At 41.7% G+C, this 243,793-nt stretch overlaps 6 protein-coding genes and 1 long non-coding RNA gene across 20 annotated transcripts; 3 read left to right on the forward strand and 4 right to left on the reverse strand.

Moving 5' to 3' along the window:
- Positions 1-25,358: 25,358 nt before the first annotated feature.
- On the forward strand, positions 25,359-27,334 carry her9 (hairy-related 9). Of its 2 annotated transcripts, none has more exons than XM_067591972.1 (4): positions 25,359-25,713; positions 25,886-25,981; positions 26,086-26,173; positions 26,304-27,334. In XM_067591972.1, exons 1-4 carry the CDS (start codon positions 25,606-25,608, stop codon positions 26,882-26,884), a joined length of 873 nt encoding a protein of 290 aa, XP_067448073.1. In that variant the 5' UTR covers positions 25,359-25,605; the 3' UTR covers positions 26,885-27,334. The 2 variants fall into 2 exon arrangements, with proteins under 2 accessions (XP_067448073.1, XP_067448072.1); XM_067591971.1 differs by having other exon boundaries at positions 25,361-25,713; positions 26,301-27,334.
- Positions 27,335-77,220: 49,886 nt separating this feature from the next.
- On the forward strand, positions 77,221-92,842 carry perm1a (PPARGC1 and ESRR induced regulator, muscle 1a). 2 transcript variants are annotated; one of them, XM_067591974.1, is made up of 6 exons: positions 77,221-77,327; positions 78,001-78,216; positions 83,772-84,434; positions 84,888-88,813; positions 90,571-90,687; positions 91,027-92,842. In XM_067591974.1, the coding sequence occupies exons 4-6, from the start codon at positions 84,913-84,915 to the stop codon at positions 91,140-91,142; spliced, it is 4,134 nt and encodes a 1,377-aa protein (XP_067448075.1). In that variant the 5' UTR covers positions 77,221-77,327; positions 78,001-78,216; positions 83,772-84,434; positions 84,888-84,912; the 3' UTR covers positions 91,143-92,842. The 2 variants fall into 2 exon arrangements, with proteins under 2 accessions (XP_067448075.1, XP_067448076.1); XM_067591975.1 differs by lacking the exons at positions 90,571-90,687; positions 91,027-92,842 and having other exon boundaries at positions 84,888-88,476; positions 88,592-88,777.
- LOC137184367 (uncharacterized) lies at positions 88,769-90,564 on the reverse strand. The gene is made up of 2 exons (XR_010928657.1): positions 90,156-90,564; positions 88,769-90,109 (listed from the first exon to the last, which is right to left on the reverse strand). It is a non-coding gene; the product is annotated as an uncharacterized lncRNA (long non-coding RNA).
- Positions 92,843-93,539: 697 nt separating the features above from the next.
- Positions 93,540-107,947, reverse strand: plekhn1 (pleckstrin homology domain containing, family N member 1). The gene is made up of 16 exons (XM_067591976.1): positions 107,348-107,947; positions 105,522-105,612; positions 105,154-105,315; positions 103,918-103,998; positions 103,272-103,362; positions 101,285-101,418; positions 100,569-100,718; positions 99,315-99,395; positions 99,111-99,186; positions 98,693-98,838; positions 98,201-98,353; positions 97,231-97,467; positions 96,552-96,707; positions 95,750-95,995; positions 95,467-95,527; positions 93,540-94,413 (listed from the first exon to the last, which is right to left on the reverse strand). Exons 1-16 carry the CDS (start codon positions 107,419-107,421, stop codon positions 94,229-94,231), a joined length of 2,124 nt encoding a protein of 707 aa, XP_067448077.1. The 5' UTR covers positions 107,422-107,947; the 3' UTR covers positions 93,540-94,228.
- An 8,716-nt stretch (positions 107,948-116,663) lies between these two features.
- On the reverse strand, positions 116,664-131,572 carry klhl17 (kelch-like family member 17). Of its 7 annotated transcripts, XM_067591987.1 has the most exons (13): positions 130,492-131,256; positions 130,278-130,345; positions 128,554-128,818; positions 127,689-127,810; positions 127,365-127,586; positions 124,032-124,148; positions 123,635-123,866; positions 122,827-122,971; positions 122,298-122,465; positions 122,014-122,102; positions 121,778-121,851; positions 121,459-121,640; positions 116,664-119,203 (listed from the first exon to the last, which is right to left on the reverse strand). In XM_067591987.1, exons 2-13 carry the CDS (start codon positions 130,320-130,322, stop codon positions 118,975-118,977), a joined length of 1,890 nt encoding a protein of 629 aa, XP_067448088.1. In that variant the 5' UTR covers positions 130,323-130,345; positions 130,492-131,256; the 3' UTR covers positions 116,664-118,974. The 7 variants fall into 7 exon arrangements, with proteins under 7 accessions (XP_067448088.1, XP_067448090.1, XP_067448092.1 ...); XM_067591989.1 differs by lacking the exons at positions 130,278-130,345; positions 130,492-131,256 and adding an exon at positions 131,264-131,572; XM_067591991.1 differs by lacking the exons at positions 130,278-130,345; positions 130,492-131,256 and adding an exon at positions 131,264-131,428 and having other exon boundaries at positions 123,653-123,866.
- A 92-nt stretch (positions 131,573-131,664) lies between these two features.
- noc2l (NOC2-like nucleolar associated transcriptional repressor) lies at positions 131,665-152,441 on the forward strand. Its single transcript, XM_067591984.1, has 18 exons — positions 131,665-131,781; positions 132,676-132,822; positions 132,941-133,124; positions 133,214-133,457; positions 137,492-137,582; positions 137,666-137,744; positions 137,979-138,089; positions 138,202-138,315; positions 138,561-138,749; positions 139,223-139,362; positions 140,621-140,732; positions 142,969-143,082; positions 144,179-144,280; positions 145,443-145,586; positions 148,654-148,767; positions 149,014-149,149; positions 151,039-151,122; positions 152,097-152,441. The coding sequence occupies exons 1-18, from the start codon at positions 131,762-131,764 to the stop codon at positions 152,234-152,236; spliced, it is 2,265 nt and encodes a 754-aa protein (XP_067448085.1). The 5' UTR covers positions 131,665-131,761; the 3' UTR covers positions 152,237-152,441.
- A 1,039-nt stretch (positions 152,442-153,480) lies between these two features.
- samd11 (sterile alpha motif domain containing 11) lies at positions 153,481-240,736 on the reverse strand. 6 transcript variants are annotated; one of them, XM_067591979.1, is made up of 14 exons: positions 240,622-240,736; positions 234,529-234,639; positions 203,142-203,233; positions 191,060-191,235; positions 181,941-182,050; positions 174,728-174,820; positions 171,234-171,398; positions 165,374-165,527; positions 159,484-159,599; positions 159,222-159,300; positions 158,276-159,066; positions 157,199-157,332; positions 155,547-155,657; positions 153,481-155,291 (listed from the first exon to the last, which is right to left on the reverse strand). In XM_067591979.1, exons 3-14 carry the CDS (start codon positions 203,211-203,213, stop codon positions 155,007-155,009), a joined length of 2,286 nt encoding a protein of 761 aa, XP_067448080.1. In that variant the 5' UTR covers positions 203,214-203,233; positions 234,529-234,639; positions 240,622-240,736; the 3' UTR covers positions 153,481-155,006. The 6 variants fall into 6 exon arrangements, with proteins under 6 accessions (XP_067448080.1, XP_067448084.1, XP_067448078.1 ...); XM_067591983.1 differs by lacking the exon at positions 203,142-203,233; XM_067591977.1 differs by lacking the exons at positions 234,529-234,639; positions 240,622-240,736 and adding an exon at positions 204,400-205,597.
- Positions 240,737-243,793: the final 3,057 nt, after the last annotated feature.

The raw sequence follows: 243,793 nt of genomic DNA on the forward strand, positions 1-243,793 counted from the left end.
GAAAAACATGAATAAATGAGAGGAGATACATGTTAATGTAGGTGCTTCCATTTGGGACATAAAGAGTCACTGGTGTCTAGATTTCAACAGACTGAGAATATATACCAATGAGCTTTGATGCTGTTTTGGTGGTTTGTGCTAGTTAGGTAACTTACTAAAACACTTTATGTTGTTTTTCCCCCTTTTATTTGTTACCAGTCTTAATATACACAAAAAATAGTAGCATTAGGAGATAGGAGTTCTGGGTCCTGTTTGTTCCTGAGTGCAGTACTTGATCACAATTCTACATCTTCTGTCCTGCAATCATTTCTTTTGGCTCTGGCCTCTGTGAATGTGGTATTTGACATATGGTTAGGATTCTTGTGGAAGAACAGGAATTCTCTCCTCATCCACAGGATGCTGGTTTTACAGTATATTAAAACTTCATTCAAAATTTAGTTGATGGTTCAGAAGACATCCAACAAGTTGCAGTCTACGTTGCTGAAAAACAACACACAAGTCAAGTCAATTTATTTGTATAGCACCAAATCACAACAAAAGTTATCTCAGGGCACTTTTCACATAGAGCAGTCTAGACTGTACTGTTTAATTTACAGAGACCCAACATTCCCCCATGAGCAGCACTTGGCCACAGGAGCAAGGAAAAACTCCCCTTTAACGGGAACAAACCTCAAGCAGAACCGGGCTCTAGGTAGGCGGCCATCTGCCTTGACCGGTTGGGTTGAGAGAGGAAGAAGGAGGGGGAGAGGAGAGAGAGACACAGAGAAGAAGAAGAGGAACAATAACAACTATAACAACAACAATAATAATAGAAATATGACTAATAATAATAATGTCAAGCAGGACCAAGGCAGCAGGCAGTCCGCAACCACAATCCATAGAAACCTGCACAAAAGCACAAAAACTCCGGGGAACAAACAAAGTTAATGACATGCATTAATTGTACATGAATGCATACAGATGGAGAGGAGGAGGAGGAGAGAGGAGCTCAGTGCATCATGGGAAGTCCCTCAGCAGTCTAGGCCTATAGCAGCATAACTAGGGGCTGGTCCAAGGCGAGCCTGGTCGGCCCTAACTATAAGCTTTATCAAAAAGGAAAGTTTTAAGTGTACTCTTAAACTTAGAGAGGGTGTTTGCCTCCTGGACTGAACCTAGAAGATGGTTCCACAGGAGAGGAGCCTGATAGCTGAAGAGACTCTAGGAACCATTAGTAAGCCTGTATACTGGGAGCACAGTGTTCTAGTGGGGTGATAGGGTCTATGAGCTCTTTAAGGTACACACTGTGGAAGACTGTTAAGTACTTATTGTATTACTAACTTACTATTAGTAAGTGCTGTCCCTCATTCAAAATATTGCTTTTGATTTTGCAGCATTGCATCGCTGTCAACTTTTCCTTTTGTCAGCAGAAATGCATGAAGAGAATTACATCAACATGATGTTTGGCAGGTTTGTCATTACAGGAGAAGATACAAATGTTTTGTCTTTCAATAAATACAAGTTTACAGAAGTCCAGAGTCTGCTGTTAACGTCACACAAAGTTTCCTGGAAGTGAAAATACTTTGTGGATACAGTGATGGGATTATGGGTACTTATGGTTGCTCCATTAGAGCAGGAAGATTTGGAAGTGATTGCTAAAATGTGCTTTGATAATAGTCTTTATAAGTTGGGGAAGTGTTAAAGCCACTTTCTAAAGCTGGGTTATTCTGACAGATACAGAACTGCCAACCTTTAGATCTGTACACTTCTTCAACCTTCCCAACTCTCCTTGGGACGTCCTACTATGACTGCAAAGCCACATGTGACTAATCCCCCAATAATGCATCCATCAGCAGTTGCAGTTTGTCAAAATGTTTGTGAATCTGTACCTGCTCCCCCCTGAAAGGTTCTCAAGGTTAAATCATCAGTCAATAAAAACATGGCCATTCTTTCCTGTTGTTCTGTTTATTTTTTAATGATCACTACATAGACAAGTCTACAGTGATTACAGAAGTTGTGAAACAGCATCGTAAAATATGCAGGTAGTGAATTTCTTTGTGTGTTATGGGAGTTTAATTCACCATATGCAGAATTAAAGAAAAATACAATGCAGTGTAACAGAAATCTAAGGTACACGTTCTACAGGAAAAGAAATACAATTTATTGTCGAAGCAAATTAGGCTTTTCAAACATCAATCAATCAATCAATCAATCAATCAAGTTTATTTGTCACATGTAATCATGTAAGGTAAAATCACAGTGAAATGTAATCCTGTCAGTTGCTTCAATTTGTTCATTAAAAAGAGTTTAAATAGAATAGAAATAAATAATAGTAATAAATATATGTGTATGATTGGAGTGAAAACAACAAAAACAAGACTCTTCTTCTTCAAGCCATCTTCTCACTAGCATGTTACCAGCACATGGCCCACAAGAGGACAGTCTTTACCACTGCCTCATTCAGCTTCCTAGAGGAGACATTGGTGATGGGCCCATCTAAAGTTTTCATCTTCGTCTTGACCTTGACCGGGCGAACAACACCGTTCTTGTCTGGGACTGCATGAACAACCTTCCCCAATGACTCAGGGATCCTTAACGGTTCTCCTAGCCTTATTCTTGCAGCGCCTGGTGTGAATATTCTTTAGGCAGGGTAGAGCACCACCTATGTTCAGCCAAACAAACCACTCTTTGCAGGACCTTGTGGTCCTATTTGGTGCTGTTTCCGTATCAGACAATGATGTTCCCCGTCAGGATGCTCTTGATGGTGTAGGAGTACAAATTCCTCAGGATTCGACAGAATTTCCTCAGGCGTCTGAGGTGAAACAGACTCTGCCTTGCCTTTCTCACCACCGAGTCAGTATACAGCACCCAGGTCAGGCCCTTGGTGATATGGATACCAAGGTACTTGAAGCTGTGCACCCTCTCCACCAAGGACACATTGATAATAAGGGGGGTGTAGTTCCTTTCCTGCTTCTTCCTAAAATCCACTATCAGCTCCTTAGCCTTGCTGATGTTCAGGAGTAGGTTGTTGTCCTGACACCAGTGGGTCAGCTCCTCAACTTCCTTCAGGTAGGACTTTTCATTGTTATCTGTGATCAGGCCCACCACAATTGTGTTGTCAGCAAACTGATCAGGATGAGGGTAGCAGAGGTGTGCCTGCCTACCCTCACCACCTGGGGTCTGACTGTCAGAAAGTCAAGGATCCACAGTGAGGTGTTTAATTCCAGGTCCTTGAGATTTGTGATGAGCCTGTAGGGAATTATGGTGTTAAACGCTGAACTGTAGTCAATGAACAAACCTCACATAGCTCCCTTTCTTGTCCAGGTGGGATAGGATGATGTGGAGGATGCATACTATGGCGTCCTCCATTGATTGGTCAGTATATGTCTCTGTAGTTGCACCTGCACTTGCATTTCCTCAGCCACAGTAGCAGCAGTAGCAGCCACCTCTCTCAAAGCAAATGAACATATCTACACTTTATTTGGTAAGACATAATCCCAACATAACAGCTGTTCTTCTTTCTTCAGCTGTTTGTCACACCAAGATCTAATCATAGAAAAAGTCTCTCAAATTTAAGAACTTGTGGTGTCCGATAATTTGAATACCCAATTTTTCACATCCCAGCTAGTGGTTAATGATCTGCCTGTGAGGGCTCGCTGTGTGACAGCAGTGCAGAGCACTGTGGTGCTAATGAGAGAAGAGGACGGCCAGGCCTCCCCTCCCACACATACAGCCCTTTGTCTCTCTCTCTGCCCCCCATCATTAGCTTAATGTGGCCCTCTCCCTCAACTAAAAAGGCCACTGCCAGTTTGGCAATGGGTTCACAGATGCAAATCCCTGCCCAGTGCTAATGGAGGTAAATGAAAATTAATTGATTCTCATTCAAAGGCCTTTTCAGTTAACTGTTCTCACTCCGTGTTTTCTTAATATGCAGACCTTGCCTCCTTAACAATACAAGCTCGCCCCTGCACCTTGACAATTCAAACATATTGCAATGTTCTTGCCATTGCTATGCAGAGTGGGCGACACAAAAGCGAGCAAGGGAGCACAACGACCTGACACCCAGATATGTATGAGATGTGTACTTTTGCTCCCTTACCCTCACCATAGCTCGGGGGTGTGGCCTGCTTGTTAAACAGTTAAATGCAACCATTACTCGTCGTTCATTGTACCTGGGACCAGAATTTAAACTTACTTTTTCATTTACCTGCTAAGGGGTGGTGGTTTTACCAATTTCAGAGCAATTTCATCACATAAGCACTGTACTGTGTGTTGATTTCATAATAGCTTATTCACACATTCACATGGACAAGTTTGTAATAGATAATCTATCTCAAAATGAAGCAGGGTTTGATTAAGCCAAGGCTTTGAAACGTAATTTTCTCAGCAAGTTACCAGTGAACGTGGCAAGTGGCTGTTAACTGATTTATCCACCAAAGACAACTTATAATGGGATTTCTGACACTTTCATCATGCTGTATCTGCAGGACCAATGACTGACTTGTTGCTTCAGAGTTAAGCAGCAAAGGCAGATTAAATTCTCAGAATCTTGAACAGGCTGAACAGAGCTTCACATCTGAGCCTGTCACAGGCTTAACGAGAAGACATGAAACATCTGCTATCATGTAACCAAGATGTAAAAATAACTTGCAGGGTCCTTGGGAAAGACAATTAGATCATCTTCTGAGCTGTGTCTGGCTGCCCCTGTGGTTTGATGAGGCAAATAAATGCACCAGAGTCTGATTATGAATGCTCTAAATCTGCAAAAACACATGCAAACAAAAGCAACACAGAGAACATCCTTTATGTCTACTGATAACATTCATTCTGCACTCCACGGGCTAAACATTTGAACTCCTTACTAAATTACATCTTGAGATTATTAGGTAATCTGTCAGATCAACATGTTTTGCTGCAGCTCTGATAATGAGGTATGATGGATGGAGATGTCACATGTGGAAGATAAGGAGGCTTGGTTCCCTTCTGGTCTGCCACTGGCTGCCCAGCCTGTTTGTTTACCGATCAATCGATCACTCCCCGTTTTCCTTTTGTGATTAACCAAGCCTCCTCTGCTCCTTGTCCTACTCCCCCTCTCTTGCAGACCAAGAAGCAAAAAATAGAGGACTGGTGAAACATTAACCAGACGGAGGTGAAGTGACAGTGATGAAATGAGCCTGGAGGGATGATGCCGTTGTTATCTGCCAATAGGATGATTGTTCCTGAGCCTGTAAACTGTTACCCGGGGTCAGCTGAGGGGTCATGGTGGCCTGTCAACCAGGCTTTATCTTTTGGATGAGACAGAGGCTCATTATGCTGATATACGGGACCATACTAGACAAATATACGACTTTAGAACTAAAAAGACAAAACTACATCCTTGGGATTTTATGCCTTTTCTGAACAAACAGGATGCTAGTTGCAGCAGTGACCCCAGAAGTCTTAAGGAGCATCTGTGTTATCTGTTTTAACTGTGTGAAAGTCTCGTTGCTGTGTATCTGGCTGAAATTTATAGAAAGCTGTGAAAATTGCACACATGGTGTTTATCTCACGCAGTGAAAAACATCACGACCTCCCAGGAAGTGCTATTCATATAAAAGTGAATCACATTCACTGGCTTTAGCCAATGACAGATAGCTTTACATCAGTCCACACACCATACCGTGAGACCACAGCACCCATCAATTTAACAAGCAAAAATGTACAAAAATACTGCCCCCCCCCCTCCAAACACCACCACCACCACACACACACACACACACACACACACACACCCTCCCCCGCCCTACTCCAAAGTTCACACGTACAAAATCACACAAAAACCAACACGTTTCAGAATCTCAAACCAATCAAACCCAATAAAACTAACAAAGCTGGGCAAGTTTTTTGAGTAGGGTATGAAAGAAAACGAGAGATGGCCCTACAATGAAAGCCAGTGAAAGGAGGGCCATTTGCTAAGCTATCATTCATGAGGTATGGGTCCCATGCCTGTACAAGCTTGCTCCCAGCTCTACACACTTGTTGCCATTGTGACACACTGGCAGAGTGAAGCCTCTGTAGTCCCGGGGATCAATTCAAACCCTGACAACACCACACTAAACCAGGGTGCCATTTGTTCAGAGGAACCCCCCGAAACCCCTCTCCCCATCTGTCAGGGGGCCTCCGAGGCACTTTGTGTCTGTGTGTATGTGTGAATGTGAGTGGGTGGGAAAGGGGGAGTGAGAGAGGAGGTTAATCAAGATTTGGATGCGGACGAGAGTGGGAGGAGGGCCTGCATGGAGAAGGAGTGTGTATGTGTGCGTGAGAGAGTGAATGTGTGGTAGGGGAGCACGGTCATTATGCTGATTTCCCTTTTTCTTTCAAGATGTTAGAAGAATACTTTCTTTTACGTTCCTTTTTCCTCAGCCAGGCACTCCTTTGCCATCTATGCTGCCCACTTTTATGCTACGGCAAGGGTGGTCAGAGGGACAGAAATCTGGGAATCAGGTCAATTATGGATGGTGCCTTGCTGATAACAGAGAAAGAGAGCGAGCAGGAGAAAGAAGGAGTAACAGGGAGAGGTAGTGAGACTGCTGTTTTTTTTTATCATTTCGTTGAATACCACTGGGTGGCTGCAGCAGGCCTGGTCTGACCTGACCGCCTGTTTTTTCAGATCTGTTGTGACGCTCCTAACTAGATCTGTTCTCACACAGACCTCCCCCTTGAGTGCCACATAAACTTGAATTTTTTTTTTCATTTTTTTGCATGGTGGTACTCCCCTCTAGTTGCTTCACACGCATCCATGCACACCTGCAAATTCTGAAACCACAGCTTTGTTTTCTATTTGTGTCTGTGCCATTGACGATGCAGAAAAGACGCGACAAAGCAGGACAACTATTTGTTCTTTACTTAATTAAGAAACCTGAGGAGTCCCTTTCAAACGCTTCCGTGCGGCAAGTCGGCTCAAAGCACTGCTCCTGTTAAGTTCACACATCCGTGGCCCTAAAAACCAACTGGGCACTGTTTCCCACTGACCGCAGTGTTAGATTGGGGTTCATGTTGGTTCTAGCTCACAATGGGACAAGTGCTGACCTCTGGCCTTGGCACTGACCCTCTCTCTTCCAGGGGTTAGGTGCTGAGACAGATGTGGGTAAACTTCCCCAGTGAACAAGAGAATGGGGCCCACTTGTTAAAGAACTCTGTTTTCTCCTTCATCTTGGAGTAAGTAAACCTCAAAGTGGAAGGTGGGTCTAATTGGGAAAGGTCTGGATATGGGGTCCAAATAGCAGTGGACCAGTTGTAAAGTACAATGGATATCAGTGAGGAAATGGGAAACTCATGAAAAGGATTTTGGTACGTTGATGCTCCTAATTGGCAGTATGAATGTGTAATGAATCAAAAAAGGGTTTTTACTAATTGGTGCAACTAATCACACACTTTTCTATTGAGCAGAAAAGGAGCAAACTGAAATTTCCATCTGGAAAATAACTTTTGCAAATAGTATTTTCAATTAACATTGAAAAGAAATTTATATTATAGAGAATTTCACAGAAGCCAAAAGTATAAATAAATCCAAATGAAACCTAGAATCTTACATCTGATAGCCTTAAATTATTTCAAAGTGTGCTTCTGTTGGCTGACCCTGAAACTCAATGTTTCCTGCTTTTCTGGTGTGACACCAGTAGGTGGCACTCTAAGCCTGAAGGCTACAAGATGACATGATCATGTTTGCCTCGTCTCAGAGCTGCAGGTTGAAAATGAGCCCATCCAAATGATCACGGAGATCAAATAATGAGACTAACATATACAAATGATAGACTATAGAAATTATGTTTGAAGTTGTCTCCAGTTTGTAAAGCACCAAATTATAACACGGCCCATTAACTGCCCCCATGTCCCATGTGTTCTTGATGTCAAGTCAGTCAGTCTGTTGCATACTTGATGCATGAATTTCAGTTCATTTAACATATTATCACAATGATTTGTATTTAACTGTAGATTAAAGTAAATTGAACGTATAACCTACAACACGTTGCTGAGGGGAAAAAAAGAAAACATGTCAGGGCTTAAAGATACAGTTAAGCCCCAGTGAGCTTTTGTAAGCGGGCCAAAATCTTTAGTAGCGTCCCTGTTTCTATTTTATTTTTAAAATCTATATTTTTCGCTATTTAATTTATATGAACAAGATAAGTTTCAGAAGCATAATGTGTTACAAGTTAGTTACTGAACATACATATGACTACATACAGTAGACTAAGAGCAAACATTGACCAACCTTCACTACATCTAACCTTTTATTTTTGATATACACTTTAATACTGATACAAATTCAATACTTTAAAAAAGCAGTAGTTTTAACGATGTACTCTTTTTTGGTCATGTAATTTTAGTTCCTTTACTACTGTTGTTCATCTCTTAATACCCTGCGAATTTTCCACCTACTGAATAATGTAAACAACATTCCTGGAAATACAACATGTTTCATATTTGTGTGGTCACTTCTTGGTTGTTGTCTTATTTCTTCACATTATACATTGATGTGCTCTTCTACTACATCTTTCCTCTCCACTCACTAGATATTGGTGCAATGTTATTATTATTTTATCATGATTGCTGTTGATCTTGTTCATCATGGGAGCCCAAAAACAAAGGAGCAGTAGTTTATACACAGAACATGTATAAATTTGACTTACTGAAAGTAAATCTGAATTTCTCATTTTGGTTGCCTGGGTTATCACCAGTAATTTTTACATGCCAGTGAAATACCATGCCAGAATTCTGCTGGCTCCTGTCTAATGAGTGCCAGTGAAACTAATAACTAAAAGCATCATAAGACTGGGATACCAGTAGAGAGACAATGGCTGAGAGAGGTAATAACAGGCCATTTAAATCACCCAAATGGGACAGCCTGGTTGGATTCAGGGGGAGACCTTTTCTTCAGCCTTCAGACACAGCCCAAATATGTGAAGGGTGTCAGCCCAGAGCAGCATCTCTCCCAGTGTGTCAGTGGGAGTACGAGAGCCGTGAGTGTCCTGAGTGTGAACCTCTCATTTTTTCTGTGGCCAAAGAGTCATAAATGTCTTGTTCCTATTGTGTGGGAACTCATCTTGGACATTGTCCCCGTGGCTCTGCCCACCAGTAGCCAATAAGTGGAACATGGTCTCCTATCGAGCAGCAGTCTAGCATTCCTGGCATTTCCAGTCGGCTGTCTGGCATAAGGTCGGAAGAGACACCGTCAAGCAGAGAAACCTTGTTTTGGTCCCTTTTCCTGGTGAGGAGGCTTTGGTTGTCTCCAGACTGGAATGCCATTGTTTTCAGTGCAGGACCAAAACAGATGTTTTGATCTGATGCAGAGACTGAACCAATGACAGAACCACCATCTGAAACACATAACACTAGTCTGTGATGACCACAGAGACTAGTCTGACATAACATCTTGTTTACATTTGTGACCTTTTTTAATGTCATGATGCATTGTAATCTGTCATTTTTAACATCGTCGAAGGGAATTATTTTTAAACATTATAATCATGAATGGAGAACAATGTTCTCAGAAGACATCTTGTGAATACAGTGTTAAGAGCTGGAGATCACAAGCAGAACTACTCACTAAACTGCCCATAAAACATCATATGTTATATACATCTTATAACAGTTCTATTTTCAGGGTGGATTTCCCATTCAAGACCGCTCCTCACAGTCTAATATCTTCCATCGCTGGGGTTCCTTCCGGCCTCTGCTGCTTCAGTTCAAATTAAATGAGTGGATGCAGCAGCCCTGGCTGTGCTGGGTTCGGCGATGAATTACAGTGGATGAATGAACTGAGTCCCTGGAGGGCAGGAGACGGGCCTGACGCTCGGTCCTGTAGCTCAGTGAAGGCATCTGCCTAATCAACACTCCAGTGGGAGTCCTTGCTTCATTATGAACTCAACAGTAATTCCCGAGAAAGGTAACCAGGGGCTTTCTTATCTTTACTTGAGTATGAGTTGCCAACTTTCACAATGGTGCCATTTTGCCTAACCCTTTTTAATGAAAAGAATCATCAAAGACAAGATGTTTCCGTTTCTTTTGTCCTTTGCAGCACTGTTTTTCACCAAATAATCAAGGCTGTTTTTTCACAAAGGGCTTAAGTATGTTTTGTGCTATATTGTTTATGCTCTACTTTCTATTGCAATCATATTGAGTATAGTGACAAATGCTTGCAAACAACATGCAAACAGTTCAATCAAAATAACTTGCATTTGGGGAACCTCAAAACTGATGTGAAATATACTCTAGCTTGCCTCATAAACATTTGATTTGATTTATTGAACAGGACAGTGTGCAGTATTAAGCATAAATGATGCACTGCAACGGAGTTAGCTTGAAGCTTATTTGCATCCATAGTCCATTATAATGAAAACATGCAACAGCACAACAACAAACAGTACAAAGCAAAAAAAAAAAAAAACTCTATACAAAATACAAAGCTACACACAACAGCACATCGCATACACCCACAATGTCAATTAAAAATTAGTAATGTAAACTAGGCTCAGTGGTCACACAGCTGATTCATCTTTAGTTGATTTTTTAATTTGGCCTTGAATGCATCAGGTAGGGCATCCCACTGAGTTGTGGCTTTCACACAGAAAGCTGACTGCCCAAAATGCATTGCAAAGACACTTTTCAAAGGTTTTTACTGTTTTTAAAGTGACCACTTTGCTGGATTATTTGAAAAAAACCTTATAATTCTGGTTTATTAGAATTCTACAGCCATGCTAGCTGCTCTGTGAGGCTATACTTTGGCACAGTGGTGCTTTGAGTTAATGCTAACGCCAGGATGCTAACATGTTCACAATGCTAACATGCTAATATTAGGAAGTATAATGTTTACCAGGTTTATCGACTTAGTTTAGCATGGTAACATGCTAATATTTGGTAATTACCACTAAACAGAAAGTAGGCCTATGGCTGAGGTAGTGGGAATGACATTCATTTTGCAGGTATTTGGTCATAAACCAAAGTGTCGGACAAATTAAAAGTTCGACCTGCTGATGCCACAAAATGAAAAGTTATGGGATCACCAAAATTATAACAACATCCTTTGGAGACTGTTAATATCTGTAGGCTACCACATTTCATGGCAATCCAACAGTTGTCAAAATATTTCACTCAAAACCAAACCGGTTAACCTCAAGGTAGCGCTAAAGGAAAAGTCAGGGGTTCACCAAAGTCACCATAGATACATCCTCTAGAGACCATGAATGCGTGTACAAAATGGCAATTCATCTAATAGTGAGATATTTCAGTCTGGACCAAAGTGATTGACAGGCTGACGGACATTGCCACTAGCTGCTGGCATGGCTAATAACATACAGAAACATACAGGTTTTAAACAAACCTCCAGGTTAGCCAAACTTGAAGGTGAACAGTCAAATTATTGACCAAACTGTATGTTTTAAACATCCATCAGAGTTTGCAGACCGATTTGGTGGTTAAACATTGACTCAGACCACTTGCTGTAATTGCACATGCACGCAGTTTTCCTGTGAAATGAGGAATTATCACTGACATCTTACATGAGTTCACTTTCGGTTTTACCTCCCAAATGAAGTGGTTTAGATAATCTGCCTAAATTGTTGGCTGTTTACAGCTTGTTCTTGTCTCACTTTGTTGTAGCGATGTTCTCACATCGCAGCAATTACTTTGGTGAGTACAAACCTATTATTACCATTAGAAATGATGGCCAGTACAGGAAATTTATTTAAGCTCACATATATCATTATTCTGTCATCACTGGTTTGGTTTTCTAACACCAACATTTACCTCTGAACTTTTTTGGGATGCTCGACACATTCTAGTCACAATCTATCTCCAGCAAAATTTCATTAATGAATCTTTGTCAATGAATTTTTCTCTTTGCTCATAGATGAGGAGAAAGTTGATGAGGAACATTAACTCTTACTTGCCGTCATAAAATAAAGTGTTAAAAGGATAACGGCATGCACTGTGTCTAAGTGAACCCCGGGGCCTAGTGTTTTACTGCTCTGGATTTAAAGTCTCGTTACTGGGAGCTTATTAGACTTAATCTAGTAAAGAGGAGCGTGAAGTTCCGATCACCCTGAAGGCTTCTGAGAGCTTTCTGAAACAGTAGGGGAATTCATCCGAGGCGGCCATATGCTGCCTCCCTCATGTGCCCTTTCTGAGGGGGGAGAGGTGTGGCTAATTCTGAAGTGAAGCCCATTCAAACATCACCTGAGGCACTTAGCTGGCAGGTAGCGCCTAGACTAGAAGAGCAGTTACATGTGTTGTGAATGGGCTGGGATGCTGTTGATGGAGCATCAGGTCACCCGCGGTGTGGAGGAGGGTGAGCTTTGCCTCAGGGCAGGTGGTGGCTGGATACCAGTGGAGCAGTGAGGTGCAGAGTGTGATCATCATGGGAGCCCTTTGAACTGCAGGCTGCAGGTGGAATGTGCTTAGTCAGCAGGTCACTTTTTTCATCCCGCTTAAAGGGTGAGCCTGGAGAGTCAAGCTAATGCTAATTGTCCTTGATGTGGTGGTCCGTGACTGAGATTTACCAGTCATCATGACCAATCCATTGTCCATATTCACCACTAGTGACCCGGACTCTTCCTCTTTGATCTGATAAACCCAATGTTCACTTTGTCTCATGACTACTTTTAGTAGTCATAAGTTTTGCAGTTATAAGAAAATTGTTTGCAGAGAAGGACATGCTTTAATATGGACAAAGGTCCAAAACCAGATTCAAACTCTGCAACCAGGTTGACCTGACTTTGCATCTATCTGCTGTAGTATTGAATTGAATGTGTAGGTCCCAGTGATTAGCCTCTGGGGCGTCTTTCACCTCACAGAGGATCTTAAGGAGGAGAAGGCCTGAGGGCCACAGCTGCTGTTTTTACTACCTGAATAAAACCATGATGTCCTCCCTACTGCTTCATTCAACACAAATTTCAGGGCAAGTGATCATCAATGGAAACAAATTTTGCAAAGCAGATGAATGATAAGTGAGAGGACAAAACAACCATGCTATATGCTGGGGCATATATACCACGCAGAACCCCATATTACACAGTATAAAGAGAAATAAGACAAAGGTTCTTGCCCCTGGCAATTTAGGCAGATACAGTCTAAAGGTATTCTTAGAAAACAGTATTGGTGTGTTTTCTGTGATCTTGTTGAGGACAAACAGGTTTCATTGTCCCATGAAAACATGCAATTAAAGAATCCATGTTTGTTTTGGGTGGTCCAAAAGAAATATGTTGGTAGTGACTTTAAAGTTGCAAATCTTTAAGTTGTAATCCTTAAGATTTCAGTCCTGATTGATTTGGTGACACTCCTGGTTAGCATGGTAACAGCAAGTGTGGTTTAATACTACAGCAAACACTCTTTGAGCTCTTTGAGCAGCTATTTTGTCAGAAGAGCAACCAGGGAAAATCTCATGGGTTATAACTCTAATGAGAGGATTTTTGATTTGACAAAAATTATAGATACTATCCCAGTATTTCTGATTATATGGCATTTATGTTGTAAACGTAAACTGGATCTTTTGAACTGTACGTCACTATTATTTTTATCATCTTGGTAGTTGTTATTGTCTTGTAAGCCCATGTGAGCTGGATATCATGTGTTGCAGGACACTTTCACATACCTTCACAGTGGTCCTCACTCTGAAGGGGTTTTGTGCTGGACCAGGTACAGTGTGGCTATTTCAGGAAAGACTGAAGATTATTTCTTAAGGATATCTTGTAAATATCATTAAAGATCCCCTCCAGACATGTTTTAATAAAATACTCTGCTTTGAATAAAAAATAGTGTCTGTTGTGTTTTTTCCATAAAAAAGTTCAGTTACCTGGTTTGAAATTCTTACTGTAAATTGACATCTACTCCTTTGCCCTCATTAAAAGTCCAGAACCTAAAAATATGCAAATGTTTTTCCTTTCAAAAGTTTGATTGCTGGATACAAGATGTCTCCTACTTTATAGAAAAGTCCATTCTCAGTATATGTGCACTGGAGCTTTAAAGTTTCACACATCATCACATCATACTTGTATAAGTCGCGTCAGAAATCATGCTCATAGGTTCACATCTTAAACTCACATTTTCAATGAGCACAGAGAAACATTTCCCACTTTCAGTAGCTGAATGTGAAAACAGCCATCTAGTGTCAAACTTACATACATCATCCTGCACAGTGAAACTAAAAAATTCAAGTGAAGGAACAAGAAGAAAAACACATTTTTGACTGCAGGGGGGCTTAAAAAATATGATTTAAAAACCATGTTTTTGTTTGGTGGATTTTAGAGGTTACTTCTTACATTTTTTCAGTTAATTGATACTGAATTACATTTTTAAAAACAAGCAGGTGTATACAGTAAAACAGGTTAAGCTATACTCAGCAGGACAGCAGAATGTATTATTTCAGCGGCACAGCACATGACACGTGCACATAAGTCCAAAGGCTGTTGTTCAGATACTGTGATGTCAAATAGCGATGTGAGTCCTTGGATGCAGACTGCACGACTGGAGCCACATGACTCAGGAGACTTGCCTTCCCTTCAGTGGAATCCCTTTGTGTCCCCCCAGACCCAGGGCATCTGACCACAGGGGCTCCAGACCATCAGAGTATTACACACAGACACACCGGCATACCTCAGCATCACCCCCGTACCAACAACTGACAAAATAAACACTGACTCACAGCTAACAACTCCCCCGCAGACAAGAGTGAAATTTGTTAGTCAAAATGAAGAGGGAGAAGCAGCACTCAGTGGCAGACGAGATATTGAATTTGCATAAGGCAGCTAGACTTCAAAGAAAACGTACACAAAAGGTTCTCGTTTCCATCATTGTTTTACAGACCGTTTCTACTGCTGTGATACCATCAACACAAACAGTTATAAACTTTCCGTCTGACTTTTATGAGAGGGAATTGGTGAAAGGGGGCCCCCGGTGGGATAACAGAGAGAGGTGTGCCTCTGCTAAGGGAACAATTAAACAGATTAAGCTTGATCAACTCAGGGCTGTTGGAGCATAGACTGTATCTGATGGTGCTATGCGCTGTATATTATGCCGAGATGTAGCCACAGCCGGTCCTGTCCCCACTGTGTGTCACTCTGCTGCTCACAACCAACAGATCAAGGCCTTGGCCCCAGTGGTCCCCTGTTAGCCCCCAGCCTGCCTCCAGGTGGGCGCTGCTAATGAGCCCCGGTCGTAGCTCCGGCGTGGGCCTCTTCTTCCCAGGGTTGGAGGGGGCCACAGAGGGGGTGTAGGGGGTCTGCTGGCTGGGTCAGCACCAGGCAGGGGGCTGGGGATGGGACAAGGAAGAGAAACACAAGAAGGGCAGCTGAAAATCACACTTTTCAGACCTTATTAATGGTGAGTTTGTATATGAGTGTGGGAAGATCGACTGTGAGGGCCGCGTAATGAAAAAGGTTGTGCCACATGGCGTATTATGAAACAGAAGTCCATTTTGTGTTCTTTGATCTGTCTTTATTGTAATTGACTACACAGTACTCCACTTGTTTCCTTGCTTGCTGAATGGACCAGGCGGTAGGTTCTCTTTGCCTTTACAGTGTGAGATATTCCAGAGTAAACAGCCCCTCCTTCAGCGGCGATGTGATACACGTGAAAGAAAATGCAGTGACTAATGGCAGTGTTTGTCTGATGCTGCCAGCCTCCGCTTTTGTTTCCTGGGCTTTTGATGTGATTGATACACGGTGTTTTCACAGACACAAATCGTCTCCTCCGCAATGTTTGGCCCAAAATAAAACTTAAAGGGAGGGTACGCGCTGTGAAGTATGTGAATCTCCACATCAGAGGGAAAAGGAAGGGCGGCAGTGTTTGGGGCTTAGAGGAGACTTTGATGATGGGATGATGTTGGAGGTGACCACAAACATGGAAACGCTGTAAGCCCTTGGCTCTTGGTTCAACCATTGTGTATGCTGTTCATTGCTACAATCAGATGGTTTTAGCATTGACCAACATACACAATTGCAGTCTGGACATAAAAGAATCCCCACAACTTGTCCTGCTAGTCTGTGTCCTTTGTTTTACCTCTGGCCTTGTGCAGGAATGTGCTGAGCTCAGCCTCAGCAAGAAAACTGTGACAAGGATCGAACCAACGATCTGTATTCCACCAGCATCTTGCAGAGTCAGCATCTTTTGCTCGCAAAGTGGTGGGAAGGGGTTTATGTTGGGCCTTTTCATGGCAAAATCTCAAGAAAATAGTCTGTAATAGTGGGTTTTAGGACAAGATTTAAATCACCCTGATGCTCAGTGGAAGGCTGTTGAAGAGTCAATAGATCCAGTACTGCAAAAAACCTCCTAAAGCTTCCTAAAGATAAGACTGAGATCCTCCTAGTTGGCCCAAGAAATAAGAGGGAACCTGTTCTTGTTAAACTGGGACATCTGGCATCGCAGACACGACCACACAGTACACTGGCTCCTTGTATCTTTGAGAAATGATTTTAAAGTCTTTCTATTAGTTTTTAAGGCACTAAATGGCTTTGCTCCCTTTTATATCACAGACTCTCTATCATTTTATGATCCTCCACGTCCCCTAAGATCTTCCACAGCTGCTCTTTTAATTGTTCCAAAGGTCACCACTAAAACCTTTGGGGATGCTGCTTTTAGCCACAACACCTCAAAAATATGGAACATTCTGTCGTAAAATATTAAATTTGCTGAGTCAGTGGACAGTTTTAACCACTCAAAACATATGTTTTTAATGTAGCCTATAACTAGCAACTGTCTGTTTTAATCTTTTATGATTTTCTCTCATTTCTATTTAATGAATGTGTCACTGTGTAAATACTAGTTTATAAATAGTAACACATTTTCTCTTTGTGTATAGTTTTAAACTTGTGTTTTTGGTGTTTTGTTTCTGCTGCTGAATTGTAAAGAACTTTGAGCTGCATCCTGTGCATGAAAGGTGCTATATAATTAAAGTTCATTCATTCATTCATTCATCCAAACTGGCAGACCTTAGAGGCCTCTGAGGATAAAGGGGTTAGAACTCTGGTGCCCGATCAAACAAGACCATATATGCGACTAATAATGTTTTAAAATGAAGGGAGACGGACCAATGATGCCAAGATTGGCTTGATGCAGGATAAAACACTTTGGCTGCTTAATCCTGCACAACTTGAAGCTGTGCAACGTCTCACCTGTTACTCCAACTGAAATAATCTAGGCACAAGGACATAAAAGCATGTACAATTCTCTCCATGTTACTGAATTAAATAATTATGAGGTGATTAAAAAAAAATCTTATCTGTCATTGTCACTGACAGTATGCTTTACTGTCTGCCACACAGCCTTCACCCAGTCTTTTCCCTGAGAATGTGCACCCAAGAATGGGCAAAGATTATGGCTTTTTCTTTTGGTCCTCTAACCTCTTTTTTGGGAGTAAAAGGAGTTGGTTTTACTGGGGCACCATTTTTGCACGTGTTGGATCTCCTGCGGTGCTGGTCAGTCAGAGTGGAATAGCCCTGCTTCATGGGTTCACGCCAACGCCATAAAGGACTCTTTGTCACCCATGAGCGGGGTCATCTCTCTCATCCACTGGCCAATAAACGTCCACATTCTCTACCTTTCTTATGATTTTGTTTAGCTCACGGGCCCCAAACAAAAGTGCAAAGACTTGAATTATTCACAGGGAAATGAATAAAGGATTAATTTGCATTGATTTCGCTCCTCCACAAAAGGAGTCATTTTTTTGTCCAGAAAAACCAGAGAGCAAAGCATTTCTTCAGCACACAAAATTGAACAAAAAGATCAATGGCACCTTTTAATATGGCTATCAAGGAGGGAAATCTCAAAATTGGCGCTTTTGTGTAATATTGGTTTGAGGGATTTTCCACTTGGTCTGGAGGCGTAGATTGAGTGGGACTTTTGTGTGAAATTTACGCTTTTTGGTCACAAATTGAGAAAACATCAGTCTAAATTTGAATAATTTGTGCCTGTGAATATTTGGAGAGGTTCTCCATAAATCAAAACCAACTGAGGATTGAGTACGTTAATGCAGCGACAAATGTGCCTTTTTCGGCTCTGTGTTCGTCTGTTTGACTTATTCAGCAGCATTCACCACAGCCTGTGAAAAGTCCTGTTCCCTTTTAACACGTGTTTGGTTTGGCTGGAATGGATTAGACACAAGCTCAATTTAAACCAAAAGAGGGATAAAGCTGATTTTCTGCTCGATTTTTCTGTGTGTATATTGGTTATTTGCAACCATACTGACATTTGGTATGAAGGAAAAGAGATTTTACCTGCAGTTTTACAACAACAATATTTCAGCAAGATAAAAACCAAATGCAAAACCAGAGTTAAATAATCAAAGAACTGTTTTTTGTACCATGCATGTTAGTTAGCATTTATCATTATTTAGACAATCTTTTACAAAATGTTAACATGTTCACCTCACATTATACACTTTAAAATCTGTTGTGTATTTGTATGTAAAGCAAGCCAGTAAGAAAAATTAACAGGATGATTTCAGGATAACAAGCAAATGGACGCATACGTTGTACTCCAACAACATTTCTTTGACACTAAGTCGATTTTTAGATTTTCTTTGCTCTCCATGTTTGATCCTTTGTCTTTCCAGTGCCCACCCTCTGTTTTAAATCCAGGAACTTGTATGCAGAGGGAAGAGGGGGTTGCCAGTCCCATGGAGTGCAACCTCGTTCAAGAGTGCCCAAGAGGGCCATATCTGTCATAGCACATTCCACTGTGGAGCTATGATATGAATGAATCGAGGTGGTGTGCCCAAGCTGCAAGTGTGGAGCTCAAAGGGCTGCTGAAATGCTGTAATGTAATTATGTGGACAGTCTCTCAGATCCATTAACTTGAAATGGTTCTGCAGCCCCCATTCAGTCAGTGGGGCTGCCATGTCTTTTCTCACAGGGGGCTCTGAAGTCATCTGAAAAGACCTCCTCTGTACTCATTGTGTTCATTGTCTTTGTAAGCCTGTTATTAGTGGGGGAATCAAGTTACGGCACACCACTGATGAGAACTTCAGAGATTTTACAGTTACAGGTGGGGGGTATATTCTTAACAGGGCATCTGTGCGTATTAATCAAATCAAATTTGAAGAGAAAGAATTAATTTTACTGAAGGACTGAGGAACGCTCCAAACTCCCTCCAATTAGTAAACTTTAAACATGAATTATTTGGATGTGTGTTATCAAGAAATACTGTACACCATATTAATTAATTGTATAATAATCACTACTATTGTATCACTACTATTACCACATTGTCTTTATTAATCTAAATTATACTCCTGCCTATATGACTACTTTTATTGTGTAGGAGTAGTAGAGTCATGTCAAAACAAGAAAATAAACTCTAAGAAAAAACATAAATCTTCAGGTAATAAAAACACTTTTATGTATATATTTAATGCCACAACTTTAGGATATTCTTAATAAAACATACTGTAGTTTGTGAGAGTGGAAAATATTCATATAGCACTGAATCATTTCATTTGACAGTAATAATACTAATAATGATTTTTAGGATTTTTTTCAAGCGAAACAACTAAATGGTTATTATAATTTAACTAGTTTGTGTCCACATGTTTGAATTCACATCTAAACAATAATTAAAAACTACTTAACAAGTTGGCCATGAAAACACTACTCCAAGCCAAGAGTCTAGATAAAAGTGAAGATTGCATTAGCCTTGTAGTTTACAAAACATCCCTCAAACATTTAATTTTACGAATCAAATTAAAGGTTAAAGCAATTTCCAAAATTTGATTTAGCGCTTTGTGTTTACCTAATCTCTGGCATTCACACAGACACCAGTGGAAATGTCCAAATGCGTCACTGCACAACTTTAAAGGCCTTTCCCATGTATTGCGGTCTAGTGACCCATTCTAAATAACCTATATCATTGGGGAACTGCGGTGTATAAAGGAGTCCATTGGGACCTCTGCTGAAAGGGTTTTTTTGGGTGGAAGCCTGGATGAAAAGTGCAAAGAGGAGGATAAAGAAAAAGTATAGGAGATGTCAGGACGCCTTTGGAAGGAAAACAAACTGCAGAGACCAATGTGAGTTGACTTAATCTGATTAGACTAACCTCATCAACAGCCCACTTAAAAGGGAGAAGAAAGCCCTGAATTGGGGCGAGAAGCAAGAGAAAAGGGACTCTCTCTGTTCAGAAAGCCAAAGAGGCTCCGTGAATGCACCACATTGTACTGGACATGCTGGTCTGCAGATGGCAAAATGACAACAAGCTGCTTGAAAAGTGAGGCAAATATAATTGATCTCAGGGTTTTTTTTTGTTTTGTTTTTTTTTGTTTTTTGCAGGTATGAAAACAGCCAAGAGAGTAATGAGATTAAGGAAGAATAAAGTGAAAGACCATGGAAAATACCACTTTCCCTCACATTTGTGGTGCAAACATTAAGCTTTGAAGCCTAATGCACCCATCCCTGTAATGCCATGAGAAATATTTCCAAATTCATATTAATATATTCAAATTCCGACCTCTTATAAAGCACCCTGCAGTCCTGGTAATACATCAAACACAAAACAGTTGAACAGGAAAATAGCTGTTTTAATACCAGCACAATTGATGGGTGTAAAAAAAATTTTAAAAAAAAGTTTAATACATCTGGCCATTCCCAAATTTAAGAAATCCCTAGCAACAATACACATGAAATATCTCATCTTAGCAGGACAAAATCCCCTCAGATCTTTTGCCAACGTCTTTAAGGAAAAGAGCACATATTTTTACACAAATATTTGTTGACCCTAATTCTTCAATATTTAGTTTAATTAGATTTATCGACCCTGTGTTTTTCGGTATTCTGCAAATCCTTAAAGTGGGAGGTGAAAGCAGCAGCCACAGGTGTCCTTTCACTCAGAAGCTTAGATCTGCTGGTGTTGGGATTTCTGGCTTTACTTGTTTCAGAAACTTCACAGCACAGACTAGTATGAACAAGACCTTTGAAGTCCTGACGTCATTTATGATTTGGAAACAGATCATTAAATGAAAGTGTCCTGATTGTCACCGTGTATCTAGATTCACTCTGTGTCACTGAAAAACAAGATCAGATTGTAAATTTGTTGGATGTCTTGCAGCTTTTTAATGACATTTACACATTAAAGTGACATTTCCACATGTTTAGTAGCATGTTGCATTGCCTCTGTAAAATAGCCACAGTATTTGAAACAAGGCAAAGGCCACCCAAACAAGCGTTGTGTGTGTTGCGTTGGGGATTCATCGTGGTAAACATCTACCAGCACTTGATTGGGGAGTGTGTATAAAGGGATTGCCCAGCCGACACCAGCTAATACAGATATAATTGACTCTCCTTCTGCATTCTGCACATGGATTTCGAGAAGTGCACGGGCTCATTGTACAACTACAAATTAAGCAGGCGGTGGTCAAAAGGAGCCGCTGAGCATTCACCGGATCTGGACAACAGACTACTGAACTCTGCTAAATCTGCAAACACGGCTTCTCCCTTCTTTTGGTGCCTTTTCATCTCCCCCCGACACCCATCTCCTCCGGCAGACCTCCACCTCATAAAGCTAAGTCAAAAAGCAAGTACTTTTGGCTCTTGTGTCTGGTGAATGTTGATCGTCATTTACAACAGCAGCGATTTCTGTTCTCTACATTCCTCAGGCCAGTGATGTCGGCATCAGCTTTAATGATGCTCTAATGACGGAGTCACTCAAAAAGTTTCTTTCTGTTGAAGGGGAATTCCTGTTCTCTTTGTTGTCTGGGCCCAGATCTTTGAAATGCAGGAATGAAGAGGGGGGAATTATTGACGGATAGGGTTCGAAATACCAGGAGTTGTCAGACTTGTTCTGACTTCAGATCAGGCTCAACAGGTGCTACTTCACCTATACAGATTATTAAACCAAAATCCCATTACGTCTGTTGCTGCGGGGTGCAATTGTGTAATGTGTGTGTAGCTCTGTAGAATTAGATCTGCGTCATTTGGGCCGATCCGAAAGCAAATAAATGTGAGCCCGAGCACACACACAGCTGGCCCTTGAGACTCAGGATCCTGGGTAAACAAGTGTCCAGCATGCCTCAGCACAGCTCACCCACGAGGGGGGACACATGAGCCACTGAACAATGACTGATACTCCACTAGAGACTGGACTGAAGCAGGGCTTAGCAAAATTTTATTACATTTGGCCCGTTCCAATAGACTGCTGGCCAAAGGAGGATCACAGACTTTGTCATCAGTTTTAAGATTACTTTGACATCTACGCCTCCTTAGACTCTGTAATGCTCCTATTGTTGCAGTACACCCACTGATTTAACATGGAAATCTGCTGTTCACTCACATAAAGTATTAATGTGTGACACAGTTGCAGATGTATGAAGGGTGACCAGCAAGTAAATGTCACTTTTTATGTCAAAGTTAAGATGTAGTGGGTTTGCATGTTGACAACATAGCAAATAAACTTTTCGTCACCATTTTTCAGTGGTACTTTGTATTTTAAAGTGTTTTTTCTGCTTTACAGGAAGCATTTGGTTTTCATTAGTTTCATTACTTTATGAAAGTTAACTTGCAGAGGCTTGAAACTGGCTTGAGTCACAGTGATATTATTATAAATATTAGACATTATATAAAATTACATGCTACATTGCATACTTTGCATGTTTGTAAGATACTTTGCAATATAGTTTTATAAAGTACATGTATAGACAGTAATGTGTACATATGCAAATCCTGCTGTATATGTACAACAAGTATAGGTGTATGTATATGAATGCATGTTTGTACTCACATGTGATTAATGTATAATAAACATAAATAATACATGTAAATAGAAACATATGTTGTGTGCAAAGATTTGTCTTTCATCTTTTTGGGACATACAATACATATAAAACATCTACATATATAGTGATATGATATATTGTACATACAACTACTCCCTTTTGTGGTTTCTTTCTCAGTTTTCCTTTTTACCACTTTGTAAATTTGCACCAGTTCAGTTTCTTTTACATCTTATTTTCTTTTCTTTTCTTTTCTTTTCTTTTCTTTTCTTTTCTTTTCTTTTCTTTTCTTTTCTTATGTAATATTTTTTATTACATATGATATATTTTTCTTTGGTAGAAACATTCACAAGTCCATGTGGGTTTTTGATCTCACCAGCACAATCCCAGTCAATCATGTATTCAATATCTTGGTGTTCTCTGCCTAAGCAAATGAGTAAACTGAACTAAACTAAACTAAACTAAACTAAAGTTAAGTATTAACTTCAACTTTAGGAGTAATATAAGAAATGTGACAGATCTTGGATTTGTGTCTGACTTATTAATCATTAGTCAAATATAATTTAAAACATAAGTTCACCAGACAACAATAAAATCCTCATGAGGTGCAATATAACAAAAAAAAGCGTTTGCATTTCGCTTTATTTTGTTGTATTTATTAATTTATTACTAGTTTTCTCCATTAATTTGGACACAAATGTGCCACCTTGTGGCCATCCTAATAGAACAAGCATAAGAGCAGCTACATGTGGTTCCTCCTATGACTTGTTTATATGTCACCACAGTAAAAATGAAAGTCACAGGAAGTGCTTGTGAATTCTTAATAATTTTAAAGAAATAATGACAGTAATTGCAAAGCACAAATAATTAAAAGAAAATCATTATATCTCATGTAAAACATCCATAGATTAAATATAATTATATTACAGCTGATGCTTACATGTCATTAAGCATATAAGGTAAATTTAAATTACTTTATAAAACCGCATCTGTTGTGCACATGTCTGCATGTATCGATTTATATGGTTACGTGACCTGAGTTTTCTCATGTTAGATTGGTTAACTTTTAGCTACAAATGAGTCGCTAGATGGAGCTCTTCTCCTTTAAACAAAACACAACATCTAATGGAAGATATACGTCGACTGTAATACGTGAGGATGAATATTTGTGTGTTTTGATGGACACACACGCATAAAAATAAACGTTCTTATCTTAGAAAAAACATCCTTTGAGACACGCTGACACAAAAGCCTTATCAATGTGTGGTATTCAATATTGACATTGTTGCCATCGCATTATTCTTTCACTTTCAATGACTTTGCAATGATTTTCCGGATTATCATTTTTTGTTTAGTTTTTGTTGTTGTTGTTGTTGGTGGTGGTGGTGGTGGTGGTGGTGGTGTTGTTGTTGTTGTTGTTTGTAACAATATTTTTTGATGTAATTAGTCTGTCGGGCGTATGGACTTTACTGTTGCCTCTTCTTCATGGGAAAATGAGACAGAATGACATCTAACATTTAGTATTTATCGATTTTCATGTGCCATACTATTATATGCTATTCTATTCTACTCTCGTTAAATATAATGTTTCCAGATTCCCAGGCTTTACGATTATACACTCTTTGGTCTCCAGGCTGTAATCTGCAAGTTTTGGCACGTGCTCCGGGTAGACCGGAGGAGACTGTGCGCGAATGGCACGCGGACAGATGTGCCCCCCTCCTCCTCTTGCACCACCACCACACCACCACCACCTCCTCCCCCTCCCCTTCCTCCTCCCTCTCCTTCTCCTCTTTGAGCAGCTCCCGCGCCGGGATGATTGACACAGGGCTGTTCACATAGCCAATCACAGTGCGCCGTGCCTCATTTGCATAAAGTGGCCGCATGCCATTGGCTTGGTGCGTGCTGCTGCAAACCGCCTCGCGTGCCATTACAGATGTCTTCTCCTCAGAGGCACAAATGGAGTCTTAAAAATAGATAAAATGTTATTTGTTTTATGTAAATGTCTGTGCTAGAAATAAACAAACCTCATTGTTATCATTTACAGCAGGCATTTCTATGTTTGAGGAGTGGACATACAACCTTAGCAGGAAAAGATATTATTTTATTTTATGGATTTATTCTCTCGGCACATTAACTTACACAGTTCCCACCAAAATATCCTCCATTGTTAGAATCATGAATCCTTTCGGGGCCACAATGTAATCATTCATTTCAAAACATTTCACGGATATTTCTGTTTTTGCAATAGTTCTTTAAATAAACAACACACACTGTCGCAGATAGTGGCTGCACTATAAAAAGACTCTGTCAATACAGACTCGACATTCTTCCCGTACACTCACACCAAGCACTATAACATTTTTGACGAGCACGGAGCAAAGTTGGAAGCAAACATCCAGCGCATTCCCCCCTCCTCCCCTCCTCCCCTTATCACTCCAGCGCCCGGCCCGGCCGCTGCTGCTGCTCGCTCCTGCTTTGTTGTTTGTCCCTGCAGGGCTGATTGAGCAGCGCGTGACTGACGGCCCGCGGGGGTGTTGTCCAATCAGCGGTCTGCCCCGCGCCCAATGGGTGAGTCCTCTCTGCTATTGGCTGAGGCGAGTGTGGGAAAGAATGCAGAGAGGGTTTCACACGAACTGGGAGCACGCGAGCCGTCTATAAGTACCGCAGCGGCGTGTGTCGGCGGCAGAAGCGGAGATACGTCCTGCACGACGCAACGCACGCTCCCGTACTCAGATGACAGCGCAGTGATAACAAGCGATATAACGCAGACTGATCGGTGGACCCGACTGTCGCGCATCTCTTATATGTTCTGCAGCGACACATAAAGAATTTTTTTTTCTTCTTTCCTGGCGCTTCCAAAGAGGATTTACTTCTTTTACGCATTTTCCCTGCTTTGATCAATAATGCCAGCTGACACTATGGAAAAGCAGACGGCATCTCCTATTGCCGGTGCCCCTGCAAACGGATCACACACACCGGACAAACCGAAAAATGCCAGCGAGCATAGAAAAGTAAGTATTTTTGATTGTTTTCACATGCAAAGATATTATGTGTGTATTAAGTGGGAACGTGTTTATAAAAAGTTGAGTTTGTCATTCAGTTGGGTGTAATACACGCAGTCTGCAAGTTGACATCTGCTCTGGTTGAACATGAAATTTATAGAGAATTGTTTATTCTTTGCAGTCATCCAAACCCATCATGGAAAAACGCCGCAGAGCAAGAATAAACGAAAGCCTTGGGCAGCTCAAGACACTCATCCTGGACGCACTTAAAAAAGACGTAAGTTGAATTTTGATGGCTTTAACAACTGTTTCTCCTTTGTTATTTATTATTTTTGAATGTGCCTTGGATACATACTCAACTTTTAATGTCATCTTCCACAGAGCTCCAGACACTCCAAGCTGGAGAAAGCAGACATCCTGGAAATGACAGTGAAGCACTTGAGGAACCTGCAACGCGTACAGATGAGTGGTAAGTTTATTTAATCATACAAGTGGGTCCAAAACAGTATGACGCCACTAGGAAGTCACTGGAAGAGTCACAAAACCACGAATGCGTCACTAATATCTGTCATCTCTCTCTCTCTTTCCTCCCCCAGCAGCACTCTCAGCAGATGCTACCGTCCTGAGCAAATACAGAGCAGGATTCAACGAGTGCATGAACGAGGTCACCCGCTTCCTGTCCACCTCAGAGGGGGTGAACACGGAGGTGAGGTCGAGGCTCCTCAACCACTTGTCCAGCTGCATGAGCCAGATGATGTCCATGAACTACCCGCAGCAGGCCCCGTCCCAGCAGGCGCACCTGGCACAGCCCCTCCATGTGCAGCTCCCATCCACTCTGCCCATCAGCGGCGCCGCCATGGGCTCCAAACTCAGTCCTGCAGAGGCCGTCTCCCCCAAGGTCTTTGGTGGGTTCCAGCTGGTGCCCGCAACCGACGGACAGTTCGCTTTTTTGATCCCTAACCCGGCCTTTGCCTCCGCCACAGCCCCTGTTATCCCTCTTTACGCAAACGCAGGAGTGCCTGTTGCAGTTAACGCCAGTCCGGTGCACGGCGGCTCGGCACCGACTGCAGCATCTCCAGTCCACGGCATGACGTCCTTCTCTGGGGGGTCCCAGGCGGTCAGCCCGGTTGGGGTCAGCACCGGCTCAGAGAGCAACGAGCCTGTGTGGAGGCCTTGGTAGCGTAAAGGCTAAGAGACTCATGTGAAACCAGTTTGCATTACTTTTCCAGTTTAGACTTTTAACTGACTGCACACAAGGCTGTTGCGGGGGTTTGAACCTGTGACTTTTCCGCTACGGGACGGTAACTCTAACCACTTAATACCCACCCGTAGTTCTAATTGTTTCGTTTTATGGAACAGGGGCCTTAGATGGCACAACGTTTTTATCATTTATTGCCTGATTCCAAAATTTGGATGTTGGTGATAAATATGCTGTACACGCAGATGGAAGATTTATAGGATTTTTTGTTATGAAGTACTTTTTATGAAAAGGTTTAGTTTTGTACAGAGTTGTTATTGATTGTTATACCAAAGCTGTGTTTTATATTCCTTGTTGTTTTTGTGTTGAAAGGAAAAAAACTGAAGTTGGGTGATGGCCCATTGTTTTAATAAATGAGATTTCAGAAATTAATTTTCTTGTCTACAGCCTGTTTCTATTATTGTTTTGTCACACTTTGATTAAGGATGTAAAGAGTCTTTCTGTAGTCTTTTAGGCCGGTGCGTAAAACATTTGCGTAAAAGCTCAGAAAATGATAAATTAGAGAATATAACACACCCTCAGCGGTTTCAGCCAAAGCCAAAACGAAATACAAACTATTAATAATGTTCCCAATATCAACTCCTATAGCCTATCAATTAATCTACTAAGTTTTAACTGGCCATCTTGTCACCAGTTTGGCGGGAGCTCTTTACATCTGGCCCACTGGAGAATGGTCCAGGGGACAATGGGGGTGTATTTTTCTATTGCTATAAAGGTAATTAAAAGTTTGAAAAGGGTCTCATCCTGTATGCAGCGGGAGCTTTAAGAAGTCTTAAACCCTATTCATGAGCCTGGGAAATGCGCTCAGGGGTTAATGTCACTAACAGATTGCCTCAGTGAAAGGAGAATATGGAAGGATCTTCGCTTCCTTTTGTGTATCAATTGTTCAATCCCACTCCCAGTGGGCCTACACCTCAATAAAGGAGAAAACGAGGGAACTTGGATAGTTTTGGTGTGAGAGCGGGGAGGTCTGACTGAAGTCGGGGCAGATAAATCAACCTGTTGCAGCACATTTGTAAGATTAGAATTTACTCTCACTGTCTCTCTCTCTCACACACTCATGATCATTTAAATTGGCTTAAAGTTTGTGGCCATCTGTAGGTGCCTTTTCCTCACAGCTCTACACACTTTTCTGTGTATTAAAGGTCTCCATCTCTCTCTCTCTCTCTCTCTCTTCCCCGCGTCTCTGTTTATCCATGGGTGTAAACTTATCTTCCTCCAGTGAGTGGGCTCCGGAACTAGGAGACGTATTTCTGTGTCGGGCGGCGTGGCGCTAGCCGTGTGTCAGCCACTTGCAGTCGGCGGGCCCCTTTACTTGGGATTATGTTACAGCTTGGTGACCGCCGGTCAAAACCCCTCAACATTTAATACTCCACTGGCGCGCCGTGGGTGCGCATGGCTGGCACAGGCCAAAAGCAAGTGGGTTTTAAAGTGTTTCTTAGCCCTGACCACCAGCACATAAGATAAACATTCTCACTGCTTTCTTCAATCCAAAATATTTAGGTTGCAAACTTGAAGCTATCTCATGCACAAATGTAACCACATCCGTGTTCAGACGGCTCATATTCCTTCCAAAAAACAACCTTATCTCCTCGGAACAGTGAAAAAACACAATATTCGCTGTTTCTAATATTTCAAGTTTTGCGAGGCCTGTATGCCACTTTACAGGTGAGAAGTGATTACTGACATAAAGATTTGCCTATTAAATCAAGATATATATATATATATATTACAGTTTCTTTGCATTGTAAATAAATAAAAATATGTCACGGTATGTTCAACTCTGAAGAAAAATGAAAAGTAGCCTACGTTGTTGACAAAACAATCTAACAAAAGTAAGGTTGTCAACTTGGCGTACGTGACTTGTGATGGGTGTTTTTGAACTGATAACGCACAACTCCTGGTATTCATCTGCGTTTAACAGTTTGACTGTCTTGCTAATTCATGTAGTTGCGTTCTCGCTGTCACCCTTGAGTGCCAGTGCCCTGCAGATGACACCGTCGATAAATGGCATGTGAAAGCCCAGTGCCAATGATGTTTAAGAAGCTTCCTTTTGCAAGGAGGCATAGTGAAACACCAGTTGGCAGCGTGTGTGGGTTCTGCGGTTGTTCCTACTGCCTTCGTGTCTGAGTTAATAGTTCAGAGATGCCTTTGTGGAGCTGAGGTCGTGAGAACCGAGCGAACTAGTCTGCCTGCGGCCGGGCACAGTGCCAGTCAGTAAATCCCCGCTGGCAGGCTCAGGTCGTGCAGCCGCTCTGCAGAGGTGAGGAGGCGAACACACACACACACGCGTGGCCGCCAAGAAGCGAGCCTGGTCCGGTGTAAACATGAGGGATCTTGGATCCAACTGCATCCACTCCCAAGAGAAGTTGACTGAGTCCATCTATTTTTATATGGCAACATTTTGTAGGCTATTAGTCTTTCACTGCAGCAAGTCAGGTTAAAGCTGCTAGACGTCTGCTGCGGTCTTCAGAGTGTTAGGAAATATGCAGGAAGATAAAAAAAAAATACCGAGTAGGCCTACATACTGTTTGCATTGATGAAATCAAAGAGAAAAAGCATTATGTTAAATAGAAAGAGACCGTCAGATCAAGTTTGGAAAGTTTCATATACTTAGGCAAGAAGAAAGATAAAAACAACACACACTATTAGTGTGAACACATAATGGCACCGTATAGGCTAAAATAGCAAAATAGAAATGTAGGCTGAAATAGTCTATATGTGAATTTACAGATGTCTGTTGCTGAAAGTAATGTATATCCAGGTGGACTGTTTGAATCCTCATTCTTGATTTTCTGCCTTGCTCAACTCACTGAGCTGCAGTTAATTTGTTTTGTATTTAGTTAATTTGTTTTTATCAAATATAAATCGAAACAGGCGGGAATCCCTCTCTGGTGATGAAAGGGATTCCTATAGGGGGCTGAATCTCCCTCGGGGATGTGGCCATCACGTCCCTTGGGAGAAGTCGCTATTGAAGGGGGGTAGGGGTCGTCAGTGGAGCCACAAATTATCATTCTCATTAGCGACTGAATGGAGGAACGCGCGCGCAACGTTGCCGCCAAACTCTTCATCATTCAAAGATCACATCTCCCTCCAAATTTATAATTACTGTTGTTGCAGAAGGCCTCATTTAGCCTGCACGTAGTGCTTTTTGTAGGCCTGTGCAATTTCTGCAGTTGCACCTTTCATGCAAGTCTGCAACAGTCTACAGACATAAAGGGAGACTTTCTGTCTCTCTCCTCCTCGCTCATTTTAAGTATCAGTAAGTAAATCAACTAAGCTCCTAAAAGTAATCAATGTGAACATATTTTCATTTCCCCATACCAGACTTCTAGATTTTAATATAACTGAAATAAGGACATGCCAATTAAGAGTTAACTAAAAGTTTGGTCACTCTCAATTGTCTTGAGGTTAATATTTGATGCAACATATACACAGTGGAATTATTATTAACAGTGGAAAAACAACTGAACTCACTAGTGTCTCACTCATTTTACATTACATTGAAAACTGACAAAAAGTCATAGTTTCCAGTTTGACAATAGTGTGTTTTCCATAAACAACCCTGATGAGAGGGGTTTCCTCATCACGTACCTTGTTACGCTACATTAACTTTGAATGTCACATGAAGTGTCAAGAATGTGCAGGTTTTCATTCCAACCTGACGTTATCAGGTGATTTCCCTGGTTAGTTCTTACTCATTGGTTACAGGCTGAAAACCTCCACCTTTACCCCTTTTAAACATGACTTCTGTTCTGTTCTGGAGGTACACAGGCTATATTAATATTATTATTATATACTCAATATCACTCAAGCAGCAGATCACCTCAAGCACAAAGATGTTTTTGCTTGGAGCTCTGACAGTTGTTGCTCATTCTGAAAGTTGGTTGAGGAATATAGGCCACCCTGTTGCCTGTGGTAGTAAATTTCTTTTGAGAGCTCCACTGCTCTGACTTTCACATGGATGACAGGCTATATTTGCTCCTCAATTTGAAGACGCTGCAGCCACGAGAACATAAGGAAATGTTCTGCATGCTTTGGCCACAGGTCCTGGACTGGTGAGGAAAAGGCGGGGCTGGAGCAGGCATCGCAGATGAAGTGTGTACATATGTGTCTGTCTGTATGTGTACTGGACACTCCTCCTTGCACCTGTTTTCTTGAAAATAAGAGAGGGTGATAGGGAGAGGCAGATAAGTACGAGGAGATAGACAAACAGACCAAGAGGGGTGGGATAAGAAAAAAGAAAAAGAAGGCGTTGAAACAAAATGCTTCAGTTGAGCGTGTGATCCAAGTGACATGTCTGCAGGTGTTTATCATGAAGGACGTTAGGGAAAATGATGTAAGCAGCAACACTTGAGATTAAGCTGACGCAGATTATGAAGTTTTTTAGTGTCACCTCATATTTGACTCCTTGACACCTTATTAACAGGTGTTCACTTTTTATGTTTAAGCCATACTCGCCTTCCTCCTCCCAACGCCCTCTCTTTTTTTTGGCTCCCTCCAAGCTTCCATCCAGTCTCAGTATTTATAGCCAGGGACCACTTATCCCTGGGACTGGGTGTGAGGTGTTGGGTGTGTGCAGACGGAGGAGGTGAGGCAGGGTGGGCAGACGCAATGGGACGCGTCGAGCCTGATCAAATATCACAGGGCCTGTGTGCCGCGTGGGCTCCGTTGATCCTCACCGCTTGTCTACAGAACGTATTTCTGAGGCCAGGTTTGGCTTTTCAGCAGCTTCTCCCGTTTCACGGCATGAGGCCTGTGGCTTACAGCCTTTGCAACTGGTGCAGATTCCACAAGCGAAAGTAAATGGTCCTCTTGACAGGGCTAGAGGTCATCCTGCAGACTCCTAGGTGGCCTTGTAGGAGCCCTGCCCTTAAATTTGAGCGCATTTTATTTATGTGTCTATCTGAGGGGTCATCCTTGTCTTCCCCCAGCAGCGTTGGCAGCTGTTGTTCTATTTTAGCTCTGGTTCAGCAGCAAGTCTCAGAGGTAAATACTCAGCTAATGGTGCTCAAATGTTGGAGATAAGAAAATGAAACAGCTTAGAGATGTAATGATGTCATAACCCCTGAGTTAAGAGATGAGTAAAATGATTTTTTCCATGAACAACCAAGATAACGCGGTTCTTGAGCTGCAGCAAGTGGTAAGTATACCCTCTCGGGAAAATTTAGTGTGACTTGACGCATGATGATAAAGAATCGTTGAATATGATAAAGACTGAGTAAGCAGCATATAGAAAAGATAGATCATGGAGTATGTTGTTCACTGAATGCCAATTTACCATAAATTTTAAATTAATTAATGAAGATAACTCAATACCACCACTTCATGAATGCATTCAAGTGTGTTTTTGTTTGTGTGTGTGTGTGTGTGTGTGTGTGTGTGTGTGTGTGTGTGTGAATCAGCTTGTGTCTCACCACATGCCCAGACACGTCCCTAATTTGACACTTGAGAACAACTTGCGCAGTGATCTGACTCATATGTCAAAATGCCACTGTCTGTTGTTTGTGTGTGTGTTCACCCTCTTCCTCTCTTTCTGCATGTGTGCATGCGTGCACGTGTGTGTGTGTGTGTGTGTGTGTGCACGCGTAGGGGGAAGCAAAGTGTATTTGTGTATAGATTGCATTGTGTTGTTGGGTGACAGTGTGAGAAAAAACCTTTGACCTATTTCACTGACAAACCCTGCAAGATAAATACCATATAATATATCTGTTACTGTCACCATGTTGTTGGCCAAGTAGTCTCATGTAATCTCATGTAAGGTGAGAGATATATCGAGATGATAAATTTTCTAACCTCTATATACCTGTTTTGCATTTTGCATTTTGGCTTTTCATATCAGGCAAAACATTTCATGGTAGGTAAAACACAGGTGTAATTAATTGCATTATTTGATTTAAATCCCCCAGTAAGTCAGCATACACATTAGCAGGGCCTTGGAGCTGGTAAACCTCAATGATATGCAGCCATTATTAGTGAAATTAGTTGCACCTGTGTGTTTCCCAGTATGACCTGACAAAAGATTTGCTGTGAAAAAAGTCTATTAGCCTCTTAACTTACAAATGATTATACTTATATATATCGACCTCTGGTTATTTCTTTCACTGAACCAGTGAGAGTTAGCAGTATGCTACAGGTGTCTTGCCTTTTCTTTTTGGGGAAAATAAATGATGTGGGAATACAACGTGACACACCTCATAGATAATGTGATCATATCTCTGCCCTCTACTACAGAGGGATGGGAGGACCTGAAAAGGTGGGCTTGGATAACGTAGAGTAGCATATGTAGCTACTTCATTGATTTTGTTGCTACTGACAGTGAAGCGATGAGCAGAAAAGCTCTGAGGTTCATCAGTACTTCTGTGGTAATAAAGACGGGCTTGTTTTGTTAAAGGAAGTAAAACAGACAGAACCGTATCTATCTCAAAGCAGACAAAGAGCCAAGTCAGAGCATCACCTCATCACTTAGCCAATGCTAAGCTAACTTATTTTATTACTGCTATCTGAGGCTACTTCACGTCGCTACCCCATCTCTAAGTAAAGATGTCTATGCCATTCAGCCCTCCCTGTCTTGCTGTTGTAACAGCCATGAGTAAAATTTACCACCCCTATCTACAAGGTTTTGTGCCCATGTTGGATTTTTAGTAATTTGCACTACAAATGTCAAAATAATTTTGAGCTAAAGGACCGGTGTGTAGGATTTAGTCATTTAGATTGCAACCAACTGAATACCCCTCCCCTTCCAAGTGTGTGAGAGAACCTACAAAACTTGCAAAAAACGCAAAAGGTCCTCTCTAGAGCCAGTGTTTGGTTGGTCCATTCTGGACTACTGTAGAAACATGGTGGTGCAACATGGCAGGCTCCATGGAGGACAACCTGCTCCTTATGCAGATATAAAGGGCTCATTCTAAGGTAATTTTTATTTTTTATTTTCATGGGATAAGACACTAATAAAAAAAATTCTGCCAAGTCTGTTCTTCCACTAAATTCTACACACTACACCTTTAAGTTATCTTATTTCTGGAACAGGAGTAAGTCAGTCTCTGTCTCTTCACGTTACAAAAAATCCAAGTATCCCATGCAGTTTCCCATCACATTATTAGCAGAAGATCAAGGCGACTCTCAGTCTTACATTTAGCAAATGAAATACAAGCATATTTGACTGGGAGGTGTTGAAAAGCTTTCTTTCCTGACCAGCTATCCGCTGGTAAGGCCTGTGGTCCTCTCTGAAACCTGGCTAAGCTAGGCGATGACAGCTGCACTGTTGCAAGAGCATTATCACTGGCACTGTAGAGACGGGGGGCATTGTCCCCTAAGCAGGATGTCCTGGTGACCGGTCCCATCTCATATATGCTATCCTTTGTGTGTCTCTTTCTGTGGACATTGGGGCAAATCCTTATAACAGATGTGACCAGGATCACCTTTTTAAAATGTTGAGCTCTTCCTTCCCATGTCAGTAGATCAACTTGTTTTTTCCCTTTCTTTAGCGTGAAGTTTCCATATATATGGATTTTGATGGAAAATGCCAAGCAGAGACTGGAAATGCAGCGTAGCTGTGGGTGTGGGTGTATGTGTTTATGCACTGCGTGTGGTAGAGAGTTGGAGTTATGAGATGAGCCCTTGTCTTTTTTTTTCTCTCTTTTTCTTTCTTCTTCCCTCTCCTCCTCTTTTCATGCCCTGGGAAGGTAAACACTCATCCTCTTTGCTCTTGTTTTTCTTGTAGTAACTGTTGAACAGTGTGTGCTCCACTCATGGTTTTATTGCCTGGATTGTAATGCAAGAGGCAGGGGAGACAAGTGTCAATAAGTGGATGGGCTCTCTCCAAACAAATGCGCCCGGAGAATGGGCCAAGAGAGCCGAGAATGCAGCTGGGTACACACACACACACACACACACACACACACACACACACACGCACACACACACACACACACACACGCACACACACACACACACACACACACACACACACACACACACACACACACACAAATGGTTTTGTAATGCCCATCTCCCTGAAGACATTGGTCAAACGTCATTCAAACAAGATAAGGTAACTGCACAGCTCACGTAGCTATAATTTCCATTTTTTTAAATCCCTTTGGGACATAACGCTCTAGAACAGGGTCTACCTAGATCAAGCTTTCCACAAGTATAGGAGTCCCCCGTGAAAACTAACTGCACCATTACAGAGTCTATGTTTTGAAAGTAAAACAAGCTTAATCTGTTTAAGCTTCCAAGATGCCCCACAGCCTTTCTGTACATATCATAAACCAGATTTGCAAAGAAACAAAACATTAACCTGCAAAAAAAGCCTAAAATACAAACGTTACACATTTGTTTTAAACATTTTATTATTAAAGTCTGGGTGTAGTTTTAGTTATGGCTGGTGTGAGACGACTTTGGGTGTGTTTTGACCAACTTTATTGCAATTGTGTGTACATTTTTTTTGGCCTATTTTCGTTGGCCTGTCCACAATTTGATATTAGCAGTAGACTACTCTAGTTCAGCTGTTGTAGACTGTTTATAAATGTATGATGTCATTTCTGCACTATTATGTCCAAATCAAACAAAAATACTGTTGAGAAATCATGTGTTAGTTAAAAAATTACAACTGACATAACAAGAAAATTTAAAACACATAATCTATCAACACTTTCAAAGTTCCCTGCACACATCAGTCATCCCGCTGTCATACTCTTATCTCTGCCGATATAACAAACAGCTTTTTAGTGGTACTTAACAATGGTCTGACAGAAGGTAAACAGTGCCCCTGCAGCCGCCTTGTGGCTCTGCTTGTGTCTTTCTGTCCGCTCGTGATCCCTCCAGGATGGATCACCCGTCCAGCACGACCTCTCATCTCCAGCCATGCTCTGCTCTCGAGAGCTTAAGAGACTGGGCCTCATGATGAATACATGGACCCATGATAAGATTAGCACGGGGCAAACACACACATGGGGCACTGTCTAGCATGTTATTCTCAGTCTTAACCCATTCATAAAGGAATGACAGTCTTCTCTTCTCAGCTATGGGTTTATTTGCCCATGAAATTAAATTTTCTGCTTCACCCCAATACAGTGGAGGTGAATGAAACTTTGTTTTGTGCTCACAGGATTGAGAACATCCGCATAAAAAAATTAATTTAAAAAATTCAGCAACGAGTCTTTCCAGAGACAGTGTCCCTGTCACTCTTGATATTCAACAGAGAGGAGGAGAGATAAGCGTTTTCATAGAAACTACTTTCTTCTAAAATGTTGATTCTTGATTGAGTTGGTTCAGATTCTCTCTCATAATAAGTCTTCTTTTGAAAATCTAGCATCAGTAGGATAGATTTTTTTAAAAACAGATTCAATTCATCCTAGACACATAAATAGTCTTCTTGGTGCATGCAGTCTTTGCTTCTCTGCCACCACCTCCTTAGTTTTTACCATTAAAAACTGTCTTGTGTTTTAATTTGAATGTGATTAAGTAATAACTAGAGAACGGTAGTAAAAAGAAACTTTTACTGTTTGGCAAATAATTCGTCATCAGTGAAAATGTGTTCCTAAGGGGGCTATTAATGATGTATTCAAATCATAAACCAGTACGTTCAGTCAGTAAATTAGTCATTTTTAATAATAGAAAATCACTGGTATCGATATCAGTGATTTTGGTTCTGTTTTTAGTTGGCACCACATCTACCCATTGAGGAAATAGTCCCTGAAATCTGTTCAACAATAACAGAGAAACTGACTCTGGAAAGAAATGTTGTTGTTGAATTTAATTGTAAATTTAAATGGAATTTTTCAGATTTCCGCAGCACAAGCAAAACGTCTTTCACCTCCATTGAGGCAGATGTTTCAGAGACTGTCTGCATGGATCACGCTAGAACTGTTTTTGTCATTTTAGGTGAACTTGCCCTTTCAAGTCATGCTTGAAGTGACTGAGTCAACCACATAGTTGCCCAGAAGAAATGATTCATCGTTTTCTGTGTCATAAAAAGACACCTGTTGCAGCAACAGCCTGTTTCTAAGAACTCTCTAGTTAGACCACTCTATGGTCTGGAAACAGTCTGAGCCTGACGTGAGCATTGGAGTTACCGTCTGCGTGTTTGTGTGTCTGAGTGTGTGTATGCAGGATGCCTGGCCACCTCCTGCTGTGTTGCCCTGCGTTGACTGACAGCACCAGACCCGCTGTACAATAGCTGATCTTTGCTCTGTGTCTGACTGTATAAACACAGAGTGGGATGGCTCCCTCATGCAGAACTCCAGTATTGATCACTTCGGCGAAATCCCACAGCCGCACTCATTGTCCTCTGCCTCTTTCTCTCCTGCCAATCAATAGCTCTTTGTGTTGATTTTTACCCATTGACAAATCACTCTGCCCCATTGCCTTTGTTAAGCTGTCAATCAAGAGGATGGTATTGCCTTATTTGATCCTCATTCAGTCCTGAGTTTCACATTCCAAGCGGGAAGAGTACAATCAGTACTGAATAGCAGGAACTGTCTGATAGTGATGATTACAACAGAGGAAAGTTTATCTTGTGGCAAAAGAATCTGTATTATTACAGATTTAGCATTTTTGTTACAGCTTGCTTGAGTAACATTTTAGTTAATCAATCAGAATCAATACAAACTTACAGTATATATACACATGCACACACCACATGTTGTATATTTACCGTACATATGCCTGAAATTATATGAACTAGATGCTTTTTGCAAAGCTATTTAAAAAGTCTTTATCCTTCATGTACTGGCCCACAAGAACCAAAAATTACTCGACAAAGCTAACTGCAAATTAATAGCTTGTATTATTACGTTCATCCTTTGAGTCTGACAATGTTGGCGCCCATCAAGCTGTCAGCAAATAAAAGTCTTGCGAGTCATTAAACTCTCTTGTCTAAATGAGTGATCTGAGCTCTGTAGCGCCCACAGACTAATGATACTTCCACCCACTGACATTAGCATTAGTGAGTCAGTCTGAACCTGTTAATTGGACTTTATTATTTGTTCATTTATAGAGATGTATGATTTGCAAGGAAAAGTAAAAGTGTAAGAAGATTAAAGATTTATGTACCACATATGTGTCATAGGCGGTCAGGTGGATGGTTGGCGTACAAACTACAGGACATTGACTCCAGAGACTGGTTTGCATCCTGAGTCCTGAGTTAGATTTAGGGTTAGGGTTTAACAAAAGCTACAGTTAAGGTAACGGAAAGATTGTGGTTTCAGTTAAATGATGATTAAGTGAACTGTCTCATGCTTCAAGTCACTGTTGATTTCTTAAGTATTTCTCCAAGACCACAGACTTTCCCTAACCATGACCAAATGCTGTGATTGCCAAAACACAACCATTGAAAAGTTGTATAATTTTTTATTTGCTACCAAGCAGCAAAAATTTGTTGTCTGCCATGTGGGTGTTGACTAACAGTTTTTTTGCCTCACCATAGTTACACTAACAAGACCCTCACAGGATGCTGCCACGCAATATTTCAGTAAGTTTAATGTTACTTGATTATGATACCTGCTTAGCACAATTTAGCTTAAGTAGCTAACGTTAGCCCAAGTGTGCACCGGTGGCCATAAGCTGAACCTCTGGGCTTCAAACCGGCTCCAGTGCAAACCACACCTCGTTACATCCATCTTTCTATACAGTCCATCGTTGCCACAAGAGGATATTGTATTGCAAGAAAGGATATTGTTGGATAAACAAATGCAATATGTTGATGATAGTGTTGTGTTGTTCGCAAACAATTCGTTCAAAAGAACAAATCTTTTGGGTGGAAGAACTGAACTGAATCACTTCCTGAAATGATACATTAATTTCTCAGTTAGTTCAGTTGAGCTCTCAATCAGTTGCGAGCAAATGTGATTCATGGCTGAGACTGTCTCAGATCCTTTCACTGCGAGGGAACGGTGCATGTTCAGTGATTCATTCACCAAGCGTACGCAGTGAACGTGAGCCCTGAGTAATAGACAGTCGCTGAGGCGCTCAAACCCGCCCCTCTCCTTCTCCCTCCCTCTCATGTCTTGAAGTCTTGAAGTAGGAAGTTGGACCAAATGTTTAATTAACAATTTGGTGTCATGAAAATATATGTGTTGCACATAATAGAGTAGGACTTTGTTATAGCAGCTTTCAGTTTGCAAACTCTATCTTTATTATCTTTATTCAGTGAACGAATCTTTTGAACAAATCACTTTAATGAACTGATTCTAATGATTCAGTACACTGAAAAGAACTGCTTTGCCCATCACTAGGTGTTGATGAAGTTTAGTATCAACATTTTGTGACTTGGCAAATATATCAATTAACAACATTTCCTCATTATCTTTAAAAAAATAATTAAAAAAACATAATCTGCATTATGTGTTTTTCAACATATTCACTGTTGCAAATTAGTTGCATAAACATATTGTCTGGGAGACAGGGTTAGATGGATAAATTAGCTTCAATTAATCACAAAAACTCAACTAAGAGGACTAACTATCTTACTGTGATTGTTTAGTTCACTGGTCTGGTTACTACATATATTTGTTTTCATCAGTTGGATTGTTTGTCTCCTACAATTTCCTCTTCGGAAAACTCACACTGTGATTTGCAATGAGAAAAATCTTCTATGTGTGTCTAAAACATTCAGATTGACACATTAATGTTACAGCTTAGTGTTTACATGTTACTTTTGACGCCGGTCATTGTTTGATGCAACAATATAAACCTGGAAAAGCTGACTCACTGTGTTAACCACCTGCTGAATATCCCGACTTTCGCTGCCATGAGCTGGTTTCCGTTTATTAAACTGCAGCATGATAACAGGTGCGACCTTTTGACATTCAGTTGTGTAGCTACAAGTAACCTCTCACTGTTTCTGACTCTCTCATGCCTTTACTATCTTTCTGCCAATGTAAGCGATCAGCTTCTGTGCCATTGTGGATGCAGGATGGTTTCCCTGTATGTGTTTATCCCGTGGTGCGGCCCATTCTTTCACATATGGCCACTTGCCATGAGTCAGCGGCAGCGGTCAGAGGTTTCCACTCCTAGACACAACAGTCTATCCGGGAAAAACAACGCTCTGATGCCTCAGTCTTCCTATATTGTCTGGGATGATTCCGAGTTGGGAGAGGCTTATTGTTTGGATGTCTTTGTAGTGCAAGTCCATTGCTGCGGAATGTGGGGATTTCCTCCCTTGCGGGTATTTTTAGATCTCTGTGTGAATTCAAGGGAACTCTGCATAATGCTGTGCAGTGTGGGGTCCAAGGGTGGAGTCTGCACACCCGTTCACATGTGTGGGAAAGTGTGTGTCTGCTCATATGATCACAGAGAGGATGTGTGTCTGTGTATATGTGTGTATGTGTATGTGTGTTGAGAGCTGTGCGGCATATTTTGGTGCAGAGTCGTATCTATGTCATCCAAGATTAGGATAAGGATCATCAAGGAAATGCTTTGTTAAAACAGGGTCAGAGTAGCTCAAAGCCTGCTTGATTGAGACGGATGCTCAGCCTGTAATTTATTTGAAATTTCACGGTGTATTTACCCACTCTTTCCGGTTTGACAGCTCCAGATTGGGCTGCAGAGGGTCAGTTGAAAACAGGTCTAGTCTGGACACTGCTTGTTCGCTGAAGTGTTTCGAGGGGGCTTCACCGGGTCACCTGGGGGTCTCTGACCTCCCAGGGTAATGTTCTCCTCCAGGTCCCTCTCTTTGACAGTCGTCAATGGAGGCGTCCATGCAGGGGACAGCCAGGCGGATGGCTGGGGTGAAATCAGGGAATAGATAGGTCATATCCAGAAGGACCTGTCACCTCCAAATCAAACCAAGTGAGATCTCCTTCCGGGTCTCACTCACACCCCGTCACCTCAGCTGACATCGACTGACACTTTGGTTTGACCCGTCTTCTGCAGAGTACACATGTGGTTGTAGGAAGCATTGTATGTATGTATATGTGAGTGTGTGTGTGTGTGTGTGTGTGTGTGTGTGTGTGTGTGTTTGTGTATGTTTTGGTGTGTGTGGTTGTGTGTATGCAACCCTGTTTCCTAGAAATTATATTTATGTACTACTGTGTTTTCACAACTTCGTTGCAATAGCAAACATAATTGCTGCCTGGTTTATGTTAACAAGGAAAGTTTTTTTTTTCCGAATGAATATACGAATATTTTGGTGGAAAAATAAGAAATATGTTGTTACTGGATGTTTTACTCATACGTTCAGTGTCTGTATTTTCTGACTTGCTAGATATAATTAACATTTTCTCATCATGTCTACAGAAAATGTAATTTGGGCGACACTGTGTTTCCTTCAAAACTTATTCGCTGTTGCAATTTAGCAGAATATAAACCTGATTTCCAGGAGACAGGCTTCGTTTATGTCAGTAATTCATATACCTGGTGCTCTGAATCTGGGAGAAACTTCTAAAAGATGGATAGAAATAAACAGATTTCCTGCTGATAAGAGGATGAATTGAATTGAACTCCAGTATAAACATCAGAATGGACTGGCTTAAAAGTCACAGTGCTGTTTAGGACTGCAGCTAACAATCATTTCCATTATTTATATTATATATATTTTTTTTATATTTATATTTATATTTTTTTTTGTTGATAGTCAAACAAGTAATCAATTTATCATTTCAGCACTAGTACTATTCATAGTTGTTTTACTGTTATGTGTTTATAAAGTCAATATTTTAGCTAAATGTTACATACCTTTATAGATGTAAAATGCACTAACTTAAAGGACACGTTCACAATTTTTTCAAGTGTCTCAAACAACAGTGAGGTGTCCATATGAACAGTGAAAGAGGTTTTCCTCTCTGTAATCATTCCTCCTGTTCATACTGGCTATTAAAAGATCCCCTTCAAATGTGCTTTCAATGTAAGTGGTGGGGACAAAATCTACAGTGTGTCCACACAGTCATGTAGCGGAAAATGCATTTAAACGTTGATCTGAAGCTTATATGAGGCTTCAGCAGTCTGAGTTAGTCATATCAAGTTGATATCTGCCACATTCACAGTCTTTTTAGCATCAAATTCCCTCTTTGTGTTTTCTCCGAGTGTTTCCCTGTTGAGCTGCGGTGGACGTATTGTAACAAAAAGAGGGACTTTGGCACTAAAAAGACTGTAACGTTGAAAGATATCTACTTGATTTGACTGGCTGTTCATCTGAAGCTTCATATTAGCTTCAGATAAACTTTTAAACACATTTTTGCTTAGAAGGAGGACTGTGGATTTTGGCCCCCATCACTTACATTGCAAGTGCATTATGGAGGGATCTGCTAATGGTCAGTATGAACAGCAGGAATGATTATGACAAGAGAAACATATTTCAGTGTTCATTTGGGCTCCTGACTGTTGTTTTAAGACGGACTTGAAAAATTGTGAACCCGTCCTTAAATGCCTCAAATAAGAAGAATTGCGTCCATGTTTCTATAGTGCTGCTGTGTGTTAAAAGTGGAGCATCTGCACTCCCTGAAGTGAATGGTTGCCCCCATATGGTCCATAACAGCCCTCCCACCACACAAAGCCTGAAATGACATCATCACATATTTCAGTGGTGAGTAATGAAACAGGTCAACTCTTGAATGTCTTGTTCACACACTGCTTATCTTTCCTAATGGAATTAGACCTCCTACCCTAAATGCCTGCTTTAAGAGGGACTTCCCCAGTTGATAACATAGTGCTGATTATCTTATCTATCTTTTATCTTAGAACCACAAGGTCCTCATTAGATCATTATTAACATCTTGCTTTTTGTAAGAAAAACACACACCCAGGAAAACCATATAGAAAAACTTAAATCATCGAAATTTTAAGATCTGATGTAATATAATTTTATGAAAATGAAAATACAATGTCTGTGCATTTCTCACCTGATTATAGCCACGTCCATATGGTTGTTTTGAATAATGTATATATATGATTTGAATGACATGTGCATTATATCACTGGTACCCAAACTTTTTTTGTTTGATGTATCGCCACAATCCAATCAAATGAGCTTGAGTACCTCTTCATCAACACTATTGCTATGTGCTAAATGTTTGTTTGATTGGATTTCAAACTCAATGCTATTTAACAATATTAATTATATCAAAACAGATATTGTTCAGTAGTCATGTTTGCATTCGTACTCTGGGTACGACCTCTTGGAGTAGCAGAAAAAAAGTTTATTGATTATTGTAACAAGAAATATACTAAAGATCAGCATCACAACCTTTTGTAGTCCGTTTTGGCTGTTAACTTCCTAAACACAAATATGAGGATATATATATTGTTCAATCAAGTAATTTTTTCTAGTTTTTTTCATTTGGCTGAGCTACTCGTCAATCTTTTTAAGTACCCTCTGGCAACTGGCTCTGGGCTACAGGTACCCTTGTTTGGGAATGATTGTAATATATACTCAGAGCATGTAATTAACGTGTCTTAACCCTCCTATTAGAATTACATTTATATACTCATAATCTCCAACAGCAAATATATTTTGTAAGAAATGTAATGCTGCCTGGATTATGCTTTTTAAATCCAAATAATGAGGAAACGTAGTTAACAAACACATCTGCAGAGGCGAAAAATGTTGATATTAAATTCCTCTGCAGAACGTTCACTGACAATGCATTTCATTTGTTTTTCCTACAGTCTCCACTCTTGCAAAACAATATCCACCCCTTGCAACTAAAGCATTATAAAACTTTTAAACTGTGTGTTTGTTTAGGCACTCACAATGCTTGATAAGGGAAAGATGGAGGTCTTAATGAACATTTAACCGACACCACAGTCTCTGCCTAACCTCAACCAAATTGCTTTTGTGCCTGAACCTAACCGCAAAGGACTCTGGCTACATCCCGACCACCTCCCTACAATTTGCGCATGGTGCATAAATGTAGCACTTCCCACACAACAAAAAATGTTCCTTTGGAACATAATCCAAGCAGCAATTATGTTTCCTCAAAATGTTACAAAATGTAATTGTAAAAACAATGAACAACAAGGAAAAAATGCCTAAGTGACACAGTTGATAAAAAAGTGACCAATACAATCTAAGACAGAACACAGGCAAAGTGTGTGCATATGCAACGCATGTAAATTATAATATACAGATTTTGACCCACAAGAGTACGAGATTCAAATAAGTAATATTTACCTTCAAGGTGAGCAGTTAACCAACTTTTTAAATTTCTGGTAGAAGCAGAAATATGTTGAAAAAGTTTATAACTTATTCATAACTTAAAATATTTCAGTGTCTGTGTCTGAAAATATGAAAAACGTATTTCATGTATTAAACCTAAAAACATAGATATTAACACTTTTTATTCAATGGAAGTACATTAACTCATATCAGTAAATGCAGCAGTAACAGAAATAACATATGCTTCATTCTATTATGTCTTTAAGTTAATTCTTTTTGCCTCCATCTCTTCTCTTTCACCTTAAACAAAAAGAGAGGCCTTTAATGTCCGTATTAATGTAGAAGCAGGTGGTAAAGAAGCCTTTGTTAATCACTTAATGATGAATTCCCCCCACTTTACATGGTGGCTTTTTCACCAGCCGTTTACTCCTTGTGCATGGGCTGTGGAAACTTTATAAAAAGTTTATCTTACCATGAAATGAGTAGGCACAGATAAATGGCTAACGTGGGGTTTTGTCCATCAATGCAGTCGGCCTATTGGGGGTCCACCGACTGGGCAGGTTTGGACCATATGTCATCATTCCGACCCTTTGTGTGGGCGTGTCTCTGTGGCAACCGCATCAGCTGTGGCCATTGTGTGTCGGGATTCAATGGCCCATATATTCATTGCAGGGCTAGTGTGGGCCCCGCAACAGAAACAAATTGATACATACAAGCCCCAGCCCCATTTGGCTCGCATGACACATTTCAAATGGACAAAAAAAGGACATTTTAGTCTGTTGAAAATCTTGAGAAAAGCTTGGTCGCCATAGTGACCATGCAGTAAAAGCGGCCATGGACCATTAAACTCCAATCAGATGTAAATTTGGGCTGCCCCCAGGCCCACGGACGGAAAGCCCCCTTCACACAGCAGACACAAATTAAACAGTTTGTTTGCCAATTCACATGTCATCTTAATGGGTTTTTATTCGTTTGCCCTTTGTTTAAATGAAGAGAATTACAAACCGTCATTGATTTATAATATCGGACCACTTCAGCTGCCTGGTCTATTCATTACTCACTCCACCTCAGATGGTTAAAGAAGATAAAGGACACTTTAAAAATGAAACATTATTAAAGTAAAGACACATAAAATCTTAAAAAGGAGCCAGAGAGAAAATCATTGTAACTATGACGATTTTAGTCATTATATTTTACATAAATATTATAGGATATATAAAATGAAAACTGTTATACCCATTAAAGTAGAACTATTGTATATAACAGTGATATACAGCACAAGTACTTGTATTTCTGCTTTCTCCTTTCTATCTGTGCTACTTTCTAATTTAGCACTTTAGCGATCAATTCAATGTGCTAACAGTACGTTTATGACAGGCCAGGTGTATACTGTGTTTATCTGATAGTGGTGAACCAGCAGTAAATCCTGATCTCTTTTTGATCAGTATGTCTGTATGTGGGCCACAGATGACGTGTCAGGTGGTTAGAAAGCTGGTGCTCAAATTCCCAGAAATCAAATTTCCTGTTAAAGTTTCACGAATGTTCTCAGCTCTGTCTTGCTCAACACTGTTTTTTGGTTCGAATACTCTAAATGCAGCATGAGAGAGTGCTTCATGAGAGAATGTGTTTGTTTTGTTTTTGATTGTTTTTCGCTATAAAAATGCCCTATAACACAGGAAACAAGTTTTATGGAAAACAAGAAGCCATTGGGTGACACTGTCTCCAGGACAGGAAGCAATGTGCCCTTGTGACTGGGCAGAGAAAATATTTTGCTTGACTTGATGGCTGGAGATTTGTCCGAGCCTGTCATGCCATTTAGTTCGATTTGAGGTCATGTGCGGTGTGATGTTATTGTAATAATCAGGATTATTATGTTTCACAATGCCTGGCCTCTGTCAAGCACAGGCTAACAAAAGGGGAACGCGGCTGGATGGGATCTCTGGGATGAACGCTGACACTGATTACTGCACAGCTAATCAACGCACCTTCAGATAACATCACTTACTTGTAGCTATCATTATGAAGGGCAGATTCCTTCTGTATTCTGTAATTACTAATAAAAACATATAGCCGTAAGACATATTGCAAGACCAGAAAAAGCTTTCTAACAATAATTATGCGCAATAATGGGCCATTTTTTGCAATCAGTATTTTAGAAAAACAAGTTGAGTTGCGCTGTTGCAGAGAAACAAATGATGTAAGATTTCTTTGATATCAGACTACTGACCATTTTTAAAACACTCACACTATGTCTCTGTTTACTGGGATTAAGATGGATACAAGCAAGTAATCTTGAACAGATTGCATTTTGGAAGTGACTTTCCCATCCCTCTCACATTTACTGTAAGCTACACTGCTCCTCTTGTTGCTACTCCAAGTGGGTCCATGTCCGAACACGTGAAAGGGGAGAAAACCACGACTGCTGCTGGTGTTAATGAGAGACGAGTGTGTGGTCCTGTTGTTCAGTCTGTCTTCAGGAGGCTGCAGTTGGTCTTGTCTCTCCTATGGCCTCATACAGTAAAACTGCTCTGTTATGACAACACCGGACAGGCAGAGCGCAGCATGGGCTTCCACTGGCTCTGGACCAATCTGACCTGGGACCTGACATTACCAGTATAGCTGCAGCCTCCCCATTGCTAGCCCTTTGTTGCACAGTTCGGCTAACGATGCCCTGTCTATCTGCCGTGGTGTCTTCCATGCAGGGCAGGGGGAATGCTAATTTGACAGAGGGATGATTAACTACAGCAGCCACAGTAGCAAATAGCCTCATTTCATGTGTTATTGTTTCCAGTGTCTCACCTCCCAGAGAGATTTGACTGCTCTATTAACAAGTTATCTCTTGTCTCAAGGGGATATTTATAAAGCAGTAACTCAACATTTTATCTTCAAACGCCCTGTATGCCACCCAGAATGATTTTGTTTTTCCAAGTTTTCGTTGATTTTTTGCCTGAAATGTACTCCTTTGAAAATTAAAGTGAACAAGTAAAGGCATAATTACAGTCAAATCCCATGAAAATCAAATAAACTGCCAGTGAACTACATTAAATATTGTCTGTCTCTTAGACAGAATGAAAGAGGCCATTAGAGAGACCAAAAAAAAAAAAGGCTGAAAGGAGGCAGGATGGTGCACTGTCTGGCTGTCTGGTGTCCACACAGAGCTGCGTCTTGTCCACTGGTGGCTGTGGAGGATTCATTAAGCTCCACATTCACTCCCCCTGCACGTGAGTGACAGGTCCGTACAGCCAGTGTCATCCCTCTCTCTAAAGCACCGCAGATCATCCCACTCCTCTCTCGCCCATCTGGCTGCCTGAATCTAACAAGGGGTGTCCTCCAGTTATAAGAGGGTATAGAGAGAGGAGGAGGGAAAGAGAAAAAGTTAAAGACTGGAAGATCCCGTCAGATTCTCCGTGGTCTGTGGGCTCCAATTATTCAGAGCTTATCTTTTCAGCTTGGCTGATCTCCAAATGAATAAAGTGCGGGCCGTATTACTGCCGGCCGGGCGCACCTCTAAAGAGGCTGAAGGAGGATCAGGGCTGTGGGTTATGGTGTCAATCTGGCCCTGACCCCTGGGGTTAGGGAGGTGACGTTATGTAGTGACAGCGCCTAGGAATCCCCTTGTAGCACCTCCATTTAAACCCCGTATGGATAAATGGAAAAGGGCAATCACATTAGAAGAGGTTTCTTTCCATTTTAAAGCAAGAAAAAGAAAGAGTGAAAAAATCTCTAATCACAAAGTATCTGACTCTTGACTTTAAAGTTAGCTCCAAGACGATGGCTGGAAAAGGTAGAAGTCAGAGGGTTAAGCTGGCACAGTGAGTGCTGTCACATGTGTCAAGAGCTGCATCGAATGGCTTTTGAAGAAGCCCATGAGGACCATAACAGATGGTTGATACAGACCATTTCAACATAAGAATGCACTGCAAATACAATGTTTTACTGAACAATATTGGGAAAACATCCCTTGAACATTTCTGAAAAGCATGCATGCACAGTTTTTGCAAACATAAATATGGAGCCGAAATCAATGAAACCAACATAGTTTTGCATCTTCAGATCTCCTGAAGTGACTTAAGTGACTCTCGTTAATTTACACTCATTTGTGTTCATGGTTCAGACATTCATTTATGGGATATTTCTCAGTCTATTGGGTAACATTTACCCCTGATGTTTATCTTGACTCGACTGATCCCGGTTCATCTTTCTTACTTTAACAGAGAGAAAAGGTGAAACACAGAACCTATTGGAAGCCATATCTTAATATAAACCAAAATTCAGGATGACTATTCCCCTCATAACTATGTACTGACCAGTCCAGTGTCAAATACATTTTTGCATATATAAAATAATATCACACCGGTAACTTTTCCAGTGTCCCTTATCATGGATGAGCTTTATGTGGGTTTCAGAGTTTAGATGCAGGGATTGTGCCACATCTCTGGGTTAAGTGAAGTGACACCCCTGGACGAGTCCCACTCTGCACTTGGCACTGAGCCGGGGAACAATGGGAGACTGGTGGTCCTTCGTTTTCGCGGCGTCCCTTCCATCCCTGAGAATGTCCAACTCTCAGATCTTCCGACAAGTGTTGCCGATGCCTCTCTTTTCTTCTGCCTTCATGGAGATGGCTGGGAGATTCTCATGCCACTGCACAATGCCTAAACAAGCGGGTATGTCTAATTCAATTAAGTCCACAAGCCTGTGCCAAGTGGGCCCTGGTCCCGTGTGACAGGGATAATGAGTGGGCAGAGAGGAGGAGGAGGAGGAGGAGGAGGAGGAGGAGGAGGGTGAGTGGTGGGATGTAAGGGGTTGAAGAGGGAGGCTTGCACTCATTCAGATGTTCATACTTCATTCTTTTTATATTTTGTTCTGGGCTTTAATGTTTCCAGGATGACCAGGTTCATCTGGTGTCAAATACAATATTTTGCATTCCGACATTACTGTCCAAATGGGCTTGAGGGACGTTGAGAGATTGGGAATTATAAGTAGCGTGACCTCTGAATTCCTACAATTCATCGCTTAGAAATGTTTCCAAATCTGGATTCTTTCCCACTGCCTAGGGGACAATGTCTCACACAGAAGGTGTGTGAGAGACGGAAACTCTGATTCAACAAACCGTGTAGATACCTGGAAAGAGAAGCAGACTTTCTTTGTGGCCTCTAACGCCCTTTATTCTTTCAGTTCAGCTAACACTTTTATTTGTTTTGCCACATATTTGAGGGCATACAATGCCTAAACTTACTGTGTTTCTTAATATAATTAAGTGTTTTAAAATTAAGCACACATGAATTTTCAACTTCAGCTATGCAAGACTGCCCTTTAAAATGGAAGATCACCCTTCATTTCAACATTGATTTATTTTAACCATGACTGCAATTGTTCCCTCACCTTAACAAAGTGGTAATTTTAACCCAAACCATGATCTTTCCCTTACCCTGAACAAGTTGTTTTTGTGCCTTAACCTAATCAGACCGTAAGCATGGCATTGTAAGATCACATACAGTATACTGTACACCATATGTGTTCAGGGGGGCAATTACAAACAACATATATTGTCATTTAATTTGGAGGACTTGTTTGCTGCATCACTGGATCATTGGATCATTGGATCGTTGGATCATTGGATCGTAGTTCTGTGCAGCAGCAATATCTGTCACATGTTTTATGATTTGTTTTTACATAAAAATGATTTATAAAACGATCTGCTTATGACTATTTGTGCCAGGATAGGTTTGTATGGCTTAGTGACATCTACTTATCCTGTGTCAGAGAAGAAAGTTGCTAAATAGCACAACAGTCACGGCTGACAAGGAGTTAGACATTGTTTAAGAAAACCTGCTTTTCTGCATTTTCAACACTTTTGACTTCAGCTGTGAAGTATCTCAGACCTAAGAGGCCTTTAGTTTCACTGAAGTTTCCAAAGGACTCCTGCTGCTCCTCTGGGACCCTCGTCCCCGACCGGCACAAAAAAGCCCCTTAAACGTTTGACTTTCTCACAGAAACAGCTTGCTAAATGGTATTTCTGTAATGGACTCCTGCTAGGGTTCATATGTGTTGTATAGCCACGTTGCACAAAGTTGAGTCAACATGATTACCATGAGAATGCCCCCAAAGAAAGGCCCAAAAAGGGTTTTTTTGAATAAAAATCTGAAACTATAGAATTCTTTGTTTTCCCAGGGAAAAAAAGATGAAAATCAAAGGCATCGATGGTCATTTTTTTCTATCGGAAAAGTGCTACCGAATGAATGTCTTATTTACATGCCAAAGGGAAGGGCCATGGTTTTAAAAGGATGGGAAAGCAGGGGCCTCTATTATGGCGGTGCTGGTCGCAGAGGCCGTGGCTACTCTGGCAGCCTCCCTGCCAGGCAGCGGTTAACAAGGCCTTGGCTGAATTAAAGAATGGCAATGAGTTTTTAATTGGTGACACATTATATTTATCAAGCTGACAGCGGAGTGACTGCACTGCAGCCTTTCTTGTTTTGTCCTTGTGTGCGCATTACTTCCCCCTAGGTGCCCCTGCATGATACCCCCTGTCTGCCGGGGTCCCTCACGTGTGAAGAAAGAAGAAAAACATAATAATCGAGCATCAAGTTGAATGATAACACTGAATTATTCATTAGGGTCTCTTAAAGTGTTGGATAAATCAACCCCCCCTTCTCCTCTTTTTGTAACAAAAGCTTCTCTTTGTCATTCAGTCCAATCACGCCAGTTTAAAGCTTAGCATAAAGACAAATCCTTTTCAGCCCTTTTTATCCATCATGACAGAAGTTCTGCTGCAGGGCCGGAAAAGTTATTAACTAGTGTTTAATATTTGGATGGGAGTGTTTGGTCACCTCTTCTATACATGACGTTTATGTGTGGCCCTCCTATACACCGAGCAGCCTGTGACTTAACACTTAATAATGACACTCGATGTGGCTAATGTGACCATATGTCATGAATATATTTGAATTTCAATCAATATTCCATTATTCAACTTTTATTATGAGATTTAATGTACTCAAATACTCTCTAAAAATGTAAATACACTTTACTGGCAACTATGTACTGCTGAAGACAAATCTTTAGCGGCACATAGCAGCACTGATTTAACATTTCAACTGCTCCACTCAGTCACTCATTATTTTATTTTTGTATATGTTACCAGTTAGTAGTAAAGTCCACTTTTAATTACTAGTGTGTCAGACAAAACAGCATTTATAAGCAATAAGTCCATTGGACAAAATTACTCATCCATGGATGTAGGCTGTTATAAAATGTAATACAGGATAAAATATATGAGTTTAGTTCAATTTGAGAGAAGCACCAGAATAAGAAGATATAAATATACATTTTAAAAAAAACCTACCCAAGTTGCTAATTTCCAACTAAAAATTATATCTATTTCATCTCAAGAAGGCAGTAAGAAAACACTTTATCAGCTGATTCGTGAACTTCAAATTATTGCAAGAGCTATAACAAAGTGTGTGCATTTCTCTGTGTTTAACCTTAAACACTGCTTGTTTTTCAGTAACAGCAGGTTCCAAACAGTTTTGGAAGAAATCCTTTGTTGTTTAGGGCGTTCCTAAAGCGATGGGGGGTAAAGACTAGAGGTCCTGGCAATGCTCTTCAAAATGGTACTGAAAGAAAGGGAGCGGAGCGAAGGAGGCCTAATGAAATATTTAAGATTTAGGCTAAAAAGGAACTCTGAAAAAGTTTGCAACAAAGGGGTCTGCCGAGGGCCTCCATTGTCCCGGGACGTGGCGGAAGCAGGGGCCAAGCTGCTACAGATGTGAGGAGGGCCCATATTGAGCAGGGATGTGTAGGCTCTGCTCACAGCTGTGTTGCCGCACTCCCGCCCCAGCCACCAGCCCCCTGCCTTTGTGAGCCTTTGTGAGGGCCACAGAGCGGCGATTTTACACCGAGCTGATTGCACAGCAACGGCTTTGTGTCGCCAACAAGAAGGCCACGCCCATTCTTGACCATCAGCGCACACTCTCTTTGCATCACAGACACACATATACACAAACACACACATTCATCCCAATCCCCGTCAGCCTACACTGAAACTCTGTCTCATAGCTTTTTATTATTTAAGAATGACAAGGTGATGAATCCCCTTTCTGTGGGCTGATATGAGCTGCGGTGGTTGTTTGGGTGAGGGGGAGGATCTGTCGCCCTGGCTCCTCATCCAGGATCTGCCTATTTAGCGCCTAACTGCTTTTGATTAATGGAGGGCCCATTCTATGTAACATATGCCATTTTCAGGGCCCAATAAGGGGACCGCATTTGCTGATGTTTTTGAGTAATGATGTCACAAGGTCACAGCGAGCAGTTTAGACACAGAATGAGTGAAACGAGGGAAGAAATGGAGCCTTTCCATTTGTAAAAGAGCAGTCAATCCTACATCTGGTGGGGAGTAAATGTGTTTAAGTCATTGTTTATATGTGTTTAAGGTTAAGAGATGAGAGTGGGAAAGAGAAACATGTTCATGTTGAGTTAAGTTAGTTAATTTTATGAGCAAATATTCAATAATTTCTCTTCTTCTTAGTTTGATTTTACTCAGACCAGTTTTATGTTCAATAATTTGCAGAAACATAAACTAAATTATTGATATCTGCGCATGGTTTTTCATCTCCTTTGATCCTGTTATGCATCTGACTCTTGGTCTTATATTGTACTCATCTGCTAAATATATACACTTCGCCTCAGAGACGACTTGACCTTTAAATTGGAGTGAAACCTTCCTGAATGCTCTGCCGTTCCCTCTAAATCCCCCAGTGTCACTCAGAGCTGTGAGGCGAGTTCGGGCCTGAGCGCAACAAGGGCGCAGCAGCTTAACACCAACCTCAACACATGGTTCACTCCATCCAAGCTCCTAAAGTCTTCTTAATGTGGCTAATGTGATGGACAATATAGCCATGCCCCACAGAACGGCTGGGTCAGGGACTTGGAATAATACAACTCACTCTCAACAAATCAAGAAATATCTTTTGGTCTAAATCATAGCTTAGCAAAGGTCAGCAAAGGTGCAGAACATGCTCAAACACAGCATTCAGAACAGGATAAAACCTGGGCTTTTGACTTTCAGGGAAAATTTTTACATACATATATCTCGCGTTTCACTATGTTAATATAGACATTCAACTTTATAACAGTATATAACTGACAGGAAATCAAAATAAACATATGTTTGCATGGCTCGACACATGGAATGAGAAAATATGTTTTTTTTGGTTTGTAATTTGGGTGAACTGGTCCTTTAAATACACTGAATGAGACCACTGGAAAATTAAGTTGTTACTCAAGGTGTTTTCCACCAAATAAAATATGTTATACTGCCAACAAGGAGTGCAACAATGACATCACTGAAGTTGGAAAATCTTACCTCTAATGATCCTCCTATATATTGTGTCTGTTCAGATTGACCCTGCCTGAGTTATGGCTAACAGTATAGACTCACTCCACTGGGATGCTTAATGGTCCCTAATAGGTCTGAGGATGTTGGAGCGAGTCAGGCAGCACGGACTCTTTGAAACAAACCAGATGCAAGGCTAGCTAACCTGTTAGCCTCCCTTTTCTTAAACAGGGGTTTGCTAGCTGCACTTTCTTGGGAGTTTGTCTCTCTGTTCTTCACAAAGACCTGTCACGTTTAATGGCCTGTTGGCTGAGTGGGCTGCTGTAGCCCTCTCTAGAGGAAAGCCCCACGAAGAAAGGCTCATGGTCAGCTAATGCAGCTTAATATTCTTTAAAAAGGTTTGGAGGACAATTAAGAGAGTGTTTCCCATGGTTCTCCCCCCAGCGGTGTGCGGCTGCCTGTGCAGCAGCTTGTCTGTTTGATGGACTCTGAATGCATCTTATTGATGGGGGTCAGAGATTAGAAGCAGCCGTGCAAGGGGAAGAGAGTGAAAAGAGGGTCCCACACGGTGGCCTCAATGTGGCTCAGACACACACACACACACACACACACACACACACACACACACACACACACACACACACATATCCACTAACAGCTCTTCCACTTGTCTGTCTGTGAATTGAATTCATTAAAGCTGAATGAGTGATTGAGAGCTGCATGTCCTCTAATAGAGATTCACAGATAGAAGTATCACAAGACATTTTATTATTCTCATTTTCGTTGCTTCACTATTGTCCTTCATCTAGCTCCGCTATGAGAAAAGTTTCCAAAAGACGTCATGATGTATTTACTAATAGCTACCGGTCTCCCCTAGAAGACTCCATAAGTCTGCCATCTGATACATGTTTGTCATGCCGTCTCTTTACCTGTGTCTGTTTGCACATGTCGTATTAGTCGTCTTGCTGGCGGAGCACTGCTCTGGTATTCCACCGCCGTACAGATGCCACATGTGTGAATGTGCTGGGTCATGACCCCGCCAACAGACGCATGAAGCTGGAATAACACGTAACCATATTTTGCAGAAAAACCACATATTTTTAACTGCAAGAAACTAGAAGATAGATGAGGGCATGACATACTTTACTACACAAGGGAAGTGGTCAGAGGCAGAAAAACGAACCAACCACTTTCCTGTCATCTTGTACATCTAATGTTGTTGGCAGAGCTCACATTTTGTACGTGACACCTAAGTAGATCAAATATTTTAGCGAACGTAAGCATCAGGTCTGGATGTAAGCACATTCTTGAAGTATAGAAATAATTACATTCTTCATTCCCCCCCCCCGATATACCATTGCATGTATATCTTATAGTGCTGTCTGGAGCTTCCGGATGCTCTACTATAGGATAGTCCACCTACAGCTGTAGCTGACCATGCAGTGGCAATTAGAGAGTGTTTTGGGTCAAGGGGGGAGCAAGGGTTTTGTTTGCCTCCATCTCATGATTGAATGGCTATGTATAGGACCAAGAAAGAAAAGAAGCCAATTAAGTGCGGGGCGGTTTGATTTTTTTGTCCCGTGTTGTAATTAGGCCCAGGCTCAAAAAAACTTCCTCAAGTACCTTTTGGGTTGTTTTGTTGCCAGGCCATATCATTAGGGCCAAAATGATCCACCCAGGTGCTCACTGCCTGAATATGTTGAGAGATTATGTAAAGAAAAACTCCAAACCACAAGCTTTTGGGCCTTGTAACACACTCTCATACACAGCCGCATGAGTGGAGTCCTTAAATTGTGCCAATCAAGCAGTTTCAAACAATGGCGAGAATGTTTCACTATCGGGTGATCAGAGAAAATTAATGGACTTGTAACATCTGTGATGTACATTCACCAAAGACTTCATACTGAGAGTGTATTCTTAAAAAATGAGAGTAATTATTTTTGCTCCACGGACTTTTCAAAGGCACTTCAGAGTTTCCGTTACCTTTGATGGTGCAAAGCCAGGAAGTGAACCACATGCAATGGCGCCAAATGTCTAGTATCATTCACAACCACATCCAGTCAATCAAAGTTTTCATCCTCCACAACTAGTTTACATAGTTTCCTTCTGCCTCGTAAACAAAATCATTGTCTGAAATGTGCAGTCATTCATATATTATTTCTTATTTTGTATCTACTTTTTTCTTTATCTTTTATGAACTACATGTCTAAAAAACCACTCAGTTCACTGATTGATTGATTGATCTATTGATTGATTGATTGATTGACTGATTGATTGATTAATTGATTGATTGATTGACTGATTGACTGGCTATAGACAAACTGTGCCCCAGACTGCTGATCATGTTTCTGGCATTTTTGCTCAGACAGAAAGTCCCAGTGGTGTCAAGCGATTAGACAAATCGGCCTAAACCATGACAAAACAGGAACCGTTGGTATGCATATCTGACCAATTAATCAGATACCATGACCCCATAAACTCCCCACCCTGAGACACACATACACACACACCCACACACACATGTTGACACACTCCCTGACTCTGGGAAACCAAGAGTCCGACAGCTGCTGTCAGAGTGGGCTGTTATGGGAGGGGGAGCAGAGGGGCATGGGAAGGACTTGAGTGTGCCATGTTAATAACTCACAAGTGGCCCGGGCTAGTGGTCACTCTGTTATTAATGTGCCACCACACTCCTGGCATCTGACTCAAGAATACATTCCTGGTGTAATGGGCAGCAGCTGGACCGAGGTTTCCGGGAGGACAGCTGAGAACAAGCAGACAGGGGCGAGCGTGGGGAACACCCACCATTATCGCCCCCCCGAGACCCAAACCTGCCCCCTCCTTCCCTCCCCACTGGTCCCTCCCAACCAGGAAATCATTTCAAAATGTCTGTTTATAGAGGAAGACAAGACAGAAAATTGATTATTTGGAGTAACTCTGCTTACATCTGATGCTCAGTACAAGACGGCAGTGGGTATGCCTCTAGGAGAAACCTTAGCTTTGCCTTCCTGTAGTTGGATTTTATTGGTTCATTCAGTATTTGAAAAGCTAATTCCACCACATATCCAGTGTCTACAGACTGTTATCTGGGCCAAATATAGTTGGCTAATCACGGCCGAATCATTACACAATTAAGACAGAATTAGACATTGAAAATTCATGTTTAGTCCATCTCATTTAATCTAAAATTAGCCCAAGATGGACATCTTCTTTTTTTTTTTTTTTTTTACCACATTTGGCCCAGATACAGCCTTGATAAATAATTGCATGTAACAACATACAATTATGTTTTATATCTTGATGACAACTTGTTTGTTCACTTGGCTCAATCTACTATTTTTCTTATCATGTTCTGCAGGTTCAACTTGTTGTATATAAGGCAGCTTGCTGCCTTCTGTCAGTACAGTTCCTTTGTTTGTAAAGTTGAGTTTGTACAGTATCTCCCTTCTTAAATGTCATTAAACTGTTTGTTTAATGACACTTTGTAAGTAAAGAAGAGGGTAACAGAGCATTATAGAGTACAGTAAAATCTTTTAATATGCAATTGAAGGCAAACAAAGGTAAAGAACCATAGCAGGCCGCATACTTCAGTTTGTTATAAGCAAACAGAAGCTGAAATGTCTGCAATCTTCAAAAGCCAAAAAAATCACGTGAGGCACCTTCAAAGCACAAAAACAAGGAAGGCTTGTGCATGCACTGAACCACTTCAATATGCTGTAGTTCTGACACCCTTCCTCCCCTTGAAACCATTGAGCTACAGTTTGGAAAACTGACCCTGAGAAAAAAAAAGCCCACTGCGGTTAACTCGATTGCCAGGAATATATTTTTTCAAAAGCACCTTCTTTCAGTGTGCATGTGTACACAAGAAGTGGGGGCTGACACACAGACCTCAGTCTTGGCTGCCGACCAGCGGCCGGAGCAGCGTTGGCAGCAAGACCGTGAGAAACAGGGGGGCGACACCCAAATGTCATCACAGCTGCAAAACTGCTGAGCATAAAAGCCAAATTACAGAAATATGTACCCCGAGGCCTCCCGACAATGAAAACAGAGCCGCGTTTGAGTGGCTGCTGCTCGCGGAGTGCAGTGGAAGTTGTCCTGCATTATGTTTCGTGGGATTCACTATGAGCAAGGAACTTCAGATTCCACAGCTGCTGGCAGACATCAGGGTGCACGTGTGGGTGGTTGTGTGGGAATTCATACCGGGTCAGCCTCACGATTAACATGCCATGTTATTGCTCATCAAGCCTGATGCCCAATGAATGTGCTGTTCACATACTGTATGAGGGAGGGCCTGGCTAACAATCGGCTACAGTATACAGACATTTATCCTAATGACATGGATGTTTTCATTCACAGTAGCTTGGATGTCTTAATTGCCAACATATTTTATGAAGACTTTTGGGAGGGAGCAGCATTATTTTTTCATACCATCAACATGTATTTTCGTTTGATGATTAGTGGCTCATTAAACTGAGCTTGAGAACTCTCATCATGTTCACAAGCCCTCTCTGACAGGAAGTGTTTGTGTGGTTTGGAGGCCATGTAAACGCTATGTGTGTCTGTGGTGTGTCGGAGGCTGTTGAGGGTGGATGTTTATCAAAACATCAAAACAAGCATGTTGCACTTCAGTCTTTTCTCCTCTATCAGCAGAACAAAGTCTTGATAACATTCATTTCAGGACCAAACTTAACTAATATGAGAGTAGTAATTATATTTAACATTCATGGTTGCAGTAATTGAGTGTTATAGGCTTAAAAGTTGCAAAATTGTCATTAGGTATTACCATTAAAAGATTTTACAGAAATCCTCCTCTGTATCTTTATATCTGCTGATTGTTGTTCCTCACAGGGCTGGTCAGGACTGTGTTTGTGTCCTAGGCCAGATTTTAGATTGGAACCCCCAAAAAGTGCTACAATAGTACCTCCAGCTAACTTTAAAAATTAACTCACACTAAAATAAAGTGCAACAATGGTACCTCCAGCTCAGACAAAGTCCTGCCAGACCTTCAGACAAAAAGACAAGTGGGGGTCAGTGCTTGGTTGCATGGCCTGTTGGGCAAAAACTGACTGACCAGTGAGGCTTTGAAAACTAAACCAGATCAAAACCTGTGCAAGTTAATGGGGAAAAAAGAAAAGAGAGGAAAAACATTAAGAAGGGAGAACAAGCCCATATTCCCAAAAGCTTTATGTACAAGCACACATGTCAGTGAAAACACACAAACAAACAAGCAAACAAAAAAATCCAACTTATTTGGCACTCCCCCACCTCATGTGGCACCCCAGGTGACACAGGCCGCCTCTGGTTCCTCATAGGAATTAAAAGATTACAGAGGATATGATATTCTTTTAACATGCATCACTCAGTCAGAGGGGAATATGGAGATCATCCAGGTTTTGTAAAGTGAATTGAAGTTTCATGTGCACTCATGGGACACAAATGTAGAGCAGAACTACCTTTTGCAGTACGGAAGTTCATTGCTGGAGCAGCGCTGTATAGAAGTAGTACATTGTGGCACTTATTTTTATTCCCCTGCCGTTTATACACTCAAAAGTACAACGATGTTGTACCACACGTGACCACACTGTTTTGAAGTGGTTATTCCTCCTGCAGTAGTATTTGTTGCTGCTGCTAACTCATTACTGGCCTGGGCAGGGTCTAGACAGACCAAGAGTCAGTAATGCTGCAACAAAGACACAATCCTTCCAACCTCACTAGAACATCAATATTTGACAATTCTGCAAAACACTGGATTATGTTCAGTGATTTTATTTATTTATTTTTTTAAAGTCTTGGTTTCTACAATATCTGTGCATGGCAGCTGTAGTATGGTTAAGGTTAGGGAAAGATTGATGTTATGGCCAATAAATTACAGTTAAAGGATGGTTAGGGTTGGGCAACTAAAACACTTTGTTAAAGTCAAGAGAATATTGTGGTTGCAGTAAATAAAAAGACGAACACTGACGGACAAACTCAGGCTCTCTACAAGCACATCCACCACCCTGATTGCCACATCCTTACTTAACGGATGGGAGCCGTTTCCAGCCTGGAAACTGTGGTTGTGGGCAGGGACCAGTTTTTTCCCCGGCACCATCTGGGCACATTTACTGACTATAGCCACTGTACCTTTAGTTCAGGCCAACTTGGCCCTATATGCAGGATTTAATGATTCCTGGTAGTGGTATCTGGTAAGACACCAACTACAGATCTGACCCTGAGACACTGAGGTGAAAGTTCTGAAGGAAACTCACAAATTAAGCCAGTTATTGTCTAATTTTTCTACTTCACAATATACTATAATCACATACTAAACATAGGTGCTTTAAATCAGCAACTACTTTATATGTTTATGGTAGATTAAATGCATCTGGGGTCCATTGTGTGCCTTTTATGGGGTGTCAAAAAATATCCTTTTCAATACAAAAATGTACTCTTCCTATAGCTCTGTGATTGTATGTGTGAACATAATCCCGCAAAGTTAAAACAACTACAGCCCTGCCGTCACAAAATAATAGGCATGTGTGTATATTTACATATACACAGGTGTGTGTCTGCATGTTTGTGTATCCAAGCGTACAACAGTAACATAGTACAGGTTGGTGTTTATTTGTGCACGAGAGTGAAGCTGGGAAAGTTTGAGAGTGGCAGTAGCTGGGCGGGTGGCTGCAAGGGAGGTAGATTTGTGGTCTGGGTGGGTTGGGGGTGTTAGCAATGTGAGCTTAAGAAGGCAAATGAAGAGAAGGGGTGTGCAGAGAGGGAGAGAGGGCTTGTGCTTGTGCCTTTCAAGGTGTGTTATTTGTTCAAGGCTGTCCAAACATTTACAGAGCGCTGGCAGCCCTGGAATGCAGAGGCAGGGCCGAGGCTGAGAGCAGCAGCCGTGGGAAACCGCTGCTCTCCTCAACCTCTGCAGACTCGTTCCCCCTCGGGCAGAGTGTCAACACAGACAGTGCCAGAGATGTGTGGGCCTGATAGTGACAGGTCCCGTCAGCAGCCGCGCATGCACATGCACACACACACACACACACACATACACACATACACAAACACACACATACACACGTGTGGCTCCAGCAGGCACACAGCCGGGCTCATTGCCTCGCTTGCAGACTGACACACATTAACAGACAGAGGCAGAAGCCAGAAGCACCCGCCCTATACACACACACACACACACACACACACACACGCACACACACACACACACACACACACACACACACACGCACGCACACACGCACATTTAAAATTGTTCATTCACACACCCACACACATGCGCATACACTTAATTATTTTAGACTTATTAAAAATAAACTCTTGAACTCAATATTTCACAACTGTGTCGATAGCTTTTTAATATTATTGTTATTATAAAAATGATGTCCATACGGCCTTCTGTTTTCATGTCATGTTATAGGTGTGCTAAATAAACTAAATCGTGTAAACTCTACACCTCAATCCCTCTGACGGGTTTGCACTGATTCATACACTGAGTGTGAGGAAGCAACAGATACAGAAACACATTAACCTCACACTCACCAGACAACAGACTGTGTCTGTTCCACCCCTAAACAGATGATGGCTGTAACTAAAAAGGAGGACAAAGAAAAGATGTAGCTGTGAACATGATAGTATGTTACTTCTCAAATGTATTGTGAAACATAGGCTTCATATTGATGTCTGAGACAATAAAGATGTGTCAGTCATCACTTGCACAGCCAACCTCTTGACATCCATCGCCAACAAATGCCTATTAAGCCCTGCCAGACCATGATGAGCAGGGTGACAATGTTGGGCTGATGTTGCAAAGCTAAGTCAGGGATGATAGAAATTAGCTTTACCTCGTTATTCGTACCTTGTTGCCTCCTACTAAAAAATTTTCCAAGTAACCTACTTCATTTTTGACCACAGCCATTAAACTAAAAGAGGTTGAAAAAGAAGAAATTAACAGTTTCTGTTGTTGTTTCAGTGTAGACAGCAGACATGACTTGAGGGTAGTGACAAAGACTTTAATTTGCTGTTTATACGTGTGTGTACATACAGTAGCATGCTTGTGTGTGTCTGACTCAGCCTCCATGTGCATCAACAGGTCTGCATGTGTCTGCTTTGATGGGCAAGATTTAACAGTAATTCAGTGACAACAGACCTGTTCAGCAGTATCGTTGAATACTGCAAATCTGAGACAAGTGTCAGGCAGGGCCAAACACAAACAACATCAAAAAAATAAATTAAAATAAATTGAAAAAATAAATTAAGTTTGGATTCTCAAAAATTCCCATTGTAATGTAAAAAACACAGTTTCAACTGTTTTTGTCAAAAAGTCCTTTTATTTACCTTGATTGAGGGAAGCTGAGACAGTAAATGGTTAAACACTCACCTATTATTGCTCCTTGTCAGTCAGACTGAGGTGAAAGTAAACATGTCTCCAAGTTGGGACCTGCCTGTGCCTTTTCGAAACCCACACCAGGAAGTCAGCTGTCACTGCGCGCTGTTAAAGCGATATCCTGTGATAGGAGCTGACTTCAGGAAGCTACCCAGGAGTTCATGACGTTCCCAGGTGCAGAGTAAGTTCACTCATATCTTGGTATACCTGTTTTCCATTCAGAAATAAACACCAGCCTGAAATGAGATAGTGCACGACTGACTTGTTGAACCTCACACTTTGCACTGACCTCACACTGTTTTCTAAAGGGTAAAAAGAACAATATAACTTTGGTTTTAGTCACAGTCATGTTCCATTTAACACTGAAATACACAGAATGAAACGGTTCACCTGTATGAGTCAGACGCTTTAAACTATCCGGATCATGACTAGAACTGAAACCTTGATAAACTGCTGCACACTTTGCAATTTTGTTGAATTGGTGGATGAGATAAAAAAACAAAAATTTTCTACCACATTTTTAAATGTTTGATGTCTACATTAAGAATTCAAAAGATAAAGAGATACAGAAAAACATGGGAAAAGACATTTGTGAGCACTCTCCTTTCTGCAAGGCAGTTTTTAACTGTTCTCTGTTGTTTACAGAACAAATACAAAGTAATGAGGGGAAAGTCAAGATTCTTTAAAATGGATTTCGTGACAGTGAGCAGAGCTGTATAGACTTGAGACTCCTGACTTGGAATCAAGTCAGATTTAAGTCATGAATATTATATTTTTTCTGGTCGACCATGCCAGCGTAGCAACGATTGAAGGCCAAAATAAAGAAAAACAGACACAGCTCTTTCACAGCTCCCCTCTAAGAAACCAGTGATTGTGAAAAGTTGTGTGGGAACCACCAACATTTGATTAAAGAGGCTCATTTGCCTATGTATTGGCAAAATATCCAGTGTTTGTGTACACCTGTCTTCAGGTTGGTGGAGCAGCTGCTAAATACAAAGGCAAAGCTGACGTGAATGGTCACATACACACAAGGTGCTTGACGACATGCATGATACTTTGAGAGTCTGAAGGTATGACAAAGCTGAGTGAAACTTGCTCATCACCCTCCTCCTCCTCCTCCTCTTTGCACGTCTCTTTGTCCTCGAGTCTGACACACACACTTGTCAGCTCCTTCTGCGTTGCTGCCTCATACACCTGCCTGCGCTGCTGGAAGAGTGTCGTGTTTCAGCGATGAGGCAACGTCCGACCAATGAGCTGCGGTGAGAACGGTTAGGGAGCGTGGTGGGAACTCTCCTCCCCTCTCTCCTCTCTCTACCTGGGAACCAGCACTGCCTCAGGGAGGGGCCGCCCAGCCGCCCGCTGTCTGAATGAACACCAAACAAAAACTCTCACCAACAGGTGAGTTACACGAGTCAGTGTTGGTTTTTCTATAGTCTATTCTTTTTCCCTCCCCCATCATTTTTTTTTTTCATTCATGGCTGGCACACTGCTTTACATTTTGGCAGGATTGAGAAAAAAAAAGAAAGGACACAGAGAGAGAAACAAAACAGTCAAAGTGTGGGAACTTTTCCTTGTTCCTTTTTTCTTCTTCCAGGAGCTTTTATCAGTATTAGCTAACTGTGCTTACACAGGTATTTGTGCACCTGTGGCACTGGATTAGTGGATCAGCTTCTTCATTGTGTGCAAAAATAAGCACTGTGAGTTAGTTTTATACCAGGTTTCTGACTCAAAACACACTTAATCCTGTGCTGAATAGTTATAGAAGCTTGGCTTTTTTTTTTTTTTAAAGCTATCCTTAAACACTTTCAGTACATCAAGGTAGAAAACTGCAGATGTAAGTCACTATATTCACATTGTTTGATGAGTTTGACTGTCATGTTTTTATTTTTTAACAAAATGACCAGATGATATATGACAATATGTCTGCCAGCTTACTCCTGACAGCTGTTTGACGGCTCTTCGGAGATATTTCTCTCAGGATTGGATCTTCGGATCACTGTTTTAGAAATGCCTCTTGATGAGCCAACAAATCCAACACTGCCTCCCTCAGTACAGAAAAGAGTAATGCCTTAATGAAATAACATCCAGTCTTTACATGTTCTGTTTGTTTATAACCGAGTATGAAAAAGTTCAAACACTAAGAAGAACACAAGTTAGTACATGTGATTTATTTAGCATTAAACCCAACACATAACATAAATCCTGCACCTGAAGAGCTGAAGTCGTTGTTCGGCTGTCAAAGTTGACTCACTGACTGAAAATAATTGATCCTCTTGTAGGATTAAGTTTAGCAGTTAAACAGCAGGTACAGGCTAGTACAAGTCTTTCTCTGCATACACACACTAAACTGGGACACATAAAGGATTATCAGGCTGATCGTTGTCTTATTGATCAATCTGCTTGGTCATTATCATACCGGTTACACACACTATCTGTGCATATTACTGATTGAAATGGATCACATATTAAAGACCCTGAATGATATTTGTGATGCCTCAAGAGTCAGTGTGTTAGTTCTCCAGGTTTATTGAATTTACAGTGGAAATCCCTAAAATCCCTAAAAAAAATCTATGAAGCTGTTATATGTGTGATGCAATTAATGAATTCAAAATTGATTAGGATCTTAATGGGCTTGTAGTTTTTATCAATTCTTTATCCTTTTTGCAACAACTGTGAGTTTAACAGTAGAAATACTCTGTTACTGTTACAAAGCTACCAGGAATGTATGCTTGCACATATTTTATAGCCAGACGCAGCACCTTTCCACATGATGTTGCATTGCAGCCTGGAAAAAGTTGAGCAGGGTTCAAGTTCTTTGATGAAGCCCCATGCGCTGACACCTCCAAGTGGAAAAGTCAACCTTAGCTGTTCCAGAAAACTTTTTCAAACTCTCAGCATTCCTACTGAACGTATAACAATGATACAACCTTGTGTATGACTACTTACGTGTGTGTTTGTGTACAAGTGTGTGCATGGACCCTGTTACTGCCCCCGCTGGACACTTCCATCATTGTGACAGGGTCTGATAGCAGGATAGACACCTAAGTGTGAAAGAATCTTCCCTCCTCTTTAACCGCAGCCCCTACTGAGCTGCACCATCCACTTGACTGCCCAATAAAAACACATAAAAGGCTGACATTGCACTTCATTTAACACCGCATGCCCTTCACTCTGCCTCCTACTTAGGCCATTGTCATCCACGGGGACTTGGCTTTGTTGAGAGGTTCATGTTGTCCATAAACCAAAACTCCAGACAACAATAGATGGGCAGCTGTTTCCTGGGCACACTGTGTTTTGTTTCCTACAAGCAGGTGCTTTCTCATGATGTCATTTTGTTGGGTGAGACGTAGCTTGAGTTTCCAGGTGACTAATGTCATCCCGTCTTTTCTAAGTCCTTCACTTGGTTTCCTAGAATCAGCTCTGGCTATAGTTTCCCTTTTATTTTATGTTGTTGAAACTTTCCAGGTTGAATTTCATCAAAAAGCACAAGATGGGCACTAAACCTTTAGAAATACATAAGATCAACACATTAATATTCTATAATAATGAGGACCTTAATACATTTCCATACTCTAACTCTCTTGAGTCCTACTCAAGCCAAAATCCAGGTCTGACCTTTACTTACAACCCAAGAAAGACCTCACTTCACGGAAAAGCCTCCAGTTTCAAGGTATGAATCCAAATTTCATTCCCCTTGATGCTGAGTATCGCATATGAAGAGAGTGTCAATAAAATCCACCTTGAAACCTGAAATACAGTTTTTACATGGATAGCAAAACAAGACAAGACAAACCCATTCAATCATCTAAGAGTTGAGTGTGTAAATGGCTCAGTTGATTTAGCCTGGGTGAGGAGGATGTGCACTCTTTAGAGGATCATTCACAGTGAGGTGTCAGGTGTTGGAGTCAGGTTTTGTCCAACAAATCCCTTAGGCAATGCTCACAGTGGGCAACGACTTCATCCCACATGCTGGCTGGCTTTTGACTCCTTTGACTCTGTATAACTGAGGAGAGTCCACAGAGAGAAAACACAGGAAGCTGAGGAGCCGCAAACCCACAATGATCATTATTTGGACACAACTCAGTTATTCTTGCTCATAAAGAAAACCCTTTTATTGGCTTTTTTTTTTTGAAGGAGTTACTGTTTATACTTATTGGTGTTTGCGCAATTTTTGCAGTTTCCTTTCACCACACAGTTGTAAAGATTATATCACTGGTATCAGTAGCAGTAGAGACAAACATGGTCTGTTTATTCTCTCTGTTTCAACTCCGAAGCTTTCAAACTTCACCCTACTTTTCTTTATCTTCTGACTGCTCTTTTCACCTCCTTTTGTTCTGCATCTTTCAGTCTTTGGTTTACAGCAGGTCCAAAGGGGAGAAGGACTTGTTTGCTTACTCTCTCACTAGAAGGGGCTGGCAGAAAGTTGGCAATCACAATGAGCAAATATGTTCATGCAAAGTCAACGCTACTGAAGGGAATTGTGGGTTGTTTGTTGGCGTATGCAGGACTGGACGGGGATTTAGAGGCTGTGTCGTGACCACATGTGCCCCCTTTTTACAACTGTTATATTTCTTTCACGTGTGCATACTCACCGTGGTGACAGATGCCTTTCTCGCTACTTGTACTGTAGCTTTTTGTCCTCCTGAGTCAAACAGGCAATGCTCATACTTACCCACTGCATCTCTGCACAGTCCCTAGTAAAGGGCGAGAGTCTGTCCAGTGTCATGCAGAAAATGAGTCAGGCATCCTCCAAGGGTCACTGAGGTAGAAAAAGAAAATACTATTGTACTCTTACGTCTTCAGAAAAAGTAGGGCACTGTGTCGTGTCAAAGTTTTGGACTTTCCCGTTATTGCAAGACATCTTATTTTAGTCCATTACTAAAGTTACACTATGTGGTTGCAGTGTTTCAGTATATAATGTCCTGTTTTCATCACCATAAAGATGCAACACAAACAACACTCAGATGAGACATTTATGTTCAAACGATCTATAGGTCTTATTTTTCAGGGATCAGCTCTTGGAGACTGATATAATTTGATATATCTGAATGAAAGAATTAATCTCTAATTTAGGCAACATCTAAACTTTTCTGTGATTTGTTAGTTTGGACAGTTTTTAGCCATGCTAGCGGCATTGGTCTAGCATCAGCATTGTTCATGAACATGAGCACGATATCATGCCACCGAGCATTTAAATCAAAGCACTGCTGTGTCAAAGTGCAGTTTTAGGCCACTTTCAGACTGAAATTTGCCTGCCTGAAAAAACACAACTCTTTCATCTATTTGAATGGATTTGAATGCTCCAATTTGCACAAACCAGTACTCTGTTTTGGCCAACTGTTGCTCTTAACCTGCAACACTTAATAGCCTTAAACCGTAAAAAGCTGATCCAGTCATCTTGTGCTCGACAAGAAGGCCAGAGCTCTTATTTACCTGACCGTAACTGGAGTCAGCTGTATTATGCATGAATTCAAACACAGCTGGTTTGGACAGGGTCACTGACACAGACTGGACAGGAGAGTATGACTGGTTCTTTTGTCTGCTGCAGCTGCAGAGCAGGTCTGCTCCTGTCCAGTAGGTCGTCCAGGTCTCCATAGACTGAATGAACCTATTGACCTGGTTAGAACAAATGCTTACATACACACAACACACACACATACACTATGTATGCATGCCTTTAGCTCTATTCTCCCCTCAAAGACAAATCCTCAAAACCAGATTTCATTTTTATCTTTCTTTATTTGTGTTTGATCTCATCTGTGTTCTTGACCAGTGAATCCATTAACATAAAGTTACACCTATTCATGTCAACAAGCAATCAAAGTGTTATTTGTCTGAGAAGTGGGGGGGGCTAACTAAACTTGTTAGACTACTTGACGGCACAATTTAGTGTCAGTAAGTATGTAGATTAAACACTTTCACAAGCCTTGTTGGTGTCCAATGAGAGGTATGCTTCACCTTGCAGTAAGGTGTGATTTCACACACATGCATTGTTTCCAGTGTAACTACACACTAAGTAATCCATTAGCGGTGGTAAAACTAAAAACATAGGAGGTAGTAAGAGTGTTAGATCATTCTGGATTAATTTTGCAACACATGAGATAAAAGGGAGTAGATACACATTTCAGAAAAGATAAATCAATTCAGGCTGAGGCAGTCAAGCTTTTATGAAAAACTCAGTTTACAATTTTCAGTGAAAGACTCGACCCTTCAGGCCCTTTATTTGCCTTTTCCTCAGTATTTCCATGTTCCCTCCCTGTCTGCCCATGGAGGAAGTGACTTGTTGTAGCAGCACAAAAGCCTTCCACCTAATAAAGTTAGGGGGAAATAGGTAAAAGAAAGCAGGGAGGACCAGAGGAGAAAGCAGAGAGGATGAGGGTGTGAAAACACTCGAGGAGAACGGTTTTATAGCTTTGTGTTAATTGAAGTGATTTTAAAAAGAATCCCATATTCCTGGAGGGCTGAAAGAGATAGGAGAGAGTTAAGAGCCAAAGGAAGAGGGATGTACTGCTGTAAAACAGCTGCTCTTCACTGTTACTCAGTAGACCTCTGAACAAAGACACAGAGGTGAAATTTGCACGTGGAAAGGTCATTACTTTACATATTATACTTAAAAGCATATGACATCCTTACAAGACATAACAGGGAAAAACATTAATTACGTTTCCAAAGAGTCAATGTGATCATATTATGTCATGTTATGTGTTATATTTACTTTTTATTAAAGCAACTAAAGAATGTTGTAATCAACCTGAAGCACTCACTCATTTGTGCAGATTTTCCCAAATGCCAAAAAAGCACTTACTGCAATGATTCACAAAGATGGCTTCGACAGTGTCAGAGCGGAAAACAGTTTGTTTTCTGTATCTGTCTTTTTCATTATCAGCCATTTTTAGGGAGGACCAGACCCTCTATCTCTGGATTTTGTTCTATGAGCCTCCTGCTGGAAGCTGAGCCCTAAGACAAAGCCCTGTTTACACTAATGGCCCACTAGGCCTTTTGCCACAGAAACAAATAGCAGTGGGGGGAAGTCAATAGAATTTAACATTTTGACATTTTTCCTCAAGCTCTCAAAACCAATATTGACCCAGCTCCCCTGCATGGCTGTCTTTAGTCCAGGACCTTGGCATACAAATCAAGCCAATGCAACCAAAACCACAGGCAGCCAGTCGAGGGGTGAGGCCAACAATAGCCTGCTCAGGATGGGGCTCTCCCACTGGGCAGGCAGAGTGGCCACTGTCCCTGGTCTCAAGCTGGTCCACAGAGGCCTGATGTATGAAAGAGCCCATGCTATCCCGCCCGCTTTAATGATTCCATCTGAGAGGGCCAATTGTGTCTGTACTCCAGACCCTGCTGGTGAGTGAGGTGAACAAGTAGAAGGGACAGTGGGGGCGCTCACATGTGCAGAACAACCCCATAGCGGGGCAGTACTTATCAAAGGCCGGATTACAATCAATTAGAGCCTAATGAGCGGGAAGCTGGACTTGTAACCTGTTGCAGCAGGGTAGTTGTTTAGAAAGCTCCCAGTTGGCGAACACATCAATAACCTCTGAAATAGCTCTAGATTGAAAGCGAGACGCAGCAGGAAGCGTCTGAGTGCGTGGCCGTCTATATCTGAGTCTTGCTTCTGTACCTTTGCCCAAACACAACTGTGTTGTGTTGCAGCTGTGGGCAGGGAGAGAGGGAACAAGGACATATAGAAAAACATTTTACTGGAATACTTTGTGTTATGCTTTTTTTTTTTAACTTCTTCTATTTTGGTCATGGTAGTAAGACTTATGGTAGCAGTTGGGTCACTTAGAAGCTCATGCAGAGAGAGCAAACAAAAAACATTAGAAGCATTCATAAACATAGCAACTGACAGATTGTATTCTCCTTTCTAGCGGGTGTGTGTGAGCTTGCCTGCTTGTTTGCATATGTGCCTGTGACTGTAATAGAAACATGTTAGCTTCCCCCAGAGAAAGGGCAAAGTGAGTAAGCATGTGTCACAGCCCAGCAGGAGAGCTTGTCCTCAGGCCGCTCTTACCTGTGGAGCAAGTTCTTTACATGGCAGGTTGGCCCCCAGCAGGGAACCAGGGGATGGTCATATAAGAGAAGGTGAAACAGCAGGAGTAAAAGCGACAATCTAGCCTGAGGTGAAATCAGGAGGGAGGTGAGTGGTTCGGGCAAGTGAAAGCAGAGGCCTTCTAAACTGTTCTCCAACAGGCTTGAACCCACTCATCCCTGTTTTCAATAATAGATTTATGGAAAATTATCATGGCCACAATTATTTTATCCTCTGTCAGTAGATCACCCCTTTCAAGTTTCACTCCACAAGGAATGTGAACTTATTTTGCACATATTTGCTTTGCCAACTCTGCAGACAATCAATGAGCAGTATCTTACAGGATAGGCCCTGAAGATGCAACTCATGTTCTTCAAAGACTGTCCTCCCAAGAAAAAAGGCTGTATCAGTTGTTTAAGCAAATATCCAAAAAACAATGTAAGGTTACGTTCAAGTGACAAACACCTCTAGCAGCCGTAGTACTTATGATACCCAAGAATATACGTATATCTATCAGGAACAAAGGAGGAAATACTATGACATTGTTATAGAACCACAAAGTCCACAGAAGACATAGGTTGGGGTAGTTGGATGTGTCTACAAAACGTTAGAATTTGACATTGGAAAGAGCTGTTTGTTTCCCGTTTCTTACCAATAGTCATCACTACAATTATTTCCTAACCTTAACAAAATAGCTACTTTAATCCAAACCATAGTCTTTTCCTAACCCTAAACATGTCGTTTCCAAGTTGGTAGTTCCCGGTCTGAAAAGTGAAGCCAATGCTGAAGTTCTTTAAACCTGCATTCTTTCTAATGGCAATCAGGGGGCAACTCCACTGGTTGCAAAAAGAGGTCCAATTGTATAGAAGTCTATGAGAAAATGGCCCTAATTCTCACTTGATTTATTACCTCAGTAAACACTTTCCTAATGAGTTTATGATCTCAATCGCTAGTTTCTTCTTCAAGTCTTCTTCAATACAGCATGATGTTGATTTTTTAAATCATGGTACCATTTAAAGTAAAATATATGATAAAGCAGCATATGCTTTAGGGTGTGGCTACCTTGTGATTGACAAGTTGCTACCACGGTGACAACGTTGATTATGTAACATAACCATGGCATAGTGCCAGATTCACAGCGTAGTAGCGGCTATTTCACAGTGTGTTTTCAGTTCATGAAAGTTAATTGTAACATTTTGGTAGCCTATGAAAGTCTTGTTCAGTGGTTGTACTAAAAGACCCTCTAAGGAGTCGGCTGTAAATGCACCATGCTAACCAAGCTGGCCGCTGGTTATCATGGAGTCAACTCCACCCTCTCGTCAAAATATAGTCACTTCTGGCTCTAAAAATCAAACATGACAACAGTCAAATCCAAGATGGCGATGGTCAAATCACTAACCTCGATGCTTCAAAACTGCACTCCACAAACCAATGGGTGATGTCACTGTGACTACATCCTTTTTTTTTACAGTCTATAGCCATGTCTGTGCCTACACCTAACCAGATCAGAAAAAAACACTTTTTTTTTCAGTGCTGACTTATGATGGTTTTGGAAGACAGTGACAAATAATGTCGTCCTGCTGACAGCGGTGTCAGATCAGAAAACACTACAGATATACGCTATGTGTCATCCTGGAGGGCAATTATGTATATTGTTATTCACTTCGGCATACACTATAAAGTTCCCAACTTTAAATGTTCATTGTATCTGAGTGTGTTGGTATTAAAGTTTATTGAATGAGTTTATTTTTTCTGTTTGGTTCTATTCTATTCTATTCTATTCTATTCTATTCTATTCTATTCTATTCTATTCAATTCTATTCCATTCTATTCTATTCTATTCCATTCTATTCTATTCTATTCTATTCTATTCCATTCTATTCTATTCTATTCTATTCTATTCTATTCTATTCTATTCCATTCTATTCTATTCTATTCCATTCTATTCTAGTCTATCTGTTCTGTTCTGTTCAAGTTTGTATTTTTGTATACAAATTTGTAATCACTGTATTTATTATATTCTTGGACTCTTGGAAGTTCAAAAGTTTCTATTCTCTTCTGTTCTATTGTTTCTGTTTTGTATACTCTCTTTGATTATGTTCTATTCTGATCTATTCTATTCTAAAGTCTCAGTTTTTTAAGAAACCGTGCCATCAGACTTCCTTTCTCTCCTCAGCTAGTATCTCATTGGTTCACATTTTGAATGAAGTGATGATCCATGTCTTATGTCTCTGATTCAACAGGAATTACATCACATATCAACCTGAAAAACGATAAACTCCAGCAACATACTTCCTGGCCCCCATTGTATTCCTATCTCTGATTAGCAAGGAGACTACAACACATCCCCGCATCCTTCCAGGCGATGACTCAACTAAGCAAGTTCAGGGTGTAGTCTGGTAACTCTAAGACATGTACTGCAAATGTCTTAATGAACTATCACCTTAAACTGAGTATTTGTAGTAACAAAGCCTTGGGCTCATAAACCCACTGGAAGCTGACAGAGACTGACTCTTGACCTTTCAGTGGGACAATATTAAAAAAGACCTCACCACTTTAAATCTCCGTCTCCACATGCTCACCTTCTCATGTTCTGATTGTTGTGGGAACACTCACAAGCCCCAGCCAATCGTTGTAATATATGATGTTGTTAGTTTCCTCACGGCAAGCGGTTGGGTACCACCGGTCACCACTGTGCTGAAACACTTTTAATCAACCAGAACCTACTGTGAAAGCCTGAGCTCCACCCGGCTCCCCACCTGCCAAAACCGAGCAGTTCTCCTCAGCAACCTCAAAGCGACAGCTAGTATTTAGTAATATTATGTGGCAATGCCGCAGCTTCTACTATAATGTACCCACTGACAGCACTAACCTCTCACAGCCCTGGTACCCCCTTCTAAGGTTATATTACAACACAGTGGGAGCTCTGAGAGAGTAGAGGAGGGGAACGAGTGATTGTTTGGAAGTTCTCAAGACAAGCTGGCATTTTCCCAGGCTACAGTGGGGGTAGGCTTTCTCCCAGCATGCCATGCTCTGTGTAGTTTGATTAAAATTGTGAAGTACACAGAGTTGCTTAAGTATATGGTCTTTGTTGGCCCCTCTCTCCCCACTACCCATTACCCAAGCTTCTTGAGTCGCATTTTGACCCTTGAGACCTTTTATGGGTTTTCTCAGTATATTTTTTTCTAAAAACCATAGTGTAGGCAACTTTTTTAAAAAAAAAAACTGTGTTTGTGGTGAAACATAAGACCACATGGCAGAACTGAAAATATGTTAAGGTTATTTGTTCCATGATGAAATAACGCAGTGAAAATTTCCATGGTTTTGCAGCATAAAGCATCTTTATCATACATGTAAGATCAGAGATTTCTGAAAAACTGCAGATGTGAAAATTTTCCCTTGGTGCATAGGCGTCGACCAGTATTACAGCACTGTTACAGTCCACTGTGGTTTACCAATCACACAAGATTAGGTGAGAACTTGCAGTGAACCCTGGGAGTGTGATGATATCACCATCACCAGCGGCATAGCCTTACCGTCCAAACGCTGGCAGGTGTTTTCTTTCTCCTGGCTCTTCTTCGGCTTTAGAGGAAATCACTGTTGTCAGGCAAAGCCGTACGACTCCAATTTAGACTTTGTTTGTATGTTTTAACTTCAGTAAGGTAGTATGGAGGGTCAGTGATTGGCTTGGTTTCCTCAAAGAAAAAGGGTTCTGGGTTAAAATCAGGGTTCTGATCCATTCAGTAAGGAATTTGCGTATTCACCCCATCCACTGAAGAATGGAAATTGCTGGTATGTAACAATGTTGTGCAAAGTACTGTATGTTCAGTTTGTGTCTTATACATGTGTTTGATATAAAATGGTATAAAATGATGTAGTTTATGACAACTTATTATTAATGTCAGTGATGTCAAGCCATTTCAGACATGCATGATACACGTTGATTGATAACATGTTTCTCTAAACTCTCAGGTTTTAAAAACAAAGTTGATCAAAAAAGAGACATTTTAAAAAAGTACTTAATGTTTTTCTGCACTCCATCTTTTTAAAAAGAAAACGAAAAACCATAACTAAAGTAGGACCATACTTTTAAAAGGCAATCCTGCAATTCAGAATTGCACCAAAGTTGCACTAGACTTGAAAAAGACAGATTTAAAAAGAGGTCAAAATTGACGCAAAGGCAGAGTTATTCTGACTTTTAGTCTATTGTATGTCACAACCTCGAAAAAGGCTGCAACTTATACTGATAATAATGCAACTTGAAAGCATCAATAATAGATTTCTGGAAAATTATCATCTCTTTGATAGACCCTCCATGCCTGATAAACGACCCCATCTTTCCATCTCCAGACTCAACACAAGCTTTCCATTGAAGCCCAAGCTGGGATAACCTTGGTGACATCACAAGAGGTATTTTGTTTGTTTATTTCTAAAGCTCCTGCAAACTTTAGACAACTGTCTTACAGGCTGGTTAGTAGTCCTCATGATGACTAAACTCACCTTTATGTATGAAAACTTGGTGGACTTCCCCTTTAAATCCTCAAAGTTGAAAAGTAACTGAAAAAATCATGGCCCTGCCTCTCCAACATCCACTTGGTGCCCTCTTCTTCCAGCAGACAGATGTCTGCATGATGTCACAGAAAATATCATTATGAATAGATGTTTAATTTTTGACTAATTGCCAGCAGGTGGGAAAAAACACTCATATCAGCGTCTGAGTTGTACAGTAATTCCTATATCGGAGATATGACAGCTGTATCTCTCATTTAGTGAAAAGAATGTAAAAGAGTCAACTGGCAGCAGTTAACGTACCTGCAAAGCTGCCATTGCCAGCAATTACATTTAATTAAAATCAAATATTAACTCTAATTTGATTGAGCTAATTAAAAATTAGCTATAGCTAACACTGTATAGCTGTATTAGCTATACAGTGTTTTTCTGTATATGGTTTTACTGCTACAACTACATAACACAGCTGTAGTAACTAGTTTAGACTATTTGGTTTGACTACAAGGCTAGCAGTAGGGGTAACCCCCCATCTTGAAATAATGTGAACTCTCCTGAGTAGGAATAACTGGAGGTTTTCCTTTTCTTCTCATTTTGCCGACATTGTGTGAATGCAGCATGAGCCTGACTACACACATTCTGCCCATTCGAGCATGCAGTCCCGACAGTCAGCGTTGATTATTTTGCAGTGTGAAAGGGTTGTAGCTCTGAGAGGTTTTGGGAGCTGACGGCATTGGTAATGCCGACCTCTGACCGTTTGCTTTTGTTGTGCCTCATTAAGCAGAGGGAACACACCAGCCAATACTACTTATTACCCTTTCTGTTATGGCAACTACCAAGCAAATAAGCTTCAACTTGCCTCTTGTTACCTAAGCTCTCCATTTGGCCTCTGACATCATACAAGTGAAGAGTCTCTTTCCTTAGAGAGCTACACTCCCCGAGACCCAGACGAGCACTGGAGCACTTGTCAGGGACCCACCGTATTGTAGCGTGAATGGTGCGGCCTCAATGCAAATTCTTCCACACTCTCAGGCGGCAAAGGCCATCATTGACTGACTGGTTGTGTTAATTTAGCTGCCTTTCAGTCCTACTTGATCCACAGTCCTCTGGACCTCAATGGCAAAAGAGTTAAAAACATCTTAAGTGTCAGCGCAAGAATGTGCCATTCAGCCTCCGAGCGACGCATCATTAACAAATGTCGAGCCACAAACAACCAGCTGTGGTTAAACAAACCAGGGAGGTAGGCTCCACATTTTACCTCGCTGTCGAGGCTCAGTTGTCGGTCATTGATAACCTTGTGCATTGAGTGGTTTCAGGGGAGAGTCGTTTTAACACGGTGGGTGATCCACATTAACAGGAAGCAAACAAGCTGCAGGTCTGGAGAAGGAAATATGTGGCTGATAAACCACAGATACTGTAGGTCATGGAGTGGCTGTTTCTATGCTGTAGAGGGAGGGACTTGTGCCCTCTTTCAGTCATTAGTCAACGAAGCTGTGAGGAGGCTCAGACTGAGGTTACCAAGGGGACAGCCCGTGCCCTCAGCAGCACAACGCCCACTCTCACTAGCCCGTTGACTCAGATCCAGAGGGCAGCCAGGGCACAGCACAGGCAGACAGGCATTTGAGTCAGGTTTGCTGTGAGCAGACTCCAAGCCTGTGGGTGTGCACTGCAGGGCTGAGCACCCAAGCTGTGATTTACAGGCTGGTTTTGACAAGGTTGCAACCTGTGTAGTACGCCTTTTCCTTACTGGGAAGGAGACACCCTAAAAACTGACTTCATGATCATGTTACAGCCCAAATCTGGAGATAACACTTTTACAAGGGGCGAGGTGCCACTTATGAGTTACTTCAAGTCTACAGTATCCCTCTTGATGTTAAACTGGCCCCTGAAATGTGACAAAAAATCATCTAAAACCCAGACAATATAAATATAATCCGGAAGCTAATTTTCATGGCATAGCTATCATAATCTATCATTTTAGAATAAACATTATTCTGTAAATTATTATAAAGTCATCATAATGTGTAGATATTTGTCTATTTTGACAAGTATTGAAGGTTACCCAAGTTGGCTGCACAGTTTGGTATGTTTATGTTTTTGTATGGTCAGTTTATTGACTTCAGACAAATTTACAATAGGCTTTTTTCACATAAGCTATTTTGTCACGGTAGGAAAAGCACAGGTGTAAATAATAAAACGGTTTATGGCTGAATTCCATTTATCTGCTTCAGTTTCAGGACATTTGAATAGAGACGAGCCATTGTTAATGTTATTAGTAACAGCTGTGATTTTCCTACTATGACAAGTCAGAAAGTTTGCTGTGAAAAATGTCTATATGATATGCGTTTTCAATGCTAAATTTAAAAATATTGGGTCCAAGCATTACCCTATATACAGTGCAATTCTGTTAGCCAGCCGTGAAAGAAGTATTCAGGTCGTTTACTGAGGTAAAAGTAAGCAAATAAAAATGTCGAAATACATAAGTGTTATCAGCAAAATGTAGCCTACTTGAAGTATCACAAGTGAACCTGCTCATTATGCAGAAAAATAATGTGTCACTTTATTATATATTATTGGCCTCTATATTGCTCATTCAATATACAAGTAGCATTTTACTATTCTACTTTAGCTGTTTGAAGTGAAGCTCATTTTAACTATTTATATACTTGTGGGTTGTTTAATTTGTGACAATGCAGAATTTTTCTATAAGCTCCTCAGACGTTTTATTTATGGGTTTTTTTACATTCTACGATTTTAGGTCAATCTTAAACAGAAAAAATACAAATAACTATAATGTGGTATACTTATAGTATAAACACCTCAAATTTGTACTTCAGTGCAGTACTTCAGTAAATGTATTTATTTACTTTCCACTGTTGCTGTCAGCACGTAGGTAACTAGTGCAGATCTCCGCCAGGTGTGTACAGCCAAGATGGCGGCGAAGATAACACAAACAGGAATTTATTCATCTCGTAACGTGCTCAACTTTACAGGATCATAATATATCAGGTATGGAATTAATCAGCAGGTGCTCCAGTGTAAGATGAGACCAAACTTTTCTATGGATGTTAGTTTTTGAGCCACGACAAAGGCCAAAATGTGGCCTCGACTAGGCAAGCCTTGATTTTAGCCTAGCCGATTGCCGGAAATGTGTCGGAAAATGCCTTTTGCTACGTAATAACGCATATTGTAAAATGGAGAGGACTGCTGAAAAGACAAAAGTCTAAGCTAACCAAGAGAGATGCTTGGGTATACTGTCATAATTCTGTTAAAAAAATATTAGGCTGATGTCTGCAGCGAGATTAGCTGCAGACAGACAGACACACACACACACACATATGACCAAACGCATGATCCCCTCCAGGCTTACAGTAAGGACTGGTGTTCATAATTCAGACTATAAAACATGAAAAATGGTCTCTGTTCAGAGTCTACATGTCTAGAAGTCATAATTCTATAAATTAAAAAAAAAAAAAAAAAGGATCAGCTTACTTATCTTCCTTGTCATGGGGGTAAGTGTGCAGATTCTTTCTTTTTTATTGACACATTTTTTGTATCCAGCTCCCTTTTGACTTGTAGTAATGTACAGTAGCTCTGGAAATAGTTGGAAGTCATAATTCTGCCAGCAACAAGTGTGCTGTCACTTCCAGAAGTCTGTTAGTAATTTATGCATTCTGTACAGGTGCTCTGACGGGACAATGACACCAGGATTGTTGTCGGCCTCGGGCGGTGAGCACTGTTAATACATGAGAGGTCAAGGGGCTGCTTCATGCTGTGTGACACGCCGGTTAAAGTGGTGACAGCACAGGACTCTGTGTCTCACATGCGATGAGAGCGGTGGACGGATGGCTCTGTTTCCCAGCAGCACTCTGTAGAGCTGTGTGGAGGCATGCAGGAGGTGAGTGACAGTGCTGCGATTTGATTGGCCATACCACTTCCTATTGTTCGCCCTGTCACTGATAACCCCGGTGACCCAGGCCAAAGGAAGGAAGGCCATCGCTGGGTTTGTGGTGGTGGGATTGTCAGCTCTTTGTCCTCAGATAACTTATTAACCCACAGAGTCCAGCGAGTGAAGAATGATTTCTCACATGGCTTGCCATATGGTTAACCTAGAGTAAACAGTGGTCTGTCTGCAGAGAAGCAGAGGCAGAGACGAGGAAGGACATTCCCTAAGGAGCGTGACCATGCCAAAACTTTTCATTCAATTCAAGCATCACTGAAATAAACTGGAAATAAGCCCATTGTCATCCATTAACATAGTGATGAACCTGAAAGTTGGAGGCTTGAAGTTACCTTGAAACTTTTTTTAGATCGGATGACATTTTTAAAAGCCCTATTTTTAAAGATTATTATTTAGTCTCTCTTTGTTTGGCAGGATGATGATGCCCTGAGTGCAAATAGCCTTTTTGTTTCATATTGTATATCTGAGACCAAAAAAAAAAAAGTCAATCTCAAGTGTACGGTGCAGATTTCAGAGCTTTTGTAAAGTTTTAAACATAGTTTAGACTGATAAAATCTCTCATGAGCAATGCTTCATAATCATAGACAGATAAGGGTAAGAGAAGTTGAATTAATAGCAAATTAAAGCGTATTCATGTTGGATTCCGTTTCTTTAATTTATTATAAGAAGGTAAATTAAAATAACAGCAAATTAAATCTTATTCATGTTGGACTGAGCTTGTTTAAGTCATTGTATGAACACAGTCCAACAGATATTGGCAATATTTTTACTATGGCAGAAAAAAGCTGTTGTGCAAAGCAGATGAAGTGAACAGTGTCAGCTGTCTTTCACAAATTAACCCAGCTGATGAGGCCTGCAGGGCCGCATGCGGTCAGGACAGACAGAGACCAGAGACAGACCAGAGACAGAGCAGAGTCAGCCAGGGTCACCCCACACCTCGGGCACATAGCTGAAGTCACGCGTCTGCTGCCTTAATTGTGCACTGTTCAGCTTCGCTAATGTGTAGGTCTCACTCAGCTTGCTTTACAATCACTTCAGTTGTTTGGCTTCATGGGAAGAAGTGGTGAAAATGGGCTAAATTGTTTTATGTGCAAGGAGTCAGACCGCCTTAAGGCTGGAAACTGAAAGAAGAATCCGACCCGCTGTCTGAAGTTCTAAAAATACCTTGACACCAGCTAATGTGTAATGATGTGGTTGTATGCCTGATGGTGGAGAGGAAGGAGGCAATGGAGATGGAACCAATAGGCTTCAGCACTGGGTTTGTGAATGTAGCTAGAGATGACTCTGCACACCATGAAAGACTCTTTTGTGCAGCTTTAAGTTTAGTTATCCTTTATAGCTCTCAGTAAGTGTCTTATGTTTCCAGTTCAAAAACAATATGAAAAGTATACACAGCATGATGATCTTAGGGGAGTATAGCGATATTTCAGTTTTTAAATATGTCATTTAATGCACCGACATGCACGTAGATATGCAGTGTGTCATGCAGACATACAGGTTACTGTAACTGTGGTGAAAATGAGATGATGTCCTATCGCTCCATAAAGCCATACTTTAACTGGAGCAGACAAACGCTGTAAATGTTTCCTTGTTATTTACAGTCGTGGGAAAAGTAAGTAGTGTACTTAAGAGGTGCTGTATGAAGTCAAATCACACAAATCAGCGAACACACTTGTGTATTTACACCATCAGTGTGTACGGAGGGGCTAAGACTATAGCTATAGGCTCGTACAACAGTACATAGAGTAGCTAAAATTACCTCCACCATGACATATCAATGCACCAGTAATGATAATTCATAAATCTAATAATACTATAACACTAAGTCTGTCAGTGAGTCTAATTTTACTGGTGTGATACTTGCTGCTATATTTCTGTACATTTATTAACAAATGTCGGACTTTTCTTGCAATGGATTTTGTAATTGTGTCGTTACTTTTACTTCAGTAAAATAGGAATGCTTTCATTAAATTTCAAATATCCTTTAAGGATACGGCCAGTGGGGCCACATGCATGGGCTCAATGTTTTTTGTCTCATATGGTGGTTGTTAAGCGCCATCATGTGGTTGACTGGAAGTACTGGAGTCACTGACTGGAGAAGTCACTGAGTTCAACTATTACACTATTTTCAGGCAGAATGAGTTTTTGGAGGCTGTTCCTTGTCAAATATAATAGTTCGACAATGTCATGTGAGTCACTTCTTCGCAATCTTGCAACCAGTAAATAAGGAGGCCTGTGGGAATAATCAAGCAAAATTAACCATCCTGTGTTCTTTTCATTAAAACGCAGGTATGGTAGCCCGGAGGTAAAGTTTAAATCCTGCAGAGTCGAATTGGTGGATTTTGACATGATCCCCAAACATCTCAGTGCACTGATACTTCTGTGTTGTCGGTGACATTTGAGGTGAAGACAATAATGCTTTGTTAGTACGCCTGATCAAATCTCACCATTGTCAGGAGGATGCATAATCCTCCTGAGTGCCTGCAGGCGCTCTCTGCCTCACACTGAGGATAAACCAGTAGGCCACAGGTACAACCATTTTAAATGTCATGGTGGGACTAGACTAGAGTAGTTCCCAGTGTGTTGATTCAGTCACAATATCACTATTTGACGGCAGCTTTAACATACATTACCCCTGCAAAAGTAAAATTAAAGGAAGGATCTGACCTGTGGATGCAGATTCTTGGAAAAGAAGAAGTGGAAAAGTGGAATTAATTTTGTTGTTTAAACTGACTTATATATACAACATTTATCAATTGTCACATTAAACATACAGATCTGATCAACAAAGAGAAAACAAATCATCTTTATAGGCTACTGGAGTTGAAATCATACACCATATAATTTACAATAAACAGCAAATGGATACAATAAGAAATAACACTACAGCATGAGACCAGAAGTTTAGGACTTAAATCAGATCAGATTGATTGATAAAATAAAACAGATTTCATTGTAAGCAACAGGGAAACTTAGATCTAAACACTGATCTCATACATGCAGGTGTTGGAGATAGAGAAGCTAAATGTACAGTAAATACTGAAATAAAAAGAAACACTAAATCCATTTGTTTGGAATATATTTTCAACACTTTCTGTCCTCCATGTCACTTCCTTAAGCTCCTGTTAATGCAACACTGAAAAAGATAAAATCAATTAAAGAAGCTGAGTCACAAACAATGACTACATTTTAATTTAGCTATAGACTGATTCACATTCAGAAAACTACCAGGAAAAATAATGTTGTTAATTTAACTTGTTAAAACATATTTTTAAGCACCCTATGTTTTAATGATATCTTTATTGTTTTACACCTATGAGCAGTGTAATCGTTAGAGAACTGTCTGTCATGACCTCTTATTGTTTTTGACTCACTAACAGTTAAGCCGTCTTGTAAGAGTCTACATCAACCTGTGTGGCATTTTGTAAATTGCCAAACAGCCTGTATGCTTTCTAAACAGCCCTCAAAGATCCAAAATAGGAATCTTTGTCTACTTTTTTCTGTTTTTCTACCCTTTGCTTTACTATAATTAAGACTTTGCACCCCTGTTTGACACAAAAGATGCCACCAACCAAGGATGCTTGCTTGGTAACGGGACCATACACAAACTCCTCTCTGTTTAAACATCACGCTGAGCTGGTGCTGAATGTGTCTGTTTACTGGGCTTTGTTTAATTGACGCTGAATTGCCGGGGCTGACATGGTAAACAATTAGGGTAAAATTCTGTCGCATGAGCCGCTATGAAACAGCTCAAACAGATTCCAATCTTAAGTCCAAGAACTGACTCATAAGAGTTTAATCCTGTTGATGGAAACAGAATCCCACCCGTGTCAAAACGGCCCGCTGCCCCAGGTGCAGTAGCCACACAGGCCCTGGCTTGTCCCCCTTTATCACAGCTGATGAATTGAGAGGGCCCTCTTGGGCACACAGCCCAGGCTGTGGTTTGGCTAATTAGAGGGTCTGTTTTCTCATAAATATCTATAGTGATGAAAATTAGGCAAATAAAGGCTGTAGTTACAGCCTGTGACAGTGTTAGATGCAAATTCGGAATGCAAAGTGACACTGCGGAGAAAAATTTGACTAAAGCAAGAATTATCCAAATTTGATCTTTTAAGGTCTTGAATACCCGAAGCTTAGCATACTGCATACATATTGTGAAAATCTACCAAATTCACCACTTTTGATGTAATTACTTCACAAAATAGTGCTGCCAGAGAGCAGTAAAACATATCATGTGAGGGGTTTCCATACTAAATTATCATTGGGATGCCGTCATCGCTAATCAATACATTTTACTGCAATTAAGGCACATTAGGCATCTGTTAAGTACAGTTTAACAGTTGATAATGAGATCAGGACTGATAGGTTATCTTGGTATCTTTTTAGTGTCAGTGACATTTTGACAGCAAGGATGGCCCCGTAATCACATTGTCCTTAGTGATAGCTGTAAACAAAGGCTCAAGCCCTCCTCAGATAAGCCGTCCTCACTAATGGAAGATTTCACATTCAAGAACTAAATAAGCCCTGTTTCTAGCCTGACATCTGTGCCAGAGTTTTAAGCACCTGAGAGTATAATTGTCTCCCAGCAACTGCCAAAATGTTCATTTGCTGACTTAAAGATTAAACTGTAATAACATAGGAAGACTTAAGCGATCAAATGAAAAGAAGATGCAGCAGGAAAAGATCACAAGTAAAGCAAAACAAGCAGTCAACAGGAAGTCATAGTTTAAAATCATTAGATTTTGGGAATGGAAGTTCATTTTTGACCTTTGAGAACAGTTTTGTGTAACAAAATATAATAATGTATAATATATGAAGCTTTTAGCTTAAATTATTTTTTTACGCATTAGACTTTTGTTTACTGCTTTCTAATAAAGCATACTTTATAAAGGGTTTAGAAGTGCTACTAATATATTAGTAAATTATCTATTAGTGCTTTATAGATCAATAATAATGCATTAATAAGGAAATTATTTGGGTTGCTAGGTTGTGAAAAAGCCACTTGGCTGGTGTGTATTTCCTGGCACAGCTTGCTTTGTCTTTTTATTTACCTCTTTAATTCATCAGGAAGACCTTTCAAATGAACCATTCAACCACTTCTGGAAAAGAGCTGCAGGACATCCGGACCAAAATCTATTAATTAACAACTTCTAAACATTTACAATTGCAGATTTGGTGCCTAATTGTAGTAGAATGCCCCTTTATTGATGAGAGACATTTATAGTTGCAGATCTGTACTGTAAAGTGACAAATTCATGACTCTTAGAGAGCTCAAGTTTTACTGAAGGAGGACATATACAAGCTAAATGGATTTTTCAGTCTGGCAACCAAAAGCTGTTCTTATTGATCTATAAAGCCCTAATTAATTAATTATTAACCATTAATATATCCATTAGTTACAACTCATTATAAAAGTATGCCTCACTGAAGTTGGAGTTGAATCGATTTAGTTTTTTTCTCAAGTGATTTTTTTTGTCTGTAATTCTGTCCAGGTTCAGATGAGTCACGAGTCTCACATGATGCAGCTCCGGGCTCGTCTCGTCAGTTGTTCTGGTTCTCCAGCAGAGTCTGGCAACGTTGCACAGGAAAGATTCAGATCCACTGTCACTCCATGACATCACACCAATGAGGTATCAGCTGACTGACACACACCTCGCATGACACCCATATTTGCTGAGCGACTGGCTGTTGTTGGAATCAGCAGCAGCTGCCAGGGACGCCACTGTAGGTACCACATGGTTTTCAACACAGATTCACTTATCTTATTTAAGATTATGATGCGTACACAATAGAGTCAAAGTCACACAACAAACATTGATTTCACCCAGACAAATTTTTATTATAGATTTTTACATGTATGTATCAAATGAAACAATAGCGACATTACATATCCTGTATAACTAGTTCAGGCCTTTGCTAGAGTTTATTTAAAGTTCAGAAACATTATCCCTCTGTTGGAGATGGCTGCTGCAAGAACACAGCGTATATTACGTGACTAGAAGCACTGCTCTATATTTATCAAATCATGGGGCTCGTCGTTGTACGTGCTCATGCACGAGGATGCCTACCACAGGACATACAACATGGTGCTGCTCAGGCACCAGACCTCTAGATCTCACCTCCTGTGGACCAGGATCACAGCTGAAGCAGGACAGGTAGGAAACAAGAGTACATAAATGTACAAGTACATATGCAAACAGCTAGAAGTGCAGAGAAAAAAGCAATACTGACTGTTATCATACTTAGTTTAGTAATAGCTTAATTGCATTTATTTCTCAATAATTTTAGTTTACTGGCTCGTTCAAATTATATTACATTTCATTATTTTACATTACATCACATTATTATAAGTTGTTGCATTTGACTTAAGTTATTTACATGTTTAAAACCTTGCTGCAAAATTGTGTACAATTAAAATCTACATGCTTGTTTTTCATAATTGCATTAATTGCTTTATTAATCTGTCAATTTAGTTATCTTGTGGCAGTATAGTAAAGTATTCATGTTTATAATATGTTGTTTTGGCATTTTGTGTTAAAGACGTATAATTTTATGATGCTGCTAAAAGTGATTATGTTTGAATAATAGCACTTTGATTGGTTTTGCAGGTTGTGCTGAGCCCTCTATATCAAAATGGAAGACTTTGAATACAGTGTGGAGATCAGTGACCGTGACTGGGACTGCTTCTTTCAGGAGTGCGAGGAGTGCAGCATGCTTTCTCCAGCATTAGCAGGTCTGGATGACTCGGGCATGAGTGACATGGATGATACAGCGTCCATTCTTGCTAATAGGGTTAAGAGAGTCGACCTAACAGCGGGCCTTTCAGAGGCAGACCGCCCCGTCGACGGCCCCCCAGACTGTGAGGGCTCACCTGTGGAGCATTTCCTCAGCAAACACGGCGTTGGTGGAATGGAGAGCGTCCTCTCGGGCAGCGAGGAGGATATACACCTGCAGTCTGTCAATATATTCTTTGAAAGGCTGAAAAGTCTTACAGAGGCAGAGAAGCTTCCTGAGCCAAACCAAGTAAAAGCTGGAGAAAACAGAGAAGCAATACAGGAGGAGGAGCTGTGTAGTGATGGGAAACAAGCCAGCAGCAGTATTTCGCCAAAAAACATCCCCAAGTTAAACTCTCCGCCTGCCAGGGGTGAAACAGCAGGTGGCAAAGAGACCACGGAGCCTGTCGACGCCATGAGCAACATAAACACAATGAAGAAAGTCCAGCCTGGCTCCAAAATTTCACATGAACTTGCAGCCAGTAACTCAGTGCTCAAGACTAACATATCAGCTCCCCCTCAAATAGAGTTATTCATCCAAGAGGAAGACTGCACAGAAACCAGAGCAAACAAGGAAACACTGCAGAATCAGTCTCATGACTCACCAAACGGGATTGTCTGCTCAGAAACATCACCTCAAGCTGACAAAGTGGTAAAAGTGAAAACGTGCACACCTTTCAAGGATGTTAAGCAGAAAGATTTGTCATCAAGTCAGTGTAACACTGATTCACAGTGTAATCTAGAGATTGTGACAAATGTGAAACGGAAGGACGAACAAAACCCAAATTTTCTACATCCAGATGCGACATGCACAAACAAAGCCACGAGCCAAGAAACGTCTCCATCTGCCTCTATTAAAAGGAAGAGAAGAAAGAAGAGACGACTCAGCTCCGATCCAGCTGAGAATGGGAATGGACATGACAGACAGGTCTTAGTCAAGCAGAGTGACTCAGATGAGGAGCAGTATACATGGAGAGGAGGAAGGGCTCTGTGTTTATCTGATGATATTAATTTATTTAATTTAAATGAACCACAAAAAAATGCAACATCCACCTTAACTTCATATTCAGTCACAAACAATTTCCCTGTGATCGTATCTGGAGACGAGATAAAAGCAAGTCTTTCTCTCTCCGTTCCTCCATGTGAAAGTCAATACCAACATTTACCAGACAGCATAGTTCAACAAGGACAGTGTAAAGCACCAGGCTCAACTGAAAATAATGCAACTAACGAGAAGTCAGTAACTCCAAAGGATGACGGTGTGATTTCAGCACTAAACAACAGTGCTAACGTGGCAACAAACTCACAGCCATGCAGCAAATTACAGGTAGAAGAAATGACTGGCCTGAATATAAATTCTGGGAGGCCAGTTTCACTTTCTGAAGGTGTAACTGGTGAATCAGACCCGGCCGCAGAAACAGCAAACAGTGAAAACAAATATGTTCCTGCAGGAAGTCTCCAACAGTCTGATGAAAAGAGTCATAATTCTATCATGGGAAATGAACAAAATCAAAAATGTTGTTCAGCAGAGGTCAACTCAATAACTCCTAGTATTTTATCAACGGCAGACTCAAATCATCCTGCTGTGGAAGTCATCCAAAATGAGAAACTATCCACTGCTAAGTCAGTCCTGGCTGCAGAGGCTGGAAATTCTGGCAGAGACAACCACACACATAGTCTAAGTGAGGCTGAGCCCCAACAACAGCTGGAAATTAACCGTCACGATGCAGACCATTATAGCTCTACACTGGAAAACACTCACCTTCCTCTGTCTGCAACTGGTGGGATCAATTGTGATGTGCTGAAACTGCCTAATCACAACGAAAAATCCCAGATGGAGATTCCCACTCAAACGACCTGTGATAAAATTACATCAGATGGTATCAATTCATCGCCTAATAAAAGCTGTCGGTCTAAAAGTCCCTCCAGTATAGCTATGAATACTTCAGTAAAGGAAACAGAACATCCTCTGGAAACTTTATCCGAATTAGATGCTTTGCCAGAAAGAGCTAACTCAGCAGAAGTAATGGTTGTTCAAAATGGGAATTCTTTGTCATCTGGTGAAATTAATCTAACAGGCAACAGTAAGAGAGAAACCAATCCCAGGTTGTCCACATCTGAAGACTTACTAACAACTGCTTCAGATATTACATCTGTATCATCCTTCTGCACTCTGGACACAGAATCTGTCACGTCTCTCTCAAATGGAAATATCACAGACATGTCGGTAAGTTCTTTTTCATCTGTCAGTCCAAATGACTCTGAAGGTCAAGGAGAAAAAGCCTCACAAATCTTGGCAACAAACGAGGGAGGAGATGCCACTTCTGAACCTAAAGATCAGTCACATGACACAACTGAATCAAAATGCGATTTAGTCGTCAGAGCAGAAGATGCCGTCATAGCATCCAACGCTGAATGTGAGGCGAAAAATGCACCGGATTCAAAACATTCTGTGTTCGCCATGTCTTCTTTTTGGAATGAGATGGAGAAGCTGACAATAAATGACATCCTGGGTTTACGAATGATGAACAAAAATGCTCCAGCCAGCTCCCTCACACCCTTAGAGGAAAGTGAGGAGAATGACATGCTCACTATGACAGATTCAGGCTTTTTGACTGAACAGGAGAAGTCCAAGCCTGAGCAAACTGTTGACGACATGTTCAGCGATCCTAATTCTGCAGAATCAAATTCAGGTTCTGTTGCAGCACTTGATTCTACCTCTTCGAGGGGTATAATGTGGGAGAGTGCACCTGTCCCAGTGAGCCAAGGTGCTGATATTAACCCTGAGACAATGATGTTGACGTCTGTGAGTGATGTTTCTCAGCCGGTCCTCTCTGGAAGTGCTCAAAAGTACCTCAGAAAGATTTCTAAAAATATAAGTGTGCACAATCTGCCTGCCCTGGAATCTGAGTCTTTTCGCTCTGCATGGAAAGGTCAAACTTTACAAACCTTAGATGAAGGAGAATCAGCAAAAGCAGTAGAGTATTTCACTGATGGACATGTGTCTAAGGAAGACAAAGCCACGGACTGTTTACCTTCATCCTCAAAAGACAGCTACAGAACCTCTTTCACAGATATATTTCGGTACATTTTTGGTAACAAACAACCAATTCCAAGCCAATCAGATACAGATAACATAACTGCCCCCTATATTGATGGAAATTCTGTCCCTGAGATGTACGATCATTTCTTTTCAGAGTTTGACACAGAAAGCTTCTTCTCTCCTCTCATCACAGCAGAGGAAAAGGATGAGCTGGTTCCTATCTTTTCCTACTCTCGCTCAACAAATAAAAACTTGCAGTTCCCAGAGGCTTATGACTATTTCTTCACATCCTCCTCAACTGACGATTCTTCTTTGGAATCTGATGAAGAGGAGGATGAAAGTGGCAGCCCTGTAAAGGTGGTGACTAGATTCACCCGTAAGGCAAGCTCAAATCAGATATCTACAGATATATATGACAATTTCTTCACAGATAGTGACCTCAAGCAGAATTTCTTTTGGAAAACTACATTCTCCTTCAGGAATGTTAATTTCACAGGATCTACAGTCCAGAAGCAGACATCGAGCCCTTTGTCTCTTGTACCTGTGAGGCAAAGTGCCAAATCTCTTCGGGGGACAATTCGTCCCCTCAATGTTCTGGGACATCAAGACATGACATTTCCTGATCCTCTTCTCTACCACCTGGAGGACAGGATCTCCAGACAACTAGCGCAGCAGCCTTTCAGATATGAGGACCTACAGATAGCTGTTTCAAATCCAAGTGAGTCCAACTGCACACGATGAACACGATGATGAGAATTTGGTTTAAACATCTGCTGTTACAGCCATTGTAGATGATACACAGTGATGAAACAAGTACGCAAGCATTTTACTTGAATTAAAGTAGAGATGTCTTAATTTATTATGAATTATAATCATCTATTATTATCTATTTTGGTTCATTTGGTGATACTTAATTGAGATTTAAATTCAGAGAAAAAACTGTATTGCCCATCACAATAAGCAGAGATGTGAGTGTGTTTATACGATAGAAATTCCAGATTTCATTCAGAACAAAATAGACCAATTATGAGGCTCAGCAATCCAATTTGCTAATTTAAACCAAGATGTTGCTGGTAGGTACACATAGAAGAACAGAAATTCATCAGGGTTTTATTCTTTGAAAATTCATGGAATGAAGGTAAATGTCACTAAAAGGTAATTAAAGGAACAATCTGTGATCCAAAAGTCAACTACAATGTAGGACCGTTTGCAATTTTCAAAAGACATGATTTGGAGTCACTATCATGCCCAAATTTATTGAGGGTGTTTTTATAAGCAGCTGAGAAACACACAAACTGTTGGTTTTAAACTAATATACAGACACCCCCAGGTCTGATTTTACTGATCTTTTTAAAAATATTTTAAGCAGGATTAAATAGCCTTGCATCCTGGTTAAATTAAAAGATATAAGGATATTTTACCAGGAAAATACGGTTACAAGTGTAGCAACAGCAAATGTGTGTGATATGGATTGTTACCATGGAAACAGCTCTTATTCAGGGTTAGTTTTGGACTGTGTTGGCTAACACTTTAGTGTTGACATTAGTGAATTATTTTGTGCAAATCTAAGTTGAAGTGGATGATTATAAGAACAAAAATAAAACTAATTCTATGGATCAGTCTAACAGACAGTATCTTTGTGCCAGTATGTCCAAACCTGTACTTTTTCCACTTCTGGATTTAAAGACAATGCACTGTCAGTATTTGAACTCTTTAAGTTAAGCTTTTTTTGTTTTACTCACATGTGGACAGTTGTAGTGAAGGACATATCATCCACTCAGTCAGCTGTCACAGTCTTGACCGGGACAGATTCTCTTACCTTCAGCTGTCAGAGGACACTCGCTGCACCGCAGGCACATAGCAGTAAAAGCCAGGAGGAATGGTAGTACGTGATAACTTGACTTCACTCAATGAGTGTCCTCTCTAAGCTGCCAGTGGAGTGCTCTAATTTATGTTTAGCTGTGAAAGGAAATGAAAATACTTTGACTTAAGGATTCTCTCTCTCACTCTCTCTCTACATATATACACACACACACACACACACACACACACACACACACATATATATATATATATATATATATATATATATATATATATGTCATGTTAAATGTCCAGTTTTAATTAAGATAATAACTTATAACCTACTAATGTGGCATCTAATATCCAGCAGTTGCCATGAGGATTAACTTTAAGGCCACTAGAGTTATGATGTCTAATATCAGTAGCATCAAGCGGCCTTGGACGTTTGCAGAAGTGGAACCTGTGCAGGTGCTGCGGATTTGACTGGTCACAGTGTGTCCCTACATATTAATGGGGCCTTACGTATAACTCAGCTGTTGTTGTGTTAGTGGCGATTATAAAGCCCCTGACCTCACTGGACTCGGCTGCGGATGGCTGATGTCATATCTGCAATGCATTGTGCAATAAATGATTTAAGATGTTTCCTATAACACTCTGTCACTTTCTTTGAAGGGTTGGATGCCTCATTCCTGCCTCTCAGACAATCAGACATGTGTCTGGTTTGTATTGCATTTGCATCGTGGGTTCTGAAGACTGCAAACCCACAAGTTGGAGATGCCTGGAAAGCTGGTATGTATGTTAACATGTAGCATTCATGTACTAAAATTTCAGACATAACCTTTGTTTATAATTACAGTATTGTGAAAATCAACTGCTTATTTATCCACTAAGTTGGTCTACATTTATTATATTTTTTGTTGGTTAAATTGAGCTTTTGAAGGATTATAAGGCCTGTTGACTGGTACTAATATTCTGAGGCTTTGTCATACTATAATAATGACAAAGCATTGAAATAAAATCAACTTCCAGAGAAGTCTGAACATTATTTTAGGAGATAATTTCAATATTGTGATTGCAAAGTATCATGAGTCATGTTATGGCTCACTTTTCATTTGTATTATCACGCAGTGCTGCTGGCAAACGTAAGCGCTCTGTCAGCCATCCGATACCTGCGAAAGTACGTCAAGGTGGAGGCGGCAGCCAGTGAGAGGGAATTGCAAGAAACTGCCTCGTCTGATTCTTGATCCCTCCGCCTCTAAATACGTCACGATTTATTTTCCCATGAAAACGTGGATATGAGCCGCTGCAGGACCTGAGTCCCTTGAGGAATTAGTCACATGTTTGATGTGCTGTTACATGTTTGCAACAGGAATCTGCATCATAATTGCTTTATTAATCTTAGATTTGTCCATTGAATGTAAATGGAAACAGGTTTTATTTAATTGTAGTTGTTTTTTTCATTGTTTAAACAATTGACACTTTAAACATCTGAAAGTATTCATATATGATACTGTACATGAAACGACCAAAGGCAAAATGAGAAAGAAGGTTTTAGACAGGCTTTCACATATGTAAATAAGGATTCAGTATGTTCAGTATGTACAGAAGAAAGATTCAAGTTAGGTTTGAGCCATTAAATGGATGTGATAATGGATTTAGGCAATGTGAAGAAGTTGGGATGATTCTGTTTGTTTTCATTACATTACATTTATGTAGCAAAGGCTTTTATACAAAACAACTGTGTGAAATATTTCCAATTATTGTTACTGGAAATATTTTATACAGATTACACATATTTTAACATAACACCCTTTCAAATTAATAATTAATTTAAGGGACTTTTTCTGCGCCAGTTTTTTTTTTTAATCATATGAAGGGAATTTTATTTTCATGATAGATAATTTATAGTTGACTGTACAGTATTTGGTACTCTGTGAGCTGCCTTTCGGTTTAACTACAGTAAACAGAATCTCTGAGATGTGTGCTGTGTCTTTTGTTATCTTAAAAGGACTTGGACAGACTTGAAACTTTTCAAACATTAGAGGGCAACATAAGCTCATAAAACAACCTAAAACCAGATTGTCACTTTTCTGTATGTGGTTCAGTTTCCAAGTGATTTCATACATTTTTCAGAAATTTCACTATAGACCCAAACTACTAGATGAGAGTGTTCGTTGGAAAATGTGCTTTTTCAGCATTATTGGTAAGTAATGACAGGAGATTCTCTGTTCTTCAGGAATCATACATATATTTCTCCAGCAGATGGCAAAGTTGAGCTGTAAAATATACATCTTCCAGTTTAGCAGCAGCCCTTGAAGCTGTTGCAGTGTTATCACAACAACAAACACTAAACAGATCAGATTCTGATGAAATTTGGGGAAAAAATAGTGCCATCTGACAACTGTAACTCCATTTCAAAATTACACTGATTCACCCATGGGGGCACTACAGTAACAGGTTTGAGACTCACTGGTTTATAAGGCCCAGAAAGGGAGTGCATCATTAGTGAGGGACAACATGTTTACTGTTGTCCTCTTCATTGATTTTCACTTACTGCCCAGATAAAAGCTTCACAGTCATTTGATCTCACATATGTTTCGTAGCACTTTGCTTTGAAATACAAAAATACTTAAAGTCCCTGTCCACTCAAAAATATGTTTTTCTTCTTGTTCCTTCAGTTGGATGTTTGAGTTTCACTGTGCAGAATGATCTTTGTGCAGAGTTTGACACTTGAAAGTTGTTTTGATATTCATCTGCTGAAAGTGGAAAGTTTCTCTGTGCTCATCTGAGTTTATGGCGTGTTCCTATGAGCATGATTTTTGATATTTGTCACAACTAGTTTGGACGCTAATCATGGTCCAGTATGCAGCTTGCACAAATGTCATGTGGACATCTTGTATCAAGTAGATAAACTTTTGAAATAAATAAAATATTTGCATATTCATAGATTCTGGATGTTTTTTAATGAGTTAGATGGAGTACATGTGATTTTAAGCATTTTTAACTAGTTAATTGAACCTCTTGGTGAAAAAACCCATATTAGAAACAAATTATTATTGCAAGCAGAGTATTTTTATGTCATTTTTTAAAATAATTATCTTTATATGATTTCATGTTTTCCACCATGAGGTTTTGCTTACAATCTCTCACCAACAAATATATAATAATACCTTGATGTATAAGATAGTATATACAATCCAAAGATGGTGTCAGACTAACATGAAACATTAATACATTCACACACACAAGATATAAAGACATAAGACACATGTACATTCATATCACATTCATTCATCAACACATACACCTCTCATCCTGCCCCCCTTACCATCTGCAAACATAACTCTCATAACATAAAGTCCCCCGCCCCCTTTCCCAGCCATGCCACAAGTTCTTTGTTGAGTTTTATAGGGCCTCATAAATATTCTTTCATACCTCATTGAATTTCTTTGTTTTATTGTTCTCTTCAAACAATAACTTTTCTATGGTCAAATAATATCTCATCAATCAGCCTCATGCATATGTTATATCTGATAAATGTTCTTAGGGATACTAAATTGCATCTTGCATCCTTGCATCCTAATATTTTTATGTCTTAAAACATGTCTGGAATAAGATAAAACAGAGATACTGTAAACGTGTTGATTCACTTTTCCAGTTTTATTTCCAAATATAAATAAACACCTCAAACAAATATGAAAAAAGGAAGCCACACAGGTATCAGTATTCTGCAGTAATGATAGTAACATTAGCACCTTTAAGGCAGTCGGTTGAAGCCACATCTATTCGCCTTGACAATGTAGCATAATAAAATATTAAATGTACATACATTTACAAAAATATACATCCTTTACTATAACAAGCCCTGGTGGAATGCTTTTTTACAGCTTTAAGTAGAAACAAAGAAAAATAAAACAATAAAACAATAGATAAACTGGACAGCATGTTAGAAAATACTTTAAATATAAAAAACTACATATGCACTACATATGACATATTTGACCGTGCAATTACATAACACATTACAAAAATAACATTAAAACTACACAGTATGTACACTCCTATTTCGTGAATGCTACATATCAAACAGACAATTGAAGTCTGTGATCAGTTTCATAATGTTTTGTTTTCAGCCTGTTCCTCTTCATACCTGCGCTCAACATTCCTCTGCTCGACTGCCCAACATGTAACAACGCAGTTCATGGGATTTGTTTCTTCATACTGTACGCAGCAGGAGCAACACAGGCTGTGCTAGTTGGCTTTTATTATCCCTCTGATAGAGATCTGTTGTTTGCACACGTCCAGACGAGTGCCGGGCTATTGTTTTGTTTTATGACCATCTCTGCTGGGTTGCCATGGCACTAAGGCCTCTGGCCCCAAAGTCTAATCCTGTCCAGTGTGTCGAAATTCCAGACGTTGGCTGAATCATTCCAGTATCACAGTCGTACTCCCAAATGTTGTCATAGTCCATTTCCTGGTCATCTGGTTCTGTGGGTTCAAGATACGAGTGGTGATCTATAGGAGGGAGAGAAGATTCCCAGGCTTTTAGATTCAAACAATGAAAGACAAAACCTCGCCCTGACTGAATAAACTTAGACAGTCCCAACGTACTTATGGTATGATTGGCTCTGTCCCAATATTGCCCCGACAATTATCTTTCTGTAAAACCAGTATTGTAATCTGTCAATACATTTTCATTTGTCTCACTGTCTAATTGTTCAGAAACATGCAACCTGAAATCACTTGGTTGCAGCATGTGTTAGATTAAATCTGTAAATCTAAGATAAATGCAATTAGCAGGTACATGCTTCTCTTGTTTTCATCCAGGTGAGAACGCATCCGACATGGACAATCTCCTGCTGTGTGCTATATGTGTGAAAGGGCAACTCCGTAAAATGTCAGGACCTGATTCTCCGGATGTTGTCCGGGGTTCATATGTGAAAAGGCTTGTGATAAACGAGCCTGTAGATATGAGAGAGCGTAACCCTGCCCAGTTGTGTGCTGTCAATCACACTGTAGGAGTAAATCCTGTCTGTGGAACAGTGCTCTCTTACACTGGGTTTCCGCTACATGAGACATCTGCACAAATGGCATTTAGAGAGGCACTAAGTTTCACTTCACTAGCACATTTGCGCATTTCCTGCACTTTCATTTCTGCAGCCTTTAACCTTCTGTCTACCTACTGACAGATTGAAATGTTCAATCAATTCAAAGTGCATGCTGTGTTTAATTTAAGGTGTAATGGAGTGTGAGCAATGTTCTGTGTCCTTGGTGGTATTTGGGTAGGCGGCTGACAGTGTTGACTTTCATAACTCACACTTGTGAGGAAATATGATGCCACAGTGTTATAGCCATGATTTGAAAGAGCAACTATTGTTTCTCAATAGAAATATAAACCCTATTTAGCCATGAAAGATTGAAAATCTTGTCAAATAAAAAACATGCTGTCAGGACTGGGAGCACATAATCATTTACTATAAACTGCCGTACTTGAGTTCACACAGGGACACTGTAGATAAGATGAGGAATGTTTCATTAGCTTCATGATTGCATGCCTTCAGTTCTTACCTGGTGAGTAACCATAAGGCATTTGAGAGGTGTTCATCACAGAGCCCGATGGGAGGAGAATCTGTCAACAGATGTGAAAACAAAAGAAAGTTACTTCCCATGATCAACAATAACAAACATTCTCATGTTCGCTGAAATATCTTCATCTGCGGCACCTGTTCAAATATCACCTGCAGAACAAGTATATACACACGCTCTGCTACCATACAGCGCTCCATATTTTGCACCACAGCATTCCAGAAACCGGAGTGTCCTGGGAGACGAGTATCTCTGTGTTTCTCACCTGCTCTTGCACTTGGCCGGGCGCAGGCAGCAGCTTTAGCCTTGACACGGCCTCGGCTCTCTGCTCTGCTTGGCTTTGAGGAGCCTCCATCTCCAGGCCCAGAGCCTGTCCCTGGGAGTTGGTCAGGACCAGGCTTCTCCTGCAACGCTTGCCCAGGGGAGGTGTGCGTAGCTGGAAGGAGGAGGGTAGGAGCTGGGGGGTCTGCTGGTGGTGGTGTTGATGAATGGGTTCTTGCCAGCTCTGATGCTGAGGAACAGAGGGAGACATGTCAGGATGGGGCAGTTGTGAGCATGTGAATCAAGTGTTTAGATGATTAACAATAAGGATAATTTCACCTTGCTGTCAAATAGATCTTTGGTTAAATGAGGTAACACTGCAATGAGCAGATTTTGGTTAAAAAAAATCTTGTTTGTCTATAAAATCAAATGAAATTGAGCTGGTTCAAGGTGATTTAACCAAGAATTGTGAAACAAGTAATTTCTAAATTTAGATTTAGTTGTTAATAACTAAAAATAGTTCAATCTTGTCATTAGAAATGATTTAACATGCTCAAAAAATCCAGACTACCACCACGACCAAATAAAAAATAAGTGGAAATATGCAAAGGTGTAAACACGTTCAGCAATCAGCTTGATTACATAGACCTACTGATTCATGAGTTACTGGTTGTTGCCAAGTCTCTGACAACACCTGATCTTTCTTATTTTTCCACTGTGTGTATGTGTGTGTTTACTGCTTGATATCAGACAAGCTGTGCAGGTGTAAATTGAACCTATGGATCCAGTATCATTGACCCACTTACCACTGGCCTGGCCTCATCCAGAGAGTAGATTTCTGGGCTGCAGGGTTCATCGTACAGGGGCGACAAGGGCTGCCGGGGGGTGCACATGTCCGAGTGGCGCTGCGGGGCGTTCAGGGAGTAGTTCAGGGTTGTCTGAGGTGTGCTCCAGCTGTTTGACTGATCACAAAAGATCCAAACAGATCCAAGAGTTAATTTAAAACACCATGTGATGACTATCACCAAATTTCCCTCATCCTCTCTGTCTGTCATTTTCTCTCACGCTCTGAAGGTTCACATAAGGCAATCACATAAGCCACACTTAGTTTTGGGATTAAGGATCAAATTACCAATTAGATTTTGGACAACAGTCTGTTGTCTCAGAAAACTGCCGTCAGCTGTCAATATGTATAAAAACTGCACTCCTAACTGCCATATAAATGTGGGGATGTCCCCTGTGTATAGTAAATGTCTGATTGGTGGCTTAAGTTTTGTTTATGAACTATAATAGACATTTCATTCCTTGCACCATCAAGTAGATTTATCTTTCAACCTCAATTCTGCACAAATGCCACTATTACCCCCTCTCAGCCTGCTGCTTGGTGTGTCTATTTTTGTTACTGATCACATGACATGTAAAATAAGTCTACAGTCTCGAGGGGAATATTCAGTTATCAAGTTAGATGCCAAACTGACTTATTACCTTGACAAGCGGCGCTTTCTCCAGCTGCTGCGGGCTGGCACGGTGCAGGGCAGAGTAGGGCGTGCTGTAGATCTGAGACAGCACCGAGCTCTCTGCAGGCTGGAGGTAGGAGCTGCGCTGTGGGGAGGAGTAACGGAGTGACAAAGGTCGTAGGTCGGGCTTGGTGTGGGATGACACACTGTTGGTCCTGCTTCCCAGGCGGGCAGTTTCAGTCGAGGAGGGACGGCTGGAGCTATACTGTAGAGACAACAAACACACCCAGGGCAAAAGTCAGCCAAGAGTTGTGGACTTATACAACACGGGTGGCATCGGTGATTTCAACCACGGAGTGCTAATAAAGCAAACATCCTCCCCTCATCATTAGTTTTCTGCATCATCGTGTGTTTTTTAGTCACCGCTCTCGACTGAGTGTGTGAGAGGAAAAAGGTCATCACTCATCAGTTTAATTGGGAGAGTGGTGTTTGAGGTCAGAAGCTGAACAACAACATGTCTTCTGGGCACTGAGCCCTTTCCACTTAAAGCTAATTAGATGGGCAGTTGGCCTACATAGTCCGTCTCTCAGGAGAGTTTGGTCAAAAGTCCTGATAATGCAAAGAATCTGAAATTAACAAGCAAACTTTTCACTGCTGAATCAGCATGTAAGGGGCTCATGTAAGATGTTTCTGGGATAAATTTCTGACTTTGTTAGGTTGTTTTTTTTTTTCAAGGCCTGAGATTATCAGTTGTGCCTTTGTAGCTGCAACAGGAGCGGTTTAGTTGCTACACCTTGCTTAATAATTAACTATGTAAAAGTAAAGCCTTGCTGCTCTGCTCCACCAAGGCAAATAAGAAGGAGGGGTCTTTTTTATCGATGTAAAACTAACTCCTACCACATTTATATTTGTGCAAATATTGGAGTATTGGTGTGTGTGTGCTTCAGTTTATTAGTTCAAGAATACTTAACACGAAAACTAGCAAACAGCTGACTTACACAGAGGGGCTCACAGTATCCTGGGGAGAGAGGGTTGTCTTCATGAATGGGTAACTGAAGGTTGTGGGACCCACGTCCACTCTGTGACTGGCTGAACTTTAAGGATTCAGAGCGTCCTTGGCTGTTTCCACTCCACCTGTCAAACTGGGGCGCCTGTAGGTCACACAAGATGCAATAAATTAATAATATGACAGAGCAAAGAAGCAAAGCTAAACAGACTTTTTTGGATTTCTATTGGACTGTTGACTTAATAGTAGTAGTTGCAAGGTATTCATATGCTGAATGTTGATGAATGAATTCTGAATGTTAATTTACAAAAGAGGTGCAGCTGCATTGTCTGCTTCTATTCTCACTTATCCTCATACTTAAATTCACTCTGCACGCAGGTACACAAACCAGGTGGAGATAGCTCGCGTGATAGGTGTGGATCATCAGCAACAGTGAAGAATATAATTGTTTTTGGCCCATGAAATGAAGGAGGGCAGGGCTCACCTCTCTGTGCGTCGGGGTGTAGATGATGTCATACACAGGGGGCGGGGGACTGAGAACGGGCACGTCAGCAGCTTTGAAATGCTGGATCCACTCGCAGAACTCGGCCCTATCCAGACAGGACACCACTATGGGGTTGATCAGCTTTCCTGGGAAGAGAGGAGGGGGGGACAAAGCCTGTCATTCGGTCCAGTCGCTCACTGGAATGTGCTTCAGTCAGATTGCCATTCACTGAGGATAAAACCAGCTCATTCATGGAGGGTTACACTTTGTGACGCTAGCGGATTCATGGAAAAGGCCACTTAGCGTAAAACATGCATAAGAATGCACACTCACATTTAAATCCCTTTAACATGTCTATTTAAACAACAGTGTGCTGAAGAAACTGTGGCTGAGCAGCTCACTGATTCGGTGTATTTACCTTCAATCATAAAGGTGTTGGGTTTAACGTCTTGGCAGGGTGTGGTCACAGTAATCATGTTGAGTGGAAGTTTCCCCTGTAATCATAATGACTCTTAAACACAACTCTCTGATGCAAACATTGGAAAAAATTGGATGTACTGTATGCACACAACTCAGGATATGATTAAACTTAAGGAGAAAAGTTCAATGAGGTCAATGGTACCTTATAGAAGAGCCCATCGTTCTCCTCTGACAGGATGATCAGCGTTGATGGGTACATCACCAGTAGTCTGTCATTCTGCTCCTGTGGACACATGAGAACAGCAGCTGATGAGCTTAAGGTGTGTGTGTAGTGTTTTCATTTGATAAGGGGGGCCGTATTTAAATATCCTTATCCAGTACTAGAATACCAGCGTCATTTTAATGGCAGTTTACTACTTTGTGTGTCAATTTGCATTTCTCTTATATAATTTTTTTCATTGTTACACTTCTGAAAAGGAGCATTTTTAGTGCAACATAAGGGATTTGGCTCTTGTAGAGCCTTCCTTTTCTCCCTTTGAGTGCAGGGTATAAGGAAAATTCTCAATAAAGTAAAAAAGTAAGCAATAAAGTAAAAGAGACCTTGTACAAGAGAGAATGGCACAAATACTTGATACAGCCTGATAAAGCAATCCCTTCTAACTATGTGAAGAGAAGACCGAATAATGCAAAGTAAAGCACAGAGGCAGCCGTGAGACTTGGTACAAACATTAAAAAAAAACACCAGTTTTATCCTTTAATACTCTGTTGAGAGACACAGTTTAAATCCCAGGAGGATCTACAGTCAAACCAGTTAGTGGGGCATTTAAAGGTGCGGCAGACAGAGAGTTTATGTTTCCTCTCCCTGGCGGAGGGTGTGTCTGGAGAGACAGCTGACATTCCAGCTGTGAGGTGAGTCGAGTCACTGCGTGAGCTGGGAAAATGCCTCTCACACACCCAGATCCTAAATCTCACACACTTCAATAGTGCTACCGCTATTTCCCACAGTGAATTAATTACAGATACCCATGCAAGCTGTGTCATGAGTACTGTTTTTATTGGCTGCTATGTGAAGCTATACCAGCATTATTTATTCACGCTCATGTCTGATTTGGCTCATAGTCATTTTCTCAAGAGTCATCAGTTGGTTGCAGGTGTCTGACACCATGTTACACCTTGACAGGAAAATACATATGAATAGAGTTATGTAAAGATCGACTCCAACCTTTCCCCTCAATCCTTACATTGTGTTGAGGTAATGCGTATGTGTGTTGCGCAATTTAAAAGCTATTTGAGTCACCTGGATTTAGAGCTGATGTTATCTTGCATTTATTCATCATGTGAAAAATTCCCAGAGTTTGACAACATGTATGTATCATAACTTACAGTATACCACACTGCAGATTGTGTGTTTTACTTCTGTATGACTCAGATTTGATAAGCAGTAGTTGTGTCGTACCTGACAGGGCAGGTGCTGCAGTCGGACTTTAGTGACGTAGGTGATGGGACCCAGGCTATCTCGCTGAGAGCCCTCCCACTCGTAGATTGGCTCTCTGTTGATGGAGTTCCTCAGCTCCTCTCTGCCTTCAGGAGTCTCATGCTGATTTAGCTATGGAAGGTACACAAGGGATAACGGAAGTCAGACAGAATCATAAGCAAAGTAAATATGAACAGAGCTCTGCCCTTAAGCAAATTTAAACATGCTGATTTTTTCCCCCCAGAATATCACTCTTTGTTGTGTAGCCTCCTAAGCTAAGGCTTATAAAAGCATCATCAGTTCTGTTATTTTTCTTCTGTCATGACACATCTAAGGTTCATGTGTTTCATCAGCTATTTCCCCACCTGTGGGTGTGGAGTCAGCACTTTAACCCTGTGCAGATGTTGGGGTTAAGTTTGATGTAGGCTGTGATGCGGTCAAGGCCGCTCCCTAGTATCCAGCCCCGAGGCCCAGAGCTGGCAGTGACCTACTTGACTCACCGAATCTACACGCTCACACACATCCTGTATTATCAGAATGGGTTGAAAACAAAAGCATTTTCCTGGCTAGTTCACCAGATGGATTAGAAGATGACCACATTCATGTGGATCTTGTTGTGTTGCAGCACAAGAGCGGGTTTTTATGAGTCATTGGCTATTTGGGGAAAGGAGCCACCAAAAAAGTGTTGTTGAACTTACCCTCACTCTGGTGAAGTTCTCAGGTGCAATTGCAGTGCCTCCATTCGCCTCGATATTTTCTTTAAGTAGGCCAAACCATAGGTCCAATTCCTCTTGGTTGGCACAGTAGACGATGATGTGGTTAAGGCTGACACCTGCAGGGAAAGGCAAAGGTCACAAGGTCAAAAGGGAAAATGGCACCAACGGTTCTCGTTTTTTTTTTTTCTGAAAGCTTTCCGTTATGGTGATGAATCATTAATGGGGTTCACACTCTGTTTCCTTGGGGGTTTAGAGCCTGTTATGTAATACACATAATAAATGTTAACACATGTTCAAGACAGTAAACCACATGTAAGAGTTACTGTGGAAGATCAGTCCCTTGACCTGCCTCGTTTGGCATTTAAAAATTGTAGCAGACTCTCCCTCCCACAACCTGCTTACCCAGGAGGAGTGAACAAGACCTGGGATGAAAAGAGCTGGAATCTCCCTCTATCCGTCCCACACATACCAGAGATAAACAACAGAGATAGCCTTTTTCATTCCAGCCCCACAGCTTTGTACTGTAATTGTTGAGAACTATAGCCTTGTCTACTGACTGCTCCTTAATAAGCAGCCACTCTGGACTCATCTGTTGACTTTCTCTTCATTCCAGCTCTTAATTGTAGACCTTGACCATAGCACTCCCTTGAAAAGTGTCCACATTTGAAGCAAGAAAAGTGATGTGAAAATTCTGGGGACTGGAACATATAATGAGACTTTCGCTCATTCAAACTATTACTCAGTTTACAGAGGTCATTAACTGTTGTTAAAAGTAATTAACTGTCATTTTCTAACTTTCACAGCCGCACTAATTCAAACCATGTGAAGGCTTCTGGGAATATTCTCAGACTGTCTCATCACACTCTAACTCACCAGCACCACTTAATACTAAAGCTGATTCATATTTTCAGCCATGTGTGAGGAAGACGAAAGCCTCACAGAGGAAACATCTACATCGGATCTCTCACTTGACTCAGAATTTCGTCATGTTTCCTCAACATGTTCCTTGTCAGTGAGTCGTCCCGTAAGGTAAGTAAAGTTCTGTAGTGTGTAATGAAAACAACTGAAATACAATAACACAAAATAACAAGCTTGATCCGGGAAATTGAAGAGCCAAATATGAGAAAGCAACGTCAAACTGCGTCAATATTGTGACAGCAGAGATGTTTCAGATTTCACTTAGATAACGTTGAAGACATATAAACACAGAAACCTTACACTCTTCATAACTGACTGACCTTATACAAGTTAGATTTCCTTTTAACTTCATGGAGTTTATTGTTTCACCAGGCAAAGATCAAAGTTTAGTCCCTACAGCATCCTATTTCTACTTAATGAAAAGTTTCAGATTGTCCTTTCAGAGTTCAAAAGCTAAGTGGCATTACTACCAGACATTAACCTGAGCAGTTTTTGGAATGTGCCATAGATTATATGCAGTGACAAGGCTAAGAGCGGTAGCTGGGCTTTTCTGCACGACAGCTGGGCTGACTAAAGTGCACCTGTTGTCTAACAAGTGGGGCCTTTAAAGCCGGTTTGGCCCCCTGGCCAAGGGTGAAGGGGGCCCAACTCTAGTTAGTCTTGGGGTTGAGTGGAGGTGAAGAGGGTCGCGGCACCTTTGAATCACTGGAATGTGACAACATAGGAAATGCTGCAGCTTGAAAATAGCGTGTAGTTCCTTGCTGGTTTTTTAAGCGAGGAGAATTTTTACTTTGATCCATCAGTGATGAGAGGGACAAACATAGCAGACCACCAGCAGAGGTAAAAATAGTGACTTACTATGACCATTAAAAATGTAGTAAGAAGTAAGAAGTCAGCCACAGCTTATAAACATCCTTCTGGATTAGTCAGTTCCAGTCTGAGTGATTGATCAGCTAAATTCAACACAGCCAATAAAATCTCAAAACATTACAACATTCAAGGGCTTTGTGCCAACACCCACTTTTGTCTCTTCAGTACAAGTTGAACTTACCGTTTATTTGAAAGGCAAATTCTTGGGGTTGGCTGTGGTTGCAGTTCTGTTGCAGGTTGCAGATGGTGAGTTCTTTCAATGGAAGAGTCCCCTGCACACAAAACAACAAAAAGTTCAGTCATGCTTCTTTGGACAAAAAAACATTCTCTCATTTATACACTTCTAAGCATTCTCTGCTACATTTCCCTTGCTATTATGCTCTATTTGAGAGGGCTGTTCTGCTCTAAATTAACTAAAACACAGTTATAAAAGCTTATTCACCGTGACACTGAGGTCTTGTAAGCCAATGATGTAGTCATGTCTGCCTTCCATTTACCGTCATCTATATGCTGACTAACACTGTTTGCAGGTGCTTAGTTGTCTCTTTTCTGACATGACAAGTTTAGCCCTCAACAGACACAGAATCATGATGATTAATGACTGCTCACGCTTTATGAGACAGGTAAAGAGAAGTAATCATACTTTCTGTTTATCAACACACTGCTGGTTGAAAGGGTATGCATGTCAAAAGTTATGATGACATAAAACTCTGCCCCAAAGGAATATTTAAAACTATTAAAAAAAAATCAATCCTGAGATATTGAGGAACCCTGGATTCTAATGAAGGGATGCATTTTTTGATAATATTGCCTGAGTTAAAACTCACCTGGTATGTCAGTCCGCTTGTGTTGTTGGACACAAAATGAAGGTGTGTCTGGAAGAGATCCAAGTAGCAATCATGTACGTCCTGCAGAGACGATAAGAGAAGTTGCAGATATACTGTTGATAAAAAATAAGTCGGGTGGCCTCCAGATTTGTGCTATCAGAATTCATGCATGTGCAGGTTTTAATTCCAACCAAACATTACAGCAGCTAATTTCACAGATTTGCAAACTTTTAATTAGAAAACTATTTGGTGAAATCAGCTGGTTTAGTGTTTTGATTAAACGAAACCGTGCATGTGCAATGGTATCAGTGGGCGTTGTCTAGAGGCCTATGTTGTAATCTAATCTCTTTTCTAATGTTTTCTCTGATGAGGAAAATATTACAGTCATATATTATAGCCCAATAAGCCTCTAAGATTAATGATTCTTTAAATCCCTGCCAGGAGTTATGTCTAATTCTTTATTTCATATTGGAACATCTTGTTCTTGTATCATCAGCTGTTTTATGAATCATCTAAAGGAAGTGTTGTGATTGAGTAGGTTCTGGATGCTCAGAAATGTGAAAACTTCTTAAGTGACCACAAAATATGATTAATAGTCACTTCACTTCCCTTTCTTTAATGATAATTTTATGGCTTTCTTTGTCAATACTTGGGTAATACATGTTTCCTTCCTTTGTGGTTTTATTTTTCTGTTGTAATACAATGTGTTCATTTTCCATCATGAGCTCACTGAACACACCTTTCCTTCTATCAATCTTTTCTTTTTTCTCTACTTTTTGACAGCTCTTGTGACAAAGCTCTGACAAATTGCAGTTCCCACAGCAAGGAGCCGGCGTGTCCTCTATCAGTCCCTGGGATCAGAGTTACACTCTCTACCCTGAGGTTTTCTCTCTGAGATGTTTCACAAGAGCAGCAGAAAAGAGCATGTCCAAACACAGGCTGCGGTCCGCTTTGTGGAGAACTGATTGGATTATTCACAGCCAGCCACCACGTCAATGCCAGCAGCGAGTTTCAGTGTGTTTGGTGGCTGCAGAGCAACATCCTGTTACTCTCCACCTGTTTTTGTGGTTTTGGCACTCACAGGGCTCACATGGATGACTGGCATGATGTGTCATTGTAGGCTTGGTCATTGTTTAAGACTTCATTGACCACAATAAAGATTTTGCAGCGCTTGCTTTGTTGCTTTCCTGATATTTCAACATAGACTCATTAAAACGTTATTTTTAATCCACTCACCTGGCAGTGAACGAAACGGAAACGAACTTTGGAGCTGTGAATCATCCGGCCATAATTCTTCACATTGATACTGCTTTTCTTCCAGCCGCTTGCCGGGTCATAGGGGAATGGTGGATCCCATTTTATATTCTCTATCGTCTGCAGATCTTTGGAGGACATTTCCTGCAATCATAATCACGATGTCGGTGAAGTTTGAACATGACAATGATTAAACCAGTCAGACCAGCTGTTAAAGTCGGTCAGAGAGACAGCAATAAAAAATCAAATCGTGCACAGATTGACATTTGTAGGAGAGCAATTTTGTTTGGTATGCAGATGATAGGGTTTCATGTTAGTGCCGTTTCCTGCGAGCCGACGGAGGGTCTTACCTTCCTGGGGGTGACAGTGCACAGGATATTGATGATACTGTTGGACTTCTCCTGTCCCTCTTGGGGATTCTTCTTGCGAAACAGGCGACTGCTGCTCAAGAGAGAAGAAAACCACGTGTTAGCACTCACTTTCCAGTGTTTACCATCTAGTCCATGTTTGCCTTTCAGTTCAACTTCACGACTGCAGTGTCAACAAGGAATATTTCCTGTTCACAGTCATTTGTTACTGTTGTCAGATGGAGAGATGACCTAAAAAAACAGTCTTTGCTCTATTGTTTGAATTCATAAATTCAAGGTCAGTGACTTATTTTTCTGTTTTCCTCTTTTTTTTACATTATAATCAAATGACAGTGACTCTGGACCCACTGGCAGAGTCAATGAATCATGGTTTCTATCTCATGTCATATAAATTAACCAGAGCCGCTTCCTTTGTCCTCATTCCATCAATGCCAGCCATTTAAATGATAAGAACAATCAGGTCTTGTGTTTCTGATAGTTAGGATATGCATAGGCAAATCAGCGTTCAATGTCCCTCTTTGTTTTGCATGACCCTCATCTGTTACCATTAGTGTCACAGCTTTATGAGGAAGCTCCCCACGCTGCAATGATAAGGCTCAGGGACTGCTTTTACAATCTCGGTTTGTAGTTTATCTGCTTATCTGCACATATGTGTTTCAGTGTCCTTTGTACAACAACCCAGGGCTTTGTCTGCGCAGTGGGAATCAAGGCCTGTCTAATCAGGAAGTCCATGTCTGTGATGCTTTCCCACTACATCTCTTTTTTACAGCTCACTTGTGCACAGAGAAAAATGCGATAACCGTGTACACTGATGCAATCTGCAGTTGCAAAGTGAAAGAGGAATGTAGATAATAGACAGGTAGAGATTTGCACACCCAACATTCTCCAAGTCATTGCTGAGGCATTCAACAGCTACTCACTCCTCTTCTCTGTGGGGAATACCTGAGTCTGGCCTAATTCACTAACACAAAGAGTTAGTAGGGACCACGGCAAACAGGAACACTGAATGTATTGTTCACGCTCAACCATCGATCCAACTTGGAAAGCGTATCAGTGTTCAAGCTTGAGCCGTTAGGTTTTTGAAACCCAGTGGGGGGTTTTATTGGGTTTTTATTTGAAAACCAAGAGCTACATGGCATGTTTGACAAAACCAGACCCTGAATCATCACACTGGAGCAGAGGCTAATTAGAATCAGATGTGGTGGTCTAGCAGAGTGGGCTGTACCAAGTGTAACATGCCCAGGCATATAATAATCCCAGAGGATTAAAGAAAACCAGATAGAAATCCAAGTATAACCCGTTAATGTCAGTCAGATCCTACATTCATGTTCAAAGCCTTCAGGTCAGATCATTACAAGCTGTTAACTTGTACATCAGGAGTCATAAACCGGATATCATCAGTCAATAATTATAATTGCCCACATGTGATCATGATAATGAATGGGGTCAGGTCCTGATTTTGGAGGGAAACCAGATTCACTGACAGCTGCTGGCAGATCATCTTCACAGAGATGCAAAGAGGAGGCAAATGGTAACTGGATCATTGACACCGTTGGCCAGGCGGGCACCACTCAGGCACGACTCCGGGACTATCCCGTATTACCATATGATCCTGACCCTGGCCTCACAAAATTCACAACCTCTGTTTAACCCCACTGCTCAAACCCTGAGAAATACCAAGAATTCCTTCCAGCTGAAATGCAAAGTCTAAAATAACAGCAGTCAAGGGCATGACGTGTACTCCGTATAGAGCAAACACACTGACACAAGTACAGTAAGAACGCCTGGACAAGTTGGATTGTTCTTACCTGTTTCTGCGTATGAAACTCTTGCTGGAGAATCTGAAGTTATGCTGGGGGACACATGACATGCTGCTCCCCATGCTGCTGCGCTCTGTGGGGCTTTGCGCTGCTCTATAGACAAACTGTACTCCTTCTGTGATGGATGAGTGTAATCCAAGAGTGCAGTGTGCTCCCTGCTGAAGTCTGACTTATACTGAGTGAGCACTGGGCAGGGTGAGGGCTGTATAGTCAGACCTGTGAGAGTGACTGCGTAGGAGGGGTGGAGTCTGGGGCTGTGTCACAGGCTGTGTGTGTGTTTGTGTGTGTGTAGCGAATAACCAGTAGGACTCACACCTTCTGTGAGTTGCCTCTGTCTGTTAAATCAATCCCAACAACAAAGACAGGGGGGTTCAGGGAGAAGTGTGCCTTTTCACACCTTCCAGGAGCCAAATGGAGCTCATTGTGGGTTGCCACTGAAATGAGTGGTCACTAAACACACTGGATGGTGTGTGTCAATCAAAGGGGAAGATGGGAGCTTCCACTGGCATGCCCAGACATGAAAAAATGCCTGCAGCCTTAAGGAGTCTATTTATTATTGGCCCACATGCTTGAAACACATCAGTGTCATTTTGAAACTGAGGTATCCAGGAAGTATTATATTACTATGAACTTCCCTGTTTTGTGGTTTTACTAATTTAAAAAGAAAATACACTATAGATGTTAAAAATAAGCAAAACCTCACTATGATATTTAAACCAGGGGTACAAATGTTTTAGGTATCACATTGTTTTATGAGATGTGAATATCAGTCTTGTTCTGCCTTTGTTCTCTATGGGATATTTGTCTTTAGCCTTTCATCACTTCTAGGTCAGTCGTCTGTCAGTGTGTGAAGGGAAGGGAAGATAGTTTAAACAGGATGCTTGTGTATTCAAAGCCTCTCATTTTCATAAGGCAAGAAGTGTATGCAAACAGTGTCCTATTTGCATGTAAGGTGTTTGTTCCTAATTCATATATGAGATATCTACAAACTAAAAGGTGAAACCCTCCCTGACAAAATGATTGATGCACAAGCCTAAAATACACTTTAAGTAGGTAAATACAGCTTTTCTTCCTCAGTATTTAATTTTTTTTCTTAATGAATGTACAGTATAATGGAATAAGGTGTTTGAGTTGATAGTACAGTCAACATTAAGTAAAGTTAGTTGTAAGTAAGCCTTTAAAACGAAACAACTTAGGTTTTAGGTTGCAACACCCATGACTCACACTAGAAAACATTATCCTTAAATTTACAGTGACAAGTGGACTTATCAATCAGACGGAGGAGTCAAACACTCGTGATCATCCTGTGTTTACTCACTTATTAGGTCATTGCTATTAGCTCCTTTGGTCATAAAATGAAACAGGCACAGCTCCCTGTCAGGTAAAGTCAACCTGTTCAACCAGATTGTTAAAACGGATGCACCCGAGGCAGCAACAGTCATCTGTCTGTGAAAAACCAACTGCAGAGTCATTGTCACCTTCCAGCCTCTAAGACACTGTAGTATTGTTCTCTAAACCCTGTTTGATGGGCTCCAGAGCTCATGACAAGATCACGTAATTTAATCAGTGAAGAATACTGATTGAGCTGCATGTGATGTAACTGAATATAAAACATCTTGGTAAGTGACAGACAAGATGGAAAGCTGACCAAAGAAAATAACTTTTATCGCATCAGTAGATGAAGTGCAGACTGATAATATAGATTGCCAGCATCTTATCTTGCCTCCATTTCACCGACTTAATGTCTGCCTCTCACATGATTAGCACTGAGTGGGGTTTGTTCTTCTTTAGAAAGCAGAATTACAAGTAGAAAGAAACCGTGTGAAACACTTCAACCTCCAACAAGAAGGGACAGGACAGATCAGTGTCATGACCGCTAAAAACACGATGTGTCATATAAAATCGGCCCTAACTTATCACAACTTGTCATTTAGATACGTAGCTTGTTAGCCACAATGTTAGAAACTTGGTTAAAGAGCCACCTAATTAACAAGAATACCAACAACTTTTTAATTTTATTAATTAAAATAATTAAAGTTACAAAGGAAAAATATTTGCTGTATATTTTGGAGAAATAGATTCCCTCTGTATTTTATCTTCTACAGAAAATTCAGATAGTGAGGTGCAAATAACTGAAAACAGTGCCATTTTATTTACTGTCAATACATTTTATAAACACAGTTACCATCCTTTTATATATATAATAATAATATATACTATATATATTATTTCTGCTGTTTACTTTCAGCCTTTACTTGTTGCTGACCTCATAGCTGAATACTAAATCTTTATTTTTTATTTTTGTATCTGTGAGTCCTTAAAGGGACCCTCTGAGTCAGTGTAATCCTGGTAGCTGTTTGAGGTCCCTGTTTGTCTTTAGTTTCATTTAAATTCAAAGTAATCTGATCATTTTACTGAATAATCCATCTGATTACACATGCAGTGTAATTCAACCAATGATTTAATCATTTATATTCACGTGCAAGCATATTTCCTGTGTATTGTTGATCATCACGGAAAAGCATTAGGATGGACGAGATAGTACATGTAGCCCGTATGGTGACTCATACTTCTGTAAGTATCCCTAGAATATGAGGAAGGCAGCCAACTGAAAAAAACGAAACTAGGGAATTTCTGCTTTGAGGTCAATCCTGTTTCAGTCGGACGTTATAGGCAAGGTGCATCATCCAGTCTTCACAAAGGGTACAGATTAACCAACTCTTTCCCAAGAATTCCAACATTCAATCAGAAACTACATTACATCAGATAAAAAAAATGTAAGTGGGTGGACAAACCTGCCCCTAAAATACAGTAACAGTTTAGGCATAACCATAAACTTCATGACAAACATTTTTGTTCATCTATGCAAAGTCAGTTGGTCCAAAAAAGAAAAAGAGTGTCAGTTGGTCACAATGATTTTATCTGACATGAAACATCTCAACAAATATTGTATTTGTTGACATAAAATTTGACCCAGATATTCAAGGTCCTCAGAGGATTAGTCATTGCCAAAAATTTCCAAACAACAACTCTTGACTTCAGGATTATCTCTGAAACTAATGACTCAATCCCAGTCAGTCAATTAAGAGGTGTTTAAACTTGTGAGACGCTAACACGCAAAATGTTAGTATCTTCCACTAACATGCTGTTCATTAGCATATTACCATCTAACTATAGTTATGTGTATATGCTGAGATGCTGAAGGCAACTTTTGCATGTAAACATGCTGTTTGTTAATATGCTAGCAGTGCTGAAGTTGATGAGGTAATAGTAGGGTTGGGTTATGTTTGTCATGTTTACAAGTTTACATTAATGATTCATTGATGGTATTCATAACTTTGTAAGTGGAAATGTTTTTAAAATCTCTGAGATGACAAATTGCGGCATAAACAGAATTTTTTCTTTAAATATCAGAGCTTATGAAGTTACCTTTTAAACTTTATTTTGTCGTTTACTCTGTCTTTTCCAAAAGCGAAACTGAAAGACGATAAAAACAAACATTGAACCAGTTCCAAGTTCAATGTCCATTACTTGTGTCATAACTTGTAACATAAAGGTGACGTATGTGTTGTTTACGTGACCTGTTTAAAATACAACCTACAGATATCAGTTTGATGGCAGCATCAGATGTCTTTAAACAACCACTGAACAGAGGATAAACCCTTTCGATTTGAGTAACAACATTATTTTTACTCTGGCGACACTCTCAGACCAAACTGTACATTTTTTCCCTTCTAGTGGTGAAACAAGTTTGTTTCTCCATTTTACAAACATCGAAAAATTTTGGTTCTGATGTGTAACGAGTCTCATGGGGCCAGTATACACGTGGGATCATTGTCTGAAACCTCCAGAGCTGCGTCTGAAAGTTTTTGTAACATTTCAAAACCAACAATTCAACAAGCAACATATCGTACAAAGTGCTTATTTTCAAGCAGACCATGTCCTTCACATGGTGACTACAGACTTTTATAAATGTGCTTGTTGTTGTTATATAACTCACTTTGTGGGTAAGGTTAGGTTACCACAGTAGATTGCACGCCTACAGACGTGTGTCATATTGTTTGATGGGAAAGGGGAAATACCGGGTGCTTTGCCAAAAGCAACAGCATATCTAGAAAGACAAACAGCCCATTCATTTTTTCCTACCGTATTTCAGATGGTATATCCTGAATGAGCTGTTTCCTAACAATAGCCCACATAGTTTCCCATTAAAAATAATGACTTTTTATTATCTGGTATGTTTCAGTTTCTCAGTCTGTGCTCACCAAAATAATGTTAGATTGGACCCATCTCTGTACCAACGTAGAGGACAGTTTGGGTTTCTTTAAAGTTTAGTTTAGTCATTTTATTAGATGTTTCACATCTGCTCAAAACAAGAAGCCTAAATTGACAAAATATTCATAATGTCATTCCCTCCATGTGTGGTGGGGTTGAACTTTGGCTCTCCCTGAGAAGTCACTCGCTTGTGTTTATCCAGACTCAGCGGGTGAGAGCAGCGGTGCTAAAGTCACACCTCAGGCCACTAAAACAGAGTCTGGATATGAGGCCCCCAACATCAGGTGTCCAACAGAGAATCTGACGTGCCAAAGTTCTCACACAGGACGACCATAAAGGAATCTTAATTGGACCCCGGCCCTCCTTTGAAGGCAAGATCAGTCAAAGTCTGATTAACTATCTCAATTTCTAAATTCAGTAGATCCCAGTTTCTGTCACACTCCACCAGTTTATCTGATTATAGTAAACTAGAGAGAAGAGGACTGTTTTTATTTAGATGTAACAGATATGACAGACTTACAAACATAATCACACACTGTGAATGTCGGGGTTCTTACGTTGATATGATCTTTTTTCATCATCTATTTTTACTTCAACTTTATGGAAAAAAAACTAAACAAAGAAGTCAGCATTAAGACTACCTACAGGCTTGTGTTGTGGTGACATGTCAGACATGGTTTAGAATTTCCGAGGAACTCTGCTGACGTCTTAACTATTAAAATGAGAGATAGAAAAAAAAACTGTGTGAAACTGCTACAGTCTCACTGCTTAGATTAATACCAAATATCTACTGCAGATATTGTACTAACCTTTTAATATACTTTTAAGATTTTCTTAGTCTAATCTATCTGACTTAATATATACTGCGCATAATTAAAGGAATACATACATTGTAGGAATTTAAAGGGATACAGAACTTACACTGATAAAAGCAGCATAATTATATAATGGGGTCATGTTTGATGCTGTCAGAGGTGTTGATTCAACTAGTTTTTAATGTTGTCAAGCACATTTTTACAGTAACTTGTTAAGTGTGTTTTTTTAGTGTTCAGGATGTAATTGTGTGAGTACTGTTTGAGTCTAAAAACAGAGCAGCTTTAACATCACATCATTGAACAGTGTATACTCAGCATATAGTATATTATAGTTAAGGTTATATTCTGTTTATTTTTTATATATGAATTGGGTTGTTTAGTTACTGTATATAATTTATCCTTTAATCGCATTTGTTTCTTTTACTTCATTGTTTTTTTATTTTGATTCATGTCAAGTCGCTACTCTAAACCTTTAATTTCTATCTATCTATCTATCTATCTATCTATCTATCTATCTATCTATCTATCTATCTATCTATCTATCTATCTATCTATCTATCTATCTATCTTATTTAATTTATCTGTATTTGCAACTCATGCACCAAGAGGCTGCAACTTTCTGGTTTCTTTGTACTTCTGTAATTCGGCTCACATTGACTTGAAACCCCCCTTCTAAAAATTGTCATACCTCTGTTTAAGTTGACAGAACATAAATCTACTGTAGTTGCTTTTTGACTGCAGGGTTATTGTACTTTCACGTGTCTCTCTCTGTTATTTTGTTCACCCACTGTAGGTCTGCCATCAGGCACACATCTTGTTTTTGTGTTTTTGAGCATTAAAGCTTTCAGTTTTATTGTTACTGTGAAGAACATAAGGTAAATATGATCAGTACAGTCATAGTTTCAATGAGGTTGACAGATTTTCCATTGCAGGCCCGGTCTTATCTTAAGCAGCATGTCAGACGGTGTATGGGCTTCTTGCAGAAGGTGCAAAGGTCCAGTTGACACAAAAGTCCAGACAGGGTGACAGCATCTCCGTGACCTGATAAGGGTTGTACAGAGACTGACACCAGGAGGAAAGAGGAGAGGCTCCAGTAGCAGGAATGCTGAGAGGATGAAGAGAAGGAACTGACCGCTCCCCCCCCGGATCAGCTGCAGCAGCTCCTCCAGAGAGGGTGACAGCATCTCCACGACCTGATAAGGGCAGCAGCTCCTCCAGGGTGAGCACATTCATCTGGACAGGTTGTAAACTCATTAGCATCTTCATAGCAGCCGAAGTGACTCACAGCTACTGTAAGCAGAAACCAATACAAGCACATATTACATGTAGAGTAATAATCCAACCAAAATCTAACTTTCAGTTTCCTTCTCTTGAAAGTTGGGCGTAAAAAGTTGGCAGTTTTGTCTTTCATAGAGAAGGATGCTCGATGCTGGTCTCCTGGTTATTCCTTCAGTTAACAAAAAGTCAGCTGGCTTCAGAGTATTTGCCTACCGTGCCCCTTATCTCTAGAGTGGTCTTCTATTACATGTCAAGAAGTACGTTCTGTTGACATCTTTAAATCAAGACTGAAAACCTTCCTTTATTCACTTCATGACAGCCTCCCCTAAAACTTAGCCGGGCCCATCACCTTTTAACATCCATTTAACATTGATGTTTTTAATGTGGTTGTTTCACTTTTGATTTTATTATTGTAAATTGATGGCTGTATGTTTCATACTCTTTTTAACTGTAAAGTGTATTGGGACCATGCTGCATGGTGATTCTGCACTTTAAATAAAATTGATTGATTGATTGAGAAGAGTCAGTGGATTCAAACAGTAACAGGGACAGATAGTCAATAGAAACTCCTGCAGCATAATCCAGTTCTCTGCTGTCCTTCCTGCTTCTTATGGTCCAAAGAGTCTTATTGTTCTTTTATTAGTCTTTTTATTTTACTGTTAAATACACCACTTCTTCAAACCCTCTGGAAACTTCTAAGCTCTGCTGGAAACTTCCTGTTATTAGTCATATTTTACTGATATCATAAATGTTAATAACATACAGAGCATATAAATGGACAGCAGAGAAGTGGATCATGTCGCAGGAACGTTTTGAGATTTTTGTCACAATTAGAATTTGTCGTAACCAACGTGATTTGATGGTCTTTTTCGTGAAGATGGGAACAATATATATGTATATATATATATATTTTTTTAAAAGCCATCAATTGTGTTTGATTTGGGTGGAATATCATTTTAACAGCAATGTTGTGGAGCTTGCATTCAAATAGTACAGTTCCATGTTTTTTTAATTACATTTTTGCAGGTTTTTACATTACAAGTTATCAATTTTGTCACTTATTTCATTCATCCTGCCACATTTATACATTTATACAACTTTTGCTTTTGACATAACTAAGAAAATAAAGAAAAGGTTCTGCGGTACTCTTATTTTACTGTTCCACTCCATCTATTTCCATGACCCATTAACTCCAGTTTCTTTTTAATTCCTCCTCGCTGTTTTTCAACTTATAAGTGATTCTTTCCATTTCTTTGATCTCTTTGACTGTTAATTTCCAGGTGTTAATAGATGGTGGTTTAATGGCCAGCCAGTTCTGTGTGATTTGTTTTAATGCGGCTAAGCAAATTATTGAATACAGATATTTATCTCCTTCCCTCTCTATTTCTAGTGGGATGCTACCTGATATAATATTGGATGGTTTAACGGCCTCTTTAAATGGAAAATATTCGTGACCTTGTCCTGAACTGCCCCCCAAAACCCTTTCAGCATTCGGCGCCCTGTCTGATCGACTATATTTTGATATAATTTGGGTGTTAGGAGAAGCCTCATGTTAATTTTTTAAGCAAATTCTTTCCAATATTTTGATTGTGTTGTCTTAAAAACTCTTTTACATACTTCTTTCCAATCTTCTTCGGAAATTGTTGTTGCCAGTTTCGTTTCCCATTTCTCTTTGGTGTTGTCCACATTTACCTTTGTTTCCTGTAGGATTTTGTACAGTTTTGAGATTTTACTATTTTCACTTTTTCTATTTTTGTTAATGAATTCCAGTAACCCATGAATTCTCTGACTCTGTTCTTCTTTCTGCTGTTTCATGAGACAGCTCCTTATTTGTAAATATTTAAAGAAATGATTGTTACCTATATTAAATTTAGTTGCTATTGTTTCAAATGATATTATTTGTAATCATCTGTAAATACACTTACAATCCCTTTCCTGCCCATTCGTCTAGTAATTTATCCATTTTATTAGGCAAAAAATATTTGCTATCTCTCTCAAATATAAGCATTAAGCAAAAATGTACAGTTCCATGTTGTCTCATAAAATCTGCAATAAATAACATAATCCAGAGCAACTGAGAGAAAACTAAAAATGATAAAGTTTTGGAAATTTGCAAACTTATTTTCTCCTCTGACATCTGACATCATGTTAACTGTGACCTTAACATTTCACAGATATCTGCAACCAACATTGGTTTTTACAATATCCATTCTTTAGTATAGCAAAGCCTCACACTAACACACACACACACAGATGTATCTCCATGTGCTGCCCTCAGAATGTAGTATAAAACCAGCTGTATCTGCAGTCCTAGTCGTCAGTTATTTGTCCCATTCAAACCTGTGGGTATTTTGCATTGTGTGTATTTGGCCTGCGTTTGTGTTTTTGGGTGAGTGGGAGTTCGTAGGTTCAAGCGTGTGCAGAGGCAGCCACAGGTGTGAATGCCATGTGACTGAGGTCAAGAAGGGTAAAGTGAGAGTGTTCAGCTGTCTGCTTAGATCACAGTGAAAGAGGAGAATGTTGGGAAGGTACCAAGCAACAGTGTATAGTGAGCCTAGCAACACAACCTTTAGTGTGTGTGTGTGTTTGTGTGTGTTTTCATCGGGTATTTAGCTGCTTCTCCAATCCAGAATGACATGTGGTGGGTCCAGTGAGACACATACTGGAAATGCAGGGATAAAACCTGCTGTTTTAAGTTACAGGATGTGTTTAAGATTTTGTCCCACCTAGTGTGTGTTTGTGTGTGTGTGTGTGACAAAAACAAACTACTTTTGGTGACAAATTTCAGACTAAAGACCAGTCCCATTGGGGACAAAAGCTATGCCCCCAGTGGTCAGTGGTTAAGATTAGGTTAAGTCTCCAGAAAATGAATGCAAGTCTATGTAATGTCCCCAAAGGTGACCTAGGTCAATGTGTGTGTGTGTGCCTTTGAGACATTATCACATCTGAAAACATCTTTATTTAATTTTTTACAGTGTATTGCTCCATTTCGCAATAGTGCAAAATTCAATATTTTAAAGTTCCTCATAAATAACAAACATATCATAAATAAACAATTATCACCACGTTAAACACAAACTAAACAGAAGCTATAGTCACATTGAAATTGCACAAATGGATTCAAGATAACTTGAGCAATCTTTCTATTTACAGTCCCACAAAAGTCTCCATTAGACAATCACAGCTCCTATTCTACTGGGTCCGCTCGAACACATAATGGAAAGTATGATAGATTTACATAAACAGAACCGGATCAACAAAATCCTTCAAAAAAAGGAAAAAAAAAGGCAACTTCTCAGAAGTTTAAAATGGTATCACTGCACTACACATGAAATGATGGTTATTGACTCACAGTTGAGTCAAAAAGACAAAAGTGATCCATTTGTTTTAGACAATGCACGTTCAGTGGCGACATTATGAAATCGCCCACCGCAGGTTGTACAGTCAGTATATTTGTGGTTAATTATACAGTTGTCACATTTATGGTTCAATAAGAGTTGGATCCTGTTCAACAATGAGGAATCATATCAAGAAACCACAATTAACTGCTGTGAAAGGGAATACGACAGCACCAAGTATCAACAGCATCACTCATTCAGTGTTACTATACTGTAGGTAAATCAGTACTTGCGGCTCTTATGTCATTTTAAACTGTCATGGATCATATCCACCTTCATGTCCTTCAACAAATAACTGAGAAGTAGGATTAAAGACAATATTGTCTGTTGATTGACTGATCAACAGGTTTGAAAGAAACTAAAGCCTTTTTCACAAATGTAGCAGACATATAAGGTACAGTATCACGTGAGGTCATGCTTGTGGCAGTGAGGAAACATTACCAAACACAAATGAAATGCTGCATATCAAATGCAACAGTCAGTCCTCTTATCCAGGAGAAACTCACAAATGCGCACAAACCTTCCCTCTCACACGTAGACATTCTCTTAGTCATCTCCATTGATGATATGCACATCACACACCTAAATAAATATATTAAAACACTCTTAAATAGGCATAGGTCTCATCTGTTTCTTTCTCTAAGCATCTTTAAAATGAAATATATTAGAATTTATACATCTTTATAAATACATATAGTTCAACATAATTATTCTCTGTTTTTATAAAAAAGGTTTCAAACTCATTTACAGTTGTGAGGGCCTGGTTTCTCTATGTTGGTGTCCATGCTCTCCTGCAGCGTGGGAAGGATTTATAACATTACCTGTTACTACCACCTAGTGTGGTATAGCAGCACTACCACATTTTATCCTCCTGTTGGGAGTCAATGCCAATATGTAAACATGCATGGTACAACCAGTCAAAAGCTACATTCCAAAAGTAAAATCATTCATTTTCTCTTTTTTTTTTTTATACACATTATTGCAAAAAATCCTGACATCAAAAAGAAAAATCTTTCAGAGGACGACAACATCAAACCAAAAACATTTACATTACGCATGACAGAATTCAGTGTCCACCAAGTTTCACGTTTAGTGTGTCAAACACTGGAGTGGTGGGTGGGGGGGGAATGAGGCTCGGGGGGGAAATAATGGTCACACGTCTTGATCCAGGAATATCTGTACTCTGTAAAGAGAGGGAGCTGGTATCTGTCGGGTGGAGCTGTACAGCGGAGTTTCAGGCATCCAGGTTCGATACAGTCCAGTCCAGAATTAACCGCAAAACTTGGCAAAAAGCAGCCAGAGCAGAAATATAAAAAGTTTAAGGGGAAAAATAACAGAAGATAATTCTAAAAAAAGGATGGTTAGCAGAATTATTGCCTTTTTTTTTTGCATTTTTTGAAAAGCCAATAGAGTGAGTAAACTCATTTTGGTCTACTGTATATGTCACCTATCAACATTGGTGTATTTATGGTGCTATCTGGGCTTCAATTACACTGAATTTAAGAGCTCAATGGATTTTTCAGGAAGCATCTGATGTGTTAAAAAATGAAGAGTTACTTGTGGAACATTTCTTTTGAGATTTTTGTAGATTTTTAGATTTTTTTTTTTATTGCTGCGATAGGCCAAATCTTCACCAAGGGTGCCACTGATTCTGGAGGGTGCTGTATATTCACCAAGCCTAAATCACACCTTCCCTCTGTCTCCTCTCTCCCCTCCATTCATGTATCTTGTCCGTTCCCGTCTCTCTCTCTTCCTCCTCTCCCTCTCAAACAGAGCAATTGCGTCTCTTCCCAGAGCCAGTCTGGGATGTAGCAGCAGAGGCTGAGGTCAGCCAAGCAGTGACCCCGTGTCAAAGGCTGGTGGAAGAAACCGAGAGGGTGGGCGAGGAGGGCGGCGGGAAGTTCAGCAGCTCCAACACAGCCACGCCCACGCTGCTGCGCCGCGTGAACATGCAGGAGGCCGCGACCCATTTGTTGCTGCGCGGGTTGTACTTCTCGATGGAGTTGAGACTGGAGCTGCCATCGTTACCTCCCACTGCGTATAACCAGCCATCCATAGCCACCAGGTCATGGGTGCTCCTGGAGGGAGAAAGAAACCAGTTCAAAATACCTGGATTGTGAACTTCTAGTTTTAGTTTTTAATGACTATGATTTTAACACTAACTGACAATGAAGAGTGAGCCCCTCACGCCACACAGTTGTGGACTGGACACAGTTGTGGACTGGACACAGTGCCGTAAATACAAATTTAGCACAGCAGAAGGACCAGTGGGAAAAAAAGATAAATTTTTCCTCTATTAAGGCATGTAGATTTAAGTCTGAACTAGAAATACCCCTTTTAGGTTGTATGTCTCCGCCAACCAGTCAAGTTACAGTTTACGTCCATGTCCATCCAGACTCTTACAGAGGAGTACAGATGACTGACAGAGAGCTTCGTCACATGGTGCAACGATAATCACCTGAAGCTCAATATCAGCAAAACCAATGGGCTTGTGGTGGACTACCAGAGGAACAGGAGGCCCCCGTCCTAGCTTTCATCCAGTGAGAGGAAATGAAGAGGGTGAACTCATATAAGTACTTTGGGAAAGCAAAATGCAAAGAAGCTACAAATTCTAAAACGTAGATGCTTCACACACGCCTTCATCTTTTTAATCTGTACAATGTTTTATTCAGATTTAACGATTTAATAGTGTATGAAGATTTTCAATCAACATTTTTATATCATTGTCAAGTTACAGCAAGATAATTTGGGCCAAGATAACTGTAATTATTTCACACTGGCACGTGTCTGAAGTAGAGGAGCGATAGATTAGTAGTAAATACAGTGTGATGTTCTGGACTGTGTAAATGGAGCCTCTCAGCAACTGAACAAGAAAAGTGCTCAAAGTCACACAGCTGATAAAAATCCATGGTTTATTCATGAACTTGCACAGTCAACTGTCTTCAGGTTTCCCTGCTCCTACAGTATACTGACTCACACACAAGCAAGTGTGTGTCTGAGTGTGTGTGTTTGTCAAGGTCTGGGGAACAAGTAAATTTGCTGATGTTTCCACAAATTCAAAACTGCTACATCTCTAAATCTCACTACTTGATGCCGATCTTGTATCAATACAATACCGTGAGGGTGTGTGTGTGCGCACGACTGTTTGCACCCACAAAACAAGTATCATCTTCTAAGAAAAGACTAAGAAAGACTGTTGTGGAAAAGGGGTGGTTTGACATTTATGCAGTTAGGGAGAGATCAAAATGCCCCAAATCCCACAGTGGGAAGAGTGAAGATTTTCCACAGAGCAAAAATAATCACATGGCAACCCTTCTGACAAGACGGCACAACAGTTTTGTTTTTTAGCTTTTTTGAAAAGGAGATTTAATTTGAGGCTGATGCATTTTAGCATCACTCATCACTGAATTGGAATAGTACAACCAGGCCGTCCTGATGGCTCAGTTCTCTAAGGTCGGTCACTCATATGTCACCTCCTCTCCCATCTTTTCTCTATCAATATCAGTATCATATGAACAAATTAAAAATACTAGTTGGTGAAACTAGTCTAAAAGTTGTGTAAAAATGTGTTGCGTTTTATGCACATGTAATAGAAGTTGCGAGTCTTTCTTACTGATACAAATAAAGCACGGTCTTGTAATGAGTCATGTAACAGTGCCATAAAGTGTATTTTAACTTAGTAAATAGCGCTTCAGTCTTAGATGCTTCTTTACTCACTCTGGTGGTTCTCATTAGAAATTTTTGCTGATGCAAATCACGGTGTTCAATTTTGTTCAAAATTCATAGTCACTGGCTGTGTAGTTTGTTAACCCTTTTCCTGAGCTAAGTCGTCACATCACTGTTCAAATGCACTTCAGTATCTACGTCTGTAAGTGAACACATCACTGTTCATATGGTCCGATATGATTCTGATGATCTTCAATTCAGTTGTACGTTCAGCGCTGATTCTTGTTCAAACTGTTACATTCAGTTCAGCACAAAACTAGTCTATACAAGCACTGCACATGAGGTTAGTAGCTCAGCAGTCTATTATGTATGAAACAGTTATCAAATTAGGATTGTTTCTGTAGTTTTTGCTGTCTTTTAATAAGCCTCAACGAGGACAAAATGTATTGTGAATCAAATATTAGTCTGTACATGTACAACAAGGGGTCTTTCCGGTCAAATGGTTAAATCAAGTTCTGGCAGTTAGAAATTTTGTATTTGCCGCATTGTTCACAGTGGGTAGAGTTCATTTCACTTCTGTCCTTATTATACTATAACAGTTCTGAAGGACATACTTCTACTGCGTCTATTCTGTTTGTGCTACTGTGACTTCCGACTGCAGACTAACCTGCGTATGTTCATTGGGGCCACTCCCTCCCAGGTGTTGGTCTTGGGGCTGAACCGTTCCACAGAGTTCAGGCAGCTGGTGCCGTCATTTCCTCCTGCGACATACAGCATACCGTCCAGCACGGCCACCCCGGCGCTGCTGCGCCGACTCAGCATGTTGGCGATGGCTGTCCATGTGTTACTCTGTTCATCCAATCACAATGCAGAGCATGGGACACATTTAGATTCACCCATAATGTTTTTTTCTTCCACATTCATTTGATGTAAACCTGGCAACAGACAAGTTTCTTTGATGATAAATTTAACAGCATACACTTTACCTGGGGCTCATATTTCTCCACTGTTGCGAGATGTGAGGAGCTGTCGTAACCTCCCACTGCATACAAGCTGCCATCTGGAGGGGAAAAGGGAGTAAACGCTCACAATGTAAATATTAGCAGTCAGATACCAAGGTAGCAACTCCCTCTTGATTTCAGACATTAAAATGTAGACAGTGAAACATAAACACACAGTGGAACAGCATCTACTTAATAGTATGTTTGTTCCTAGTTCCTACCCAGAGTTGCTACTCGGACATATCTCCTTCGGGTGCTCATGGCAGCAATTGAGGTCCATGTACTGGTCAGAGGGTCATAACGCTCTGCACTGTAAGAGGAGAAAAAGACTTACTTATAGTGACACTCAAATATTGTCCTATTTAGATAAAATATCTTTGAGACCTGGCCTCGAAAATAGCATCAGAACACACAAAACTGCAAGAAGATACAACAACATACTAAATCTGACTGAAAACTATCAAGATGTTCGGCATTTATCACTAAAACATCGGTCTGTGTGTACCTGTTGAGGCAAGAAGCTCCATCATAACCTCCAGCAGCATACAGCAGGCCATGCAGGACCGCTACACCCAAACAGCTCCTCCGTGTTCCCATGGAAACCTCAGGTTGCCATGAGTTAGTGATGGGGTCATACGACTCCACAGTTGCAAGGTCTGACGTTCCATCATACCTGCGGAGATTTGGACAAATGAATCAGAAATGTCCTTTTAATGACTGGTGCTGAAGTGTCAGTATGTGTCAGCTTTGACTGATCTCTGAATAAAAATGCAATGAACAGCAACGGGGGGGAAAAGGCATTTTGCACAGAGGAAAGACCTGAAACTGATGAGACTGTTTGTTTTTGCATTGCATTTTACATGTAAATCATTTATATATTCCACCTGCCAAAGCTTCCTCCTTACAACAGTGAGGTTGTAATTTAAGTAAATAACTGAGTAATATGTGTATGAGTAAGAGATGACAGCTAAGGTTCCAGATAAGGTTAACTCGTTTTGAGGTCAAAGGTCAACATTGTGCTTCTCATCGCTCACCCTCCAACAGCATAGAGTCTGTTCCCAATGGCTGCCACGCCCACCCGCGCCCGCCGAGTGGACATGGATGCCACCATGTGCCAGCGGTCTGTCCTGGTGTCATATGCCTCGCAGTCTCCATGGATGGCAAACAGGCTGCCACCACCTGGGACACACACACACACACAACGAAATGCTTAAAACATGAAAATATACAGTGATGTTATGAGCATGCAGACATTTTTGGCCAATGTTGGCCATCATTTTAGAGAACTGTTTCCAAGTTGTAGGTTAATTCTGGCTTAAATCCAGGTTCACTCAGTGGTGGATCAAATTTCAGCCTCTACTGCAGTTAAGGAATGGCTTTTATTCTGATACTGATATCTGAATAAATGGTATATCTGTACTTGATATACTGTTTGAACAAGTGTGCTGTAATTGCAAATGCAGGTTTTTATGCAACATTCAACTTCAATTGTATTTACATGTCATTAAGTTGTGAGACAATTCTCGAACTATGAAACACTAAGTTAGATACAACAAGGAAAAAATCATTACTGATCTGGCTACGACAGAAAAGCAGTTGTTCATTGTTCATTTTGTTCAGCTTTAACAGTCAAAGAAGTTCAAACAAATGTTTTACTTAACTGCAAAGCATCCATTAAGACCTGGAATACATTTAAGCTATCAGACATTTCTAGAGAAACCCCAGACAATATCTAATCTCATGATATCAGTATTGTTATCTCATGACTGTAAAAATGCTTCGTGAGTGACATGAGAAGCTAAAGTTAATTCATGTGTAGCTAAAGTGTACCCTGATGGGTACCTTCAGGGACACACTGACCAACGGCGAAGAGCACAGGGCTGGCGCCCTCACAGCGTCGTGGGCGCGTTCTGCTGTTGCTGAGGACTCCCCTCTGCTCAGGCATCAGGTGGTACTTGAGGGCCTCGATCAGCAGGTCCTTGCATTCCGAGTGGTGACGCACCAGCAGCTCTGTATCCACGTTGCTCATCAGGAAGTCTCGCCTCAGCAGCGGCAGCCGCACACACTTCATCAACTAACAGGGGCAGAGGGAAGGTGGGTGGTGAATTGGGGCCAGAACGACATGTGATGGAAATGCAATAGAGACTATGTCAGAGGGATTTTGGGTAACCGTATGTTCAAGTTCGAAAAACAAATCAGTGCTAATAGATCATCTTGGGTGAGGTGAGATGAGTCTTACCCAAGGCACATGTTGCCTGCGTCCATCTATATCATGTTTCACCCAGCTCAACACGGCTCGGTACACTTCCTCTTCAGATGGCACATTGAGATTGTCACTGGAGATCAAGTCCAGGACCTGGATGGAGAGAAGAGAGCACACGGGCAGAGAGACATTTCATATAATAACTTACAAGAACGACTTAGAAGCATTTGCTTCTTCAAAAAATAATGAATACACATTGCCAATCTCTTCACTTAAATACTTTACATATACTCTGCGCATCTTGAGCTACACAGTTAGTCTTCATTTCATCCGACAGTGAAAGCCGCCTCATCAAACACATCAACACAGGAAGTAAAGCCACAGATAATATTAGTTCCTGCATGATGTCGTACCTGACTTTGTCTAGTGAACTGTCACCTCTCTTCCTTCCTCTCTTCTCCTCCCTGCCCTGATTTGTATCATGTTGACAACAACCCATACATTCTGTGCTGGTGAAGTCGAGCGCGGTGTATTTGATGTAGTTGGTAGTTCAGTGTGTCGTGATGCCAGAAAACTAAGTTTGAACACTTTCAAAATGTATTTGTGTAAAAATGATTTGGATGGGGAGGAGTAGTGGCATATTACGCAACTGAATGCTTCCACTCGCATGATGGGTATTGAAAGAAGTATCCTGTTGGTATCGGTATCACTTTAAGGGTACTGGTATTGGTATTGGTCTTGGTATCATAATTTTTTAAACGATACCCAGTCCTAGTCTTTGGCGTTTCAAAATGACACCTGTCGAATTGAATCAATCAGTGAAAAATAAAAGTGAAACAAAATTATTTGAGGTTCGATTTTAACTGAGTATTCACACATAATTCCCTGTGAGCTATATAAAGGTCTGTTTGGTGCGTAGTGGTGCCATGATATATTTAAGTTACCACGTATGTGTATGTGTGTGCGACTGTGGCACAACGAGTGCTGCAGTCTGAGTGGCTGGCTGGCACCGTTCCCAGATCCTCCTAAAGCTGGCAGGTCTGGGTGGGGCCAGAGCAGCCAGCTGCTGCCTTGCCCGACCTGATCAGGGCAACAGTTAGCAGCCTCCCAGGAACAGCCTCCACTAATCCACTGTCACACAGAGAAATACTGCTACTGCTGCTGCTGCCACTGCCCCACTCTGCAGTTTCCTTTACCTCTGCATGCACATACCGCATCACAGTAACTCAAACAAAGTGTGTGTGGGGATGTAAAGGAAAAGGGGCCGAGTTTACGAACTAACAGCCCTTGTAGTATGGCAGCAGAAATATGAATAAAAAGAGATTTCATCTGCGCGAAGACGCTTAAGATGTCTGTATACATTACACACATAGTAATTAGGATGCATTCATCCTGTCTTCTTTAATGATGTCATGCATGTGATGCTACATCCATGAAGCATCACCAAAGCCGGCTAGTCACAATCCTGCCATGCCCTGCCACTTCCTTCACAGCACATGGAAAGAAATATGGGGCATATTTCACAGCTCTGTGAGCTCAGCCAGTACATAAATCCAGATCTGGTGCAGATTTGTGACACACAGGCACAGAACAGCTGCTGACAGAACGGGGCGGTAAGCCAAAGGAAAGAGAGGGACAGAAGAAAAGAAATAAAGAAAAGAAAATTGTCTATTTTTAATTTCTGCCTTTATGCGGCTTAACTTTCAGTGTTTTAACGGACTCTGCCCACACACTCACATTGCAGATTCAGTCTCAGGGCTTTGAAGGCCACAGACAGAGACAGCAAAGCTTGGCGTTTTACTCTTACGGAGCACAATCTCTTTAGTGCTGTGGGGATTGATCCTCCGAGAGGTGAGAAGATAATGGGAAAGTGATGTTGGCAGCTGTTTGTTACTTCTCTCCGCTGCCACTTTGTGACCTGGCGAGGCTCAACAGACATTTGTTGGGAACAGACGCCATTTCACATAAGAGATGATCGTGTTCTCTCTTTTAATCACACATCAATGTGAATCCTCCAATACCTGACTGGAGGAACTTAGCACCTGCTGTGCCGATAGATGTCTGATATTGTTAAGCTCATTTAAAAAGGCAAAAACATAAGAATTAACACAGGACTGAAAATGAGAGAAGTTAAAACATTACAAAATCACAGGCCTGTTTAACAATCCTGTGTGTTGAATTTAGGTTGTGGGACCTCCCTGTTTAAATTTAGATCACAGACTGTGCCTACATTATTTCTTTAACCTTTATTTATCTAGGGGAACAATTGCTCTCTTTTTCAGGAACGCCCTGCTCAACACAAATTCCCACTAAAGGGCTGCCAGCATGACCACAGCCTGATCTGTTGGCCACTGGGCAGCTCTGTGGAGCAACTGGTAATCAAGGTAGAAACCTCCTGGCTCCTGCTGCCCCACTTCATAGTAAACACTGAATTAGCTAGCCTGAAAACATTGGATGACTATAGTGACAGTAAAATATTCAAACCAAAAAAAACAAACCCCTATTGATAGCTAAGAGAAGTAAGCAACACTGTTAGCTCTATAAACAATACAGCAACTGTGAAAATGTAACCAGCTTTGCATAATAACCACTTTCCAGGACAGGAACCATAGCGTTGCCACTGCTGAGCCCAGCTGATGAATAAGTGATAGTTTGAGGCTGAGGTGATGTGCCAGATAAAGTAGTCCATGGCGGCGCAGTGAAATGACAAAATCGCAAGAGACAGTGACTGACGCAGCTAGCCGAGGAAGAAGAGCGTTCTTTCTAATGAGTGTTATAAACACAATGGCATGCTCATGGCCACTTTCCTTTGGGAGTCTCCGTGGTGAAAAACATGTCTGGTGTGGAAACAGGCAGCTGTGCTCCTATTGGTGAGGACAAGGTGATGAAAAATATGCAGCAACAGATTTAAGAGCTTCATAGTACTGTGTTCATCTTTGTGTTTTCTTTAGCATATTTCTAACGACTGGGGGGATTGACAAAGTTGAGCAACCAAAGTGTAGTAAGCAGCAACTTGTCAAGCCAATAATTGTCATGAATTCATAATGAATTACATTTTTAAAGTAATGGCTCAACTGTTGTCACAGACACAGACAAGTAAACACAGACCAGGCCTGATCAGGAAATGTTTTTGTCTACTTGGCAGCGGCTTTTATATTGAATAAAAGTGTTCTACTTTTACACGCAAGTTCCCAGTAGTGACTGTGTACAAGAACACTGCCAGATCTCAAGGTGAGAAAATTACCAGCACTGAGGTAGCAATTACCAGTAGACAGATTTACCAACAATTGTTTATTTTCCACCATGAATATACCACCCATTAAAACTGCTTTAAAAGCCAGCAGGGGACAGGAAATAAATCAGTCCTACCTGTTTCAGTGGCAGCAGCATGAACTCCTCTGTCTTGGACACCTCCACGAAGTGCTGCAGGACATACTTGTGCGCTGACTTGAGCAGGTCGCTGCAGGAGTGCGTGTCAGCAAAGCCTCGGATGCCCAGGCAGTTGGAGGGGTCCAGCTGGCTGAGGAGGAACTTACAGCAGGCGTCCCGCACCCCGTTGAGCTGCAGCAGGCTCGCTGCTGGAAGCAACGTCTAGGAAGTGTGCAATTACAGGTCTGTTGTACTTTGTGTCTTTTTAAGATGAATAGGAATGAAATAAAAAAAGTCTAATTTGACCGTCTTGTCTGAAATTACCTGCACGTTGCCCTCTCCGACCACAATCTCTGCTGTGTAGGCATACTGGACCAGCTGCTCCAAAGCCTGGGGGTCGATGTCATGTAGGGTCACATGGGTCTGCCGACTCTCCGACATCTCATCTGCATGACCGCACAGGATGAGACCTGTTACTTTTTTCCTACAAGTTATAACTACTAAAACTCCAGCTGATCTAATTACCTCCTTCAATCATTCTGACACATGGCAGCTCCAAATGTATACAGTGCTGCTGCCAAATGTCAGCACAGCTCATTTGCTGCTGTCTGTTTAATCAGTTGTTTTAAATATTGAGGTTTTTGGAATTCCTGTTTTTAAAGTATAGAGTAAACTCTTGCCCAACGTGAGTACTCCTGCAGAGACTTGGTGTCAGGAAGTTCAACATCATCAGTCAAATGTTCCATCTCCTATCAGTTACAAGAAATCGTAAACACAACAACTGCAGAGGAGCTGTAATTTTGCTGTTTGTATGATCGTGAAAGATCAGCTGATTCAGCTAAAATGGGCTAATTAGGGACTGGGTCAGACGAGAGGAAGACTAGCAGACTGCCCGTAGACACAATGTAACCTCAGAAAGGTCTAGTGTCTGGAGGAAATCAGAGACACACACCTCATCTGACCACCTGTGCCCCAGACAGGAAGAGGGGGAAGGAAATGATGATGCTGAAAGGATGAGATGAGCTGTTGTGTCATCAAACTCTGAGCAAGACAGCAAAATGACGCACAGTTTGATGTTAAAAGTTTGAAATGTCTAAGGCTTCGCGGATTTCGGGTATGAAAGCACGAATCGAAGTGAAATGAGGCGCCGTGTTTAGGGATGAAGCTGGACAACGTGGACTGAACTTACTGGTAAACATAGCGTGGAAATAAGGGCTGCAAGATGCCAACACCACTTTGTGCGCCTTGATTTCTTTGTTGGAGACATGGAGCACGATGTCACACAGCAGGCCGCGCTGTCGCATCCTGTTCATGGACACGAAAGAGTCGTGGTAGTGGCGCTTTGAGTTGTGCGAGATGCTGTGGCCGTCACGGTTGAGCAGCTGCATGCCCCCCTCCATCATGGTGCCTGATGTGGCGGTCGCGGGCTCTTGCCTGTGCCGCGCTCTGGGCAACTGGAACATGGAGAAAATCATTTTCATGTCAGTTAATACCGATGTCATTAACCTATAAAAATATCTTTTGTCATCAGGAAAATCTTCCACCTGAGTGAGTTTACTTTATCTGCTGGCATGCAGGTGTTGGGGCAGGTGTCCTGAGTAATCATCGTACCTTTATTTATTGTTACAGTACTCATCCTGACGGCTATGACAGGAGGCCTACCAGCATGACGGAAAGCTCAGTACAACTATTATGTGTAGTAGGTTGACTGGCCTGATTATTTGACATTCACTGTCAACGCGGATTAAATCTCATTATGACAACAGGGAGAGTGTCAAAAGATGGACATTATTCCTTAAACTGGAGTCAAATCAATGCAGTCTCCGTCTCTTGGACTGTCCTTTCTAATTTAATTAGTAATTTCTCCTGTCTAGCAAGTGTAATTGCACCAGAATTAGCTGTGAAACCCCCCCCCCTTCACCTCACCCCGGCTGCAGCCTCGGGTAGGAAGGGTGGGAGGAGAGAAGGATGTAGTCTGAGTTGGCCTTTTCCTTTGTACTCTCATCCGCCCTCCTTTTGGATGGAGAACACACTTCACAGTGTTGCATAACCATCGTCACGCGGCATCTTAGAAGTTGTTTTCTGATGAATATTCAGAATGCACTTAAGCAAACTACTGTAGGAAGTAAATTAGAAAGGCCTTAAACAGACTACAGGGAGAAAATACTTTCACTCAAATACATAAGCATAGGAGCAGAAGCTGATTTGGAGAAGTGTCTTATAAAAAGGTACTCCAAACACCTGTCCTTCAGGGATGCTTTACTTTCATTTTTAAATTCATTTTTCATGCTTGTAAATTTTGAGGAAGTTTCTGTGACACGAACACAAGCTTACTCTAACAAATAGGCAGTCACCACAACCTCGTCAGGAAAGTATATTGACTGGTTTGAAGTCCAAGAAATGCAGAACTCAAGGCTGAAACAACAAACAATATTATCAATTCTGATAAAGTTTAAGACTTTCACGTGTTTTTCCAGTCAAATACATCCATCACTGAGTATCAGTGCATCATAATGATGTTTCCATCTGTTTCGAGGCACTGTTTCTACAAATACTCCACTGTCCCACTGAGGACCATCTCAAATGTCACCACAGCTGTCTGCCGACCAGCTTTGGTTGCCATTTTCCAAAACACAATAGACCACAAAAAAAAAAAAAAAAAAAAAAAAAAACACACACACACACACACACACACACACACACAGACCATGTTCATGTGTGTGGGAACAATCTGCTCTCCTGCCCAAGGGAATAACATGAGACAATGCTGCAAATTAAGACATGGATACACAGGAGGTTGAGGCAGACATGACAACACAGTTGCCACAGTTAAAACTAAAAGGAGTAAAGCACTTGTCCTGCTAAATCCAGGCTTGTCTCTTAAAATCTTATCTGTCTCTTCTGGTCCCAAACCTTGGCTGGTATCCAAAAAAGGCTCTGTGGCTCCTGGACAGACATGCACAATCTTGTAGTGCTGTAATCTGTTTTGGACAGAAAGATGTTTCTATTCATATATCAGCCTCATTATGTGATCTGAGGAAACCCCAACCCCCACTCCATCTATTTTGAATAACAGCAGCTATCAGCAGCAGCAGCAATAGAAAGAATGAATGTGTAATTTCTTTACCGGTGGTTGTGTTGCGGTTATCGTTGCACACAGTGTCTTCCGCTGTATGATGGCAGATATATCAGCAGCTGTCGCAGTCACGTCGGTTTAAAATTGATACCGGTGTCCGGCTATCGTTTCATATTCTGCCTCAAACATACTAAATATGAAGAAAGCCTCTGTTTTGTGCTGAATGCGGTTGACGTCAATGCAAAAAACCCCTGCATGAACGCTAACATCGGTTTCTTAAGGTGGAGCTGTAACTGTCCTGGTTAAAAACAACAACACGACTCATGTTGTTGAAATATGATACCGCAAGAATGAAAAGGGACACATGAAACACACATTAAGTCGTTTCTTCCGCGAAAACCCACACGTTTACAGCGGATGTTCGTTTATAGTCTGACGTGAGACAAAACGACCTTAAGATCCACCTTTTTGTCTGGTCAGAGTCAGGAAGTGCGCTCGATACATTTATCCATGCTAGCGCGAAGGGCGGGGTTTTTCTTTAAATCGCCATGATTGGTCAGAACCTGAACCTTCCCCTCACCTCGGTTAGCCGGGACAACAAATTAAACACACATTTCAGTTTTCAATAATGTGAAGAGCTTAATATTATTTTACACTTTACAAAGCCGTATATACGTGGGAACTGATGCATTCAACATCCTGGGATACAAACAGGATAAACGTCACGGCTGTTTAATGTACGGTTTATTTATTTATTTTGTGTATGAATGGATTAACCAGATTAGCTAACGTTAGCTCTGTCTGACAGGGATGAGACACTCACCACCAACCGTCGTCGGTGCCGATATGACAGCAGTGATTTCTTCCTGTTTGTAAGCTTGCCCAGTTTTGTGGCTGGTGTTATGTTGCAGACTAGAAAACAAAAAAGACAATCCGTCCCCCTCCCACCGACCTTGTCTCGTGAATGCAGCTGATCATTTAATTTAAAACCTCACGTGCAGCATCACAACACTGCCTGTTCCTGTAAACGCCGCTTTGACGGGGAAATTTCGAGGTTGTCATGAGCGCCGACCGTTTATTTTGTAAATTCTGAATTAATTATGCGAATGTGTCATTTTGGTGCTGTGATTTACTGTCAGAAGCTACATTAAAAACACACCTGCACTGTCAGGTTTTAAAAAAAATCTTATTGCATTTATAAAGGTCATTAGCTAACGGTTTAGCACCGCGCTTAAGCACCCATGAAACATAAAATCAACTCCTTCTTTCTGCACCGGGGCATTGTGGGTATTGAGGTTTGGTGTCACGTTGTGGATCCAGCATGGCAGGGAAACAGAAAAGGTACGTGGTTAGTTTTCTTTACCTTATGGTCTATATTACGAGGTTCAACGGCTAATTAACGGTTAAGTGTTGTCTAGCTAGTTGGCGAAGTTGTGAGGTTTGTAAGTTTTTCGCCATCGCGGACTTCTGCAGTGTGTTAGCTTACTCCTGTGCTGTGTTGTGTAGCTAGTAAGAAACAGCTAGCCTAAGTCAAACCCTCGTCAGTTGTTTAGTATTTTCTCTTCGTTCTCAATTGACTGAAATTAACGACACCTTTGCAGCTGGTTTGTTAACTGACCTGACATGATGCTATGTCTCAGCCTCAGCTGCTAACTGTAGACATCACACTATACAATGTTTTCCCCACATGTTGCCCGACTTATTTCATCTGAACTGTTGTCTTTCTTGTAGGAGGACATGTGTTAAGGCTTTGAATAATAATTTGTGTCTGTTTTTTTCTCACAAAATAATCAATAACCCAATTAGAAATTCTTAAAATTAGATCCCCTCCTTCTCCCAAATTAAAAATCAGAATCTATGAATATGTAAATATTTTATTCATTTAAAAAGTTTTCCTGCTGAATACAAGATGTCTCCTACTTCACTGTAAAGTCCATTCTCATTGTATATGCAATAGTGATCTTAGGGCCAGTCCTTTACCTTAGATTTTCAGTGACCACAGAGAAACTTTCCACTTTATCAGATGAATGTGAAAACAGCCTTCTTGTGTCAAACTGAACATATATCATTCTGCACAGTGAAGCTCAGACATTCAACTGAAGGAACAAAAAAGAAAAACATACTTAGGGGGACCTTAAGGTTGGCACTGCCAACTGTAGACGACCCACTAGACCGAGTTTTCCTCCGCATGTTGGCCAGCTTATTTCATCTGTTGAACTGTTGTCTTCCTTGTAGGAAATTAGAGGACCTCAGTGTGGATGAGTTCCTGCTGTCAGGTTTTGACTCTGCAGGTGAAGATGAATCTGAAAAAGAGGCTCCCAAACAGAATGGACTCAAGAAAAAGAACAAGAAGAAAGATCTGACATCTGCAGCCTTCAACAAGTGAGTCCTTTGCTGTCGGATCATTTACTTTTACGTACTGTATCATCACAACATCAAACCCTCATAAGGGTAGACGGGGAACTTGAACATGTTTTGTGCATTATTTTTCCCTCTATAGAGATGAAAGGACGACAGGCAAGGCCTCTGAGCACAAGGAGCAGCTGTCCAGGTTAAAGAACAAAGATCCAGAGTTCTATAAGTTTCTGCAGGAGAACGACCAAACGCTTCTGAACTTTGACGACACAGACAGCTCTGAGGACGAGGATGAGAAGAAGTACCACAGGTTGCCATCCACACTGGAGGTAGGCCGGCTGTCGTTGACGATGAGTTCATGATGAGTTTATGATGAGTTCTCTTGTGAAAACAAAGATATTCTCTCTTTTGCATGCAGGAGGCTGACTCTGGTGATGACGATGATGATGATGAGGAGGGTCAGAAAGGTTCGAAGAAATCCAAGAAGGCAGCGGAGACTATTAAAGTCACAGACAAAATGATTGATGAATGGAAAGCTGCTATGAAGAAGGAACCCACACCTCGGCTCTTCAGAGAGGTCACCCAGGCCTTCAAGGCTGCCGTTGCTACAACCAAGGGTGAAGGAGGAGGTCAATGTCGATACAAGGTGGCTGACAGTTCAGGTAGGACATCATGTTTGCCTCGAGGTACTGATAGTAGATTATATGTGAATGCAACTTGGCATTGTTTTGAAACATAAAGCTACAATACTGCTATTAGTATTTCTTTCAAAACCGGCAAGTGGCCGTAATTATTAACTTGATGTAGGAAAAGCACAGGTGTTATTAATAACTTTAACGATGACTCTGTTCTATTAACATGTAAGCTGTGACAGTGAACCAGCATGCACTACACCAGGACCCTGAAACTGAAGCAGCTAAATGGAATTCATCTTTAATTTTATTATTTACGCTTGTGCTTTCCCTGCTGTGACATGTCAGAATGTCTTGAAAAAGGCATTTTGACATGTGAAAAAGGCCTGTTGTTGGAAAATGCTCTATACTTACTTACTTACTTCGAGTATATGTACACATGTTTTTCAACAAAAAAAAGTCTAGTTCTCTAATGTTGTAAAACTCAAGCAGTCGTACAAGAACTTTGTCTAAAAAATGGAGCAAAAATGGCAAAATTTTGTTCATCAGACAAATCAGACATCAGTCTGAGCAAAGAACAAGTAAACAACAGTATGAATCAGGTCAGAAATTTGATGGCAGGTGTCAATAAAAAGTAAGTCAGCTGAAATGAATGGTCAATCAATTGATTGGTTGAGGAGTCAATTTACAGCAAAACTAGTCTGCAAAAATTTTGATAAATGAGTAACTTTTTAAGTAATTCATCAAGGAGAAACGAGGAGAAGCCAAACATTCTGTTTGCAGCTCCTCAAATGTGATTATTTGAATTTAGTATCTCTGGTTTTTGACTGTCGGTCGGACAAAAAGCTATCTGAAGATGTCACCGCAGGAAAAGGGAAACTGTCAAGGAGATTTTCTCTATTTTCTGACCTTGTAGAGACCAAACGGTCATCGATTAATTGCAAAAATATTCACTAGATTTATTGATAATGAACATTGCCATTGTTGCAGCCTGGCAAGTTTTCAATATCTGTTCATTACCAAAAAAAGTGTTGAGGGTCGATACCCAGCTCCAGTTTCAACTGCATTCTTAGGTCACAGATTCAGCACATACTGAAATGAAATGAAATGAAATGTAGTCTATAGTTTTCTGTTTTTGTTTTTGAACAATACATTTATTGAATTTGCACATATTTCAGACACACAAACAAATAGTATCAATAATAATAATTAAATTAAACACTAGAACATATAGTCATAGTTTTCACAATCATCAAAGGAAAAGAAACAACATTCACGTATTTCACATATTTAAGAAAGAAGTAAAATAAAGACACGTCAGATAAAAACAACGTAGAAACACTCAGCGACATATCATATAATTCCTCTCAGAACCTCAGACCACAGATCCAGTAAACATAAATTCTGAGTTTTCTTCCTTTTGCTCCAACCTTTTCAAATCACAGTCCCTCTGATACTTCTGTTATGGAATCTTTTCTTAATAAATTAGATAAACACAACTGTAAGTGAAGAAATGGCAGAAAGTTTAGATGAACCACTGGGCTTAGAAGATATCACTTCCTGCTTCTCTCTGATGCAGAATAATAAAACTCCGACCCAGACTGTTCCCGGGTATAGTTCTATAAGAGGTTTGCTGCACAACTTGCTCCTTTTATTTTTTTCAACAATTCACTGGAACAAGGTGTTTTACCACCGACATTGAACCAAGCTTTGATTTCCCTTTATACTAAAGAAAGATAAAGACCCTAAATGATGTGGAAGCTGCAGACCCATCAGTCTACTCAACAATGATATCAAACAGTTAGCAAAGGAGCTGGCAAGCTGACTTGAGACCTGCCTCCCCAGAATTATATCAGAGGACCAAACAGGCTTTATTTTAGGTCGTCAGTTATCGTTTAGTGTCCGTAGACTTCTGAATGTAATTCTGTCTCCATCTGCCTCTCCAACTCCTGAAATGGTCATCTTGCTGGATGCAGAGAAGGTGTTTGATTGTGTTGAATGGCAGTATTTGTTTACAGTTTGACAAAAATTTGGCTGCGGCCCTAAATTTATCTCATGGATCCGCCTTCAATACTCTGCTACACTAACTAGTGTTAAAACAAATTTTTTCCTCTTCCTCTTCCCTTTTCCTCTCACCCACGGCACACGCCAAGGGTGCCCCTTTCACCCCTACTCTTTGCTTTGACTATAGAGCCCCTGTCTATAGCTCTGAAATGTCCACATTGTTCTCAGGCATACATGGAGGAGGTATTGAACACAGAGCAGCATTGTATGCTGATGACCTATTATTATATGTTCAAGACCCAGTAAACTGTGTTGACGGAATAGTGAATCCCTTAAAGACCTTCAAAGTATTTTACCAAACCATGGTCTGTTCAGATACTTTCAATAGTGTAACTTTGCAAGAACTCCCTTTACATCCTTCCCTAAACTGCCTGAGAAAACTCTATAAGAGAATATAATTTCTCCCCCAGAATCACAAAATAATATCTCATCAATCTATAATCTTCTTCTCTCTTCACAATCGTCTTCTCTTTTCTGGCTAAAGGATACATGGGAAAAGGAGCTGCGGCTTAAGCTGGATGAATACTAGCGATGCACCTCCACTTGCTCATCTGCTCGTATGAGCCATATTCAGTTTAAAGTGGTTCACAGGATTCATTATACTGGGGCCAGGCTAAGGAGATGTTTTCCTGGTACAGACGATTCCTGTATCAGGTGTTCTCTCTCCCCAGCAGACCATGCACATTTTTTTGTCGGCCAAAACTTGCGTCTTTTTTGATACCCTTATCTTTACCCCCATGCCCCTTAATTACTATCTTTGGTGTGTCTCCTGTTGAAGGCAGATTTACCAAATACCAAACTGACCTCATCGTGTTCGCTATCCCCATAGCCAAACATTGTTTACACTGGAAGAGTCCTAACCCCTCTGGCACAACTTCTTAGTTAAAAGATTTAATGTCTTTTCTCCACTTATAAAAAATCAAGCACAGTTAGAGGATCTGTGAAAAGATTCTACAGAACTTGGGACCCTTTTTCTGTCCTATATTAACTATCTATCTGACATGAACACTCAGTGTGATTAAGACCTCTGTGACATGTTGGAGGGCGTCTCTTTTTCCGCCTGTTTTCTAAGTTTGTTTATGGGTTGAAACAGTTACACATATCTGAAAACCTCAGACTTCCTATTTGCACTTAGCATCTCTACTGTCTTCACTGTGCTTTGAAGTCTGTTCAATAAACACTTCATTAGGAAAAAAAGAAACACTCAGCAACACACAGAAACTTCAAAATGACAGCGTACCTTGAAGTCTAAGAAACTCCAATAAAGGTTTCCACACCTTTTCAAATTCTCCTGCCCTTCCTCTGGTTATGTATGTCAGTCTCTCCAGTACAATACAGTGTGCCATCTCCTTCACCCATACATGTATCGAAGTTTATCCATTTTTCTCCAAGATAAAGCTGTCATCCTCCTGGTCTGCAGGAGTCCAAAGTCAATAAAAGTTATCTTTTTGGACTAACAGTAAAGTTCTCTGGACATTTACCTGGTACACACAGTTTTACTTGGTGAGACATCTTCACTCCAACCATATCAGATATCATCTGAGCTACTGTTTTCCAGTATGCTTTTTATTTTGTATTAAATTTTACATTTAATACAAGTATCCGGGACGTCAGGGGACCCACGGTTCAGCCATGTAGTCCATAGTTAAATTTTTTTAGTGTCGTCTTGCAATTGCAGATACATTTTTAATACAGCGAAAATAAGGAATAACTAACTAAATAATGCATTTAATATTTAAACTTTGTTTCCTATAACATTCACCCTTTATAAAAGATTAGCATATAACACAAATGGTGCAGTAATAACAAAAAAACAAATATGGTGACAAAAGCAGGAAGTGTTTGTTTCAGCTCCTTAACATTACACTGTTTCACAGATTGTTTTATAAACAATGAATTCATCGATTCATCAAATTTACTGTGAATGATCAACACAATACGAAGAATTAAACTTCTAATAAATATGCATAAAAATCTCTCTCTCTCTGTTGTGTCTGCAGTGTTCAACGCCTTGGTCCTGTTCTGCATCAGAGACATTTATGTGGCCCTGCAGAGGATGCTCAACCTGAAGCCTGATAAAGACCAGAAAAAGTATGAAGTGGAAATCATATCTGCTGATCTCATCTCTTGTTGACACTTCACTTCTCACTTTGTTTCCTCTGCTTTGTTTTCAGGCTTGCGCTCCCATCGTCTAGTCCAAAATGGCAGAAGAATCAAATAGACATCAAGATGTATCTCAGTGGAGTAGTTCAGGTTTGTTTTGTTCTTCTGCTCACTATAATTTCTCTCTGATGTATTTCTGTGAAGTAGATATGATGCCATACAGTAGGATAAAGTATACAGAGATTTTTTTTTTTGTTAAAAATCAATTGTTACGTGTAAGAGAACTGTATATCTGCTATGACATTGTCTTCCTCTCCTCCCTCTGGGGCCTGAAAAAATCCCTGTAATAACCCGTTTTCTTCTTCTTCTTCTCTCCACCTGTAGCTGTTATCCTGTCTAACAGAATCTACAGTCATCAGTGCCGTCCTGCGGCACGCCAACCAGCTCACACCTTATTACCTTTGTCTGCCCAAACAATGTCGGCACCTGGTTAAGGTAAGTCACCAAGAGAACGACATGAAATGTAATATTTAATTAACCTTTGGGATATAGAGTTTAAATGTGTCTTTATTTCTTCTGTTAATCCCTGTCACATCTTTGTTTCTAGCAACTGATGAAACAGTGGAGCACAGGGGAGGAGACCAGTCGGGTTCTCGCCTTCCTGGCCCTCAACAAAATCTGCAGACACAAGCAGGAAACGTATCTTAATCCAATTCTCAAGGTGAGCCACACCACGTCGCACATGAAGGATGTAAAATGGACTAAAACAGGGAATTTTCTTAGAGTACTTGCGTAACATACCAAATCAAAACATACTATTATAAAGAAAGAGAGATAAACTTCTATTTTATTATTCTGTTTCATTTAAAGCATTCATCACAAATGCTTAAAACCACATGAAGTGTATTAAGCTTGTGCCAGGTTGTGTTAACTGTAGTATTCTGATGTTTTTCTTTCTTTCTACAGCAAATGTACATCTCCTATGTACAAAACTGCAAGTTCACGTCTCCCAACGTGCTGCCCATGATCAACTTCATGCAACGTACCCTAACGGAGATGTACGCCCTGGACTCACAGGCCACTTACCAGCACGCCTTCATCTACATCCGACAGCTGGCCATCCACCTCAGGAACGCCATGACCATGAAGAACAAGGTCAGTTTTTGATTTGAAATACACAGATATTGAAATGCTTAAAATAAGGACTCATTTTCAGAGCTACTCTACAAATTGAGCATCAAACTCTCTTCTAGAGTGATTTAAGCATTATTTTCATTAAGTTTATGAAATACAAGTGCACAGGCAGAGGGACTGGAATATATGATTGGAGTGATTGAAAATACATTAACTTGTTGGTGAATTGCCAAACAAAATGTGTTTTTTAAATCAAAATTGATTTGACTTTTGTCCACTAAAACTGAAAAAACACAAACCTTTGTCTATTTGGTATGTAAATGTAGAGCACATCAGCCTGATGCTTGTTTGACTGTTTTTCTGTATAGTTATTCTTCTTAAACAGAGCATGTTGTCTAGATGAGCACATAATTGAGTTCTGATGGAGGTTCACAGCATTTCTAAGCATCTCAATAATATGACACTGACTGTGCTTGTGTGTGTGTGTTCTGTAGGAAACGTACCAGTCAGTGTATAACTGGCAGTATATCCACTGTCTGTACCTGTGGTGTCGGGTCCTCAGCACCCTGCACCCCAGTGATGTACTCCAGCCTCTCATCTACCCGCTCTGCCAAGTCATCATTGGTACCATCAAGTGAGTATTTTCATTATGTAACATTCTTTTTAACTTTCATTAACATGTTAGACAATGTGCAGAAAGTCCAGATTGTCAGAGGTAATTGTGGTGCTACTGTAAGTGAATAATTTATTAAGAGGTCTGTATTAATTGTAATTAATGTAAATAATTTCAGAGCCATTTTTATATAGATGTTTGCATGTGCTGCACCTATCGATCATTTTCTCTGTGAATTGTTTGCTCTATAAAATGTAAAAAAAAATATTGAAAAATGTGCATCACTATCACCTAAAGCCCAACGTGATCAACAGTCAAAAACCTAAAAACATTTGGTTTATTATAATGTAAGACGAGGAAAAGCAGCTCACAAGCTGGAACAACAAAACGTCTGCGTTTTTGCTTAAAAAATGAGTTTGATTAATCAATCATCAGAATAGATGCAGAAATCTATTTCTTGAAAAGGACATCCCATAAACCATATAACTCGTCAAACTGGCCTTCCTGGATTGTGTTTCATCGCCACACAGCTACCTGAAGCAACACGCCCCCATCTACACAGACCCACTTAGTATCAACAGTAGCTTTACATGTCAACATAAGTTCACTGCGAAAAAAATGAACAGAGCAGAAGAGAAAACGAGTCTCCTGCTGCGACTGTAGCGTTTGAGTGACAGAACGACTGCTGGCAGAAAGTGATAAATAAGACATTATTATGTACAGAGGACTGCAGTGGTGCTGAAAATTGGTGAGTGGGAGTAAATAATGCTAAAATCTGACAGATATATCAATACTGAGGGATATGTTGAATTTCATGAAATGCAAAAAATGCATTATATGTTGTACATAAAGGAGTTTTTACTTTAGGTAATTTTAAAAACAGTATAATCATGAAGTTATTATTTATTAGGAATATTTTTTGTTCAGCTGTGTATCATGCTGCCTCTAGTACACATCTTTGTCACTATTCATTTGTTGTGTTTGTGTGCACGCAGCAGTATACTTTTACAATTGAATATTGTAATTAGCTCTGTATGTTGTATGTAGTTACCATGTATGTAGTTGTATGTAGATTTTTTTTGCCTTCACAAATAGTAGCGTTATCCCCAAAATCCAGTATCAGTTATTTTTGACAGTATCCTGAAATTGTGGCAGATAAACTTCAGGCTTTATATGCGGTTTAACATTTTATCACTTTTGTGTGTGAACCGACCCCGACATTGTACATTTTACCAACAGCAGGTGGAGACATTGACCACTGTTTTCTCTCTCTGAACAGACTGGTGCCCACATCAAGGTTTTACCCTCTGAGGATACACTGTTGCAGAGCCCTCACCCTGCTGTCTAGCAGCACCAACACTTTTGTACCTGTCCTTCCTTTCCTCTTGGAGGTAAGATTTCATGCCATGTCCACCGGTCACCTTGTATAAATGTGGATCTGATTGGATCACTGCAGCACGTGCAGACAGTAAAGTTTCCAGAGGTCTGATCTGAAGCTGAACTGAAAGATGGTTTTCAATTATGTAGAATAAACAACAGTCAGTTGGTTGTCTTTGTCACCAACGGAAACAATGTAAAGGTAGATGTGATGAAATGTTCCGTCGGTGGTTTACTGTGGAAAAACATCAGTGGCGTATGAAATGCATTTTGGTCTCAACGGCCACAACTGAAGGGGGCTCAGGAGGAAACACATCGAAGGGTAGCACTGTGTGTGTGTGTGTGTGTGTGAGAGAGAGAGACACCTATGTTATCAGACCAATCACGGGGCACCAACTGACAACATTTTCTCTGGGTCAGGTGTTAAGCATGTGATTTTGTGGTGGGTGTGTGTGTGTGTGTGTGTGTGTGTGTGTGTGTGTGTGTGTGTGTGTGTGTGTGTGTGTGTGTGTGTGTGTGTGTGTGTGTCTGTGTGTGTGTGTGTGTGCAAGTGTGTGCAAGTGTTTATGCATGTGCTGTGGGGCGGTGTTGTTTTGGTTTGCAGGAGGAGAGCAGTGTTCTGGCGACAGCGACTAGCTTGGCCCGCTGGGAGTGGTCAGTGCATGCTTATAAGTGTGTGTTTGTGTATGTTTCTGTGTGTGTGTGTGTGTGTGCGCGTGTGTGTGCGTGCAGCAGTTTGACCAAAGCGATAAAGTCACGGTTGTGGTTTACACTCTGGTCCTAACACACTGTTCAGACCACATCCTCTATGGCCCGCTCCCCACCTCTTTTTCCCTGCATACACACTCAGAGCCCCCTCCCCCTTCCCCTAACCCCCAACAGCAAGTCGTGTTTATTTGTGACGCACGATATTTCCTGTGTTTTTTCTCCTTTACTGTTCCCCTTGTTAAAGGCAGGCTGAGGTACGCTGCTACTGTTTTAATTAGAGCAACAGAGGCAGCCCCTTCCTCCTGTGTGTCTGTGCCTGTGTGTGTTCTCGCATCTCCGAGGGGGGTGTATGATTTGGAGCTTCCTGCTTCAGTAGCTGTGTGTGTGTGTGTGTGTGTGTGTGTGTGTCTGTGTCTGTGTGTGTGCGTGTGTGCATGTGCATGCATCAGGGTTGGCCCATGCCGTCCCACTTCCCCCTGGCTCCCCCGCAGACCGCCACCACATCCTATGTTTGTACAGACAGCACCGGCCAGCAGCGCTGCTCTGCCTCGCACACTGAGCACATTAACGACCACACAGGCGCACACATGCACACACATACACACTAACGCACCGAAATGCACGTAGATACAGGGAGTCAGAAATAGCTTGATACACAAATACAAGACAGAAATTCACTTGCGCACTGTGGGCAGATGTGAAAGCTAAAGCTTGTAGACAAATAGCCCACACGTTGGCTAGAATGTACTTTAACAGACTAAGATAGAAATGTGTCACCACAGTAACACAGCAGCATGTAAAATCAACTGGAGAATGATGATTGTCAAAACTGAAGGTCCAAATATCCACATGTTGCAGATTGCAGATGAAACACATTGCAGGTGTTGTTTTCTCGGCTTCATGACGTTTAACTTACGGAAGAGTGACGTCTCTGGAGAATGAGGACCGTTCCAACCAGACTCATAGAAAAATACACACAGAGCAGGATTAAGTGTCGTTCCCAGACCAGGACCAGGTTAAAAAATAGAATAGTAAAATAAAATGAATAAAAAGTATGCAAAAAACTTCAGACACACACGGAGGAGCAATATCAAAGTTAAAATAAAAACTTTATTATCTTCATTATATCGGGCTTATCCATTAGAATAAAAAAAAAGACTGGTAATGAACTTTGTAGGTCATCAGCATGACCTTTTTTTTTTAATATATTCCTTCAATATGAGGTGTGTCTTGATTGGATAATTGTGGCAACAGGTGAATGATGAGGAGCGACATCCAAAAGTATTTCCTTTTTATATATATATATATAAAAAAAAAATACAAACCAAAGGAACTACAGATAATAAGAATAATGGAGAACTAGAAACACATGTGGGCAACAATCACATGTTGCCCACATGTTGAGCTCTGGGTTCATGTACTGTGAAAGATCTGGTCTCTGAAGATGTTATGCATTGTGCTGTTGTACCAGTAAAATTCATGAAATAACTTCTGAGTAGCTAGACCGGAGTTCAAGTTCAGTTTACGCTTTTTCCTTTGCAGATCTTCCAACAAGTGGACTTCAACAAGAAACCAGGTCGAATGAGCAAGAAACCCATCAACTTTGCCGTTATCCTGAAGCTTAACAAGGTCAACCTGATGGAGAAAGCCTACAAGGTAAGAATTACTGAACGGCAGATTCTTTTCTCTACAGTTTGGGATCGTGTGTGCTTCTGATCTTTTGTTGCATTGAGAAGGAGCAGCAGCTGATCAGATGAGCAGTTCAGGTTCTTGGTTAATGTTATTTTCACGTTACTGCCTGACACCGCGTGTGTTAGTGTGCATAAGGGGATTGAGGGCAGCGCTAAAAGCCCCTTGTCAGGGCTCTAAAACTGGCCCTGAGTTTCCACGCTCAGTGCTGTAGCCAAGAGGATTTCAGCACGGCCCTCTGGGATTATCCCCCGCACTCCGCTCGATAGGGCTGTTTTCACTGCTGTCACCTGGGCAACTGCCACGAACCCCTGCCTCGTACACTCACAGCAAACCGTACTAAAGGTGCACCGATCCGTCTCATTCTGAACATTTATTAGTCCTTATGGGCTGGAAAAGTTTTCATTTATATTCATAAAGAGAGAGTCTGTTTTTTTATGTCTGTTTCCTTTTCTTGTAGTCAGTTAGGCTCCAAATTCAATGTTTATTATTCCGTAAGCAGCACTTAAAGTTTCTCATTTTAAATTAGAATTGTAAAAATCCCAGTTTCCCAGTTGTAATTACAACTCGGAGGTTGACGTGAACGCTATTTACAAATTTGAAACTCATAATTGAACACGGCATTAGCCTAGCATCAACCAATACCTGGCTAGTGATGTATTTATCCCACCAACGTCATTTTCAGTTAACATAGACACTGCAGTGGTTGCTGGTGCACATAACTTATTAACTAATAACTGATTAAACCTCCAGTGAAGCTCACATTTCTTCTCTAAGCAGGGAAACTGCGGTCAATAAGCACAACACTAGCTCTGTCTGACTCGCCAAACCAAAGAAATGTGCGCCTGCAACATGTCAGGCTGAGCCAAACTGTCAATCATGATTCTTTTTGTAACAACCGAGCTGCTAACTCAAAGATCAGTCTTGATGCGTGTTGTTCTCAGTTGTATCTTCGCACTGAATTTAGTTGCATAGGAAAAAGGAAGATAATAAAGTGAAGTGTTACACATCTGTATGAAGTGTGAATGTTGCTTGTGAATCACGCTGTGCTGATGCGTTTTAGGACGGGTTGATCGACCAGCTGTATGACCTGATACTGGAATATTTCCACACTCAGGCCAACTCCATCGGCTTCCCGGAGCTCGCCCTGCCTACTGTCATTCAGGTAACGCAAACCTCTGTTTTACCTCACGTCTCTGCTTGTAGGAAAGACATTCAGTCAATAAATGTTGATGCTTTGTTTTTCTTTTGAGGTTATTTGTCAGCAGGGGATTTATTTTACATTAACATCTTAAACAACTGGCTTGATATTGTCATTATCATTTAAAAAACTAAATGATTTACTGCTTTAAAAAAAAGGGTGGAAATTTTTATTGATCCCTCTTCTGGTTTATGTGGTCGAGGTTTATTTTATAGCAGAGGATAATGTAAAGTTTACCACAAACATGTCTGGATTTTGTGGTTTAAGGAGTCAGATGATATATATTTTATGATGAAGATATTGGATGAAACTCAACTTTTGCTCAGATGTTCCCACTACAATAAGTCTCTCTGCACAGCCAGAACTGCAGAGGCTACTGAATTCTTCCAACCCTGGTTTCTAACCACTGAGCAGCATTTTATCGGCTAAAAATGATGTTAATAATGTTTTTGTTGCTGCATTGATAAATTGCCCTGTAATTGAGCCATATAGCTTCAGATGTATTTGTAGTTATCGTTGTAGTGGCACCAAAGAAGTTGTTGATTTAAATGTGGAGTTTAAAGGTTTATTCTTAAGTTTGGAAACAGCAGCTTGACAAAAAAAATCTCAACATAAGGTCAGACTTGTTCTGAAGCTTTCAATCATGACCTTCCTCAGCAGATGGAGTTTGCTCAGTTGTCAGCAGATGGTTTAGTTATTATCACATCCAAGTACTCAATTTCAGTCTTCAGTGTTTGGCACCTGCTGTGATTGTCCTCCTTGATCTTTCTCCGGCCATCCACTGACTCCTGGTTGATAACCTTTGACTCCTTTTCCAGTGGCCAGTTTTGGTCATGTGTTCATGTCTACAAAACTTAATAGGACACATTTAAGTGTTATAGTAAGACAGATTTATTAGATCGATTCAGTCTAAACCTATAAAGAAGCAATGACACTAAGCATGATTCAGATCTGCCTGAGCGATGACTCAGGATCTGGTTCAGGTCTTGCCAGGCTGAATCTGCTCGCCTCAAGGGAACCGACCACCAACACTCCTTGGCTCTGCCTGAACGCACTGTATGGGTGGACTGGATGATCCTTCACGCTGCTTCCATCTTTCTCATACTCCCCCTCCATGTCCCCGCAGCTGAAAGCGTTCCTGAAGGAATGCAAAGTGGCCAATTACTGTAAGCCGGTACGCCAGCTGCTGGAGAAGGTACAGGAGAACAGCAGCCACATCACAGGACGGAGACAGAAAGCCGCCTTCGGAGTGGCCGATGCCACCGCTGTGGTGAGTGTGTGTGTCTGTGTATATGTGTTTGTGTGTGTGTGTGTGTGTGTATGTATGAGAAAGACTTCGAGAGGGAGAGCAGGGGAAAGACTGTCTTGTCCTGATTTTACAGACTGCTTCTCCAGAGTCCTCACTTCACCTTTTTCATCTGTTTTTTATTATTATTTTTTTATTTCAGTTTGGTTCATGTGTTTCCTAATATTATTATGTTATGATAGTATTTTATTATAATATGACTTAATTATAATATTACTTATGGATCTAAAAATGGCTTTGTAAACGGTAAGTGCAGTCAAGCAACCATTTGAACGCACAATTATACAGGTGAGATCAAGAAACTTTAAAGTAGAATATAGTGATACTGACTGTTACTAATTACTTTTTTGATCATTTATTTAAACAAAAAGTTGTTAAACAGACACGTTACAGTGATTTATCGATGGACAGAAGAAAGAAATCAGCTTTTTTATTGAATGTCGCCGGGTCAAACTTTTTTAACTGACTCATTAATCCTGCATTGATTCATCTGATTTTTATATTGTCAGCTGATGATTTTCAGTGAATCATGAGACAGTATAATTATAACATCAGTTAAAGATAAATTACAGCCCTGATAAGTTATAATTACTGGTTCATGCAACAATGTTTTATGATTTATTGTTGTGTACCTTTCGTATCAGCCTTATTGAGTTTCCTACTCACTGACAACAGTTTTACTACACTAAGTTATTACATAATCATTTGCTACACTGTGCCTTATTAAACATCTTATATCCTACCGACTTCATGCATTTGAAGGGCTGTACAATGCTGTGTTTTAACACTTGTTAACTCAGAAGCTCTCTATCTAAAGAGGCTGCATGCCGTTTCATAGAGCATCAATATATAATGCTCACAGAACACACATCACAAGACAAACTATGTTGAAATATTACAGCAGAGTTCTGCTAGACGTGCTGTTAGTCAGGTCTGTACCACTCATCAGCTCACTGTGTTTTCCTTTTATTATTGCAGATTAGTCTAAATTAGCTTTTGAGTAACACTTAAGATTTACTCTCAAAAGATGAGATCTGATCATTCATAGTGAACTTAACAGATAGCACCAGTCAAAAGTTCTGACACACACAAGAGAATGGGAAGGTGTGTCCAAACTTTTAACTGGAACTGTACATATATTCAGCAGCGACAGAAAAACACAATTAACAAAACTGAGATTGGAAATGATGAGGCTGTCCATTAATCCTTCTAGTTAATACATAAATCAAACCTAATGAGGAGTTGTCTGCTGTCACTTCGCCAGCTTTTGGCTAGATGGTGCCAGCTGCTAACCTGACGCGCCAGATGGTTTGTTACACAGAACCATCTGAGAAGTCGTCCTAGAAACTGTTTGGAAAAGGGCGGGCACTTTCAAAAAATACTTGGCATGTGATTGGTGGAACCATCTGTCTATCACGGGCTATCACTTCTCGCTGTCGTCGCACCTAAACAACACCCGTAGCTGCCAGTAGTTCTAGGACGCCGATTGGTCCGAACCACTGGTGGTTTGGCCACAAGCACATAACTTGAAGCCTGGCGAGATGGATTCTTTCATGATCTCACGAATCCAGCAGCCTCGCAAGGTAAGCCAGCTGCTGCGGTGGGTGTGTTCCATGTCAGCAGTCAACCAGCTCAATCCACTTAACTTGGAAATCTCTTATGAATAATAAACTCAACGCTGAGGTCTGAGCGTTGTGGTCCAGTTGCAGGGCAAAGATAACTTTTCACTGGATGGCAAACAGACTATAAACTTTTCTCTCGGGCTCTGGTCCAGTTGAGGTAGAGGCTGCAGGCCGTCGGACAGTCCTGACGGTGGAGCCCTACAGGCAGCAGCTGATAATGGAGGACACTTCCCTGTGTGAACCCTGAGACTGGTTAAGAATGACCCAGTGGTTATTGGAAGCTCTTGTAGGCTTTTGAACCAGAGGCGCCTCTGCCTTAATGAGCAGCCATTAGTGTGTGTGTGTGTGTGTGAGTGAACCTCAGAGCTCATTTTCTGTGGTGACTTGCTCTCTCTGTATGCTACCTGTCCCCACACGCACGCGCACACACACACACACACACACACTTTCATGTGGCTTTTCTGCCACTGAGAGTCTTGACATGTACCGCTGATTAATATTTAAGAGCATTTAAGGATGAAATTAGAGACGGTGGTCTTTGTGTAATTTAGCTGATGAGAAAATGTGTGCGCATACACACATGGAAGTGTGTGTGTGTTAACAGACAGACAGCACGGCACCACAGCAGCGCCAGCCCCTGTCGCCATGGCTCTCTGCTCAGCGGAGGCTGTCGCCATGGCATCCACTCCCTGGCATCGTGGCAGCGGTAGAGGTGTCACCGCAGGCAAAGGAAAGGGGACAGCCCTGCTGCTGCTGCTGTGGAAAAGGCCACGGCCCCCCTCCGGCCACCAGCCCCCTGCTGACATGTCACCCAAACTGAGAGCTAGCCTAATTAATGATGCTCAGCCTCGATCCAGGTTGCACTCGAGTGTTGCCTGAATGTGGAAATGTTTTATTTGTTTGCTTGAGTCTAGGCTGAATTCAGGAGTAGCTTTTCAATTTTCATCTGTGCCTCTTTTTTTTTTTTTTTTTTTCTTTTTTTTTTTTTTGCGTGTGCAATGTCACCCATCTTAATAGCCACACAGCAAATTGTGGTAAACGTGTTACGCTAACGGGTGCAGGAGGTCGTCGTCTGTTCGCTCTATTGGATTTGCTGGTCAGATAATGTGATTGGGCCTAATCAATATCATCCACAAAGACCTTTAGGGGAAGGCTGGAGAAGATCCGCTGGTCTCCCCTTTCAGGCATCTTCAATCTGTCTGTTTTCAGCATCTTCTGACTCTCATCTCATTCTCCTGGTCAATTAATGTGATGATGCTGTGAAAGGCTTCTATCAACAGAGTCTGAAAATAACTTCCACCTGTATTCACATTTAACAAGAGGCTGCACACTTAGACTCACTTACGATATACTTACATGCCCACCCACACCCGTATGTATCTGTATTTGATTACTGTGTCTTCTATCAGGCGGCTTGGGAGAAGCAGGTCCAGGAGGAGGGGACTCCTCTCAGCAGGTACTACAGCCAGTGGAAGAAGCTGAGGGAGAAGGAGATCCAGCTGGAGATCTCTGGCAAAGAAAGGGTAACTCTCCAACCAACAAACCACCAACATTTACCTCACCCCACTCAGTCATCATGATTCATTTCTTTTCTTTTTTCTTAATGAACGTCAGCGTAACCCACAAGAGTCAGGCTCATACATAAATCATAAAACAGTCATGTTATATGGTGGGAAATTTTACTGGCAGAACTTTTTTTTTTATGATCATCACCATTAACACAATGAAAGCATGGCTTGTGTATTGACCCTACTTTGTGTTTTGTGAAGATGGAGGATCTGGACCTCCCAGAGATCAAACGCAAAAAGATTCAGGAGAAGAAGACAGAGGACAAGAAGGAGTTCAAGGATCTGTTTCAGTCTGACAGCGAATCTGAAGATGATGATGCAGGATTTAAAATCAAAGGTAAGATGAATCTCGCACTGAAATTTGCCCACAAAGGAAGCAGCTGTTTCACTTGTGGAGCAGTAGGCTGTGATGTTCTGCCCGTCATGGCCTCTAGGGGGCTGTGTTTTGTTACAGCCTGGGTTTCTACTGCGGAAAAGCAAAGTTTAAGAGGTGATGACAGCTCAGTCTGATTTACTGTTATCTCTGAGATAGCGAGTGTTTCGGGGAGGAAAAAAAGATTTGGCTATGTGAAGCAGATGACCTGAGGAACAGTTTGCCACGAGGCTCAGAGTGATTAAAACATCCACGGAGACGCTCTCTGTGGAACTGAAAATGAAATCCCAAATCAAACTCAGGAGAAAATCTCTTTGCTTATCAGTTCTCTCTGCGCAGAGAGGAACCATCAGCTTCCTGCGTGTCTCGTCCTGTCAGGGTCATCCACAGGTCACAGGCAGCTGCAACCTCGCTTTTACGGCTTTACACTCGGACACGCTCCAAGCAGAAAAAAGCCCTCCGCAAGGTCACAGAGGAAAGGAGTAGGCGGCAGGGGGATTTTTTTCCCTTTAATGCATCTGGACTTCATTGTAGGGAGAGTCCCCACAAACGGATGGGCAGCTGCCGGCAAGCGGCGGGCCTCCGCCTCTCACTTTCTGCCCCCCTCCCCTCCCTCCCCCTTCCCCCCCACCCAACATACCCTCCCCCCCTTTCGTTCATCTTTCCTCCACCCCTCCCACCCCGCACACACACGAACTGAAACCCCCCGACAGGAAGTACAGGCTTGGATCCCAGCGGGGGTTCCTAATTCAAACCAGCCCAGTGGAACAGCCAGAGGTGGCCGCTCCCACTCCTCTCTACCTCTGTCTCTCTTTCATTCTCGCTCTCTCGCTCGCTCTTTCTGGCTCTGTGGGCTTCAACCAGCTGCCCCCGCATGTCCTCACAACACGTGCACACACACACACATACACACACAGCGATGATAGCACACAAATGCACACCCACCACCATGTCGTCCAGTCTTGGAGAGCCAAAAGCTTTTGGGCAGCTCACCAAAGCTCTTTGTGGTCTCACACACTCCCGGAAAGAGGGGGAGTGTGAGAGGTGGGGGCCGATGATTTAGATTGATGTGTGTGTGTGTGTGTCTGTGTGTGTGTCTGTGTGTGAGGTGATGTCAGTGTGTGAGGGTAATAAGTCTTCCAGGTCATTTGGGGGCAACCTCTAAGGTACTACTGGAGTCTGCAAGCACTGTCTGAGCAACGGAGAGAGTGAGAGTGTGTTTCTTGACTTAAATTTGGATATAAAAGGAAATACCTGATTTTTTTTTTTTTTAATAGACGTTTCTGTGTGTGTGTGTGCGTGCAGACAAGAGGAAGTAGCTCTGTTTTGCTTCTCTCTCCTGCACGCCCCAAGCCTCTCATCACACCTCAACTTCAAAGCCTGTGGACCCCAGTTGTCCCTTTGGCTAGACAACACAAACACACACACACACACACACACAGCACTCTGAGTATAGCACAAAAAAATTTCAGACAAACTCCCAACTTCTCTCCGGTGAGCATCTGCGCACGCACACACACACAAACGCACGCACTCTCCCATCATCTTCGTAGCTGTGGAACCTGCCTGTTTATCTCCATTTGCTATATTTAGGCCGTGAGCATAAGATGTCTGAAATTGCCAGTAGTAAACTGTCATGGGTGTTTGTGCAGCAGCAGCGGCGTCTGTAATCGACTCTCAGTTCCATCTCAGGAGGAAATAGACACTTCCAGCTGCCTCTGATGCCTGGCCCACATATAGGTGTCTCCAAAGTCCTCAGACAGCAGCGACGCACCAGCACAAAACTTGGGAATGTCTGAATAAAGTAACACCAGACAAAATTCAATGCATGTTTTTCTACTGTCTCCCCACAGGTAAAAGGGGCAGCCATGGGTCTGATGATGATGATGATGAAGATCTTGAAGACCTGTCTGACATGAGTGATAACGGAGACTCAGGTTGGTATAATATCAGTGTCCAAAAAGAAGTGTACTTCTAGCACTCACAAATAAGTCGTTTTCAAACATTGTTAAACTTGTGATTTGCTGTTTATCTGTTCATTTAGTCTATATAGACGAAACTAAATACGGCTGCAACTATTATTTTCAGTATTGATTAATCTATTGAGTATTTATTTGTGAGTGAAAATAGTGAAAAATGCCCTTTATAATCTCCCACAGCCACAGTTTTGTCCGACCAACAGTCTAAAACCAAAGATATTCAGTTTACCATCACAGAAGACAAAGAAATAAAACCGTCACGTTCGAGAAGCTGAAACCAGCAAATGTTTGGTATTTTTGCTGTAGGAAATGACTAAAATGATTATTTGATTATCAAAATAGTTGTTAATTACTATTCTGTGGATTGACTGATTGTTGCAGCTCTATAATATTTCAAGTGCATATTCAAATAGTCATTATTACAGAGGCCAACAGGTGCTAAGGGTAAAAATTTTTTTTGTTGAAATTAGTCATGCATCAAATTAATAACTTGCACACAAATTTGAAATTCATACCCTCCAATTACTCAATTCACTCTCTTGAATTAATACTTATTTACATTTGAGATCATTTACATGTATTTTACAAGATGACAGGTGGTTTCTGTTTTAATTTCTGCAAAAGTTGTATTTAACAGCAAAAACATGAAATATATCCACGTCGTAGTCCAAAATCTGGATAAAATTGGCTTGTTGGACTTAGATTGACCTGTCAACTTTCACCGTTTTATGTTGCATAATGTGATAAATGTGATAACGATATTCATTCAAGAACATAAATTCAGTAATTGGCACCTGCTGCTTACAAAACAGACTAACAAAAACAACCTGTAACTTGTCTTGGTACTGCTCTGCGAAATGAGTTAGTGCATTTCTACACTCAAATTACTCGCTGCTCAATGTGAAGTGTTTCCTGTCTGTTTTCTTTTTTAGATGATGATGATGAGGAGGAGGAGGAAGGGGATGAAAAGGCTTCCAAGGCTCCTCAGCCGCTCTCCTCCTCTGCTCTGATAAAGCTGGCAGAGGGAGACGAGGATTTGGTGGAGGACCTGGAGCTGTCTGACGATGACTGAGGTTCATGGACGCACACACTCGAGCTCACTCGAGACTTGTTATGCTCGCCGTCTTACCAGCCGTCTGTACTCACAATAATATTGGACTTTTTTCTTTGCTTTTGAATTTTGTATTGCTTCACCTGTACAGTACAAACATGTTCCGATGTAATTTTATTAAGCATTGAAATTGTTTAAAAAAAAAAAAAAAAAAAAATCAAGAATCCAGATTGTCCTTGTTGAATTTCTTTCTTTTTTTTTTTTTTTTAAATGCTAATTAATTGAAGCGTGTGCATGCATGTTGATGCTTCAGTGCTCCGTACATGTGCACACCTGTAGGCACCCTCAGGCTTTGTGAGGACGCGCTATTTGGAGAGGGCTATGAGCCTCGCTGAGCCGGGCCGAGCCAGGCCGAGCCAGGCTGGGCTGGCCAAGAGGAGGGGTACAGAGAGGCGGGTGTTGAGCCCCGAGGCAGCAGTGCTGTGCCAGGCTGGCAGGGTGGCGTCTGATGCTGTGCCAGGACTCTCTGCCCAGGTGGTAGAGCTGCAACACAGGCTGGTCTGTTTCTCTGCCAACTCCTCACCCACCCACCCCCCACCCAGACCACTGTCTTTTCTGTCTGTGTATTCACATGCTCAGACACGGCTTTCATACACCAACTTATCCCCACTTTACTGCACCTTTCTCCAGCATTCACCGCTAAACTAAAGGTGAAACTGGCATTGTTAAAATGTATTCACTGGTGTACAAAACAGGGCAGAAGAGATGTTTGACATGGACTTAAATGCCACAAATGAAGATTTGAGAAACACTTTTGTGTCATCACATTTCCTCTGAAGTCGTTTTCAGTGAATACAGAACCCTCTGGTGAAGACGCCCCGCCTAAAGCGAGGGGAAATCCCTGTAGAGTGTAGAGCGATCTGCTTCAGTGTCAACTCTTTGAAGCAGGAAGGTAAGTGTGAGTGGGGGCTGTTCTCGGTTCTGGTCCTGCGTGTGTGGGTGTGGATGTATGAGGAGGGTCAGGTTTATCCCCACAGGCAGGGAGGCCTTGGCCTGCGGCTGAACCTCACACTCTGACAGCTGGTGTTGACCTGAACTGTGCCCCTCATGGGTCGCCTCCCTTTCTCTCACTCACACACACACACACACACACATCAGGAAATCACATAACTGCCTCATGCACATTTTTAAAGAACACCTGAGAAGGAAAAGGCATCTATACGTGTCTGACGCAGGCACACAAGAGAGGAAAAAAGAAAGCAGAGGAATTTCTTTAGGATTTATTTCACCTGTGTGGTGAATAGAAAAATAGGATGAAGACAAAGCCTTTGAAGGGAAATCTAGAGACCATTTTTAATTAATTGCTTGCGTAGTTTGAAAAAAAAAAAAAATCCATAACAAATTCAAAACATTTGCATTAAGAGCTTTGTGCCTTTCTTTTCCCTGCAACCAAGAGAAAACAAAGTAGAAGTATCTTTGGAATCCATCTCAAGGGCTAATTATAATACATATCATAATCTGCTTTATCTACTACATCAAAAGTCCTATAAATATTTTTTTCCTCATATTTATATGCTGAAGTAGCATTCAAGATTGGAGCGTCTTTTAATATTACACTTTTTTTTTCTTAAAAAAAAAAATGGCCAAACAAAAAGTATGAACAAAAAGTACCACCAAAGTTCAGCAAGTCACATTTTTCAGTAAAGAAAACCTTATTCGTGCAACTACATTTAACAAAAAGTAAAAGTACCACGTATGTAACCTTCAGGATATTTTCATCTTAAGCATGACTCTGTACAATTTTGCATGTTTTTCCTACCTCCCACAGTAGTCAACACAAGCGTACAATGACGTAAGCCGCACACACTGTAGCCGCTTTTCCATTTCGGCAACACTTTTTAAGCCTTTTGTATGTCAGTTAATGACACCTGTGTCACCTAATAGAGTCCATCATGTGAGGCACTAGCCTAGCATTCCCCTGTTGGACCAGTCTTTCTCTGAGACCATTAATGCAAAAAAAGAAGCAGACACATAGTGAAACATGTTTCCAATTCCACACATCCGGTCATCTTTGGTATCGGGACAGTGGAATGCATAGTTGCAGTGATAAGAGGGAGCTGGTCAGATCTGGTGCTGCTCAGCATATGATTCAATTCCAGCCTCTAAAAAGACAGCACACTGCTGTTTGGCCTGGGGAAACAGGCAAGAAGGGAGGGAGGGAGGGAGGGAGAGAAAAGAGGGGGAGAGGCGTCTCTTTTTAATTCCTGGGTTCTGCAGGGCTTGTGGTGAGAGCAGTCAGAGAGATAGAGACGAGAGAGAGAAAGTGAGAGAGCAGAGCTTCCTCCAGCCCAGAAAGGAAGGAAGAGTTTCCGCTAGCGTCTGACTGTCTGACTTGCAAGAATGTCGCATTTGTGGCAGGGCTTTGCTCCTTTTTTTGGCAGGCTGTCTGTGACCAGCTGTCTCCTTTTCCTCTTTCTCTATTCCTCTGTCGCTTCATGTGTCTCCCTTCCAACCCAGTTTCTTTGGATTCTGCTTGGCTACAGCCGCCGCAGAGGAACTCAGAAGCTGATTGGTTTGCCGGACACGGTCCATATCGCCTAGTTGTCTTTTATTCCTGTCCAATATTTTCCCATAAATTTCAGCTTAAAGGTCCCGAGGTGGAGGGGGAGTTTATGACCGAGTCTGGTAAATAATGCCTGAGAGTCAAATCTCTCAGGTTCAAGCTGACCCCCTCACCGTCTGCCCTCCTCCTCCTCCTCCCCCGTCTGTCTGTCTGTCTGTCTGTCCTCCCCTACGAAGGAGTTTTGGCTTCGTATCGTCCCGCCACCGTGGAGCCATTACCGTTTTCCTGCTTGGGGGAGGAGCACCCTGGGGTGGGGCCGCTGTATGGAGAGGAGCTACTGCTGGTGGAGGTGGGTCTGTGGGGGAGGGACAGCGAGAGCGGCAGGGGGTTGTCAGACGGCGTGTTCAGGGCATCCCGATCCCGTTCTTGGGGGCGCAGGGCAGCAGAAGGTGGGAACGGGAACGCCAGAGGGAATCCAGTCATGTAGAAAAGCCTGCCGACACGCCGCGCCACCTGAGTAGACGAGAGGAGCACATAAGACTGTCAGCACAGTTTGGAGGGTTGTATAATGCATTCATGTTGTTTACTGTATTTCAAAGAGAGAGAGAGCAGAAGAAGAAAGGCTGTGGGGCAGGCTAGTTTAAGGGAATCAGCTATGCTACGCTAGCAAGTTTGTCTCTGGCCTATGGACAGAAACACACATTCCAACACTCACAAGTCCACTTGATCACACACAAACACACACACGCAGGTCTGTGGTGCGTGTACCTGTGAGCGGATCTTGAGCGCGGGCCCCAGCTTTAGTCCCATGGTGTTGAGCAGGTGCTCCTCAGTGAGCAGCGGTAAAGTCTCTCCGTCAATGGCCTGCTCCCGAAACACCTGGCGGAGACACAGGCGCTTCAGCCACAGCCCCGGCATACACGCACAGAAACACGCTCAACCCACAAACCTACACGTTCATTCACACAACCTACAAAACAGTGGTTCTATTCCAAAATGTTACATATCCATTTTAAGAGAGAAAAATACCTGAAGATTATCACTCAACATTTTTACAATATAATGGATCCAGCGTCTTTAGCAGCATGTTATCTCTTAAAGGGATAGGTTCAGATTTAACTTTCTCTTAATACAATATTCACATTAGAGTCCATGTTTCATGCAAAAATTATTTCTAGAGTTCAGCTGAATCTAAGAAGGAATTTTGTGCTGAAAAGACCAAAGTTTTGGAGGATAGCCAGTTGATTTGGCTAACTCAGACTTCTGAAGCCCTTATTTATTACATTAGGAAGGAATCTCTTCACGCCAGGGTCAGAATCATTATAATGATCGATCACTCTTTCAACATGCATATCAGCATGTGAGTATTGTTTTACAGGATAGGTTCATTTTAAAACAACAGACAAGTGCCCAATATGAACATTGAAACAGGTTTTGCTTGCTGTGATTATTCCTCCTGTTCATACTGACCATTAGATCTCCTCCAAATGCGTTTACAATGAAAACCCACAGTCCTCTTTTTATGCAAAAATGTATTTAAAAGTTAATCTGAAGATAATATGAGGCTTCAGCCGTCTGAGTTGGTCTAATAAAGTGGATATCTTCCACAGTTAATCTTTTTTTAGCAAAAAATGTCATCTGTGTCTCAACAGACTGTTTTCCTGTTCAGCTGCAGTAGAAGTATAGTAACAAAAAGAGGCACTAAAAAGACTAACTTTGAAAGATATTGACTTGATTTGACTAATGTGGACAGCTAAAGCTTCAAATAAACTTTTAAATATATTTTTGCATCACTTTTTCATTGTAAGTGCGTTTGGAGGGAATCTTGTAATGACCAGGACGACAGGAGCAATGTTTACAACAAGAAAAATGTGTCAATGTATGTTTGGGCACCTGACTGTCGTTTTAGGACAGACTTGAAAAATTGTGAACCCGTCCTTTAAGATCTCAACCTTTTAACAATATAGAATGTAGCAAAATATTTAGTTGCTTTTTAAAGATGGATATAAATGAAGGTAAGATTGGGTAACTTTTCTCAAATGCTGGATAATCCCATTTTGGAACAAAAAAAAGTGGCTACACATACACACACATTTACACACACAAGCTACAAGTGTACAACTAACTCACCCTCATTCACACAAAGCCCACAAACATGACTGCAATAGTGGAAATGACCTCAAAACACACATTAACATTCATGCATCCACACGCTCACAATAAACTTGAAAAAATGTTGCTGTGTAATTTCAGTGCTTCTGTCTAAACATAATGAGATGCCCTTGAAAATACAACAGTAGTGGTGTTGCAGTATGAATTATATCTTGGTCACTATTCTTCTACAGTTGGTCGTCAGCCTGCCCCTGGCCTCCAACTCCCCTCTCTCTCTCTCTCTCTCCTCCCTCTCCCTACGTCCTCACCTGTGTGTATTCAGCACATCCGGCCAGGCTGCTTATGAAGCCACACACGTCCTCCACACTCCACTTGCTGATGTCCTCCACAGGGTTTGCTGTGGCTGAGTCCTCCCCGTCCATGAAAAGACCTCCCATAGAGGCTGAAAGAGCAGCAGTGGGTGAAAATGATGTGTCAATATAAACACTGGGTACAAAGCTGCTATTACTGACTGAAGGATCTTGCTGCTGTTTCACCATTTTTTAGTGATACAGCACCCAAAAGCTGCACACTTATAGACCTGTGTGAAAAATATTTTGTGCTGCATTTTGGAGAAATGTTGACTGAATTTTTTTCATAGTGAGGTTTAACAGAAGAGTGTTACCAAGCAGTGGTATTGAAGATAATTTTCATAATTGAATAATCTGTTTATAGAATATTAGATACAGAGAGCTAAAGGTGATGTCTTTGAATGGCTTGTTTTGGCCAATCAACAGTCCATAACCCAAAAATATTAAATTTACAATCATATAAAACAAAGAAAAGATGCAAATTGTCTTATTGAGAAACCAGCAAATGTTTGGCATTTTTGCTCCATAAATCACTTAAACTATTAATTGATAATCAAAATAGTTGTGGATTAACTTTCTATTGTGATTTATGGATTAATCAACTAATAGTTTAAGTTCTACTGACTAGATTTTAGTTTTCTGTCATTAAGCTGCTCTTGATGGGAATCTGTATAATAAGATAAAGTTAGTGTTTGATAGTTTTCTTATGTTTATGAAGGTATTCCTATTTCACTTTGAGTGCAGCTGTGTTAGTACACATTTGGACAAGTGTGTGTGTGTGTGTGTATACTGTAACTATGTGAACAAACACCCCACCCTACCCCCTTTCTGCCCACGTGGCTGTGCTGCTGGTGGTGCATGAGGGTCACACTGGGGTCAGAGGCAGGGCCCCTAACAGGGAGAGGTCTCCACGCTGGAGACACGCACACACAGAGTGACGCTAATGGGTTTCATATGTCGGCTTTCAGCCTTATATGTGTGTGTGTTTTTGTGTGTGTGTGTGTGTGTGTGTGTGTGTGTGTCTGAGTCTCTCACCCGTGTGAAAGTAGGGGTTGGCGTAGGGGAATCCAAAGGGCAACGACTGAGCATGAAGAGCAGGCAGAGGTGGCATGAACCCAGGTGGCAGGTGGTACTTGATGTCGGCCTTGCCCAGTCCGGAGGTGAAGAGGTGGCGACTGGGTGACTCTGTACCTGCTGAACTACACGGGGCGCTCAGCCTGCCTGAGCTCTCTCCAGTCTCCTTGGCACTGTCACACTCTCCCTTACTGCCGGTTTCTTTGCCCCCGTTTCTCTCCCTGTCCCTGGGTTTACTGCTGGACTTGGCACTGACACTTTCCCGTCTCTCCTCGCACATTTCTGTCTCACTGTCCGAGTCCTTCATCTCCTCATCCTGCCCCTCCCTGTCTCCCTCCCTTCCTCTGTCCTCTCTCCCTCTTGTGTGATCCCCAGCACGGAGCTGTGTCTGGGGGCCCCTGATTGGGGCCTTCCTGGATTCAGCATCTAGCCCAGCAGTGGAGCTCTGTGCCTGGGTGTCTTTGGGTGTGGAGGGTGCCCCTGGTTGTTGCTGCTGATGGTTGAGGGTTAGGAGGGGTGTGGCAGCTCCATGCCGAAGCACCAGCATTGCATTGGAGCGGCGGGCCAGTTCCTCACGGAGCGGATGACCCTCTGGGATGTCGTGGAGGCTCCGCAGGGCCGGGTGGTCGGAGGGAAGACCGGGAGGTAGAGCTCCCAGAGGGTCGGAGCCCAGCAGACGTTGATGCTGCTGCTGTCGCTGGTGGAGACTTTCCAACTCCTTCTGTCTCAGAAGCTCTGCTGACATCTCAAGTCTGAGTGAAACATATACAAGCCAAACATTTAAAGTCATACAGTATTTCGTATGGCTGTATATGAAAAACATGACTGTGTCTACTAGTTTGCAAACCCACATCCTAAAACATATTTTCACCACTATACATGGCTGTCATAACATTACAACACACACCTGGCCAGATTCTGCTTCCTCAACATCTCCTGTTGCCGAGCAAAGATCTCAGCTTGAGCTGGTTGGAGGAAACCATAACCTGTGATAAAAAATATAAGCAAGAAAATGCAAACACAACTGTGAGTAAAAGTTTTTTTTAAAAATGATATAGAAGCTCCCAACTGTTAGAAACAGTGTGGAAATGACACAAATCTATGAGCACAGTAAAAAGCTATATATAAGTTACCAAATGGTGCTCTGCAGAACATCATTGATGACTCACCAGGGGCCTGGCAAAGAGCAGAGGGCATGCCCAGAAAAGGAGGCCGCAGGTGAGGTCCTAAGGCGATATGAGGGGCAGTTGGAGGGGACAGGAGGGGCGGAGGGTGGGACAGATCCCTGTGGACACAAATATAAAAAAAGACAACATTAAGTTTAATTTCACTGAATACATTAAAATGACAAAAGCATTAACCATGGAGGGATGTATAATGAATGATTCCCTGTGTTTAACGAATAGCTGAAATAATTTAGTTTTTTTTCTCTGTTCTCTGTACGTCTCAACTCTCCCTTTCGTGTGTGTGTGTGCGTGCGCTCGCTGCCACACCAATGTATGCGGTGTATTTTTATCAGTGGAGCTCCAGAGGCCCCCGTGTCGCCCCAGTGCCTCATCAGTCTTGTCACGCCGCAGCAAGCGCCGCTGGCCATTGCTGTACCCTGGACTGCAGCCTTTCCTTTCCCTGCCGCCGCACACATGCGCGCGCACACACACACACACACACACAATATATATACACAGAAACACACACACACACATATACACACAACTCTACAGCCACACACATAATGAGGGTTGAATGCACAATGCCAGTGTGTCATGCTCCGACAGCTGGGGCGGACCCTGCGTCTTGACCGGGGCCATGGGCTGAAGGACCTTCTAATTAACACTCATCCCTCCTCTCTTCTCTCCCTTTTTTTTTTTTTTTTTACGCCCTTCTCCCTGTTTCCCTCCCTCTCTCCCTCTCGCTCTCTTGGCTGCATTGAAGCCAGTGAAAAGATGGAGCGTCCTGCAACCTCTGCTTCTGAAAAGGCCTCTCCATTATTGGCTTCGTCTTTTGTCCTCCTTGAGGGGGAAAGGCGCCTCTCACCTTTCTCCCTCTCCCTCCGTCTCTTGTTCTGTCTCACACATCTTTTTTTCTGTTCTTTACTCCCATCTCTCCATTTCTCTATGACCTCTGAAAATCTGTCTTGTTCTCCACTTTTATTCCTCTTGCTTCTATGTAGTTTTCTCTCCCCTCTTCATCACTCCATCTCATCCCGTCTCTTCACCCAGCCTCTTTGTATCTCTTTCAGTTACTCTCCCACTTACTGCAATCCACCTTCCCTCATTCTATCCATGTTTTTTTTTCTCAGTCATGTGCACATCTTCACAGGTATGGGGGACATGGTTTTGAAGAAGCAGATAAAGCTGTTAGAGTGAAGCATCTGCACTTTGACCCTTTGGACTGTGTCAAAGTGTGTGAGGCTTGAAGTGGGTGATGATGCTGCTCTCTGCCTGCTCTGTGTCTCAAACCACAGCTGTTTCCCAGGGCCTTTTTCTGAGCTCACTTACTAGTTTCCTACCCACGCCTCTCCTGTTCCCTCTCCTTGTTTCTGTCCTCCTGAGCTGCTGCTATCACACCAATCAGAGCTCGGCTGTGTGTGACTGCCGCCACACACAAGCATACATGAGAAACAAGCTGAGGAAAACAACAAAATCAAAACCAACACTGGGACACATGCAACCGTAAATATTGTTTTGCAACTGTGTTCAAATTAGCTAGCGCCTGCATGTCTCCCGCCTCACTAAATGGTGAGGGAAAAGGAGAGAGAGAGGAAAGAGGAATTGCAAGGAGGGAAGGCACGCACACAAGAGTGGGGAGATGAGATGGGGGGGTTGGAGCCAGTACTGGCGGTGGTGGTGGTGGTGTGTGTGTGTGTGTGTGTGTGTGTGTGTGTGGGAGGGGGTGGGGGGGATGGGGGTGAAAACCATTCATCGATCGCCTGCGCCGCTGAAATGTTAATGCTAATCGTATAACCGCTCTCTCCGGCGGTGCCTCGCACTCCAGTGGCAGCTCCAATTAATCTTGGGTGAGGGCTGCGGCGCGTGACCCCGGAGCCGCGAGCGGGGGCCCCGCTAGCTGTTTCTTATGTAATTACACCGCCCAGTGTGTAATCACCTGGCCTAATCCCTCAGGGCTAGCAATTAGCCTTGCGACGCTCAGTTCCACTAGGCTATGCTAAGGCGCCCGCAAAACTCCCATCTACTCCTGCCATGGCTCCCGCATGCCAAACTCACATCACCCCCCCCCCCCCCACCCCCTTTTCTGATATTCCCTCTTTTTCTTCCTTCTCTTTGCACCGCCTACCGCTGCCTAGCGTTAGCCCGCAGATGAATAACGGTCAATTAAAGCTGCATGACTGGGGCTGCCAGGCGTCTGCGCCACCATAATTAGGCCTAATCACGGGGAGTGAGAGAGACAGAGAGAGAGAGAGAGAGAGAAGGAGAGAAAGAGTGTGTCTGACACTCCCCTCCACTCCCTTCCTCCATCTCTCCCTCTCTTCCTTCTTTTATAGGAGGCAATTTTGAGGGAGGAGTGGCAGACATTAGTCGGTTTGCTCTGGGGCCGTGTGCTTTTGTGCGTGTACATGTCTGTGTGTGTGTGTGTGAGTTTGTCTGTGTGGTTTTCTTTTTGCCCTATCTGTGCATTTTGTTGGCAAACCACTAACATGCTATAAAAAGACGAGGCAAAAACACTCACCTAGTTTTTGCATGAGACTGAAAATACTCAGATTCACAAATGCAAGGTGGGCTCATAATCACGTAAAACTATATCACTGGATCCCCCCCCCCCCCCCCCCCACCTCTCCCTCTCTCTCTCTCTCCCTCTCTCTCTCTCTGCCGGCAGTGAGGCCAGGGGCTCCTGGGGAATTCACTGGTGTGTGACGACCTGTCAGAGTGGCGACAGCGGTCCCGTCCCGCAGCAGCTCAGGCAGTGTGTGTGTGTATGCGCATCTGGGTAAGTGTGTCTGTGCGTGCATCTGCGTGCGTGCGTGTGTGTGTGTGTGTGACAGGGCTGCCCTTAATGACGGGAGCGTGGGGGGATTAGGAGCGCCGCGCGGCCGCCTTCGGCTCCTTCTCCGCAGGAACACATTTACACAGGAAGCTCATTAAAATGGATGAGGCTCCCTCCTCCCTCGCTCTCTCTCCCACCCTCTATCTTGCTCGCTCTCTCCCTCCCTCCCTTCCCTTATCTCACACTCTCTCGATCTCCTCACTCCCTATTTTGGTTCATCTCTCTCTCTCTCTCTCTCTCTCTCTCTCTCTCTCTCTCTCTCTCCGTCACTTCGTCCTCTCGCCATCTCCTCTCTTCTCTCTTGCCTCCCTCTCTTCATCCCCATTTTAAGCTCCAATGTTTTACACTTCCTCTCTATCCCCCTTTCTCTTTACTTTCCTCCACTATTTGCCTTGCAGATGCTTGGTGAGCTTAGTGCCATTTAAGGCCAGACAAATGGAGCGCCAGGCTCTAAGCCCATCGAGCGGCCCTAATGATTTGTTTTTAACAATGGGCCCTAATGGGCCCCAGATAATCAATGATGAGGGGTCGATGGAAAGGTGAACCACGGAGAGAGTTAGGCTGCATTCACACCAAATCAGGCAATGCGTGAAAAACGGCAGTCCCCTCATTCATTTGAACGGGGGCAGTGCGTTTACGCTGTGGGAGTAGGGACCGCATAGGACTCAGCCAAAAACCGCAGCAGCCGTCCAGCAAGAAGTTGGAACTGGATTCAACGCAACCCAACGTCACGCTGCGGTGGCCAATCACTTACATGCAAGCGCACATTCCTGGTGGATGACTTTGTAGAGTGAACGCCATATTCGGCTGTTTACCTCATGATCACAAAAGATAAAACAATTGCCCTTGTGAAAACTTTCTGGAGTTGTAAAATCCCGTCTGTGAGTTTTGCAAACTGCTGTGTGGTGTTTTGGCTTCTGGTAAGTCCTTAAATACATTTATCTATAACTTCAGCTCTGCTTCCTGGATGCGTGAAAAACGGCATCATTGTCTCGCAGGTACCTCGATCAACACGCCCCCCACCACCGACGCCCTGCTGGATTGCCTGATTTGGTCTGAATGCAGCCTTAGAGAGGGAGAGCTTCCATCTCTAACTCAGTTCCTCTGTCTCTACTTGTCATGATTCTTTTTTTTTTTAGATTTAACTCACCAATTATCATGATTTTAATTTTCTCTTCACTTTGCACTCGTTCCCGGCTCAGGCCTTTCGAAAAATTTCTCTCTCTGTCTTTTTGTGAAGGTTTTATATATTTTATGACAGTCAGGCCCTTAGACACAAATGTACACTACATGGCCAAAAGTAAGTAGACATTACACCAATGTGAGCTTGCTGAATATCTCATTCCGAACCCATGCGTGAGATTTTGGAAGTTGGCTGCAGGGATTTGCTCCCATTCTGCCACTAATATTGTGTCATCAGGCAAAGAGTCTGGCTCGAATTTGGCAATTCAGTTCATCGCAAAAGTATTGGATAGATTTGAGGTCAGAGCTCTAGTCAGGCAAGTCGAGTTCTTCCGCACAAACTGGGAAATCCATTTATTTATGGACATCACATAAAGACACTGTCATGTTGAAACGGGACTTCACAAAACTGTTGCCACAAAGTTGGAGGGACATTACTGCCTAAAACATAATTTTATGTTGTAGGATTAATATTTCCCTTCAGGGGTACTAAGGGTCTAGCCCAAACCATTAAAAACAGTCCCAGATCAAAAGTCCGTGGATAGGGGTGTCCACATACTTTTGGCCATATAGTTTATGTTCAGTATACACATTTTGCATCACTCTTTGTCTGTCTCCCTTTTCTTCTCGCATCCTCTCATTTGGACAATGGTACAAGTAATGGAAAGGGCACTTCAACATATTTTCCCCATTAACCTGTCCTTTATACTCACTCCAAAAAATATGTTGAGAGTGAAAGGGTTAAAGAGGTGAAGGTAGAGGGGGATGGAGTGAGGTAGGGATGGATGGATGGATGGATGGAGTGGGGGGGGGGGATGAGGCCTAGTTAACTCTCCCCGGTCCTGTGTGGCTAATTACTCTGTGTGCTGTCGGAGAACAGCCTCGGCTCACTGACTACATTCACACTGCACCACTGGCCTCACACACACATACACACGCACACACACACACACACACACAAATTAGCAGACATATTCACACAAACAAACCCAAATTCAATCCGCATAGATGAGCACACATGCAGACAGCCAGCTTGAAAAATGGAACAAACAAACACATACGAACAATCAGCCCCCCCCTCCTCGCCTCAACACACAAACACACACATACACACAATATATACACCCCCACAGCCTCCCAGAGCTGCACCACACAGCGCCTGGCCGCTCTGCTTCCTGCTTATATCCCCACCCCTACCCTTCACCACCCCCCCTCCCTGTCTCTCTCTCTCTCTCTCTCTCTCACACACACACACACACCCTCCCCCCCTGCTGCCGCACCGCCGGCCCATTATCGATCCCCCGCCTCTCCCTGCGCCACATAAATAATCGACAAGCAATTACCCGCCCACTCCCGCTGCCCCCGGCTTTGTTTGGGAGGCGCAGGGGCTAGCGCTGGGGGGAGAGGAGGGAGGAAGAGCCGCGGATGCAGGCGTGCAGCTCCACAGTGGTAGCCAAGAGGTTATTGGATCCTTAGTTCAGCCATGTATGTGGAGACGCACATACATTCACACACATGCAAACGTGCACTGTGGCACACTAACAAAAAACAAATATAAAATCAGATCTTGCTAAGGAAGATGGGAATGGATGACTGGATGGATAGAAAAGTGTAGTGGTGTAGTGATGCGAGCTGGCAGGTGATTAACTCCTTCTACTCTTTCTCCCACTTAAAAGCTTTTTTTCTGAAAAATCGTGACACTTGTTTCATTGTGATTTCCACATTTACATGTGCTCACGTCAATTGGGGCCTCGACTGCAGTATGTCTGTATGGATGTGGGCTTTATTAATGATGAATAATGCTGGTACAACTACAGCAGGGTTGAAGCAGTCATTTGGTCTGCAAGTGAGCATACGTTTGAATCCGTTTCTTACCGGTCGGTGTAATGTGCATCCCGGTGCTGCGGCAGACCCTGCTTGCGTCTCTGGCTGGACGAGGAGGAGCTGCCCGCCGAGGGCAGGTGAGCTTCTAAGGCCGCTGGATTCCTCACTGCTGCAGCCAACGCCTCCTGGCGAGCACGCAGCATGTCTAAATAAGGAACGAAGGGGGCAAAACAGGGAAAGAGCGCAGAGGGAAAGAGATGGGAAGAGGATAGAGTCGACATGACAAAGATGATGAAGGATTAATAGTTGAGGCAAAGAAGAAAGAAAAGACAGACTCAGAGGAAAAAAAAGCAGAGAGGAGGCAAGAAAAGAGGGGAAGTGAGAGAAGAAGATAAATACAAATTTAGCATCCAGCTGCTAATGTCTATACTCAGATATTAAAAGAAACACATCTTTGTAAGGAACATTTTTAGACAGAAAATCCTACCAACTATACATCTAACCAGCTTAGAGTTGATGGCTTATTTTAAGTGCGTCATACATTAACTGTAAGTGTGAACATGACAAGTTTTAGGGCAAAATAGTAGCAATGAAGCCTACTTTAAAAAGTTGTTTATTGTCCTGTGGTGATATATGTGAAGGCTAAGAATCCAGATAGCTCAAAAACTCCACTCGGCTCATTCCACTTTAATGCTGAAAATGATTGTGATGCATTTTCTAATCCCCGTGTTACACCCTTATACGCATGCAGAGACACACAAGCCCGTAAACGCACACGCGCTGAACAAATATAGACGAAACAGACATTTTGGCAGAGGTGTATGAAATTAGCACACCGCGCTCAAATCCATCTGTCACGCTGTGGAACTGAGCTGACCAGTTTCAAACAAATGTGAGAAAATAAAAGAGGTAAAACCGGCAAAATTAAAAAGGCCAGAAAGAGACTGTGAAAATAAGAATGTGCGTGTGATAATGTTTTCAAAACATATAATGGATGCTGTGTTTTTGTACCAGCGAGCAACAAGCAACTTCACACATTGGGTGCCGAGTGTTTTTAGCCCGTCTCACCTCCACCACCACCATCGCGCCTTCTCCCTCTATCTCTGCCTGCCCTCTCCCTCCACCTTCTGCCCTTTACCATTCGCCTCATTCCATCTCTTTCTTCGCTCATCCCTCTCTCTCTCTCTCCCCCGCTCCCAGCTTCCCTGGTTCTCTCTCGCCCTCGTAGGAGAAGAGGCCTCATCATTATCAGCCACGCCAGGCCACACCAGGAGACATGGCTTCTAATGAGAGAAAAATCCATCCTGCTCTCTCGCTCCCCTCCCTCTTTCTCTCTGCCTCAATCTATCTATCCTCTCTCTCTCTCTCTCTCTCCCTCTCCGCTCTTCCCTGCCTCCCCCCAGCCCCCTCTTTTTTAATTAGACAGATCCCTCGGGAGCTAGGGGCCATTTCCGCCGTCGGTACGGGTGTGATGTGTGTTTGTGTGCGTCTGTGTGATTTAGGTGCTTGCGTGTGCGTGCGTGCATGCCTGGCTGATTTTGTGTGTGTGTGTGTGTGTGTGTGTGTGTGTGTGTGTGTGTGTGTGCGTGCTGAAGCAGTTGAGCGGGGCGCCGGGGTGGGGGGGTGAAGCGACAGATATTAATGCGGCCTAGCTCCGGTGTATCGATCTGTTTGCTGCGCCAGGCCGCAGGGGACTCGGCTGGCGGCAGACAAGGGTGTGTGTGTGTGTGTGTGAGTGTATGTGTGTGGGTGGGGGGGTGAGGGGTGGGGGGTGGGAGGGGGGGGTTGTGAGAGATAAGGGAAGGATCAGAGGGAACTGGAGCCCCAGAGCGCACACACAAATACACACAGTCTGTTGTGCACTTGCATACATGGTGCAGGGGGTGACAGGGTGGAAGAGTTGACCTCTGTGAGTTTCCTGTGGTCACAATCCCACCTCACCAATTATTTTGTATGACTGGCTCAGTTAAAGGGACACTCCAGCGATTTAGTATTGCACTTCCATAAAGTTTGGGCACTTCTAAGAGATGGATTTTAAAAAGAATGTTAAAATCGATGCAGCAGAGACCGGGATATCCTGACTATACTGCAGACAAAACACAAAACAAAGAAGAAACCCTAACTTTTGGCTGCAGATCCTAATTAAGGTAGAACTCCCAAAAACAATGGATCCTACATTTCCCATAATACAACTCAATAAGGTCTTGCATAGACTCTCTGGTCTAGCTAGTAGACACCCATGTCTTTCAAACAACACACGCTCAGTTTGTAACACAGGCTTTCTGTTAAAAAAGTCTCAAAGCTGAAATTTGTCAGACATAGTTCCTCCAGAGCCTCAGAGGAAATTATAAAACTGTTTCCACAGGCTGAGTGAGTCCCTGTGATTAGTAAATTGACCCTGACCGTGGCTGTAGCCAGGATTTTAGAAATACTGAGGTCATGAGTCTGGTCCAGTCACCATTCAACTGTATTTTCTGTAATCATAAAAACATAAATGCTGTTTCAAAGCATTCTTTATTCTGCCAAATGTTTAATTCTGGTGGGGAATGTTAAATCTATTTTATTTTCATTCATAAAAATCAGTAAAATGTTTAAATATTTGGTCCTCACAGTGGAGTTCCCCTTTAAACCCAGACGATACAAGCTGTACAAGACTGTGTGGAAATTTTTAATTTATTTTGATTTCTCTGTTTATTATTTCTTCAATTTCCCTTCTCTTTTTTATCCAGTCCATGATAATAAAGCTTCTCTACAACACTGGCAACATATTTTGCTCTCTCTCACCCCCTTTCTCTAATTCTCTTTCATGTGAGCAGAGAGGAGCAGGGTCACCTGGGGCTCTACCCTTCAGTGTGTGTGTGGGTGTGTGGGTGTGTGTGTGGGTGTGTGTGGGTGTGTGGGTGTGTATTGTGTGTGTGCACACAGAGTAGGTACTCAGATTCAGAATTTCCCCCTCTAAAACTCTTCGTGTTGCAGCTGCTGGAACACAAGGGGAGAGTCCCCCCAATTGCAAATTAGAGTCCTAATTGAGGACATGCAAACACTCAAACATATTTCTTCCTCTGCATGAGTTATTTTGGGAGGTCCCAATTTGCCACTCCGACCCATCCCGCTTATCCCTCTTTTGTGCCATCCCATTTTTCTCCCCGCCATCATTCCTGGAGTTGGGCCTAAATCCTCTCGGTTAAGCCCAGTTTTCCTCGGCGTGAGAATGCAGAGGAGTGCCGAGCTGATACAGCTTGGCCGGCCTCATGATGGATTTGGTGGATTGGCAGGTACACAAAAGCCGGCATCCATCCGCTAAAGCGCACCATACACCAGAAAATTAAGTATCTTTTCAGAAAGAGGTATTCAGCCAGTATCATAGGCTTAGCCAGCAGTAAATATGTGGCGAGTTTGTTCACATGCTGGAGTTTTCTAGCTCTTTGGGATGGTGATAAAGAGATGTTGTGTACAGCTTCATGTTTTCAAATCTGACTAAACTGCAGGAGACAAAACAGAAGAACGCCCCTTCCATCCCATCCCTCCCTCCACTTTCATCTGGATCTCTACCCCCACCTCTCTCTCTCTTTTCTCTCTCCCTCACTCTCCTTTCATCATATGAAGAGGGAGGGAAAGCCCTCTTGGCCATTTCTACAACCCTGCCACCCCACCACCTCCACCCCCAATTTCAGCCCCCCCCCCCTCCCTCCCAACTCTTCTTTTGCCCATCAGGTCCAGAGAGAGCCTCTCAAACAACACCTTGCACCTACACATTCACACACACACACACACACACACGCACTCAGAGTTCCTCCTCACCCCCGCCTCTTTCACGCACACACTTTCATTTTCTGTGCCCTACACTTCAAACACATGAAAGGATGCTCTGCGGGGACCAAGGCTAAAGGGAGAGTTGGAGGTGGGGGTAAGGAAAAGGATGAGGAGGAGGAAGAGGGGAGGGGGTATAAAAGCAGTGCTTGAGAGGGAGATGTATAGGAGAGATGGTGATGGGGGCCCAAGGGGAGGGGGGGGGAGTCACAGGGGCCCCATTGGAGACCAGGTCAATGTCAAGGGGCTCTCCCTGAAGTGATTCACGTCAGCCTCTCCAGAGACAAAACAGCGTCCCTCTGTCCCCCCTCCTGGACTGTTTGTCTCTGCGAGTGTCAGTTTCTTAACTGCTAATTGGAGAAAGGAGAGGATGTGGAGGTAGTGCTACAATAAGTTTTCTACATAAACTTGTAAACAGTCAGTGGATAGACGGAGGAAGCTGCCAGGTGTGAAAGAAAAGGAATGTTAGTAACACCAGAGGCTTGGCTGTCAGAAAGTGTTGGCAAAGCTTGTGATGCCCACGGCTCATCATCCGCTTAGAGGATCGGACACGCACAAACATAACAGTGGATGCAAACACACAAGTCACTATGAGCAAATCCTACCATGAAGTTGTGTTTTAAATGGTAGTTGTATCTTAGCATGTGATCTGAGAATCATTAATAAACCGTAAACTTGCATGTATGTGACTTTCTTTTTCTACATTTCTTGCTCCAGGGGAAGTTATTTATTCACTCCTCCCTCGTCTCTGTTCCTCCCTCATTTCCTTTGACCATTTCTCTCCTCATGTTTTTTTTTTTTTTTTTGCTCCTATTCCTGGTGTCTCTTTACCTCTGCATCTTCTTCTTTTAAGTTTCAAGCTTTTAAGTGCAGCTTGGAAGAAGAACGCACGTGTGCAGAATAAAGGATAGTGTGGAAACTATCAAACGATTTGGAATGTGGAAGTAAAGAAAGGGAGCGGGTATGTCTGTATTGCGCCAGAGCGTCTGCCTCATACCAGCAAGGCTTCTGGGAAAGGAAGCCAGCGATCAGACTGCACCCTGGGCCATAAAACCCCAACAATGCACTGCATCTTGCCTCTAACTCCTCTAAGACACAGGGAAAAGGCAATTAAAGCGTCTATAGGCTTCGCCCCCTAGATTTGCAGCCAGCAATTAAAAATCGTTACTAATCAAATAAAAATAAAAGTAGCTCAAAGTACAATTCGACCAGGACATCGATTGGATTTATGCTACTGCAAAAGAGCTTGTAAAGACTGGTAGGACTTAATGTTACATTCTTCACAAAACGTGAGAAAAAGGTTAACATTTAATGGTAGGCGCAGTGAAATGAGTATAAAGCCAACTTATAAAATCCAAATGAGGCAACTTTTCTCATTTTCTTCTCTCCCTATCAAACTACAATTCTCTCAAGCTAAAACCAGTAAATTTTATGTGTCTGTGGAAATTGAGAAAAACTGGGACACACTGGTGGTTTCCAGGGTGTTGGGAGATTTAGAGGGTTGGCAGGCTGCCAATGAGAGCTTGCGGATCAATCGTGGCGTTGGTGCATGCGAAGGCTTGTGGGTGTTGTTAACGGAAAGCCATGGTGGTCAGAAATCACCCTGAGTGACACTTTGACACTGGGTGGGCAAGCATCGCAAATAGAAATGTCAGCCGGGTTTTACAATGGCAGCAGTGTGGCACACCTTAACATGGTACCCTGAACACACTGCTTCACTCCGGGGTTGCAAAGCAGCACTGCATCTCAATGACTTGGTGACAGGTGATGGAAGAGCTGTTTTTTACAGAAGCCGGTGAAGTGCTTCCAAAGGAAACTCTTTTAGTTTGAAGTAAATCTCAAGTTACTTCAAACTACCTCTCAAGTTACTTCAAAATAAAGAAAAAAAATTAGAGTTCCTCCACAACTTTCACGAGTCAATTCTTACAGGTAGAGTAGGAAACATTATTCTGAATTTAAAAATAAAGTGTGCACTGAGTCTGTATGTTGTAAGAAGATAAATCTTATTGCACTGCAGATATTTGAAAGTCAATATGATGACGACAATGAAGACGACACACAAAAACACACACACACACAAATACAGAGCCTGTGGACTGACCATGGCCGGGCAGACCCATGCTGCTTGCCAGCTGGTAGAGGCGTTGCTGCTGCTCCTCATAGGATCCTTGCTCGCTGAGCGCTGACATCATGCGCCTGTAGTGCTCCTCAGGGCTCATGTGGCTGTGGCTGCCGCCTGCCTCCACCACCGGGCTCTGGGAGTTCTCTGAAGAGAGGAGGGAGACACTTTTATTATGACCAATCAGTGACCATCAATATCCAACTCATGAGGAGATAAATACTTCATTGAAACCGAAGGCTCTAAAATTCAAAGCTATTAACTTGCAAAAATGATGTCCAGCACTGAATTATCTTTTCAGCATATGATTGAGTAACTGTCTTACGTATTCATCCAAGTCCAAATTCTTCTCCATATCAGTCATGATTGTGAGGAATTTGCCTCAGACACGTACTTGCATCAAATCTTCTACAGCAGCTTTAAACTGGTGCCTCCAAATGACAACCCGAGGTCACAGATTTGGGAAATTTTGAAGTTCAATGCTTAAAATCACATTTAGGAACATCACTAAACTGAACACAGAAGTCAAACTTTTTCTGAACACAGGCAGCACTCACTGCTGCTCAGGATCCAGTTTGTATTTTTGACTTGTTAATTCCTCTGAACAGAGTCGATACTAAACACCACAAGCAATCTGTAGTATCTACAGGTTCACAATTTGGTGGGAGGGAATGTTTTTCCTGTCACATTTTGTAATTCCAGCTGATAAGACAGGTGTATTTTTAGGATAGAAATCGTTCCCTATGCAGCCCTAAAAAACCCCAGAAAGTGCAATCAGGACAAATTGCCTTTGTAAACACTGTAGAACGAAGAATTACCCACAATTAATTTTATAGACCTACTAACGTGCATATTTTTGATGATTACTGCACTCTTTGACATACAGTCTTCCTCAAATGTCAACCAGCACTGAAGGACTGGAAGCCTTTTCGAACGAAGCTATACACATACAGCCATGCATTGTTAATGGTCTGCGCCTGACCCTAGCATGAACTCACCATCTCTCTGACAGAAAGCACAGCAGCATCCATGCTAACAGTGGCGCAGGGTGAGAGGTTATAAGTAGGGTTGTTTTGCTGTACAGTATTTTGACTGTCTCTAATGAAGACTACAGAAAGAACAAAGCAAACAAAAGAACAAAAAGATGCTCAGCAACTTCGTCAGTGTGTGTGTGTGTGTGTGTGTGTATAGTATGCTGTGCTGTGTTTAAGGTGTTGTGAGGACGATGTGGTGTATGATATCTATCTAGCTGTCAGTCCCCACACTTAATCTCTCTCTCTCTGACCTCCCTCCTCTCTCTGTCAATAGTAACATGATCTAAGGTAAGGGTGGTGGGGGATATGGGGAGGAGGTTAGGGAGTTAGAGGAGGGAGGATGAGGAGGAGGGAGGGAGACGCAGAGGAAAGCAGGGGTTATTTTTACCTCCCTCCTTCTTATTGAAACCTGAGCCTGGCCCCGGGCAGGCGAGCAGGAGTGGCGCTGAGGAGCGGAGGTGGTGGTGGGGGAGGAAGCGAGCACGCAAGCATCTCTGTCTCCACCGCCAAGCTCCGGCTAATCCACCCAAGGTCCTCAAGTGTATGTGTGTATGTGTGTGTGTGTGTGTGTGTGTTTGTGCATATGTGTGTGCGTGCAACTAGTCTGTGCCTGTCTAAAGTTTTCACGCTCTCTAAACACAGCAAGGGGTGCTGACTTTGCTACAGAAAGAAAAACAGACATCATTTACACAGCGGCATCCAATCTCTCCAGCTCCATCCATCCACTATCCTCTCTGTGTCTCTCTCAATCCATTTCTCCACCTGCATTAGTCATTAAGGTATAGTGTCGCCAAACTTGGAGGCAAAAAGCTGTAACACACACACGCACATACACAGGTGCAGTGTTTGGGTGTGGACAGAGCTCAAGGTTAAGACACAGGATCAACACTGTTTTGAAATGGCTTAAATGCACTTCTCTGGACAGCAGGCTGCACTTACACACACACACACACACACAAACGCTGTTTTCCTTATCTGTCTCCCTTATGCAAATATACAGCAAAGGAGGAATACATACACTGCATATATAGGGTTTTGGTTTGGTTGTTTTTGCTTTAAAAGCCATACCTAACCACACACTCGCACAAGAACACAATGTCAAAAAAAACACACAAGCCCCATTTGCCATAAAAGGAAGCCAAGCCTGAGTACACAAACAGAGACACACACAGACAAACCTACACACACACACTTGCACACATCCACATAAATCCATGCATCTTTCAGAAGCAGGGTTGTGTCTAAGTAAAACTGTAATGGCCAGGAATGAGTGCTTCTCTACACAGAAAAAGAGGAAGAGGCTCCAGGCAGGGCTTCTGTCGGTCAAAGGTCATCCAGAGGGCAGAGGTCATCAAGGGGCTACTGCTGAGCTCTACACACCTCAATCTGACCTCCAGATACACTCACACGATTACATTTATCCATTTTTACACAGAACTGAACCATCATAAAATTACATTTTACTAATATGTCAAATAATCAAAGCTATTCGCATCTGTTAGTGTGTTGTTTGGCTTACATGTGCTCCTGCAGTGTGTGTATGTGCATGTTGTTGATGTGTCTCCAGAGATGAGGCTGGATGTGCGGTGAGTTGCCCTTAGTTTTGCCTGCTGTATAATGCATCAGTCAGGAAGTCATCCTCAGGAGCCTTGAGGGACAGGCCTTGTGGCGGTGCAGGCTCCACACCGGGCACCAGGTTTCACGCCACATGAGGAAGATATGAATAATAGAGGACGGCGACCCGATTGCAGCACTACAGAGGGGCATTGTCTTGCTAAGGTGTGCCTTGTCATGGTCCGTTATTTATGCTGTGCTCATGTCATATTGAGAGCAAATAAAAAGGCATCGATGGAGTGTTTATGTTAGCGATCAGCAGCAAAACTAATTTTCTATCTGAAGGGGCTATAATCTGTGATAAAAGTATATGTTTACATGAGCGCAAGTGTATGTACAGTATCTCACTGTATGTGTTTGTGTGTTTGGAGGAAAGTAGACATGGCGGTCACCCATTCTATGTTTTCTGTTTCCCTGTTAAAGGGTCAGTTCACCCAAATCACACTTGTTATTGGGACAACTTCTTAGGTAGAAAATAGTTCCAGTGAGTCACTGGGACATTGTCCATAGAGAGACAGCTTCTGTTGAGGGTGTTTTTCTTTTTTGGTGCCCAAAAATTTTTTGCACTGGGGTAACGGCAAAAAGGTTTTGGTGATTTGGGTGTACTGACCCTTTACTGAATTCCTTTAATGTGTGTGTGTGTGTGAGTGTGAGTGTCTGCCTGATTCATTCTTCCTTCTTTACTCTACAGCTTCTATCTTCTCTCTTTCACTTGTTCATTCACTCATTCTGTCTTTTTTCCCCCCAATTTTCACCCATTTCTTCTCAGAAAATGCATTTACAAGCAGATCTGTAACATCACAACACAAATACACCGCATGGTCTTACCTTTGGGGGATACGCTACGTGACTTCTTGCTGTCAGAGGGACACTCGCTGCTGCTGTTGGGAGACAAGCTTCTCCTCTTGCCTAGAAGGTCATCTGTAAACACACATACACACACAAAGAGAGAAAGAGCAGTCAGTGAAAAGACAAAAGTAAAAGCTTGATATTGTCGCTCTGCTCTGTGTCTACCTGTATACATAGCGACTGCCTTGGAAATGCAGAGTTAGAGGAGAGAGAATGAAAAGAAGCCAAAGAGGGGGAAAAAAAGTGATAGGTGGAGAGAAAGAGAGAAACAGAGCGAGTGAAGCAAGCCATGGGCGTCTGGAGATGTGCCTGTTCTGTCAGAGATGAGAGGGGGCCTGCACCGCCGTGGATGACAGATCTGCCCGGCTCATTTATGTGTTTGTGTGTGCGTGTGTGTGTGAGAGTGTGTGTTTATGTGTGTGTTTGTCTATCTGAGGGAGGGAGGAGAGCTCTGTGTGTCTGCATCTCCTCCAACATCTCTTTCCAACAGTCTGTCCTCAAGTGTTATCACTGTTCTTCCTCTCTCTCTTCTCTTCTTTCTTCTCTTTTTCCAGATGTTGGCACAAAAGCCTGTGACTGAAATAAAGTGCACTATAGCCTCTCAGCTGCTTGAGAAATTCCTCTCAGCCTATATTATGTCTATATCATGTGTTTATTTTTAGTTTTTATACCTCCACAACAGCCATCCCCCCTTCTCTTGTTACTGTCCACCCCTCATAAGCGCACTTCTGATCTTTTTGTCTCATTTGTCCATCTGCCTCCTTCTTTCTCTCTTCCTCTAGGTGTGTTTGAACCCCCCTCCCATGAGGAGTTCTCTCTCTCCTCCCATTAACACCCTCCCCCCCTTTTTTCCTCCCGGTTTCCCCCCCCTACCCCCTCCCCTGCCACCAAAGAGGAGCATCTAGTGTACAATTACAGCACCCCCTACTGCCGCTTCCTCCTCTCCTCCCCTCTCATCCCTCTCTTCCTTCCCACCCCGTCACCTCACCTCCACCCCCCTCAAACACACCTCAAATCAATACGGGCCTAATCAGAGAGGGAGGGGATGCAGAGCACATCGCATGCAGTGCCGGCAGGAAGGAAAAAGCCGTTTGTCACCGCTCTATCTCTCCCTCTCTCTGTCTTTCTTTCTTTCTCTATTTCTGTCTCATGCACCTCTGCTTTCTCTCTAACTCTGTCAGCCAAGCCACAGCAGCAACTGCTTCCCTTCTTTCACTTTTTTCTTGCTTTCTCTCTCACTTCTCGGTGCGTATTTTTAGGGATGGGGGGAGTATTTTTTTTTCCTCCTTCAAGGAGAATGGTTCCTCTCTCCCTCTGTCTCTCTTTTTCAACAAAACAATTTTTCATCATTTGCACAGCATGTGTAAACAGCACGGAGAAACAATGAACAGGGGTAGGGGAAAAAAAAAAAAACGTAATTTCATAGCAATAGTCAAGCAAACAACATTTGGCAATTTCTGTCATGTGTCCACTCCTGATATTGTTGTTACCTTAGCGACAGGCAGACAGCCATGAACAGAGGAGTGAAGCTGGAGTGGAGTCTGACCTTTAACCCTTAACCCATCACACAAACTTATGTTCTTTCTTCTCTATAACAAGACACAGATAGCCAGGGAAAGGAAAGAGACAGAAAGAGATTTAGAGAGGACTCTGAGGATTTTGTTGGGCTGCTGAAGAAGCCCTGGTGTTGATGAGAGGGTGAGTGAGCAAGCGAGGAGGGGAGGAAGGAAGAAGGGGAGAGAGGGAGGAGGTTCACTAATGATCCAGTGTTTGATGTTGCCTCTCAGGTCCTGAGGAGATCCACACCCTATACCACCCTAAAAACACAGTGGGGGAGGCAGGGGGGCTAATGGACAAGTGCACACACACACACACACACACATTGAGTGTCTTTCACAATTTCTACTTTTTCTGTCGTCTCCTTTATGATTTCTCATTCTGTTTTTCTTCTCATTTTCAAATCATGTTCAGTACATTTCTTTCACTGGTTCTTTAAAAAAAAGGGACTCCATCAATCCTATTAGTGGAATATTAACAAAGAGAGAGAGAAGCCCCATTAGCTAAACTCCCTCTTCTACCGAACACATACACACACAGACATGCGCACGCGCTTACACCCACACCCAGAGACTCTCATGATCAAACACACATACTTGAGTCGTCTCTTGAGCCGACCTCACTCAAGACACTGCGTCTCCTGAGCAAGTGCCCGAGGGCCAGAGATTTGAGGGCGGAAAGCTTTTAAAGCCAATTAAATGGGGCTTCTTAGAGCACCGACGCTCCCTTTTAATGCCGAACCCTGAGCTCTGTTAGCGTCTATGCTAACCCTTTTACTCCCACTAACGGCGCTTACAGTCAAGTTTGCTACCCCGGGCCCTTCCCTATCACCTGCTTGTTAATATTGCTGAGGAATTAGTGGTTCTGGAGTCAGGGGTTTTATTTCAGCTTCTAGGCTGTGATTTTAACTGTCAAAATAGTGCAATAATTGAGCACAAACACTATTAGCTGCCATGATATAACCCCCTGTTTTTGCTTTTCCTGGTCAACAAACTGTCCAGGCAAATTTTTTTTTTTCAGAAGTCAACCTCATATTCTTGCCTCTGCCTCAGTTCCTCCTTGCTAGTTAACCTCCTCTTTATCTTCCATTCCTCCCACAGAGAAAAAAGAGGGATGGGAACAGAGGGACAGATCGAGAAAGAGGAAACAGCAGGACCTAAACCACTTCTCTTTCATGTGACACCACCAGGGCGAAGCATCAGGCAGGGGAGCATTGCTCTTTCTCTCTGATTTCCTCTCCTCCCTCAAACTTTAGTCCTCCTCCTCTCCTCTCTCCATCCCATGGAGCGTGGTGACAGCTCAGACAGCCAGACTCCTTAATTCCTCTCTTACTCCGTTAATCTGTCATCTTTATCAGGCCGGGGAGGGGGAGGGTGGGGTGCTGTGTGAGGAAAGGAGGGGGGTGACAGGCGGGGACGTGGGGTGGGCCGCCAGCCGCAGCCCCCCGATCAATCTCCACATTACAGCTGACAGAATGGTGCTAATAACTTATTGATCCCCCCTCCGTGCGCCGGGGCCTCCGCCGGCCCTGAAAGCCCTGCCATTGATTGGCTTACGGGCCGATGCAGCTGGGAGAGGGACGGGAGGAGGCGGGAGGGTTGGGGGTGGGTGATGGAGATGGGGAGAGAGGCGCCTCTGCTCATGCTGAGGGGAGGATGTGTCACTGCCAACACATGCAAAAGTATACAGGAATACAGCTCCATGCACTGCTCGTCTGTTTGTCTGGTTCTTTCTTTCTATACAGGAAGTGAAAATTAGAAAGGTGGAGAGAAACGCAGCTAAAGAAGAAGAATAGAACATATGGGAAGATAATGTGTAGTCAACTGTATATAATATTTAGCTGAAATATACTATAGCAATCGTCTGGTGCACAGGTGGTGACGCACAAGGAGTGATGCTTCCAGCAGCAGTAACAGTAGTTTGTTTGGAGTAAGTCCCGCGCTGTGATAGACACTGTTATAATGGTTACTGAGAAAAACTTGTCAATGACTAATTACTTTGTCTCAGTGGTAATGAGATTAAAATATTCTCTGAAACACAATTTACATATGAGTTTCTTTCTAAAAGCCTACACAAGTCAATCAAAATAGAGAGAATATGGATGGTCACAAAATAAACATCTCAGCGCATTATCAAACAGATGTTTCTGGCCTGAATGTCACTTAAAATGACATATTTCCAATGAGGAAATTCAAAAATACAAAAGTATATAACTACTTTCTTTGTCAAAGCTTTCTGTATCTGTCATCCCAACCTTCGTCTTTCTTCTTCCGCGTACAGCGGCTGTTGCTAGGCAACAGCTCTACATTTTAATATTTTTTTATCAAAACAATGCTCAACTCACAGGTTATTAAAGGCTATTAAAGTTTCATCCAATAATTCTGCTAAAATTATATGTAACAAGTTCACTAACTGATGTCATTATGGAAAATAAAACAGCAGTATGTGAAGTTACCTTGATAAGATGGAAATCTGATTGTATTCAAGTATCGAGGGTTAAAGGCGTCCGAGTACAGCGGACGTTTCTCGATTAAGTTATCTTTGTGAAATTCAAATGAAATAGAAAAAAAAAGAAACAAAAAAACCCACACACAGCGATGACTCTCCAGCAAAGACGGTAAAATTATTTCTGGATTACAATTTCTGTTTTTTCTTCTGTTTTTTAGATGCCCTAAAAGCATAAGTCTATCTATTTTTACTATTTACTCAACTATTTATTTTGGTTATCTGTGAATTTCATCTCTTGACGAAAGTGTTAGTATGTTGTAATGACCAATAACACAGAGAAGCCATTTTGTTACGCCAGTGCAATTAGATCCCTATTAAACAGTGAGATGTTTTAAAATACATACTACCTACATTTCCCTCAGCAAATCTCATCAGAAATCCTGGAGTGTTTACTTTTCTGTAGAATTGCCTTTTTATGCTAATCATGTAATAAGTGACTGGTAATACTTTAAAAGCGATTTTCACTCACAATCAGTTTGAAAAAAAAGAAAAAAGGTCTTTCACAAACACACTGGGCTGTAGATTCACACGCAAGCTAACATCTAAAACCAGGCATTTCAAACCACACACGGAAAGGTGCACACGCATAAACACACACACAAACACGTTCAAGCCCCAAACCACTGCTACAACCCCCAACCACACACACACCGACAGCCTGTAACTGCCTCTGGGAGTCTGAGTGCAGGGAGCAGAGGAGAGAGAGAGGGAGAGAGAGTGGCGGTCCAAAAACACCTTATCTGCCTGTTTGAGTCTCCGGTCTGACCGCAGAGCCACGGTTTACAGTCTCCACAGGCAGCCAGACTCTCAGCGTCGGCGCCCCTGCTCTCCCTCTCCCTCCTCCCTCCTCCCTCCTCCCTCCCCTCCACCTCTCACAGAGCCTCCGAATAGCCAGCGGCTGGGGAGCGAGAGAGCGAATGAGGGAAGGAGGGATAGAGAGCAGAAGAGAAGGAGGGAGGCAGTCCTCCTGTCTGTCCCTCAGATTTAATTAACGGCCCACTCTGGCGCAGAGACGACCCGGCAAGCCTGCTTCCCTTTCCTCCTGACCCACACACACGCACACACATACACACACACACACACACATACACACACAGAGCCGTCCGCCGCCATAGCTGCCGCCTGCCCTCCCCTGATACCACCACCGCACTCATTCATCTCTCTTTCCTCTATCTCTCCATTTCCAAATGTTTCTCCCATCACTGCATCTCTGTCTATCTCTGTTGCAGACTTTTCCTCTCTTTCCTTCCTCTTTTACTTAATTTCCCTCCTATTATTATTCTTGTCTCTCTGATTCACTCCCTCCACCATTCATGGGTAAATGTTAAACACTTTTTGGAGGATAAGTCAAATAGGAGAGTTGACCACCATCTCATCCATCTCCAAGTCAAATAATCCACTGCACACAAAACTTCATACACATAACAACCACCTACAGTATGTACTTGGACGCAAATTTCAACCTGTGTTGATTTTGCGTGGGCACGCATCTGTATAACTGTGTGTAATTGTGTGTTTGTGAATGTGTGCGCGTCTAATTTCACTGGCAGACAGAATTAGAGCCAGTGGCTGATCGGATTGGACTTGTTTACAGACACGGAGCGAGCCGCTTAGGCAGCCTGTTAAATCTCCCTTTAATGCTCAAACAGACAGATTTTAGGGTCTTGGACCCCCTCTGGCGTAGGCCACGCTGTGTTCACCCCCTCCTCCGTCACCACCCCCACCCACCTTCATCCGGTTGTGTCTTCCTTCATTAAGATAACCACTCAGGGCTCGGATTTCTCCATTAAGTTTAGCAGCTGATTAGGCCGATATTTTGGTGGAAATCCGTCCCAAACCGGGGTCTAAGACACTGCCTGGGTTGGTTGTTGAGCAGTCTAATACCCTCCACCTTCCACCCACCCTGCCTGATATCACAGGTACCGTATGGGCAATTAATCTGGCAGACAGAAGAGATGAGCACACAGAGAGAGGGTATGGAGGTGTTGGGTCTGGGCTGATTATGCCACTTGCTGTGCCTCTGGCTAATGGGATAAGAAGGGACAGGTCATACTCTGGGCAACACTGGGGCAAATGTATGGTCACTGATAAAAAGGAAACTAATTTTTATAATGAGGGGTAAATGCATGTGTTTATAAAGTGTTTGGATTTGCTGATGGAAAGTGACTCATTTTTGATCAATAGTTAAGATTTTTCCTGTAGGCAAAAGTCAGCAAAAATATCATTAATAACAGTAATAACTGTAATTCATACTAAACTGACTTCTATGTGGGAGAGCACTGAGAGAAAAACATCCTCACAAACATTTAAATGCGCAATAAATAATATAAGAAGAGAAATTGGAGCATATTATAAAATCAGTGCCAAAATTTAAGTTGAGATAAAGTCCATAGTCGCTCAGAAAACTTAGGAAATTAATGTTAAGTTCAAAATGTTTCAAAAAGTATTGAAAATCAAATTATTTAATTATAATAATATATGATCCTAATCTGAATATGATATGATATTGTTGGGTTATAGAACACGTCATGAAAATAGGTAAACTAACTCAGTGTCGCAGAAACACCCACTACAGTAGGATGATCGCTGATTAGTGATATCCAGCGAGGCTGATTTACAACCATATGTCTTTGATGGTCGCACAATATCCTCATACAAGCTACTCGACAAATAGCTGTGATTAAATACAGTCTGTGTTCTGTCTGTAAGCTGTCAGAAAAGCTCTTAGCTTAGCACATGCACACCATGGCTCCTCTGCTCACATGAAACTGGATTAATAGCAAACAAAGCTATTTATTCAGAGGTAATTTAAAACAGGGGGTTTAACAAAAATCCTGGAGTGCGGCAGAGAATGTAGGAAGAACAATAAGTAATCAACTTGAGAGCGACCTTCAGGAATGAGTAATAAGCTTATGTTAAATTCCCCCAATCACACAAATTAGAGTAAATTAAATGGGTAATGGAATATTTACATATGTTACAGGAGACATATAGGGGGGATATAACTTCAGTTTGGATGCAAAAGGAAGAAAGAGAGAAAGAATGAAAGAAATAACACATCCTAAACTCTGCCTGCATTACCCACACATGACGACAAACCTTTAAACACACACACTGGGGGTCCTACCTGTGTGTCCGGTACTGCTGCTGTGGTCAGAGGCTGACTGGCCCTCGGGCATGCCGTGCTGTCTGGTGTGGTGTAGGTTGGAGATGATTGTAGAGAGGTCACTGTCACGACTGTAACACACACACACACACACACACACACACACACACAGAGAGGAGAGAGAGGAGAAACACTTTTATGAGCAACCCCAAACAAATATAATTCAAAAAACGCACTCCGAACCAGTTTGTGATACAGCAGCAGTGTATCAATTCCTAATATTTCACATACTACTTACCACAGAAATCCTGCATCCAGACAGCACCGTTCTCTCCAAAATGCATAGCTCAACACAAACTCGGCAGCTACAAGTGGCTGTCCTGTCAACGGGCTCTTAGCTCCGAGGTGTGTAATACACTCTGACAGACTACCGCATCCAGCACTTTTGGGTCTCATCCCTACTCATCTTCCACACTAAGATGTATTAACGAACATATTCACAACTCATAAGTAGTTTAGCAGCTTAAAACCTGATTATGGCTCTTTTTTAAACTGTGGCTGCCAACAGCTGTTTCGGAGGAATATGACAATTGAATTATGTGAAAAGACAGATGATGAGTATTAAGACAAAACATTATATCAGCGTCTTACTTACTGATTAGAAAAGTAATATTAAAAAGACAACACAATGAATCTGTGGTACATGAAACTGATATCTGAAAAAACTGAATCTTTTCTGTCGTCGTGCCTACACTTCAACAGGAGGTCCTTCACAACAAAACTGTTTACAATAGTCTTAAACACGCTGTCCTGCCCTTCAGCACCCAAAGGAGGAGCAGGAGGAGGGTTCACAGATTAGGTCCAGATTTGGTTGGAGCCACTCTGCCCTTCCCAATGCGCCACCAGCCGCCTTCTCTAACCTCCCCGCACCAGTAGACCCACACAACTGTGTCATGGAGGTATTTCATTTGCAATCTGATTACCATCCTGATCGCATTAAATGGCATAATGATGGGAAATGGGCGCTTAGCATTTGAGGGGAGTATAGCAGCCGAGCAGTACAAGTGTTTTCACGGCGTAATGGCAAACAGCTTGTGTGGTAGGGGAGTTTCAGGGTTGAATATTCTTTAGGTTATGTTCCAAAAATGACATACATGCTACACTAAAGAGAGTCCCAAAGCCCAAAAGAACAGGACAGTTCATGCACACTCCCATTTTCTCCACAAAATAAGCCTAAAAACATGCATTAGACTTGTCAGTTTGATTGTATCAGCATCCTCTTGTGTCAGCAGGAATCTCGTTTATAGGCTTAACTGGCAAGTTTATTGAAAGCAGAATCATCTATGAAGGGGGTCTGGTATGACACGGCAAGCAGAGTTTATGGGACAGAAGCGGTGAATGGTTCTTAGCTGCCACCGCTATGACGAGGCCACACTGTTTGCGGCTGCTGGATTTGGGTTTTTACAGTCCCATGATTACAGGCTCCTGCTGTAATGTCAGGCTGTCGGTCGCCAAGCTGTTTTCCACACGCTAACAGAAAAGATGAAGGGGAGCGTAGAGGGCCTAATGCTGGCCGTGCTGGCTTCACCAGTCACCTTTCAGTCACAGTGAAGCAATGACTCAGAAACAGTCCCAGACAAAACAGTCACCACCAGTTGCTAAGCAAGGAGACGCTTGATTGGACTGCGACTGCAAACTTTTTAGACTAATGATAGACTTCTTTTTAGAATGTAACTTGCTAAAATTAGTAGCTATCTGTGTCTGAGAGCCCAATGGTTTTCTTCAAAAAGAAAATGAGATGCAGGGAAGGTTTTTTAATTGTGCTTAAAGTCATATAATAATGTATCTGCGTCACCCAGTGACTCCAAAACACACATTACACACACTGCAGTTACACACTCCACTGTGAGAAACTGCAGCCAAATCCATCAATCAGCTAGCTGCTTTAAAACACTACCCTCTTTCCATCACTCAAAGTGATCATGATAATGCCATCCTGAACTTCTCAGAGAGGTTATGGGGTTATTATCCCGTAGCGAAGTGGCCGCTCTAAGCCATGAACGGCAAGGACATTGTTAGTGGGGTAATTAGCGCACTTTTCCTGAGCTGTCCCGCCTCAGCTTGGGCTAATGAGGGCCTAGCCCTATCCCTACCCTTCGCTGCCCTCCCTCAACCCCCTCCTCCGCTCTTTCTGTGGGTGGAGGCAAGGTCATACTCAAGCCCTGGAAGACGGAGAGGGGGGTGGGGATGGTGTTTAAAACCCAGTCACCTGAGTCAGCGCTCCCTAAGGAGCTCCTAAGGCTGGGGTTAGCTGAGAAGGACGGGGGCCACGGCGAGGATGGAGGGGGGTTATATTATGGCTGTTGGGTCTGACAGCTAAGAAGGACATGAGCCGCCTTCTTATCACCCAGGTGCACGCCGGAGACAATCATCTCATCCAGAGCTCATCCCTAAACTGGTCAATACCACCCCTTCATCCCCGACCACAGGACAGATACACTGACCCAGACACTGGGATGACTAATATGTGTTAATACTCAAAGTCTGTCATGGATACTACTGGTGTCCAACATTACTGAGATGATATCACAATGTCTCTATCAAATTTCTACGAGGACCAGCTATCATACCAATACATATCTGAGTTTCAGTACTGATACCAAACAACAAATTTTTTCAAAGCCTCAGTCTGGGGAATATAATCATGTACATTTAACAACAAAATGAGTCTAACTGCCCCATGCATCTGTGGTAAATTCCTGATTTTTTAAATCAAGAAATAACATTTGATGCCAACTGTCAACATTTGATACTCACACTTCAAATTTCTACTGCTGTTTTCTTTGAATGTTTCTAGCCTATGCATTCTCAATAAACTTATGATAGTCCCTACAAATAAATAACAATATTTTGTGAATATTTTTCATATTTTTTACAGTAATTGAAATTCTAACTTATTGCTGAAACATACATCTCCAATCTCTAACTCTGAGAACGTGCTCACAGTGAGGTGGCAACCGGTGTGAGCTTCAATGCAAGTCCATCAAAATTAAAACATGTCGCACCATTGTTCCCCAGAACACATTGTTTCTATCACCTTACGTTATTTTTAGCTATGTTGTCTTCTTCAGGGTGATGTGTGAGGTTGTTTTTAAGTTTCCTTTTACACAGTCCATTCATGTGACTTATAGGTTGCCATTAATACTACAAGACGACATTATCAGCATTCTAAAACAATACTTTTTAATAAATACTACTACTCGGAATCACACGTCTACCAAAAAATAAAATTGGCCACTATTTTCGTAAGTGTTGATGAATTCCATCTGCCAGATCAGCTGCGTGGGCTCTTTCTTTTGTTAAGAAAAGGTTGTGCTCCCCTCTTCCATTACAGTAGGAATTACAATTCAAAACGGTCCAAACAACAAGAAAAGACTCTTCCCCTGGCACAGGGAGCCGACTCAGTATAAATGCCCAGTAGTGCCCTGCTGTGGCGTTGGCACGTGGAGCTGAGGTGGCGGGGCTGGAGGTCACAGTGTGAGTTGGCAGAAGCTGGCAGCCCAGGCACCCTGACGCCATGTCTCACACCACCACTGGGAAAGTGCTGACAGACAGACAGCAGGGATGTGAAGGTGGAGGGGTGGAGGAGGAGAAAGAGAGCAAGAGAGACAGAGCAGAGAGAGAGAGAGAGACAGGTCGCAAGCGGTGTGTAACATCTGGTGCTCGCAGGTTTACTGTGTAGCCTCCTCTGCTCTCCAGACAACAGCCCGAACACACAGCCCACTCCAACCTGCACAGGTGGCCCACAGCAACATTCAAATACTACCAGGCAAAATGCAATATTCAACAACCCCAGCATATTAAGGTATGGACTTGGGCAAGAATACTGAGAAAAAGAGGGAACCAGTAAAGTTTCTTCAATGCTCTACAGGAAAAAACGATTTAGGAAATAACTATTCTTCAGGACAGATAAAGCTTGAGGCAGGAAATGGATCTGTTTTATATACATTTTATGTTTTGTCTGATTCCTGTGAGCAACGGAAATACAATTGTCATGCTGCTCACAATTGGATCGAAAGGCAGCTCGCAACTGGGAACCCAGCAAGCAGAGGGGGTAATGAATAAATACAGAAATAGATACATAAATAAGTAAGAGTAGACCGGCCTCAGTTGGGCTTCACTTCTCCTTGTTGTTCCTTCGCTGTACAGGCTGACATGAGGTCGATAAGGCAGCCAAGGGAGAAAAGAAAAGTACAATGGAAATAGGGTAAGACCGCCATGTTGCATTTAGGTTCTCCTGCAATGAGTCATGTACACTCTGCTGGGTTTACTGTTAATTTCTCTTCTGGCTTACAGGTTTCTGAGCTGTTATCTTTTTCATTTTCACAATTTGGAAATAAATTCTTCTACAGTTTTAAGGAACATTTCAATTCACATGATTTAAAAAAGAAATCTGTTACATTTTCAGCATGTGATTTAATCCTTTTGAGCTTCTGAAGAGCACACGGTTGTACTGTAGATTCTGTATGAAAGGCCAAAGCTCTCACTCATCATTACATGATGAACCTCAAGCCGAAGCCAAATCTAAGACTAAATTACTGAAAGACTGTTGACCATCTTTTTGTTGATCCTGTGTTTTGACAGGAAAATAATAGACAAAACACTTTTCTATGTGGAAATATTGAACTTCTTGCTCCTAGCCAACGCCCAATCAACTACTAACTTGCTGCGACGTTGTTGCCATGAAAAACAAGTGTAAACAAGGCCAAAAATTCTCCAAGCGGAAAGCTCTTCTAGAAAGCTATAAAACCTCCAAGCTCACTAATTAGTGCTTTAGGGGAGAGCCATTTCCAGTAATTTCACACTGTCCGTGACCCCTTACTGGCATAAGGCAATGACACAGTTGTTCAATAAAGCCAGAGGACAAAATGTCAAACACAATAGAAATACAGTAGCTAACTCAGCATCAGTGGTTCTCTCTCTGGTTATTGCTCAGATTGAGTGTGGCGTACCCATTAACAAATATGAGCCAATGCTGCTACATGAAAAGATCAGTTTTCATGCAGAGAGGTGGAATGTAAAGGGAACAGAGAAAACACTGATAATAAGTAGAAATATCAGATTCTTCTAAAGGTTTATCCAAGTCTTCTATTTGGTTGTAATTTAATTGAGCAGTCTTCTATCAGTATGAACCTGCAACAAACACTACTGCAGCACTGCAGTTTTCTCTCAATGAGCACCAAAGCTCACGCTGCCTCAGTTTTTCACTGAGGTAAAAAAAACACAATCAACCAGACAACAGTTCACACCTACTATAACCAGGTCTATCAAAATTATGCCCACAATGACTTAAACTATAACTTCACCGCTGAAGACAAAATGCCAGGCCAAAAGATGGGATGTCAGTAGGTTCTGTTGAATTCAGTATTGCTTGTTTCAATCAGCTTTACTCACCGTTGAGTGGACAGGACAATATGGAAAAAAATGATTTGATTTGGTACAGTTTTGTTGTTTTATACTTTTGTCTGTCTGAGGTAAAGGTCCACAGACCTTCCTTAATCTCTTCCTTAATCTATTTAGTCTGCAGTAATATATACTTTTTTTGAAGATGAAAGTGATCAAATATCAAATGGCCTCATGCATGATTAAAAAACTAAGAAACTTCCTTAGTTTGTTTTGATGAAGGTTAATAACTGGTATGGTGGATTTTTTTTTCTAGAGAGCGCAGGCTGAAAGGCAGACGTCAGCGGGTGTAACTTATAAAATCCAGGGTTGGTTGCCTGGTAATTACCCAGACTCTCAGTCAGCACTTTTCAATCAAAACCTTGTTATCTATGGCCGACTGAAACAAACACTAAGGTAGGCTTTGTTTTGACCTCGAGTAAAACATTAAAATCCAAAGTTACCACCATCAAATATTTAGTCCCTGAGATGAAATCCATAAATCTGTGTTAACGAACCCAAGTCAAATACAAACAATCTGCAGCACTGACACCAAGGCAATACACCAAGGTGATAACTAGATTTTGTTTCCACCTTTCAGTTCCTGTATGTTGCACAGGAGCCACATTAGACCTTGGTTCTGATACCCCAAGGAGTGCCTGTGTATGCCTTATTGTGCTGTTTTGATAATGATTATTTGGTTGACTTTGTAGCTTGGCTTCAGCCTCTAGATGCTCTGTGCTTATTCAGCAGGGCAAGTGCAGATCTATGGAGCACATACTAAACTAATTGTCTGTAAAGCCGGCGACTATTAGCATTAATCTGGCTAAAAGAAGGTGTACCAGCTTATAATGGACTCAAGAAGACGTCTGGATGAAGTTGACAAGCTATGAAGACCTATAAAGACTCCTGCTGAAACTAACAGACAAATCCAACAATCAGCCACATGAGCTTATCAAACTATCAACTCTTTATAGCACTATATCTAACTATGCGCTGGAAACTGAGTCTAAAGTGTCTCTTAACAATGCCAACTGATGGTAATTTGTTATGTGAGGTGTTGCTATGATATAATATTTTAGATAAATACTTGACACACGCTGCTTCAATGTGCCCATGTAGATTAAAGTGCAGTTACAGTGGGCAGGTTGCAGTATCCAAGTGGGTGCGACACGGTGCTGCCGCCGGCCCTGATGATGTGTGGATGAGACAGCACAGATACACTCACACATGTATACAGAGGCCCTGTATTTTTCACATCCATTGGCCAAATCCAATTTGTTAAGACCCTTCTACGACTCACTTACGAAGCTGCGGTCAATGGAAATCACATTTCCGTGATTGGACATCCCATTATCCCTTTCGTCCAGACCCGCATTGGGGGATAAAGCAGGGCTGAGACGGATGCCCAGGACAGACCGGAGCTGCGGCTCCAGCGAGTCCGTCGCCTTTCAAAGGGTAAAAGCCTGACATATTAGTCATAAGTGTTCTTTAAATTCATTATCATCTTAACACGCCAGCGGCACAAGTGTCAGGGGGAGGAGAAGCCCTCTTAAATGAGGTTAGTGGATCCATTTAAAGCTTCACAGTTGCTGTGCTGTCCACCGTGTCACACGCAAGTCTCAAGACATGAAAAACATCCCCCCACCCCCCCCCCCACCCCCCCCACCCCCCCCCGTAATGAGGTTGCACAAGCTGCTTATAATGCAGCTAGGGACTTTCTGAGGTTAATCAATAAACAGCTTCTGCATCATATCTGTCCATAGTCTGATTTCTGAATTATACAATTCTGTTTATGTAAGTAAGTAAAATTTATTTGCATAACGCTTTTCATAGACACGAGTCACAAAGTGCTTTACAAGAACATAATACAACATACAAAAAACAAAGAAATCATAGCAGATGAAGTGACCACAATACACAATAAAAATACACAATAAAAACACAAAATGTTGACCTGGTGCCTACAGGTTACCCAAACGCCTGTCTAAACAGGTACGTCTTTAGCTGCTTTTTTAAAGAATCCACACAATCAGCGGGTCTAAGGGTGCGGGCATTCCATATTTAAAGTGCTACAACCTCTAAACCTCAATCACCACAGGTCTTAAGGTGGCTGCATGGGACAGACAGCAAATTTAGCATATTTATGTACGTACCAAGTAATCACAAATCCACGTGATGTTGATTTCAGATTTTAAATGTCTTAATTTCACAAGGATCAAAGTGCTAATTGTAAAGGGAGCAAACTTTTAAAATTATTATCTGATTTTTTTTTAGTTTGTTTCTAACAAAGCAGAGTGTACAGAGAAGCAGCGCTGCTCCCATCAGAGCCCATTTGATTCATCTTAACGAGATGACCTCACTGTAACCCCGACCGTGTGTGTGTGTGTGTGTGTGTGTGTGTTTGTATGAATGAAGATGTGAACGTGATTATTCACTCGAATCCAAACAGGATTTTTCGTAAATGCAGCCTACATTTTTATGACAAACCCAGTCTAATGTGTATACAACTCCTGAGCGCTCTTCTCCATCTATTATTGTGAAAATTTTCAACAATTAAGCAGCCATTTACTGATTCACACCAAAATGCAACATTTTTTGATTTTATGAATAAACCACTGACCTTCTGACGCCATTTAAGCTGTAATCCTAATACATACCACTAGTGGTATTGTTCCTATGGATGATGCTAACTACTTCTCTAAAATAACAATGGCAGGACTGAAACAAAATATTCCCATTAAGCATTTTTCTTTCCTCCTCATTTGATGAAAATAACAACAACAAGACTGTAGTTTGATGAATGAGGATCCAGAGACTGATTGTTTATGGATACATGTCATATTGTGCTTTTTTATATCTGCTGAAGTGTTTTTGAGGCAGCATGTGCATCCTCTTCCTATTAATCCTAGTCTGTATTCCAAGTCGGTTTGTGTCATTTACTTATTTTATGCCGTCAACTCTAAAATCTTATTAAATTGTTAATTAAGGAGCAAGAATTGACGCACATCAAGATGAGCGTAGATTTGAAATGTATTCTCAAAATGTTTTACATTTGAGATGAAAAAGTGCAGTAACAGGATATAAAGACATAACGACTTATAAATGTTTTATATTATCATACTATGATTAATCTGCTGCCAAGTACAGCACAGGATGGGAAGAAGCATACAGTGGTGACTCAGGTGACTCAGTCTTTCAATATCAAGTCAAGACAGATATACTGAGACTTGGCAGGAGCTAGAAATTGCAAACCAACAAACCAATTAACACTTTCAAAACTCAGCACACATCCTTCCATTAGACATCCCAAAACGAAAAGCCATAAGTATATTTTTGAGACACAGCTCTCAATGGTCTGAGGTGCCATTTAAAGGAAAAAGTTGTCAGTCTGCTTTTACACGGGATCTGAAGAAAAGCAAACACAACAGACTTACTATTACTATTAACTATTTTTGATAAAAGTGGAACCTCAGAGGTTAGCTTGACATTTTCTTTTTGTGGTGATTTCACCACAATGTATGTTATTACTATGTGTCAGCTAAATACCAAAAACGAAAGAAAACGTGATACGTAAAAAATCTGCATATTAACTGGTACCTGATAGAAGAACAACATTTAACCCAAATGTCAAACTTGTTTATATTGTCCTTCAGGATACATTGAAGCCTTGGCCATAGAAGTAATAGGCGCCTCACCTCTTTCTCATTATACTGTAATGCAACTCGTCCTCCTGCTTGATGTGGGCATGATCCCCACTGGCCCGCTCACTGCCTTCGCTGTCGTCACTGCTGAAGATGGAGGCCAGCTCCTTCTTGGGCACCCGGTTGGGGGGAAGGGGGATGGTGCGTTTCTCAGCCAAGCGCCCGCGGTTCTACACAAGGCAAAAAGAAAAGATGGCACTTTAGTAACAGGATTCACTATTCCTTGAGTCTAAAGTACTAAACATGATGGTACCAGTGTTGTGTTGTTCAGCTCTGTTTGTTCTGTACAACATGCAGCATTTCTGTATTTGCTTATGTTTTCCTTATTTGCAGTGCCTTCCTTGACTCTGCACGGGTTGTCAATCGTTAAATGTTTCTTCATTTTCTTGTAATTAATTTATGCAGCTTTTTTTTTATTATTTTAGTGATTTGCATTTGTTTGTTTCAAGTTGCAGCAATCCCAACCAGGGGTACTTGTACCTCAGGGGGTACTCCTGCAGTTGCCAGGGGGTACATGGAAAGATTGTGGAGTAGCTCGACTAAATTGAAAAAACAGACATTGATTAAAAAAATATATCCGCATATTGAGTCATCTGTAACACCTGAACACTGCCTGTTTAGATTAAATATGCATGGAAACTAGCTAGCGAGTAAAGAAGTCTAAACAACTAAAAGTAAAGGATACATGCTTGAAGTAGCTTAATGATAAACGGTTGAAATATCAAAATTGTTATAAATAGTTATTATAAAACAAATTGCTAAACATGATGAATAAACTGCTTAAACTGCAATTTGGCTAAAAGTAAAAGTTAAACCATTTTAACAGTTTGCTAATAGCGATGGATAAACGGTTGAAACATCCACTTTCTGCCACTCCAACTGATGATATGATGCAAACTTCACCGTCAAGAGTTGAGACAGTTCAATTAAATATTGAAACAATATCCACTTCCATGTAATTATTGGTGTTAAATAACATCAAGTTTTAAAGCTATTCAGATGAACACATTTGTAACATGATGGGTGGTGTCAGTGAAGGGGTACATCAGACAAACCGCTGCATTAAACTTTAACGCAAAATATTATTTTAAAATATTCTAATAAGGAGCCAAAAAAAACGTTACAAGCCTCCAAAAAAAACTGGTTTAATGGCAATGATAGAAACGTCAGCATGGCTGGAACTATGACCAGAACAACACAAACTGTGAGACTGACATTCAGCCTCCAGACAGATATCATCAAGCCTTGTTTACTCTTTGTGAATAAATTATGAAGTAATACTGAAAGAATCCACCTATATTTTATTCTAACTGGGTATGTCTGCAGTTATGGAGTAACTTCCTCTTGACACAAGCTGTTTTTTTCCAACAGCACCGAGTGCAAAAGTTTACCATACTTGTCTACTCTAAAACCAAACTGATGGGGGGAAAAGTTGGTTGGTGTATTGGGTGTTGGTGTATTGTGATTTTCTTCCAAAGCTGCCAGGAGTAAGAGGAGAAAAGAAGGGATAAAGACGAGAGTGTGGCCCTAGGGGCGTTAGGAATTGAAGCTGGGCGACCTTTAATGTGACCTGAAGAGGTCACTGCAGATTAACATAGTCCTATCACAGAGAGATGGGAGGAGGGGGCGAAAGAGGGGAGAGAGGAGTCGAGGAGTTATAGAAACGAGAGGGCAGAGAAACAGTAGAGGAGATAGAGCCAAGGGGAGAAAACTGGAAGAGAGCAACGATGGGTTGTGGAGAAAAGTTAACAGGGAAGAGAGTGAGAGTGGATGTGGGTTTGTGCAGGAGAGAGCATAGAAAAGGTGAGAGAAAAATACAGAAATAAAAGAGAATGTGGTGAGTCAAAACATGAGAGAAAGCTCAACAGAAGGAAGGTCTGTCCGGTGTGGGAGAGTGGACTTGGATTTGAAACTATATTCCCCTCTCTCTTTCTCTGTGTGCCTACATCTCTGCTCTTACTCCCGGACGCCTTTAAGCCCTCCAGCTATCCCTTCCACCACACGCAACCCCGCTCTCCACCACTCCCTCCCCTCTCCCTCCTTCCCTCGCTCCTTCCATCCCAGGAGGCGCGGCAGCATGAGTGGCAGGCGGGGGCAGGAGGAGGGATTTGGGGGCTCCTAGCCAAGAGGCAAACAGGTGCAGCCCCTCTGGAGTCTCTCAAATGGCAGACATTAAAAAGAGTTGGGGAGGGAAAAAGACAGAAAGATGAAAACATCCCCCAGGATGAGCAGGCCACAGAGTTCTGCACATTTCTCTCCTTTTCTCTCTTTTTTTTTTCGAGCTGTGCCAGAAAAGAGGTTTTTCCTCCTTTCTTCTCTCCTGTCGCAGCTTTCTTCAAATTCTGCTCCAGCGTTTGAGGACAGTGGATCACTTTCTGATGTTTCTGCTGCTTCCACACAAGGCCTTGCTGTAGGAAGTCGGTGCTGGAGCTCCGACGGGGCGTTAGAGGGGGGGGGGGGGGGACGGGAGCGAAACATCACGTCAAGAACAACAGAACAACACTCTTGCACATATGCAACAACTGTTACATCTGTCACACACATCTGTTAAATACAAATTCTCCACCTCCAAGTCTCTTTATTGCTCTCTACAGATCGTGAGGGAAAACACACAAGTGCACATGCGCGCTACCCCCTCCACCTACACACACACACACATACACACACACACACACCTGTTCCTGTTCCTTAGAAATCCCCTCCAAAGCGGGGGATTTTACTTGGAGCATGCCAGCAATATAGTATGTACAAGAATAGTTTGTCTAAGAGCAGTCGTGACTGTGGCTGTGTATCTGAGTGTGTGTAAGTGTGTAGACAACCACCCACATGGCCGTGACATACCCAGGCTGACAGCACCCCCCTCTCTTCCTCCCTCCTCTCTCCTCCCGGAAAGCCCCGATCCTTTCTTTAGTGGCACTGACGCAGAACTGGGGGTGAGCTCCCACTGCTTCCGGCAACACTTCCGCAGCACGGGGGAGGGCTCTCCGAAACAAAACATGAAGCAAAACACACCCCTGGCAGCCCACGTAGGAGCGCTCAAAGGAAGGGCGCCTGAACGCTCAGGCTCATACGTGCACGTACAAACACACACGGGTGTGCGCAGAGCTGAGGCAACCTTGCTGTGTGTGGTCAGCCTCCTTTCAGCCATGGAAAAAAGTCTCTCATAAAAGTCCCACTAAAAGCACCTCTATGAATATCACCTCCCACGCTTTCTGTCTGACAGGCAGCCAAGAAATATATCTGGGCTTCACATTTACACTCAAAAAATAAAAAATAAAAAGACACACATACATACAGATGCACACGCAGAGGGACACAATGACACAACATTTTACATAATCTAGACAGACAATAGTCTTAATGGTCTTATCAGTACATGACAATCAAAGACACAATCTCTTCATTCACATTCATTAATACATGAATTCTCCAACAGTATAGACGCTCTGAGAATCCTAGAAACTGAACTTCACCTTAAAATGCTGAATGATGCAAGTTTGATACTTTAAGTTCAGGCAAACAGCAGTGCAGGTGTTCATTATGTTCATTATATGACTTAACATAGAGATCTATATACACTACATTAAACAGCCATGCTGTTTACTTTCATCCAGCATGTCTTTAACTCACTAGTGTTTAAAGTGCTACTTTACTAAACAACATTCACTTCCATTCATGTTGATCATTTGTGACCAAACATCTGAAAGTTCAACTTATAGGTAATTACTGTTCCACTAATCTTAATGAATTATTCTACTACACATTTATATTGGCACACTGATTTTGTTAGAGATGTGTTTTTTCTACCCTCTTAATGCATGACTCAATTAATCAGAGCCATCTACAGCTGTTTAGGCCAATGGAACAATATGTTACTTTCATATGTTTACAGTGAACAGTAAAATTATGATGTTTCTCTGTAAATTATTATATTTTTTTAAGGTTATGACTGTCTTCTTCTTCTGTTTTTGTCAATTTCTTTCCATTGTCAGGAAGTTGCACTCAAATGGCAAACCTACAGTATGTTTCATTGTAAACAACCATGACAGTTCAGTTGAATTGAATTCAAAATTCAAATTTTAATGTTTGAAATGGAAAAATACTGTAATTTTAGCTTTAGCAAATTGCCACGTTATTTTCACTGCCTATCAAATTTCAAGTCTCTGAACAGCACTGAATGTTATTTAGTGAGATAGGCTGAGATTTACTGCACACAATGTAGAAGTCAAGACAAGTCAACAGGTCAAAAGTACTCTTAATGTGGTCTTTTAAGGGCCAAAAAACATCCGCTGCATACATTCTCATTCAACTAATAGATATGAGCAACAAAGCTTTAATATTTCAAGGAAAAACATTGATCTGGTGACTACATATGGTGAGCAATGTGCTTACATTAGCACCCATATACGTTCCAGTAACACATTTTGGCGGCGTCTTGAATTAATAAATTCATAGCGAGGGTTTGGATTAAAAGCAACAAAATGCTCTTGTAATATATTAAGTGCAAAACAATACAGGCTAATATCACCGCTGCGCACTGGCCAAAGAAGGCGTTTAAATTCAAGCAGAAATTATAAGGCAATCTAATGTTTTCTCTCTAAATTTATTTCAGACTTTTAAATAAGCTCTTGGTGGAAAAGAGGACTAATAAGTGTGTTTTTTCTTTCTCCTTGCGTTATTTCCTGAAAGGTGCAGCGCCCTGCCGCTGGCTCCAACCAGCATTAGCGAGCACACACCCACACACACATTAGACACACACACACACATACAAACACACACACACACACGCACACACAGCGGTAGCAGCCCGTGACATTCCTGCAGCTGCGGTGCTCTCTCTCCCTCGCACGCGCCCCCCCCAGCGATCCCCCTGGGGGACGAATGCCTAATGAGTCACGCGCCTGTCTGCCGTTACCTCGTTGTGTGTGTGTGTGTGTGTATGTGTGTGTGTGTGTGCGTGTGCGTGTGTGTGTGTGTAGGCGGGATGGCGGGCCGACTTGGCGCGAGCACTCCGGGAAAGGGGGGGAGATGAGGAGACGACAGAGAAGGAGAGAGGGAAAAAAAATGAGTGTGAGGAGGGTGGGAGTGGGGGGTGAAGCGGTCATTACTGCACTCACATAAGAGCTCTGAAACAAGGCCAAAACAAACAATTTGTCTGCTGTGTGTTTGTGTGAGTCTGAGATCCAGTTCATCACAAAATACAAAAAAACAAATTTTTACTTGATTAGTCTCACCACCTTGTCTCTAACTTCAACGCACGGAAAGCCGTCCTGACATTTTCACAGGTGCGCCTCTGAAGGGTGATTAGCTGTAAATTTGTCAGCTTTCGTCAAATTGAGATCGCTCAGTATGCAAACATGGCTGGTATAACCGGATTACTGTGAATAATCAGATTAAAGTAATAGTTTGATTAAAGTGTTTACATGGTTCGCAGTAACCAGATTTCCCCAGTAACCTAATAATAATGCTTATATGATTGATATGATGTTTGATAGTCAGGATAATGTCTGTAAGAACATGCAGTCGCCTGTAGAAAGTATTTTAGCGCCGCGACAAGGAGAAAATGGAGAGACTGAGTTTGTGTTTATCACTGTTGCTTTCACAGAGCTCCTAAACACAATCTCTATTACTTCTATTACTTCGAGTGTTTGTTGTGACATAAAAGCCGTCATCCTGAAATAATTTTGATGTTTTTTTGTTTTGTTTTTTGTCCAACCACCACTACAACTAGCCATGACACTGTTTGTTCATAGAAACACCCATTTGCATCCAACGTATTCCATGACCGTTCTGGTGCACATGGAGAATCAAAACATGAAGTGAAAGAAATCAGACAAAGGCATATTATACTGCACAGGCCGCAGAAAAACTGACAAGCCTTACATTTGCCTGATATGGTTATAATCAAATTATTAGTGTGCGTGTAAACAAACTTAAAGCAATATCTGCACGAACAGTAAAGTTTATTCACAACATATGGCTGTAGATATGTAATTAGAAACATGTTGAATTCTTCTGGCATAAGAATATAATACTCATATAGACACAGGTAGAGAAATACCACCACTCATACAAACATACACTCGCCAAAAAGCGCGTAAACATACTGGTATGTTTATTTATACATCGTAGCCATTTAAAATCCCATTTTTCCCCATTATAGTGCAAAACCACATTCATTTGTTCATGTATATATCCATATTCACTCCTTCTACCCCGATATATCAGATTGATAAGAGTTTATTTGCTGCTTGTTTGTCTGCCTGTCAACTTGTCTGGTTATATTCAACATGTTTGTATGATGTAAAAGGAAAACATCAACTTTTTATATACTTTATATATAATTAGCACAATTTTCACCTAATTCAATTAATAACAGCAATCTGTGTTGTTCTGTAGCTTCATACGACAGCGATGACAACAGTGTCTACTTTTGCATTTGTGAATGGGTTTAGCCATGTTGTTCTTGGTTTGCAGCAAAAATATTATCAATAATCAGACGGCATCAGCACCATCAACAGGTACGACTTCACAAATCTGACTTGTATTTTCCCAAAACTAGAGTATGAAGAGTATCTCTGACCACAATTAATGTGCAGTGTTTAGTGTGTGTGTGTGTGTGTGTATATATATAAATATATACACACATACATACATATATATATATATTTATTTTTTATTTATTTAATTTTTTTTAAACACTACAGATCTTGACTTAACATTTTCAGTAAATTCATTTGAGGTTTTGGATAAATTTCGGTTGGAGGAAGTTGTTTAGACGACTGTTACGGTAAGTCATTTCCTTCGAGTTTAAGATACTGGCTTGATGTCTGAATACAGCCTGAGTGGCTCCACATGCTGTGTATTGTTTCATACATATTGTACAAAGAACATTACTTTAAAGAGTACTTTTGTTGTGATTTGGCACTATATAAATAAAACTGAATTGAATTGAACTTTTCAGATGAGAAACTATAAATTTGCCATAAGATCCGGCACCGACCTTATCAAGTAAAACTCCTCATGAGTGCAAACATACTTGGCAAAATAAATCTGAATCTGGATAACAGTGTGTGCACACGTATGTACGTGGTTTATGTACAGACTTTCGGCAACACTTGGTTGTTCAAGGCTGTGTGAGCGAAAGAGGAAAAAAAAAAGAAAGCACTGTGGGGCGGACAGGCATGCGACCAAGTCTCCCCCCCCCCACTCCACACACACACACTCTTACACACACACACACACATACACACACACAAACACATACACACACACACGCTCATGCTCTCTTGCACCCTCGGCCCCCACGCGCTGAGCCGAGCGGGCAGTTTCAGCCCAGTGGAGCGGCACAGGGCAGGGGGGGAGGGATGAGGGGAGCAGCGGGAGGGGGAGGGGGAGAGGTGCACAGAGGGAGATAGGCGGCGAGGTGGCGGGGAGGGGAGGGGGACTGCTGGGGCGGTGCTGGGAGGTCAGTGGCGGTGCAGTCAAGCGTGTCAGCGCGCCTCTCGCTCTCCCCTTTCCCTCTTGTTTCTCTCTCTGCTTCCTCCTCCCTTATTCTCTCTCTCTCTCTGTGTTTGGATAAGCCCACCGAGCTCCGCAGGGGAGCTATACGGACAGGTAACAACTGGGCCTTTCTCTCCCCAGACAAACACAGGGGAAGTGGAGGCAAGTGCGAGGTTGTGGTTCATAAATTAAACTGATGTTTTCTGTTGTTTTGGCCACCACCAGAGTAAAATTTGATCAAGAATCTCATTTAAGGTTAAACACACTTGAAACAGTTCCATTAAAAGCAATGGGACAATTAAATAATTTGATTTGAACAACCACTTCATCGCACAACTTCGTACGCACCCACACTTCATTTATGAAATAAAGTCTACAATAATTTGAATGATGAGCATCAGTTACACTTCGGGAAAGGAAACCAAGATAAACTCAGATTATGTATGTTGGAAAAATGAAATTCATTCAATGTTTTAGAATTTATTTGTCTTTAATCTTTCTCATATTGACTTTTTAGTCAATTTTTAGTCAATATGAGAAATACACTATTGGTAATAAACAAAATTTATCACATAAATGTATTTAAAAACAAAATGTAATATTCTTTGTTTACCTTGTCTTATCTAACTCGTTATTTACCACTACTTTTGAATTGGATGAATTAATGTATTTTACTTCCTAGTAATCCTGTGTGTATGTGTGTGTGTGCGTGTGTGTGTGTGTAGCATGTGTGTTCATTTGAGTGCATTAATGGACGTATGAAAGTAAAACTTCAGCTGAACCGTATTGTCTGCAAAGGCCTGATGAGACAGAACAAGCCACAACTATCAGAGGAAATCACATGGCGAAAAATACACGCAATCACACTTGCACACACACACACACACACACACACGCACGCACAGATGTTGGGAGGAGGGTTGTTAGAAATATCGCCGTTGGCTTTGTCGTGATAAACCACATTTGGCTGATAGACAGATGTTCCAACTTATTTTAGCTGTCTCTTAACAGAGTCCACACCCAAACACATACTCCGTACATACACTCACACAGTGAGCAAATATGAACAACACAAAGAGAAGCTCAAACACAGCTTGTATGTACAATACATACACGCAAACACATACACACTGAGCAGTCTATCAATCTTTAGCGTCTTATTGAAAGGGGACACCAGTGGAAGCTAATGGCTATTTTGCTAAATCAAACTGTTTCATTTAACTAGATTGTTCACAGAAACGTGTTTGCATGTGTGTATGTGACTGTTTCTTACTGTATTTCTATGTCTGACACACATTCCGATTCATATTGATCTCTATCAGCAAGATTTAGATCCATTGCAAATGAACAGATCATTAAGAGTCTCACTTAATCTCTCATTTGTCCGTTTCACAGAGAAACGCACACAAAAGTGCACAAATACACTCGACACGACCACAGTTCTGCACACTTCTGGGCCAATGGCCGATTCCGGTGTTACCATAGCAACATAGCCTCAGCAACAAGCATTCAAGCACACACGCAAACACAAAACACCTACAACCGAAAGAGCATACAGTAGGTAACTGATCTATGAAGGCTCCGCCATATAACAGCTCAACTGCTATTATTTCCACTGGCTCACTTTCATTTTAATCGTCTTTCCCCATTGACCCTGTTGGAAATGCCATTATGAAATGCAATGAGGCAGACTATAAGTTATAGACAAAAGTCTGTGTTTGTGTGTACGCACATAGATATCTGTGAGTGTGAGCGTGTGTGTGTGTTTAATTCCACTTTGCAAGAGGAGCCCTTGATTGGAGGAGGTCTTTACGAGCCGGAGGAGGGGAGTGTAATTTCCTCCCGGCCTCCGCCAGTTCCGTTGAAATAACAGAGCAGAGGAAGCCAAGCTCTCCCGGGAGGAGACACACACACACACACACACACACACACACACACACACACACACAAGCATACAAACACACACATGCACATACAGCTAGCAAGTCGGCCAGCCATCCTGGGCTTACAAATAATCACAGACATGCACGTATAAAGACACAGATATAAACTAACACGTACATACACACATGAACAGTCAAAAAACACAAACATACAGAGCTACAGTATGAATAAACTTACATACATCTCCAACATACATACATAACCTTGAGTATTACAGGTATACTCGGAAAAGAATGACATTCAGGCCCAGACACACGGAGTAAGCAGCATCCAACAACTTCATGGAGCAACTTTAATCACAGTTAAAGCTGCCAGGAGCAAGAAATCATTTAAACACCTGATTATCACATAATAGCAGGCTTGATGGGAAGGTAAACAGCCCTTGACAGCTAGTTTTCAACAGCCCATCATTCATAAACTGATTTAATTTCACAGCGGAAATAAACGGTATTATCGACATATTTAAATTCTAAACTGTTGAGTGTAACAACGGTTCAGTCTGTGTCGTGTCGTTACAAACAGCTTGCGCCCGAGCCGACACGGCAAATTATCTTCCATGAGTTCTGAACAGGCAGGTGAAACGTCTTCCCACCAGCTGCTGCACTTTTGATGATTGCTTGCCTCATGCCTATAGCGAAACAAGATCACTCATAGTTCAGCCGTCAAACTTTCAAAAATAAATGTCTGCATGAGGTAATTTGTGTCAGTAGGCAGGCGTGTAGTGTGTGTGTGTGTGTGTGAGAGAGTGTGTGAGAGAGAGAGAGAGAGAGAGAGGGAGCTCATCAGTGAGGGAGTGCTGGCTGCCATGCCCTGAGGGGAGTCAGTGGGGAGAGAGGGAGACGCCAGTACAGGCCATACAAGTCCCGCTGCCTTCCCTTCTCCGCCTAACCCTAACCGCCTCGCATGGAACTGCCAACATACTTAGCCTGTGTGTGTGTGTGCGTGCGTGAGTGTGTGTGTGTGTGTGTGTATGTGTGTGCAAAAGCGTCATGGTGGTATTCACTTGGTGGGTTAGACATGGGAGAGAGTGAGAGAGAGAGGAGTCTACAACAACAACCTTAAGGCTTCTCATATCCCTGCTTACGTCAATAACAAAGTTTTACTCTGTCACAGCCGCAATTGAAGTCTGAACTGTACAAGCCTTAACAAGCCAAAAGCCAATCACTCTGATATCTGTAATGAACCCAAACATAAGCAAACATGCTCAGATTCTCAAATCCTTCTGTAAAAAAAAATAAGACCTGAGCATCTGTTTTTCCTGCCCCCTACCTCCCTCAGGTAATTTGTTTTGGCTGAACCCTGTGTGTTAGGATACAGGTCTTCATTCTAGGCTGCGAAAAATGTCACCAGTTTACCTGTATCACTCAAACACCTCCGGCTTATCTAAACCGCCTTTGCCTTGCGTGCCTCGCACACAATAATCAGCAGTAGCCACGCTCAGTAGCTCGCTAAGCCTCTTACACCCTTCCCTCAAGATTAGTGCTTGGGAGCGACGACAGATGCGCTCCGTGGTGATAAAAACACACACACACACACACACACACATACACGCGCGCACACACACACACACACACACAAAACCCGCCGCACCTGTGTGAACAGATTTGGCGACGGTGAGCCGGCACTGTGCTTGCTCAAAGCTGACACACACACAAATACATACAAACACACACACACACACACACACACACACACAGTGGTGATGCCGTAATCGTGACACACCTGCAAGGCCTCAAGGTTTGGCATCGTGCCCCTGGCCGAGCCCTGAGGGGAGGACTAAGCAAACAAAAGTTCGACGGCAGCCAGGTGAGGAAACTGATTCAATGGGACAGAAGATCCCCGACCAACGACACCTAACGTCAAGCAGCCATACTGGACAGCTCAATGCCTCTGAATAAAAGGCCGTTTGATACTCTGAGTCTTTGAAAGGCCAAAAGTGGATTTGATATTCATGCTGAGAAAAATTACCATCAAAGTTGACATGTGTGCCTGTGGGGTCTTCACCATCAAGGTTACAAAGAAAGGCAACGCTCCAATATGCACTCTCACACGCTCACCCACTGATTCATGCATGCAGAGCTGAGCGATACCAACACATATATTACTATTAAATATCTACCAAGTGATATGGTCTATGAGGAAAAAATAAATTATAAAAACAACAAAACATTAGTAATAAGGGTCTATAGACAGGCGATTAAATTGACTAAAATAAAATTGACTTAATATAACAGCCAAGCAGGTACAAATATTTATCATTAATTGAACTGAGCAAAAATGATCAAAAACATTTCTATTACTAAACTATAAAAGAGTAGTTTTAGGCTTTACTACATTACCATAAAAATACCAAAAAATATCTAGTCTCTTTACACAAATATTTGTATCATATGGATTTATCCCCCAGCTCTGTCTACATGCATCGTGCTCTTTGACAACTTATAACCTTCACCACTGAGGTGAATTCTTGTCGACCACAGTTAACAACCCAGCAGCAAGAAGTTGTCCTCGAGTCAAACTAAATCTGTATTTCCTATGTAGTTTCTCCCAGTTAACACATTGACACCACAAATACAGAAAGGCAGTGCAGCAGTTAACACCGGTGTGACAGAAGATGAAATATTCTTACCACTGGAGATGAAATTCGACAACCAGGACAATCACAGATTGGAGGATGCACCTGTAAGATTCCTTTGGACATAAGAGTCTTGAGACTTTTCCCTGCAACAAAAAGAAATGAGCCACGTTCAGTGTATAGAGTAGAATATGTACCAAACATATTCTCCAAGCAGTAAACTCATCGCCTCCATGACACAGCATGTGGTATTATCATCTTTCTTGAGAGTGGGCCCTTTTCTTCAGCACATCATCTCAGGATTCAAAAGTTATCGAGAAGAATCTTATGAAAAAGCATCCAATAAACTCAGCACATAACCGAGAGAGCTTGTACCTGCAGACAAACTTGACTTCTCTCTCTACATATTTGCCATGAAGTTTAATTCTCCCTACGGTCCAGTGTGATGAGCCAGAGAGACAGCAGCCTACTGTCATCTATCTATAGGAATCGGTATATTAAACTATTTGATTATCATTTTTTGACCTGGGGGCGACACCCTCCCCCCCCCACACACACACATCTTACCGTGTGTCAGTTCTGCCCGAGTAACCTTGTATATGTGTGTGTATGTGAGATGAGGGGGCGCGTCCACTATGCATAATTATTGCAGATACTCTACTTTAAATATCAACATTAAAAAAAAATACCGGAACAATATCACTGATCTGATTGATGCGGACACTGTTGTACCGAAGACCACTTAACAAAATGCATCGACAGCTATACATTCAATAACAAGTTGAACATATAATTGGATGCAAATTTATCACAACATCAAACACTGACTGTTGTTAAGAGGACAGACAAAAGGCTTATTTTCCTGAAATCTCTCTCAAACCTAAAATGCGATGCGTAAAAGTGTCAACACCCATGCACAAGTGCAGCTGCACTTAACGGAACGATTCATCCCATAATGAGTAAAAAAAAAAAACAAGGAAAAGTATTTTAACTGTCACACACTGTATTATCTAAGTATCAATGCTTTTCACCTCAGTCCCGGTGCAGCCTACTCCTGATGCCCCGGTTTGGTGTACGATCGCTGCCCAAACTCTGTGTCAAAGCCTCGGAGGGTATGTGGAGGATATGCGCCTTTTCTCATCTGTCCCCTTACGCACTGGCTGCTGTAACCCTTTCACTCCAAAAAACTCAGCACCGAACCACGAGACCCAAGTTTGTACCCAGAATAAGCAGCGTCTATAAAGTGTTTAATAAATAGTAAGGTGTCCCTTCTCTACCCAAGAACCGTGAGGACAGTGACGGTTGTTCTTACCTTTGTGTCTTATACTCCGTTTCCAATCTTTGGCAGTCTCTCGTCCACTGACAAACTGGAACTCATTGGGGGTGAGCCACTCGCCCCTGTATTTAATTGAGGGTCCTTTGCTACCTTGACACAGTTTATTGATATAAAGCAAAGCCTTGTTTTCCCCGCACTCCACCTCGATGCACGGCTCCCCGTTGTCGAAGAAGGGCTGAAAGTCGGGGATGGAGGAGAACCTCTCCAGCATTAAGTCGTCCGTGTGATGGTGGAGGCGCTGGTGATGCAGCGCCGAGTCATGGAGCCCCAAGTACGCGCGGTGATGGGCGAAAATGTGGTCGTAGGGCGGCGGATGCGGGGTCACCACGGGGATAGCGGTGGCATTTAAAGGGGCCAGGTATTCGGACTGGTTGAACGCAGTCAATGCCATGTCGTCTCCATCCAGCCTCTCCTTTTTGATGGCAGGCATGTTAGAGGGAGCCGAGCGCCGGTAACAAGTGAAAAGCTGCTCGCCCGATCCAACTTGAGCGTCCTCTCCGCCTGTGAATTGGGCTGACCCAGACTTGGAGACGCGCCGCTTGGTTTTACGCAGAGCCCCCGTGTCGCCGTGAGACAGCGGTCTGGTGAAGTTGCCGGATAGATTCCCATTCAGTAGTTTCCAGCTCGCAGCGGCAGCAGCGCTCTCCGCCAGCCTCACAGCTCCTACCTCCCACATTTAATCACACTCGCTCTGTTAATACCTGACATGCTGGGTAGCCCTCAGCCCCGGACATTATGTTACCTTAGTGATCATTACCAGTCGCAGCTGCACGTCGTGCCTCTTATTTCTTTGCCTTTGAGGAAATAATAGATTTTTTTTTTATCTACTAGTTAGAGGCAATTTTTTTTTGATCGGCTGTGCAATCTTTAAAAAAAAAAACGCAAAATGATTCAGTTATGAGTTTACACGTGGCCAAGATACCGTTTCACAGAAGACAACAAAAAAGAAACTGATAATAGTACATGTCTCCTGTTACTGAGACAAATGTGGCATATGGCATTAATCAGAAACGTACGCCATACATATCAGGCTCGATATTCCTGGGTTGTATTTGCGCAACAGTAATACAGTTGAAAGTTTGGAAAGAGTTGTTTTTTAACCCCTGTGTATGTCGTTGAAGTCACGCTGAAGTTCACAGACCCAGACCAAACAAGATTTGCACTCTCTGCCGCTTCTCAACTTGGCCCATTTAAACAGCGGAGGCTCGGCGAGAGTCCACGCAAAGGAGGGGGGACTGCGAGGGACGGCGCTTCAATGCGTAAAATGGAGGAACCATCATTAGTGAGCATGAGGGAAGTAAACTGTCATTTCCACCCATGCAACTGGATCTAAAACTCGTTTTAACAGCTGTCTTCGCACTCACAATTTATAAAGACCACACATGAGTATTTTAAAGTCCAACAACACTCGCTCTGAATCAATCTTTCATCTTTTAATAGTTTCTTGTACAAACCCCCTCCCAGAAAAGTTGATAATTTATGATTATTTTAAAACTCAGTAATACCAGCCCATAAATGAGGCTTCAAGCATTTATGCCAACAGTTCCTACACATGTACAACCACTTCTCCCAAAAGCATTATTTGATCATTTGAGACCATTTTAAAGCCAAACACTGACAACAGCAGCCTTAAATCAAACCCTCACATTTGAACAAAGAGACGGTCTGGATCACAGACATCACGGGCCACCAGATCTATCCATGACATCAGCCGACATCAGGTCTGCACACAGTGGGTGTTTTATGTTCTCCTCGTGTGTCTAAATTCAACCATCTATTTGTTATACTCCACCTACATTGACGCCATCTTGGCCTCTCTTCCCTGACTCGTGCTCACCTGCTGCGACGGCTTCAGTGAGCCGCTGCTAAAAACTGCTCAACAGTGCACAGAGCTGTCAGTGTGAAATATTTTACACACAGTATACTTACGTGTCATAAAGCTTGAAAAAGCTGTTATGATTTTTTTTTTTTTTTTTTTTACATCACGAGCACTCTGAAACCTGTTGACAACCCAGCGCGATGGATGTTAACCTTGTGCTGTAACTATATTAGGTTTCATATCATGTTTCTCATTATGAAAACAACAGCAGAAGTAGGTGCGATATTGTAGGCTCAGATATTACAAAAATGGAGAGGTGTAACTTGGAAATGGTGAGTGGGTGGACGTGCTTTTGATTCTTGTGACCTGGGAACGAGTCCTGAGTGAAGTTATTTTTAGAGACTAAGTATTTCTATTCAGATATGATCAAAAACTTCACCTAATCATAACCAAAGTGCTTTAATGGTATATCTGAGACTGTTTTAGTAGCCTAGACATAACTTTGTAAGTAGGTAAATAAGTTAAACTAAAACCCAAACCTAAGCTTGATTCAAGTTCTTTGACTTTTTGGGCCACAAGCAGGTGTCTGTATAGAAAAGTTCAAAAGAACAGATGATAAAATGTGTGCAACTGTTGCTGCAAGATTGTTGTTTTAACTGGAGTAAAACCTCCTCAGCCTGGAAACACATTTTGTGAAAGCACTTTCTCTCAACACTGTCTGCAGGGCATGTTCCCCTGAGCTCCTGGAGCTCGTGAGCAGGACCACATCTGACCCCCATCAGTGGAGAACCACCCAGGTGGATCCACCACCGACACATGGAATAGCCATTCCAAGCAGCAGAGGTGGGGTCCAAAGCGCCGTGTGTCAGGGGCCTATAAATCAGGCCAAACTGCCTCTGACACACACAGGAAGGAGGCACGCCACACCGCAGGCGGAAGCGGTGCACGGAAAGGCCAGAGACCACAGCCTGGCCAGAACTGGTATAATGCCTACAAGCCTGGACCAGGCAGGCAAACACACAGTAGACATTTACAAAAACACATCCCAGCTAGTTCACCAAAGACGATGACAGACCGTAGATTGACATTTTTTCTCTTTTTGGAACTGAGAAGCTGTGATGTCTGAAGGGAATGTAATGGAATTCGTGGGTTTGTGGATCAAGAAGAAACCAAAACAGATTTTACAATCACAGCTAAAGAAAAAAAAACAAAGTGACTCCTGACATCGCTTATCCAAAAAGCAAACCGTTACCTTTACATTGAACACAGCTTGAAAAATGAAATCGAAAGGCAACATTTTTCAACTAAACAATAATGTCACTTCCCACATGTTGGTAAGTACACTGAACAGTAGCGCTGATATAAATCATGAGCTGCTGACATTTATGGCGTGTGTTTACAAAGCCATTTCTAGGAAGTGGAACACTATGATTCTCTTTTTATCAAACCAGCCTTCACCACATCGAAATGTCTCGATGGAAATCTTGTTTGTGCGTGCGTTGGTGCTGCAAGGTTGCACCATCGGGAGAGCCCTGGTGAAACCAGTCATAAAGGGGACACCCATGCCCACTCTTACACCCACTCCCAGTCCATGACTGTGACTCATTCTCGGTGGCTCGTCACGGAGGGGTTCCCCAAACTTGTGCAGTGACGACACTTCTGCTTTCACATCTTCAAAAATCGGTTCGGTGTTAATCTGAGTAGATTTTTCCATCAGCCTTTCTGTCTCGTTTATTAAAATCTTTGATGTGATGGGGAAACCTTGTTTCACCTTTCTACCTCATTTAACCTTTTTCTTACTTCTTCTTTTACTTCAGCATCGAAGAGCCTTTTCTTTTAAAAACGTATCACCGACAAACCCACGCCTACTCTTACACCCGATGAATGTACAGTCAAACTGGAAATCATAAATCAATTAATACTATATTACAGTAAAAAGGTATCTTCCTATGAAGAGAAAATTAATTCTGCTTACATGTTATGAGCCATCTAGATTATGACATTTCAGACTGAAAAGACCAAGAAAGCAGTTAGCATAGATTCAGATCATTTATCTACTGTATAATGTACTAATATCATGTTTTAAGGAATAATAATATGACATTTTGTTCAGTATAATTAATAAAGTTTCAGATTTTACAGCAAAACTGATGAATTCTAAAAGGGAAAATGCATCTTGGGTCAATCTTTAATGTTAAATGAACCTACTTTATCATTTTCTGCTTCAATCAGTCAGCTCCTGCATTTCCCAGAATGCCTCTGAAACTACCTCCACCGAAATAGACTTTCTAGATTCAGCTATTGCTTTCAAAGGTAAAAGACCACAGTAACACAAGTAGCAGAATGACTTCTTCCAGTCAAGATAGAGAGAGGAGACCCCTGTTACTCAAAATGTAAACCAGAGGACACTGGTGTCACCTCCTCTTACAGTTTCTCCCTTCTATTAGTTAATGCTGGTTCAAGACTGATTTACCTTGTGAGTCTGAATACAACAGTAAACTCTCTGATTCCCGGAATCTAACACCAAAAAAACCACCAACATTTTAAACTGAGGAAACATTTTCTGTAATTTTGGAATAAACAGATTTCATGATGAGAATCTACAGGAAGTAGACGAGTAATACTAAGATGCATCATGCCTCCTCCATCCCAATATGTTGTTAATATTATCTCAAACTCATGTTATGTCTCAGTGATAAGTTACACTATAATCAATATCATGATATGTTTCCATTCATTTCTCCAGATATTTAAACTCTCTGCTGTTCTGCTGCCTGTTAAATTCAGTTTTTTCTTTGGCAGTTTATGGCTGTTTGATGATGACTCACACATATTGATGTTAAGTTTTTATAAAAGCTCAGAATCTTTGCACTGTAATACACACTTTTTCCAGCTATTTTTAAAACTCGGTGAAACTGTATAAAAATACGACAGGATTTATTTCTGCTTTCCGAAAGTAAATTTGGCTATTTGGCAGAACCGTTTTAGTTTCAGTAGCCTACACAGATGGCTTACTCGAGATTAGAAATGTAGATGACTTCATGCAATTTACTGTGAATTGCCTGTATGGTGGTATCACGGTTAATCAGATTCAATGGCGACATCCTCAAATTGCTTGTTTTATCCAACCAAGATAGTTGATTTACAGTGATTCAAATCAGATAAAGGCAGTACATCCTCCCATTAGAAAATCTGAAACCTGTGAATGTTTGGCATTTTCATTGATAACTTAAATGACTAAGTATCAAAACTGTTGGCATTTAATTTACAGTTGATCTACTTATTGGTTGACTACTTCTTTCCGCACCATTGGTGATGGTACGAAAATGCAAGTTGCTTTGTGACCTTAAGCCCTACAATGCTTCACTAGTTTTGCAGTGAAAACCAGAAATGACCTTCTTGTATAAACCAAAAATTCACAGTTGACTCCTGATCTTTCAGAGATCAACCCTCAGCATGCAAATTACAAAGGAAGCTTATGGCAAATGACTGGCATTGTTACTTTGCAGTGTAATAAGCCTGAAATCCTGTCCGTCTTCACGTCCATTCCCTCCACCAGTCGTCCTTCGAGAACCTCCCTAACGCGGCCCCCGCCTCTGCGCCGTTGTTGGCAGCGGCCCCGGAGCCGCAACGCTGCCGGCGGGGGAGAGAGGTAATAAATAACCCGGGGAGAGGAGCGGAGACCGCCGGGCGGTGCACAGTCTGACCTGACAAATACTCACTGGAAAACCATCAGAGAGCGAGAGCCCACCCCTAGTGCTTGGAGCCAGCCTTTCAGACATGAGCTGCAAAATATATAGGCCTGCCCCTACTGGAAAAAAGAAAGGAAGACAGACAGAAGCGTCTCCGTCTCTCCCCCCATCCACATCCAGACACCGCCGGAGACACGGCGAGAGTAATTAACTATTTAAAGCAGAGTATGAATTTCTTTGGAGAGCCTACACAGTATGACTTATCCAATTTCCCCAAAGAAATATGAGATAGTAAACACGTCAGAGGAAGTTAAAGAAAAAGAAAGCAACTTCAGTTTTGCTTAAAGACTGAAGCCAATTAGTGTAAATTTAAACCACGAGATAACCTTGTGTAGACTTGAGTAAAATATGACTTTTCAGAAAACATCCGACTTTTGTAGTTGGTCACCAGCTGATTAGTTATGACTCTCAAGTTTAAAGCAATGCTTAAAGGATGGATTCACCCAAATAACAAAAACACTTTTCTTACAATTAGTGGTGTCTCACCATGTAGGCAGCTTTGTTTTTTGGAGATATACATCTCTATCACCACGCCAATGCAATGAGGTGACTGGGATTTTGTTTCTGATGCCAATAACATTGAACATTTACATTTAGAAGTTCAACTGTGACATCCTTTTTCAGAGATCGTGTCCCATCACTCTCGATAATCCACAGAATACACTGTCAACAGGTTTGTGGATGACCAAGAGTAATAATGGGACGACTGTTTCTGGGGAAAAAAACTACATTTTGGAAAAATGGAAAACAAAATCCCAATTACATCCATTTGTATTGGGTGGCAGCAAAAAAAACTCAAAGTATCTGAAAACCAAGACAAATAAAACCATAACTATCTGTATGGCTACATACACTAGACCATCAGTACCATCAGAGGTAAACAAAACAAACGTTCATTGCAGGTTTATGATGGAAAACTGTGGTCTACTTCATGAACCTGACACACTACGCCCCCATTGCAACATGATGGCCACACAGCTTCCTGCATTGGCTAAATGTATGTAATTCCCAGAGATACTAGGCTGTTTACAGAGGTGAATGCGTCATGATAAATGTCATATTACTAACCTTTGCATTACAATGGAAATTACCTCTCTCACCTTTCTTTCACCTCTTTATGCCACTTCTCATTTCTGTGTAATTTTAAAAAAAAGCTGAGTAGAAAAAGTCAGATTATTGCAAGTCGACCTTATTGTAGCTGTTAATACTCATTTATGATGCTACCTTTGCTGACTCATTCTTATTTTATCTTGATATGAGTCAGGGGGGGGGAGGGGGGGAGTGTAGCTCTCCTAAGTTGGAATTTGTGGAATTTAATATCAGAAAATGTTTCAGGGGATGCGGTCTCTGGGCTTTGAGCATACCATGTTAACAGACATGGAGAAACATCACACATTAGAAGGGAAAAAATGTGGATCAGAGTGCTGAATTTTTAACACAAGTCTTTGGAAAGCACCAAATTTGGCATTTCAATACCCTTCATCTGGTAGTGCTAAACACCACATCACATTTCAAAACTTCTTATTCTCACTGTGTGTCACTAATTGCTCACCAGGAAGTGTTTTTGTCCACCGTGTGCAGTCTCTGAACAACAGCAGCCACCTTCAATAAAAGGTTTAAGTTCAACTTCCCCTTCATTTTCGGTTTCAAAACATTTTTACCAGTGTATGGCCCTGTAAGCATAGAGAGACCTTGTTGCTATTTTTGTGGCGTAACCCAGGCCCTGAAGCTAAATCTTCACCCAAACACTCATCCAAAAAATTCCCCAAAAATCTGTTTTAAAACTGAACTAGTGTGAGACCAACACAGTCTTGTAACTCCAGAATTTCAGAGTTGGCAAGCAGGCAGAGTAACATTAGACCCTGGAGGGGGCTGAGGGGGGTTTTATGCTGTCGTGCCGGCGCCCTTGGCCTCCCCCGGCGGATCTGGGGGGTCAGGCGGCTGTCTGTGATCCCACACAGCGGCTCTTCCACATGGGATTTATTTTCTTGCTGGATGGGCAGGCAGGCGGCCCAAGAGGATTCTCATTTTAGACCAGCGTCTGTAGCTGTCAACGCCAGCCGACAGAGGCGAGCGGACACCCGACCCCGAGTATACTCCCTCAACACTCCCCTTTGGACTCCCTCCCTCCTTCCTCTATTCCCTGTTCGCACACACACACAAACACACACACACACGCACACACAAGAAAATAATGACTTCACAGCCTCTCAGTTTGTCTCACGGAAACTTTCACTCATATGATGAGGATGGAAATTATAAAATTAGAAATCTTACGTAATAGTTTCTTCAGTTTTTGTTTTTAAACACATTTTGCATCTCTGGAGTCCTTATCTGTGATTATAAAGCTTCAACGAGCAATGAGCCAGGTCTATCTAGCAAAAAATGCACAGCGTCTCCCCTTCCTCCCCTGCGCCGTTAATAATTTGTGCAGTAAAAGATAGCGTGCCTCTCTGAGTTTGTGGGAGTTATTGGCACAGTATTCCCCACCATATTTGTGCGAGGCAGTGATAGGAACATAAATTATTTCTTATCTCTTCCGCAATCCATTTTTCAAAGGGCTCACTCTGTGTTTGAAGGGTAGCAGCGCCAACAGCCAAAGCCCAGATAGTAGGCTACATTAGCCTTCAAGAGATCCGAATTAGTGATTTCAAACAATGCAATGAGAACAGAACTCATTGATATGAGCAGTGCCATATATGACCATAATTTAATATCAAATTAGTCTGCTGGAATCCAAGAAAAGATCAAAACAATGGCCAACATCACCATCACTACAAAGGCAGACATTGTTGTGAGGTTATTAAGTTAAATGCGTAGCTGTATAATTGGGGATCTAAGTTGTCTTAAATGTTAAATATTTAAGAGATTCTATGAAATTTTATGGTGGATTTCATGGAAATTTAACCTTTTTTTTTTTTTCAAAGTATCACTGCATTAAGTTTTTTGTTTTAAAAAAACATGGGACAAACCAGCTGTTTTAGGTAGTAAAAATATTCCTTCAATAAGAAATTAAAGTTAGCTAAGTTTAATTAGCTATCAGCTGTTCACTGAACTGTAAAATGACCAATCTACACTGAAATAAAAACAGTCTATAGGCCCGCTGATGCCTTTGGAAGATGGCAGAAGATTCAGCCCACTCAATTGTGCTGTGCTGTGCTGAAAGCACAAGCAAAGTCCTTGTAAATCACATGAGCCACTTTTCCACAACGAGGCCCCTTTAGTGCTTACCAGAGGTCAAGAGTTTTTCTCTCTGTTGAAAAGACGCAAAAAAAAAAAAAAATCACAAGAAAAGTTTTTAGGGAAACTGAAAAAGTCAAATAATGACTTGGCCTGGCGAGCCCTGTGAACACTGTTCTAGATCTGCACATTCAAACCGCATTATTTTGTTGGAAACTCTTCACAAGCGGTGTCAGCTATCACTCTCAGCCATTTAGATATATTCTACAGTTCAGGCTGATCCGCAGAGACAAAATGACAAATGATAAATATCAAAACCCTCCTCTGCAAAGCATTAATGTCTGCTTGCAAAGAATAAACCCCAGCTCTCCCAGCTACTATTGATTTTTTTTCCTGTGTGATGTGAAACCAGCAATCAGCACTGTGGTTCGAAATAGCCTGAAACTGGAGCCGAGACGTCGATGAGTCGCCAACACATTTCAATTAGCGAGCCGCCCTGGCCGATCTCTCCCCGGGGGCACAGAGCACAGAGGGTCGGGCACACCCAGCCCAAGTCCACATATGGTTCTGTGTTGGCTCAAATCAATCTGATAAGGCACTGAAGGAGAATTTACACACGCTGCAGCCGACCGACTTGTCCATTTCTAGATCTTGTCCATTAAGTGCAAAACACAAACTTGTTTATGTGCAGGTCAAACGAGCTACAGCGTGCGAAGGCCTCCGAAGAGTGCGGTTTGTTTGACATGAGTTGTTTCCGGTGGAAAGACGCAGACGGAGCAGTGGGACAAGACTTGACTGCTGCCAGTAGCTGCTCATATCACATGCCTTTGAGATGTGAAATTACGGTTTGTCAACGATTTAACTTTTTACTTATTTGAACAGCCCATCCAGAACATGGTTTTCATTTATAGCGTTCCCATGGCGATGCAATCTAATGCCAAAAGGAGTGACTTTTCACACGTTAATGTTCTGTACTTGTACAGATTTTCAGTGTCAGCTTTTACAAAAACTGCATGTTTGCTTCTTCTTGCTGAGTTTTTGAGTATATGAACTAAAAGAAGAAGTTTCTTTTATGTTTATTTTTAGACTGAGTATAAGGCCATCTTGCATTTGCAACATAAATAGTGAGTTTGGCTTTGTTTATGAGTTAAAAAGGATTGGTATGGTACACTGTTGCTTTGAAACTAAGTTTGCTGAAAAGGTAAAAACTACTTAAAGGTTGAGATGTCTGCAAAAATATTTTATTTTAGCGCCACATTTAAGAAGTTAAAATGTTTTTAGTTCTTATTCTACTTTACTGTTGGTGATAAAGTAATTATGATCGGCTACTATGATCTAATAAAAACATGACACCATATTAAAGCAAACACTCCGTTTTAGGCCTGTGTTGAACCTCAGGGCTTTTTTGGTACTGACCGAAATGTGTCTACAGCATATTGAAACTGTACCAAAAACTGAAATGGAATGTTTGGTGTGATTCATAATCTTGTTTACTTACTCTTTCAACAGATAGTTCCTGATTTAAATCAAAATTTCAATTATTTTAGACTTTTATTTAGGAAATGTTCTCACACAGCTGCTAGTATTTCAACATCAGAGCTTTCTTTTGTTAAAATATTCAAAAAATAAATGTTTTATAAAAAAAAATATGAAAAGATTTCTCAAAGTAAGGTATCGGAAAAAGTATATCTGCACTAGTATTACTTTTCCAAAGATAAGTGGAAAAAAATGTGTTTGTCAGTTTGCTCTCTCTCATTCGTAGCCGTGTTGTTTCATTCTCTGACAGCTCTCATCAACAACAGCAGACTGGTGCTGGCATTGTGTTTGCATGCATGTGTGTTTCTGTGTGTGTGTGTGTGTGTGTGTGTGTACGCGCTGTACATTCTCCACTGAGGGGCCAGGGGGTTACGTTCAAGCCACGGGGCCACAGCGACAACTCGCTGCCCCCCCTCTCTCAGCCCCCCGTACCCCTCTGGCCTTTTGCTCCTCGCCTGGCTGGCAGCCCTGCATCAGGCAGACACACCACAGGCTCTGCCCCCCCCTTCCCACACCCCCACCAGCACACACATACACAAGCGCACACACACACACACACAATGCTCGCTCCACCACCCCCCGCTCTGGGCCGATCGATACAGCTCTTCGCCTTTCATCTGACCAGAGCTTTGGAGGAGCCGCACTTCCTGAAGAAAACCCAATACAGCACTCCCTCTCAGGGTAGCTTATTCTGTGTGTGTGTAAATGTGTGTGTGTGTGTGTGTGTGCACATGTGTGTGTATGCACTGATGCTTGTCTACACGTTCATGTGTTTCTGAATGAGGATGTGTAGGTGTGAGAGGCAGAGAAGCAACGGCTTGGTGTTAGCTGGCAAACGCTGTGATAAATCAATTAAAAACAAAGACGAATATAGGGTTTGTTTGATTACACGGGTATGAAAGACATATGACCAGTTTCTAAAATACATACACATATGTTTGAAGCCATGTTACACTGGGAAGATTAGTATTGTTTAATCGCTTGCTCTGCCTAATTTGACCAGGAGATCCTGAATGAGAGAAAATCCACGGTGGTCATTTTTTTTCATTGTGCTTAATGTTACAGGATGAAAAAAGTTCCACCTGGACTGACAGTTCAGTCTTAGTGGAAGATCCTCATAAATACGTCAAGAGCAGGAGAGGCAACATTCATTTCTCTCTCTCTCTCTGTTTCTCTTCTGCTTATCCGACAGCTTCCTGTGTTGTTTGAGGATTGGGAGTCTTAACTCTCTCTCTCTCTTCTCTGCTTATCCTACAGATTCCTGTGTTGTTTGTAGACAGGGAATCCTAACTTCCTGTGTGGAAGAGGGAGAGAGACTGAACCTCCTCACTCAGCATCCAGGTGTTAAACAAGAAGAGGCTGCTCAGGTCACATGGAGGTCAGGTGAAAACACCGTCTCCCGGGACGAAAACATACCACATGTGGAAAACTGTTTAGAGATGTTGGTAATATTTTACAAAAGGGCGTAGTTACAACAGGTTTATGACAGGTCCAAACAACTGTATCAGTCATACACAGTTTGTACATGTGCTTCAGAAAACTTAGATGAGTCAGAAAACTCACCGACCAAAAGAAAAAACAGTGAGTGTCATAGCTTTCAACATAAAATGAAAATAATATCATCTCTTTAATTAGTTACTATAAATAATTGAAGTGGAGAATTACAAATACATATTTTAGGAGAGATATTTTTCCTGTGAAACCAACCTGAAGTATCCAGCTGACATAACAAACATGTATACAACTACAGCACACACAAACACATTAACCGAAGAGTGACGCAAAAGAAAGTTCAGGAGATTTACCAACAATCAGCTGACTCAGAGAGAGAAAGGTGGTAGGAAGTTGACCTTCTGTTGACCGAGGTAAGCCCACAATGATGTTTTGCTTATCAAGTTTAGAATACAAAGTTTGAAAAGAGGACTTGAACTGTGCGGTGAACACCAATGGAGATGTCCACCATGGTTTTGCTACTGATAGCAGCGACAGCTCTGGTTCATTTGTCTTCTTTGACATAATTTGCGAGTTGTTTGAGTTGTCAAACACTAAATTAGCTGTAATTTGACAGTGAAAATGTGCCTACTACATACTCTCCAAAACCATGACAAGCAGTTCCTTATCTATCTCAATTCTCAGCTATATACTTTCATCAGTGGTGTAGCGGCTGCTAAATGATGAACGCCACTGATAAAATTTTACATTGTACATAACAATCACGACAAACAAAACGCAAACCACGAGCACTTTCTCCGCCTCAAGCAGCTGACTGGATGGGAACACCACAAAATATTACATTCTGTTTGTTATCTAATATGCTATTTATTTATATTATCTATTTATAAATCTATATTCAATGAAAATAGTGTATATTTTCTGTATTGAAGCATTTCATTCTTTGACATTATAACTGCAGCTGTCTGGTGTCTGGTATCTTCTGGTGTCAAAAGCTCCTGTAAATTAACACATACATGAATCTATGAACATGAGTAAACTTATCTGGAACAATTCTAAGATAGTTTCAAGTTATTCTACTGATGGTGTGCATAAATACGGGTCCTGGTGTCAAGGGCTCTGCACACGCACAACAGCACCGCTACTGAAAGAAATTCTAGGGGAAACACTGCACATAAAACAAAATCTAAGAATATAAAAAGATGATACAGAGCAGATGTCTGGACATGTTCACCTTAGTAGGACACCAACCCAAATTTCCACAGAATACGTGCTGTTGTTGCATTATACAAAACAAAAAAAGTTTCAACCCAAGTGAAATTTACAAAAAAAAAAAACCCAAAAAAACCAGTGTATAAAGTGTGGAGTCTGGAGGGAAATAGGTGAAGTCGGAGTCTCTCTGAACTGTCTCACTCAGTCTGTACTTGTTGTCACAGCAAACTGTCAGCCAGGGGACGTCTTCATTGATTGCTCTTGGCCAAAAGAAATAAGCTGAAAAACTCCTTCAGCAGTCAGAACAAGTCCAAAAATTCACTTCATGTTCAAAAGGAGGAAGTTTTATCTTGGAGTGACCACTCAGAAATAGTTTGGGTGCCAATGAAACTATAACCAGATTTGCTGCTCCATAAGGTATGTGGTCCTGGTTTGGTCCTGTTTATTTCAATTATTAAATATCATACCACAATATATTTTTACAGCCCTTGTTATGAGTGTTTTGCAGTCGGGGAAGGACCTCCCATCCTCTAGTAGAAGCTGCAGAGTAACTGGGCCAACAATCATTTATCAATGACTTATTTTTTAAAAAACAAAATCAAATTCATTAATCAGGTTAATTTTTCATTTTACAATAAGCAATTAAGCCTGCAGTTAATAAATGTGAATACGTCATTCATAAATGGTTCTTGGCCTTGATGGTCTGTAGCCCTCTACCAGAAGGTTAGAGGTCAGGGGTCCAAAACAACAAAGCAAACTACACTGGTAGAAGAACAACCAAGCAATCTTAAAGATACCTTGTATCTAGGCTTTATAATTATTCATTACTGAGCTATTCAGTATTAACAATTATTAATCAGCTATAAATTACTTCTTTAGTGACAATTTAGACACAGTAACGTTTAGAACAAAAACAATGGAAGAAGTGCTACTTGGATCTGGCAATAATAAAACAAAGAACTTGTTTTTAATCATGTCGATGAATATAACAAATCCCTTTACTTTAACCCAAGTCGGAATGATGCTATTTTGCCATTCGTCCTATTCTGCTGACATGGTGAGAATGTAATAAGTAAAGTGATGAAAGCCCCTGAAAGTCTCTACTATCGTCAAATACAGTCAGAGTTTTCTGACCAGTCTGAGTCTGAGAGCAGAGTCAAACCTCGCTTGTATCCAGACAATTTTGATTTCCTTCCCTTTTGGTGGAAAAGGTGAGAGCAGTTTTTATACAAAGATATGTACGTGTAGATGCACATGCTTGCACGCCACCCACCCATCAGAGAAGCTCCAGTCAGGATGTTGTCCGAACAGATGTTTAGTCTGCCCAGAGCAGCACACTGCCTTATGTTTTTATTGGCCCGCTGAAGCCACTGGCTTTCCACGGAGGCACCACTGCCTTGGTCACTACTCCCCCCCCCCCCCCCCCCACCCGACCCACACAAACACACGCCAGGCCTTTGAGGTGGAACGTCAAAGGGTGAAGGAGCAGGGAAGGGGACAGAGGTTGGAAGCAAGAGAGTTGCTGCCAGATCCACGGGGCCGTGGACGGGGCCGTATAAACAAGACTGAGTGTGGCCACCAGGGATTGGTACATTGTCCCAGTGGAAACGTCTGGCCCCGGATGACTCAGCCTCCGACACAGCACAGGAGGAGGAGTGGCGAGACACTGCTCTGTCCCAAACAGTTTCCAGACTATCCAAAATAGGCTTGTTAATCCCGGCCTGATGGTAACCAAATGTGAAGTGAAGGATGAGAGTGTTTGTTCGTTGTAACTTAATTTCAAGACAGTGAACTTCCAAACCTGCTTTCTGGGCTGCAGCACATGACCAAAGGACATAAATATGCAATGGGCATGTCCCTTCTGTAGTTATTCACTATGAACATAAGTCAGGTGACAGCATGGGATTTGATTTAAGAATTTATGTAGGTGTGTACCCTGCATGTGTGTTTGCAAAGACTGGAAACATTTGTAAAAATCTGCATTCCTCGGGATCAAATTCAAGAAAATCAAATCATACTGTAGTGAGCTCATTTTGGTTAAAAAAAAAAAAAAAAAAAAGTGAAGGAAAGAAGAACTTTTCATTCATTTTTCCCAAGGAACATCTGCTCATTACACATGATAAATGAGTGCCACTCCAACGCCCCAGCACTGAGTTAAGTGCAGCCCTGCTCCCTGGTCTGTGTCAGGTGCAAGTTAAGGACACCCACTGTTCCCTGTGGTCAGAAGGGAAGGAGGACAGGAGTTAGGGAGGGAAAGAGGGGAAGGGATCCAGGAATGCGCAGCAGGGCGGCTGCCTTGGCAGGTAGATGAAGTGAGGATCACACGGGCCGTTGTGGGGGTGATTAATGTGTGGAGGAACGCACGGGAAGGAAAACAAGGCCATAAATCAGCTGCTGGGCCTCCATGCTAATTGTAATTGAAATGAATTTGTCTGGCCTATAGTGCAGGGAATTGCAATTGCTATTGACCAATAGGGCCCCGGTGGTCTGAGGGAAATGAAACGGGGAGAGCGGCTTGTCTGTGCCAAGATCAATACGTAACCCAGAACTGGTATTTGTGTCCAGTAAATAAAGGTGGTTAGGGGGAGAACATGTAACAGGTGAGATATTTTGTTGGCTCCTGTGGTATCTTTGGTCAACGTGATGATGATGGAGCAGTTACTCAGACTGTAAGGTTCTCTGACTGTTGGCCACAATCTAGCCTGAATAGTTTTAAAACTAATGTGAAACACACAGAGCTAAGGCTAGAGAGGGGAGTCACTCTTGATATTGCTTTCACCCAACCCTTTTGGTTTTTCTTTTGACTGACTAAAAGCAAAAGGTGTGCAACATTACCCTGTGAGTGAAAACTTCATGTGCTGGTTGCTATATAGGATGTATGTTTCTGCTGTATTCTGCAGAAACTCATGCATAAAATGTGGAGGAGTATGCCTTCCAGCCTGTTTTTTTGTTTTTACTTTGTTTTTTTGTTTTTTTCACACCAACCCCCAGTCCACCTCCCACAGTCAAACAGGTAGCTCCCCATTCATTAACACAACCACGCACTAGCTAATTGGGACATGCACAGACCTGTGTCTGTGTGTATTTGAATTGAATTTAAGCATAGACAGGTATGATGGGTCTGAAGAAAAGGTTTTTTCGATGTTTCGATTCAATGCGTGGTGTGCTGTTGGATCTAATAGCCTCTTAACTGATTACTGTAAATGTAGCAATGCTAATCTGCTTAAAGCTGTTCGGCCAAAGCTGTCCTGTATTCAAGGGGAGTTTCAAGTCCGCAGCTGCCAAGCTTCAATCCAAATTAAGACATTCAGAGATACCTACTCCCACTAACTTCAGGCATGAAAGCTAAGCACATTATGTGACATTTTCTTCAGAATGAAATGAAATAAATTAGTTCATTTTTATGGAAAGAAAACATTTGTACGAAAATCTTTCTTAAATAGTTTAGATAACGATTATAAAATGAAACTCTAAGTGAACACCATTGCTCAAAGCTATAAAGGAAAAGTAGCCTTGGACAAGAGGGATCCATGCTGTGTTGAGCACCCAACAGTGTTTCCCCTGTTCGTCTCTCTCTGGGAATTGGTCTCCATGTTGTGATCCAATAACATTCCCCCATGAGACTGCAGATAGCATCCCAACCTCGCTGCAGATAGCATCCCAACCTCGCTGGAGGAAAATAACATCCACTTCCATTCATACACGGAGGAATACTGAGATTCATGGCTACTAGTTACTCAGGCTACTCATTCACACCATTTCAAGTACTGAGTATGCAAACACACCAAGTAAAATACTGAGCAGGGACTGTAAAGTACAGAGCGTTGCGTTACATATGGTGAAATTCTCAGCTACACGTTTGAAATTGCTTGGAAGATTTCACATGCTCTGCGACAAACTACACAACAAGCATTCACCCCCGCAATTTATAGCTCTTTGAACCCAGCGGGTGCAACGAACAATAGAAACAAAGCATTGTTTTTTAATTGTCTGTGACAGTGTGGGCTGCTTGGCACAGAGGCCTTCGCCCTAACTATTGGGGCTGTGTTTGCTAAACGAGCCAGAGCAACACCGCGGAGCCCACAAGGCTCCACGCTCTCTGATACGACCAGGGGCTTTTCTCTGCCTGCACACTCCCTCCACAACCTTACCTCCTTCCCCCCATCCTTCCCCTCCGTCAGGAATCTATATTTCATAAGCGAGCTGTGGAGCTCCAGTGCCCAATTATCAGCAGATAAGGCGCAGGAAGCCCTGGAGCGCCGGCACGGCTATTTAGACGGGGAGGGGGGAAGGAGCTGGAGAACGAAAGGCAGGCAGGCAGGCAGGCAGGGACCCAACCCCCCAGGGGCACTTCGCCCTCACCATGCTATTTTTTTCTTCCTTCTTTTTTTCTTTTCTCTCCCTCGCTGACAGCCTCCTCCTCCTCCCCCCCCTTACCTTAGCGGCAGGGTTCAATTAGTGCCGGCGGCGGCTAGCACCCGCAGCCCCGCTCAGCCCGGGAGCTGGAGCCTCTATCAGCACACACCAACAACACGCAAGGCTGAGTCCAACTAGCAAACTTACGTCAAGGCAAGTTCTGTGTTGGTCTCACACATACAGGCACAGGCGCATGTATGTACGCGCACACACACACACATACACAATCTGAGAGGCTTTTAGTATCTCAGCCTTGAGCACAACAGGGTCATCCATATAAAATTTAAAGTGAAAACTGAGGTGAACTTTTTTTCTGCTTTTTCTACTTCTTTTTTTTTCTTGAAACCACAACATGGAGGTAAGGATGATTCCAATGCTAGCTTTAAAACCACAATGTCTCCATTGAGATTCGTTACTGATATTCACTGTTGCAGTTTATAATCATATCAGACTAGTCTCTGGGGTGATACTTTGAACTTTACTGTAAAATCACCACCAACTACAGCAAGTATTTCCTGTTATTTCACCATTTCTCAGATACATTGTTGCTGTCTCCTCAGACTAGCACATTTAAGTCAGGACTTTTCACACTTTTCCACGGCTCCAGACCTCTATTAGCGAGGGGTAAAACTCGATGTGCCTCTCACGTTTTCAAACCCCAACAAAAAAAAGAACCCCAACCGCCAATGCTGAGCAAGGTCACCCAGGGGTCAGGCACAGCTCACGGATACGAGACGGATATCGATTCGCTGGGACAGGCCACAAGCATACATACACACATACACACACACATACACACTTTCTTTCCCCTACTCTTTTTCTCTACAGTCACAGGGCAGGCATCAGCCAATAGATCAGCCAGGGGCAGGAAATGGCCAGGGTCAGAGGGGACAGTGTGTGTGTGTGCGTGTGTGCGTTAGTGTGTGTGTGTGAGAGATGATAAGACTACCAGCTTGCTGAAAGCCGCTCTCACCCACAGCTGTCCAGGACCTTCAGGCTTTGCCGATTCACCTCGAAGCAGCTAAGAAAAAGAAAATAACTCTGACCAAACCATTGATGGAGTTTTTATCTTACAGCCACTGATAGACATGCATCTACACACACATGCACACTCTCAACTCTGGTCAGTATTTAGGATGCTCTGTAATCGTCCTGTGCCATGCAAGTCGTTGTTGTTTGCCAGTCTTTCTATCATTTGATATTACAGAACACTTGTCACCGCAGGAGGGTGTGTGGATGTGTGTTGTTGTTGCTGTCGCCTAGTGGCCTGTGTTAGGGGATCCGCCAATGGCAAAGACACTGGGGTAAGACTGAGGCGAGGCTTCGGCAGCCCTGGGTTGACTGGAGGCTCAGCTGGAGTCATGCACATACAGCGTCAGCGGTTCATGGGTCGTCATGTGTGTGCACGTGCCATGTATGATTGCTGTGCATGAGTGAATAAAGTGTATGTCTCTGTGTGTGTGTGCACATGTGCTTAAATGTGCACGTGTATATGTGTGTGTGTGTGTGTTTCTGTACTGTATATGTGAGAGAAAGTCAGGGGGCAGTGAAGCGGAGGAGGGCAGGCAATGCTCGCAGGCATAGAAAGCAGGCCAACTTCATCTCCCACTATGGAGAGCTTCAGAGAGATGGGGTAGTAAAAGGAGGGATGGTAGAGTACGCCGGGTTATATCAGTAAAGTTGCATGAGATTAGCTGTTCTATTCAAACTAAACCAGTAAGTGCAACACACATCGATTCTGGAAAAATTATAGCATCTTTGTACTTTTTGAGTGGTGCACATCAGTGTTTCAAACATCTTTAAACCTTTTGTTGTATTTGGTTTTCACATACGATTATGCAGGGTGTTCAAAAAAAAAAAAAAAAACAAGAAAGGATATCCTCCTGGCTATTTTATTCATCCCGTGTTATGCTGTATTTCAGCTGCTTTAAACCCAAACAACTGATACATCAGGTAGTTTTGACAGAGAGAGAGAGAGAAGGAAACAACCCAAAGATAAAAGATTCAGAGATAAAGAGAGAGAGAGAGCGAGAGAGAGAGAGAGAGAGAGAGAGAGAGAGAGAGCGAGAGACAGCAAAACAGTCAGGGGGAAGTTCACTTCCCCTGCTGACACTCTTGTTCCACGGTGAGAATCCCCCGGCCGGTAGCCTCAAACATCTGGTTCCAGTTAGCTCTGAGCGCTTTGACGCGTTTCCTGTGCTGCTGCTCCACGCAGCTACGGCCACGACGCAGCCCTCCCAACGCCACGACAGCCAAACTCTCTGGAGATAATATACTGTAACTTACACACAACCAAATACACAATTAACCACGTCTGCTGTGTGTTGAAACAGACCAGAGGAGGAAGAGGCTGTGTGCTGATGTTTATTCTTACTGTAATGTAGTTTAGTGTTAATAAAAAGGTTTTCAGAATTTCAGACTGTATGTTCCAGATCTTAAAGAACAAGCCGTGAAGGTTGTGACATTATAACCAGAGTTACAGTAATAATCTGCAACATTTCCTAATAAATGTCTGTTTTCATCACCAATTAACAGAAAAGTGAGCCTATTACAATTTTTTTTTTTTTAAGCAGAATGTCAGGACCGACCGAACATAAACTGCACACAGGAAGATGACTGTGCAAAGAAAGTGAAAACCAAGCAAAAAGTGCAGATAAGTAGACTGAAAAGATGAAAATTACTCAAAGATGAGATGTGACTAAGAAGTCACACCTTTTCTTTTCTTTTTTCTAGATTTTGCCATCAGTTATCAGTCTACATAGACTTTGCTCACTGGAGGTTTGTCATAGCAGGAAAAACACAGGTGCAACTAATAACATGAACCATGGCTCGGTTCCATTAAGAGTCCCAGTAAACTATTCTAGAGAGCAAACATGAATAATACCAGGACCCTGAAACTGGGTCACTTAAATGGATTGCAGACGTTATTAATGTTGTTAATTACACCTGTGCTTTTCCTGCTAAGACATGTCAAAATGTCTGCTGTGAAAATGCTCTGTTTACTTATTAACTTGTCACTATTGTGGGCCAGTTCCAAAGTTGAAATGTTTTCGTTTTTATTTTTTTTAGATGGATAGCTAGGTCCTGATGCATGTCAGGTGTTATTGTTGATATTAGCAGCCTGTTTTCATCAGTTGACTTTTCAGTTAAGTATTTGTTTCTAACCATCTATCATAAATATGCAGTGCTGGACTAAATAACATAATTTTAAAAAAACATGTTCTCTGGTCTCTTAAAGTCTGATACTGACATTTTATGCCAAGGTATTTTTGGCAGTGACTTTATATGTTCTGTTCTTTTGTAATAAAATAAGAATATTTATTATCTTTATCCGCTTTTATTGCTCCTATGTTTTACTGTGCATTTATAATGGCTTAAGACTTGTATTTTTAATGCCTTGGAAAGCACTGTTTTTGAAGAGTTCTGTACAAATAAACGTCCTTTATATATGGAAGTGAATAGGTGTCACGGCAGTTTTGCAATTACTCTGGAATACCTTGCCTGAGGAGATCAGACTGACAAACTGACTCAGTGTTTTCTTTGAAATGACCCATGAAAACACATTTATCACAAGAGTTTTTTGGTTATATATTTTCAGAGGTCTGTTTTGTTGGGTTTTATTAAAATATTTTGATTTTTAAAAAAAAACTTCCTTGAGTGATGTAAAAATATGGTTTTAATCACGTGTCTCATGTTTAGACTCTTGGGTCTGTTAGGATTTTTAGATTTCTTGTGAAGCAATATGTTCCTATAAAAAGTGGCATATAAAGAGACAATATTCAAATACAGGAAATTTGAACCTGTGGATACAAGTAACTATGAAACCTTATCTCCCAGGAGATTGTATTTGTACTGTACCTTTTCATCTCATACTTTCATTGTATGAAACGCTGTGGGGGTTGCAAGGCTCAACCAGGCCTTTTTAGTGATATAACCTAATTAGTTACCCCAACTTTTGCCAAAATGTTGTTACCTACATTTGTTTTGGACAGAAAATGTTATAATAATGTAACAAAAAATGTTGTCACTTATTACAGCATACAAAACTTTGTGCTTATCATAAGACATTATACAATCTACTGTGAGAATTTATTGAACTATAACAGTAGTTGTGTATTGTATTGTGCTGTAATGTCTACTACTGTTTATATTTCATATCTGAGCTGCACTGAGGCAGAATCCTGCGAGCTATGTTGATATGGCAATAAAGTAGTGAATCTTGAGTCTGATACACAGTAATAAGGATGCTCTGAGGCATACGCTGTATTCTGACCTGTTAGTTTTGGGAACTAACAGCGCAGCATATCATGTCACTCACACTGTAATGTTTCAGTGCAACTACCCACTAAATTAACCACAATGCTTTTCAGTGAGGTGATTCCCTGTGTGGAGGAGTGGAAAAGGGTGACCCCAGAATGGGGAAATATTGTATATATAGGACGTACCAAATAAAATAAAAAAAAAAAAAACATGAGCCCACACAGCCCTGCTGCTCTGCAGAGGAACACAATAACGAGTAGGCCACACCGGGGATTACTGGTAGTGAAAGTGAGAACGAGGGGGTGAGAGGAGAGAGAGAAACAAAAGTGCAATGAAGAGGAGGTGAAGAGACAGGAAGAAGCTTCTCAAAGGCTTTCCTGCGTTGGAGGGACTCCCTACACCACGCAGATTCTCTATAAACACAGAACAAAGAGTTTTCTCTGAAATCATAGTTTGACTGGAAATTTACTAACGTCGTATTCATGTACTTCAATACAAAGGCCATGCTAGTTCACCTCTAAATTTACTTGATGTAGACTGCAGACTTGAAATATTGACATGAGATAAATCTATACAATTCAATCTCTTAGAGTTTCAGAACAGATATATAAAAAAAAATGTACACCAATAACTCTGTCCTTTGCATTCCTCACAAATAGTAGGAAATAATAATGCACTAACATCTCTCTATCCAAATTCAATTTGGCTACAAATATGTTGTCAGACTTGAAAAGCTCTACTTAAACTGCTCCCAATCAGGGGTGAGCACGAGCAAACAAGGACAAATGAAAGTTTAGGGAGGCAGTATTGATTTGTGTGGAGGTCAGGGGTAGGTCACCCCTATCAGAGAATCAACAAACAGCCGCCAGCACCCTCCTCAGCTAAGCCAATCACCTTCTGACCTGTTTCACCGTTACCATGGCAAATGACCCTGAACCACACAGACCATATACTTGGCTCCTTGCTGAGTGAAAGCAGCAGAGTGGAGCTCCGCAAAGATGTTGGAGCTAGGTGATAATTTAACATCATACTGTGTTACTGTTTCACAGAATTTTGTGGTAAAAAAAAATCATGATTCAAACTACACTGTAATTGAAAACAAATTACTTCATCAATCAATAATAAATTTGACTTTTTACATTCAATTTTGCATAAAATAATAAGATCTATCACTATCAGAATAATATTAATATTGTGAGATTGATTACAACCAAATCAGCCAATCCAGTCACTCTCATGCCAGGTTCTATTTGCTATATTCAATTTTCCATTCGATGTTTTTTCAATTCAGTATGCTTTATTGGCATAAATGTCAGACGAACAATATTCTCTCTCTCTCTCACTTCCTCTCTCAACTCAACCGGTCAAGGCAGATGGCCGCCCATCCAGAGCCCAGTTGTGTTTGAGGTTTCTTCCCGTTAAAGGGGAGTTTTTCCTTGCCGTCATCGCCAAGTGCTTGCTCATGGGGGAACGTTGGGTCTCTGTAAATTAAAGGGTACGGTCTAGACCTGCTCTACATGAAAAGAGTCATGAGATAACTTCTGTTGTGATTTGGCGCTGTATAAATAAAATTGACTTGACTTCTTCCCATGATACTTTTATTCTAGACATTGTAGAGGAATAAATCTCAGATTCTTGCCGTCACCCACTCTTTCCATCTTTCCCTCCTACTCCTCCCTTCATCCCTCTTTCCTCTTATACTCCTCCCTCCCTCCGAGGCAGGCAGGCGGTGGTGGTAACCAAGCCTCTGGCAGTCTGTTCCTATCCTGCAGGAGCCCTCAGGTTCCAACCTGTCAATATCCCAGGCAGCATCTTGGCTCTGCTGTGGCTCAGTTAACCTCCTCGCCCATTGCAACCTCACAAGGGGCTCCTGTCCCTCTGCCAGCCCAGAGACAAGCACGATCATCCCCCCCCCCCCCCCCCCGGCCCCACTCCTCCTCTTCCTCCTCCTCCTCCCCCAACCCTGCTCCCAAACCACACACACTGCGCTCACATCCGTAAAGGGCAGCACCCTGGCAGCAACAGTAAGCAATATGGCAGCTGACGGCAGTTTTCTGCTCGCTGACGTCTTAGATGTTTTGGATGACGGTCACGTTGGAGGCTCACAGAGGGTAAAGAGGGAGAAGATGTTGGAAAAAAGATTAAAGCCTGGAGGAGAGAAAAGCTTGGTGACTCAGTGACAAAGGTCCCGTCATCTCGTCATCTGTATCAATTTCAGGGAGAGGAAGGGTCAGTGTGAAAAAGAATCAATGTGTTAATATGTTGTGGGAAGGAATTTAAGAGCGAATTTGTGGACGCATGTGTAAAGTTGTGAGTAAGACAGAGAGTCAAGAGGAGGTCTTACCGTTGCTTTATGTGTGTGTTTGTAATCTACACATGCACATAGGCCTGATCCCAAGCGTGGTAACAAGCGTGTGGCAGCATGTCACCCGTCCCATCTCACTCGGGCTCAAAGCGCACACACACACACACACACGCACACTTCTCCGTGCTTGACTGTGAGGCACCGCGGCTGTCTGCTAGGAGGCAGCTCAGGTTACGGCCGACCGGCGGGACAGACTTTATGGAAGCCTCTCTCCCACACCCACTCTCCCCCTCCGCAGGGCTCCGGAGGAGGTATCGAGTTGCCGGTTCAGCGCCGGCCAGGCTTGGCGCTGGCGGCGGCTTGTGATCTTGGGTGCCTGTGTGTGTGTGTGTGTGTGTGTGTGTGTTTTATCTCCCACTCTTTGAGGGTATCGGCACACAACGCTGCTGTCTCCTCCAGGTATGTAGGTGTGATTTACAGTGTAGACGATTCACACACACACACGCACACACGCAAAATCTGACCTCTTCCTCTGCTTCAAAGCACCTAGAATATTCTACACTGCATTACACAGTCCAATGTGTAATAAAAAGTCATGAGGAGTTTGAAACCCAAACAACAAAGAAACGTGTTTTCTCACTTAAAGGTGCAGTGTGTAGGATTTAGTGGCATCTAGTGGTGAGGTTGCAGATTGCAACAAACTGAATACTCCCTCCCTCCCTTCCAAGCGTGTAGGAAAACCTATAGTGGACATGAAAACTACAAAAGGTCCTCTCTAGAGTCAGTGTTTGGTTTGTCCGTTCTGGGCTACTGTAGAAACGTAGCAGTGCAGCATGGCGGGCTCCGTCGAAGAGGACCTAATCCCTATGTAGATATATAGGGTTCATTCTAAGGTAACGAAAACATAATGATTCTTATTTTCAGGTGGTTATGAATATTATATTCCATTTCTGCCAAGTCCGTTCCACTAGATACCACTAAATTCTACACACTGCACCTTTAACTCTAGCTGGGTCTAGCCGTGCAGATAGTTTTGTTTTTATTTTCATTCTGCGATCTCTGCCGTCATCCCAATACAATGGAGGTGAATAAAATTTTACTTCATTTCTTTATCATTCACAGACCTTGCTGTCAACAGTTGTCCCTGGAACTACTTTCTACTGAAGAAACAGAAAACTGCTGACAGAGTATTTGGTGGATTGCCAAGGACATTACTTCTGGAAAGACACACTGCTGTTGAAAAAGTGCAATTTTTCAATGCTGTGAGCAAAACAAACTAAATGTAATTCACATTCATTGTATTAAATGGTGGCTGAAATCTCAAAGACAGACACCTCAAAACCTGGACAAAGAGAAACAAAACTATCTGCATGGCCCTTTACCAAAAGAGGTAAATGAAAATATTCCTCCAGATCCACAGAAAACATTACACAACTATTGTAGAGACTTGCAAAACTCACTGGGACTACAATTGACTTTAAAATATAAAAATTAAGGAAGTGGTCTTTTAAAAAAAACAATTCCTATGTTTCATGACTATCACAACTATAGGTAATAAACAGAGGACCGTCACCACAGTATCGTCATGGCCTCTTAATCCTACGGTGCCATCTGTCCTACAGAGCAATTTCAAACACTCCATCCCTGAAAAGCTTGCTGTGGCCCATTTGCAGGAAGGAGTTGCTGGAAAGGTGCACTCGCAGGTCAACATAGAAGAGACCCTCTATATGCAAGGACCTTGTGACGGTTCTGCCGCTGGCTCACTTGCTAGCCTGGCATGGAACGGCACTCATGAATAATGCATGGGGACATCTGCCACCCCTGAATTATAGATCTGTGGAGGCCCAGCATATGGGAACAGCGCAGCAAGTGCTAATGGCTAACTCCCCATGACAAAATATGGGTTAGAGACACATGAATGATAGTCGGGTCATGCAACCTTTCCGTCATGTGAGTGCGGTCTGGATTGTAAATGTGATAATTTACATGTCTGCATGTGTGCCTGTGCATGTGTGTTTGTGCATCTGCAATGAGGGAAGGCTCCAATGGAAAAACTCGTGGGATTTTGATAATATGACCACAAACAAGCATCCAAATTAACAGACATGTCTATAGCTGATACTGTTCTGAAGACTTTCCAACAGAGAGAAAAAGTAACAATATAATTTCCATACAGGGATCAATTAAGTATTTGAGGCCATTGTTACCTTACAACACACCATCATGTTTTTTCTTGGCCAAAATTCAGCTAAAGCAGTGGATGTAGCTTTAAAGGAGCCTCAGAAACCCTCAGTCTAACAAGCAATGGTTGATGTCTTTGAGCCTTTTATGTAGGCTTCCTCCTGCTGAAGTGCAGCCTGATTGAATATTCTATACTCTCTGGTTACGAGTCTTGCTCTTTAAAGAAGCAGCGACGGGACGGGGGGTTGAAGTGCATTTTCTTCCGGCCCAGTCGAGCAGGAGGCCCGGTCTACCGGGGACCACTTCGATCTCCGGCTTTCTCTCTAGGATTATCCTCTTATCAGCGCCGCAAAAGCCAGGCTAAGAAGCGCCAGTAATTAGCCTATCTTTAATTAACGAGCACCTCCCTCCAAAACCACCCACGGTCCATGTAGGCTCCCACTTGGAAGGCAGTCAGCACTGCGTAAAGATGAGCAGACTTAATCTTGTTTTTGTCTGAGTAAGAGAGAGTGAACGTGTTGAAAAGGGCAAAGTTCATCTTCAAGTAGTTGGGGAGTCGCACCATGCAGAACGTCCCTCATGCATGCACGCTCACACACAAGCCTTTTTACACCGCAGGTTTCAAAGGGAATCCTGCCACCCACCAATTTTCCACTTTGTTGTGTTTGTGATGTGTGTGTTCATCTGAGTGTACACTCCAGTGTGTGGATGGATTACTGCACCCAAATTATGCTACCACTCACCATCACTCACTTAAATTTCCAGGCTCATTGAAGCCTCCTTCGAATCTACAATGGAAACATGTGTAGGAGAAGAGGAGGGGCCAGAGATCACCTCCAAACCTTAATGAAGTTTAGATAGTACAAGTTGACAACCCTGATACCTTTTGGAGAAGTCTCCAAACTGGAGAGTGTAATATGTACAGTTGCATACATTTGAATACTTGCAATAAAGTCACATGGTAGATATAAACATACGCTTCAGCACCACTGGTCGACTAACTGTTGGGCAAATAGAATCAGAGAGGACTGGGTCATCTGAAGGGGAATGAGAGCAAAGTGACAGCTCCAGATGAAAAAAGAAAAGGGGAGACAGGGAGAAAGAATGCCAAAGGTGCCCCGGCCTGGCCTGGCCCTGGCACCACCAAGCGGGAGGGGCAGCGGCAGCCCCAGCATGCATACATTAGCGGTGCTTAGGCGCACTAATTGCTTCTCACTTAGACAAATCTCCTGCAAATCACGGCTGCGCCGCCAGCACTGCCCAGGCCCCCCGGGAAGGAGAGACGGCAGGCAGGCGGACGGAGCGAGAGGCAGAGGAGGAGGAGGAAGAGGAGGGGGGTGGCGAGTGGAGCGTGTGTAGCAGAGGCGCCTCGGAGCAGGATGGAGGAGGAAGAAGAGAAGGGGGAGGGGGGGCACTCCCATGAGAACGCAGAGAAACGGAGAGAGAGAGAGAGAAAAAAAAAAAAGCTCCAACACTTCAAGAGTGCCTCTCTCTCTCTTTCTCTCTGCTCATCCATAGTCCAGGCTGAGTGCCCCCCCCCCCCCCACCTCTTACACCCCTACCCACAGAAGCCCCACCATTGCTCTGCTCCTCCAACACTCCATCCCTCCACCCCCCCCCTCTTCTACCAGCTCTCAGATCTCTGCTCTACCCCCTTGCTCGCCCCTCCTTTCTCTCTCGCACTCCCTCCCTCTCCATCGCTCTACAGAAAAGTGAAGGAAAGATGAAACTCTACAAAGAGGGAAAAAAATCAATAACACAGATGGATAGCTGGATAACAGGGTCCGGCATGCTTCGGCAGTGAGGCAATCCAGAGGGTGCCCACACAACTTCCACACAGGCGGAGAGACGGGCAAAAACAAGACTCTGGGAAGAGGGTGGTGATCAGCCTCAGGAAGTCAACATCACCCGCAACACACAAGTACGCACTTGTTCACACACAAGCACACACCACAGTGTATGGCTGCATGCATAGACTGGCTATAAAAAAAACAGCCAAACATACACAAGAGCACAAATGTAAAATATAAACAAAAACAAATACGCTTGTTAGTAAAAAAACTCCCACATACATAGAAGCACACATCGTGTCCTCAGCCCCACGCAGCTAATTGGGGAACTCCTACAGAACAATAATAGCTAACAGGTAACCTGAGGTGAAAGAAAACAGCTGTCTGTAACGATAACATGATATCATACAAAAGATCAATATTATTGCAGGCTCTGCATTATTCCACAGGGGTTATTTGAGATATTGGGCGGCCGAAAACAACATTTCTCTTATTATCGATGGTTTAAGGTACCACAGGGCCCCATCAAGAGCGACATATAATATATCGTAAAAACACCGTGTCCGCATTTCAGTATTCATTATCGAGATAGGAAAGCAAGTAGCAGGTGCTAATTCACCTGAGTGTATCTCTGTATTACATTTTACAAGTTTGTGTGGTTATTACTGTTTCCTAAACATTTTTGCTATGTTAGTGAAAGCACAGGGTTCTGACGGCACTGATGGTTGGTCAATCATTTAGTTCTAGTCTTGGCTAGGCAGACCTCCACATCAAGGTCTAAAGAAATTCATGGACACGGTTAGTTAGAAAATGGAAGAGACGCGGTGGACTGTTGTCATATTTCAAACCAATAAAATTACATTCAGGAGAGATGAGGGCAGAGCCAGGCACTAGTCCTCACCAAAGCAGAAAACTTCTTCGGACTGAAAACTAAACCAAAAGCCACAATTTCCACAAACTCGAAGACAACCAAATGACCGCCTCAAGCTTTCCAAAGTTTTAGTTACACAAAATTAACTCCAGTCACTCCAGACCTCTGGGAGTACACAGAGTGAGTGATAAGACAGATCTAATGTTGGTACGCAAGATTTGGTTATTTCAAACCCCTCTGCTCATGTGCGGATGAGGTGATCTTCAAGGCCTGTAGGGAAGCTGGCAAGGCTTTCAGACTCAAGCTCTGTCTCAATTCCACACTACATACTAATTGTATACAGTATATATGAAATATTATTCTTCATAATATACCGTTTTTTGAGGTTAGTATACAAAACATCAACATACTTGATTGTAAACCAGAAAGAAATGCTGACTTCAGAATGCCACTGCCAAGAAAAATGTTTCATTTAAACCATAGTTTTTTTGTTTTCTGAGGTGTTCCTGAAGCTATTTCATCACCATCAACTATTAACTTTAATTTCATCCAGCTGTGAGTAGGCTCCTCCATTTCCTTTGTGCATTGCATTGTGGGAGAATAGTGTCCATCAATTAATTTCGGCACTTTTCCAGTGTGAACACACTGCATACTCAAATTTTTAATTGTTAGATTGGCATGATTGTGTGTATTTCTAGACATGATATTAGCTTTGTGTGGGTGTCACTTGCTTGGATGCATCTTTGGTTGAAGGAGAATATTTATGCTTAAGTCTCTCTTAACTCTTGCGTCAATGTATGATAATTTTAAAAATAACTTGTTTCCAAAACAACATGGTAACTGGTAAAGATAAAAAATGAAAAAATTCTGAAAAAAATCTGTACAGAAGGAGGGGGAGGAAGTGACTTGCTTGGGAAAAAACCCAGTTTTGCATGTCTATGACCAAAATCTAGCTGTAAAGTTCAGATTTAATGAAGCAAAACATAGTATTAATCTCAATTTAAGGCTTCCCAGCATCAGACGTGTTCTCAAAGACTGGTGGTTACTTAAGTGACTGCACACGGATCATTGCAAGCCCATTTTATATAACCAACTAAGGCAGGCTAACTGATAATAAGCCTAGATTATCCAGCTAGCTTTCTTGCAAAACTCCCAATGGCACACACTGTAAAATGTACGGATGCCAAAGACACTGCAAGTCTCTTTGTGATGGTCTAATTGGACAATCAGCCTGATCTTATCTTATCTCATCTTAAATGTGGAAATAAATAAACACACAGATATTTCCCCAAAAATAAATAAATACATACAGTGTGAAAAAACTAGCATACCTTATAAGAGCCATCTACACTCTGAAGCATGTTTTGGGTTTCAGGTGCCAGGTCGTGTGTGATGTAGATCTGCTTTCCTCCCACTGGAACCAGTGCAGATTGGGTGCGATGCTTAGGAGAGGTGAAAGGGCGAAGACTTCATTATAATAAATGTCAGTGATGACCCTCTTCTCCCATACATGCATCACCCATAAACATCCCAACACACACACACACACACACACACATATTCCTACAGTCCAATCTTTGAGGAAATTACTATAATCCTCTCCTGGGTATGGTGGTGATATTTTGTGATTTGGCGAAGAGCCAATATGTGAGGAGGCCATATTGAAATTCACCTCTGAAAGCCAGTTACAATTTGCTCCAAGACAAATGTATGATCTTTGTTTGGTCATGAACCCATTTTATTGTATGAAAATAATTTCCTTACTTTGATCATTGAATAAGATCTAATTTAAAGACGCCTTTCATTCAGTAAAAAGGACCAGGGTGGGGGAATGGATTGGTTGAAGTGAATTGCTTTAAGCCTGAATTGAATTCCATCAATTCAAATCATGTTTCGGCTTCATAATGTGGGCGGGGGAGCTCTAACTGTCAGTAAGAGTTCAGTACAGATAAAACACACAGCTGTGAACAAGCTTGAATTTTGTCCAGTCTAACTTTCTAAATTGTTAATGTACTCCCACAGTAAATCATAAAGCACACACGATGGAGGAGATGATAAAAACAAACTCAACTGGCAAATTAACAGGAATATTTGAAGTATTTAAGCTTTTTTGCTTATTCATAGCTGAAACCTCCAATTATGCTGTTGATGAGATATTTTCTAGGCTGATAAATCACTAGCACCACCTACTGTCTACTATTTACAAAGCTGGAGTGTTTCCTGGTTGTCTTCCTCACTGAAGTGCAACCAGTGCAATGAGCGTCAGCACACCAAAAAACAACATATTTGGTTATAGCTCCATCTAGTGGAGAGAAACCGACATTTCATCTCCCAGCTGTCATCTAAAGAACATGCAATAATTTTTCAATGATCCACCTGGGGGAGTTTTACAGCTAAACAGACATTGTCAAGAACACATATTCAGGGAAAGTTTATATTATTACAGAAAATGCTCAAACAGACATAGTAGACTGAAATATAGAAATATATTACACATTAATAGAATAACAGACTATAACATAAATACTGATGTGCGTACGTTTACATGCACACTAATATTCCACTATTATTCCAATTATGACAATATTCAGAATTTGATACTAGTCTTGTAAACAGCATATTCTGTTTGGATATTCTCAATTAGGCCTTATTCTGAACGTAGCCTTTTCCGATTAAGACATGGGATATGCCAGTATTATTCTGGTTTTAGGAGCATTCTTTGGACATGTATACAGCGCATTCGGAATATGTGTCTCAGGGGGGCTTTTTACCGCAGTTTGCGTCACACGGCGCTCTTGCCTCTTTACCCCTGCGCAGGCAGGCATTCTTGAGCAGGAAGGCAGACAGAGGAAAGGAATGAAAGGAGAGTGGAGAGCTGTTCAGGGTGGGTTGGAAAAACAGAGTGTGCCTTCTCCATGATGGGGATGGAGGGGATTAGTTATTATCCTGACATGCAGCCATGGACTGACGGTAACGACTGTGTGATGCACCAAAAACACTCAGCGGTGCGGTAAATATCATGGATGTGTCTGTAACTATAAATTTATCATATCAGTCATATCAATATCACTTATAAATATCAACTGCAGCTCATTAATATTTTTCAAATTGCTGGTTTACTTCACTGCCTGCAGAGATCTTGTGAATCCCGTTCCCACTGGAGCAGAGGGAAACCCTGAAAACACTCTGCATGTAAACGGGAATATTAGTGGAATATTCATTTTCATTAACCATGTCAACAGTTTAGTAGGAATATTGTCTTTTTTGGAATAAGGGCAAAACCGTAATATTTTGTGCATGTAAACATAGCCAATGTAGTTCTTCCTTCAGGGAGACATTATTTGGGTGACCCTATATGGAGAATTGCACCAACACACAATCTGGTAAAAATGGTGATTGGATTGTGTAAGTAATAAATTATAGAAGGTTTATTTAGGATCCTGAATATAAATCCAGTAAGCTGGGTGAAGTAGAGGTTCAGGTTCATAAATATTCTTGTAAATTCTGTGGATTTGAAGAGAAAAATGTCGACAGATGTTGACATTTTTATAAAGGAGGAAGATAGGCCGGACAACACAAGGTGGAGATGTTTCCCTTTTTGTTTTGTTATTAATCCTGATACATAAAGTTGGTCGGACAACAAGACATTTTGGCCAGTATTGATGAATATGGCACCAAAACTGACGTAAGAGAACTGTGAAAACATACATTTGTTAAATATGTAACCTATATGTGAATAATACATACAGAGTATTGTATATATGTATTTCCTTTCATATAAAAATAATCTCTCAGGCCAGTTATAATACTTTCATCAGTGGGGGAAAGTAATTAAGTACTTTTTCTCAAGTACTGTACTTAAGTACAATTTTGAGGTACTTGTACTTTATTTGAGTATTTCTATTTTATGCTACTTTATACTTCCATTCCACTACATTTATTTGACAGCTTTAGTTCCTTTTCAGATTCTGGTTTCCAACCTTTTTGACGTCTTATAAAAAGCAGTGTGTAGTCGGGGTCACATTTCAGATGTCTATGACTTGTTAACGGCTCCACCAAATACTGATTTTTTCCCCAAACTTCTGACATGGTTTCATTTCAATAAATGTTCAAATGATCCAATATTTCACCAAAAATCAAAGATTAGAGGAAAAGTCCCAAAACTAAAAACAGATTTGTGTATCAGAACTTTGTTTTTTCGTCTTTCCTCTCCCATTAATCATCTTCTTCGTCTTTCATTTTGATTGGCGGTTGGCCTACAGGTGCATTACCGCCACCCACCAGACTGGAGTGCGGAACAGACTGACAGACAAAAGGAAAAAAAAAACAACTGAAATCTCTTTATCGAGAGAAGTTGTTTCCTTCAGGTACTTAATTAGGTGACTGTGTATTCCCCATGCCACATCTCCAAATAGTTTCCCTACAGTGAAACTTGGCTTAGCTTTCTTAAATGCTGATGTCAGTTCCTTCCTTTACTCCTCATAGCCCCTAAATTCCAGCAGCACATGCTGGACAGATTCAGGATGACCACAGTGTGTGCATCTACCAGTTGGGTGTTTACCTATTTTATGAAGTGTCTTATTAAGTCCAGTACGTCCTATCCTGAGACGGGTAGTGACTGCCTCTTCCTTCTGATTCCTGCCAAACCTTCTTCTCAACCCAACATGTTTCTGGATATTATAAAAGATGTCTTCCTGTATCGTTTATGTCCCAGTATTCTTGCCATACTTTTTGAATCTGTCTCTTTATGATTGTTTTACCCTCAGCTTTACTCAGCAGAATGTTTATGTTTGTTGTTTGTTGTTTGTGATGTGAGTGATTGCTTGGCCAGTATATCAGCATCCTCATTTCCTTCTATCCCTACATCTGCAGGAACCCAAACAAAGAAAACTGTCAGACCCTTATTGTGCAGTCTGTATATTAAATTTAAAGATGAATTTCAAAAAGAAGATCTTGTCTGCACGATTTCACAGATTAAATGCTTGTGAGTGCTGCCCAACTATCAGATGCAATTAGTGCATTATTTTGTTGTTTTCTTCTAACCATTGCAAAGTTATCAAAATAGCTCGGAGCTCAACTGCATATACTGATAAGTGATCTGCTGTTCTTTTCATAATAGCAACCTTGTATTGTGGGATGAAAACTGCAGCTCCTGTACGTCAAGTCTCCGGGGCTTTTGAACCATCTGTAAATAACACCAACTTATCTGCAAAGTGCTGCTCAGTGTAATTTTGTGCTATCCTCCCAGTAGATCCCTGTTCAGATTTCTTCCTCAGTTGCTGCTGTATATTCAAATCTGCTGGTCGCATCACAAACAACCAGGGAGCTGAACATAAACTAACATAAACCTACACTTTCTGCTTTTATATTTCCTATCCATCCAGAGCTTCTGAAATTGGTTTCATTGTGCTCCCAATAGTCCTGCAGGATGTGAGCTATTATGACCCTGTGGATTAACCCAGTATGCCGGCACAAGTTTCAATCTTCTTATCCTTAATGGCAGTTCCCCCAGTTCAACTTGTATGGCAGCTACTGGAGATGCATCTGCTCCACATCCAGCTTATTAAGGTGACTCTCTGCTGTTGACATATAAGCTACACGCCCATAGTCTTACGTAGCTCTCATAAAGGCCTGGTATACATTAAACAGTGATGTTCTGGTTGCTCCCCAGTCTCTTCCTGAGAAAAACAAATCGCTTGTGTCTTTGCTACAGATAACTTAAAACCCCACTTATTTGTCCACTGCTCCATCATCTCAGTTGTAGCCAGCAGTTTCTTTTGTATATATTTCAGGCTCCACACCCTTAACCATAAGGCCCCGTCATGAGCATACAACGATTTCCCTGTACCTTTCTGAACTTGCTCAAAAATATCATTAATCATGATGTTATATAGCACTGGACAGCAAACACTGCCCTGTGAGGTTTGATTCTCAACTTGGTATACTCTTGAGTATTCTGTATCTACCCTTACCACTATTGTCCTGACAAATAACAAGTCCAGCACCCAGTTATATAACCTGCCACCCACCCCTAACTTACTTAATTTCATAAGCAGTCCTTCCTTCCAAAACATGTCATATGCTTTTTCTACATTGAAAAAGACGGCTACCACCATTTCCTTATTTGCTTGGGCTTTCCCAATTTCTGACTCTAGGCGTTAAAATAGAGTCCATTGTATTTCTCCCTTTATGAAACCCACTTTGAATTGGAGAAAACAAGACTCTACTTTGTAGAAGATATATTAGTCTCTCTGTAACCATTTGCTCCATAGCTTTCCCTAATTGTCATGTAAGGGCTACTGGTCTATAGTTTGATTGGTCTGATGGGTCTTTACAGGATTTCAAAATTGGAACAATGATTGACTGTTTCTGGAATTTTTCCTGTGTTCCAAACTTTATTAAACAATATTAATACTACAAGGAGTGCACTGTCTTCCATAAGAGCTAACATACTGTAGCAAATGCAGTCTTTTCCTGGGGATGATTGCTGTATATTTAAAATGGTCCACTTTAACTCAAACAAACTGAAAAGTAGGTCTAAACTTTCTCTTGTTGTAGTTTTTACACTTGTATTGTGCACATGAATGTTGTCCCTACACTGTCTAGCTCTTACTGACCCCATTAATCATCCCACGACCCCTCAGATTTATCTGGCAACCCATTGGAGGGGGCCAAGCCCTAGGTTGGGAACCACTGGACTAAACTAGCTAACTATATATAAAGTAGTAATCTAATGATAATCTAATGATGTCATATATAAGGATCAAACCACTACTTTTACTGCAATACTTACAATACCACATCAAGCTGATAATACTTATGTACTTTTATTTAAGTAGGATTTTTCATGCTGGACTTTTACTTGTAATGGAGGATTTTTACATTGCTGTATTGGTACTTTTACTGAAGTAAAGGATCTGAATACTTCTTCCAGCACTGACTTTATATTTAAGCACAATAGTCTTCATGTCAAAATGAAAATTGTAGTTAACCCAGTTTGTATGAATGAAATACAGTTATATTAAACGGCTTGTTTTGAACATGGGGGCCGCTAATTGTAAGTAACTTAGCAGTAATAGTAATAATAGTTAGCCAAAGTGATATAGCCTAGGTCGTGTATGGTTTATGGGGTCCAAATTGTTGTGATAATTTTATGATTTAATTAACTTATAAAGTGAAAACACTTATCTTACTTATCCAGTCCGTCACCATTAGGTTACTGCAGAGTTGTGTTTTAATTTAAGTAACTGTGAGAGAGTTGAAAGCAAGTTAGCTAATAATGATGATGGTTCGTTGTTGGTCATTTTAACTTTCAGCGACACAAACTAACGTTAGTTTTAAAGCTTCCAGCTTAATTCTCTCCTTCATGTTGGACAGGTATTTATGTGACTATTATTATTCAGGTAAATAACGTTGTTACTTACCGACTGTTGAGCTCCAATTCATTGTGTCAGTTAAATGTGAACCGTATTAGCACCTGATGTGATTAGCATTATTATTTGTCAGGGAGGCAGGTGATGGGTAAATACTAGGTTGAATCAACCGGAGGGACGAATTCTCGCGAGTGCGGTTAAAGTTAAGGTTAGTGTACGAATCTCGCGAGAGCTGAGAGCCAATCTAGCGCCAACCCAGGTGAAGGGTTGGTGCAAAGATTGCGACCACTCATCATCACTAAATTTAATGGCGTCAATTAAAAGAGCACACATCCGGGTAGTTTTCATTTCCTATGTAAAATATGTGTTTATTTGTGTGTTTTTAATTTGACTGCAGAAACAAAAAGATGTTACAAACACAACTGTCTTTTACACTGAATATTTTTGTAGAAATGAGAATTTTAGGTTTTTCATGTGAACGCAAATTAGGCCAATTTCCAATGTGAATCTAAACATTTCTTTTTACTTTACAAATAGAGATCAGCCATTACTATTTCTACGTTTAAAAGAAAACTTAAAACCTTTCTCAGGCTTATTTCTCACCTGAGTTTGTGCGGCTGGACAACTGCTTTTCAACTTCTTATCGTTTTTATTTTGATAATTATTATTGTGTGTGTGTGTGTATGTGTGTGTGTTAGTGTTCATATTGCTATACAAATACAATTGACTTGACTTAACATATGCAACAACAAAGAAGTTTTTCCCAATGCCAAAAAATGTTTTCTCAGAATATATCAGCTACTGTATATTCACACACTTAGGATGTCACTGAAACTGCATAAACAAAACTCAAAACTATACCGTAGAAATAATAAACTGGCAGAAAGACTGAAGGTTTTCTCTAAAGAGCTGGATCCTGAATGTTACTCTTCATAGTTAGTTGTACTGATGAACAAAAAAGTGATTTTGTTATGAGGTGCCTCACTAAAAGTTTGTATTTTCTTGTCGATGGGTTCTGAAAGTCTGAGTCAGCACAGAGCTTGGAAACAAACATACAAGTTTCAATAATCTTTTCTGTGTTGCTCAAACAGTGAATCAGTTTTTCTGTGAACATGCTTGATTAGGTGGGTTGCTGTTCTGGCACCCTCTGCTGGCCAATCCTCACTAACCATAGGCAACAACAGCATCATAAACCATAAACATCTGGAGTCACAATTGGCTGCAGAATTTTGTTCTGCTATGAGGTATTTGAGGTTGAAATGACAAAAAAAAATATTGGCTATATGAGCAGCTTTGTCTTAGGTGGAAAAGTCTAAAAACATTGATTCTGACTCTGATTGTAGAACATAGGATGTGAGTCCTACTGTCTAAAACTGCCATAATCCTAATTCATCTGAAATTGACAGTTTAAAAATGTATCATTCAAACAAAATGTTTTGCTGATATAATTACTGAGTCCTGAGTTGCAAATATAATTAATATGCGTTTTGTTCAGACTCTTGAACGCATGTTCACTCATGAGTTGGACATGAAGAGATATCAGTCACACTAAAATAAAAATATCAGCTATGTACAAATAGAAGAACCTTGTTCTTGTGCATGTTTGGATCATTTGTAAATGAAAACGTTGATCTTTGAACATGCTGCTCTTATGCCTCTAAACAGTCACTGGTCTGTGTGACGGCATCCAGCACTTTGATCACAGATCATGTGTACATCTTCTTCAGAGTCCGTCTCCTCATGTTTGGTAACTCTGACGTCTCTCAATCACTTTGATTGAAACCGTTCAGATGAATACACCATTCTGTTTGCAAAATGTCTATAACTAGTGTATAACTATAAATACATTTTGAGTACAATATGTATGTTAATTAACACTGCAATAGCTATCAAAGCTTGTGATCTTGAGGGGTTTTTTTATTCTTTTACAAATACAAGCTTCATGAATACTATTCAGAGAGGCTATCACTGATCTGCAGCTACTCAGGAAGATATATGAGGCTGATTTATACATGTTTGAAAGTCCTTGAGCTTTAGGATTGCAGTCTCGTGCTGAGGAGGTATTTGTTCAGTCTCTTCTTGAAGGCATGAACAATACTTGATGTGAAAGCTCCTGTCAAGGCATTTGGTGTTGGCCTTGGTAACCTCTGGGTGGTTCAACCTGGGACGTGAGCTGAGGGTAGCAGTGGTTTCAGGTCGGCTGGACAGTTGTGAGTGTGCATCTTGAAAAGAACAGTTGTTGCAGCAGCTGTTCTGCGATGGCTCAGCTTGATGATGGAATAATCCTTCAGGGCATCGTCCTCATCCATAAAGTTCCATAGTTGCATAGTTTTGCTTTCTTTCCAGACAGGCCTGAATAAAACCACTTATTTTTCTTAAACAAAGGTTCAGTGATCATAAATCATATCATGGCCATTTGAAGATGGCTCTCCAAAATAGACACAGTTCAATTGTAGTCAAAATCAAACCAAGCACACATGATTAATGTTTACATATAATCCAGTTTTTCAGTCTCTTATCTCCAGCCAAGTCTATTTTCTGAATTTCATTTCTAAAACTCATCAGTTCCTCTATGGAGCCTGGCAGGTATCATTTCCCCCAGTGATCAACAGCAGGAAACAGTCTTGGAGTCTTGTTGGAGGACCTTCACACACATATTGTATTACTCCTGGTCATACACCACCACTAACTGATGATACTGATAATCAGCTTGATGGTTGTGGTTCTACTTTCATACTGTTTCTCTCAGAATAAAAAAAATAAAGATTTTGTCTTATTTACAAATCTTTATCTTTATTCTGGATTATTGTGCTAAACTTTAACTCTTGGGAATACAGTGCAATTAATCTTTAAGTTAAATTTGTGCTTTTAAATGACTTTAAATTACTTTTTTCAATCTAGGCACTATTTTGGGTTACGAAAACAAAACAAGGGCATTGCAATATTTGTCATTTTATTCATTTTTTATCCCTGCTATTCAACCTTCTCTTACCAAATCCTGTCTCTCTCTCTCTCTCTCTCTCTCTCTCTCTCTCTCTCTCTCTCACACACACACACACACACACATACACAAGTTTGTACAGCTATCCTTGTTAGGACATTGCATTGACTCTGTTCATTTCATACAGTCTAACCCTAACCTTGACCAGGACCTCAGAAATGACATTTTGCTGCATTAGGACCAGGCTTTGAACCCCATGAGGACCACTAGTCACAATAAGGT

Source organism: Thunnus thynnus, chromosome 6 (genome assembly GCF_963924715.1).
Source record: "Thunnus thynnus chromosome 6, fThuThy2.1, whole genome shotgun sequence".
Taxonomy (NCBI): domain Eukaryota; kingdom Metazoa; phylum Chordata; class Actinopteri; order Scombriformes; family Scombridae; genus Thunnus; species Thunnus thynnus.

What these genes read in the sequence shown, in the direction of transcription:
- her9 (XM_067591971.1), top strand. Translation starts at nt 25,606, where the DNA reads ATGCCAGCTGACACTATGGAAAAGCAGACGGCATCTCCTATTGCCGGT. An exon ending in ATGCCAGCGAGCATAGAAAA is followed by an intron (nt 25,714 to 25,885) that starts GTAAGTATTTTT and finishes TATTCTTTGCAG; the next exon opens with TCATCCAAACCCATCATGGA. An exon ending in TGGACGCACTTAAAAAAGAC is followed by an intron (nt 25,982 to 26,085) that starts GTAAGTTGAATT and finishes CATCTTCCACAG; the next exon opens with AGCTCCAGACACTCCAAGCT.
- klhl17 (XM_067591985.1), bottom strand. Translation starts at nt 129,000, where the DNA reads ATGAGTACTGTAACAATAAATAAAGGTACGATGATTACTCAGGACACC. An exon ending in CCTGCATGCCAGCAGATAAA is followed by an intron (nt 128,819 to 128,922) that starts GTAAACTCACTC and finishes TCCATGTTCCAG; the next exon opens with TTGCCCAGAGCGCGGCACAG. An exon ending in TCGGAGAGGGCAACGTGCAG is followed by an intron (nt 127,587 to 127,688) that starts GTAATTTCAGAC and finishes CACACTTCCTAG; the next exon opens with ACGTTGCTTCCAGCAGCGAG.
- perm1a (XM_067591974.1), top strand. Translation starts at nt 84,913, where the DNA reads ATGGAAGACTTTGAATACAGTGTGGAGATCAGTGACCGTGACTGGGAC. An exon ending in GATAGCTGTTTCAAATCCAA is followed by an intron (nt 88,814 to 90,570) that starts GTGAGTCCAACT and finishes CTTTCTTTGAAG; the next exon opens with GGTTGGATGCCTCATTCCTG. An exon ending in TGGAGATGCCTGGAAAGCTG is followed by an intron (nt 90,688 to 91,026) that starts GTATGTATGTTA and finishes ATTATCACGCAG; the next exon opens with TGCTGCTGGCAAACGTAAGC.
- plekhn1 (XM_067591976.1), bottom strand. Translation starts at nt 107,421, where the DNA reads ATGGGGAGCAGCATGTCATGTGTCCCCCAGCATAACTTCAGATTCTCC. An exon ending in GCACTGTCACCCCCAGGAAG is followed by an intron (nt 105,316 to 105,521) that starts GTAAGACCCTCC and finishes TTATGATTGCAG; the next exon opens with GAAATGTCCTCCAAAGATCT. An exon ending in GCCTTATGGTTACTCACCAG is followed by an intron (nt 94,414 to 95,466) that starts GTAAGAACTGAA and finishes TCCCTCCTATAG; the next exon opens with ATCACCACTCGTATCTTGAA.
- samd11 (XM_067591977.1), bottom strand. Translation starts at nt 205,099, where the DNA reads ATGTGGGAGGTAGGAGCTGTGAGGCTGGCGGAGAGCGCTGCTGCCGCT. An exon ending in ACGTAGCGTATCCCCCAAAG is followed by an intron (nt 171,399 to 174,727) that starts GTAAGACCATGC and finishes TCCTCTCTTCAG; the next exon opens with AGAACTCCCAGAGCCCGGTG. An exon ending in CATGGGTCTGCCCGGCCATG is followed by an intron (nt 165,528 to 171,233) that starts GTCAGTCCACAG and finishes TTCCTTATTTAG; the next exon opens with ACATGCTGCGTGCTCGCCAG.
- noc2l (XM_067591984.1), top strand. Translation starts at nt 131,762, where the DNA reads ATGGCAGGGAAACAGAAAAG. An exon ending in ATCTTAATCCAATTCTCAAG is followed by an intron (nt 138,316 to 138,560) that starts GTGAGCCACACC and finishes TTCTTTCTACAG; the next exon opens with CAAATGTACATCTCCTATGT. An exon ending in TGATGGAGAAAGCCTACAAG is followed by an intron (nt 143,083 to 144,178) that starts GTAAGAATTACT and finishes GATGCGTTTTAG; the next exon opens with GACGGGTTGATCGACCAGCT.